Source organism: Bos taurus, chromosome 19 (assembly GCF_002263795.3).
Source record: "Bos taurus isolate L1 Dominette 01449 registration number 42190680 breed Hereford chromosome 19, ARS-UCD2.0, whole genome shotgun sequence".
NCBI lineage: Eukaryota > Metazoa > Chordata > Mammalia > Artiodactyla > Bovidae > Bos > Bos taurus.
In genome coordinates, this window is record NC_037346.1 from 57,030,533 (window position 1) to 57,308,081 (window position 277,549).

The window sequence follows — 277,549 nt, forward strand, 5'->3', positions numbered from 1 at the left end:
ATCCATAACCTGGCCGACCAAGGGGCTCAACATTTAATCTGGTAAATAAGTAAAGTTTTGCTCTCTGGGGGCGACCCCCTTCCCTGGGCATGGTTGCTGAAAATAGCAGACCCTCTAGAAGGCTGGTTCCTTGTCTCCAGCATGCCCCCTCCCACCCTTCCCCATCCCAGGAGCACGTGGACAGCCATGGGGCCCTTTACCCAATGGACACGGAGGGGGTGGAGGTTGGGGGCTGGGGGTGGAGGTGGGGCTGGGAGGTGGAGGAGGCCACAGCGGGATTAGGGGAGTGAGGTCAGAAGCCCCCGGGACCACTGACCACTACATGAGGGGGCAGAGGCAGTGAGTGCAGGTAAGAGGGGATCTTTGGCAGTGCTAGGGAGCCGTGCACACTTCAGTGACACTTGCTCAGTTGTGTCCGACTCTTTGCAACCCCATGGACTATACAGTCATGGAATTCTCCAGGCCAGAATACTGCAGTGGGTAGCCTTTCCCTTTTCCAGGGGATCTCCCCAGCCCAGGGATTGAACCAGGTCTGCCGTATTGCAGGCGGATTCTTTACCAGCTGAGCCACAAGGGAAGCCTGTGCAAACCTTAAGCCCAACGAGGAATGGAAAAAAAAACCCAACACGCTGTTGGAGGTTGGGAGCATTAAAGGGAGCCCAGGAAATGTGGCAGACAACGACTTTATTCTCCTGCCCGAGAGCAGCAGCCGGAAAGGGGGCCAGCAACCCTGTCACAGCTAAGAAAATGGAGAAAATTCTTCTGAACGAGGAGGAGATATTCTCAGTGTGGAATTTCAAAGTTCTGTAGCCGACTTCGGGAAACTTCTTGAGGGAAGACACTTGTCCTCAGATGTTTCTTCATTATGGTTTAACCAAAAATATCAAGATCTTCCAAGAATTCAGGAAGAAAGGAGAGGTCACATTTGAGGATTCAAGACTGACGTTGAATTCTGCTACACCAACCAGAAAGAAAGGTGGGGAGACATTTCCTAAAGAGCTAAGAGAAAAATTCTTCTCGTCAAAAACTGGACATGCAGCCAAACGAAACTTCCTTTTGAAATAACCACAGTGCTATGGGCCAAATTGTGTCTCCCTAAATTCATAGACTGAAGCCCTAACCCTCTGTACATCAGAATGTGAATTTAAAGAGATGACTGAGTTAAAATGAGGCCATTAGGGCGGGCACACATCCAATATGACTGGTGTCTTTTTAAGATGAGGAGATTAGGGGACTTCTCCTGGCGGACCAAGTGGTTAAGACTTTGCCTTCCGATGCAGGGGTGCAGGTTCGATCTTTGGTCAGGGAACTAAGATTCCACATGTCTTGCAACCAGAAAGCCAAAATATAGAACAGAAGTAACATAACAAATTCAATAATGACCATAAAAATGGTCCACATCAAAAAAATCCTAAAGAAAAAAAAATATTAGGACACAGAGACACCAGGGATATGCCTGCAAAGAGGAAAGAGCTTTGGAAGACACAGAGGAGAGCATCTGTAGCCAAGGGATAAGGCTGCCGAAAGCAACCAGCTTGCCGACACCTTAATCTTGGACTTCCAGCTCACAGAGCCTTAAGAAAATTAATTTCTGTTGCTTAAGCCCCCCAGACTATGGTATTTTGTTATGGCAGATCTAGGAAATGAATACACCTGGACACAGAGATCAGAAAACAAGCTGTCGACCAACTTCTAGACTGGCAGAAATCATATGTAGACTTGGAAATACGTGACAAACAACTGTCCTCAGGTATTAACACAGGGTTAAAGATAGGAGATAAGATCAACTGATGAAATGGAAAATCTGGGGTGGGGTGGGAGGAACCTGCAAGGGAAAAGCTTGGAATTTCAAAAAGGATTTCCATCAGCCAAGGTATTTCAGCAGGTGGGGTGGAAATGAGCAGGGTGACCCACACCCGGGAAGTGAAGTTCTCCAGAAGCCATTGAGGCTTTAATGACAAAAATTTGCAAAGGAAAGATAACCAGCTTCAAGAGTACCTTTCATTCCCATTTCAGTGGCTTGTTATCACAGTGATGATTTCTCGCTTTCATTAAAGGTTATAAAGATATCAAAAGGGAACTGCTACCTAAAGCTTCATAGGGAAATATGATGGTGGTGGTAAGTTAGTCTCTAAGTCATGTCCGACTCCGTGTGACCCCATGGACTGTAGCCTGCCTGGCTCCTCTGTCCATGGCACGGGCAGCAGTTCCCTTCTCCAGGGGATCTTCCCAACCCAGAGATTGAACCCAGGTTTCCCACACTGCAGCCAGATTCTTTACAGTCTGAGCCCCCAGGGAAGCCCCTTAGTTCCCAGACCAGGGATCAAACCCGTGTCCCTTGCATTGGCAGATGGATTCTTAACCACTGGACCACCAGTGAAGGCCCTTCCTGTCTCCGTGAAGACAGCTGCCCAGCCAGTTGAAAGAGGCTTCTTGTCTTGCCCCACTGCAGCTGCCTTCCATGGCCAAGGTCTCCCCTGAGACTGGACAGCTCTCCTGCAGGGCCCTGCAGGTTTCCTATAAAGTGGGAAGGGGGGTCTCTTCCTCACAATGTGTCATTTGATTCTGTATCAAAAGATGCCTTTCTTCCCAGCACTTTCGCTCTGTAGGGTGGACTTGCTCCCTGGGAAGGGCTGGGGGAGGCATCATGTCTTGCGCCCCTTCTTAAGGAACCTACACTCACACCCACTTCCTCCTTAAGCAAGGAATGAAGCTCTGGTTCATCAGCTCTTCCCATGGACGCGTCTCTGTGCACACAATGTTACTGAACAAGAGTCGGGTCCTGTGCCTGCACGCAAAGCCCGCCTACTGACACCAGGTTGTGGTGAAGGAAGTTCAGATCAGTCGCTCAGTCGTGTCCGACTCTTTGCGACCCCATGAACTGCAGCACGCCAGGCCTCCCTGTCCATCACCATCTCCTGGAGTTTACCCAAACTCATGTCCATCGAGTTGGTGATGCCATCCAGCCATCTCATCCTCTGTCGTCCCCTTCTCCTCCTGCCCCCAATCCCTCCCAGCATCAGAGTCTTTTCCAATGAGTCAATTCTTTGCATGAGGTGGCCAAAGTATTGGAGTTTCAGCATCAGCATCAGTCCTTCCAAAGAACACCCAGGACTGATCTCCTTCAGAATGGACTGGTTGGATGTCCTTGCAGTCCAAGGGACTCTCAAGAGTCTTCTCTGACACCACAGTTCAAAAGCACCAATTCTTCGGCGCTCAGCTTTCTTCACAGTCCAACTCTCACATCCATACATGACCACAAGAAAAACCATAGTCTTGACTAGACAGACCTGTGTTGGCAAAGTAATGTCTGTGCTTTTGAATATGCTATCTAGGTTGGTCATAACTTTCCTTCCAAGGAGTAAGCGTCTTTTAATTTCATGGCTGCAGTCACCATCTGCACTGATTTTGGAGCCCACAAAAATAAAGTCTGACACTGTTTCCTGTTTCCCCATCTATTTCCCATGAAGTGATGGGATCAGATGCCATGATCTTCATTTTCTGAATGTTGAGCTTTAAGCCAACTTTTTCACTCTCCTCATCAACTTTCATCAAGAGGCTTTTTAGTTCCTCTCCACTTTCTGCCATAAGGGTGGTGTCATCTGCATATCTGAGGTTATTGATATTTCTCCCAGCAATCTTGATTCCAGCTTGTGCTTCTTCCAGCCCAGCGTTTCTGCATATAAGTTAAATAAGCAGGGTGACAATGTACAGTCTTGACATACTCCTTTTCCTATTTGGAACCAGTCTGTTGTTCCATGTCCAGTTCTAACTGTTGCTTCCTGACCTGCATATAAGTTTCTCAAGAGGCAGGTCAGGTGATCTGGGATTCCCATCTCTTTCAGAATTTTCCATAGTTTATTGTAATCCACGCAGTCAAAGGCTTTGGCATAGTCAATAAAGCAGAAATAGATGTTTTTCTGGAACTCTCTTGCTTTTTCCATGATCCAGCGGATGTTGGCAATTTGATCTCTGGTCCCTCTGCCTTTTCTAAAACCAGCTTGAACATCTGGAAGTTCATGGTTCATGTATTGCTGAAGCCTGGCTTGGAGAATTTTGAGCATTACTTTACTAGCATGTGAGATGAGTGCAATTGTGCAGTAGTTTGAGCATTCTTTGGCATTGCCTTTCTTTGGGATTGGAATGAAAACTGACCTTTTCCAGTGCTGTGGCCACTGCTGAGTTTTCCAAATTTGCTGGCATATTGAGTGCAGCACTTTCACAGCATCATCTTTCGGGATTTGAAATAGCTCAACTGGAATTCCATCACTTCCACTAGCTTTGTTTGTAGTGATGGTTTCTAAGGCCCGCTTGACTTCACATTCCAGGATGTCTGGCTCTAGGTCAGTGATCACACCATCGTGATTATCTTGGTCGTGAAGATCTTTTCTGTACAGTTCTTCTGTGTATTCTTGCCACCTCTTCTTAACATCTTCTACATCTGTTAGGTCCATACCATTTCTGTCCTTTATCGAGCCCATCTTTGCATGAAATGTTCCCTTGGTATCTCTAATTTTCTTGAAGAGATCTCTAGTCTTTCCCATTCTGTTGTTTTCCTCTATTTCTTTGCATTGATCGCTGACGAAGGCTTTCTTATCTCTCCTTGCTATTCTTTGGAACTCTGCATTCAGATGCTTATATCTTTCTTTTTCTCCTTTGCTTTTCACTTCTCTTCTTTTCACAGCTATCTGTAAAGCCTCCCCAGACAGCCATTTTGCTTTTTTGCATTTCTTTTCCATGGGGATGGTCTTGATCCCTGTCTCCTGTACAATGTCATGAACCTCCATCCATAAATTCATCAGGTACTCTATCTATCAGATGTAGTCCCTTAAATCTATTTCTCACTTCCACTGTATAATCATAAGAAATTTGATTTAGGTCATACCTGAATGGTCTAGTGGTTTTCCCTACTTTCTTCAATTTAAGTCTGAATTTGGCAATAAGGAGTTCATGATCTGAGCCACAGTCAGCTCCTGGTCTTGTTTTTTGCTGACTGTATAGAGCTTCTCCATCTTTGGCTGCAAAGAATATAATCAATCTGATTTTGGTGTTGACCATCTGGTGATGTCCATGTGTAGAGTCTTCTCTTGTGTTGTTGGAAGAGGGCTTTTGCTATGACCAGTGTGTTCTCTTGGCAAAACTCTATTAGGCTTTGCCCTGCTTCATTCCGTATTCCAAGGCCAAATTTGCCTGTTACCCCAGGTGTTTCTTGACTTCCTACTTTTGCATTCCAGTCCCCTATAATCAAAAGGACATCTTTTTTGGGTGTTAGTTCTAAAAGGTCTTGTAGGTCTTCCTAGAACCATTCAACTTCAGCTTTTTCAGCATTACTGGTTGGGGCATAGACTTGGATTACTGTGATATTGAATGGTTTGCCTTGGAAATGAATAGAGATCATTCTGTTGTTTTTGAGATTGCATCCAAGTACTGCATTTCAGACTCTTCTGTTGACCGTGATGGCTACTCCATTTCTTCTGAGGGATTCCTGCCCGCAATAGTAGATATAATGGCCATCTGAGTTAAATTCACCCATTCCAGGGGAAGGAAAGGGTAGCGTTTATTGCAGGGTGCCAAGTGAGAAGTCCAGGCACCCAGTGCTTTAAAAGCCCGAACTCCTTATTTGGTATGTTAAATTACATGGAAATACATTTGTTGGATGAAAGGAAAACAGTCAAACAAAATAAAATCATAACAGTTTAGTCATTAAACCAAGTCAAAGACTTCAGTTTCTCTTCAAGAGCTATAGGTAATATTCTGTGCAAAGTCCTTGGAGTTATTTTTGCAGCGACTGAAACCCCCACCAGGTGGAAGACGTTAACTGTATGTGGTCCGCGGGCACGTAGGCTCCAGATGGGTTGCAAACAGAAAGGTTGATGATGTTGACTCCTGATTACCTCACTACCCACCAATCAGAAACTCACCCTGCCACCGTCTCCCTCACTCTGTCTAAAAACCTTTCCCCAGGGCTTCCCTGGTGGCTCAGGGGCAAAGAACCTGCCTGCCATGGCAGGAGACAGGTTTGACCCCTGGTCCGGAAACATCCCATATGCCGTGCAGCAGCTAAGCCCGTGCCCCACAACTGTTGAACCTGCACTAGAAACGGTACTCCGCAGCAAGAGAAGCCACCGCAATGAGAAGCCCACATACTGCAGCTAGAGAGTAGCCCCCGCTTCTTGCAAGTGGAGAGAAAACCTGCAGCAACACCCAGAGACCCAGCGCAGCTAGAAATAAATAAATAAGATTATGTTAAAACACAAAACACTTTCCCTAAAAGCCATCAGGGGGTTGCAGCCTTTTGAGCACTAGCTGCCTGGATTCCTATCTCGGCATCTGCAATAAACACGGCACTTTCTTCCACCACAACCCGGAGTTGGTGGACTGGCTATGCTGTGCTGGGGGGAGTGGACCCGCGTTTGGTTTGGTAACAATGGGGGAATCCGCCGTGCCCCTGACCGACTCAGGGCAGGCTGACGTTGCTCAGAGGTCCTCCGTTCTTTCTCTCAGTTTTTGGGACCAGAGGTGCCTCATAATTTTTCAGAATAGAGGAAGGTAATGTGTGGTTTAGACAAAGTAACAGATCTCCAGTCTAGCAGGGTGTAGGGCATCAGCCCCAAATTACACCCGCTGAGTCTGAAATGCAGTCTGCGCAGCTCCCGGCACCAAGACACACCCGAACCGGTGCCTGTTCCGGTCAGGTTTCGCCACCCAATGTGTTTGTGGCAAACGCAGGACACGGTCTTGCTTTTCAGAGCTTTTTGGAATCTAGAACTGTGGACAAAGGATTGGGGACCGTCTTTTCTACCTTATGGGTGCGGCTGAAAGTGCCTTCCTAGACATTCCTGCTGTGGGGAGAGAAGTAGGGAGGGAAGGGGGAAGGTCAAGGGCATTCATTTTGCACTGACTGTTTGCCCGGCGCATATCTGCCTTTTTCGCTTCTGTGATCCCACGAAGGGGTTGGGTGCTGGTGAGGGCCCGCCTGGACCTCCCGTTCAGGGGAAAGGTCAGTTCAGCCTGATCAAGAAGCAGAAAGCAGACTGCTAATGTGTTTACCCAATGCCTGGAGCAGGTGGGAGGTCCGTCTGCTGTCCCTCCCAGCTGCCTTTCCAGGCTGGCACCACCAAAAGGAGAGAGTCTAGGAGGGGCGGGCAGAGCCCCCCTGGCCTCCCGTCAGTGGAGCCATCTCCCTTCCCCGCCTTGGTGGAGAAAGAGCCTTCTTCCCCAAGTGCAGTGAGGTCAGCAGCGTGGCCGGGGCCGCCTCTCCCCTCTCCTGGCCCCTGAGCTAAGAGGGCCTTTTGTTGCTTAGTCCTGCTCCTTGGCAACCATGAAGACTGCAGCCCCGGGCTGTTTGGGGCCCCTGAACCTATTCTGGCTCCAGCGCAGGGAGTCAATCAAAATCAGTCCAGGACACTCAAGACCCCAAGGTCTTTATATCGCCCCAGAGCTGGGACATTGAGTCTACTTAAGACCACTTTCCCAGACAGCTCCTCCCCATTGTTCAGCCCCCACACATGGTTCCCCCTGGCCCAGGAAAGGCCTGGAATCCTGGGGACATCTTCCTCTCTCCCCGGCATTGCCAGCAGAAGCCAAAGAAGTAATTGACGCAGGGAATGAGAGGTGGGCTCCAGGAAGGGGTGGGATAAAAGCAATTCATATTCATCCATCCGTCCATCTATTCATTCGTTCATTCAACCCACCAACATTAATTTAGCTTCCTGGGGAGCCACCCCTGAAGTGAGAAACCTCTCTCCCCACCCCCAGATTGCAATGGAGAGTGTTGATAAAGTTTGTGGGCACAACCACAGACCCCAGTACTCCAAGCATGAGCCACCCCAAGCTCCCTGCGTGGGCTCCTCCTCTACAGTTCTGCCCCCTTGGGGAGTCCCGGAGGCTTCAGCATAGGCTCTGCCACCATGCCCGCTGACCGTGACCCCAGGGTGCAGGGCAGGTGGGCGTCCTGGAAGACCCCTCGGACAGTGGCCCGAAAAGTCTTGCTGACGAAACAGTAGAGGCCGAAGTTGACGGCGGTGTTGAGCATGGCCACCATGTTGGCCACATCCAGGGCCAGGTGGACCCTCCAGTCGTGGTAGACGGGGGCCACGTACAGGTGGTAGAGCATGACAAAGGTGCGGGGTGCCCAGAGGAGGGCGAAGAGCGTGGTGACGCCCAGGAGGATGGCAGTGCTCTTGCCCACCTGGGGCCGCGGCCCGCTCTGGCCCCTCCGCTGCAGCCGGCGGACGATGGCCAGGTTGGCCACCAGGAAAACGCCGCAAGGGACGAAATAGACAATGAGGCAGTGAGCCCACTTGAGCACCTCGTCCAGCGTGCTGGGCGGGTCCGCGTCCCTCCACACATCCAGCCACCAGTAGAAGGGGATGCCAGTGAGCAGCGCAGCGCCGAGGACAGCGGCGACGGCCCGCTGGGCCCGGCCCGGGGACGAGGTGGCCCGGTGGCGCAGGGGGTGGCACAGGGCACTGTACCGGTCCACCGTGAGCAGGACGGCGATCCAGACCGAGGCATGGTTGGCAGCAAACTCCAGGATGTTAGCTGTGCGTACCACGGCCTGGGGCACCTCTCGGGCCAGCACAGCTCCCTGCAGGAGGAAGCCCACGAACACGATGACCACCTGGGTGACGATGTCCGAGGCTGTGAGTGCCAGAAGGTAGTAGTAGGAGGGCTTCCGTGTCCTGGTGGCGAGGCGGGCCAGGGCCACTGTGGTCAGGAGATTGACTGATGGTCACCGAGGTTAGGGAGGGGAGGGGTCAGAGGTTAGAAGGGCTGCCTGGCTGTGCTTTCTCATCGTCCCTCCCCGCCTGCTGCTTCTTGCCTCTCTTTTCCTCTTTCTGGAACCTTCTTAAAGCTCACTTTGTTGGAAAGGTTAAGCAGATCAGCCTTGCCTTGTCCAGCCATGGCACTGCAGGCCACTGCCTTACCAGGCTACAGGCAGGGATGAGCCATTCCCTAATTCCACCCATCCTCTCCTGCATCCATACCACACCCCTGCTCTGCTCTCTGAATGCAGTGGATGGTGCAAGAAGCTTTCAGTGTGACGCTCTGGGCTGTTCTGCATGAACTTAGTCATTCTAGGAGATCCCCATTCCTGGGGGAAGAACGGGGCTGTCTGCTCTGCTGAAAACTTGGGTTTAGCTATTGAGCACGCCAAACTTCTGCAATGGCTCAGCGGTAAAGAATCTGCCTGCAATGCCGGAGATACAGGAGTTGCCTGTTCGATCCCTGGATTGGGAAGATCTCCTGGAGAAGGAAATGGCAACCCACTCCAGGCTTCTTACCTGGAAGATCTCATGGACAGAGGAGCTTGGTGGGCTACAGTCCATGGGGTCACAAAGCGTCAGACACGACAGCCACTGAGCACCCTCGCTTTTACTCCGCTCTATGCTTGGCTCTGCAGTGACCCAGAGCACCCCCACAAGGCAAGAGGAAGGAATCCACGATCCTGGGTCTCAGGGGTCAGCATGGAGGATTGGCACCCACTGAAGGAGGACCCCAATTTCTGGCCCAGCCCTGGACCCCAGACCTCACTCCCCACTCACCAGGCAGCCCCAGGCCCAGAAGGACACTGTAGTAGATGACAGGGATGACCCCAGCCACACAAGGGGACGTCACGGGGCTCTCGGGCTGATGGCCTTCAAACTCCTGGCTCAGCCCACTGCTGTTGGGTGTGGGCAGCAGGGTCACCCATAGCTGGGCAGCTAGGAGGTGCAGAATGGCAGGTTAGAACTTTTGGTCTCTTTCCAGCCTGGCCTGGAGCAGCCCCACCATGACCTTGGCTCTGAGGTCTTTACTCACCCTGGCCCCATGCAGAGCCCCTAGTCAGGTCCAGCCAAACGCAATCCCGACAGCCACGTCCTCTCCACCCCAGCCCACCCCCTCGGGGCCTGGCTCCACTATCAATGGGAAGAAGTACTCAGTGGCCTTTCTTGCCATCTTAGAGATTATTTCTGAATCGCCTGGTTCCCAGGCAGCCTGAGTCAGACAGTCTGAACTGGGGCTTGAGCACCGTGTTCGTAAGGCATCCTGGGTAACTGACCTGGACCCACGGTAACCATGGCAACCGCGCTGCTGTAGCAAACAGCTGCCTCCTCTTCAAGGAGAGATGTGACCAAGTTCTCTCCTTTCTACCCCAAAGAGCATCTCTCTCTCTCTGTCTCCTAGTACCACTGGAGCTGGAAGGGCCCTGGTTTTCAGACAGGGAAACTGAGTCCAGAGGGGTCAGGTGTGACCTGTCTGCCATCACACACATCTAGCTGGTGGCCGATCTGGGATGAGGACCAGACAACATGCTCTGGTCCCTCCCCACCTAGTCTACACTTTCAGATTTTAGGTTTCACCTTCCAGCTCTTGATTTTTTCCACTTCAAGCTCCCCATTCCCACCCTACCTCCAGATTCCTTGCTGACCTTGCCACCTCACTCTCCCTGCCCACCCTGGGTCTTAGGCACCTTACCTGTCTCATCTCCTGCCAGCCGCATGCTCCTGGGTCCTGGGTCACCCTGTGGCTTTTTCCGGGGGTGCCTGCAGCTCGCTCTCAGTTGTTTGCCTGACGATTCTTCCAGCAGCACTGAGTCTGCAGTCAGCACGTGTGAAGCGGTGGGTGGTGGGAGGAGGGTGGGGGAGAAGGGAGGGGGAGGAGGAAGGGGGAGAAGGGGGAGGAGGGTGGGGGAGAAGGGAGGGGGAGGAGGAAGGGGGGAAGAGGGAGGAGGGAGGGGGAGGAGAGAGGGAGAGGAGGGGAGGAGGGGAGGAGGGGGAGGAGGGGGAGGAGGGGGAGGGTGGGGCCCGAGGCCCAGGGGGATGAGCCTGAACAGTCGATACCATCTGGAGCAAAGCAGGATTACGAGGTAGCCTGGGAAGGGAAGGGGCGAGGCTGGAGGGTGGCCTTGGGAAGGGTAGCACTGGCACTCTGGATGGCCTGCCCCGTGCTCCAAGGGCACTGGGAACCGGCCTGGGCTCAGTCTGGCTGTCAGAAACCCTGGGGGCGAGGACTCTGAAGAAAGGCAGATGTGTTCCAGGAGCTGACTCAGAGAGGAGTGGGGGGCAACCCGTGCTGGGGAGGGAGCGCCGAGGCTGCCCTGGTCAGGACACGGATCTGGAGAGGAGCCCCCGGGCCAGGCTGGAAGGAATCGGTTGTGCAGTGGCTGCGGGTGGTGGGTCGAGAAGGAAGCTACCTTGGGGTGGGGTGGGGGTGCTGCTGGCCTGGAAGGATGGCAGGAAGCTGTGCCCAATGCTGGCTGGGACCCCCAGGAGGAGCCGGACCCAGCTGCCAGCAGCTCTGGGAAACCCAGACCCAGCGGCACCCCACAAGCCCTTGTTTTCCTAGCCCTGGTGAAATGGACTGTCCTTCAAGCGGTCACTAGCAAATAAACACCATCCGGCGTGGCTTGCAGTGCAGAGACTGGAATTTGAGCCTGGCCAGCTCTCCCATCCCACGTGGGGAAGAGTCACCAGCACAGCCAGCAGTGGGCGCCCAGGACAGTATGCGGATTGAGTCTGGGGCGAGCTGAGGCCCAGCCTGGAATCGCCTCCCACACTCACCCTCTGGGAATGCCGCAGAGCCAGTCTCTGGGCTCCCTGAGTTAGACCCGAGTCCCTGGGACAGCAAGGAGATCAAACCAGTCCATCCTAAAGGAAATCAACCCTGAATATTCATTGAAGGACTGATGCTGAAGCTCCAAAACTTCGGGTACCTGGTGGGAAGAGCCGACTCGTTGGAAAAGACACTGATGCTGGGAAAGATTGAGGGCAAGAGGAGAAGGGGACTACGGAGGATGAGATGGTTGGATGGCATCACCGACTCAATGGACATGAGTTTGAGTAAACTCTGGGAGATGGTGAAGAACAGGGAAGACTGGTGTGCTGCAGTCGGTGGGGTTGCAAAGAATCGGACACGACTTAGTGACTGAACAACAACAAAGTTAAATCCCACTCTGGGGCTGGAAATACCAGGATGCCCACCTCCAGCCTCACCTTCACACCCAGCCTCGGAACTTACAGAAGTCTTGCTGCTCCCCGGTGGCCAGGTCCTGGCACTGCATACCCCCAAGAGTCCACTGGCTTTGGTCAGGTCCCGTGGGAGGCACGTAGGCACTCAGGTCCCCAGGCAGAGTGTCCGGGACTCCAGCAACAGAGGGTGCAAGAGGCACAGAGAAGTCCCCAGGCCACCACCTCCCTGCACCAGGAGGCTGTGGGTGAGCAGGGGGCCACTTCCAGCCAGGTGCAGGGGTCTCTGCCAACATCTCCCGAGGACCCACCCTATTCCCCACGGGTCACCCTCCCAGCAGCCCCGCAAGCTAACTTGGGACACCTCAACTTCACACGAGAGGGGACTGAAGCTCAGAGAAGTCCAGCAAGTCAGATAAGGCTAAGAGCATGTAAGTGGCAGCAGGCGGAGTTTGAACTCGGCCTTGTCCCTCCTCCAGAGCCGTTTCTGGTCACTCCCTCCTACCGGAAGAGCAGGTGCTCAGGTAGCTTTACCGGGAGGGGAAGTGGGTCAGGTAGATACACCCCTCGGATGCACAAGGCCCTCCATCTGGGGGTGGGTGGGCAGCATGACGCAGGATGCTGAGGCTGGAAGATGGGTACCACCACGGGACAGCCTGGCTTCGGGCGAAGCTTTCCATATCATGTCAGTTACTTTGAGGAGCAATTCTTTCCTGTTTGTCATTGCTGCGCCTCCCACCCCCAAACCCCGGCGGCCTGGAACCTAGACTCCTGATTCCTTGTTTCCCAATCTAAGTGTTCTGGGGCACCCTAGCTCAGGAAGTGAGACATCACAGGTACAAGGGAGGCTGCAGCTGGGACGGGGCTGGGAGCCCACCCCTCCATTCTCCCGTGTCCGCTCACCCTTGCCACAGATTCAGAAACTCTGCATCCTGCCCCAAGCTTACTCTACCAACACTAGCGATTCCTTGCCTCGCCTGTGGCTACTGATATAGCTTCCCAGAAGAGACAGTATGGGGCTACGGAAAGAAAAGCAGAAAAGCAACATCTGAATCCAGGCTCAGCCCCTGTCTGGGCCAGGAGACCTCAGACAAGCCCCTTGGGTCATAGATACTCTTGTCTTAGGTGGGAAGTTGCACTGGTCTCCGGGAATTGTTCTAGCTCAGACTTGCTCTCGAGGAATTACGGAGCTTCCAGATGCACAGGGCAAGATAAAACTGTCTCTGACCTTCCATCTGCAAGACTGGGCAGGGTGGATGCCCCGCTTCCTCTCTCCAGCTCCAAGACTCTCTGTGCAAGGTGCGTGCACACCACACGCACACAAACACAGGCGTGTATACTTCCACACCACACACACACCTACAAACACATGCATGCATATTTGCAGACTGCACACACACACACACATGCGTGCACACCTACACACGTGTGCATTCTTACAGATGGCACACACACACACGAGGGCACACGTGCACAGCACACACGCACATGCATGCACACACTTCAGAAACCCTCAGACTAAGAAAATGAAAACAGAAAATGCGTATTCCTGGAAAGTCAGCCTTTTTGTTCGTTTTTTAAAATTCATTTGGCTGCACTGGATCTTAGTTGCAGCATGCGAGCTCTTTAGTTTTGGCATACAAACTCTCAGTTGCAGCATATGGGACTAATTCCCTGACCAGGGATTGAACCCAGGCTCTCTTCACTGGGAGCTTGGAGTCTTGGCTACTGGATCACCAGGGCAGTCGCTGGAAAGTCAGTTTTTAGATCAGTAGAGGAGTTTCAGGGATGACAAGTTAGAACCAGAAGAGGCGAGGCCCCCAGAGATGGGGAGTCAGAGGTGACCCTGCTGGGTTTTCTGGGTAACCTGGGCCCTCCCCAATTCCTGTACACTTGAAATGCCGTCCATCTAACTCTAGCCAATACAGCTTAGCTTGGGGGTGTACATGACCATCGTCAAGAGGCTAAGAAGACACAGGTACCCTGGCTCCTAGGTGGAGGGTGGGAGATTCCAGCACAGGTGGGTCACACTTCTGAGCCTCAAGGAGACTTTCTTACTGAAAGACCATTTTCTGACTAGTGGGTTCTCTCAGCATTGTCTTTGTAAAAAATCATCAATAACATCCTATTGAACAGCACTGGCCCTGACCCCGCCCTCCCCTCACACTGAGGCTGTCTTGTTGGATTGGGTCAGGGAAGTGGTACAGCCCCCGGGAAGGGCAGGCATACAGCCAGTGGGCAGGGGGTGGCGAATCTGGATGAAGGGAGCTGGGTGTGAAGGTCAGGACAGCCGGGAGGGGTTTCCGCTGGGCCGGACAGCCGAGTCTCTGCCAACCCGGACGCAGCAGGTGCCAGACCCAATTCCAGCTCTCTCTGTGGCTCCAGAGAGGGGTGGGGGTGGAGCTGTTGTGTTTCTCTGTGCCAGCCCGGGGCAGAGATCAATGCATTGAGCCGGTCCCTGGGATTCAGAGAGCAAGGGAGGGCGGGCTCTGACCCAGCCCCAGTGAAGGGCCTGGCCTTGGGAGAAAGGCTAAGCTGGATCTCCCAGGAGCCCCCTACACACACACACATACCCGCCACACACACACACCATTTCAGTTTATCAACTTGGAAGGACTCCCTCCCGTGAGGGTCTGGGCCAGGCCCTACCTGTTCCTGGAAAAGGTGAGGCCCCACCAGCGCCGCCCACCCACCCCCCTGGGCTCCAGACCCCACCTTCTTCTCTCTATTCCTTTGTCCTTAGAAGAGCTCTCCCCTGCACGAACCCAGCTGACACTGTCACCCAGCGTGTCCACTGTCAGGGTGGGTCCTGGCTCTGCTGTGTGTCTCCTGCAGCTTTTATTTTTTTTATTATTATTATTGACTGCACTGGTCTTAGTTGCAGCAAGCCAGATCTTAGTTGCCTGATCAGAGATGGAACCCGGCCCCCCTGCCTTGGGAGCATGGAGTCTTAACCACTGGACCACCAGGGAAGCCCCCTCTGTGGAACTTTGAGATGGGAAAAATTACAGTAGGAAGTTGGACAGAAGCTGGTAAGAGAAACCTTCCAAGGAGGTGAACCAAAAGACCCGAGACCACTTGAGAAGGTGAATTAGAGGAAGAAGGTTCCAGGGCAGCTCCTGGTCAGACGGCTGGCGGGATGCCTGCAGGGGACCAGCCTCAAGCGAGGCGGCCAGCCCGGTTCTGGGTGGGGGTGCTCGGGGCAGGGGTGCACAGCGTGGGGTGCAGCTGCTCTATGCCCGGCCCCGCCATCCTAGCTCACCTTGACCTGGAGCGGGGGGGTGTGATGGCCACAGCCCCCATGTCCCTAAGGCCCATCACCCTCCTCAGAGCACGCCAGGATCATTCTTCAACGAAGGACATGAGAATGACATCAGCTGCCCCACGGGCCCTACTTAGAGCCCTGTCCTCTTTTCTGGAAAGCCAGCCCACCCCAACACAGGAGGGAGGGGCGGGGCCTGGACTGCTGCCTTCTCCTCTTCCAGGCCCTTCCTTTGCAGTCCTTGACTCACCATGGTGCTCCAGCCACGATGCTGCCAAGTGTACTCTGTGCCAGGGTGGGGGTTCAGGGGAGGGGGCTGGGGACCCTCTGGGCTGGTGGCTGCCTCTGGTTCTGGAGCCCTTTGCCTGCCCTTTGGAGAGCCTTCGACTTCCCAGGAGAGGAGTGCCTAGCTGTGCCGGGTGGTAGGAGACGAGGGGGAAGCCGCCGGATCTGGTCCCCTCAGGGGCCCGAGAGCAGCACAATAGCGCCTGGGGAGGCCGCTCTCCAGCTCAACTGGTTGCCTGGGTAACAGCTGGGGCCAGTTTCCACCAATCCAAGGCAGAGGCTGGGTGGGGGGAGGGAGGCCAGCCGGGAAAGGGGGGCGGCCATCCCCTTGGGCTGGATCCTATATAAGGAGGAGGGATGTGCGCGCGGAGAGGTCTGGGCTCCGCCGTTCCTCCCGTGGGCTTGGGGGCAGGGTGCAAAGATGTGCAGGCTGGGCTCTGCCAAGCCTGGGTCCTGGGCCAGCTTCTGGGCCATGCTGACTTTGGTGGGCCTGGTCACTCGTGCAGGTGAGTGGGCAGTGGGCAGGGAGAAGGGGCAAGACCTTCGGGCTCCAACTGCCCATGGCCAGGAGGGGGCGGTGTCCAGCCGGCCGGGCCAGGCACAGAGTTGATTTGATCAGGCAGCTCCGTGGAGGAGGGCAGCTGGCCTCCGAGGGCAGGAGGGCTGGGCAGGCAGGCGGCTTAACCACAGGAAGACCCTTCCACTGCCCATTGTCCCTGGCAGCTGGGCCCAGGCTGGGGAGAGTGGGATCCATCAGCGTTTGGAGCCTTCACTGTGACAGCTTGGGGGATGGCGGGGCTGGAAAATAACCAGGGCTCCTCTCTTAGCCTTTCTCCCTCCCTCTATCTGCCTCTCACCCATACACAGAGGCTCTGCTTTCCTGGGAGCCTCCTCAAGAGTCCACATGGGCCCTGGGACTGTGTGTGTTGTGTGTGTGTGTGTGTGTGTATGTGTGTGTGTGTGTGTGTGTGTGTGTGTTTGCGCGCATGCACACATACACGCACGGCGGGGCGGGGAGGGGGGGCTCATCTGCTCCCCTGGACTCCTCAGTCCGTGTTCCACTTGGGGAAGCTGCTGGCGGTGCTTTCTGTCACTGAGTTTTCCATCCGTAAGCACGTGTCCCCGTCTGACCCTCACGGTGTCCCTGGAAACAGGGGAGGAGGGTCCCGCGTGCCTCGCCTGGAAGCAGGAGGATGCCAGTCCCAAGGCGCAGGTGCCTCGAGAGTCCCGTCCAGGACCCGCTCTTTCTGTGCTTTCTCGGGTCCCCCGGAAGGCCAGTGTAGACCCCTGCCTCCCAGATCAGGATCCAGGAGGGCGGCTGGGCCTGCACCACCCGCCCAGGCTGCAGCCCCCTCCCCTGCTCCGCCCCTCACCTCCCACTCAGAATGTGGGCAGATCCCCTCTGCCTTCCCAGCACCAAGCCCAGCCTCTCCCAGGGCCTTGGGAGGGCTCCTTATCACTTCCTCAGGGAGCCTGTCTCTGATTCCTGCACCTACAGGAGCCGCCACCCGTCACCGCCCTTACTGGTCACAGCCTAAAACCAGAGGCTTATTTGTGTATTTATTGCCTAAGAAGCTAAGTTGTGCTTTTATGAGTGTAAGGAGCTGGTTTGTTTTGTTCACTGTGCTGGTTTGAGCTTCCAGGGGAGTGTCTGGCTTATTGTAAGTGCTCAATAGATCATTTGTTGGGGAATGCACTGCTTTGGGCCAACTATTCTCTTCCAAGGGGTAAGGTGGGCAATTCTTCAGGAGGCGAGGGGGTGGGGACCAAGAGGTTCCTCAATCCTCGCCTAGGCGTCTGACATCATGGAGATCAGCTCTAGACATTAAATTTTTTTTTTTGGATGTGTTGGGTCTCTTGCTGTGTGGGCTTTTCTCTAGTTGCAGCAAGCAGGGGCTACTCTTCATCGAAGTGTGAGGGCTTCTCACTGCAGTGGCTTCTCTTGTTGCAGACCTCAGGCTCAGTAGTTTCAGCTCCCCGGCTCTAGAGCACAGACTCAACAGTCCTGGAGCACAGGCTTAGTTGCTCTGCGGCACGTGGGATCTTCCTGGATCAGGGATCAAACCTGTGTCTCCTGCATGGGCAGGCAGATTTTTACCACGAAGTCACCAGGGAAATCCAGCTCTGGACCTTTTGTCCCATCCTGATTCATGACCTCTCCCTGCCGGGAATCCACCCCCAGCCCCTTCCAAGAGCATCTTCTCAGGGTCTGCTCAGGTTCACGACTTTCCCTGTCTAAGATGTGCTTGTCTGCACACACATGCATCCACGCACTTCACAGGCACAAACGGGAGCACACAGCCTCCCCAGGCTTCCCCTACCCTCTGCCCACATCCAACCACAGGCATCTCCAGCTGGTCCGTCTGCAACCCCAGAAGGCTGCCCTCTCAGGCTGCTCTGTTCCTTCCTGCTGCAGCCCAGAAAGCTGATGTTGGCGGGGAGTCAGCAGGCACCTCCATCAACCACTCCCAGATGCTGCTCCAGCGCCTGCAGGAACTGCTGCGGCAGGGCAATGCCAGTGATGTGGTGTTGCGGGTGCAGGCCATGGGCACCGACGAGGTCCGAGTCTTCCATGCCCACCGCCTGCTGCTGGGACTGCAGAGTGAGCAGTTCCGGGAGCTGCTGAGTAACCAGAGCGAGGTGGTCTTGCAGGAGTCCCGGGACTGTGCTGCCGTCTTCGACAAGTTCATCAGGTGGGGAAGGATCGGGGGAAGACATCCCTTTCCACGTCCCTGGCTTCTCTACTCAAAGGGTGATGGAAGCCCTGGCTCTTAGCCCTGCCCCTTCCCTGGATGGCATTAGGATGACCATGCAACTACCTCCCTCTTCCCTCTTTGCACCAGCTTCTTGCAAAATGCAGCATGACTCCCCTGACTGAAAGCTCTGAATGGTTTGAAGTTAGTTACCAAATACTTTCAAAGCTGTTTCCAAACCTGGCCTTGAGAGCTTTTAAGGACTATAGACTTCTAGGCCCCACCCTGAATCCCGAGCTTCACATTTAGGGCTGGGCCACTGTTTCTTATTTTAATGTTTCTGTGTGGTTTTGCTGTCTGGCCAGGTTTTGAACCACAGGGCTAGGGGGCTGCTTCGTGCTAGCGTTCTGCACAGGGACACTGCCCACACTCTAGTCTGAGAAAATGACCCTGCTTTAATAGTTTAGACAAGATGGCTGCGGAATATTGGTCATTTCTTCAAACTTCCAGGCAACAGAAAGAGAGATAGCACAGAAGGACAAAAGCATCTTTCCTCTACCCCCTAACTGGGAAAGATTGAAGGAAGGAGGAGAAGGCGACGACAAAGGATGAGATACTTGGATGGCGTCACCGACTCAATGGATAAGAGTTTGAACAAGCTCCAGGAGATGGTGAAGGACAGGGAAGCCTGGCGTGCTGCAGTCTGTGGGGTCGCAAAGAGTCGGGCAGGACGGACAGACTGAATGACAATAATCTCTGCCCTCAGTTCAGTTCAGTCGCTCAGTCGTGTCCGACTCTTTACAACCCCAGGAATCACAGCGCTCCGGGCCTCCCTGTCCATCACCAACTCCCAGAGTTCACTCAGACTCAGGTCCATTGAGTCAGTGATGCCATCCAGCCATCTCATCCTCTGTCGTCCCCTTCTCCTCCAGCCCCCAATCCCTCCCAGCATCAGAGTCTTTTCCAATGAGTCAACTCTTCGCATGAGGTGGCCAAAGTACTGGAGTTTCAGCTTTAGCATCAATCTCTACCCTAGTCAGTTCTATTTAACCAGCCTTTCCCCCAATCCCAGTCTGTGCCTTTGTGGACATCTCATTAGCTAGAATTTAGTCATGTGATCTAAGGGATCCTGGGAAACATCTTTTGTTCCCAGAGGCAAACAGCGAAGTTAAATGGCTTGCCCACTCTTATAGCAAGTAACTGGCGGAATATGAATCCGAACCCACACTGTACACGTGGTGAGGGTAGGAGCTACATCTTTCTTGTCCTAGCACAGAGCTCAACCACTCAGTGGGCGCTCAATATAGGAATCATCGACGTGCTCAGTCAGCTAAGTCCTGTCTGATTCTTTGGGACCCCAAGGGCTGTAGCCCACGAGGCTTATGTGTCCATGGTATTTTCCAGGCAAGAATACTGGAGGGGGTAGCCATTTCCTACTCCAGGGGATCTTCCTGACCCAGGGACAGAACCTGCGTCTCCTGTATTGGCAGGCGGATGCTTCACCACTGAGCCACCTGTGCTCAATAAATGCTTGCTTATTTCCACGTCCCACGAGAAACCGGAAAGAAGAGGCGGTGAAGTAGGATGCGCGCGGGAAGGTCCTTCTGTTGGCTCCCTTAATGACGATACTGTCTGCCCAAGGCCGGGTATCCTCGGGACTCAGGAGGCAGCGCTGGATAGGGTAACCGCAGGCCGCCCTGACCGCGCTCCATCTCTGTACCTCTCTGGCAGGTACCTCTACTGCGGAGAGCTGACCGTGCTGCTGGCACAGGCCATCCCCCTGCACCAGCTGGCCACCAAGTACCGCGTGGCCTCCTTGCAGCGGGGCGTGGCCGACTATATGCGCGCGCACCTGGCGGGCGGCGCGGGCCCGGCGGTGGGCTGGTACCACTACGCGGTGAGCACCGGGGACGAGGCCCTGCGCCAGAGCTGCCTGCAGTTCCTGGCCTGGAACCTGTCGGCCGTGGCGGGGAGCGCCGAGTGGGGCGCCGTGAGCCCTGAGCTGCTGGCGCAGCTGCTTCCGCGCTCGGACCTCGTGCTGCAGGACGAGCTGGAGCTCTTCCAGGCGCTGGAGGCGTGGCTGGGCCGCGCGCGGCCGCCGCCGGCTGTGGCCGAGCGCGCGCTGCGCGCCATCCGTTACCCCATGATCCCTCCGGCTCAACTGTTCCAGCTTCAGGCGCGCTCGGCCGCCCTGGCGCGCCACGGCCCGGCGGTGGCCGACCTGCTCCTTCAGGCCTACCAGTTCCACGCCGCCTCGCCGCTGCACTACGCCAAGTTTTTCGACGTCAATGGCAGCGCCTTCCTGCCCCGCAACTACCTTGCGCCCGCCTGGGGCGCCCCGTGGGTCATCAACAACCCAGCACGCGACGATCGCAGCACCAGCTTCCAGACGCAGCTGGGCCCAAGCGGCCACGACTCGGGCCGCCGGGTCACCTGGAACGTGCTCTTCTCGCCACGCTGGCTGCCGGTAAGCCTGCGGCCTGTCTACGCGGACGCCACGGGCACAGCGCTGCCCCTCGCACGCCCCGAGGACGGCCGGCCCCGGCTGGTGGTCACGCCGGCCAGCAGCGGCGGCGACGCGGCGGGCGTGAGCTTCCAGAAGACCGTGCTGGTGGGGGCGCGCCACCACGGCCGCCTGCTGGTCCGCCACGCCTACAGCTTCCACCAGAGCAGCGAGGAGGCCGGTGACTTCCTGGCGCACGCCGACCTGCAGCGGCGCAACTCCGAGTACCTGGTGGAGAATGCCCTGCATCTCCACCTCATTGTCAAGCCCGTCTATCACACCCTCATCCGGACCCCCAAGTAGCCAGGCGGGCCAGGGTGGGAAGCTGAGCATCCCTGAGGCCTCTGGATCAGGAAAATAAAGGCCCAGTAGAGATGGTGCAGAGGGACCGGGATTGGCATGGCCAGTGGAGGTGTCTGTCCTGGCCGGCTGGGGGACCAGGTGCTAGCAGCCTGAGAGCTGGGTGGATAGAAGCCAGGTGGTGGGTGGTAGACCAGATGCCTGGTTTCAGCAGCTGCTTTCTCACTGACCTGAAAGGAAGATTCCTGGTGCTGTGTATGTGTGTGCTCAGCAGTGTTTCAGTCTTTGCCACCTCGTGTACTGTAGCCTGGCAGGCTCCTCTGCCCGTGGAACTTTTCAGGCAAGAATAACTGGAGGGCAATCTGCAGGGGAATCTTCCCAACCCAGGAATCGAACCCATGTCTCTTGCGTCTCCTGCATTGGCAAGTGGATTGTTTATCACCAGCACTACGTGGGAAGCCAGAGCTCTTGGTAGAATAAACCAGCGCTCGGAGCGGCAAGGGGGTGATTAAACCACCCAGTTCTGGGGGCAAAAACAGTCCAAGGAGGGCTCCACAGGTCAGGGACTCCCCATCGTTCATTACCTTTTCCCCAAGGGCCCCCGTCCCCACAGGGGACAGGGCAGGTAAAAGCATCGAGATGGTCAGGTGCACCTTGGGGGTGCTTTCTCACCTGAAACTGAGGGGCTCAGTTGAGCAGTTTCTGAGCCCTGGCTTCCTGGGGTGGGAGGGGTAAGCACAACCCTAAGTCTCTGACCTCTCCTGGGAGGGGGTCTGGGCAGAGACCTCAGAGTCCGGAGGAAAAACGCTTTCCCCCAGGAGTCTGTTGACTGGTGCTCTACAACCAGCCAGAGAAGAAGAGGGTGTGGTGGGAAGAGGGGACTTGGGTTGAATCTTAATCAGTGATGTGCTCGGTAGCTCAGTCGTGTCCCGCTCTTTGCAGCCCCGTGGACTGGAGCCCGCCAGTCCTCTACCCATGGGATTCCTCAGGCAAGAATCTGGAGTGGGTTGCCATTTCTTCCTCCAGGGGATCTTCCTGACCCAGGGATTGAACCCACATCTCTTGCATCTCCTGCATTGCAGGCAGGTTCTTTACCATTAGCACGACCCGGGGAACGGAAGCCCAGTCTGTCAGGACCACCCCACCTTTCAGACAAGGTCTAGTTTCCGGAACAACCAACAAAACTCAAATGGGATTTTTATTGTTAACAAGCAGTTCTGGGGCAGGGGGAAGGTGGAAACGACTGCTGAGTAACAAAGCTAGATTCCTTTCCAGCCCCCAGCCACAGTAAGGGAAATGCCCGGCGGGCCCTTCCCCAGCCATCCAGCATGCCCTTGTCCCAGATGTGGGCCCAGGAGCCCTAATCCCATGAACAGTCCCTCCTTGCTCCACCCCCGCCCCACATTCCTCAGGCCAATCTGGTTGCAGATCTTAGAGAAGAGTTTCGGCAACAGGAGTCTGTGCCCAGGGAGCCCTGGGATCCAGGGCTGGGAAGCCAGGGAGCCCTGCCATCCAGGCCATGCCTCCTGGGCTCAGTTCCCCTTCCCGTTGGCACTGAAGGCACGGAAGTGTGGGGGCAGGCACCCCCATGGTTCCTGGGTCCCAGGGGCCCCAGCCTTCTGAGATCCCGAGCTCCTGATGCCAGGTCATCCCCATCTGCCCAGCCTCCGTCTCCCATTACTGCCACACCCCATCAAGCCTTGGCGGGCAGGAGGGCCGGTTCCGGGCAGGGCCCCTCAGTTGTGCCCAAAGTGCCCGTTTTTGTTTTGGGTGCTTGTGCCATAGGGCAGGCGGGGCATCCGAGCAACCCGTTCGGAAACATCCCCTGGGTTGGAGGGGGCAGCGACAGGGGTGGTGTCCTCGGGGCCTGCAACGGGAAGGGCCAGGAGCTCTGCTTTAAGGCATGCCTCTCCATGCCCCTCTTGTCACCCACAGTGGCTCTGAACTCCCTAGGGGCACCTCCCCTCCAGAGGCCAGTCCCACTAATAGTCTTCAGGAACCCAGTTTCCAGCAAGGGGCAGCCATAGGGGCAGGGAGTTCAACCAGTCTCCTCCCTGGCCTGGCCAAGGGCTCCCCTCTCCCCATTGCTATCCCCGCCCCCCGACACTTGCTGGGACTCACCCAAGCTCTGGCACGGAGGGAGTTTGACCTTGGCCATAGGCAGCGTGGTCTTTCCCAGGGGTCTGATGGTAGGGGTCAGGTGTCCAACCACTGGCATCCTCTGTTCTTCGGTGTGATTCTCCACAGGCCGGGGTCCAGCAACGTGCATCTTGGGGCGGGACAGCTGTGTTGGCTGGAGAGCCAGATGAGCTGGGAGCTGCGTGGGGATCTGATACAAGGAGATGTTGGGTTCAGTTGGGGGAAACTCCATGGAGAGTGGTGCACAGCTAGTGGTACCCTGGGGCCTCTGGAGGAGTCCAGCCTTCAGAACCCGGCAAGGAGGGGGCCCAGACACCCCCAGCTCCTGTCCCTCTAGGCTCACCCCTTGTCCTGTGACTTCAAAGGCCTGGGACCTCCGCTTCCTCTTTGCCTCCAGGGACTCCTCTCGTTTGTTTCTTGGGCTTTTCTCCTGGCCTTGCAGCGGGGGACAAGGGCCATTGCCATGACACTCGACTGCCCGGGATGGCGCCTCGCCTGTGCTGCTGGATAGGCTGTCCTCGCTGGCGGTGTGCTGGAGGGTGGGGCTGGGCGGCCGCTTGCAGGCCAGCGGTCCGGGCGGCCGCACGTCATCAGTCTGGCCCTTCAAGTGCAGGGACAGGCTGCTCTGCTTTATGGTGGGTGCCAGCAGTTGGCGCCCCTTGGCCCCCAGGGCCTGCAAGTGGTGCCGGGCAGCCTTCCCGGCGATGCTCTTGGTGTCGGCCGCGGTCTCCTTCCTCCCTGCGGCGGGACAGAGGGGCACCCACCCCGGGATCAATGCCACGTTTCCCCCCCCCCGCTCCTGCACCTCCAACACCCCCTTCTCTGCTGCAGCTCACCCCAACTTGCAGTTTGAGAAACTTTGGGCAAGTTTCTGAGCCTTCTTTTCATCTGTAAACTGATGATGGTAAAACTAGCCTCAGTGGGTTGGGAAGATTTTTTTTTTTTACCATGACACACGGCATACAGGATCTTAGTTCCCTGACTGGGGATCGAACTTTCACCCGCTGCAGTGGAAGTGCTGAGTCTTAACCACTGGACTGCCAGGGAAGTCCCAGGTTCTGAAGATGGATTGCTGAGATATGAGGGTCACCTGTGGCCACAGGGTAGGGAGGATTCGGACTCTATTTGCTATTACAATTATTTCCGAGTGGGAAGTGGAGGGGGCGTGACCCCAAGTACCATGTGTTCCCCATTCTGGTTTCCAATTGTGTCCCCTGCTCTGTGTGGACAGAGCAGGTGGTTACTCTTCTCTGGGTACTGGTGCCTCTCTTTCTAGAATGATGCCTGGGTGTGTTCAGCAGAGGAGAGGGAAGGAAGGGGCTTCGGCTGGGTGCGCTGAGCTATTGAGATCATGCCAGGCTCAGGCTGATGGGGGGTCGGGGGAGGCAGGGGACACACCTTTGTGGGACAAGGGGATCTCCGACAGATTCTCGATGCTTCCGGGGGAGGAGTTGATCTGGCCGTTCAGACCGACCTGAGTGGCAGCCTGTGAGATGAATGGGTTGGGAAGAGAAGCCATTGGACCCAGCAGGAACCCTATGTCCTCAGAGGGCTGTTTTGGAAAAGTTCCATCCCAACCACTGGATGTCCCTCCCGGGTACTCCCCCACATCCAGGGAACCGTGGGACCCACTGCTCACCTCCTGTGTCACCAGGTTGCCCCCCGGATTGGGGGTGGGGTGGGCAGACAGAAGCCCTTCGCTTGCCAGGCCCGGGAGCTGGTCTTGAACGGGTGGTTGGCTTCACTGAGGTGGGCAGAGGAGGATGGGCAGCTGTTGCCCAGGCTGGTACCATGGGGGTCCCACTGCCACCCTCCTGAGAACTGTTGCATTGTGGGAACGAGGACCCCAAAGTCCTGGCTCCAGACCTGTGCCCCCCTCCCCTCTTTCCTGCTCCATCCTCCCTGGAAGCCAGGTCTGGGCTGGCATCTCTGAGACACAGCCTGGTGGCTCAGGCGGGCTGGATGGCTGGAAGTGGTCCTCAGCTCACCTTCAGTGCCGAGCAGAGGGAGGAAGCTTCCGTGCTGGTGCGGGGACTCGGAGTTCAGCATCTTGACGCTCTCTAGGTCAGACTCCTCCGGGGTCGGCACAGTTCCTGGGGGGCTAATCTTGGGCAAGGCGCTGTCCTGGGGAGAGGAAAGGAGGGAGAGGGGAGTCGGAAGACTTGGTCTCGGACTGAGTAAACAGCCTGGGTGACACAGGCACACAGAGTGTCTGGGGCTGTAATCTGGGCTGGGAGCCCCAGAAGACAGGGGGGCTTGTGTTCTGAGTCCCCAGGGGCCAGCCGTGGTCTGCTAGGCATCCCCAGGGGCACCGCCTGGTGGCCTGGGCTCCTGCGAGGGCATCTGGGGCCCTTAGTGATATCTCAGATGGCCAACCCTGACCTTCAGACCCTGGATGGGGACACGTGCGGGAGAAGAACACCACGGGAGGAGAGCTTGGCGAGGCTCTGTGTCGGATAAGGAGGAGGTGTCAGCTTTCTGGGGACCAGCCAGCCCGGTCCCGAGGCCAGCCTACTTGCTGGAAGGCGCCGCCTTGGGCATCAGCCCTGCCCCTAGCACAGGGGCGCATGGTGCGGCCCGGGCGCCCACCTGCAGGGCCCGAGAGGCCAGGCGGTCCATCATGGTGGCACGCTCCAGGTTGCCCTCCTCATGCTCCCGCAGGTACACTTCGTACAGCTCCTTCAGGTGCTGCGGCACGGCCAGGTTGCCGTCTAGGGTGGGGGAGCGGAGAGGCAGGGCTCAGTGCGCGCTCTCGGCCCTTAGCGGGTCGGACTCGCAGGGGTAGGTAGCGCGGGGACCCTACCCTGGATGAGCTGCCGCTGGGCGCGGATGATCTCCTCGCAGAGGCTGAGGCGCTGCTCCAGGCGGCGCAGGGCCTCGCGGCGGTGGCGGAGCGCGCCGTCGCGGAGCAGGGCTTGCGACTGCATCTCGGCCTTCTCCAGCTCCAGCTCGTGCACGCGGCAGAGCAGGCCGAGCGCCTCGCGCTGCTGCTCCGAGCTGACGCGCCGCGGCAGCGTCTCCTCCAGGCGGCGGCCCCGCGCGCGCAGCTCTCGGCACCGCTGCTCCAGCGCCAGCTGGGGAGCCGAGCGGGCCGTCAGCACCAGGTGGCTGATGAGGGGCCGCCCGCGCCCGCCGCTGAGCGGGTCCTCGCCCCTCCAAGCCCCCGGATGCTGTGCGGCCGGCTGAAGCCCCACTTCGAGGCCTGCTTTTCGAAGCTGTGTCTTGAACTCTGCACCCGGGGACTGCTCCTGAGTGACCCCTCTGTGCCCACTTATTGCAACCCATCCCTGAAACAGGCTCCGTGCAGTGCAGTCGCTCAGTTCTTTTCGACTCTTTGCGACCCCATGGACCGCAGCCCGCCAGGCTCCTTCTTCCATGGGATTCTCCAGGCGAGGACATTGGAGTGGGCTGCCATTTCTTTCTCCAAGGGATCTTCCCGACCCAGGGATGGAACCTCGGTCTCCCGCATTGGCGGGCGGACTCTTTACCATCTGAGCCACCAGGGAATCCAGGGAAATGAGCTCCGTGGACCAGCTCAACCGCAGCCCATCTCATGCCCTCTGGACTGGTGGACCCTGAAGCCCCCTGGTATGGCTATGCTCCAGAACAGAGAAGGGAGATCTGGAAAATCCTCATTAAAATGTTGGCTAACAGTTTTCTGAGTCTTTAATATGTGAAAGGATTTATTTACTCTTCTCATCAACCCCACTAGGGTTGACCACTCCCATTTTAAAGATGAGTTCTTGCCTGGAGAATCCCATGGACAGAGGAGGCTGGTGGGCTATAGTCCAGGGGGTAGCAAAGAGTCGGACCCAACTGAGCGACTGAGTCCACACACACAAAGCGTTAGTTCCTCACTGGTGTCTGACTCTGTGACCCGCCAGGCTCCTCTGTCCATGGGGTTCTCCAGGAAAGAATACTGGAGGGGGTAGCCATTTCCTACTCCAGGGGATCTTCCTGACCCAGGGACAGAACCTGCGTCTCCTGAATTGGCAGGCGGATGCTTCACCACTGAGCCACCTGTGCTCAATAAATGCTTGCTTATTTCCACGTCCCACGAGAAACCGGAAAGAAGAGGCGGTGAAGTAGGATGCGCGCGGGAAGGTCCTTCTGTTGGCTCCCTTAATGACGATACTGTCTGCCCAAGGCCGGGTATCCTCGGGACTCAGGAGGCAGCGCTGGATAGGGTAACCGCAGGCCGCCCTGACCGCGCTCCATCTCTGTACCTCTCTGGCAGGTACCTCTACTGCGGAGAGCTGACCGTGCTGCTGGCACAGGCCATCCCCCTGCACCAGCTGGCCACCAAGTACCGCGTGGCCTCCTTGCAGCGGGGCGTGGCCGACTATATGCGCGCGCACCTGGCGGGCGGCGCGGGCCCGGCGGTGGGCTGGTACCACTACGCGGTGAGCACCGGGGACGAGGCCCTGCGCCAGAGCTGCCTGCAGTTCCTGGCCTGGAACCTGTCGGCCGTGGCGGGGAGCGCCGAGTGGGGCGCCGTGAGCCCTGAGCTGCTGGCGCAGCTGCTTCCGCGCTCGGACCTCGTGCTGCAGGACGAGCTGGAGCTCTTCCAGGCGCTGGAGGCGTGGCTGGGCCGCGCGCGGCCGCCGCCGGCTGTGGCCGAGCGCGCGCTGCGCGCCATCCGTTACCCCATGATCCCTGCGGCGCGGCTGTTTCAGCCTCAGGCGTGCTCGGCCGCCCTGGCGCGCCACGGCCCGGCGGTGGCCGACCTGCTCCTTCAGGCCTACCAGTTCCACGCCACCTCGCCGCTGCACTATGCCAAGTTTTTCGACGTCAACGGTGCGCCATCCTGCCCCACAACTACCTCGCGCCTGCCTGCGGCGCCCCGTGGGTCATCAACAACCCGGCCCGCGACGATCGCAGCACCAGCTTCCAGACGCAGCTGGGCCCAAGCAGCCATGACTCGGGCCGCCGGGTCACCTGGAACGTGCTCTTCTCGCCACGCTGGCTGCCGGTAAGCCTGCGGCCTGTCTACACGGACGCCACGGGCACAGCGCTGCCCCTCGCACGCCCCCGAGGACGGCCGGCCCCGGCTGGTGGTCACGCCGGCCAGCAGCGGCGGCGACGCGGCGGGCGTGAGCTTCCAGAAGACCGTGCTGGTGGGGGCGCGCCACCACGGCCGCCTGCTGGTCCGCCACGCCTACAGCTTCCACCAGAGCAGCGAGGAGGCCGGTGACTTCCTGGCGCACACCGACCTGCAGCGGCGCAACTCCGAGTACCTGGTGGAGAATGCCCTGCATCTCCACCTCATTGTCAAGCCCGTCTATCACACCCTCATCCGGACCCCCAAGTAGCCAGGCGGGCCGGGGCGGGGAGCTCAGCATCCCTGAGGCCTCTGGATCAGGAAAATAAAGGCCCAGTAGAGATGGCGCAGAGGGACCGGGATTGGCATGGCCAGTGGAGGTGTCTGTCCTGGCCCGCTGGGGGACCAGGCGCTAGCAGCCTGAGAGCTGGGTGGATAGAAGCCAGGTCGTTGGTGGTAGACCAGATGCCTGGTTTCAGGAGTTGCTTTCTCACTGACCTGAAAGGAAGGTTCCTGGTGCTGTGTATGTGTGTGCTCAGCAGTGTTTCAGTCTTTGCCACCTCATGTACTGTATGTAGCCTGGCAGGCTCCTCTGCCCGTGGAACTTTTCAGGCAAGAATACTGGAGAGCAATGCCCTTTCCTCCTGTAGGGGATCTTCCCAACCCAGGAATCGAACCCGTGTCTCTTGCGTCTCCTGCATTGGCAAGTGGATTGTTTATCACCAGCACTACGTGGGAAGCCAGAGCTCTTGGTAGAATAAACCAGCGCTCGGAGCGGCAAGGGGGTGATTAAACCACCCAGTTCTGGGGGCAAAAACAGTCCAAGGAGGGCTCCACAGGTCAGGGACTCCCCATCGTTCATTACCTTTTCCCCAAGGGCCCCCGTCCCCACAGGGGACAGGGCAGGTAAAAGCATCGAGATGGTCAGGTGCACCTTGGGGGTGCTTTCTCACCTGAAACTGAGGGGCTCAGTTGAGCAGTTTCTGAGCCCTGGCTTCCTGGGGTGGGAGGGGTAAGCACAACCCTAAGTCTCTGACCTCTCCTGGGAGGGGGTCTGGGCAGAGACCTCAGAGTCCGGAGGAAAAACGCTTTCCCCCAGGAGTCTGTTGACTGGTGCTCTACAACCAGCCGGAGAAGAAGAGGGTGTGGTGGGAAGAGGGGACTTGGGTTGAATCTTAATCAGTGATGTGCTCGGTCGCTCAGCCGTGTCCGGCTCTTTGCAGCCCCGTGGACTGGAGCCCGCCAGTCCTCTACCCATGGGATTCCTCAGGCAAGAATCTGGAGTGGGTTTCCATTTCTTCCTCCAGGGGATCTTCCTGACCCAGGGATTGAACCCACATCTCTTGCATCTCCTGCATTGCAGGCAGGTTCTTTACCATTAGCACGACCCGGGGAAGGGAAGCCCAGTCTGTCAGGACCACCCCACCTTTCAGACAAGGTCTAGTTTCCGGAACAACCAACAAAACTCAAATGGGATTTTTATTGTTAACAAGCAGTTCTGAGGCAGGGGGAAGGTGGAAACGACTGCTGAGTAACAAAGCTAGATTCCTTTCCAGCCCCCAGCCACAGTAAGGGAAATGCCCGGCAGGCCCTTCCCCAGCCATCCAGCATGCCCTTGTCCCAGATGTGGGCCCAGGAGCCCTAATCCCATGAACAGTCCCTCCTTGCTCCACCCCCGCCCCACATTCCTCAGGCCAATCTGGTTGCAGATCTTAGAGAAGAGTTTTGGCAACAGGAGTCTGTGCCCAGGGAGCCCTGGGATCCAGGGCTGGGAAGCCAGGGAGCCCTGCCATCCAGGCCATGCCTCCTGGGCTCAGTTCCCCTTCCCGTTGGCACTGAAGGCACGGAAGTGTGGGGGCAGGCACCCCCATGGTTCCTGGGTCCCAGGGGCCCCAGCCTTCTGAGATCCCGAGCTCCTGACGCCAGGTCATCCCCATCTGCCCAGCCTCCGTCTCCCATTACTGCCACACCCCATCAAGCCTTGGCGGGCAGGAGGGCCGGTTCCGGGCAGGGCCCCTCAGTTGTGCCCTAAGCGTCCATTTTTGCCTTGAGTGCTTGTGCCATAGGGCAGGCGGGGCATCCGAGCAACCCGTTCGGAAACATCCCCTGGGTTGGAGGGGGCAGCGACAGGGGAGGTGTCCTCGGGGCCTGCAACGGGAAGGGCCAGGAGCTCTGCTTTAAGGCATGCCTCTCCATGCCCCTCTCGTCACCCACAGTGGCTCTGAACTCCCTAGGGGCACCTCCCCTCCAGAGGCCAGTCCCACTAATAGTCTTCAGGAACCCAGTTTCCAGCAAGGGGCAGCCATAGGGGCAGGGAGTTCAACCAGTCTCCTCCCTGGCCTGGCCAAGGGCTCCCCTCTCCCCATTGCTATCCCCGCCCCCCGACACTTGCTGGGACTCACCCAAGCTCTGGCACGGAGGGAGTTTGACCTTGGCCATAGGCAGCGTGGTCTTTCCCAGGGGTCTGATGGTAGGGGTCAGGTGTCCAACCACTGGCATCCTCTGTTCTTCGGTGTGATTCTCCACAGGCCGGGGTCCAGCAACGTGCATCTTGGGGCGGGACAGCTGTGTTGGCTGGAGAGCCAGATGAGCTGGGAGCTGCGTGGGGATCTGATACAAGGAGATGTTGGGTTCAGTTGGGGGACACTCCATGGAGAGTGGTGCACAGCTAGTGGTACCCTGGGGCCTCTGGAGGAGTCCAGCCTTCAGAACCCGGCAAGGAAGGGGCCCAGACACCCCCAGCTCCTGTCCCTCTAGGCTCACCCCTTGTCCTGTGACTTCAAAGGCCTGGGACCTCCGCTTCCTCTTTGCCTCCAGGGACTCCTCTCGTTTGTTTCTTGGGCTTTTCTTCTGGCCTTGCAGCGGGGGACAAGGGCCATCGCCATGACGCTCGACTGCCCGGGATGGCGCCTCGCCTGTGCTGCTGGATAGGCTGTCCTCGCTGGCGGTGTGCTGGAGGGTGGGGCTGGGCGGCCGCTTGCAGGCCAGCGGTCTCGGTGGCCACACGTCATCAGTCTCGCCCAGCGAGTGCAGGGACAGGCTGCTCTGCTTCATGGTGGGTGCCAGCAGTTGGCGCCCCTCGGCCCCCAGGGCCTGCGAGCGGTGCCGGGCAGCCTTCCCAGTGATGCTCTTGGTGTCGGCCGCGGTCTCCTTCCTCCCTGCGGCGGGACAGAGGGGCACCCACCCCAGGATCAAGGCCACATTCCGCCCCCCGCTCCTGCACCTCCAATACCCCCTTCTCTGCTGCAGCTCACCCCAACTTGCTTGCTGTTTGAGAAACTTTGGGCAAGTTTCTGAGCCTTCTTTTCATCTGTAAACTGACGATGGTAAAACCAGCCTCAGTGGGTTGGGAAGATTTTTTTTTTGACCATGACACACGGCATACAGGATCTTAGTTCCCTGACTGGGGATCGAACTTTCACCCACTGCAGTGAAGTGCTGAGTCTTAACCACTGGACTGCCAGGGAAGTCCCAGGTTCTGAAGATGGATTGCTGAGATATGAGGGTCACCTGTGGCCACAGGGTAGGGAGGATTCGGACTCTATTTGCTATTACAATTATTTCCGAGTGGGAAGTGGAGGGGGCGTGACCCCAAGTACCATGTGTTCCCCATTCTGGTTTCCAATTGTGTCCCCTGCTCTGTGTGGACAGAGCAGGTGGTTACTCTTCTCTGGGTACTGGTGCCTCTCTTTCTAGAACGATGCCTGGGTGTGTTCAGCAGAGGAGAGGGAAGGAAGGGGCTTCGGCTGGGTGCGCTGAGCTATTGAGATCATGCCAGGCTCAGGCTGATGGGGGGTGGGGGAGGCAGGGGACACACCTTTGTGGGACAAGGGGATCTCCGACAGATTCTCGATGCTTCCGGGGGAGGAGTTGATCTGGCCGTTCAGACCGACCTGAGTGGCAGCTTGTGAGATGAATGGGTTGGGAAGAGAAGCCATTGGACCCAGCAGGAACCCTATGTCCTCAGAGGGCTGTTTTGGAAAAGTTCCATCCCAACCACTGGGTGTCCCTCCCGGGTACTCCCACCCACATCCAGGGAACCGTGGGACCCACTGCTCACCTCCTGTGTCACCAGGGTGCCGGCCAGGATTGGGGGTGGGGTGGGCAGACAGGAGCCCTTCGCTTGCCAGGCCCGGGAGCTGGCCTTGAACAGGTGGTTGGCTTCACTGAGGTGGGCAGAGGAGGATGGGCAGCTGTTGCCCAGGCTGGTACCACGGGGGTCCCACTGCCACGCCTCCTTGAGAACTGTTGCATTGTGGGAACGAGGACCCCAAAGTCCTGGCTCCAGACCTGTGCCCCCCTCCCCTCTTTCCTGCTCCATCCTCCCTGGGAGGCCAGGTCTGGGCTGGCATCTCTGAGACACGGCCTGGTGGCTCAGGCGGGCTGGATGGCTGGAAGTGGTCCTCAGCTCACCTCTCAGTGCCGAGCAGAGGGAGGAAGCTTCCGTGCTGGTGCGGGGACTCGGAGTTCAGCATCTTGACGCTCTCTAGGTCAGACTCCTCCGGGGTCGGCACAGTTCCTGGGGGGCTCATCTTGGGCAAGGCGCTGTCCTGGGGAGAGGAAAGGAGGGAGAGGGGAGTCGGAAGACTTGGTCTCGGACTGAGTAAACAGCCTGGGTGACACAGGCACACAGAGTGTCTGGGGCTGTAATCTGGGCTGGGAGCCCCAGAAGACAGGGGGGCTTGTGTTCTGAGTCCCCAGGGGCCAGCCGTGGTCTGCTAGGCATCCCCAGGGGCACCGCCTGGTGGCCTGGGCTCCTGCGAGGGCATCTGGGGCCCTTAGTGATATCTCAGATGGCCAACCCTGACCTTCAGACCCTGGGTGGGGACACGTGCGGGAGAAGAACACCACGGGAGGAGAGCTTGGCGAGGCTCTGTGTCGGATAAGGAGGAGGTGTCAGCTTTCTGGGGACCAGCCAGCCCGGTCCCGAGGCCAGCCTACTTGCTGGAAGGCGCCGCCTTGGGCATCAGCCCTGCCCCTAGCACAGGGGCGCATGGTGCGGCCCGGGCGCCCACCTGCAGGGCCCGAGAGGCCAGGCGGTCCATCATGGTGGCACGCTCCAGGTTGCCCTCCTCATGCTCCCGCAGGTACACTTCGTACAGCTCCTTCAGGTGCTGCGGCACGGCCAGGTTGCCGTCTAGGGTGGGGGAGCGGAGAGGCAGGGCTCAGTGCGCGCTCTCGGGCCCTTAGCGGGTCGGACTCGCGGGGTAGGTAGCGCGGGGACCCTACCCTGGATGAGCTGCCGCTGGGCGCGGATGATCTCCTCGCAGAGGCTGAGGCGCTGCTCCAGGCAGCGCAGGGCCTCGCGGCGGTGGCGGAGCGCGCCGTCGCGGAGCAGGGCTTGCGACTGCATCTCGGCCTTCTCCAGCTCCAGCTCGTGCACGCGGCAGAGCAGGCCGAGCGCCTCGCGCTGCTGCTCCGAGCTGACGCGCCGCGGCAGCGTCTCCTCCAGGCGGCGGCCCCGCGCGCGCAGCTCTCGGCACCGCTGCTCCAGCGCCAGCTGGGGAGCCGAGCGGGCCGTCAGCACCAGGTGGCTGATGAGGGGCCGCCCGCGCCCGCCGCTGAGCGGGTCCTCGCCCCTCCAAGCCCCCGGATGCTGTGCGGCCGGCTGAAGCCCCAGTTCGAGGCCTGCTTTTCGAAGTAGTGTCTTGAACTCTGCACCCGGGGACTGCTCCTGAGTGACCCCTCTGTGCCCACTTATTGCAACCCATCCCTGAAACAGGCTCCGTGCAGTGCAGTCGCTCAGTTCTTTTCGACTCTTTGCGACCCCATGGACCGCAGCCCGCCAGGCTCCTTCTTCCATGGGATTCTCCAGGCGAGGACATTGGAGTGGGCTGCCATTTCTTTCTCCAAGGGATCTTCCCGACCCAGGGATCGAACCTCGGTCTCCCGCATTGGCGGGCGGACTCTTTACCATCTGAGCCACCAGGGAATCCAGGGAAATGAGCTCCGTGGACCAGCTCAACCGCAGCCCATCTCATGCCCTCTGGACTGGTGGACCCTGAAGCCCCCTGGTATGGCTATGCTCCAGAACAGAGAAGGGAGATCTGGAAAATCCTCATTAAAATGTTGGCTAACAGTTTTCTGAGTCTTTAATGTGTGAAAGGATTTATTTACTCTTCTCATCAACCCCACTAGGGTTGACCACTCCCATTTTAAAGATGAGTTCTTGCCTGGAGAATCCCATGGACAGAGGAGGCTGGTGGGCTATAGTCCAGGGGGTAGCAAAGAGTCGGACCCAACTGAGCGACTGAGTCCACACACACAAAGCGTTAGTTCCTCACTGGTGTCTGACTCTGTGACCCGCCAGGCTCCTCTGTCCATGGGGTTCTCCAGGAAAGAATACTGGAGGGGGTAGCCATTTCCTACTCCAGGGGATCTTCCTGACCCAGGGACAGAACCTGCGTCTCCTGAATTGGCAGGCGGATGCTTCACCACTGAGCCACCTGTGCTCAATAAATGCTTGCTTATTTCCACGTCCCACGAGAAACCGGAAAGAAGAGGCGGTGAAGTAGGATGCGCGCGGGAAGGTCCTTCTGTTGGCTCCCTTAATGACGATACTGTCTGCCCAAGGCCGGGTATCCTCGGGACTCAGGAGGCAGCGCTGGATAGGGTAACCGCTGGCCTCCCTGACCGCGCTCCATCTCTGTACCTCTCTGGCAGGTACCTCTACTGCGGAGAGCTGACCGTGCTGCTGGCACAGGCCATCCCCCTGCACCAGCTGGCCACCAAGTACCGCGTGGCCTCCTTGCAGCGGGGCGTGGCCGACTATATGCGCGCGCACCTGGCGGGCGGCGCGGGCCCGGCGGTGGGCTGGTACCACTACGCGGTGAGCACCGGGGACGAGGCCCTGCGCCAGAGCTGCCTGCAGTTCCTGGCCTGGAACCTGTCGGCCGTGGCGGGGAGCGCCGAGTGGGGCGCCGTGAGCCCTGAGCTGCTGGCGCAGCTGCTTCCGCGCTCGGACCTCGTGCTGCAGGACGAGCTGGAGCTCTTCCAGGCGCTGGAGGCGTGGCTGGGCCGCGCGCGGCCGCCGCCGGCTGTGGCCGAGCGCGCGCTGCGCGCCATCCGTTACCCCACGATCCCTGCGGCGCAGCTGTTTCAGCTTCAGGCGCGCTCGGCCGCCCTGGCGCGCCACAGCCCGGCGGTGGCCGACCTGCTCCTTCAGGCCTACCAGTTCCACGCCGCCTCGCCGCTGCACTACGCCAAGTTTTTCGACGTCAACGGTGCGCCATCCTGCCCCACAACTACCTCGCGCCTGCCTGCGGCGCCCCGTGGGTCATCAACAACCCGGCCCGCGACGATCGCAGCACCAGCTTCCAGACGCAGCTGGGCCCAAGCGGCCACGACTCGGGCCGCCGGGTCACCTGGAACGTGCTCTTCTCGCCACGCTGGCTGCCGGTAAGCCTGCGACCTGTCTACGCGGACGCCACGGGCACAGCGCTGCCCCTCGCACGCCCCGAGGACGGCCGGCCCCGGCTGGTGGTCACGCCGGCCAGCAGCGGCGGCGACGCGGCGGGCGTGAGCTTCCAGAAGACCGTGCTGGTGGGGGCGCGCCACCACGGCCGCCTGCTGGTCCGCCACGCCTACAGCTTCCACCAGAGCAGCGAGGAGGCCGGTGACTTCCTGGCGCACACCGACCTGCAGCGGCGCAACTCCGAGTACCTGGTGGAGAATGCCCTGCATCTCCACCTCATTGTCAAGCCCGTCTATCACACCCTCATCCGGACCCCCAAGTAGCCAGGCGGGCCGGGGCGGGGAGCTCAGCATCCCTGAGGCCTCTGGATCAGGAAAATAAAGGCCCAGTAGAGATGGCGCAGAGGGACCGGGATTGGCATGGCCAGTGGAGGTGTCTGTCCTGGCCCGCTGGGGGACCAGGCCCTAGCAGCCTGAGAGCTGGGTGGATAGAAGCCAGGTGGTGGGTGGTAGACCAGATGCCTGGTTTCAGCAGCTGCTTTCTCACTGACCTGAAAGGAAGGTTCCTGGTGCTGTGTATGTGTGTGCTCAGCGGTGTTTCAGTCTTTGCCACCTCGTGTACTGTAGCCTGGCAGGCTCCTCTGCCCGTGGAACTTTTCAGGCAAGAATAACTGGAGGGCAATGCCCTTTCCTCCTGCAGGGGAATCTTCCCAACCCAGGAATCGAACCCATGTCTCTTGCGTCTCCTGCATTGGCAAGTGGATTGTTTATCACCAGCACTACGTGGGAAGCCAGAGCTCTTGGTAGAATAAACCAGCGCTCGGAGCGGCAAGGGGGTGATTAAACCACCCAGTTCTGGGGGCAAAAACAGTCCAAGGAGGGCTCCACAGGTCAGGGACTCCCCATCGTTCATTACCTTTTCCCCAAGGGCCCCCGTCCCCACAGGGGACAGGGCAGGTAAAAGCATCGAGATGGTCAGGTGCACCTTGGGGGTGCTTTCTCACCTGAAACTGAGGGGCTCAGTTGAGCAGTTTCTGAGCCCTGGCTTCCTGGGGTGGGAGGGGTAAGCACAACCCTAAGTCTCTGACCTCTCCTGGGAGGGGGTCTGGGCAGAGACCTCAGAGTCCGGAGGAAAAACGCTTTCCCCCAGGAGTCTGTTGACTGGTGCTCTACAACCAGCCGGAGAAGAAGAGGGTGTGGTGGGAAGAGGGGACTTGGGTTGAATCTTAATCAGTGATGTGCTCGGTCGCTCAGCCGTGTCCGGCTCTTTGCAGCCCCGTGGACTGGAGCCCGCCAGTCCTCTACCCATGGGATTCCTCAGGCAAGAATCTGGAGTGGGTTTCCATTTCTTCCTCCAGGGGATCTTCCTGACCCAGGGATTGAACCCACATCTCTTGCATCTCCTGCATTGCAGGCAGGTTCTTTACCATTAGCACGACCCGGGGAAGGGAAGCCCAGTCTGTCAGGACCACCCCACCTTTCAGACAAGGTCTAGTTTCCGGAACAACCAACAAAACTCAAATGGGATTTTTATTGTTAACAAGCAGTTCTGAGGCAGGGGGAAGGTGGAAACGACTGCTGAGTAACAAAGCTAGATTCCTTTCCAGCCCCCAGCCACAGTAAGGGAAATGCCCGGCAGGCCCTTCCCCAGCCATCCAGCATGCCCTTGTCCCAGATGTGGGCCCAGGAGCCCTAATCCCATGAACAGTCCCTCCTTGCTCCACCCCCGCCCCACATTCCTCAGGCCAATCTGGTTGCAGATCTTAGAGAAGAGTTTTGGCAACAGGAGTCTGTGCCCAGGGAGCCCTGGGATCCAGGGCTGGGAAGCCAGGGAGCCCTGCCATCCAGGCCATGCCTCCTGGGCTCAGTTCCCCTTCCCGTTGGCACTGAAGGCACGGAAGTGTGGGGGCAGGCACCCCCATGGTTCCTGGGTCCCAGGGGCCCCAGCCTTCTGAGATCCCGAGCTCCTGATGCCAGGTCATCCCCATCTGCCCAGCCTCCGTCTCCCATTACTGCCACACCCCATCAAGCCTTGGCGGGCAGGAGGGCCGGTTCCGGGCAGGGCCCCTCAGTTGTGCCCTAAGCGTCCATTTTTGCCTTGAGTGCTTGTGCCATAGGGCAGGCGGGGCATCCGAGCAACCCGTTCGGAAACATCCCCTGGGTTGGAGGGGGCAGCGACAGGGGAGGTGTCCTCGGGGCCTGCAACGGGAAGGGCCAGGAGCTCTGCTTTAAGGCATGCCTCTCCATGCCCCTCTCGTCACCCACAGTGGCTCTGAACTCCCTAGGGGCACCTCCCCTCCAGAGGCCAGTCCCACTAATAGTCTTCAGGAACCCAGTTTCCAGCAAGGGGCAGCCATAGGGGCAGGGAGTTCAACCAGTCTCCTCCCTGGCCTGGCCAAGGGCTCCCCTCTCCCCATTGCTATCCCCGCCCCCCGACACTTGCTGGGACTCACCCAAGCTCTGGCACGGAGGGAGTTTGACCTTGGCCATAGGCAGCGTGGTCTTTCCCAGGGGTCTGATGGTAGGGGTCAGGTGTCCAACCACTGGCATCCTCTGTTCTTCGGTGTGATTCTCCACAGGCCGGGGTCCAGCAACGTGCATCTTGGGGCGGGACAGCTGTGTTGGCTGGAGAGCCAGATGAGCTGGGAGCTGCGTGGGGATCTGATACAAGGAGATGTTGGGTTCAGTTGGGGGACACTCCATGGAGAGTGGTGCACAGCTAGTGGTACCCTGGGGCCTCTGGAGGAGTCCAGCCTTCAGAACCCGGCAAGGAAGGGGCCCAGACACCCCCAGCTCCTGTCCCTCTAGGCTCACCCCTTGTCCTGTGACTTCAAAGGCCTGGGACCTCCGCTTCCTCTTTGCCTCCAGGGACTCCTCTCGTTTGTTTCTTGGGCTTTTCTTCTGGCCTTGCAGCGGGGGACAAGGGCCATCGCCATGACGCTCGACTGCCCGGGATGGCGCCTCGCCTGTGCTGCTGGATAGGCTGTCCTCGCTGGCGGTGTGCTGGAGGGTGGGGCTGGGCGGCCGCTTGCAGGCCAGCGGTCTCGGTGGCCACACGTCATCAGTCTCGCCCAGCGAGTGCAGGGACAGGCTGCTCTGCTTCATGGTGGGTGCCAGCAGTTGGCGCCCCTCGGCCCCCAGGGCCTGCGAGCGGTGCCGGGCAGCCTTCCCAGTGATGCTCTTGGTGTCGGCCGCGGTCTCCTTCCTCCCTGCGGCGGGACAGAGGGGCACCCACCCCAGGATCAAGGCCACATTCCGCCCCCCGCTCCTGCACCTCCAATACCCCCTTCTCTGCTGCAGCTCACCCCAACTTGCTTGCTGTTTGAGAAACTTTGGGCAAGTTTCTGAGCCTTCTTTTCATCTGTAAACTGACGATGGTAAAACCAGCCTCAGTGGGTTGGGAAGATTTTTTTTTTGACCATGACACACGGCATACAGGATCTTAGTTCCCTGACTGGGGATCGAACTTTCACCCACTGCAGTGAAGTGCTGAGTCTTAACCACTGGACTGCCAGGGAAGTCCCAGGTTCTGAAGATGGATTGCTGAGATATGAGGGTCACCTGTGGCCACAGGGTAGGGAGGATTCGGACTCTATTTGCTATTACAATTATTTCCGAGTGGGAAGTGGAGGGGGCGTGACCCCAAGTACCATGTGTTCCCCATTCTGGTTTCCAATTGTGTCCCCTGCTCTGTGTGGACAGAGCAGGTGGTTACTCTTCTCTGGGTACTGGTGCCTCTCTTTCTAGAACGATGCCTGGGTGTGTTCAGCAGAGGAGAGGGAAGGAAGGGGCTTCGGCTGGGTGCGCTGAGCTATTGAGATCATGCCAGGCTCAGGCTGATGGGGGGTGGGGGAGGCAGGGGACACACCTTTGTGGGACAAGGGGATCTCCGACAGATTCTCGATGCTTCCGGGGGAGGAGTTGATCTGGCCGTTCAGACCGACCTGAGTGGCAGCTTGTGAGATGAATGGGTTGGGAAGAGAAGCCATTGGACCCAGCAGGAACCCTATGTCCTCAGAGGGCTGTTTTGGAAAAGTTCCATCCCAACCACTGGGTGTCCCTCCCGGGTACTCCCACCCACATCCAGGGAACCGTGGGACCCACTGCTCACCTCCTGTGTCACCAGGGTGCCGGCCAGGATTGGGGGTGGGGTGGGCAGACAGGAGCCCTTCGCTTGCCAGGCCCGGGAGCTGGCCTTGAACAGGTGGTTGGCTTCACTGAGGTGGGCAGAGGAGGATGGGCAGCTGTTGCCCAGGCTGGTACCACGGGGGTCCCACTGCCACGCCTCCTTGAGAACTGTTGCATTGTGGGAACGAGGACCCCAAAGTCCTGGCTCCAGACCTGTGCCCCCCTCCCCTCTTTCCTGCTCCATCCTCCCTGGGAGGCCAGGTCTGGGCTGGCATCTCTGAGACACGGCCTGGTGGCTCAGGCGGGCTGGATGGCTGGAAGTGGTCCTCAGCTCACCTCTCAGTGCCGAGCAGAGGGAGGAAGCTTCCGTGCTGGTGCGGGGACTCGGAGTTCAGCATCTTGACGCTCTCTAGGTCAGACTCCTCCGGGGTCGGCACAGTTCCTGGGGGGCTCATCTTGGGCAAGGCGCTGTCCTGGGGAGAGGAAAGGAGGGAGAGGGGAGTCGGAAGACTTGGTCTCGGACTGAGTAAACAGCCTGGGTGACACAGGCACACAGAGTGTCTGGGGCTGTAATCTGGGCTGGGAGCCCCAGAAGACAGGGGGGCTTGTGTTCTGAGTCCCCAGGGGCCAGCCGTGGTCTGCTAGGCATCCCCAGGGGCACCGCCTGGTGGCCTGGGCTCCTGGGAGGGCATCTGGGGCCCTTAGTGATATCTCAGATGGCCAACCCTGACCTTCAGACCCTGGATGGGGACACGTGCGGGAGAAGAACACCACGGGAGGAGAGCTTGGCGAGGCTCTGTGTCGGATAAGGAGGAGGTGTCAGCTTTCTGGGGACCAGCCAGCCCGGTCCCGAGGCCAGCCTACTTGCTGGAAGGCGCCGCCTTGGGCATCAGCCCTGCCCCTAGCACAGGGGCGCATGGTGCGGCCCGGGCGCCCACCTGCAGGGCCCGAGAGGCCAGGCGGTCCATCATGGTGGCACGCTCCAGGTTGCCCTCCTCATGCTCCCGCAGGTACACTTCGTACAGCTCCTTCAGGTGCTGCGGCACGGCCAGGTTGCCGTCTAGGGTGGGGGAGCGGAGAGGCAGGGCTCAGTGCGCGCTCTCGGGCCCTTAGCGGGTCGGACTCGCAGGGTAGGTAGCGCGGGGACCCTACCCTGGATGAGCTGCCGCTGGGCGCGGATGATCTCCTCGCAGAGGCTGAGGCGCTGCTCCAGGCGGCGCAGGGCCTCGCGGCGGTGGCGGAGCGCGCCGTCGCGGAGCAGGGCTTGCGACTGCATCTCGGCCTTCTCCAGCTCCAGCTCGTGCACGCGGCAGAGCAGGCCGAGCGCCTCGCGCTGCTGCTCCGAGCTGACGCGCCGCGGCAGCGTCTCCTCCAGGCGGCGGCCCCGCGCGCGCAGCTCTCGGCACCGCTGCTCCAGCGCCAGCTGGGGAGCCGAGCGGGCCGTCAGCACCAGGTGGCTGATGAGGGGCCGCCCGCGCCCGCCGCTGAGCGGGTCCTCGCCCCTCCAAGCCCCCGGATGCTGTGCGGCCGGCTGAAGCCCCACTTCGAGGCCTGCTTTTCGAAGCTGTGTCTTGAACTCTGCACCCGGGGACTGCTCCTGAGTGACCCCTCTGTGCCCACTTATTGCAACCCATCCCTGAAACAGGCTCCGTGCAGTGCAGTCGCTCAGTTCTTTTCGACTCTTTGCGACCCCATGGACCGCAGCCCGCCAGGCTCCTTCTTCCATGGGATTCTCCAGGCGAGGACATTGGAGTGGGCTGCCATTTCTTTCTCCAAGGGATCTTCCCGACCCAGGGATGGAACCTCGGTCTCCCGCATTGGCGGGCGGACTCTTTACCATCTGAGCCACCAGGGAATCCAGGGAAATGAGCTCCGTGGACCAGCTCAACCGCAGCCCATCTCATGCCCTCTGGACTGGTGGACCCTGAAGCCCCCTGGTATGGCTATGCTCCAGAACAGAGAAGGGAGATCTGGAAAATCCTCATTAAAATGTTGGCTAACAGTTTTCTGAGTCTTTAATATGTGAAAGGATTTATTTACTCTTCTCATCAACCCCACTAGGGTTGACCACTCCCATTTTAAAGATGAGTTCTTGCCTGGAGAATCCCATGGACAGAGGAGGCTGGTGGGCTATAGTCCAGGGGGTAGCAAAGAGTCGGACCCAACTGAGCGACTGAGTCCACACACACAAAGCGTTAGTTCCTCACTGGTGTCTGACTCTGTGACCCGCCAGGCTCCTCTGTCCATGGGGTTCTCCAGGAAAGAATACTGGAGGGGGTAGCCATTTCCTACTCCAGGGGATCTTCCTGACCCAGGGACAGAACCTGCGTCTCCTGAATTGGCAGGCGGATGCTTCACCACTGAGCCACCTGTGCTCAATAAATGCTTGCTTATTTCCACGTCCCACGAGAAACCGGAAAGAAGAGGCGGTGAAGTAGGATGCGCGCGGGAAGGTCCTTCTGTTGGCTCCCTTAATGACGATACTGTCTGCCCAAGGCCGGGTATCCTCGGGACTCAGGAGGCAGCGCTGGATAGGGTAACCGCAGGCCGCCCTGACCGCGCTCCATCTCTGTACCTCTCTGGCAGGTACCTCTACTGCGGAGAGCTGACCGTGCTGCTGGCACAGGCCATCCCCCTGCACCAGCTGGCCACCAAGTACCGCGTGGCCTCCTTGCAGCGGGGCGTGGCCGACTATATGCGCGCGCACCTGGCGGGCGGCGCGGGCCCGGCGGTGGGCTGGTACCACTACGCGGTGAGCACCGGGGACGAGGCCCTGCGCCAGAGCTGCCTGCAGTTCCTGGCCTGGAACCTGTCGGCCGTGGCGGGGAGCGCCGAGTGGGGCGCCGTGAGCCCTGAGCTGCTGGCGCAGCTGCTTCCGCGCTCGGACCTCGTGCTGCAGGACGAGCTGGAGCTCTTCCAGGCGCTGGAGGCGTGGCTGGGCCGCGCGCGGCCGCCGCCGGCTGTGGCCGAGCGCGCGCTGCGCGCCATCCGTTACCCCATGATCCCTGCGGCGCGGCTGTTTCAGCCTCAGGCGTGCTCGGCCGCCCTGGCGCGCCACGGCCCGGCGGTGGCCGACCTGCTCCTTCAGGCCTACCAGTTCCACGCCACCTCGCCGCTGCACTATGCCAAGTTTTTCGACGTCAACGGTGCGCCATCCTGCCCCACAACTACCTCGCGCCTGCCTGCGGCGCCCCGTGGGTCATCAACAACCCGGCCCGCGACGATCGCAGCACCAGCTTCCAGACGCAGCTGGGCCCAAGCAGCCATGACTCGGGCCGCCGGGTCACCTGGAACGTGCTCTTCTCGCCACGCTGGCTGCCGGTAAGCCTGCGGCCTGTCTACACGGACGCCACGGGCACAGCGCTGCCCCTCGCACGCCCCGAGGACGGCCGGCCCCGGCTGGTGGTCACGCCGGCCAGCAGCGGCGGCGACGCGGCGGGCGTGAGCTTCCAGAAGACCGTGCTGGTGGGGGCGCGCCACCACGGCCGCCTGCTGGTCCGCCACGCCTACAGCTTCCACCAGAGCAGCGAGGAGGCCGGTGACTTCCTGGCGCACACCGACCTGCAGCGGCGCAACTCCGAGTACCTGGTGGAGAATGCCCTGCATCTCCACCTCATTGTCAAGCCCGTCTATCACACCCTCATCCGGACCCCCAAGTAGCCAGGCGGGCCGGGGCGGGGAGCTCAGCATCCCTGAGGCCTCTGGATCAGGAAAATAAAGGCCCAGTAGAGATGGCGCAGAGGGACCGGGATTGGCATGGCCAGTGGAGGTGTCTGTCCTGGCCCGCTGGGGGACCAGGCGCTAGCAGCCTGAGAGCTGGGTGGATAGAAGCCAGGTCGTTGGTGGTAGACCAGATGCCTGGTTTCAGGAGTTGCTTTCTCACTGACCTGAAAGGAAGGTTCCTGGTGCTGTGTATGTGTGTGCTCAGCAGTGTTTCAGTCTTTGCCACCTCATGTACTGTATGTAGCCTGGCAGGCTCCTCTGCCCGTGGAACTTTTCAGGCAAGAATACTGGAGAGCAATGCCCTTTCCTCCTGTAGGGGATCTTCCCAACCCAGGAATCGAACCCGTGTCTCTTGCGTCTCCTGCATTGGCAAGTGGATTGTTTATCACCAGCACTACGTGGGAAGCCAGAGCTCTTGGTAGAATAAACCAGCGCTCGGAGCGGCAAGGGGGTGATTAAACCACCCAGTTCTGGGGGCAAAAACAGTCCAAGGAGGGCTCCACAGGTCAGGGACTCCCCATCGTTCATTACCTTTTCCCCAAGGGCCCCCGTCCCCACAGGGGACAGGGCAGGTAAAAGCATCGAGATGGTCAGGTGCACCTTGGGGGTGCTTTCTCACCTGAAACTGAGGGGCTCAGTTGAGCAGTTTCTGAGCCCTGGCTTCCTGGGGTGGGAGGGGTAAGCACAACCCTAAGTCTCTGACCTCTCCTGGGAGGGGGTCTGGGCAGAGACCTCAGAGTCCGGAGGAAAAACGCTTTCCCCCAGGAGTCTGTTGACTGGTGCTCTACAACCAGCCGGAGAAGAAGAGGGTGTGGTGGGAAGAGGGGACTTGGGTTGAATCTTAATCAGTGATGTGCTCGGTCGCTCAGCCGTGTCCGGCTCTTTGCAGCCCCGTGGACTGGAGCCCGCCAGTCCTCTACCCATGGGATTCCTCAGGCAAGAATCTGGAGTGGGTTTCCATTTCTTCCTCCAGGGGATCTTCCTGACCCAGGGATTGAACCCACATCTCTTGCATCTCCTGCATTGCAGGCAGGTTCTTTACCATTAGCACGACCCGGGGAAGGGAAGCCCAGTCTGTCAGGACCACCCCACCTTTCAGACAAGGTCTAGTTTCCGGAACAACCAACAAAACTCAAATGGGATTTTTATTGTTAACAAGCAGTTCTGAGGCAGGGGGAAGGTGGAAACGACTGCTGAGTAACAAAGCTAGATTCCTTTCCAGCCCCCAGCCACAGTAAGGGAAATGCCCGGCAGGCCCTTCCCCAGCCATCCAGCATGCCCTTGTCCCAGATGTGGGCCCAGGAGCCCTAATCCCATGAACAGTCCCTCCTTGCTCCACCCCCGCCCCACATTCCTCAGGCCAATCTGGTTGCAGATCTTAGAGAAGAGTTTTGGCAACAGGAGTCTGTGCCCAGGGAGCCCTGGGATCCAGGGCTGGGAAGCCAGGGAGCCCTGCCATCCAGGCCATGCCTCCTGGGCTCAGTTCCCCTTCCCGTTGGCACTGAAGGCACGGAAGTGTGGGGGCAGGCACCCCCATGGTTCCTGGGTCCCAGGGGCCCCAGCCTTCTGAGATCCCGAGCTCCTGACGCCAGGTCATCCCCATCTGCCCAGCCTCCGTCTCCCATTACTGCCACACCCCATCAAGCCTTGGCGGGCAGGAGGGCCGGTTCCGGGCAGGGCCCCTCAGTTGTGCCCTAAGCGTCCATTTTTGCCTTGAGTGCTTGTGCCATAGGGCAGGCGGGGCATCCGAGCAACCCGTTCGGAAACATCCCCTGGGTTGGAGGGGGCAGCGACAGGGGAGGTGTCCTCGGGGCCTGCAACGGGAAGGGCCAGGAGCTCTGCTTTAAGGCATGCCTCTCCATGCCCCTCTCGTCACCCACAGTGGCTCTGAACTCCCTAGGGGCACCTCCCCTCCAGAGGCCAGTCCCACTAATAGTCTTCAGGAACCCAGTTTCCAGCAAGGGGCAGCCATAGGGGCAGGGAGTTCAACCAGTCTCCTCCCTGGCCTGGCCAAGGGCTCCCCTCTCCCCATTGCTATCCCCGCCCCCCGACACTTGCTGGGACTCACCCAAGCTCTGGCACGGAGGGAGTTTGACCTTGGCCATAGGCAGCGTGGTCTTTCCCAGGGGTCTGATGGTAGGGGTCAGGTGTCCAACCACTGGCATCCTCTGTTCTTCGGTGTGATTCTCCACAGGCCGGGGTCCAGCAACGTGCATCTTGGGGCGGGACAGCTGTGTTGGCTGGAGAGCCAGATGAGCTGGGAGCTGCGTGGGGATCTGATACAAGGAGATGTTGGGTTCAGTTGGGGGACACTCCATGGAGAGTGGTGCACAGCTAGTGGTACCCTGGGGCCTCTGGAGGAGTCCAGCCTTCAGAACCCGGCAAGGAAGGGGCCCAGACACCCCCAGCTCCTGTCCCTCTAGGCTCACCCCTTGTCCTGTGACTTCAAAGGCCTGGGACCTCCGCTTCCTCTTTGCCTCCAGGGACTCCTCTCGTTTGTTTCTTGGGCTTTTCTTCTGGCCTTGCAGCGGGGGACAAGGGCCATCGCCATGACGCTCGACTGCCCGGGATGGCGCCTCGCCTGTGCTGCTGGATAGGCTGTCCTCGCTGGCGGTGTGCTGGAGGGTGGGGCTGGGCGGCCGCTTGCAGGCCAGCGGTCTCGGTGGCCACACGTCATCAGTCTCGCCCAGCGAGTGCAGGGACAGGCTGCTCTGCTTCATGGTGGGTGCCAGCAGTTGGCGCCCCTCGGCCCCCAGGGCCTGCGAGCGGTGCCGGGCAGCCTTCCCAGTGATGCTCTTGGTGTCGGCCGCGGTCTCCTTCCTCCCTGCGGCGGGACAGAGGGGCACCCACCCCAGGATCAAGGCCACATTCCGCCCCCCGCTCCTGCACCTCCAATACCCCCTTCTCTGCTGCAGCTCACCCCAACTTGCTTGCTGTTTGAGAAACTTTGGGCAAGTTTCTGAGCCTTCTTTTCATCTGTAAACTGACGATGGTAAAACCAGCCTCAGTGGGTTGGGAAGATTTTTTTTTGACCATGACACACGGCATACAGGATCTTAGTTCCCTGACTGGGGATCGAACTTTCACCCACTGCAGTGAAGTGCTGAGTCTTAACCACTGGACTGCCAGGGAAGTCCCAGGTTCTGAAGATGGATTGCTGAGATATGAGGGTCACCTGTGGCCACAGGGTAGGGAGGATTCGGACTCTATTTGCTATTACAATTATTTCCGAGTGGGAAGTGGAGGGGGCGTGACCCCAAGTACCATGTGTTCCCCATTCTGGTTTCCAATTGTGTCCCCTGCTCTGTGTGGACAGAGCAGGTGGTTACTCTTCTCTGGGTACTGGTGCCTCTCTTTCTAGAACGATGCCTGGGTGTGTTCAGCAGAGGAGAGGGAAGGAAGGGGCTTCGGCTGGGTGCGCTGAGCTATTGAGATCATGCCAGGCTCAGGCTGATGGGGGGTGGGGGAGGCAGGGGACACACCTTTGTGGGACAAGGGGATCTCCGACAGATTCTCGATGCTTCCGGGGGAGGAGTTGATCTGGCCGTTCAGACCGACCTGAGTGGCAGCTTGTGAGATGAATGGGTTGGGAAGAGAAGCCATTGGACCCAGCAGGAACCCTATGTCCTCAGAGGGCTGTTTTGGAAAAGTTCCATCCCAACCACTGGGTGTCCCTCCCGGGTACTCCCACCCACATCCAGGGAACCGTGGGACCCACTGCTCACCTCCTGTGTCACCAGGGTGCCGGCCAGGATTGGGGGTGGGGTGGGCAGACAGGAGCCCTTCGCTTGCCAGGCCCGGGAGCTGGCCTTGAACAGGTGGTTGGCTTCACTGAGGTGGGCAGAGGAGGATGGGCAGCTGTTGCCCAGGCTGGTACCACGGGGGTCCCACTGCCACGCCTCCTTGAGAACTGTTGCATTGTGGGAACGAGGACCCCAAAGTCCTGGCTCCAGACCTGTGCCCCCCTCCCCTCTTTCCTGCTCCATCCTCCCTGGGAGGCCAGGTCTGGGCTGGCATCTCTGAGACACGGCCTGGTGGCTCAGGCGGGCTGGATGGCTGGAAGTGGTCCTCAGCTCACCTCTCAGTGCCGAGCAGAGGGAGGAAGCTTCCGTGCTGGTGCGGGGACTCGGAGTTCAGCATCTTGACGCTCTCTAGGTCAGACTCCTCCGGGGTCGGCACAGTTCCTGGGGGGCTCATCTTGGGCAAGGCGCTGTCCTGGGGAGAGGAAAGGAGGGAGAGGGGAGTCGGAAGACTTGGTCTCGGACTGAGTAAACAGCCTGGGTGACACAGGCACACAGAGTGTCTGGGGCTGTAATCTGGGCTGGGAGCCCCAGAAGACAGGGGGCTTGTGTTCTGAGTCCCCAGGGGCCAGCCGTGGTCTGCTAGGCATCCCCAGGGGCACCGCCTGGTGGCCTGGGCTCCTGCGAGGGCATCTGGGGCCCTTAGTGATATCTCAGATGGCCAACCCTGACCTTCAGACCCTGGGTGGGGACACGTGCGGGAGAAGAACACCACGGGAGGAGAGCTTGGCGAGGCTCTGTGTCGGATAAGGAGGAGGTGTCAGCTTTCTGGGGACCAGCCAGCCCGGTCCCGAGGCCAGCCTACTTGCTGGAAGGCGCCGCCTTGGGCATCAGCCCTGCCCCTAGCACAGGGGCGCATGGTGCGGCCCGGGCGCCCACCTGCAGGGCCCGAGAGGCCAGGCGGTCCATCATGGTGGCACGCTCCAGGTTGCCCTCCTCATGCTCCCGCAGGTACACTTCGTACAGCTCCTTCAGGTGCTGCGGCACGGCCAGGTTGCCGTCTAGGGTGGGGAGCGGAGAGGCAGGGCTCAGTGCGCGCTCTCGGGCCCTTAGCGGGTCGGACTCGCGGGGTAGGTAGCGCGGGGACCCTACCCTGGATGAGCTGCCGCTGGGCGCGGATGATCTCCTCGCAGAGGCTGAGGCGCTGCTCCAGGCGGCGCAGGGCCTCGCGGCGGTGGCGGAGCGCGCCGTCGCGGAGCAGGGCTTGCGACTGCATCTCGGCCTTCTCCAGCTCCAGCTCGTGCACGCGGCAGAGCAGGCCGAGCGCCTCGCGCTGCTGCTCCGAGCTGACGCGCCGCGGCAGCGTCTCCTCCAGGCGGCGGCCCCGCGCGCGCAGCTCTCGGCACCGCTGCTCCAGCGCCAGCTGGGGAGCCGAGCGGGCCGTCAGCACCAGGTGGCTGATGAGGGGCCGCCCGCGCCCGCCGCTGAGCGGGTCCTCGCCCCTCCAAGCCCCCGGATGCTGTGCGGCCGGCTGAAGCCCCAGTTCGAGGCCTGCTTTTCGAAGTAGTGTCTTGAACTCTGCACCCGGGGACTGCTCCTGAGTGACCCCTCTGTGCCCACTTATTGCAACCCATCCCTGAAACAGGCTCCGTGCAGTGCAGTCGCTCAGTTCTTTTCGACTCTTTGCGACCCCATGGACCGCAGCCCGCCAGGCTCCTTCTTCCATGGGATTCTCCAGGCGAGGACATTGGAGTGGGCTGCCATTTCTTTCTCCAAGGGATCTTCCCGACCCAGGGATCGAACCTCGGTCTCCCGCATTGGCGGGCGGACTCTTTACCATCTGAGCCACCAGGGAATCCAGGGAAATGAGCTCCGTGGACCAGCTCAACCGCAGCCCATCTCATGCCCTCTGGACTGGTGGACCCTGAAGCCCCCTGGTATGGCTATGCTCCAGAACAGAGAAGGGAGATCTGGAAAATCCTCATTAAAATGTTGGCTAACAGTTTTCTGAGTCTTTAATGTGTGAAAGGATTTATTTACTCTTCTCATCAACCCCACTAGGGTTGACCACTCCCATTTTAAAGATGAGTTCTTGCCTGGAGAATCCCATGGACAGAGGAGGCTGGTGGGCTATAGTCCAGGGGGTAGCAAAGAGTCGGACCCAACTGAGCGACTGAGTCCACACACACAAAGCGTTAGTTCCTCACTGGTGTCTGACTCTGTGACCCGCCAGGCTCCTCTGTCCATGGGGTTCTCCAGGAAAGAATACTGGAGGGGGTAGCCATTTCCTACTCCAGGGGATCTTCCTGACCCAGGGACAGAACCTGCGTCTCCTGAATTGGCAGGCGGATGCTTCACCACTGAGCCACCTGTGCTCAATAAATGCTTGCTTATTTCCACGTCCCACGAGAAACCGGAAAGAAGAGGCGGTGAAGTAGGATGCGCGCGGGAAGGTCCTTCTGTTGGCTCCCTTAATGACGATACTGTCTGCCCAAGGCCGGGTATCCTCGGGACTCAGGAGGCAGCGCTGGATAGGGTAACCGCTGGCCTCCCTGACCGCGCTCCATCTCTGTACCTCTCTGGCAGGTACCTCTACTGCGGAGAGCTGACCGTGCTGCTGGCACAGGCCATCCCCCTGCACCAGCTGGCCACCAAGTACCGCGTGGCCTCCTTGCAGCGGGGCGTGGCCGACTATATGCGCGCGCACCTGGCGGGCGGCGCGGGCCCGGCGGTGGGCTGGTACCACTACGCGGTGAGCACCGGGGACGAGGCCCTGCGCCAGAGCTGCCTGCAGTTCCTGGCCTGGAACCTGTCGGCCGTGGCGGGGAGCGCCGAGTGGGGCGCCGTGAGCCCTGAGCTGCTGGCGCAGCTGCTTCCGCGCTCGGACCTCGTGCTGCAGGACGAGCTGGAGCTCTTCCAGGCGCTGGAGGCGTGGCTGGGCCGCGCGCGGCCGCCGCCGGCTGTGGCCGAGCGCGCGCTGCGCGCCATCCGTTACCCCACGATCCCTGCGGCGCAGCTGTTCCAGCTTCAGGCGCGCTCGGCCGCCCTGGCGCGCCACAGCCCGGCGGTGGCCGACCTGCTCCTTCAGGCCTACCAGTTCCACGCCGCCTCGCCGCTGCACTACGCCAAGTTTTTCGACGTCAACGGTGCGCCATCCTGCCCCACAACTACCTCGCGCCTGCCTGCGGCGCCCCGTGGGTCATCAACAACCCGGCCCGCGACGATCGCAGCACCAGCTTCCAGACGCAGCTGGGCCCAAGCGGCCACGACTCGGGCCGCCGGGTCACCTGGAACGTGCTCTTCTCGCCACGCTGGCTGCCGGTAAGCCTGCGACCTGTCTACGCGGACGCCACGGGCACAGCGCTGCCCCTCGCACGCCCCGAGGACGGCCGGCCCCGGCTGGTGGTCACGCCGGCCAGCAGCGGCGGCGACGCGGCGGGCGTGAGCTTCCAGAAGACCGTGCTGGTGGGGGCGCGCCACCACGGCCGCCTGCTGGTCCGCCACGCCTACAGCTTCCACCAGAGCAGCGAGGAGGCCGGTGACTTCCTGGCGCACACCGACCTGCAGCGGCGCAACTCCGAGTACCTGGTGGAGAATGCCCTGCATCTCCACCTCATTGTCAAGCCCGTCTATCACACCCTCATCCGGACCCCCAAGTAGCCAGGCGGGCCGGGGCGGGGAGCTCAGCATCCCTGAGGCCTCTGGATCAGGAAAATAAAGGCCCAGTAGAACTTCACTTTCACTTTTCACTTTCATGCATTGGAGAAGGAAATGGCAACCCGCTCCAGTGTTCTTGCCTGGAGAATCCCAGGGACGGGGGAGCCTGATGGGCTGCCGTCATGGGGTTGCACAGAGTCAGACACGACTGAAGCGACTTAGCAGCAGCAGCAGCAGAGATGGCGCAGAGAGACCAGGATTGGCATGGCCAGTGGAGGTGTCTGTCCTGGCCCGCTGGGGGACCAGGCCCTAGCGGCCTGAGAGCTGGGTGGATAGAAGCCAGGTGGTGGGTGGTAGACCAGATGCCTGGTTTCAGGAGTTGCTTTCTCACTGACCTGAAAGGAAGGTTCCTGATGCTGTGTATGTGTGTGCTCAGCAGTGTTTCAGTCTTTGCCACCTCATGTACTGTATGTAGCCTGGCAGGCTCCTCTGCCCGTGGAACTTTTCAGGCAAGAATACTGGAGGGCAATGCCCTTTCCTCCTGTAGGGGATCTTCCCAACCCAGGAATCGAACCCATGTCTCTTGCGTCTCCTGCATTGGCAAGTGGATTGTTTATCACCAGCACTACGTGGGAAGCCAGAGCTCTTGGTAGAATAAACCAGCGCTCGGAGCGGCAAGGGGGTGATTAAACCACCCAGTTCTGGGGGCAAAAACAGTCCAAGGAGGGCTCCACAGGTCAGGGACTCCCCATCGTTCATTACCTTTTCCCCAAGGGCCCCCGTCCCCACAGGGGACAGGGCAGGTAAAAGCATCGAGATGGTCAGGTGCACCTTGGGGGTGCTTTCTCACCTGAAACTGAGGGGCTCAGTTGAGCAGTTTCTGAGCCCTGGCTTCCTGGGGTGGGAGGGGTAAGCACAACCCTAAGTCTCTGACCTCTCCTGGGAGGGGGTCTGGGCAGAGACCTCAGAGTCCGGAGGAAAAACGCTTTCCCCCAGGAGTCTGTTGACTGGTGCTCTACAACCAGCCAGAGAAGAAGAGGGTGTGGTGGGAAGAGGGGACTTGGGTTGAATCTTAATCAGTGATGTGCTCGGTAGCTCAGTCGTGTCCCGCTCTTTGCAGCCCCGTGGACTGGAGCCCGCCAGTCCTCTACCCATGGGATTCCTCAGGCAAGAATCTGGAGTGGGTTGCCATTTCTTCCTCCAGGGGATCTTCCTGACCCAGGGATTGAACCCACATCTCTTGCATCTCCTGCATTGCAGGCAGGTTCTTTACCATTAGCACGACCCGGGGAACGGAAGCCCAGTCTGTCAGGACCACCCCACCTTTCAGACAAGGTCTAGTTTCCGGAACAACCAACAAAACTCAAATGGGATTTTTATTGTTAACAAGCAGTTCTGGGGCAGGGGGAAGGTGGAAACGACTGCTGAGTAACAAAGCTAGATTCCTTTCCAGCCCCCAGCCACAGTAAGGGAAATGCCCGGCGGGCCCTTCCCCAGCCATCCAGCATGCCCTTGTCCCAGATGTGGGCCCAGGAGCCCTAATCCCATGAACAGTCCCTCCTTGCTCCACCCCCGCCCCACATTCCTCAGGCCAATCTGGTTGCAGATCTTAGAGAAGAGTTTCGGCAACAGGAGTCTGTGCCCAGGGAGCCCTGGGATCCAGGGCTGGGAAGCCAGGGAGCCCTGCCATCCAGGCCATGCCTCCTGGGCTCAGTTCCCCTTCCCGTTGGCACTGAAGGCACGGAAGTGTGGGGGCAGGCACCCCCATGGTTCCTGGGTCCCAGGGGCCCCAGCCTTCTGAGATCCCGAGCTCCTGATGCCAGGTCATCCCCATCTGCCCAGCCTCCGTCTCCCATTACTGCCACACCCCATCAAGCCTTGGCGGGCAGGAGGGCCGGTTCCGGGCAGGGCCCCTCAGTTGTGCCCAAAGTGCCCGTTTTTGTTTTGGGTGCTTGTGCCATAGGGCAGGCGGGGCATCCGAGCAACCCGTTCGGAAACATCCCCTGGGTTGGAGGGGGCAGCGACAGGGGTGGTGTCCTCGGGGCCTGCAACGGGAAGGGCCAGGAGCTCTGCTTTAAGGCATGCCTCTCCATGCCCCTCTTGTCACCCACAGTGGCTCTGAACTCCCTAGGGGCACCTCCCCTCCAGAGGCCAGTCCCACTAATAGTCTTCAGGAACCCAGTTTCCAGCAAGGGGCAGCCATAGGGGCAGGGAGTTCAACCAGTCTCCTCCCTGGCCTGGCCAAGGGCTCCCCTCTCCCCATTGCTATCCCCGCCCCCCGACACTTGCTGGGACTCACCCAAGCTCTGGCACGGAGGGAGTTTGACCTTGGCCATAGGCAGCGTGGTCTTTCCCAGGGGTCTGATGGTAGGGGTCAGGTGTCCAACCACTGGCATCCTCTGTTCTTCGGTGTGATTCTCCACAGGCCGGGGTCCAGCAACGTGCATCTTGGGGCGGGACAGCTGTGTTGGCTGGAGAGCCAGATGAGCTGGGAGCTGCGTGGGGATCTGATACAAGGAGATGTTGGGTTCAGTTGGGGGAAACTCCATGGAGAGTGGTGCACAGCTAGTGGTACCCTGGGGCCTCTGGAGGAGTCCAGCCTTCAGAACCCGGCAAGGAGGGGGCCCAGACACCCCCAGCTCCTGTCCCTCTAGGCTCACCCCTTGTCCTGTGACTTCAAAGGCCTGGGACCTCCGCTTCCTCTTTGCCTCCAGGGACTCCTCTCGTTTGTTTCTTGGGCTTTTCTCCTGGCCTTGCAGCGGGGGACAAGGGCCATTGCCATGACACTCGACTGCCCGGGATGGCGCCTCGCCTGTGCTGCTGGATAGGCTGTCCTCGCTGGCGGTGTGCTGGAGGGTGGGGCTGGGCGGCCGCTTGCAGGCCAGCGGTCCGGGCGGCCGCACGTCATCAGTCTGGCCCTTCAAGTGCAGGGACAGGCTGCTCTGCTTTATGGTGGGTGCCAGCAGTTGGCGCCCCTTGGCCCCCAGGGCCTGCAAGTGGTGCCGGGCAGCCTTCCCGGCGATGCTCTTGGTGTCGGCCGCGGTCTCCTTCCTCCCTGCGGCGGGACAGAGGGGCACCCACCCCGGGATCAATGCCACGTTTCCCCCCCCCCCGCTCCTGCACCTCCAACACCCCTTTCTCTGCTGCAGCTCACCCCAACTTGCAGTTTGAGAAACTTTGGGCAAGTTTCTGAGCCTTCTTTTCATCTGTAAACTGATGATGGTAAAACTAGCCTCAGTGGGTTGGGAAGATTTTTTTTTTTTTTACCATGACACACGGCATACAGGATCTTAGTTCCCTGACTGGGGATCGAACTTTCACCCGCTGCAGTGGAAGTGCTGAGTCTTAACCACTGGACTGCCAGGGAAGTCCCAGGTTCTGAAGATGGATTGCTGAGATATGAGGGTCACCTGTGGCCACAGGGTAGGGAGGATTCGGACTCTATTTGCTATTACAATTATTTCCGAGTGGGAAGTGGAGGGGGCGTGACCCCAAGTACCATGTGTTCCCCATTCTGGTTTCCAATTGTGTCCCCTGCTCTGTGTGGACAGAGCAGGTGGTTACTCTTCTCTGGGTACTGGTGCCTCTCTTTCTAGAATGATGCCTGGGTGTGTTCAGCAGAGGAGAGGGAAGGAAGGGGCTTCGGCTGGGTGCGCTGAGCTATTGAGATCATGCCAGGCTCAGGCTGATGGGGTGTCGGGGGAGGCAGGGGACACACCTTTGTGGGACAAGGGGATCTCCGACAGATTCTCGATGCTTTCAGGGGAGGAGTTGATCTGGCCGTTCAGTCCGACCTGAGTGGTGGCCTGTGAGATGAATGGGTTGGGAAAAGAAGCCATTGGACCCAGCAGGAACCCTATGTCCTCAGAGGGCTGTTTTGGAAAAGTTCCATCCCAACCACTGGATGTCTCTTCTGGGTACTCCCACCCGTGGGGCCCACTGCTCACCTCCTGTGTCACCAGGTTGCCCCCCCGGATTGGGGGTGGGGTGGGCAGACAGAAGCCCTTCGCTTGCCAGGCCCGGGAGCTGGTCTTGAACGGGTGGTTGGCTTCACTGAGGTGGGCAGAGGAGGATGGGCAGCTGTTGCCCAGGCTGGTACCATGGGGGTCCCACTGCCACCCCTCCTGAGAACTGTTGCATTGTGGGAACGAGGACCCCAAAGTCCTGGCTCCAGACCTGTGCCCCCCTCCCCTCTTTCCTGCTCCATCCTCCCTGAAGCCAGGTCTGGGCTGGCATCTCTGAGACACAGCCTGGTGGCTCAGGCGGGCTGGATGGCTGGAAGTGGTCCTCAGCTCACCTTTCAGTGCCGAGCAGAGGGAGGAAGCTTCCGTGCTGGTGCGGGGACTCGGAGTTCGGCATCTTGACGCTCTCTAGGTCAGACTCCTCCGGGGTCGGCACAGTTCCTGGGGGGCTAATCTTGGGCAAGGCGCTGTCCTGGGGAGAGGAAAGGAGGGAGAGGGGAGTCGGAAGACTTGGTCTCGGACCGAGTAAACAGCCTGGGTGACACAGGCACACAGAGTGTCTGGGGCTGTAATCTGGGCTGGGAGCCCCAGAAGACAGGGGGGCTTGTGTTCTGAGTCCCCAGGGGCCAGCCGTGGTCTGCTAGGCATCCCCAGGGGCACTGCCTGGTGGCCTGGGCTCCTGGGAGGGCATCTGGGGCCCTTAGTGATATCTCAGATGGCCAACCCTGACCCTCAGACCCTGAATGGGGACACGTGTGGGAGAAGAACACCACGGGAGGGGAGCTTGGCGAGGCTCTGTGTCGGATAAGGAGGAGGTGTCAGCTTTCTGGGGACCAGCCAGCCCAGTCCCGAGGCCAGCCTACTTGCTGGAAGGCGCCGCCTTGGGCATCAGCCCTGCCCCTAGCACAGGGGCGCATGGTGCGGCCCGGGCGCCCACCTGCAGGGCCCGAGAGGCCAGGCGGTCCATCATGGTGGCACGCTCCAGGTTGCCCTCCTCATGCTCCCGCAGGTACACTTCGTACAGCTCCTTCAGATGCTGCGGCACGGCCAGGTTGCAGTCTGCGGTGGGGGAGCGGAGAGGCAGGGCTCAGTGCGCGCTCTCGGGCCCTTAGCGGGTCGGACTCGCGGGGTAGGTAGCGCGGGGACCCTACCCTGGATGAGCTGCCGCTGGGCGCGGATGATCTCCTCGCAGAGGCTGAGGCGCTGCTCCAGGCGGCGCAGGGCCTCGCGGCGGTGGCGGAGCGCGCCGTCGCGGAGCAGGGCTTGCGACTGCATCTCGGCCTTCTCCAGCTCCAGCTCGTGCACGCGGCAGAGCAGGCCGAGCGCCTCGCGCTGCTGCTCCGAGCTGACGCGCCGCGGCAGCGTCTCCTCCAGGCGGCGGCCCCGCGCGCGCAGCTCTCGGCACCGCTGCTCCAGCGCCAGCTGGGGAGCCGAGCGGGCCGTCAGCACCAGGTGGCTGATGAGGGGCCGCCCGCGCCCGCCGCTGAGCGGGTCCTCGCCCTTCCAAGCCCCCGGATGCTGTGCGGCCGGCTGAAGCCCCACTCCGTGGCCTGCTTTTCGAAGCTGTGTCTTGTACTCTGCACCCGGGGACTGCTCCTGAGTGACCCCTCTGTGCCCACCTTCTTGCAACCCATCCCTGAAACAGGCTCCGTGCAGTAAAGTCGCTCAGTTCTGTTCAACTCTTTGCGACCCCATGGACCGCAGCCCGCCAGGCTCCTTCTTCCATGGGATTCTCCAGGCGAGGACATTGGAGTGGGCTGCCATTTCCTTCTCCAAGGGATCTTCCCGACCCAGGGATGGAACCTCAGTCTCCCGCATTGGTGGCCAGACTCTTTACCATCTGAGCCACCAGGGAATCCAGGAAAATGAGCTCCGTGGACCAGCTCAACCGCAGCCCATCTCATGCCCTCTGGACTGGTGGACCCTGAAGCCCCCTGGTATGGCTATGCTCCAGAACAGAGAAGGGAGATCTGGAAAATCCTCATTAAAATGTTGGCTAACAGTTTTCTGAGTCTTTAATGTGTGAAAGGATTTATTTACTCTTCTCATCAACCCCACTAGGGTTGACCATTCCCATTTTAAAGATGAGTTCTTGCCTGGAGAATCCCATGGACAGAGGAGGCTGGTGGGCTATAGTCCAGGGGGTAACAAAGAGTCGGACCCAACTGAGCGACTGAGTCCACACACACAAAGCGTTAGTCCCTCACTGGTGTCTGACTCTGTGACCCGCCAGGCTCCTCTGTCCATGGGGTTCTCCAGGAAAGAATACTGGAGTGGGTAGCCATTTCCTACTCCAGGGGATCTTCCCGACCCAGGGATCGAAGTGGCATCTCCTGCATTGCAGGTGGATTCTTTACCATCTGAGCCACCAGCGAAGTTCTCAGATGAGAAAGAGAGACTCAAAGTCACAGGGGATTTGTGGCCTGAGAGCCCAGGTTTCACTCCTCCCACAAGCTTCCCCCAGCCCCTTCCTGCTGAGTCTCTCAACCCCCTTTCCCAGACCCAGAGCCCCAGGCACCTTCTGCTTTCGCAGCTTCTTCTGCTCAGTCATCAAGGTAGCGATGCTTTCGCGGGCAGACACCACCTCGGCGGGCTCCTCGATGTCTGGCTGGTTGTCACCGGTGTCCGAGTCCTTCCTGGTGTCATCCTTAGTGAAGGACTCCTTCCGACGCTCCTCCCGCCACTTGAGTGCCCGGCGTGACTTCTCATGCTTCCAGCTGCCACAGCCCCAACCCCAAAGGAGACGGGGGATTCAGGCCATGGAGGGTTGGGGGGCATAAGGTGCGGCTCCAGCTCCGGCTCCCATCCCAGGCCAGCTGTGCTTACCTGGCAATGGTGAGCAGGTGGTGGGAGGTGTCCGTCTCCAGCTCCATGCCGCGGTTTTCCAGCTCCAGCAGGCGTCTCCGTGTGTCCATTTGCTCCTGGAAGGTGCTGATCAGCTGCTCACGAAGGTGTTCCATTGCAGCCTGTTCGCCCTGCCCGCTGTGCAGCTGGACCTCAGCTGCCCGTTGAATGGGAGATGGGAGAGGTCAGTGGAGGAGGAAAGGTCAGCCCAGGAAAGTCTGGGTCTGCCTGGGCCCTCCCCCCCTCTTTCTCCCCAAAAGACTTCTGTGCAACCACCTCCTCCAGGAAGACCTCCTAGATTACCCCCTCCCACATTCCACCTTCCACATTGTCTTCAGGCAGTGACCCAAAGGTGACTCCCAGCTCCCTGTATGAACTGGGCTTCCACCAGCCTTTAGAGTGCCTTTCTGTCACCTAGTAAAAGGCACCCCTTAGACACTTTACTGCCATGTGCTGCAAGATCATCAAAGCAAGTACAGAAAATCTGTTAGGGAACCGTATCCCTCCTGGTGATGCCAGGCCCAGTCTGACAGCCCTCACTGCAGTCCCCAGAGTGAAGCCCCCACACAGCTAAATGCCCAGGTGACTCTCACTCTGATACCACCGAATCCTCGGGTGAGGTCTCTGAGGCAGAGATCACGATTCTGTTTGACAGCTGAAGGACGGGTGGCTTAAAGGCTACTCAGCCAGAAAGAGCCCGAGTCCGGCTTTGAAGCCAGCACTGTCTGACCGCAGAGCACCCTGAGGGGCACTGGGAGACGGGTTCTGGCTCACGGAGACCCAGGCACACACCCTGGATGTGGCGGATGTCGCCCCGCCCCAGCTGGGCTCGGTCCAGGCTCCGCCCACCCCGCTCCTCGATCTTGCGCTTGAGCCTCTGGATCTCGCCCCGCAGGTCAGCAATGATGTTCGTGTACTGGGCGATGTGGTAGGAGACGCTTAGCAGGTTCCGCTTCACCTGGGGAGGGGGCGGGGTACAGTCATCTGGGGGCCAGGGCCTGCCAGTGGGGACCCTCTTTTTCTGCTGGTTGACAGTAATGACCTCCTCGCCTCCAACCCTGCTCTATGCTCTGCTTAGTCACTCAGCTGTGCCTGACTCTCTGCGACCCCATGGACTGTAGCCTGCCGGGCTCCTCTGTCCATGGGATTCTCCAGGCAAGAATACTGGAGTGGGTGCCATGCCCTCCTCCAGGGGATCTTCAACCCAGGGATTGAACCCAGGTCTCCTGCATTGCAGGCAGATTCTTTACCACCTGAGCTACCAGGGAAGCCCTGCCTCCGACCCTACAACCTATCAAACTACATGCCCCCACCAGAGGCATACTCCTAAAATTATGTGCCACCCCCTCCCCCCAAGCCCCGGCTCTCTGTGCCACTCAACCTTCATTGGCTCCCTACTGCTGGGAGAATGTCCTGATTCCTTCATTTGGTGTTGAAGGCACACTGCTCTCTCTAGTTTCATCTGGCTCACTGCTCCAGTGGAGGAAGCATTCTCCTCACCCCACCTCTGCCGCCAACACCACCTCCTCCCTGCCTTAGGAGCCTCTGTCTTTACTGCTCCCTCCCTTCTGGAGTCTCCTCTTCACCCTTCAGATTCCCACTCACGGTCTCTAAAGAGGTCCGTGGGATCCCACTGGCCTCCCTGCTGTTGGCGTGACTGCTATTAATAATATTCTGAACTATCAATTCGCTCTTTTAAGGGTCTCTTCCCACCATTAAGTTACTTAATGGAGAGAGTAGAGATAAAGCTTCCAGCTCCTGACACAGTAGCTGGAAAACTGCTGTGTTAGGAGAATGTTGGTTAGGTTCTTAGACTCTTCACATGGGTGGGCCCAGATGACCTCATAGATAGCCAGGATTCTAACACACTGATCAGAAAATGTAGGGAAACCTTGAAAACTGGGCAGAGCTCAGTGCCCTTCCTCCCCAGCCGGGAAGCCGCTTAGCTCCCTTCAGCCTCACTGTCCTCGGCTGTAAGATGAGGACAGAAATAACGCCTGCCTCATTCGAGGGTCACATGAGATGAACTGATAAAGGGCCCACAGTATAAGTGCTCAGTAACAGTCACTATTGGAACTGTCGGGGTTAGGGCCTTCGGAGGAGTAAAGGTCTGAACGAGCATCTTTTAAGATGAAAACAGAAGATGGAAGGGGATGGTGGGGCTCGGGGCACAGACCTTGGGGATGAGCACAGACTTTGAGCAAGAGGAGGACCGGGACTTCCCTGGAGGTCCGATGGTTAAGAGTCTGCCTGCCGATGCAGGGGACATGGGTTTGGTGTCTGGTCTGGGAAGATCTCACACGCCACGGGGCAACTAAGCCCGTAAGCCACCCTTACTGAGCCCACATGCCCCAGAGCCCATGTCGCACAAGAGAATCCACCACAGTCGCCACAACTAGAGAGGAGCCCCCAGTTCGCCGCAACCAGAGAAACCCCACACATAGCAACAAAGACTGACCATGGCCAAATAAAGTTTGAAAAGAGAAGGAGCCCCTCAGAAGCTGTGGGCTTCCTGGCAAGTCACAGGGGGCCAGATCAGTGGCGGCTCAGTCCAGTGTGTGTGTTCGGGGGGCTGGGGGTGGCAGGCCTTGGAGTCAGTCAGGGGGCTTGAATCTTGGCCCAGAAGGGCAGATCCTGGGGGCACAGAGCAGGGGCCCCTCACCCGGGTCTTGATGCTCTTGGCCCTGCTGGCGTAGGTCAGGGTGTTCCGGGACTCCTCGAAGGCGCTGCTCGCTGGGCTGATGTGGGCGATCATCACGGTGCGGCTGTTTCCCCCCAGGGAGTCCTGGACGGGCCGGGGGCGGGCGGCGGTCAGCAGGGGGCTGCCTCCCTGGACCCTGCTCCCGCTCGTGACGCCCTCGTGGTGTGTGTGTGCATCTCTCTCTCTCTCACACACTCACAGGTGCTGGTGCCGAGCACCCCGTGGACCCTCCCGCCCCCTCTGCCGCCTCCCCGCTTCTTCCCTCTCCGTTTCTTCTCCAAAGCTCATGTTAGAAAATTTCCAGCATCTGAGTCAGGGCCTCCCAGCTCTCCTCCTCCCCCGCTCATATACATGAGGACGAGGAAAGGTTGGCTGGAACCAGAGCGGGAAGAGCTCTGAGGGGTCCTGGGCTTCTCCGCCATCTCCTCGGGCCATCCAGGTCACCCCGTTTGCTGACGGCGGAAGGTGCCATTGTCTTGGCTGGAGCGAGGCTGGTGATGGAGTGAACTGGGCCTGTGGCCACTGCCTCCCTTGTCCCGGGCTTAGCCCTGCCCTCTTCAACGGAGAGAGTGTGCGGGGCTACAGGGGCCTGGGGGCAAAGCCCTTGGGCGTGGCAGTGACCAGCTGAGCGACTTCAAGCAAGCTCCTTCACCTCCCTAACCCTCAGCTCCCTCCGGTTTCTAGGTGGCAGGAGCCAGCTCTTGCACCCCCAGCCTGCAGGTGCAGTGATGCTGGCGGGCTGATGCCCGGCGTTAGGTCACCTGCAGCTCTGCCATCAGCCTAGCCAGACCTCTGCTGGGGCCCTCCATCCAGCACTTACTGGCGGGAGCCCTTGGGGAGGTTACTTAGCCTTTTGGTGCCTCGGTGTCCTCGTCTGCAAATGGGATTAACGACCCCCTAACTCAGATATGCTGACCCGATAAAAGGAACTGAGGAGAATTCCCTGGCCATCTGGTGGTTAGAACTCCATGCTTTCACTACTGAGGGCCCAGGGTTCAATCCCTGGTCGGGAAATTAAGATCCCACAAATCATGCAGAATGGCTCCCTCCTCTCCAAAAAGGAACTGGGTGTGGCGGGGTGAAGCAGTGCATTCAGAGACCAGCCAGGAGTGCGCCCCCCACCCCACAACAGCAGCCTCTGGGAGCCACGAGACTGACTGTCCACCTGAACCCCCAAATCCAGATGACTCCCAGTTCCCTCAAATCCATAGCCCTGGGTGGGAGGGGGGCGGTCAGATGCTCAGATGCAACCTCTTTTCCTCCCCGCTGTTCGAAAACAGGGGCCGGCGAGCGCGTGCTCAGTCGCTTCAGCCATGTCCGACTCTTCTAGACCCCATGGACTGGCTCCTTTGTCCATGGGATTCTCCAGGCAAGAGTACTGGCGTGGGTTGCCATGCCCTCCTCCAGGGGATCTTCCTGACCCAGGAATCAAACCCCCATCTCCTGCATTGCAGGCAGATTTTTTTTTACCCCCTCAGCCACCCGGAAACCCCTAACACACAGGACACCCAGTTTAGATCTGAAATTTGGATGAGTGAGCTTTTTTTAAAGTATAAGTATGTCTCAAAGATGGCATGGGACATACATACTGATACCCAAACCAGATTTCGTTATTTATCTGTTATTTATTCACATGCAGCTGGACATCCTGTATTTCTCTCTGTGCAGCTGGCAGCCCCACCCCGGGTGCCCAGGGCCCAGGCCCGGTGGCAGCTGGTACCTTCAGGAGGCGGGTGAGCTTGCTGTCGCGATAGTTGACGTACTTGTTGGTGCCCTTGTCGCTGAGCGCATTGATGCAGTTGCCCAGGGCCAGCAGCGAGCGGTTGATGTGGGCCCCCTCTTTCATGCGCTGCCCACGGTTCTGTGTCTGGGGGGGCGAGCAGCAGGTATGACTCCCCACCCCAGGCCATCCTGGGTTGTAAACCCTCTCCCCATCCCCCAGGGCTCTGCAAGGAAGAGATGCTGAGGACCTGGTCTGCCCTCTGCCCAGGGAGGGCATTCCAGAAGGTCAGAGAACAAGAAGGTCTCTGGACAAGAGTGGGGCTTCCTAGGCGGGTGCTAGTGGTAAAGAACCTGCCTGGCAATGCAGGAGACACAGGAAACGCCGGTTCGATCCCTGGGTCTAGGAGATTCTCTGGAGGAGGGCGTGGCAACCCACTCCAATACTCTTGCCTAGAAAATCTCATGGACAGAGGAGCCTGGCGGGCTGCACTCCATGGGGTCACAGAGTTGGACACGACCAAAGCAACTGAGCACGCAAGCTGGACAAGAGCAGGGGACAGGACGCTCCCACGGAGGGCTGAGAGCCTGGCTCTTCGTCTGCCTGGGGACTGACCCGCTGGCACAGTTAAGGGCAGCGCCGAGGGCGAGATGGCGGGAGGTCGCGACTTCCCAGGCAGCTCAGCTGGGAGCCCTCACGGCTGTGGGCTCCCGGCTCTAGAGAGAGAGCCAGGCTCCAGAGGGGAAGGATGGAAGTTTGCGTGTACGTGGGGAAGGGTGTGTGAGCATGTGTGAGTTGCATGTGTACATGTGACAGCGTGTATATGTGTATAAGAAGGTGTGTGAGGAACCCCCTGGGGTTCCAGGGTCTAAGACTCCACGCTCCCAATGCAGGGGGCCTGCGTTCGATCCCTGGTTAGGGAACTAGGTCCCACATCCACAGCTAAGAGTTTGAATGCTGCAACTAAAGATTCCATGTGCCATTACTAAGACCTGAAGCAGCCGATACATAAATAAATAATAAGTAAATATTTTAAAAAAAGGAAACCTGTGCATTAGGAAATGCATGAATTTGTGCATGAATGGATGTAAGAGCAGGACAGGACCAAGTCCCAGGAGGCTCTGCCACCCTTGGGAGACATCTCTGCCCAGCCTGGTGAAGCTGGGATCGGGTGGCTGCAGGGCACACCCTCTCCCCACTGGCTGCTCCCCGCCCCCTTCCTCCAGGAAGCCCTCAGGCCTTTATGGAAAGAAAATGTGTTTCTCCCACTCCACCCTGTGGAAACCAACCCCACGTGTTCCAACATGAAACCCTTGTTGCTTCTCCCTGGTGCTTGCGTTTGCCTCAGTGCTAATGGTGAGATGCCCATGGATTCAGGCGACCACGAAACTTCTGAATTTGCCCACAAGAGGGGGCCAGGGTGGCAGGGCTGGGCAAATGGCGATGGGGAGGGATGAACACTGACAAGTGGGTGGCAGGCTCTTTTCTCTCCCTGATGTGGTGGGCAGGGTCCCCTCCCTCAGGGGACATTGTCTCCCCGGGGCGCCAGCTCCTCACCGGGCCCGTTCATTCTCCTGGCTGTTTCCCCAGGTCCTCTGGGACACACACTGTTTTCTTCCCTGGAGAGACCCTCACACTCCCAGGCCCCTTCCCACAAAACAGCCCCTTGGCGGGGGGGGGGGAATCTCCCTGGGGTACCCTAACTCAGCCAATCCTTTCTGTCCTCTGTGACATCCCTCAGTGCCCGCCCCTCTGGAGCACCCCCCACTCCCGCCCTCCCTGAGACAGTCCCCACTCCACCCCTTGGGGAGCGGGGTGGGCCAGCCTCCCTGCCCCGCACCCCCAAGCTCTGCCCCCAGCCCCGGGGGGAGCCGGCCTCACCTGGGAGGCCCGCTCAGAGCCAGCCAGGTCGATCATGAAGAGTCGGCCCTGCCGCACCTCCTGCAGGACGTCCCTGACCCGGCTGCGCTGGCGCACGGCCACCTGGAGCACGGCGTGGGAGCGCGAGGACGTCTGGTTGGCGGCTGTGGGCTCCTGGGTCCTCTGCCGGTTCCCCCTCATCAGCAGCTGCATGATCTGGGTGGGCAGGGCAGAGCAGGGAGGCCACTCCTGGGGGCCCGTGGGGATGCTCCCCAGTCCTGCCTCTGCGAGGTTGGGAAGGGGCCCAAGGCAGGGCTGGGTCAGCCGCCCGTGTGCTGTGGGGGCCGAGTGTTCAGGGCCTGTCTGTCAACTGGGAGGCTGGGTGCCTGGCCGGTCCCCAGGGTCGGCGTGGCTGGGGGCGTGTCATCCAGGGTCCTCTGTGTCTGCCCCAGCTCCAGCCACCTGAACTGCAGTGGCTCCCTGGTTGCAGAGCCCTGCCGCCTCTGGTCATACCCCCACACACAGAGATTAGTGTCCTCCACTACCCGACTGGCTGCACAAGACTCGCCTCTTTGGCATTGATGGTGGAGACCTCAGTGATTCCAGCCACCTGGATCACTCCCTTGGAGTCTTCCCTCAGCTCCAGGTACCCCAGGGAAGGGTTCAGCAGGTCCCGGATCATCTCATTGTAGATCTGATGGGACCGGTTGGGAGGGGCAGGGGACAGACGTTAACGGGAGACCAAGAGCAGGAGGCTCAGGCAACAGCCGGGCTCTCCATCCCTCCCGAGAGCTCCAGGCTCCTCTCAGGGAAACCCTGGGTTAAGGAGATGGACCCCTTCCTTCCTTCCTATGGGGTGGGCATAAGGGGGCTTCAGCATCCAGGGGGAAATACTGGGCTGCCAGAGCCAACGGTACAGAAGGTAGCAGGCCGGCCGGGCACCAGGCAGAGGATAGGACCTAACCCATGGCCAAGCCCTGGTGGTTGCTAGGCAACCCTTATGGTACCTTCACCCAGCCTCCCTAGCCACGGCCATCGAAGTGCATTTTGCTGTCTAAGTCAACACGATGCTGGCTGGAGCAGGTGCTGGCAGCAATGCCTCGCTGCCCCTCCTGAGCTGTCACCCAGGAGATTATCAGCTTCCAGAGGGAGCCAGGGAGGCCAGGAGCCAGATGGAGCCTAGCCCAGTGGCTCTCCCGCCGCTTCTGGCCTCTGTGGGCCCCCACCCACACTGATCTGCTATTGCCTAGTGATAGCACTCCCACAGGTGGGCATCGGGGGCTATGTCAAGGTGGAGAAGGCTGGCAGGTCTAAGCCTGTCTGTGTATGTAACATTCTCACCTGTACCTACATATACAGAGTGCCTACAGGTAGCCTGGCAAAGCAAACAGGGTTGGCTCAGTCGTGTCCGACTCTCTGAGACCCCATGCACTGTAGCCCACCAGGCTCCTCTGTCCATGGGATTCTCCAGACAAGAATGGAGTGGGTTGCCATTCCCTTCTCCAGGGGATCTTCCCAAGCCTGGGTCTCCTGCATTGCAGGCAGATTCTTTACCATCTGAGCCACCAGGGAAGTGGAGGAGTGGGTCCAGAGGATGGCCTCTGGGAGGCTGGCTGAGGTCTGTGTGCAGTGACCAGGTAGCTTTGGAGTAGCCAAGTGGGCAGGGCCCGGCTCTAAAGCCGCAGGGTCCTGAGTCTGAATTCCTGTTCCCCCACTTACTGTGTGACCGCGGAACTGTGGCTATCTAGTTGCCTAACCTCTCTGAGTTTTTATAAAGTCAGGCCGACCACATGCACGTGTGAGAGCAGCCGTGACGAGCGCCCCCAGGAAACTGCCCCCTGACCTGACCCCTGGGAGGTAAACCAGCCCGGGCCTGTGGACCTCCTGGCCCAAGCCCACAGGACGGGGTGGGCCGAGGGCTCACCTCCAGGTAGGACATGGACACCTCGTATTCCATGTCATCGCTGGTCTCCTCGATGGCACGGAAGAGGTCGTTGAGGGTCCGAACGTAGATGCCGGGCTCGTGGTCTGTGCCCAGCATGGTGTAGGTTTTCCCGCAGCCTGGGGCAGAGCAGGGTGGGTGGGTGAGCAGGATGGAGACTGGGAGCACGGGGGCCCCTGGCAAACCTGGGGGTGTCCTCAAGGCTGGAGCCTCCCAGGTGGCCGGGAGGTGGGATAGGGGGAGAAGATGGCATCCTTGGCTGGGGGTGGGGCTCTGGGTCTAAAGGGCTCTGGGAGAGGGCAGTTTCAATCGGCCACGTCCTTGATTCCTGCTGCGGCCTGGGCCAGACAAGCTCTGAGGTAGAGGGTGAGGAGCTTGATTCTTGGGGGCACTCGCCCTCACCTGTGGGGCCATAGGCAAAGACAGTGGCATTGTAGCCTGAGATGACGCCTTCGATGAGGCTCTTGGTGGTGGCCTGATACACCATCTCCTGTAGGAAAGAGGAGATCCATCAGGGCCCTGGGCACAGCCAGGGCAGAGCACACGGGCCCACGGGCTCACCCTGATGCCCAAGAGGCAGTTTCATCCTTGGAGCCCTCGGGCCCTGAGATGTGGGTGTGGGAAGGGGGATGGCTGTCTCTGCTTTCCCCCCATGGGTCGGGGGGGCAGGGAATGCCAGCCTGCAAGAGTGCTCAGGACACCTGAGACCCTCCCCACCAACAGCTAGCTCCCAGCCCCCAGCCCAGAGGACGCCTCACACCTGCTCCTTGGAGCATCCACGGATGGGTGAGATGGGGGTCCCTGGGAGGGTGTCAGCTTCCCTGAGGTGCCCCTCCCAGCACCAGATGGGCTTCAAGCACCTTCCTGCAGCTCCCCTAGGGGCCACCTGTGGGGAGTGCTGTGTGGGTCCCTGTGGAGGGTGGCATTTGTGTGCTGACCGTGGTGTGTCCACGCAGACGGCTCTGTATGCGCCATGCAGGCTCACCCATGCGTGTGTATGTGGGGATGCGGCAGGGAGAGAGTGAGTGATGGAGGGTCTCCTGGGGCTCGGTGCCAGGGTCCCCTAAGGGCTCCCTCTCAAGTCAGTCAGAGGGCAGAGAGGGGATCCCGTGTGTCCCCAGGCCCAGGCGCCCCCTCACCTGGGTGGCAGTGAAGTCAAAGGCCACGTCGAACAGGTAGGACTTCTCCCGGGAGCGGTGCGCCCGTAGGATGTCATCGGGATCCTCCATTGGGTCCATAAGAACCACCATCTGCAAAGGTCCCAAGGGGAGGCGAGCAGTCACCCAGGAGCCCCAGGCCCACCCCAATGTCCACACTGACCACTGACCTTAAGGAGTGGGAGGGGCCGGATGAGAGAGGGATGGCGTCTGGGAGCGCCAGGGTCAAGGTCAACCAAGTCCCAACATAGGACAAGACACTGAGCGGACGGGCTGCCCTGGGACCACCCCAAGGTCTCAGAGATCCCTTCCGGGGTCAGCAGGGGAGTCAGGGCCAGTGACGGCCCAAAGAGAGCTTGAGAGGAGACAAGGACTGAGGCTGGCCCCTGGGGGGCAGACAGAGGAGGCTGATTTGGGAGCCCGGTCCAGTACCGTGGACTCAGGAGATGTATAGGGGTCCCTCTGGGTGCACCCCCATCCAGCACCAGGATTCAGGAGCCCCCGGTGCTGGGAGGACCGCAGCTTTGGGGCTCCCACCAGGCTCCTCCCAGCAGGTACACGCTGGTGCTCACGGCATCTAAACCGGCCTAAAGACACCCCACCCCATCTCCCAGGTCCCAGCAGGGCCCTCCTCTGAGACCTGCAGTGGAGGGAAGAAGGAAGAGGTAAGACAGCTTCCCAGGAGGCCCGAGCCCGGGACCCTCACGCAGAGGTCTTAGTCAGTCAGGTGGGATTCCAGAGTCACGAGAGGAGACGCCCCAGACAGGCTGGGCTGGGGCTCTGTGCAGGGAAACGAGGAGGCCACTGCCCCGGCCCCCCTCACAGACTGCTAAAGCCTGGGTGGCCACAGCGAGTCGAGTGCAGGGCACTGGGGCCTGCAGTGTATCTGGGGTGCACACCTGTCTCCAGCCACCTCCTCTGGGCTTCAGCCCCAGGGCCATGTAAGCCTCTCCCAGGATCCACTTCCTGGCTCGGGCCCTAATACCAGCAGCAGGAGCCCTGATCAAGTGTCAGACCCAAATGAAGAAATATCCGCCCACAAGTCCCCAGGCATGTGTCCCAGAAGAGGGATGCAAGGGAACCTGACCAGCTGCATGGCTCTCACCCTCGGTGTCAGAGCTCCTGGGCACACCGGCAGCGCCAGTGGCCCGAGGGGCACCCTCTGGGGGCTTTCAGTGCAGGGGAGGGTGAGCAGCCTGCACAGATGCCCATCCCCCACTGATCACCTTCAGATGACCTTCGGCACTGCCAAGTTCATGGGCACCGTGGGCATCTGGTTCCTTTGACATCCAGCCTCCTGAATCAGGACACTGTCAGCACGGCTGCCACGAGCCCCTCTTAAAAGAGGGCTTCGTCTGGGTCTCCATCTGTCTGGACCCCTGCCCGCACCCCACTCTTCAGAGCATCACCCCCTTCCCTGTCCACTCGGGCACACAATGGAGCCCTTGTGCCCCTCGGCCAGGTGAACTGGAGCTGAGCTGCGGAGGGCTGGGGTGAGGGTGGGGTGCTCGGGGCTGCCACGGAGGCAGCACAGTGAGTTTGGGCCGAGTGACCACAACTGCTGGGCACCTTGCATGTAACCCAGGCATTAAGTGATACCCTCCGGGTCAGAGAGAGATGTGATTTCCTGCCTGACATTCAGAGTACAGTGGGGAACAGACCATTTTAGTAACAAGCGCTGGGTTCTGGGAGGCAGGCAGAGTGCAGAGAGGGGGCACACGACCCAGCTTTTCCACTGCAGGAGGGCTTCCTGAAAGAGGAGGTACCAGAACTCTTTTTTTTTAATAAGATATTTAATATAGTTCCCTGTGGTATACAGTAAATCCCTGATGCTTGGTGGTTTAGTTGCTAAGTTGTGTTCGACTCTTGTGACCCCATGGACTGGAGCCCACCAGGCTGCTCTGTCCATGGAATTCTCCAGGCAAGAATACAGGAGTGGGTTGCCATTTCCTTCTCCAGGGGATCTTCGTGAACCAGAGACTGAACCAGGGTCTCCTGCACTACAGGCAGATTCTTTATCAACTGAGCCATCAGGAAGTAAGTCCTTGTTGAATATCTACTTTATTTTTAAAAAATTTCCGGCATGCCATGAAGCAAGCAGGATCTCAGTTCCCTGACCAGAAATTGAACCTGTGCCCCCTGCCCTGGAAATGCAGAGTCTTAACCACTGGACCACCAGGGAAGTCCCAGCACCAAGTCTTAAAGGATGAGCAAGAACTGGCGGAGGAACGTGAGGTGGGAAAGCGTCAAGGGGGCCACACGAGCAAGGCCGTGATGTGACAGGCAGGCTGTGGGCAGGTGACCTCAGCACAGAATCACCAGCAGTTCTCAGGGTTGGAACGAGAGCTCAGGAACTTTTCCTCCTGTTCTCACTGCCAGGAATCCCGAGAGCACAGACCCAAGATGGCCACAGAAGGAGACCTAGGGGCCCCTCTGTGAGCACGTGTTGCCCGCCCCACCCCCCTGCCCAAAGCAGCTCCGAAAAGTCACCCAGACTGGCACCCAGCATCGGCCCAGGGAATGTTTTGTTTCTTTGGGCTACACCTTGCGGCTTCTGGAACTTTCCTGACCAGGGATTGAACCCATGCCCCTCTGCAGTGGAAACACAAGAGTCCTAATCACTAGACCACCAGGGAAGTCCCCAAGGAAAGCTTTCTAAATAAAGCTGCACTGGGACCATGTGCAGTGCTAAATGCTTTGCACACTTTCTCATCTTCTCCGACAACTTAGAGCAGGCCCTCATTATCGCAAGATGTAATGGGGAGTCAGACTGGTACCCAAGGCTGCACTGCCAACAACAGAGCTCACTGGATTCAAAGCCACTGGGTTCCAGGACCCAGGCTCCTAACCAGGCCTCCTGTCCCCGCCTCTGGAACAACAGAGGCCTGGCGGGGGGATGCTCCTCTGTTTGGTTGAGCTGTGCCCCCCCCCACCAGATTTAAATGTTGAAGTCCAACTCCCCAGCCCCTCCGAGTGTGCCCTTATTTGGAAACAGCGTTGTTGCAGATGTAATCAGTTGAGTTAGGATGTGGCCCTTTTATAAGGTCCGGTGGTGTCCTTATAAAAGGGGGCTATTAGGGCACAAACACATGTAGAGGGAAGGAGATCAAGCCAGTCCACCCGAAAGGAAATCAGTCCTGAATATTCATTGGCAGGACTGATGCTGAAGTTGAAACTCCAATAGTTTGCCCACCTGATACAAAGAGCTGACTCCTTAGAAAAGACCCTGATGCTGGGAAAGATTGAAGGCAGGAGGAGAAGGGGACGACAGGGGATGAGATGACTGGATGGCATCACCGACTCGATGCACATGAGTTTGGGAGAACTCCGGGAGATGGTGAAGGACAGGGAGGCCTGGCGTGCTGCAGTCCGTGGGGTCTCAAAGAGTCGGACACGACTGAGTGACTGAACAACTGTGGTATTTTGGTTCAGCAGCCTTGGAAACTGATACATCACCCCCCAACCCCCTGACCGGAGGCAGGCCCTCCCTCAGCCCGGAGGCAGTGGGCTCAGCCTGGGAGCGTCCTTTCACAAAATGCTTGAGTCTTAAGTGTCCATGTTCAACCTGTAGCATGCTGGACACCTGCCTCTGGGAGGTTTCAAGGGGGACGTTGACCACACAAGAGGCACAGGGCCCCCCCATACTGGCAGGGGGTGGGGTGGGAGGCGTGGCTGGGGCTGGGCCAGGTGGCAGCACACGGCAGGGCCCTGTCTCCGCTGATCCAGGCCCCCTGACTCTGCAGAGGCCCCGGCTTGCCCTCTCCCTGCCCTCACCGCCCCACACCCAGACCTATTCTTGACTCAAGGCCAGTTGTGATCTTTGCACAGTTCTAGATTTGGGCTGGGAAACCCAAGATCCACTGGGGAGCTAGGGGGGCCTCAGACTTGGGGGAGGGACATGTCATCCATAGATGGGGCCGCAGAAGGTGCCAGGCTCCTCCCCAGCATCTCCTAGGTGAGAAATACCAGGAACAAAGCGTGTGGGGACTTCTTCCTGCTGAGCAGCACTAAGCTGCGGGGTTTTGATCAGCTGAGCAGCACTAACCACGTCTTTCTGGCCTGTGGATGGCTCAGGGTTCCTCAGTCTTGGCGCTACTGATGCTTTGGGCTGGACCACTGCGAGCGGGAATTGTCCCGGGCGTTGTAGGATGGTTGGCAGCAGCCCTCCGGCACTGGAGGCCCTGGCACTGCCTCCTCCAGGGGTGACATTGCCACATGCCCCCCCGGGGAGCACAATTACCCCCGCTTGAAAACCGCTGTTCCCCCTCAAGCCACCAAACTGGCAGCGAAGTTCTCTGAGCCGGGGGCGATGTGCAAATTGGGTTCAGGCTCCAGACTGCTGGGTGACCCCGGGAAGACTGCACCACCTCTCTGGGCCTCATGTTCACCCTGGCCAGAAGTCAGGGAGGACCCACAGGGCCATAGCCTTGAGAGAAGAAATCACCCCATCACCCCTCACCTGCTCGGGAAGCCCCAGCAGAGAACAGGAATGTGAGGGGGTGCCTAGCTCAGGAGAATCATTTCCAGTCCAGGTTACTAAGCCCACAGCTCCTTTATTCTCGGGCTGTAAACCAGACACAGCAAAACAAAAGCCGGATTCCAGCTGGATATCACCTCTGTAAAGCTGTTTCTGCATTTGTTTGTTCTTTAAGAAGGAAAATTCGTGGCTGGTCAGATTTCTAGTTGTACCATCCTGTGGGTACTCAAGAAAGGAGATTCTTGATCCCAGGAAGGGTGTTACAGGGCCCTGACAGCCCTGAGGCTAGATGAAAAAAGATTAGAATGCTGAGCTCATAAAGCCACCGAGGTCCAGCCAACTGCTCCCAACAGAGTCACACCTGGCTGATATCCTGGCCAGGTCCCCACCTTCCTACAGGACTGTGAGGACCCGGGTAAGCAGAGGCGTGACCGACATGGTCCAGGGCTGCCTTTCTCGAAGGTCTGCTGATCCCTTCATCACCGTCTTCCTGGAAGCCTCTGAAATGCAGATTCCCAGCACTGCCCAGATTCACGGAATGAGAAACTCTGGGGAACTGGGCCCACAGATCTGCCTTTTTAACCATTGCTCCTGTGGCTCGGTGGTAAAGAATCCATCTGCCAATGCGGGAGACGCGAGTTTGATCCCTGGGTCTGGAAGATCCCCTGGAGGAGAAAACGGCAACCGACTCCAGTATCCTTACCTGGAGAATCCCATGGACAGAGGAGCCTGGCAGGCTACAGTCCACGGGGTCCCAGAGTCAGAGATGGCTGAGCACAACAATACAGCACACAGCTTGCCGTGCACCCATTCAGGTGCTAAGTGTAAGCATTCTTGCATCCTGGTGGCATTATTCATAACAGTCAAAACATAGGAAACAAGCCAAATGTCCTTCAACTGAGGAGAGGTCGATCAGATGCAGAGCAGCATGGAATCCTATCCAGCCACGAAAAGGAATGACACTCTGACCCAGGCGACAACGTGGATGAACCCTGAAAACATGCTCAGTGAAACCAGTCAGACACGAAGAACCACACATTTCAGGACCCCGTTTCCATGAACTGTCCAGAGCAGGCGAATCTACAGAGATGGAAAGTGGTTGTCTGGGGCTGGGAGGGGGCTGGGGAGATGCGTGGTGGTGTGGTTAAGGGCGGAAGGAAAGGCTCCCCAAATCCTCTCCCAAGTCACGCTCCACCAGGCTCCGCCCTCTGGGGTCACAGAGCTGGGAAGCAACCAGACGGTGGGCGGTGGGCGTGCAGGGAGGCCCTGCCCCTGGGGCAGTGAGCAGACTAAAGCCGCCCTGGCTCCCGAACAACACTCACGGATTCTGACGCTCAGCACCTGTCATCTTATCCTCTATTTATCTTTCACAATAGCCTCACCCTCACAGGATCGCTCTAATCCTCTCAACAGCTCTAGGGCCTGGCAGAGCAGGTTATTAACATCCTGCTTTCTGATGAGAAAACAGAGACTAGGAAGCCCCTCGCCTGACTCCTGAGACAGGACCCCCAGGGGTACAGGGAGGTTGACACTTGGGCTTTGAGGCTAATTATGGGATTATGCATATGGGCAGGTGACTTAAATCCTGCAGATAAACACAGTCGGGGAGGCTGAGGGGAGAGGCAGTGGGCTGTGGGCTCCTCGGGGCAGTGGGGGTGGGGTGGGGAGAAGGAAGCTCTTTGTTCTGGGAGCTTCTTTTTCCAGCCTTGGGACTCCTGGGCCCCACCGCCCTCTCAGGCTGCCCTCCCCCACTTTACAGTCATCAGGGGCACTCCCTGAAGGGTCTGGCATCAGAGTCTAGTCCCAACCCCCAATGCTAGGAGACTGAGCTCCTACTGGACTCTTCCCCGAACATATATATGTGGCAGTGACCAACTGGGGACCACCAGACAGAAAGCCCTGAAGCCAGAAGCGGGTGGGCAGGAGGTGGGCCAGGGTCTCACTTATCTCCGGGGCCTGAAACCATCCTGACTGTCAGCCCTTGAGATAAACTAACATCTCTTAAATCCCGACCACGCACCAGGCACTGGGGAGCGCTGGGCATCCAGGAACCCTGGAGACGTCTACGTGTGCATACTAAGTCGCTTCAGTTGTGTCGGACTTTGTGAACCTATGGACTGTTGCCCACCAGGCTCCTCTGTCCATGGGATGCTCCAGGCAAGAATACTGGAGTGGGTTGCCAGGCCCTCTTTCAGGGGATCTTCCCGACCCAGGGCTCGAACCTGTATCTCCTATGTCTCCTGCATTGGCAGGTGAGTTCTTTACCACTAGCGCCACCAGGGAAGCCCTGGAGACATGTAAGAAGGCATTGTGTTGACAGCGCTATGATGACGCCCCAAATCAACCGTCAACCCAAATCAACATCCCCGGGGGCGGTGGGTGGGGCAGGTAAGACCACAGGCACCCGAACCTCCTCTTTACAAATCCAAACCTGGCTCCAGCTTCCTCAGAATGCAGGCACCGGCCTCTGGTCCGCAGAGGACACTCTGCCCTGCCCGTGTCCACCTCTGCAAAGCGGGGGGAACACGGACTCTCTCAGCCCCAGGAGAACAACCCCCAGCTCCAAGCAAGGCTGTGCTGGGACCCCCCTCATGCCAGCAGGTGACGGACGCCTAGGCCCACCTCTCCCCACTAGGACCGCCGACTGGCAGGCTTTGACAGCACGGCCTCCCTGCTGACCACCAAGGGCCGGGCTTCAGTAGTGTGACCTCTGGGTTGCTCCCCACCCCCTGGCCCGAGCACGGGGGCAAGTAACTCCTCCACCACAGAGGGAAGAAAGAGCCTAGAAGCCCAGGCCAGGGCAGACTGGGCTGGGAGCCCCTCTGTGGGGCTGGGTTGTGAGGAAGGGCCACAAGCAAGCGGGCAACGGAAGCCGCTGGGTCAAGGGCAGGTCTGCTTCCCAAGCAGAAGTCTCTTTAGTGGGGGCGGGGCGTTGTGCAGGCTGCCTGGGCCAGCGGCACCTTTGCTGGGAAGCGGCTCCATGGCTGTGTTATGCTGGGGTTGCTCCCACGCTCTCCCTGCCAGTCACCAGGCTCTACACCTCAAGAAGGAGGAGCTGAACAGCTGGCCCATCAGTGAGGCTGGTCAAGCCTGCAGCCCCGAGCCCTGTCGGGGTCAATGATGCAGGCCTGGGGGGCCAGGGACATAGACGAGCCCTGGGGGGTCACCAAAGAGCCACGGAGGTCAGGGTGCAGGGCCTGGCCAGACTGGGAGTTTGCCCTTTTCTTAAATTTTGGCCTCGAGGCATGTGAGATCTTACTTCCCCAACCAGGGGTTGAACTCACGCCCCTTGCGTTGGAAGGTAAAGTCTTAACCACTGGACCACCAGAGAAGTCCGCCATTCTGCTTCTTGGACTTGTGTGTCTTTACCTCCGGCCGCCCAGGGTCTTACTGGTCAGAGGAATGGAGCACTTGAGTGGTGGCTGGTTTTTGAGAGGTGCCCAGCCTGCCACGCACTGTGGCTTCTCCCAAACTGCAGGCCAGGCAAGTGCATCCTTGTTTTATCTTAGTCACCTGACCAGAGATCAAACTCCTACGCAGGGGAAGGGCAGAGTCTTAACCACTGGACCGCCAGGGAAGTCGCAGGCAAGTGCATCTTTGAACCCAGTGGGGAGAGAAGATGCTGGGGGCAGAAGCCTAGTGTTCTCCCCCTGCAGGGCCTGGAGTCCGTATTGAGAGTCCTGGGCCCATGCCGCTTAGACCACCCTCTGTATGTCTAAGCCGAGAAAGGAGCAGGCCCATCGGCACTGCCCAGCCCAGGACCTTCTCGGAGGCTCAGTCCAGCCTCCCTCTCTACTGGCAGGGACAGAAAGGAGCCTGTGTTTGCCGTGTGTGGGCACACAACGGGCTGTGCCCTGGACCAGAGCGTTTCCATCAGCATCGGTTAATGTCCTCAGCCCCCAGTCCGGCTGGGAGCCAGGAGCAGCGCAGAGAGACAGCATCTTTGTCCCTGCAGCCCTGGGGACACGTGGGACCAACAGGGAGTGGCCTTGCCGGGAAGGAGGGCTCTCCTCTGGAGCTCCCTGGCCCTTCATGGATGGCCCCTCTCATCAGCCAGTCCAGGAACCCCGGGCACTTTCTCTCACTAATCCAGTAAGTCCCCTACACTGAGCCTTCAAGGTGCGAACATTCAAAGATGCCAAGGTACACCTGGTTCCAGCAAGGACCTGGAGCCTGTGCCATCAGCGCCAGGCGTGCATGACACTGCAGCCTGCCCTCCATCTCCTCCTGCTGACGATCCTTCAGCTCCACCATCTCCCACCTCCTCGCCCCCTCCAGTCAGTAACCCTTCTTGCTTGTTCATTCCTCGCCAGCCCCTGTACACACTACTGTCCTTTTCAAGGCACCGTACTGTCAGATTAAAAAGGCTTTCTTTGTTTTTTGTGTTTGTTTTTAAATATATTATTTGGGTGAAAGGCATTATAAACCTATTACAGTACAATGCTGCTCCTGCTGCTGTTGCTAAGTCGCTTCAGTCGTGTCCGACTCTGTGTGACCCCATAGACGGCAGCCCACCAGGCTCCCATGTGCCTGGGATTCTCCAGGCAAGAACACTGGAGTGGTTGCCATTTCCTTCTCCAATGCATGAAAGTGAAAAGTGAAAGTGAAGTCGCTCAGTCGTTTCCAACTCTTAGCGACCCCATGGACTGTGGCCCACCAGGGTCCTCCGTCCGTGGGATTTTCCAGGCAAGAATACTGGAGTGGGGTGCCATTGCCTTCCCCATTACAGTACAATACTACATAGCCAATGGTGTTAATTGTGTACCTAGGCTAACTTTGTCGGACTTACGCACAAAGTGGACTTACGAATGTGCTCTCGGGATGGAACTCCTTAGTAGGTAGGGAACTTACAGTAGATGACGTGTGTGTTAGTTGCTCAATAATGTCCAACTCTTTGCAATCCCATGAACTAGTAACCTTCCAGGCTCCTCAGTCTGTGGAATGCTCCAGGCAAGAATACCGGAGCGGGTAGCCATTCCCTTCTCTAGGGGATCTTCCCAACTCAGGGATCGAACCCTGGTCTCTCCTGCACTGCAGGCAGACTCTTTACCGTCTGAGCCATCAGGGAAGCCCAGCAGATGATAATTCACAGCTACTAAATGCCTACTGCGTCCCAGGATCTGGGGGAGCACTGTGCACACATCAGTGCGCTCCCTAAAGAGTCTTTAGGGAAGGGTTAGTCACAGAGGAGGCAATTGAGGCTTCTGGAAGCAACCTGGCCAAGGCCACACGGCTGGTAGAAGGCAGAGCCCACCCTGCACGACTGCTGTGTGCGTACATCCTGCTCCTGCTGGCCTTTAGGTGGGGCCTCCCAGCCCTCCCCTGCTTTCCTTGAGGTCTTTGAGGAAGGCTACCCCTTTCCAAGGGGGAACAGAGGAAGAGAGATCAGGAGGCTGGTGCCACCCAGTTCCGCCATGCCCACAGCTCGTGGGAACCCCAGGGGCAGGCCGGCAGCTCGTGCTGTGTTGCCCGCCTGTGCTCTTCTTATCATGGCCGTCGGGCTTCCTGAGTCCACCTTCCAGGATCAAGGGCAGCAAGTGCTCACTTTGCGTCTCTCTCTGCACCACGCGGGGCCACCCCGACTCCTCTGACCGCTCCCCAGCACACTCTGCCGCTTTGATGAGCCCTGGAGCTCAGGAGAAGCCGGCAGCAGCTACGGAGCTCCCGGAGGCAAGTGGCCGCTTTCAGGGTCCCCATAGGCTAGAGCAGCATGATGCCTCTACCCAGGCACCAAGACTGCCCTTGCTGCCCCCACCACGGTGCCCACCCCCAGCCCACACTTGGATCCTCAACTGCCTACCCCAAAAAACATCCTGGCTGGGACTTCCTTGCTGGTCCAGTGGTTAAAAATCCACCTTGCAATGCAGGGGACACAGGTTTGATCCCTGGCTGGGGAACTAAGATTCCACAGGCTTCAGAACAACTAAGCCTGCGTGCTGCAACTGCTGAGCCCCGGGGCCACAGCTAGAGGGAAGCCCGCGCTCTACAATGACGATCCCACATAAGACCCGATGCAGCCAAAAATAAAAAAATTTTTTAAAAGATTGAAATGTCAAAAATAAAACCTTCCTTTAAAAGCAAGCAAACAAACAAGCAGAAAACAGCCCGGCCGTGGGGGACAATGTGGCTCCTGCCCGCACCTCCAGCCTCCTCTCACCCCTGCTCTCTCCAGCCTGAGCCACGCTGGCCTTTTCTAAGTTACCCAAGCGTACCACCACCTCTCTCACCCCAGGGCCTTTTCACACACAAGCCCCTCTGGTTGAAATTCCCCCTTCAGCACACTCCTAAAGAGCTCCTCTTCATCCCGCATTTTCAGCTCAAGCATCTTTCTCAGGGAAGTCCTCCATGACTCCGAGACAAGGTCAAGTTCCCTCTTACTCCCACAGCAGCATACATTTCTTTGCAGCCCTTGCTGGCTACACACTCATACGTTTCATCACAAGAAAGCCATGGAAGGAAGACAGGGTCTTTTCTGCTCACCGTGGTTTCCTGGCTCCTAGCACTATCCCCAGTGTGTTGTGGGTACTTGATAAATATTTATTGTCTCTTGTGTAAGTGGAGGTGGAGCTTGCCCTGCCCAGCTCATAATAGTGACAGGAAGACCGAGAGAGCAAACAGACATCCAAAGACTCTGCAAACCATGAACAGTCTGGTGACCCTAGGAACACATGCCCTATGGGGAGCAGATCCATTAAGGTGGGGAAGTTAAGCCATGAATACATGGAAGGTATGTGAATTTTTTCCGGGCTGGATGAAAGGGCTCAGCTCACTTCCCCCTGGACCAGGGAAGCTTTTAGCTCTCTTTGGATCAATCTAGGGAGGCTTCCTGGAAGAAGGGCGGTGGTTTCTTTGACGATGCTATCAATAGTACAACCGAGAGCTCAGAGGGTAGAGGAGGGGTCATTCCTGCCTCCACCAGGTGAGTAGGTACCTGCCCCCACTAGATGAGAGCAGACCCCTGCCTTGCTCTGCGGCTCCCGGCCACAGTCCCCATGTACCTGCTCGTCCACTTTGTGGGCGATGAGGGTGGCTCCTTCTTCCAGCTCTGCCACGCTGATGGGCCGGATCCGGAGCGCCACCTGGGAGGGGAGGTCAGACCCCCGGGATTAGATGGAGAGGGCTGTGCTGGGCCCCTGAGAGAAGGATGAGAGGACCCCAGGATCCTTCCCTCGGACAAGCCCCGTGGGTTCCTCTCTGATCAGCCAGCCACGCCCGGTTCATCTTGAGGAAAACTTGGTGGTTCAAGGCGACCATCCAGGGTGAGGGCACCAGGTCCACAGCGTGTGGGCTGTGTCTGTGTCTATAAATTTCCCAGGAGCCTGTGCCCCAGAGGAGACAGCCATCTGCTCCTCCCGGCTGCATCAGTCACATGCCCGAATTAAGCACCTGCAGCTCCCCTGGGCTTTGAACTTGGAGCCCTTGGCACCGGGGCAGCCTGTCTGTGCGTCTGTGAGTGATGCGCTGCACGTGGCGGCCAGGTGGTGGGATGGAGGCCCAGGGAACCTCCCCTCCTCGTGCTGACTACATCCCTACCCAAGGACAGCGCCATCAGGGGCTCCCTCCTCTCTCCGTCCTCCGGCCAGAGAGAGATGATGGGTCCCCATCTTGGGTGTGGGTCTCCCCAAAAGAAGGGGGAGGTGTTTCTTCTTCTGATCAAGGGGAAACACCTGCTGGGCGGGTGGGTATAACTAGCCATCTGCAGGCCCGGTAAGAAGCCTTCACTCTCAGAGGCACTTCATTGTCAGAGTGCCCTCCTGCCTCCTCAGTCAAACTCCACAGATGGGAGGGGCAGCCCCTCTGTCCACACCTGCCAAGGCAAGCCATTTGCAAAGAGACAATTCTAAACTGCCAGACAGGATGTTCCAGAGCCTGGGGCTTGCTGGGGTTGCCTTATCCTTCAGTTACATCATCACCCACCTGCTGGTGGAGGAGCTTCCCCAGATCTCAGAAGTTAGGGGCTGGGAGGGCGCATTGGCCTTGGGATCACTGAGTCTCCCCCACCCTCATCACTCTGACCTGGCCCTGTTGATAATCAGAAATCTGTCTTTGTCTCTAGCTGCTTCTTGGACCCTCATTCACACCTCCTCCTCTGCCTCAGTCCCCAGGACCCTGGGGGGCCATCTCGGTGGCTTCCAGCACTTCTTTGAAATATTTAGAGTCCTGACATGGACAGCAACTCAATAACCAGCCACCCTCAATCTTGTGCCCGCTCCTCTGGCACGTGGGGACTCTTGCCCACCTATGGTCCTCAAAACCCTCTAACCTCCTGACCCCACCAGTTCCAGGTACCCTCCTTCACCAGGAAACCTCCACTTTCCTTTTCCAGAAGATGGGTCGGGCGCCCCCTGCCCCTGTCTCTTCAGGATCATATAGCAGTCTGGCCGTAGGGTGTCCCCTGGTGGGAAGGTGTAAAGGGGGATGGGACTGAAGCCTGGCCAACTTCTCAGGTCTTAGCAGGGTGGCCAGGATGCCTTCCTTCTTGATATCCACGACTTGGCAAAGTTGCTCAGGACCGTCGCAGCCCCTGGTCTTAAGTGTCCTCTTAGTGGAAACACCCAATACAGTCTGGGGGCCGCCGGCAGAGTCTGGGTTCTGGGGGCCAGAGATGGGGTAGAGGAGGAGGAGGGGTCTCACCATGAGTTGCTGGTCCTTGGAGTCCCCGCTGTCCTTCATGCCTGCGGTGGGCGGAAGGGTTCAGGCCGAGATCGCGGTCATGGCTGAGCCGCACGCCCACCGCCTCGGGGGCCGCGCGGCCGCTGCCTGACAACCCGAAACCAACAAGGCGCGCGCGGCCCAGGGCGCGGACCAGGGCGGGCGGGGCCTGGGGCGGGCCCCGAAGGCGACCCGCCCCCCTCGCGCAGCGAACGAGAGGTGGAAGTCTCCGCCCGGGAGGCCGAACTTGCGAACGGCCTGGGCGACCCCCGGGCCCTCGGCCCGGCTCTGCATCCGCCCCGTGGGCGCCCGTGCTCCTTGCCTTCTTTCTGCCCGCTCGGGCCACGCGCATCGGCTGCCCCGTCCGCCTGCCCGTCCGTCCGTCCGACTCTCAGCGTCTCCCGGGCGGCAGTGGGCAGCCTCATGTTTCCATGGTCGCTGCGGGCACCGTGGCTGAGGCTCGTGTCGCTGGCGCGGTGTCTTCACGAAGTGTCCAGTGACAGCGGGTGAGGAGGATGCCCGGGCTGCCCACCGGCGCGCGTGCAGGGGAACGCCTGTATCACTTGGGTTGTCACAGAAGAGCCCCGTGAACTAACAGGACCTGATGGGTAAACCCAGTGTCTGGGCCAAGATGCGGAGAAGGCAATGGCACCCCACTCCAGTACTCTTGCCTGGAAAATCCCATGGACAGAGGAGCCTGGTGGGCTGCAGTCCATGGGGTCGCTAGGAGTCGGACACGACTGAGCGACTTCACTTTCACTTTTCACTTTCCTGCATTGGAGAAGGAAATGGCAACCCACTCCAGTGTTCTTGCCTGGAGAATCCCAGGGACAGGAGAGCCTGGTGGGCTGCCGTCTATGGGGTCACACAGAGTCGGACACGACTGAAGCAACTTAGCAGCAGCAGCAGCAGGCCAAGATGGGTGGGTCTGTGTGCCTTCTGGCTCCCTGCCTGCTGTAAGACCCCCAGTGTTGATGTTGAGTCGCTAAGTTGTGTGGGACTCTTTTGCAACCCCATGGACTGTAACCCGCCAGGCTCCTCTGTCCCTGAAATTTTTCAGGCAAAAGTACTGGAGTGGGTAGCCCTTCCCTTCTCCAGGAGATCTTCCCGACCCAGGGATCGAACCTGTGTCTACTGGCATCTCCTGCATTGCAGGCGGATTCTTTACTGCTGAGCCACCAAGACAGCCCAAGAGCTACCATACCGTGCAAGAAAGTGCAGGTCAAACGCTGTCGTGCCCATCCTTGATGGGAACAACAGTGATTGCAGTTGCAGGGAGCACAGTGGAAAGATTCCTGGCCTCAGGAAGCCCCGGAAAAACAGGATTCTGGTCCCACCTCACACCCAACCTGCTGAACCACCTGGAGCCAGGCCTGTGCCCTGGGGCCTTAGTTTCCGGGGTGATGGTGAAGCTCCACCCACTTCTGATGGAAGAAGCCCCCATCTTTCCTGTCTTCTCCTGAAGTTGAGCCTGGCAGCACCCCCACAATGACTGGGAGAGGGGCATCCAGTGAGGTTCATCCCCCCTTTAAGGAGCTGGGTAAGGAAGAGCCGCTCATCCCCCAGGACTGTCTCAGACGGCCTGGCACACATCCAGAACATGATGCCAGCCTGTGCTCTGGGACTGGCTTCCCTGGCTGCCCCCGAGGAGCTTGCGTTAGGTACAGTTATTAATAAACAGTGTCAGGAACCTGCCCGTGGCCTTGGAGTTGGTAAATAGATAAACCAAGGATAGCCTGGTGGAGACCAAACGCTCCCGCAGGGCTCCCGAGGGTTTGGCCCGTTCTCTGGCCCAGGCTGCTCCCAGGACAGCGCACAGCACTTGGCCGGTTTGCAAGTGGGTGAGTGGCACTGAGGAGCAGTACGTTTGAAGATGGATCCTCTGGATCAAAAACACTTTCCAGGGAATTCCCTGGTGGTCCAGTGGCTAGGACTCTGTCCTTTCATTGCCCAGGGCCAGGTTCAATCCCTGGTTGGGAACAAAGAGCATGACGAGGGTTAAAAAAAAAAAAAAAAAGGAAGATCCAAAATGTGTTGAAAGAAAAAAAAAAAACAAAACACAAAACACCCTCTAGGCTTGCATTTCAGACCCCCTGAATCGTATCTGTTTGGATCAGTACAAGAGGCCTCTAATTAATTACACCATAGCTATTTTTCTCTCTTTTCTGTTCCTCCTCATGCATAAATCCCACCCAGGATGGCCCATGCTGGTCAAAATAAGAGGAGCTTCTAAGCAGGCAGTTCCAGCCCATCTTACTTGCATCCTGACTCATCACAAAGTCCTCTCTATCCTCAGACATTCCCTGCTTGACTCTGGTATTTCTGTCAGCGACACTGCCATCTCCGAGAGCCCTGCACCTCTAAGTCATCTTTGATTTCCCCTTTCCTCTCATCCTGTCCATTCATTTTCTTTCTTTACGTAAATATATATTTTAACATGTATTTATTTTTGGCTGTGCTCGGTCTTCATTGCTTTGCACAGGCTTTCTCTAGTCGCTTCGGGTGGGGGACATCCTTCGTTGCTCGGGTTTCTTCTCTTGTCGGGGGACCAGACGCCACGTGCAGTGGCTCCAGTAGTTGTGGCACGTGGGCTCGGTGGTTGCGGCTCCCGGGCTCTGGACACGGGCTCAGTAGTTGTGATGCCTGGGCTTAGTCACTCCACAGCATGTGGGATCTTCCCGGAGCAGGGATAGAACCCCTGTCCCCCTCATTGGCAGGCAGATTCTTATCCACTGTACAACCAGGGAAGTCCTCTCCTCTTTCTCTTTCTCTTTCGACTACCCGGTGTGGCATGCGGGATCTTAGTCCGCTGACCAGGAATCAAGCCTGGGCCCTTGGCAGTGAAAGCACCAAATCCTAACCCAAACTCTACTCTGATCCTGGCGGTTCTACTTCGGCAAGTGCATCTCCTCCTCATCATCTCCTGGCTGCATGCCCTGGGCTCCAGCTCTTACCTGTTCTCACCTGAACGGCATCACGGCCTCCTGGGCCCCCTGCCTGCTGTCTCCCCCACTTTTCAAAGCTATGCTCCGACCTGGAAGCAGAAGCAGGCCTCTGTTTCTGGGAGACAGAGAACATCCCTAAGTGGGTTCCTAGCAGCCCCACTTTGCCTCCCCTGGGGCTAGTGCCATTTCAGGGGCCTCTGGACCCTGGGGAAGCACTTGGTTTCTAACAAAGGGCAAGGAGATCCTTCTTCAGAGTCCCGCCCTGGGGCCCACAGAACCCAGTTGCCCCGAAGAAGGGACTGTGGGGCTGTGACTCCCCCGGAGCGCCCAGGGCTGCCATGGAGGCAGGTGTGCGTCGTTGGCCAGCGGCATCATAATCAATCAGGTCGGCAGAGAGGAACACAGGTCCGGGAGGAAGCAGACTCTCCCCCGGGTGTGCATGGACCCGGGGTGGGGGAGCCTTAACTGCCATGGACACAGCAGTCCGGCCGCTGCTTCCGCCACCCTCCCGTCCTGCTTGGATGGGTCCCACACCCAGGCCCCGTCATCCACGTTTCACGCCCACGTGCCAGGTCTTTCCAGTGGCATCTGGGTCTCCAGGGATGCATCATGGTTTTGTCTTGCTTCCCATCGGGGAAGACTAGGCAACAGGCTCCAGAGGAGGCTGAGGAACGAGAAGGCGGATGGTCATCGGTGAGGATGGGCGGTGATGGGTGTCGCATTCTCAGAGCCCACGACGCCCTTTCCCCTGCGGTGTCTGTGGGGACCTCCTCTCCTTTCCCACACCCATTCCTCAAATGCCATCCGGCACGGCAGCACGTCTGCACCACAGTGAAGGGCGTGAGACTCCAGGGGTGGCCCATCCTGGCCAGCACCAGCCAAGGGCCCAGATTCTGGTACAGCGAGGGAATACTCTCCCCGGGAGTTCATCGGCCGAACATCTCACGCAGCGGTCCGTCAGTGTGCCCGGGGCCAATGCAGGGAGCTCTGACTTTCTCCAGATTTCATTGGATAGACTTTTTTCCGTAAGTGAGGGTTTCTCGGCCTCCGCGCTATTGGCATCTCGGGCGGGATGGTTCACTGTGGTGTCGGCTGTCTTGCGCGCCCTAGGATACTTAGCGGCATCTGTGGCTTCTGTCCACGGGATGCCAGGAGCGCCCTCCAAGTGGTCATGTCAATCTGAAATGTCCCCAGGACTCCCCTGGTGATCTCGTGGTTACGAATCTGCCTTCCGACGCAGGGGGACAGGAGTCTGACCCCTGTCCCAGGAAGATTTCACATGCTGCGGAGCAAATGAGCCTGTGCACCACAACCGCTGAGCCCTAGTGCCCAGAGGCCGTGCTCCTCGACGAGAGAAGCCACAGCGATGAGAAGCCTAAGCACTGCAGCCAGAGAGGAGCCCCTGCCCTAGGCAACTAGAGAAAGCCTGTGCTCAGCCCCGAAGACCCAGAGCGGCCAAGAATAAATTAATTAATTAAAAAAATCAAAATGTCCCCAGACATCGCCAAGTGTCCCACTGAAGGCAAAATCACCCCCTTGCCCCACCATTGAAACTGCTGACCTTCGTCAGGCGGTTCTGGGGCTCCCTGCGTCCTCCCACAGTGAGGGGCCCATCACAGGAGACCCCACAAAGGAGGATGTGGGATGTGCCAGCGGCCCCTCCCTGGGTGCAGGTGGGCCGGCCCCTTCCTCCTCCTGGGAGACCGAGGAATGGGGTGAGTAAGGGCGTAAGCTCTGGGGTCCCCTCTGTGCCAATGCTCCCACGAGATTCGGGCAGCCCCCTCCCTCGGGGTCTTGCTCGGCAGGCACGTAGTGACTCAGGGATTGAAGGTGGTAACATCGCCCCTTCTGGGGCTATTGCACAGATCAAATGCTCAATCCATACGCCCCTTGATGACTGTTTTACCATGGCAACTGGATTTTTTTTTTCCCCTCTTTGGGCACAAGGGGTGGCTGAATCCTGGGTTCTTCCCCAGTGAGATCCTTAACACAGGCGGTTTTTAAAAGGGCACTTCCGGTCACCTTCAGGACCAGCGGCCACCCGCAGACTGAACGGTGGTCCGGGACGTCTCCTGGCGCATGCTGGCTTCTGAATGGCTCTCTGGTCCTACCGTCTCTGGTCGCTGAACGCTCTGCGTTGCCGTGGTTTCAGGGCAGCCCACGGCCCCTGCTGCAGCCCCAGAGGACCCTGCATAGCACCCAGCCTGTGGTCACCCGCCCTGCAGGCTCATGGTGAGCTGCCTGGGCTCCCGTCCCCGCACCGACCCTCATGAGCCCGGTCACCTGGCACATGCCCACCTGTCTCCCAGAACCCGTTCCCCCCTCGGCTGAGGAGGAACAGTCAGAGCAGAAACCTTCAGCAACTTTATCAAAAGAACGACAGAGATAACTTGAAAAGCTCTGGGTACAGGAGGCATAATAAGCATGAACCCTTAGTACTGTCATTATTATTAATAATTGAACTTTACGAGCACAAAGATAGCAGAAAGTTCACTGTATTCACCTGGCTGGTTTCATTCGTCGTCTCTCACCCTTTTGGAGGTAAACATCTCCCAGGGAAGTTGTTGGGAAAGACATCTTAGAAGTGCTCAGGCTTTGTGTTCCCCAGCCGTATGTGGGTGGGGAGGTTCAGTAAGGGAGAATGAGACACCCCCCCACCTTCCCCACCCACAGGCCTTCCCAAGCCCTGACGGAGGCCGTGGCCAGCCCCGGGGGAGGCTCCACATGCTTGTGAAGGGAGATGCTCGTCGGGGCAGCCCTCGAGAAGCTGAATCCACGGGGATGGTGGGGTTAGGGGAGTGGGCTGAACTTGGCTGGGGACCAGCTTGGGGATGAACCTGTGCCCCTTCCCTCCCTCTGAGGTGTCTCAGGGAGTCGGTGGGGACCAGGGATCTGTAGGGCGAAGGGGCCGGGTTGGAGTCCCTTTGCCCCTCCCATCCCCTTTAAGGAAGGCGGTCAGCTCCCACTTGTAACACCAGGGCAGTGCCCAGAGATGGGATACAGGCGTGTGTGAGAGCTGGGCTCCAGTCAGGGTTGACCTCCCAGTGCTGGACTCTCTTCACCGCCTCCTTCCTCCCCTTCACCGTCGCCTCTTTCTTCCTCCGCTTCTTCCTCTCCCTGCACCTCCTCATCCGTCTCCTGGCTTGGCTGTTTCGGCTACGGAAAGACAGCAGAGACTCGTTGGCGGGGGGCAGGCCTTCCTCGCATCGGGACGTTAACCTCTGAGCCCGGGAATGCCTGGCACCCAGGAGGCCATGTAGCCAGCACCACGGCCTCAGGGGCTGAGAGGGCACTCGGCTCCAGCGGGCATGGATGGCAGGCACCTGCTGCTTGCTGCCTGGGTGGCCATGAGCTACCTCCCCCGAGATTCCTTGGCCCCCTGCCCTAAAGCCTGGTATGATTCCTTCAGGGCAGTGGCTGGGATTAGAAATAATTCAGGTGAGGACCCAGCAGACGATTCTCTGTTCTGACTCCAGCACGTCTGGCCAAGTGCAGAGACGCAGAGATGCGCAGGAAGCCTGCGGCAAGCAGCAGAGGGAGGGGGCCAGGCTCAGGGAAGCGTAAGCCCTTCTGAGAGTCAGTGTCTCCATCCAGAGTGCTCCAGCCACTGTGGGGAGCACATTCAGAGTACAGCAGGCACGGAATCAGTGGCCGCATTGCACTTTGTCTGCAGACCTTCTGGAGGGGCCCAGCGTGGACGGCTGGGGGGAGGCCCGGGCTATGGGGTCAGAAAGCCTAGACTCCAGCCTCGCCTTGATCCCCCCCACCCCTGCCCCGGATCACCAGATGGTGTGAGAATAAGGCCGCCCAGATCTGACTATTTCCAGATGCAAAATGCACCCACAGAAGTCACTACCTGTCTCGAGACGCAGCGACAGGGAGACAGATGCGGGGAGCAGTCATGAGATGGACCCAGCAGCTCCTCCGCATGCTCACCCACCTTCAGACCTGGCCACTCCCTTACTGCCTGAGGACTGGCCACCCAGCCCCTCTTGCTGCTGGGGGCTGGCTTCATGGGCCGGTGATGGCCTCACCCCTGCTTCCGCGCTCTGTTGTCACAGTCTCGAACTTCTCAATACTTTTTTTTTTTTTTGGCTGAGTGGCATGTGGGATCTTAGTTCCCTGACCAGCGATAGAACCTGCAGCCCCTGCAGTGGAAGCGTGGAGTCTTAACCACTGGATCCGCCAGGCAAGTCCCTTGAGCTGCTCTGTGCGTTTTCCTTCCTCCCCTAACAAGGCAGCCAATCTTGCCGACAAGGGCAGATGCTGCTCCACGCTCACTTGTTCTTCTCCCTGGCATGCTGGGCTTTTACTCTTTCGCATCTTAGCATCTTATCCCTGGGCCCCTGAAGGTAATGGTCTAGGCAGACCACACCTTTTCCTTCCTCTGCCCCCTGGTACCCAGAAGGGCCTGGAAGGTGACCAGACACCACCTTCCTCACTCAGCCTCCTTCTGTTCCAGATGGAAATGAAGGAATTAAGACGTGAAGTGACCAGCCCAGGCGACACAGCTAGAAAGTGCTTTGGCACAGGGCCATGGCTGGATGCCGCTGTCTGGTCGACTGTAAGTTGGGCCGACTCTTTTGCGTAGATGGCCGAGCTCAGGACCAGTCTCACCCCCTCATGCTAGGTGGGGTCACCACGGACCTCACAGCCCCCTCTGCACCCTCCAGGCCTCCAGGCCCCCTCTCCTTTCATGGCTCATGTAGCCCTGCCTCATCCAGTTGGTCACTTGCATGGAGTTCAAGGTGCCCTCTGGGGTGTGGGCAGAGGATTCCGAGAAGCTCAGGGAGCCAGAAGCCTGTTTGGAGACTTAGAATTCCCCAGGAGGAAGGAAGTCATTCTCCCCATTTGCCAGATGGACAAAGGAAGGTCCGCCTGGTGGGGCCACTTTCTCGGAGCTGCCCAGGAGGTCAGCAGGCAGGCAGCCGGGGCCCCATGGCTCCCTCCCGCCCAGCCCACCCCGAGCCCCCGCGCGAGGCCCCTACAGGTTTGGGCTGCTTCTTCATGGCTTCCGCCTCCTTCCTCTTCAGCTCCGTGAAGATGATGTCGAAGAACTCCTCCTCGGCCTTGGTGACCAGCTCCTCCAGGTTCAAGATGGGCGGCTCGTCCCTCAGCTCGTCGTCCCGGCCCTCGGCCTTGCCCTTCTCCTTCAGGCGCATCTCGCGGTGCCTCGCCTCCAGGATCTTCTCCCGCCGCGTCTCGCGCTCGAACATCTGGGGCACAGGGATGGGAGGCCGTGGGAGCGGCGGGTGGGCGGCCCCGGCTCCCAGCGCAGGGGGGCCAGCGGGCTCCCATCACTCTGCTCAAGGCAGCCCCACAGAGCCCTGCTCCGGGCTGATGGCAAGAAAGCGGAGGCTAAATACTGGGGCTGGGAGGAGGGGAGCAGGGATGCCAAGTCACGCAGGTCCAAGGAGTACCAAGCGCCTGACGCCGGTGTGAAGCACGCTCTCCGGGGGTGTGCAAGGCGGTGTCCCTGGGCCCCCGGAGGACCAGCTCAGTGGTGGGACCGCACACCCAGGCGGAGCCAGGAGGGCCTCCCAGGATCTCAACACCAGGGCATTTCAACCCCTCTGGGTACCCCATGGCTCTGGGGAGGCGTCTTCAGGACTCCGGGCCAGGGTGACGGATCTCAGCGCCCCAGCATCCCCTTCCCCCGAGTAGTCCCTTCTAGCTGCTTCACCATTGGTATCAGCTAAGCCTTCCTCAGACAGGCTCGGCTGCCCCAAATGTATACTGTTTACAACTAGACAAAAAGACCGAGTCACACCGCTTGAATCTGCAGCTGAAGAAACCTGAAGCCTGGAGAAGTCAAGAGACTTGCTCAGGGCTGCTGGACTTCCTGAGTGGTGAAGCCTGGGCGGGTTCAGACACGGCCAATACCCATTTCTCAGGCCCGTTCCCTGACCCACCCCCGAATGTCCACCCACTTCCCAGGAGGCGGTGGAAGCGCTGACCGGCCCGCTCGGCCGGGGGCCAGGCCAGGACCGGAGCCAGTGTGCCCGCCTCGCCGGGGGCCCACACCTACCGAGGAAGCCGTGTTCTTCTCATTTCTCTGGAGGGTGCACAGCCCGTTGGAGACCTCCAGCAGCGTGGTCGTCCCCAGCTGGGAGCCGCAGGCAATGAAGCACCCGTTGTCTTGCACTCGGAGGCAGAAGAGGGCTTCGTCACAGACCTGCTGGAGGGCCAGGCAGACCCGGGGGAGCCACGTCACCCTCTGCTCATCTGGTCATCTGGTTCTTGGGGAGGCTTAAGCCAGCAGCCCCATTCAAACACCCCTGGGGACTTCCCCGACCGATGGGGACCCCAGCCTCAGCCCACAGGAGAGTGTCCACACCCTCAAGTCGGTTGCAACACCCTTCACTCCAGCCTCATCTCCCACCATACCCCGCCCACCACACCCACCCCCTCAGTCCAGCCTCACTTCTTTCCTTTTTTTTTATGGCCACACAGATAGGCATGTGGACCCTAGTTTCCCGACCAGGGATCGAACCTGTGCCCCCTGCATTGGAGGGCAGAGTCTTAACCACTGGACTGCCAGGGAAGGCCTTCCAGAGCCCTTTTCATTCTGCAGTTTCCCCAGCCCTGCTCTTTCCCAGGGCCGGAGCCTGCAGGTCTCTGCCCCGCCTCTGCTGATAAGATAAGGCTGGCTCAGCTGGGAGGCTGGCTCGGCCCAGGCTTGGCCGGAACAGGCCTGGCGGGAGGAAAGGCCAGGCTTCTGAGGGCGTGGATGCACCGGGAGGGGGGTGCACGTGACCTTCAGGCTGAGGGCAGGGTCGCACTGCTTGAACACAAAGTCCCAGATGTCCAAGGTCCCGTCCATCTTGGTGGTGAAGAAAACCGCCGGCCTCACGGGGCTCCAGGCGGCATCAGTGAGATAAGCCATATGGTACCTGTAGGGAGCCAGGACCTCCGGTCAGGGACCATGGAGGGAGTGGGATGCAGGGAGAGCCTGCTGAGCTGAGACCCTGCTCATCCAGCCCCTCCCCGGCTCCTGGGTCTCAGCCCGGAAGTTCTTCCTGGTGTCTGACTTCTGGCCATGCCAGCCTCACCAGCCACGGTTCATAGTTTGCACTGCAAAGGGCTCTGTTGTTTTTCTATACCTAACTCGAGGGCACAGGCCTGGGCCCGGTCCCCCGGCCATGAGACTCACTTGAAAAGGAGTTGGAGGAAGGAAAATCTGCCCAGAAATGTTCACGCGATTCAGATGAAGAGAGGGCTATACTGCCTACTTGATTTAACCTCGATTTTCAAAGATTTCTACAGCAAAAAATGAAACTGGACCCTTATGTTACATACAAAAATGAACTCACAATGAACTAAAGACTTAAACATATGATCTGAAACCATAAAGCTTCTAGAAGAAAACATAGAGTAAAAGGTCCTTGACAGTGGCCTTGGCAATGAATGTTTGGATTTGGCACCAAAAGCAGAAGCAGCAAAAGCAAAAACAAGTACGTGGGATCGTATCTACTTAAAAAGCTCCTGCAGAGCCAAGGAAACAGTCAAGAGAACGAAAAGGCAACCGAAGGAATGGGGGGAAATATTTGCAAACCAGATACGTAATAAAGGTTTAACACCCCAAATAGAGGAGGAACTCATACAACTCAATGGCACAACAAAATAAAACAACCCAATTAAAAAAGCGGGCAAAGGACACGGACAGACGTTTCTTCAAAGACGACAAACAAACGGCTAACAGGTACGTGAAAAGATGCTCGACATCACTAATCACTGGAGGCAGATAACCAAAACCACAGTGAGATATCACCTCACACCTGTGAGGACGGCTAAATTATTAGAAAAGCCAAAGATGAGTGTGGGTGAGGATGTGGAGAAACGAGAACCCTTGTGCACTGTTGGTGGGGATGCAAATTGGTGCGACCACCGTGGAAAACAGTATAGAAGGTCCTCAATCCTGTTTCTGGGTCTTTTTTTTTTTTTTTTGGCTGCGAAGCATGTAGGATCTTAGTTCCCTGACCAGGGGTCAAACTCACATCCCCTACACTGAAAGCACAGAGTCTTAACCTCTGGACTGCCAGGGAAGCCCCCCGTTTCTGGGTCTTTTTATCCGAAGGAATTGAAGGCAGCGTCTTTAAGAGACACCTGCCCCGCTTCCGTGCTCACTGCTGCATTATTCACTATCGTCAAGATATGGAAACAGCCTCAACGTCCATCAACAGACGAGTGGGCAGTTTGAAGCTTATTCCCTTTCTGAAGTCGCTGAATCAAGCTATTTCCAAGCATTAGCTCGGATGTTTGGAGACAAACGTTTTCTCCGTTTTTATGGGTGGAGACACAGAGGCTCAGAGCCCCCCTGGGCTGGGCCGGGCCCCCCTGTCCCGTCCAGCTCCGGCACCCCTCTCCTGCCCCAATCTTCCCCTCACTTGGTCCACATGATGGATGACTCCCGGCTGTCCTCTGACCAGATGCGGGCGGTCCAGTCGCCGACGGTCAGGAAGTTCTTTGGGTAGAATGGGTTTCTCTGCAGGGCGTAGATGGGGCCATGGTGGCCTGAGAAGGTGCACACGATCTTCTCAGCCGGTGTCTTGCCCTTTCGGTTGCAGGAGATGACGACGCCTTGCTCGGTGCCCACCATGAACTTGGTCGGCTGTGGAGGGGGTGACGTGTGAGTGGAAGGCTCCAAGAAACGTCAGCTCAGGGTTAAGCTGGCAGGGAGAGCGGCTTTCCAGGGCCAGAGCGGTGGGACCAGCGGGGTGGGGACCCAAAGGTGCTGAAAGGGCCTTTGGTTTAAGCCTCTGCTTGAGCTGTGCCCCGCCCCTTTTGGGGGGCCGCCCCCACTGTTGATCAGCTTGAGCAGATCCCACCCTTCTTTAGCACCTGCTCAAGGGCCCCACGAGTGATGAAGCCCCCAGTCATCTGCTCCCTAGAGCTGCATCACCAGCCCCTCACGCAGCATCATGTGTGCACCAAGCATTTTGCCAAAAAAAGATCCTGAATGTCTGTTTACACACGAAGTTAATGACTGAATGAACACTGTGACCCATGAGTCCAGAAGAGCCCCCTCCAGCCTCCGGCTTCTACTCACTGCAAACCCGGCTTCATTGTACATCCATGTCTAATGATTGTTGCTGGACTTTTTTGGTTGTTTGCTCTTTGCTTTGTTTTTTAAAATGTATTTGGCTGTGCTGGGTCTTCGTTGGGGCATGCAGGATCTAGTTCCCTGACCATGGATTGAGCCTGGGCTCTGCGTTGGGAATTCAGAGTCTTAGTCACTGCACCACCAGGGAAGTCCCTCCATAGCATCTTTACTCACAACAGCTCAGAGGTAAAAGCCACCCAAGTGTCCGTATGAATGGAAAAACAAACTGTGGTCTGTTCATGCGTGCGTGTGTTAGTCGAGTCCGACTTTGTGACCCCATGGACTGTACTCGCCAGACTCCTCTGTCCGGGGGATTCTCCAGGCAAGAACACTAGAGTGGGTTGTCATCTCCTCCTCCAGGGGATCTTCCCGACCCAGGGATCAAACCCACGTCTACTGTGTCCCCTGCATTGGTGGAGGATTCTTTATCTGCTGAGCCATCGGGGAAGTTCCATAAATGGGGTCGGGGGGAGCGTTAAAGGAAAGTGAAGAGAGAAAGCTTGAGAGGCCCAGAAAAGTAAGGAAGAACGCCAGCTCCGGGGCCCCTCGGTGGGGGTGAGAGTGGAGAGCTCCGCCCTGCAGCCAGAGCCCTGGGTTTGATCCCCAGCTGCTCCCTGCTCTGGAGCACGTGACTCACCTCCCCACTAAGACTCATTTTGTGTATCTGCAAAGTTGGGATAATGCTAATCCCATTAGCTTACAAGACGGTCATGGGTGATTACACAAGCTCATCGCATCAGTGTTACAAGGGGCCAGGGGGCCAGCACATGGTGCCCACTCAGCGACAAGGCGGGGGCAAGTGGGGACCAGCGATGGTGTGGTCACTGCGTCTAGCACTCGGCCTAGAAGTCTCTGATTCCAGGACAGAACCTTTTCTGAGTCCTCCCCACAGAGCCCGGGGCTTGGGGGGTGGGGGATGTCCAGTAAAGTTGTCATCCACCTCCCCCACCACATTCATCCCCCAGTTGGGGTGGGGGAGGTGCTCCCAGGGCAAGGGTGAGGCCAGAGCCTGTCCACCTCCTAAGGGCCTGGGAATGACGTCGGCCTGCAGGCAAACCAGTGGCGATCCCAGGAGGGGGTCAGGCCAGGAGCCATCTGGGAAGGTCATTTTATTGCTTTGGAGGGAATCTTCATTTGAGCTTCCAGAAGCCTCCCTCCTTGGACACATCCACAGGACTGCTTTGCTGTTTCTTCTCATTTGTTTTATTTTTGGCTGTGCTGAGTCTTCACTGTCACTCGGGTCTTTCTCTGGTTGTGGCGATCGCGGCCCACTCTTCGTTGCGGTGTGTAGGCTTCTCACTGCAGCGGCGTCTCTCGTGGTGGTGCACGGGCTCCAGGGCACACGGGCTTCGGCAGTTGCAGCAGGTGGGCTCAGCGGTAGCAGCTCCCAGGCTCTGGAGCGCAGGCCCAATAATCGTGGCACCCGGGCTTAGCTGCTCTGCGGCATGTGGGACCGTCCCAGATCAGGGATCGAACCTGAGTCTCCTGCATTGGCAGGTGGACTCTTTACCACTGAGCCGCCTGGGAAGCCACTGTTTCTTATTTATTTTTCTTCTATTTTTTAGATTATTTATTTGGCTGTGTTGGGTCTTAGGTGCAGCACTCGGGCTCAGGAGTTGCGGTGTGTGGGCTTAGTTGCCTTGTGGCATATTGGATCTTAGTTCTTGGACCAGGGATCAAACCTGCGTCTCCTGCATTGGAAGGTGGATTCTTAGCCACTGGATCACCAGGGAAGCCCTCTGCTTTGCAGTTTTTTTGCTGCTCCTCCTCAGTTACTAAATGCCATCATCAGTTTGCCCAGGAGCCTCCTCTGATCTCATTTTCCTCTCCAACATCTCGTCTTTCCCCCCAGCGGGTGAGCTGCCAGCCCAGGGCCCCACATGAGGACATGAGTCAGGGACAGAGGCAGAGCCTGGGGTCTGGATGCTAATCCTGGACAGGGCTCTTCTTACAGCATGGAGCGTCTCTGGAATCCCGTGCAGTCAGAAAGCTCACCTTCTGATCAGCAGGGGACACTGGCCAAATGGGAACTTGGTGAATTAAAGGGGCTTTCTGCCTCTACTCTGCTGCCCCCTGCTGGAAAGTGGTTGCAAAGACCACACAGGTCTAGGAGGCCCACAGAGGACCGTCGAGAGCATAAGGTAAGAAGCAGCCTGGGGCACACGAGCGTCTGACACAGCAGCCACGGGCCTGCCCTCGGCTCTGGCTGCCCCGGCCATGGAAGGTGGGAAAGGGAGAGCAGGGGACACCCACCAGAGTGGACTCGAACTCCAGGGAGATGGCCCCCAAGGCATTCTCCAGATGCTCCTTTTTGGTGATGTCCATGATGACAACCTCGGTGGGCTCGCTCAACTTCCGGATGTCCCACCACATGACCTGATGGGAGGAGGAGCCGACTTTGAGGCCTGGAGTCCCACAATTCTTACCCCCTCCACCTTCCCGGGGCCAGACAGTGGGTGTCAGACACCCAGCAACCGAGGGAACAGGCGTGTTTTGAGAATTGCTCTTCTGGTCCGTAGTCCTGTCTGATCATCAGTCCTGGGCAAGCTCCCTAAAATCCAGAAGCAGGCGGCCTCACCACAGACCTACTGAGTGAAAACTGCCAGGTGTGGGCCCTGGAGTCTGTATCCTTAAAGACCCCTCACGATATGGCAATATATAGCAACATTCAAAACGCACATATGCTTTGACCCATAAATTCCACTGCCAGGAACGTATGTGTATGCAGAGTGTATGCGTATGCTTCATGGGTATGCGGTAATCTATATGCAAATACACTCTGTGCAGAAAGACAAGTATCGTATATTAACGCATATATGTGGAATCTAGGGAGAAAATGGTACAGATGAGCCTATTTGAAGGGCAGGAACAGAGATGCAGGCGTAGAGAAGGAACGTGTGGGCATTGGCAGGAAAGGGGAGGATGGGACGAACTGGGATAAATGCACTGCCGCGTGTAAACTAGATAGCTGGTGGGAACCTGCCAAATAGCACAGGACGCACAGCTTGGTGCTGTGATGACTTCGGCGGGTGAGCTGGAGGGAGGCTCAAGAGGGAGGGGATATATGTATCCATATGGCGGAGCCACTCTGTTGTACAGCAGAAGCTAACACAGCATTGTAAAGCAATTATACTCCAACAAAAAAATTCAACCCCTCTAACACACTCTTGGCTATATTTTGGGTAACTACAAACTATTAAAATCCACTTAAATAAATTACAGCATATCCATAATTTATTAAGTCCTTAACAGGCAGGGGGCAGCACTTTATGAAATATAAAATCATCTTTGAGACATGCCGAATGAAAAACATCAAGTGCAAATCAATGTGCAAGGTGCGCAGGAAGAGTGCAGAGATGCACACGTCTGCTTTGTATGCGGACACTGAGCCTGGAGGCAGACGGAGAGGCTGATGTAAGCGGGCGCCACAGGAAGGGGGACTGGGAGGCTGAAGGCAGCGGGGAGGACGGGCTTCACCGCCTGCCCTCCTGTACCTTTAGGCTTGTGTTCCACACTCATCTTTACCTATTGCTCAGTTTTACAATAAAATGCAAAAGGAAGCACCCCGATGGGGGACCGTGTGACCACTGCTGCTCCCCACTCCCTGCCCCTCCAGCGCTCATACCTGCCCGTCCGTAGATGCCGAGAAACACTCTGTGCCCGTCTTCGACTGCAGCCAGATGGTGCCGTACACAGGGTCTCGGTGGCTGAACTCGATGGTGGACAGCTCTGCCACCAGGCTGCCCTTCCGCGTGTCCCAGCAGGCTGGTGGGGAAGGAGACGAGGGGGTAGTGGGTGCTGGGGGATACAGGCTTCCTGTCTTAGCGCAGGGAGCACGGGATCGGGGGATGCTGCTTGTCTTGGTTTGACAGGTACGGAGCTTTTTTAAGAATCAGGGCTAAGTTCAAACCAGCCTGAGTTTCCTACCAGCCCCTGAAGCTCGCTTCATTCATTCCATCAGGGCCCCTAACATGTAGTGAGCATCACGCTGGGCCCTGGGGAAGCCACTGGGACTCAGACAGGCACAGTCCTTAGGAGACAGGAAGGGAAATCTGCCAAGTTACAGCCTGTGCTGTGATTGCTCCAGGGGGAGACACAGGGAGGCAGTCAGGGAAGGCTTCCTGGAGGAAGTGAGGAGGAACTAAGATCGAGGAGGAGCTTCAGGATGGAGGGAGGCAGGGAAAGAGAGAGGAGCACCTCCATCCTGGGGAAAGTAAAAACACTTAGGCAAATCTCTCCTGTTGGATTCATTCATCCCCTTTTTGCCTCTGTACCTCTGCTGCTGCTGACCGGAAAAGAAACTCACAGAGGGAGATTATCCTTTCTCTGGATTCATTATTAGGACTTCATCTCTTCTGCTTTACCAAGAAAGACTCAACGCTTATCTATATACATTTTTCTGTCCTGATGGATTCTGTCTTCTTTTTCCCACGAGTGTGTAGTGAGGATCCACCCTGTTACTCAGAGCTGTTTCTAGGAAAGCTGGTTTTGTAATACAACAACAGAATCATGATCCATAAATCTCGATTTATGGAATCCAAGTCTAAGGCATTTGGCCCTGCACCAGTCTGGCCCAGAAATAGGTTTTCTTAGCTCAGCTTGCTCTGCTCCGGCAAAGCAGCGCTTGAGGGCAGGTCCCACTGTGTCTTTCTCATAGACAGCAGAGCCCAAGAGCCTGGGCTGGTCTGGGCTGGCAAAGAAAACCACTGAAGGGGGTTAGGAGTGATGAGCAAGGCAGGGCTCCTGAATAAACCACGGCCAAGTGACTCCGTTTCTGTCTTTCAGAGCGCCAGCACCCAGATAAAGCTGCAGGGAGATTGATGGGCTTCCCTGGTGGCACTAGAGGTAAAGAATCCACCTGCCAGTGCAGGACATATAAGAGATACGGGTTCGATTCCTGAGTGGGGAAGATTCCCTGGAGGAGGGCATGGCAACCCACTCAAGTATTCTTGCCTGGAGAATCCCATGGACAGAGAAGCCTGGCGGGCTACAGTCTATGGAGTCACAAAGTGTCGGACACGACTGAGCGACTGACATTTTCACTTGATGGGAATCCACTTCTATTTCATCACAGAGGGGCTCCCTGGAGGTGGGGGCAGCAGGTCTAAGAGGGAGGTCAGAGGTCTCAGGAGGCCAGGAGGCATCCTGACCGTGTAGAGTTTCTGGGAAGTTTCCCAGCCCTTCTAGCTCCTACTCCTGGACAGAAGGGGACCCCTCATCATGCCTGGTTGAGTCCGGCCTGGGGTGCAAACAGGAGGATTAAGAGTTTGGCTATTCCAAGGCCAGGGGTGGCCAGAAGGCAGGAAACTTCAGGGCCATGGAGACGGGTTTCTTCTGAGTTCACATGGGATCTAAACATCAGTTTTCTGGGTGTCCCACCAGCAAAAATAGCAGAGCAAGGACCTCTGAGAATTCTCTCTTCCATAAAAGCCATGAGAATGTTGGCAAAATCGATGATCAGAATCAACTTTTTCAGAACTCCGGAAATTAGCCAAAGGCTGGCCGCAAATCAGAGTGTTTATTCAAGAAAAATAGCTGAGTCTTGATAAGAACAGTAAGTTTTGTTGCATTTTGGCTTGCCCCAGTTAAGATGCTATAATCTCCGGTTCTATGATAGCCTTGAAAAATAACTCTCTGCCTTCCTGTTAAAAACCCAATATCTTGGCAGCCACAGGATGGAGCAGAATGGAGCTGGAGCTCTTTCAAAGTCTCCTACTCAAAGAGTTGTTGCTGTTTGACCTGTCTAGGGGTTCCTTGGAAGACCCCCTCCCCGTTTGCAAAGTTGTCTGTATTCAGCTTGACTCAGAGCTTGCCCAGGGAAAAGGGTCTTTTTAACAAGTCTGTCTTGAAAATAGTTAAAATTGCAGGCAACTGATTAACTCTGCAGCGTCCGGAAGTGGTGGATAACAGGTGGGGCAAACAGTAGGCTAACCGAAAAGCTTCAAAGGCAAAGCCGGAGAGTGAGCGGTTCATAGGGGTTTTGAAAAGCTCTGATGTGCTCCCGGGAAACTAGAAGCTCCCGGGGCTGTGCGCACACCTTTGCTGCTGTTCAGTCACGTCTGACTCTGTGACCCCGTGAACTGCAGCACCCAGGCTTCGCTATTTCCCTCACTATTCACTCCCTTCACTATTTCCCAGAGGTTGCTTAAACTCATGTCTGTTGAGTCTGGCACTGGCATCACCATGCCATTCAACCATCTCACCCTCTGTCGCCCCCTTCTCCTCCCGCCCTCAATCTTTCCCAGCATCACTGTCTTTTCCAGTGAGTCAGATGCTCACATCAGGTGGCCCGAGTACTGGAAGAACTGGGAGGCCCTCAGCTCTCACCTCTGGCTGACCTGCAGGCTCGGTGGGGCGGCTAAGGCAAAACTGACAACTGCCCGGCTGTGTGCTGAAAGTGTGCTCGAACGCGCACAGAGGCTTCCAGGAAAGTCTGCAAAAGTTTTTGGCTGTAGATGGCAACAGGCAGGAAACATTCGTCTCAAGTGCACGTGGAATATTCTCCAGGACAGATCCCATAAAACAAGTCTCAACAGATTTTTAAAGACTGAAATCACAAAAGGTATCTTTTCTTACCATAATAGAATAAAACTAGGAACACCAGTAACTGAAGGAAAAGTGGAAAGTTTACAAATATATAGAAAGCAAACAACATATTTCTAAATAACCCGTGGGTCAAAGGAGAAATCAAAGGGAAATTAGAAAATACAAAATGCACGAATATGGAAACACAACATACGAAAACTTAGTGTAGCTAAAACAGTGCTTAGAGGGAAATTATAACTTTAAACATCTGTATGTTTAAAAATCTCAAATCGATAATCTAACCTTCTACTTTAAGAAATTTAGAAAAAGAAGAACAAGTTAAACCCAAAGTAAGCAGAAGGAAGGAAATAATAACGATTAGGGTGGAAATAAATGAAATGGAGAATAAAAACCAACTTAGAAACATCAATAAAACAAAACATAAAGTTGGTTCTTTGAAAAGAAAACAAACTTTACCAACCCCTATCTAGACTGACCAAGTGAAAAAGACAGAACACTCAAATTACTAAGATCAGGAAAGAAACAGGAAACGTTACTGCCAACCACACAGAAATGAAATGACTATAAGAGAATGAACGATTACATCCCAACAAATGAGATTACCTGGACGAAACACAAAAATTCTAGAAAAACACAAGCTATCAAAACTGATCCAAGAAGAAACAGAAAACACAAGAAGACCTGTAACACATAAAGAGGTTGAATTTTCTCTTTTAAAACCACCAATAAGGAAAATCCTCGGACCAGACGGCTTCACTGGTGAACTCTACCAAATATTTAAGGAAGAATGAATATCAACTCTTCACAAACACTTTCAAAAAAAAAAGAAGAAGAAGAAGAGGAAGAACCACTTCTCCAGTCACTCTGTACGGCTGGTATTACTCACACTCATCACCATATATAAGGGCTTCCCAGGTGGCGCTGGTGGTAAAGAACCCACCTGACAATGCAGGAGACACAAGAGACGCAGGATCTAACCCTGGGTTGGGAAGATCCCCTGGAGAAGGAAATGGCAACCCGCTACAGTAGTCTTGCCTGGAGAATCCCATGGACAGAGGAGCCTAAACAGCTGCAGTCCATGAGGTCGGAGGGACAGGACCGAGCGACTTAGCACACGTTACCCACCGTGTCAGGTAGGCTCTCCTGACCGCCTCTCCCGAGATGGAGCTCCCCAGTGATCTCACCAGCCTTTGCCTCTAGTTGCCTTAGCCTGGCTCAGGGAATGCTGTGTGCTTAGTCGCTCAGTCATGTCTGACTCTTTGCAACCCCATGGACCATAGCCCGCCAGGCTCCTCTGTCCGTGGGCTTCTTCAGGCAAGAACACTGGAGTGGGTGGCCATGCCCTCCTCCAGGGGATCTTCCCCACCCAGGGATCGAACCCACATCTCTCCCATTGCAGGTGGATTCTTTACCTTCCGAGCCACCAGGGAAGCCCTGGTCCAGGGTAGGTGCAGTAAATGTTCCTTGACTTTACTCGACCTGTATATTTTCTTAACCTTTAATTTTGAATGAACTTCAGACTCACTTGAACTTTTACAAATGAAGACACTGATGCTGCTGCTGCTAAGTCGCTTCAGTCGTGTCCGACTCTGTACGACCCCATAGACAGCAGCCCACCAGGCTCCCCCACCCCTGGGATTCTCCAGGCAAGAACACTGGAGTGGGTTGCCATTTCCTACTCCAATGCATGAAAGTGAGAAGTGAAAGTGTAGTTGCTCAGTTGTTTCCAACTCTTAGCGACCCCATGGACTGCAGCCCACCAGGCTCCTCCATCCATGGGATTTTCCAGGCAAGAGTACTGGAGTGGGGCGCCATCGCCTTCTCCGGAAGACACTGATGAGGCAGCAGCAAAACTTGTCTCACCTTGACGCCTGAAAGCTTCAGGAAGTACCCTCCCACCCCGACTTTGTCCTCCACAGCAAGCCTGGTCTGGCAGGTGGACCCTGGCTGGACCGCAGCGGAGCCTGGCTGCCTCAGAGCCCGGGGGAGGTTGGGCTGGAACCTGGTTAAGCACCCGGGTGGTGGTGGGGGAAGTCCTTCCTTACCGATCTGCCCGTTGTAGCAGCCTGCCAGGAGCACGTGGGAATCTTTGGGGTTATATTCCAAGGTGACAAGAGGAGAAGACGGCTTTAGGGTGATTTCTGGCCTGTTGGGGTTTTCTATAAGACAGAACAAAAAATATATATACTACCAGACCTGGAAAGAAAAGGACAGAGTCAAACAATTCAACCCCTTGTCCAGGTCGGGGGCGGTGGGGCAAAGCTAGGAAGCCCCTCTCCAGGCTGCAACCTCTGGTCCTCAGTGACCAGCCTCTAGCCCTAGAGGCTCTTCTACAGATGTTATTTTTTGGGAATCAAGTGTGTGTGTGTGTGTGTGACTGTCATTCTAATCCATCTCCCAGGTCGGTATAAAATGAGCTTTTGACCCTAAGGCTTTTACAAAACGCTAACTCTCCCATGATTTCTGTGAACCAGTTGCCCTGTCTGTACAGCAGAGAGAATGATGGAGGGACAATAATGTCAGCCCACGGCGGGCAGAAAGAGTTCGCTGAGCAGCTCAAAAGTGGAAAGTGCTCAGCTCCGTGCTCGGCACGCACACCGCTACTAAGAGCTAATGTTCATTTTCACGATGACAGCGACGAGCGACGTCTGAGAGCGTGGAGCCCCCGTCACCTGGCCCCTGCCAGGCTCTGCCGGTGCAGTGAGCCCCTTCGTCCACTGTGGGCCCTGCTCCCGGGTGGACACACTGCCCTACTGGCCAGGAATTAGGGACAAGTGCCCGGACAGGCAGGACAGGGGGGTCCCCTTCCCTCCTCCTGGGTCCCTTCTCAGACTGCTGGGGACTCTCTGATATGCTCTTCAGGGGCCCAGAATTGGGACTCCAGGTCTGGTCTTGAAAGCCCTGATTCAGGATCTGGAAATGAAGGGAGTTCCTGCTTCTGCTGTGGCTTCTCTTGACTGCATCTGAACCCAGGCAGGGAAAGGACAAGACCTTGGCTTCCTCCAGGCTCCTGGGATCCCGGCGCGGGACCAGCCCCCCGACAGGCCCGCTTCTTCCACCTCCCCCCGAGCGTTCGCTGGCCTCTGCCCGGCTCCCTCTCCTTCCCGGGTCCCCAGGCCCCTCTGCGCCTCACCCAGGTCCCAGATGTACGATTCGTTGCTCATGCCCTCGGGTGCCCGTTGAAAGTTCAAGCAAGAATACGCCACTGCCAACTTCCTGTTGCCATCGGGATGCCAGGAGACGTGTGTGGCTGGCCGCTTAATTTCCTGGGGGTCCCTTTAGAGGAGGGTGAGAGGGCAGAAGGCCAGAGTGTCTGGCTCCCCAGACTTCCTATTCATATTTGCTCATTTTTTTTCTTAAAAGAATTCAAACGTCTTTAAATATTCACTAGGAGAAATTTACTTTAAAAACAAAGCCTCCAGGACTCCCTTAATTGGAAAACTGATCTCACAACCACAAAGAAAAACTAATAAAAAAAAGAGAGAATGGAAATAAAATTTTAAATTTCGGTCTGATGTCTTCATTTGCTGAAAGTTCTGAGCCTGAGGCTTGAGCTCTCATTAATATTAAACTATGAGGGAAGATGAAGAATCTGGCTCTTTGGTATTTGCCCAATTGAATCAAAAACTTCTGTTCACACAAAAGGCTGCATGCAGAGGTTTATAGCAGTAGTATTTGCAACTGCCAAAATCTGGAACCAACTAAGATGCCCTTCAGTAGGTAAGTGGATAAATTGTGGTACATTCAACATTGTTATTACTCAGCATTAAAAAGAAATGAAAAGAAATGAGCTATCAAGCCATGAAAAGACATGGTGGAAACTTAACGCACACTGCTGAGAGAAAGAAACCCATCTGAAAAGGCTATATGCTGTGTGGTTCCAACTATACGACATTCTGGAAAAGGCACAACCATGGAGTCATACAAAGCTCAGTTGTTGCCAAGGGTTTAGGGGCAGGGAGGGAGAAATAGGTAAAATACAGGGGATTTTAAAAATATATTTTTGTTACTTGGCTGCACTGGGTCTAAGTTGTGATACAAGGGATCTAGTTCCCTGACCGGGGATTGAACCTGGGCCCCATGCGTTGGGAGTTTGGAGTCCTAGCCACTGGGACCACAGAGGATTTTTTTTTTTTTTAATTGAAATATGTTGATTTACAGTGTTAGTTTCAGATGTGCAGCAAAGGAAATATATATACACATATTTTTTTCAGATTCATTACCATTTAGGTTATTACAAGATATTCAGGGGCTTCCCAGGTGGCTCAGTGATAAAGGATCCAACTGCTAATGCAGGAGACGAAGGAGACACGGGTTCAATCCTGGGTCAGGAAAATTCCCTGGAGTAGGAAATGGCAACTCACTCCAGTATTCTTGCCTGGGAAATCCCATGGGCAGAGGAGCCTGGTGGGCTACAGTCATGGGGTTGCAAAGAGTTGGACACGACTGAGCGCACAAGATAGTGAATATAATTCCCTGTGCTGTATAGCAGGTCCTTGTTATTTATTTATTTACATATAGTTGTGTGTATCTATTAATCCCAGACTTCTGATTTATCCTCCCCCTTTTCCCTTTTGGTAACCATTTTTTTTTCCTATGTCAACACAGGGGACTTTCAGGGCAACGAAACTATTCCGTGTATTGGCATCTATGACACCAAGAGGGAACCCTAATGTGAACTACAGACTCGGGGTGTGCTGGAGGCTGAGCACATCCCCTCAAACCTCCTGTGTTGAAGCCTAATCTCCAGTGTGCTGGTATCCGGAAGTGGGGCCTTTGGGAGGTGATTAGGCTGTGAGGGTGGAGCCCCTCTGAATGGGATCAGTGCCCTTACAAAAGAGGGTCGAGGGAGACCCTCACCCTTTCTGCCTTGTGAGTTCTCAGCAAGAAGGCAGCTGTCTGTGAATTATTAATAAAAATCGGGCAGTGAGAATTTTGAAACACCCAGAGGTCAGGACTTGGTGCTCTCTCTGCTGCAGGCTTGGATTCAATCCCTGATCAGGGAACTAAGATCCCACAAGTTTCGAGAAGCAGTTAAAAAAAAAAAAAAAGAAAGAAAGTCCTCACGAGACACAGACTCTGACCCTGCTGGCACCCCGCGCTCAGACTTGCATCCCCCAGAGTGATGAGGGATGAGTTTCAGTTGTTCGTAGGCCACCCAAGTGATGGTATTTTGAGACGGCAGCCTGAGTGGACTAAGGACAGGGCGTAACGATGTCAGTGTTGCGCTCTGATGTGACAAACGTCCCACCTATGGGGTGGGGGAGGCAGGAGACGCTGCTGGGGGGAGAGGCCCTGTGGGTGGGGGAGGATGGGCGTGTGGGAATTCTCTGTACTCTCTGACCCGTTTTGCTGGGGACTAAAACTGCTTGAGAGACTGCTTTGGGAAAGATCCAAGGTGTTCTCCTTGCTTGTTGCAAGTAATAATTCTTTCTTTCTTCGGGGAAAAGAAACAACTGCTCAAAAAAAATTAGCTCAATTTGGTGGCTCAGACGGTAAAGCGTCTGCCTACAATGAGGGAGACCTGGGTTCGATCCCTGGGTTGGGAACATCTCCTGGAGAAGGGAATGGCAACCCACTCCAGTGCTCTTGCCTAGAAAATTCCACGGACAGAGGAGCCTGGTGGGCTACAGTCCACGGGGTCGCAAAGAGTCAGACACAACTGAGCGACTTCACTTTCACTTTCAAAAAATGAAAGGGGAGAGACGATGTGTAAGAGTGAAAAAGGATTAAAGACTTAATGGCCCCACATGCGGACTCAGAGGGGGAAGGTGGGGGGAACTGAGAGAAGAGCATTGACACATACACACCGAGACTAGCATGCGTAAAGGAGCTGGCAAGTGGGAGCCTGCTGCACAGCACGGGGAGCTCGGTGATGGCCTAGAGGGGTGGGACTGGCGGGGGCAGAGAGCTCCAAGAAGGAGGGGATCTGTGCATACCTATGGCTGACTCACTGCACTGTGCAGCAGAAACTAAAGAAAAAGACGTAATGATCCCAAGCTGACACTTTGTCATGGGAGTCATTGGAAGAAATGAACAAAAGAGGGAAATGAAATAAGTTTCTGGTCGTGTGACTCATCCACTTCACTCCTCCGTGGGGGCGCGGCTAGACCAGCAGCAGCACAGGTTGAGTCCCGTCCTTGGCTGGGTCACCCACCCACTGAGAGCCCTGAGCACGTCTCCTCCCTGGGGCCAGGTTCCTCGTCTGTCAAACGTGGAGGTTGGATGTGATGATTTCTAATGCATCAGCCCTCTCGGGTATCCATACGTAAGGTCAGATCCCAGCAGGGCTGGGGCATCAGAGAAGACGGCCTCTGCCCTGCCCTGGTCCCTCTCTTGCATGCCCACTGCTAGAAGTCTGTAGCGCCCACCATGACTCAGACCTGGATCATAAGAGTCCTTGCTGGTCGTGCTCAGACTGGGTCAGACACTTTCCAGGTGGCAAAATGAGTCCTCTAGAGTTGGCATTTGATGCTGGTTAGTGGCTTCCAAAGTCACAGGTTTTCTCTGCATATTCGAGAACACACACCTGCACGTATATACGTACATATACATATATGCACATAGACATGCACATATACATAGGTATATTTGATTTTCTTTTTTGGCGCATAATTGCTTTTCAGCATTGTGTTAGTTTCTGCTGTATGATGAATTGATCGGCTACATGTATACAGACATCCCCTCCCTTTTGGACTTCCCTCCCACCCCTCGAGGCCATCACAGAGCACCGAGCCGAGCTTCCTGTGCTTTACGCGTGATCATGGACACACGTCAATCCCAGTCTCCCGCTTCACCACCCTCCCCTCCCTGCACCGTGTTCACAAGTCCGCTCTGACATCTGCATCGCTACTTTCCTGCCCTGCAAAGAGGTTCATCTCTACCGTTTTTCTAGATTCCACATACTTGTGTTAATATACGATATTTGTTTCTCTCTTTCTGATTTACTTCACTCTGTATGACAGACTCTAGGACCACCCGCGTCTCTACAGAATGACCCTATTTCCCTCTTTTTAGTGGTTGAGTAATATCCAAAACTCTTGAGAGTCCCTTGGACTGCAAGGAGATCCAACCAGTCCATTCTGAAGGAGATCAGCCCTGGGATTTCTTTGGAAGGAATGATGCTGAAGCTGAAACTCCAATACTTTGGCCACCTCATGTGAAGAGTTGACTCATTGGAAAACACTCTGATGCTGGGAGGGATTGGGGACAGGAGGAGAAGGGGACGACAGAGGATGAGATGGCTGGATGGCATCACTGACTCGATGGACGTGAGTCTGAGTGAACTCCGGGAGTTGGTGATGGACAGGGAGGCCTGAGGTGCTGTGATTCATGGGGTCACAAAGAGTCGGACTGAGTGACTGAACTGAACTGAACTGAACTGATATATGTACCACATCTTCTTTATCCATTCATCTGTCATTGGACATTTAGTTTGCTTTACCTAGGTGTATTTTAAACAAAAAGTAATGCTTTCTACACACGGTTCTGCATCTTGATTTGGTTTGGTTTCACACAGCAATCTCAGAAACTCTGGCCTAAGGAGCTGCCTCATTCGTTCAGTCAGCGTGTGGACAAAGCAGAATTGCCGGAACCAGACCCTACTGATGGGTTTAGTGTGCTCCCAATCTCTGGCTAGTGCACACTCTGCTGCAGTGAATATCCAGTGATCTCACACACGTCTCTGGGCTAAGCTTCTGTCACACTGCTGTCCTTGGAGGTTATTCCAGGCAGACTCCCAAGTGCTTGGGACAAGGGGCTTTTTTGCTCACAGTGCATTCAGATCACGGATGTCTGGTGCTTTGGCCCTTCTCCACACAGTATGAATCGACCACACGTGTACTCAGCTTTGCAAATTTGCTTTAGTCTTTCCTGAGACGGACTCTCTCCTCCCTTTCCACCCACCAGGCCTGCCTCCAAGGTAGGGACCACTTATCTACTGGGCATTTGATCGCTCTGTCCCTTATTTAGCTCAGAGCACAGAGGGCATTATCCCCACGGCATGGAGTGATGGGTAAGGGGTCCCCTTGGAAGCACCCATCCACAGGGGTGACAGAGGTTGGCCAGGCACCTGCCTGGCTACAGAGGTACCTGAAAACATTGATGGTTTTAGCTGAAGGGGCCTCGTCCGTCACCTCCACCGCATCCTCGTCGTCAAAATACTCCTGGTAGATGTCGATGGCGTTATTCTGCTTGATACAGTGCTCCATGATCTGCGGGGGACATAGCGGGAGTCCTTAGTGGTAAAGGGAGGTCCTTTCAGCCTGACCAGGGCTGAGATGGAGTCTGGGAGGGATGAGAGACATCCCGCAGTCTTTTCCCTTCCTTCCAGGCCACGAATGTTCAATGGGGGCAACATCTACCCCACAAAAGGGTAGAAATTGGTTCATATTGTTTTCAAATTGCTTCTTGGAGGTAAAATAATATCACCTTTTTTTTTTTTTTTTTTTGTACAAAGCACAGACATACATTTTTTGGTTGTTGCTCAGTTGCTAAGTCGTGTCTGACTCTTTGCAACCCCGTGGACTGCAACACGCCAGGCCTCCCAGACACACATATAGTACACCTTTGGTATTACATTTTCACTGGGGTGGGGGAATGTCTAAAAAGGCTTATTGAGAGACAGCAATGAAAAAAAGGTGAAGAAACACAGTTCCAGCCAAACAGAATTAGTAGCCACTCTGTATATGGCATCCATCTCTTGTTTCCTCCATCCAGAAGGCCCTCCCCCATTATTCCAAATGTCCAACAGGGAAAAACCCAAGCTCAAGGGCCTCCTCCTCCAGGAAGGCTCCCCTGATACCTTCAGCAGGAAACCAACTCTCTCTCCTCATGGGGCAAATAGCAAAGCATTTCTTCTCTTACAGCCTTCCTTTCAGTGTGAGATTGTGTGGTATGTGTGTGCTCAGTGGTGCCCCACTCTTTGAGACCCCACGGACTGTGGCCCACCAGGCTCCCGTGCCCATGGGATTTTTTCAGGCAAGAATACTGAAAGGTGTTGCCATTTCCTACTTCAGGGGAATCTTCCCAACTCAGGGATTAAACCTGTATCTCTTGTGTCTCCTGCACTGGAGGTGGATTCTTTACCTGCTGACCTGCCTGGGGCTGCTGTTGCTACTAAGTCCCTTCAGTCGTGTCTGACTCTGTGCGACCCCATAGACGGCAGCCCACCAGGCTCCGCTGTCCTTGGGGTTCTCCAGGCAAGAACACTGGAGTGGGTTGCCATTTCTTTCTCCAAGGCATGAAAGTGAAAAGTGAAAGTGAAGTCGCTCAGTAAGTGTCCGACTCTTTGTGACCCCATAGATTGCAGCCTACCAGGCTCCTCCGTCCATGGGATTTTCCAGGCAAGAGTACTGGAGTGGGGTGCCATTGCCTTCGAGCTGCCTGGGGAGCCCCTGTTAATACTGTGATATCTCTGTTTTTGTCTTTGGCCTCCAGTGGCTCACAAACTCTTTAGGGTGGGATATATGTGAATTTCATTTTTGCAATCTTTACTGCACCTGGCAAAGGCTAGAAGCTCCATCCAAATGTGCTGACTGAATGAATGAATGAATGACCCCTATTGGCAGGTAGCTGCTGGCTAGGGCTCCTTTGCCCGGAGGGTTTCCCACTTTCCCGATTCCTCCTAAAACCTGTTCAGTCCTTGGACTTCCTTGCCTTACCCTTGGGTCTGCTGTGTGGACCTGTCTACCTGCTCCCAGACCGAAGGTTCCACATGGTACCTGGTGCCCTGCCTCAAGGAGCTAGCTGCTGAGCCTGACATGCAGCTGGGGAAGCAGTTGTGGCTGAGACCCTGACCGAACCGAAGGAAGCCTTACCGAGCCCAGCTGCATGATGGCATTGATGTAGTTCTCATCCTTCTCCACCTTCTTCCGGAAGCGGATCGTCTGCTCCAGCTCCAGGGGGTTCACATCCTTGGGCCAGCCTCCCTCGATGTGGTTAACCCCCCGGGTCTCCATCTCAAAGCGCTCTGTGTTGGCCTAAACAGAGAGTCACAGGTGAGAAGAGCCTGGCCCTGGTGGAAGCGTGTTTCTGCAAACCAGAGTCCCGGGGCTCCCGGGTCCCTGGGCTCTGCGTGTTCAGGGAGGGCCTCGTGAGGTACCCTTGACCAGAGCCACAACGTCTTCAGGTACCAGCAAGGAACTTTCTGGTCCTCAGGTGGTCACAGGCGGCCATGAACGTGCCAGCCTGTGGAGTTAGTAACAGCCACTTTGCAGTTGATGCCGGTGGCCGGGAGAAATCCAGTTCTGACCTAACCTCAACCCTAAAAACCCAGAGAAGCCCACCAACCCATCTGCTCTGTGAGACCCCAAAGAACAAAATGACTAATCTACCATTTACAGTGAGACGGGAATCAAAGCATAGAACACTTGAGAGATTGGATTTGCTTTGCTCATTCTCCGTTGCAGCGAGGCATAGATGTAGTTTTGCCCTTTAAACTTACCTCCTGCCTCCTTTGCAGTCCCCTCACCCTGCATCTTTTCAACTGTGATAAAACACACATGTGCTTCCCTGGTGGCTCAGACGGTAAAGAATCTGCCTGCCAATGCAGGAGATGCAGGAGACCCAGGTTCGATCCCTGGATCAGGAAGATCCCCTGGAGAAGGGAATGGCTACCCCACTCCAGTGTTCTTGCCTTGAGAATCCCATGGATGGAGGAGCCTGGAGGGCTACAGTTCCTGGGGTCACAGAGTCAGACACGACTGAGCAACTAACACTTTCACACAATACACATAACATCACATCTACCGTTTTGGGACTTGCCTGGTGGCCCAGTGGCTAAGACTCCGCAGTCCCAACGCAGGCAGGGGGCCTGGGTTCAACCCCGGGTCAGCGAACTAGATCCTGCGTGCCACAACTAAGAGCCGGTGCAGTCAAATTAATACACAAAGATTTTTAAAAATAAAATCTACCATGAAGTGAGGTGAGGTGAAGTCGCTCAGGCATGTCCGACTCTTTGCGACCCCATGGACTGTAGCCTACCAGGCTCCTCTGTCCATGGGATTTTCCAGGCAAGAGTACTGGAGTGGGTTGCCATTTCCTTCTCCAGAAGTTCTTCCCCACCCAAGGGTCGAACCCGGGTCTCCTGCAGTGTAGGCAGACACGTTACCGTCTGAGCCACCAGGGAAAATCTACCATTCTGACCATTAAAAAAATGCTCAAGTTAGTGGCATTAAGAACATTCACAATGTTGTGCAATCCTGAGCACTATCCAGTTCTGGAAATTTCTCAATACCCCAAATGGAGATCCACACTCACTGAGCTCTCACTCTCACTTCCTTTTCCTTTATAAGCCATTTCTCACGAAACCTAGATGTCTCAACAGGGCGGAGTCACTGGCCTTGGAGACCCCAGCGTGGCATGGAATTTATGGCTGTTGTCTTGTTTAGGAAGTTCCTGTGAACAAGACTGCTCTGGCCCCAGTGACAGCAGCTCACCCTGGGAAAGCAGGACAGTCAATGTGTTTGAACTGGAAGTTATTGGAAACACTCATCATGTGTTTTGGCCAAATCAGTGTGATTTTCATGCCACTGATTTAGGAATATGACAACAGGGTCATCCCCTCAGTCTAATCTTCTCTGGGCAGTTGTTGACATAATCAGGAGCTGATCACCTACTTTGGACAGACCAGGAGAAATCTTGGGTTTTGAACAGCAACACGACACTCAGTTCTCTTATCTTAGAGGCACCTGTGACCAGAACGTTCTATGGGACCATTTCTTTTTCACGAGCTGGGCGGGTCCTGTAGGTATGAATCCCTAGCCCCCTCAGATGCCTCTCCCAGCTGTTGTTGTTGTTCAGTCGCTCAGTCGTGTCTGACTCTCTGCGACCCCATGGACTGCAGCATGCCAGGCCTCCCTGTCCCTCACCATCTCCCGGAGTTTTTCCAAGTTCACATTCACTGCATCCGTGATGCTGTCCAGCCATGTCATCCTCTGACGCCCTGTTCTCCTGCCCTCAGTCTTTCCCAGCGTCAGGGACTTTTCCAGTGAGTCGTCTGTTCATATCAGATGACCAAAATACTGGAGCTTCAGCTTCAGCATCAGTCCTTCCAGTGAATATTCAGGGTTGATCTCCCTTAAGATTGACTGGTTTGATCTCCTTGCTGTCCAAGGGACTTTCAGGAGTCTTCTCCAGCACCACAGTTCAAAAGCTGCACCAAATGCCTAAAACAACTCTAGCAAGAGTCTTAGAGGGGAGGCCAGAGAGAGGAGATCTTGATTTGCATTCGCCTGGCCCAGGGAGTGGTTGGTACTGGGGCTTGTCCTGACCCTGGGCACCAAGCTGGGACTGGGGGTGATTCTGCCCTCACACATCCCGCATCCGCACTGGTCCACTGGCTTCCATGGGAATGGAGTCACGCAGTCCCACTTACCAGCCCTGACCCACAACCCTGCCAGACCACACCTCCACTGGCCTGACCCTTGGCTCAGGGACCCACCTCATGTTCCGACATGCTGGTGGAGCACTGGATGCCCGTGTCCACCGGGTTCCGCTCCACAAACTGCTCGGCCAGCTCGGGGTTGGGCGGGATGTCGATGTTCAGCTCTGCCTGGCGGTCGGAGAAGTTGCATTGCTTCCCAAACTCACTGCGTTTCTTCACATATACGTACACAATCTCCATGGTAGCGGCTGCTGCAGGGACGGGGAAGGGTGTGTGCTGAGGGCCTCCAGCTGGCTACCCCAGTCTCCAGGAGCCCCACCACTGCGGGCGGCTCCGTGTTTCCTCTCTGGTTGTAGGGGGAAGGCTCCTAAGCGATTTGTCCAGATGCTGAGCTGCATTTGAAGAGAATAATCTATGGAGTGATGACTACAGGCTAAGCGTTATCTTGCTTGGTTCTTACAGTTGCCCTCTAAAGTGGACAGTGAGATCACCAGTCCACTTTGGAGGAATCTGATATTCACAGGTACCCAGAATGCCTTGCCCAAGACCACAGAGCCAACAAGTGTTGCTGCTGGTCAACCCGACTCCAGAGCTCTAACTCACAAATGATACAGTTTTTGCTGAGCTCATATGATTATCCAGAGGCAAGGAAGAAATATCGATGGTGATTATGTTGAATTAAATTCCCTGCAGCACACTGGACCTGACAATGACTTCACTTACTCTGTCAGAAAACATTTGTTAAAACCATGAATAGGGACTTCCTCGGTGGACCAGGGGTTAAGACTTTGCCTTCCAGTGCAGGGGGTGTGGGTTTGATACCTAGTCGGGGAGCTAAGATCCCACAGGCCAAAACCCAAAACATAAGACAAGCAATAGTGTAACACATTCAATAAAGACTTTAAGAATGGTCCACATTAAAAAAAAAAAACAAAAAACCTGAATAGTCAAGACAGAGTGATATGCTGCCATAAGGACAGACACTTTGATCAATGGAATGGAATTGAGAGCTCAGAAATAAACCTTTATATCTATGGTCAATTGATTTTCAATGAAGGTGCTAAGAACACAATGCGGAGAGGATGATCTTTTAAAAAGATGATGCTGGGGATGCTGTACATTCACAGGCAAAAGCATGACCCCAGGTTCTACCTCGAGCCATACAAAAAGATGACTCAAAATGGATCGCAGCAGGGTGGGCAGGATTCAGTCCCTGATCTGAGATCCCACAGCCAAAACAAACAAACGAAAATACAGTAGTGCTTCTCAACCTTGGCTACACACTTAGAAACACCTGGAGGGCTCTGGAAAAAACCATGATGCTCAGGCTGAACTGCAGACTAATTAAATCATAATCTCTCAGCATGCAGCCAAGGATGAGAACCACCAACTTAAAGTGAGGGCTCTTAATCTCACAACCAACATTTCTCAAATCTGGAATGTCCCTTCAAAACATAGAGATTCCCAGCCCCCTTCCTGTAAACACTGGTCTACATGTCTGAGATGAGGCTTAGACATTAGTACGGTCACTCCAGATGACTATTAGGACCAGATATGCATCTGTCCTTCCTCCCCCAACTCCAGGGCTTTAAGGAACCAGACAGGTGGGTCCAGGCTGCTGTCCCCCGAGATTTAGGGCCAAGAGCTCTGTGGCAGCCTAGAAGCATGTGCCTGGGTGGCCTCAGGCCCTGGAGCAGCTGGGACGGGGGTGAGGGCGATGAGGTTAAGGTTAACTACGAGGCCACTTTGCATCTGCAGGTGTTGTTTGTTGGAGACGGTACCACCGTCCCAACTGCCTACTTCTCAGCCCCAGTACAGCTCATTCTCCATCAGACTTGCAGGGAGCAGTATTTTTCACTCTTTCCTGTGGTTTGGCAACTTTTCTACACCCAGGAAGGGTAGGAGCAATGGCTTGGAGAACAGAGGATGGGGACAGAAGCACGGATGACAGCAGGTTGCCCTAAGGGTTTATTTTTCATGGACAAGAGTGAGCCTCGTGGAAAAGCGTGCACACCCAGTGAGCATCACCCTGGCCGCCAGCACATCGCTGAACTACACAGCAGGGCTGCGCCTGCGTCCCCGCCCCTCCACCTCCCAGCGCTCGCCCCCAAGGACTGCAGACTCTGGTAACTACAGGCTGCTTATCCCTCCCTCTGTTAAGAGACAACTGCCACGAGACGGCCAGCTCCTAGGGGACACAAGGGGTCTTAAGAGCACGAGGTAAGCCTAGGAAGACAAAAATAGCCTCTTTAGCCCAGATCATATTGTTAACAGCTTTGCTTTCCTTCTTGGTGCTTCCCAAGGCCAAGCCAGGAGCGAGAACAGAGGCATTGTTTTCTATCTGGAGGCAGACAGAGGAGACATTTAAAGGCTGGCTGGGTGATGGGAAGACAGCTCATTCAAAGACCCAGAGCAGGCTCTTTCTCACAAGCTGGTGGAGCATGAAGATGAATGGTGAGGTCAGAGCTGGGGGGTGGTCTCAGAAGGTCTCTCCCCACCCTGGTGAGACAAGTCTCACAGGCTGGGCTGCGCCAAGCAGCGCCTGAGTAAGGCTGTCTGCAAAGGGGGCTTCCAGGGGAGGCAGGAGCCGCCTCGCTGCCCTCTGGGACTTTGGGGGAGGAGATGCCACCCGTGGGAACCTCAGCCCCACAAGCATCTCAAACACAAGACCATGTGGAATTAGAGACATGCTGATCTGAATGCCAAATATGCAACCGCCTCCGACATCCTGGGGCAGTCATATCAGAACCTTCACCAAACATAAAAACAAGACTTGGCTTGTGCAATGATAATGAGGGAAGTGATTCCTGGAAAGAACCTCCTTTGGCTTCAGAGAAAGGGAGAGATGAGGGACTGGTGGGGGTGGCTGAGAAGTTCAGTGTAGGAGCTTCACGGGCAGGCAAGTGGAGGTGGCCACCTTCCGCACCACTGGACTCCCTGGTGTCACAATGGTGACAAGGCCTCTCCTTCTTCTTGTCCCTGGGCAGTCTCCAGTCTTTGTGCTGTGTCTGGCTGGACACAGGACTGTAGGGGGAGGGACTTCCTGCCCTCTTTCTTCTGTCTATGCACCTTCTGGAACTTTGGTCATAAAGGACTCACTCGCCTTCAAAAGTGGCTGATCTCCCTGGGAATTCCTTCCTCTGCTCCACACTGGGGTCAACCTGGGATGAGCTCCAAGAGGTGGAGGATGAAGACAGCCAGACGTGGGAGGAGGTCCCCAGACCCGGAGGGTGATGTGGGCCTGTGTTTCCCTGCTCTGCCAACTATAGCACTGTCCCCTTGAGCCAAGACTATGGTCTTTTTTTTTTTTTGATGTAGTGCTAATAGTCATCGGGCTTCCCTAGAGACTCAGTGGTAAAGAATCCACCTGCCAATGCAAGGGACGTGGGTTTGATCCCTGGGTGAGGACGATCCCCTGGAGAAGGAAAAGGCAACTCCAGTATTCTTGCCTGGAAAATCTCACGGACAGAGGAGTATGGCGGGCTACAGTCCATGGGGTCACAAAAGAGTCAGACACAATTTAGTGACTAAACAACAACAACAGCAGCAATGAATATTCATTAATAATGACAGTCCACGAGAGTAATGGTTCCTAATTAGAAGACTGTGGTCCTCTGTTCACTCCCATCCCCAGTGCCTGGCACAGAGGGGGGCCCCCTCCTCCCTTCGTCACACGCTGAACGTGCGATGTGACCCCAATCCGCCAGGACGCTCGCCTAGAGGTCTCTCCCCTACTCCTCCTCTTCTGATGTGAAAAAGTCCAGCAAGCTAACGATGTAAGACGGAAACACTGGGTCTGAAAGCTGGGAGAAGAATGCACTTGTGTGGTTGAAGAGACATAAACTGTGAACTTGTTGCAGGAAGAAGGAACTAACCCTGCGTGTGACCTTCAGCACGATACCCTCCGGGCATCCGGATGGAGACCCACTCCGGGGCTGAGGAATAGGTGAAATGCTGCAGAGGACCACCCCTGCAGAGGGGCTCAGTAACTCTAACGCCCTTCCCTCCATTCTTACCAGAAAGCTCTCCTCTTCACCGGGCCGGCCGCCCACCACCCCAGCCCCAGGCTGTATTTTCGATACGGGGCGGGGGGGGGGGGGGGTGGGCGGCGCTGTAAACCCTTAGGTCTCCCATCCCCCCACCAGGAGACTGATCGCATCAGGACCGGACTGGCCGCAAGAGGTGCAGGAGGCAGGGTGTTTGGAACTTGCTGGGTCCTGGGACTCCGGGAACATCGGGGGCAGCGAGGACCGATTGGCGGGGGACCCCAGGAGCACTGGTCCATCATCCGGCAGAGCTGGCCCGGAAGGACGCCCCACGAGGAGCTTCTTGCACTAGAGGTGTTTCTCACCCTCTGGGGCTATCTTTCACTCTCCAGTCTTCTCTTCAGCCGCGGACATCCTCCCCGCGTCCGCCCCTCAACCTCGGTCGGTTCCTGCTGCCGCTAGGGAAGCCCCCGAGTCGAGGATCTGGCTCCAGCGCTTCTCAAACGGCTCCGGAGTTTACTCGTTGCCTAGCAACCCTGGCCGGGCCCAGGACGCGGGGCTGCGCAGCGCGGAAGGAAACCTGGAGCACGTGACCCTCCCATCCCGTTAAGCCACGTCTCCGGTCCCTCCTAAATTAGTCAAGCACCGGTAACGATAAACGTATGTAGGATCTTTGCCAAGGCGCTTATCCAAGTCCACAAATATGCATTTGGCAAGATTCTTAGAAAATGCAAAATGTACTATTCAGCGCTCCTAGGAGTCCTGAGCCCTGGGTGAGGCTCTGTTATTGATTTGCTCATGATCCAGAAGGTCAATTCCACCCCTTTGTTCAGTTTCCTTGTCTGCTAAATGGGAATTAGAACCCCCAGCTTCCTCTCTGTTACCATAGCCCCTGCATATTGAATAGTAAGCTTAAGTCTGAACCACTGGACCAGGAAGGAAACTCCTATAAGGTAGGAGCTGGGTGTTTCCACAGCTTAGCTCTTGGTTGCGGATGAATGAACGAATAAAATGAAATTTCTCCTTAGTTAAGACAATGAGGTGAAATAATGTAAACCAAAAGAACCCGATGTGGGGTTGGAAAACATGGGTTTGAATCCCAGCCAGGTGCTTCAGATGGTAAAGAATCTTCCTACAATGCAGGAGACTTGGGTTCCATCCCTGTGACAGGAAGATCCCCTGGAGAAGGGAATGGCAAACCGCTCCCGTATTCTTGCCTGGAAAATTCCATGGACAGAGGAGTCTGGTGGGCTACGATCCATGGTGTCGCAAAGAGTCGGACACGACTGAGCGACGTTCGCTCACTCATTTGACTGTTTACTAACCGAGTGATGTTGGGCAAGTTGCTTTCCTTCTCTGACTCATGCTTAGTCGCCTGTGTGTGTGTGTTGGTCGCTTGGTCGTGTCCAACTCTTCGTGACCCCACGGACTGTAGCCCGCCAGTCTCCTCTGTCCGTGGAATTCTCCAGGCAAGAATATTGGGGTGGGCTGCCATGCCCTCCTCCGGGGGATCTTCCTGACCCAGGGATGGAACCCAGGGCTTCTGCATTGCAGGCGGATTCTTTACCCTGTGTCACCAGAGAAGCCCCGCTTAGCTGCTTAGTCGTCTCCGACTCTGCGACTCCATGTACTGTAGCCCGCCAGGCTCCTCTGTCCAGGGTTTCTCCAGACTCCATGTACTGTCCAGCTCCTCCCACCAGGCTCCTCTGTCCTTGGGATTCTCCAGGGAAGAATAGTGGAGTGGGTAGCCATTCCCTTCTCCAGGGGATCTTCCCGACCCAGGGATCTTCCTGGCCCAGGGTCTCCTGCACTGCACGTGGATTCTTTACCGTCTGAGCCAACAGACTCAACAATCCCCATTGGCCAAGGGAGGGGGCAGCTGCAGTACTCAGGATAACTGGGAGGCTCAGCTGAGCTGACGTGGCAGTGTGCCCAGGCTGGAGCTGACCACAGAACCTGCACCGGAGGCCAGCTCTGTGCCTCCCACGTCCGGGGATCTAACTTGAGTTCAGAGATGGCTGTTGGAGATCTGGACCTGGGCGGACCATGTGTCATACAAGAAGTGGGATTTGGGGTTGGAATGGAGCCTTGACAAATGGTTATGAGCTGCAGGGGGGAAGGAGAGGGGAGATGATTCCAGATTGAAGGAGAGGCGGTTGTCACGGAAGAAAGGCATTTTGGGGGGGTCCCTGCTGGGGGCCAGTGAGAGACGAGTTTACAGAAGTCAGCTGGGGCTAGTTTGTGGGGATCTGAGAGGCACGGTAGGCTCCTGGCCAGCTTCTGGGGATTCTGTGAAAGGACAGGAGGAAAGCAAACGTCCCTTCCTCGGGGGCCCCAGCTTCTCCGTAAATGTTCCACTACGGCCTGGCCCCTCGAGATGGCGTTTTGCCCAACGGCACTGACCAAAGGCAAGCCCATGGTGGCCGCTGCCATCAGCTGCCCCTGGGCTCCTGCCACCGGTTTCTCTGAGCCGAGGAGTCCCTCCGAGTGATGGGAGCTGGGCGCAGGAGCGTCTGAAAGCCCCGCTGAACCGGCTTTGTGTGGTCAGAGGCGACTCAGACACAAAGCATCCAGAATCGGATCGGCTCCACCCTGGAGCACTGGCTGGTTGGGGCTGTGATCACAGATTCACTCCTCACCCCTCCCCCCGCTCTGGGCCGCTGAGGCTCCTTGCACACACAGAGGTGAGGGGGAGTGGGCGGAGAGGAGAAATAGAAAAGTCGAGAGGAAAACTGCAGCCTCCCTTCCCGTATCATTTTGATGACTTATTACAGGCTTCTCACCCACTATCACTCAGAAAGCCTGCTTGCTGCCAGCTGCCAGCGGGCAGCTCCGCTCACTGGAAACACAGGCAGCACCCATGGGCGGGCCCGTCTCGGTCACCCTGGGAAGCCAGCAAGAGCGTATAATTAGAAGTAAGCACAAGGGTCCAGGCTTTAAAAACTGCAGCGTCTTCCAGATCTCCAGTCAATCACAGAACATCTGGCGGCTTTTATTTTCGTTGTTAAATGACCCAGTGACTTTAATCACCATCCAGATTCTTATTTGGGTGTGTTGCGTCCTTATTGTGGCTGGTGGGATCTTCAGTTGCAGCGTGTGGGATCTAGTTCCCCGACCAGGGATCGAACACGGGCCCCCTGCATTGGGGGCTTGGACTCTTAGCCACTGGACCACCAGTGAAGTCCTGGCAACTGAAGTTCTCTGCCGAGAGCAGCCCCTGGCCCTGGCCATCCCCAAGGCCAGTCCACAGTGCACTGCAGTGTTGTCCCACCAACCTCTTTATCCAGTGTTGTATCGTGATAAAGTACACATAAAATCTACCACTTTAACTATTTTTAACTGCTCAGTTCAGTGCTGCTAAGAACCTTCATACTGTTTTACAACCATCACCACCATCTATCCCAGAGCTCTTTTAATTTTGCAAATCAAAACTCTATTTCCGTTAAACAATAAGGCCCTACTCCCCCCTCCCCAAATTCCTGGCCAGCACAATCCTACTTTCTGTCTCTATGATTGACTACTCCAAGTACCTTGTTGATGAAAGTGAAAGTGGAGAGTGAAAAAGTTGGCTTAAAGCTCAACATTCAGAAAACGAAGGTCATCTGGTCCCATCACTTCATGGGAAATAGATGGGGAAACAGTGGAAACAGTGTCAGACTTTATTTTGGGGGGCTCCAAAATCACTGCAGATGGTGACTGCAGCCATGAAATTAAGACGCTTACTCCTTGGAAGGAAAGTTATGACCAACCTAGATAGCATATTCAAAAGCAGAGACATTACTTTGCCAACAAAGGTTCGTCTAGTCAAGGCTATGATTTTTCAAAAAAAAAAAAAAAGGCTATGATTTTTCCAGTAGTCATGTATGGATGTGAGAGTTGGACTGTGAAGAAGGCTGAGCGCTGAAGAATTGATGCTTTTGAACTGTGGTGTTGGAGAAGACTCTTGAGAGTCCCTTGGACTGCAAGGAGATCCAACCAGTCCATCCTAAAGGAGATCAGTCCTGGGTGTTCTTTGGAAAGACTGATGCTGAAGCTGAAACTCCAATACTTTGGCCACTTCATGTGAAGAGTTGACTCACTGGAAAAGACTCTGATGCTGGGAGGAACTGGGGCAGGAGAAGGGGATGACAGAGGGTGAGATGGCTGGATGGCATCACTGACTCAATGGACATGAGTTTGGGTAAACTCCGGGAGTTGGTGATGGACAGGGAGGCCTGGTGTGCTGTGATTCATGGGGTCACAAAGAGTCAGACATGACTGAGCGACTGAACTGAACTGAATACTGTTATCCGAAGCAGCCGTACCATCCCTCATTCCCACAACAGTGCACAACTCCGTCAGTTGCTCCAGAGGAATCAGCGTAAACGACAGCCTCAGGAGGGGTGCCCTCCCAGGCTGGCTCAGGTGTTCGCCAGACACACGAGACACTGCACGGCAGGACTGAAGGGCTTGTGTGTCTCGGGAGCCCGGGCGCAGGCAGGTGACCCATGCGGGTGGAGAGTTTTGGAAGAGGATGCAGCAAGGACCTGCCGCCAAGCTGGGAGAGGCGGTCCGCCCTGTGACCCCGCCACAAGCCTGTGTCACTCACTGCCCAGAGGTGCCCACCTGGGCTGTGAGTTACACACTCCTGGCTCTGACACGTGCACCAACTAAGTCCTTTCTCTGTACACCTCTGGCTTTCTTTTTTAATTTTATTTTTAAACTTTACAATATTGTATTGGTTTTGCCAAATATCGAAATGAATCCGCCACAGGTATACATGTGTTCCCCATTCTGAACCCTCCTCCCTCCTCATACCATCCTTCTGGGTCGTCCCAGTGCACCAGCCCCAAGCATCCAGTATCGTGCATCGAACCTGGACTGGCGACTCGTTCCATATATGATATTATACGTATTTCAATGCCATTCTCCCAAATCATCCCACCCTCTCCCTCTCCCACAGAGTCCAAAAGACTGTTCTATACGTAAGTGTTTCTTTTGCCGTCTCGTATACAGGGTTATTGTTACCATCTTTCTAAATTCCATATATATGCGTTAGTATACAAAATGACTTGGGGCAGTTCCTGGCACTTTGGAGGTTACTCAATAAATGCCACTTGTTATCAGTAACCCTAAAAGGAAGCACCTCGAAGGGGAGCTTTGGAGACTCAGGCAGAAAGGAGGCCTGACTTTGATCCCGAAGAGCAGCAAGGTGAGGCCCTGTCTCTATTTCGTTTTCTTTTTTGTTTTCTTCCAACAGCCCTGTCTTTAAATCCTCAACACTGAAACCCGCTCTGATCCCCTCCCTGAGTGTAACCCAGCCAGTAGGTGCTATCGGTTCCGGTCATCATCCCCGAAGCCCAGGAAGTCAGACACGGGATGCACTTTAGTACCAGTGGTTTATTTCTTCCCCAGGTGAGGGTGCACCTGTATTAAGCAGAGGTGTGCCTACTCGGCTCCTCCAGGAACCACCCAAGGGATTCTAGTTTAGTTTACATGCATTAAAAACAACTCTAGTGGCCAACGAGGAATGTTAAGAAGCACCACCTTGACGTTGCAGAGTTCCTGTCTGCACGCGACACAGCCTCACGAAGGTGGGGTCATGGTACACGTATGTACAGGGGAATGAGGGAGACAGAGTCCCGGCGGCCCGGTGGCCCTGCGGTCGGGGAGGCTTGGCTGGGGCCTGAGAACCACTCTGCTGTTCAGCCTTTTGACCAGAAGCGGTGCCCGGTCCACAGCCACGCTACCCTACGCCCCTGCTTCGGCGTGAGAGACTGTGGGCCTCCCGGACCATGCACTCTTTGTCGGCAGGAGGTTGGAAGCACCAAAGTCGCTAACGCTGGATCCTCAGCGGAGAGGTGGTGAGTCATTACTTCCTCCTGGTCCCCAGACTCCTCCCTCACCCAGCAGGTACCGGTCGGGGGTGGGGACAGGGTGGAGGGAGAGGTAGGGAAGATGCCCGTCTGTACATCAGGACACCGTTTTGCTAAAACCTTTAGGACCTACTTGGAGATAGAAGCAGGGAGAGCTGATGTGGCCAAGCAGCCGGTCTCCGGGACCAGACTGTTCACGTTCAGACTTCCCTCCCAGAGACTTTATTCTCTCAAGATGCGTCCGTCCAGGTGGGATGAACACATATCCCCACCAACCAGCATCTGGGGACAGGGTGTCTCACTGACCTCTGTTTTGGTCGACAAATCAGGTGGGAGGGATCAGCCCCACATCTGCTGTAAAAACTGGCTTGTGGGATGAGTTGTAATTCTTTGGATAATCAAGAATCTTTAGAACACTGGTAAGAAAGAGAGTCGCTTTTTCAAAGTGTCTGTGAATACCTGAGACCGCCCTTCCCGCCATGAGCAATCTCACAGCGGAGATTCTGGAATGGAGGGGAGGCGACAGAGGTTGCAGAGAAGACAGGCCCACCACCGCTACCTGGAAGCCCAGCAGGCTGCAAGGCCCTGGAGCTCCTGGCCTCACAGGCAGAACCTGCCAAGGCCTTCCCTCTGTGGCCGGGAAGAGTCCACTGGGCCCCGGGAGACTGAGTTGGACAGTGTCTGGTCTCATCAGGGATGTCACCTTAAAAAGCATCTCCTGATCAGCCCACCTGCCTTTACCTGTGGGCAAATGGTACCCATCTGAGCAGCCAGGAGGAGAGAGGTGACCCCGAGAATGGTCACCTGGGCTCCCGGCTGTGTCTGCAGGAGGCAGAGTCCCGGCAAGGGGGCCCTAGAGCCTCACCCAGCCCCTCATCACTGCCCTTCCCCACCTGGTGAGCGGGGAGTCAGGGGCGAGCTGAGCCAGGCTCCTAGCTTAGGGACAGCCAAGCACTTGGGGGCGTTTCCGGTGTCGAAAGGGAGTCAGCGGAGGGAGAGGGCTGGTCCAGCTCACGGGGCTTGTCTGCCCAGGAATGTCAGCCAACCCCAGGCTGACTCTCCCTGAATCTCCAGTCACTCCCTGGCGCCAGCTGGAGCCTTCCGATCCTGCAGTTTCTATACATGCCTTTGGTTTCTGTTAAAGAAACACACTTGCATTTGCCTTAGTTAAAAACCAAAACGGAGCAAGGAGGCAGGAACTCCGGAAAGCGTGTTAGCCTGGAAACTCATTCCCGTAGTGCCGCAGGTGCTCATCCGCCACGGACAGGTAGGTGGCCCGCATGCTGGGCGAGTACTGTGGGAGAGAGGGGAGGGAGCAGTCAGGACAAGGTCACGCGTCGCCCGTCACACCGGACACCGTGCTAGCAGAAGCGCCGGCTCTTCTGGGGTGCTGGGCTGGCCACAGCAGCTGGGCACCGAGTTTCAACGTCAGGGCCTCGTGGGGGTTACTTGAGGACAGTGGGCGTGGCCTGGGCAGGCTTCATGTCTGCTGATGCTTCCAACCCTGGGGCCATCAGGACATCTGCCTCCCTAACGCACCCGTGCGCTAAGGAGCCTGCTGAGCGAGCAAGCTGATGGCACAGGCCCACTGACTCCGAGAGCCAGGTTCAAACCCCAGCCGCGCACCTTACTCATCCTATGACCTTGGAGGAGGTTCTCCAATTGCTCCAGCCTCAGTCTCCCCATCTGCACAATGGACCTAAGAGGACTCATCTCTTACATCAAAAGGATGGATTAACATAAAGCCAGAAGATCCCTAACCCAGGGCTTCTCAAACCTGGCTGTGCATTAGAGACACTGCAGGGGTGGGGCTTGGGAGGGTTCTAAAAACATCTGGATACCCAGGCCGTAGCCAGCAGTATTTTTTTAAAGAGATAAAATATACATAAAATAAAGCCTTTTGGGACTTCCTTGCGGGTCCAGTGGTTAAGAATCCACCAGCCAATGTAGGGAACAGGGGTTCGATCCCCGGTCTGGGAAGATCCCACATGCCATGGAGCAACTAAGCCTGTGCGCCCTAGGGACGGTGCTCCACAGTAAGAGAAGCCACCGCCATGAGAGGCCCACACACCGCAACGAAGAGTAGGGCCCCTCTCGCTGCAACTAGAGGAAAGTCTGCACCCAGCAGTGCAGGCCCAGCGTGGCCATAAGTGAATGAATAAGTAAGTTAAGCTTTTTGAAAGTGCCGCCTCTAATATTTTTATAATAAGTTCTTTCCAGTGCAGCCAAGTCAGAGAAACACAAAGTTTGAGTGTTTGCAGGAGATGTTAGCCAGCTACTGCTCGAAAGTTAAGGATGCGGCTTCTTACGTTATCGCATCTCCCATCAAACGTACAACCTGAGAGTCTGCACGTCTAACAAGCTCCAGGTGCTGCTGGCCTGTGGACTCTGAGGAGCAATGATCCACAGGACCCTGACTGTCCTCTGGCCCCAGGGGTTCAGGTCTGAACCACTCACACCAGAGCCGGACAAAGGCTTCCAGCTGGGCGGGTGGTGGGGGCCCGAGACTCCTTAACCCCTTAAAATTGATTGGGTCTCAACTCTGCCCTCCCAGGGACACCTAGAGGCATTTGGAGTTCTTCTTCAGTTGGTAAGTCGTGTCCCACTCTTTTTGACCCCATAGACTGCAGCACGCCAGGATCCCCAGACTTCGCCATCTCCTGAACTTTGCTCAAATTCATCTCCACTGAGTTGGTGATGCTATCTAACCATCTCATCCTCTACCTCTTCTTCTGTTGCCTTCAGTCTTTCCTGGGGGAAGGTTTATTCTGCCCTTGAGCCTGGCAAATAAGGTCAGTTTTCTGATTATCTCTGCTGAAGGCAGAGAGAGTGGCCTGGATCTTTCAAAACAGAAGGCAATCTGAAATTCATCTACAGTTGGCATTCCATGGCCTTGAGTAATTCATGTGTCACAGCATCGGATTTCTCCTAAATATGTTGTACTGAGATTAACATGAAAATTAATCTGAATTCCTGGGGCCACAGCAGCCGGCGGGAAGAAGCAGGAGCCAAGAGGCTTCTTCTGGTTTACAGAGAAGCCAGCTTGGGATTTCAAAGGGGCCAACTGTGGAAGTAGGCCTGGAAGGGCCGTTTTCCCTGCCTGGGGCCCCCAGGAGGCAGAGCAAGGCCCGGGTCGAGCATGGTCTGTAAAGGACAGCGGGGAGGCGCTCTGGGCAGGACAGCAGCAAGGCGGGGCCGGGCAAGGAGAGCTGGAGGGTCGGCTTGAGCAGGGCACTGAGGACACTTGGGGCCGATGGTCCTGCGTGCGGGGGGCTGGCCTGTGCCCAGCAGCGCCCTGGCCTCCACCCGCTAAAGGCGGGGAGCAGCCAACACCCCCCGCCAGGTGTGACAACCAAAGGTACCTTTAAGTGTAAAGTGTCAGTCGCTCAGTCGTGTCTGAATCTGTGGGACCCCATAGACTGTAACCCGAAAGGCTTCTCTGTCCATGGGATTCTCCAGGCAAGAATACTGGAGTGGGTAGCCATTTCCTTCTCCAGGGGATCTTCCCGACCCAGGGATTGAACAGGGATCGAACCTGTGTCTCTGATGTCTCCTGCCTTGCCAGGCGGGATATTTGCCACCTGAGCCATGGGGGAAGCCCAAAGATGCCTTGAGACGTGGCCAAGCGTCCTCTAGGGAAACAAACTCGAGCGCCCTGGGGGAGACCCAGTGCTCCACGGTAAGGCGGAAAGGTCACCTCCTCAGGCCCCGAAGAACAGCTCCTCCCTCTAGGGCCCATCGCACCGTACGGCACTTATTACAGCAGCTTTCTGAGTCTCCCTGCTGCGGCTTATCCACTTCCTGAAGAGGGCTGGGTCCTCCGCTCTCTTTCCTGGGTCCAGAGCTGTGCTTTTCACTAAGAGCACTCACTGGACACCCTGAGCTGCTTCTCAAAGCCAAGCCTACGTCATGGGTCTCATGTCCTAGGGGCGCCAGGGCTCCAGGTTCACCACCTGAATGGCTTCTTCCAAACTACCGGGATGGGGCGGGTGAAACGCCTCGCCCAGCCCAGTGAAGGGGACAGCTCCTTCCCCGACAGACACCTGGCTCAAGAACGCAGACGTCCAACCTTGCCTCAGACCCCTTTCTTTCTTATCAGTGCCAGGCTGATTTTTGTTTGCTTTTTTTTTTTCTTTTGGCTGCACCACGTGACATCAGGATCTCAGTGCACCCTCTGCAGTGGGAGCTCGGAGTCTTAACCCCTGGACCTACAGGGACGTCCCGGCAGTCTGCTTTAATGCTTATCCAATAACAGAACCGTTTTGTTCTTTTCTACCTCTGTGGGAGGGATTCACTGAGTCCCCAGGAGGTTTTCTCTTTAACGGCGCCCTCTTCCCCAGCAGGGTTTGTGTGTTTGCTGGGGAGCCCAGCTTACCGTGGGTGGAGGGGAGCCCAGCTTACCGTGGGTGGAGGGGAGCCCAGCTTACCGTGGGTGGAGGGGAGCCCAGCTTACCGTGGGTGGAGGGGAGCCTCTTCCGATGAGCGGCACGTTCTCGTAGCGTGGGTTCCCGCCGAACAGCGCGGCTTGGTTCCTGTGGGGCCGAGAGGGGCGAGGAGCGCTCAGGGCGGGGACACAGGTGTGTGCCCGGACTCCTGCAGGAGGGTCCCGGGGGTTTGGGTTTGCGTAAGGGAGATAGAATTGGACCACAGACAGAGGGGAGGGAGAAGCAGCAGGGAGCGGGTGATGGGGCCAGGGGAGACGCGGCTTCTCAGGCCTTCGAGCTGCCCTGCAGGCTTGAGGCAAAACACTGACACCTGCAGCGGCTCTTCCTCGAGCAGATGCTCTCGGGGTGGGTGGGGGGGGGGCCCCACTCAGGCGTCCCAGCTGCGGCCAGGGGCTCAGCTGGCTTCAGATGCCTTCCTCCCCTTCCCTGGCCCCCTGGACCCAAACATGCCCCCGCCTGCAGATCCAGCTCCCCCAAGGCCAGGAAAAGCGCCACAGCCCCAGCCCGGCATGTTGCGGGGAGGCCCCGGGAGCCCCGCCGTACATGTACTCCGAGACGGGGGCATTGGAGATGGTCTGGGCTGGGTGCAGGCTGCCCTGGCTGCCCAGGCCGCTGCTGTAGCTGCAGAAGCTGCGAAGCTGCCCCCGAGGCGGGTTGTGGGTGGCGATGCGCCGGGCCTGGGGGTTGAAGGGGTCGTCGTCGTCAATGTCGTCATAGTCCCTGTCCCTAGGATGACACGCAGGACACGGCCGTGAGGGGCAGGGGAGGGGCGCCAGGCAGTGGGGTCCCGGCCCACTTCCCAATCTTTCCTCCCAGGACTCCCCCTCTGGCTGCAGGTGTCTCCTTGAGGTTCTCTGAAAGTATGGTCTTCAGCCCCGCCTTATACATATTACTCTGCTCCGTTCCCAGCTGCACACCCACCTCCTCCAGGCAGCCCACCCTGCTGACCACCTGCACGCTGATCCTCCCTACCCTGCCTCCTTTTCTGATTACTCTCGAGACACTGAAATGCTATCTTGTCTGTCTCCTCCATGAGACTATAGATGCCCTGCTTTCAGTGCTACAATCTGTTCCTTCCGGCATTCTGGGGGCACCCCTCCCAGCAGCAGCATCACCCTGCAAAGTCCTGCAGAGGAACAGGGGACAAGCTAAGGAGGCCAGGCTGTGGCACAATGCCCTCATCATCCTTGGCCCTGCTCTGGCCCCCTCCAACCTCCTTCTGGGGTCCTGCCTGGACTTTCAGGGACGCTGCCTCAGAAATCCAGCCAGCCTGTTGGGGCTGAATGCCCGGTCCCCTTGCTGCCCCTCCCCACCCCAGGTTATCGGTTCTCAGCTCAGCCAGAGAGCAGAGCCTCCCGCCCCCTTCCCCAGGAAGCCCACCTGGTGGCACAGTGCTTCCAAGCCCCTGGCCCCAGGCAGATCATGATGGAAAAGGCCAGGGCGGCCAGGAGGGAGAAGAGGCCGAGGTACAGCAGGCCCTCGAGGCCGTCGTAGCAGATGCCGGCGAGGGCGTCCAGATAGTCCTGGAGGAGGAAGAGGGGCACGTAGCTGCAGGGGGAGAGCGGCACTGCCGGGGGTCCCAGCTGGTCTCTGGAAGCCCCTCTCTCCCAGCCTGGACCTGGGATCACCTCCCCTCCCCCATCCCAGGCACAGTGTACACCCACGAAGGGTCCATGTTCAGGACCCCGACATGACAGGGCGCTTCTTGGTTCTCTCTCGACGCGTTTGCTGACAAACTGTGTGCTGGGCTTGGAACAGGACAGATGATGAGCTTGCGGGTGGGGGAGCCGGAGGGCAGAGGACATTTAATCTGAGGCCAGGACAGCAGGGAAGCAGAGCGAGCCTGTAGCCTCTGAGGCAAAGGGGCCAGGCTCGGCGTGTTCAGGGAGGAGGCAGAGGTCAGCTGAGGACATGCGAGACGGCACCAGCTCTTGCTGGACCTCGCATGGCAGGCGAGGAGGAGCTTGAATGTAATGCAAGGTGATGGGAAGGCACGGGCGGGTTTGGGGACGGAAGGCTGTGATCCAATTCGGTTTTTAAAAGACTGCTCTGGCTGCCGTATATTAAAGGTAAGGGGGTGGGAGAAAGTGGGGACCGGTTAGGAGGCCACGGCTGTCACCCAGGGGAGCAGGGCGGTGCTTGGACCAAGGCGGGGGCTGCGGGGGGGACAGAAGTGGATGGAGCAGGGTAGATCCGAGGGTACAGTGGTGAGCACTCGCTGAGGGATGAGGTGTGGAGGTGGGGGAGGAAGGGTACTGGGGCCACCCCCTGTTCTCAGCTCTCAAGTCAGGCTGCCAGGGTTGGAAACCCACGGCCTTGACTCGACAGCTCTGGAATCTTCCGTAAGCTACTTTATAGATAAAGATATATACATCTGTCCATCTATATGTCTACCTATCCATCCATCTATATTCACACACAAATTGCTATCTATAACATTTCTCATGAAATATCAGGTATTTCTTAGTTTAACAGTGAGGACTAAATGATACATCAGATATACGGTGTACAGAACAAGGTGGAAGACAAGGGACTCAGTAAATTGCAGCCATGATCATTATCATGACTATTCGCCCAAAATCCATGTGGGATGTGAGAGCTTGTCAACATACACTGGCTTCCTGCTTTGGAGGAGAGGAGGGGCTCACATGCATCCCTGCATGGATGCCTGATATTGCAGATTCCTAGAGATGACCCTGGCAATGAGAATGGGGTGTCCACTTGCAATGCAGGAACTGGATGGGTTGACCAGATGGCTGGGGGTCTGTGCACTAGGGAACAGCCTTCCTCATGTAGCTCAGGGTGCCCCGAAACAGATCCAACTCTCCGTACCCCCACCCCCTGGTACCTTTCTCTGCGTCTCCTCGTCTCAGCTACTGGAGAGAATCTAGAAGCCAGGCACTCTTCCACCCCATTCCCTGAGTCAGGCAATTACTCTCCTAGCCTCTGCTGGCTTCTCCCTGGGACGATGTGGCCTGCTGGGGTGCCCCCCCCACCGCCCTCCGCCTGCCCCCCAGGGCCACCCCGCACCTTGTGCAGCCCCCGGCAGTCCAACAAGGCGGTCAGCTGGTGGAGGCCGGACTCGGATGAGTTCAGCAGGAGCTGGATTCCAAGCAGATCTTTCTGAAGCAGGAAGAGGTGGACATGCAGACAGACCGAGAGGCAGAGAGTGAACGTGGGCAGCAGGGAGGGTTGGGGATAAACCCGCAGACGGCAGCTTCGGCAGAGAGGCCTTTAAAGCCACAGCAAGGGGCTAGATGCACAGGGAGGGGACACGCTTTCTTTCCCCGGCCCGGGTCCCCAGGGGAGGGCCGGCCGCCTCACCTCTGCGGTGGGGAAGCGGGGCACGGCGAACTGCAGCAGTCCTGCTACCTGGATCTGCATGGCGGTCAGCGAGCGCTGGAAGACGGTCAGGGCCTGCGCCGGGAGAGACCACAGCCCCGCGTGAGGTTTACTCCCAGGAGCCCCCCGCTGCCTCTTCCCCTGCAGCCCCCCGATCGTCTGCAGCAGCAGTCACATCCCTGATCCGGGACGGGCCTTCCTGCTGGCAGGTCTTCCCCTCAGCCCTCAGCCTTCCCTAGAGCCGCCCCGTCCACCTGCTTCCTGCTACTCCAAGTGTCCTGCTGGGACAGCCTGGTCGGGGAGCTTGTGAGAAATGTAGAATCTGGGGCCCGCCCCAGACTTAAGCACAACCTCTGCATGGAAACCAGCACCCAGGGTGGTGGAGCTGACCCAGAGGCCCCTGCAGAGGACCCCAGAGAAGCAAAGAACAGCCAGGCACCTCCACCTTACAGGTCAGTGCTACGGCTGACCACGTGGGGGCGCTGGGGGCAGGGTGAGGGCTGGACCGGGGGAGCCGTACCTGCTGGAAGGGGCTGCTTGCGCTCTGACTGCAGTACAGGTAGTATTGGGTCACCTCTGCAAGGAAAAGACACTGGAGTCAGGTAGGAGCTCACACGTGACCCGCGCTCATCCATCCTCCGTGGCCAGGCCCGTCCCCGAGTTCCCCAAGGAGACAGCTTCTAAGACCTGGCCCATTGGTTCGGCTGGTCCTGAAGGACCGTGATGGGGCAGCTCTGGGTGACTACAGGGCTGAAAGGGAAAGAAGGGCACCGCCTGGGGCCTCCCTGGCTCAGACGGCAACGAATCTCTCTGCAACGTGCAAAGTCTCTCCTGCAACGTGGGAGACACCTTGGTCGGGAAGACGCCCCGGAGGAGGGAATGGCTACCCACACCAATATTCCTGCCTGGAGAATCCCATGGACAGAGGAGTCTGGAGGGCTACAGGGTCCCAAAGAATCGGACACGACTGAGCAACTAACGCTTTCACTTTTTTTCAGGGGCACAGTCTGGCTGACTGCGGGCCTGGACCGAGCATCCCAGGCGGCTCTGACAACAGCAGCTGAGATCCTTACCGGGGCGGACCTGGCCCTCTGTGATGTTCAGGATGAAGGTGTCTGGAGCCGCACAGAAGTCGCTGGTGCCCTGAGCCAGGGAGAAACAGAGAGGGTGGAGGAAAGTCACACACTCCAAGGAGTTCAGGCACGGGGACCCCGCGGCTCAGACTCGGCTGGGCAAGAACCATCAATGGCCAGCTTCCCTGGGTCTTGGCTTTGCCCCTGCCTGGCTCTCTTAACTTTAGAGACAAGGGCTTAGCCTGGGTCTCAGCGTCTTCATCAATCGCACAGGAGAGAGAGATGCTCTTCACCTAATAAATCAATCCACGCAGCGTACTCAGAAAAGTGACGGCAGACAGCATGCACTCTGCTGTTACTTCTGATTTCTGAATGCCTCTCCTGGGAGGGACCTGGGTGAGGCACGAAGGTGCTACAGGACACATTTTGGAGAGTTATTTGCACCACGGCCTGGTTTGCCTATCTCTATTTTATTCTTTGTCTTGCTGTTACCAAGTCCGCCCCGACTCCGGGGGGTGTCCATCTATGAAGCCTGCCCCAGAATGTCTTCCTAAAGAGTTACAGAGGTGCTAAATCCCTCTCTGAGCTTTTGGGTCCAGGTCTTGTCATGATAAGATGGGAGGTCAAGAAGAGCACAGGGCTGAAAGGGACACGGGCTGCAGGCTCTGCTGTGGCCACACTGGGGGACCCAGACCCTGCCGCCTGGCCCGGCCTGGCTGGGGGACCACCGAGGGCCCCGGGGGCCGAGCCGCGGCAGGTCCGGGCCCTCGAAGAGGCGGCTGCAAGGACGCCACCCTCTGAGCCAGGCCCTCCACAGGTCTGGCCTGGGGGGTGCAGCGGGCACTGGGTTGAGGGGGGCTCCCCCCTTTCAGGTCACCCCGTGACCCTCCCAGAAAGGGAATAAATGTGTAGGAAACCAATGAACCAGTGGGAAAGGTTGAAGGCAAAAGGAAAAGAGGGCGGCAGAGGGTGGGACGGTTGGATAGCATCACCGACTCAATGGATGTGAACTTGGGCAAACTCTGGTAGTTGGTGAGGGACAGGGAGGCCTGGTGTGCTGCAGTCCATGGGGTTGCAGAGTCAGACACGACTGAGCGACTGATGGACACTGACCACATGCCTCCCAGGGGTCCATCAACCCATCTCGCCCTCATCAACAAGCCTTCGCAGAAAGTGCCGCTCTTCTGCCCATCCTACAGGAGGAAACGAGGCCTGGGGAACTTCAGGAATGCTCCTGGGGTTCCCTGCCGGGGAGGGCGAGTGCTCGGTGGCCAGAGCACCTGGGTGACCCTCCCCTCCAGCCTCTCCCAGAGGCCACTTCTCCCCGCTCCTTCTCCTTGGCGCTGTCTCTCCTCTCTGCCCCTCACTCCTGCCTAACACTCCGGACTGTACAGCGGGGTGGTCGAGCAGGCGGGGCTCAGTTCCCTGGCTCCCATCTGCCTCCTCATCACGTTCTTTTTAAAAAATATTCATTTGACTGTGTGGGGTGTCTCAGTTGTGGCTTGCGGGATCTTTAGTTGGGGCTCGGTAACTCGAAGTTGCGGTGTGTGGGTTCTAGTTTCCTGACCAGGGACCGAACCCAGGTCCCCTGCACCGGGAGCTTGGAGTCTCAGCCACTGGACCACCAGGGAAGCCCCTGGCACGTTCTTGGGGGGCAGTGCTCCTTCCTGGAGACCCTTTCTGGGGGGACAGTGGAGGGAGAGGGTGAGGCCCCAGTGTTGGCGCTCTGCCCCACAGCTCTCAAAAACAAAAACAAGAGCAGCCCCAGAAAAACAGGCTGGGCGGGCAGGGGCAGTGGCCGCACAAAAGCTCCCCACAACAGCCTCGGAGGGCCTGGCTCCTTCTGCCCCACTTCCTATTAACATGCAGCAGGAGCCGCAGCCCCGTCAAAGGCCCATTCACTGCCTCACCCTTGGCCTCTCTCACACAAGGGCCTGATTAATCGAATTAGGGAGATGGCCTTTCTCTGCAGCTCCCTGGCTGCCCGGGGGGCCCTCGGCTGGGAGCTGCAGTCGCCTCTGGTCGCTGTGAACACAGAAGCCTGGTGAGAGGGAGGAGACCCTGCTGGGAAGGAGCTGGCTCTTGAAGGGGTGCCCATGGTGGCCAGCTGGAGGCGCCCGGGGGAGGGCCCGCTGTGTGCAAGCTTCCCTGTGCCCACTCTTGTCCCCGGAGAAGCGGCTCTCTGCCAGGCAGCTGTGCGTGTGGCCTCGGCCAGCAGCCACCCTCCCTGGACCCTGTTCAGCCCGCCAAGCTCCAGATGACGTCAGGATGCGTTTGACTGTGACCTGGGCCCTCCCGGTGGCTCAGATGGTAAAGAATCCGCCTGCAATGAGGGAGACCTGGATTCAATCCCTGGGTTGGGAAGAGCCCCTGGAGAAGGGAATGGCTACCCACTCCAGTATTCTGGCCTGGAGAATCCCATGGACAGAGGAACCTGGCAGGCTACACAGTTCATGGGGTTGCAAAGAGTCGGACACGACTGAGAGACTTTCACTTGGGCCCTCCTACTCTGCTCTTCCCTGTACCTGGAGGGGCCCCAGCCCTGGGGACATAGGCTCCTGCTGCCCAGGGCTCCCTCCGCGGTCCCAAGTGGACACTGTGTGATGTGGGGAGGGGGGACAAAGCAGGAGAGGCCCACCTCCTCCCCCTTCCAGACAAGCTCTGCCCAGAGCTACTCAGACAAGCAGCACCAGGGTCCATGCACTCTGGGGGCATCGTGGAGGCCCACCGGCCAAGGCCAGGGTCACCAGCCGGCCCCCGTCACTGCGCCAAGCATGCGTTTGGGTAGAGGGGTTCCTGTGTGAGCCCTCCCCTCTTTTTTTTTCTCCTGGATCGAAAGGGCAGAATGGATGCAGGTCACAAGTTTGCTCTGTGGCTCTTAAGTGAGCTAAGGGGTTCTCTGAAATCCCCATAAATCTGCCCCTCTGTCACACACACACACACACACACACACAGACACGCAGCCTGTACCACCACTGTGTCGATCCACATGGGGCTGTGATGATCTGCCTATGAGCTGAAACTTAAGAGGAAACGTCCCGTTCTTCTGGTTCCTGCATCTCCAGACACGCACGCCCCTGAGAGCCACGTAGCCGAACGTTGAATGAATGAATGAACGCCGTGCACACAGCTCCTCTGGAGTGTTCGGTCCACCAGAGACCAAGCGTACCTGCCTAGCTGGCTTCCCGCCCACACTCCTGACACCTTGCGTGTGTGTCTGTTTTTTGTTGTTTTTTTTTTCACATTTCAAGGTACCACAAATGGAAACACACCACTGTGAATCGGATGGTCTGTGTGAGTCCAAGCGCAGTGGATGGGAGGCCACCTTCTGCTTTCTGGACGCTGGGGAGGAGGGCCCGGGAGTGTGCGCTGAAGCCCGAGGGTGCTTCCAGAATGGGGTTCAAGCCCTGCCCAGCCCCACCAGCTGGGCTCAGCTCTTCACATCCAGAAGAGGCACCTGGTCCCCCGTGCCCGGCCGCACAGGCTGTGGCAGGTGGGTAAAGGATCAGGCTTCAGGCCTCTTATCTTGCTCTGCCCTCAAACGGCTCATGACCCCGGGGCAAGCCTCTTCCTTTCCCAGGGCCTGTGTCCCCATCAAAAGGGATGGGCCAAGCCCCTTTAGTTCCCAGACTCTCGGATTCTTGGTTAGGGACTGAGACCAGAAGCTGGCCCTGCCCTGGGGACGCTGGGCGGCACACATCGACACACCACCAGACTGAAGACCACCCGGGCGGACCACCGGCACCCCCACGGCCCCCAACTCACCACGGCCGCAGCAGCATCAGCAGCCAGGGACGTCCAGCTGAAGAGCAGGGCCAACACCCCGCAGCAGAGCATCCTAGAGGAGAAGCAGCCGCCAGTGGGGTCCCGGCAGAGGCCGGCAGGTGGGGGTCCCTTGGTGGCTGCCCACCCCCCAGCCTTCGGGGCCCTTCCTCTCGGCTACGACCTTGTTCCCCTGGCCCTCTAGACTCCCTTGGCGGCCCCAAGGGCAGCCCCAGCCTGAGCCCTAACTGCTGGCAGAGGGATATGGACCAATGCCCAGGGCACAGGTCCCCAAGGGAAGAGACAGCAGCAAGGGCGCGAGCTGAGCGGCTCTAACGGCTCAGCTGCGGGACAGTCAGGCCCCGGAGGCAAGGGCTGGGAGCGGGGAAAGCCCACCCCTGGCTTGGTGTCCAGACGGCAGGATGGTGGCTGCCGCCCCCACCCGGCCCCGGGCCGGGTGCTGAGAAGGGGAGAGGGAGGCGGCATCAGGCTGCCCCTGCTGCCCACACGCCCCCGGCCCCCCAGGCCCTCATCCCTCTGGACGGCGGCACCGTCACTCCCCACGCTTGGCCAGCTCTTCCCCCAGACCCAGAGGCAGGCTACTCACGAGGCCAGGAGGCACCTGGAGCGCTTGGCCAGACCCAGGCAGGCCAGGAGGCAGAGGACCAGGTCCAAGACGAACAGCAGGAGGTAGGAGAGCCACCTGGGCGGGGCGGGAGGGGCAGTCAGGGAAGAGCTGCCCACCGGGGCCCGTGGCCCGTTGGACTGTTCACAGGACAAACCGCCCGGAGCCGGCGGCTAAGCTGATGAGCCCGGGGGCCAGCCCTGCCCCGGACAGCACGAAGCCAGTGTGCGTGGTGGACAGCCCTTGGGGCTCCGGAGGCTGCATCCCGGCCTGTGCTTGGACAAAGGAGTCACCCTCCCTCCCCCGGCTGAGTGTCTGAACCAGCACTGTCTCCTAGAACTTTCTGCAGTGATGGACACGGACCACCTACATACTGACCACTCTCTGTGGCTGCCTGTGTGTGGCTGAGAACGTGGCCGATACAACCGAGGAAACGAATTTCTCCTTTCATTTACTTTTTCTTCTTTTTTTCAGAATTGAAGTATAGTTGCTATACAATATTACGTAAGTTACAGGTATACTATGTATTTATTTTTTTGAAAGTCGCTCAGTCGCGTCTGACTCTTTGCGATCCCATGGACTATTCAGTCCATGGAGTTCTCCAGGCCAGAATACTGGAGTGGGTAGCTGTTCCCTTCTCCAGGGGATCTTCCCAACCCAGGGATTGAACCCAGGTCTCCCACATTGCAGATGGATTCTTTACCAGCTGAGCCACAAGGGAAGCCCTAAAATACTGGAGTGGGTAGCCTATTCCTTCTCCAGGGTACAACATATGACTCACAATTTTTAAAGCTTATACTCCATCTATAGTTACTATAAAAATATTGGCTATACTCCTCATGTTGTACAATATATATCTTTTATCTTATTTTTTTAATTTAACTTGTACTTTATATGGGAGTGTAGCTGATTTACAATGATGTGATAGTTTCTGGTGTACAGTAAAGTAATTCATATATACACATACATGCACCTACCCTCTCGTTTCCTTTTTTTTGGCTGTGGGCCATGCGGGATCTTCCTCAACCAGGGATTGAACCCGCACTCCCTGCAGCAAACGTGGAGTCCGAACCACTGGACGCCAGGGAAGCTCCTCATAGCCTTTGTTCCAACAGCCACTCGTGACCAGTGGCCACGCCATGGACAGAGCAGGTCTAAACCATCTCTGGGAGGCATGTATTTGGACCCTGGTTCCTGTTGCTTCTAGAAGGCACACACAGAGTCAGCCCAGGCGAGGTCTGACGGATCTATGCCACGGATTGTAGCTATGATGGATCATAGCCACAGATCTAAGAGAGCTAAGAGGCCCGCATCTTTAACGATGGCTCCCCGCAATGAAGAGTAGCTCCCATTCTTCACAAAGAGAGGAAAGTCCAAGCCCAGCAAGGAAGACCCAGTGCAGGCAAAAATTAAATAGATAAAAAGAACCTTGGGGCCATCGAGCGCTGGAATCCCATTCTACAGATTGGAAAACCAAGGTCAGGGGGAAAAGAGGCTGGCCCAGGGATTCCAGACTCTCCGAGTCTTCCCACAAGAGATAGGGCCAGCCACTTGGAGCCCCTCAAAATCCTGGCTTCCCATCTCACAGCTGAAGTTTTCTTGTTGCCCTTCTCTCTCCTACTCGGCACACTGACAGGAAATCGAGGTAGGACCGAGTCAAAGCTCCACGATCATGAAGCTCTAAGATTATGTTTCAGCCTGCTCGGCATCCCCGCCTCCTCGCGTTATAAAAGTTTCCTGGAAACAGCTCTGCAAGGCGGATGCGCTTCCCTAGAGGAGCTGGCTGCTGACATGGGGATGAGTTTCTAAGCAAGAACTCGGCTCTCCCAGGAGCCACACGGGCCCCTGCGGCCACGGCTCCTCCCACATCCGCCGTGGATGCGCTGGCTCTGTTACACCCTTTGGAAACCTCTGGAGAGCAGTCTCTGGGCTTTTAATTGCCTCTAACACGTAGCCGGGACTTGTATAAAAGTATTAAGAAGAATTTGCTCAGCTGAGTGGCTGGGCTCCAGCACCATCCGGAAAGCAAAGGTGGGGAGGCTGGTCCCAAGGAGACCCGGGCCCTGGGGCTGGTGAGCTCATGAAGAATAAAACGAGGCTTTTGTGCCAGGGCGGCTCATTCGAGAGGAGGAAACAAATGGCAGATGAGGGGAAGGGACAGAACGTCAGCAGCGCTCCGGAGCCACAGGTGCCCACCGTGAAGCAGCCCTGAGCGAGGGGAAGAATTTGGGGACGGGGTTCCAGGAGGCCCTCTCTATCACCCTCACTGAGACAGACACTGTACAGCTGTCACCACCTTATCCCAAGGTTTACAAAATCATCTGAAAAAGTAAGCCCTTTTGATGCCTATGTTCTGGCTTATTTTACCAAGGTCATTCTCAAAATGCCCAAATTAAGCCCTTCAGTATACAAGGCTTCCAAGGCATACTTCTTCTCAGTGACAAAGAAGCCACCTGCCACTGCAGGAGAGGCAAGAGCCTGTGTGAGTCCCTTCTGGATGACTTGTTTTGGTCTTAATTGTACTTTCTGGTATGAGAGTTTGGTCCAGACTCATCGGGTACAGTCCCTACCCAAACCTGGAGTCAGACATTTTTCCAAGGGAGCCTGGTTCCTTTCAGGGCTGCCCCGGTGATACAGTGGTAAAGAATCTGCCTGCCAAGCAGGGGACCCGGGTTCGATCTCTAGGTCGGGAAGATTCCCTGGAGAAGGAAATGGCACCCCACTCCAGGATTCTTGCCTGGGAAACTCCATGGAGAGAGAAGCCTGGCGGGCTATAGGCCATGGGGTGGCAAAGAGTCGGACACGACGGAGCACACACGCAGTGCAGTGCTCACACGGACCAGGCTAGGTCCATTCAGGGAGAGCGGCAGGGTCGAAACGGACACCACTTTCCACAATAAAAAGGTTTTGGAGGCTCAGGCAGTGACTGTCCCTCGTGTCATGGGACTAATCAGATGCCACTGTTTGGAGTCAGAGGTCACAGCTAGTCCTTAGAGTCAGCAGTTTCCTTTCGGTTACTTGGGACACACGAGCCAAAAAAAACACAAGAGAATAAAAATCTGGGTGACGTCTGGGAGGGCGGGGGCTGGATGGGCAGGTAGGGGAGGGACGCAGAGCACTGTCCAGAGCCAGGGGCCTCCTGAGCTCCCTCTGGTCAAGGCCTGGCCATCTCTTACCCCAGGGAACGGAGAGCCCTGGATGGGGAGGTCCAGAGGCCACCAGGGGCATGTTCTCTGGGTCAGTGTTAGCTCAGCCTGGAGTGGGGCTTTCTCAGAAAGCGGAAGTGAATTCAGAGTAAATTGTGCAGCGTTGTGGTGGAGACTGTGACCCCTGCCGGTGGCTTGAAGCAGAGGCAAGAAACTGGGGAGGGCGAGGGCCTCCAAAGGACAGATGTTTGCTCCCAGGGCTCCTGCATCCCCCGCGCCCCTGAGCCAGGCGCTCTGCCCTGATGCACAAGGATGTGTATGCCGTGCGTGCACGTCACCCCTCCGCTGGGAGCCCCCTAAATCTGGACTCCGCCGCCTTTCTTGGTTGTTCCCAGAGTGACCTTCCCCAGACCCTCCGTGCGGACGGAGGGCAGCCGATCCCCGCTCAGCTGGCCTGTGTCCACCGCCTTCACCTGGGATGGGGTTCGGGTGATGGGGAGGCAGGGGAGATGTAAACGAAACCCCAAAGGTCTGAGGACGCAGGAGTGAGTCTGCACACCTGATATGGCAAAGGTGGGGTGGGTCCCTGCAGCCCCTGTCACTCCACTTTTGGGCATCTCTGAGGCTGGGGGCATCTCTGAGCTTGCTAAGCAGTTGCCATCGGGCAAGGCTCTGCACTGCCAAAGGCACTGCCATCTCCCCGACCCCTCGCTCCTCGGGGGCTGGGTCTGCATGTGCAAGGAGCCCTGGCCCCTCAATCCTAGAAGGCGAGGAACCCGTGAACCAGCTGCACTTCACTCAGCCCTGAGGATGCTGGTCCTGGAAGAGCTCCTGCTATGCGCTGGGTGGGTGGCCAGGTGGAGCCTGAGATCTTGGCTCGTCACCGTCCCTCCGGGGGGCTCAGTGCCTGCGTGTACAGGTTGGCTGCACTCCCTGCCTCCACAAGCTCTCGTGTCCTCTGATTTCAGACAGTGGCTTAGTGAGCCCTTCCGGTGGCACTTCCCTGCTGGAGCCCAAGATGCCGACTCTGCTGAAGGGAGCTGGGGTGGCCCTCCCGGGGGCCTTACCTGTAGTACTCCACAGAGCTGGTCTGGTTGGCCAGTTCGGTCAGTTCCTCGGTGACCTCCGTCCACACGGGCACCCCTGCTATCTGGGCGATGATGCTGCCCGCCGTCTGCTGTAAGAACTTCAGCGTCTGGAGGTAATCGCCCCGGGTGGCGAAGATCTCACCCAGGCGGGCGAGGTGCTGCTCCAGGTCCACCTTCATCTTCTGGGTGGTTCCCGACACCTGTGGAGGGGCGGAGCTTGAGAGTCTGACCTTGGCGGGGAGGAAGCTGGAGCGGGTACACGGCCTGATTCAAACTGGAGGGGAGAACTTGGCCTTCAATGAGTGCTCCACAGGCACCGCCAGTCCTGAAGTCATGAGGCTGCGGTCCAGGTGGAGAATGGATGGCAGAGCCTCCCCTACCCACCCAGCCCAAGGGTCCCTCCATCAGGGGCACAGGCCCGATCTAGTCCTAACCAGGACCCGGCCTCCGAGACCCAGTGCCTTCCTAGGAAGACAGACCCAGATGGGGAAAGAAACAAGAGAAGCCATTTTTCTTCCTTGAAGATTCTCTTCCAAGTTTAAACATTTTGGACGATGAATTCTTGTTGAGGGTGAGGAATAAAACGTTTAAACCAAAGAAGCCCTCCGTTGCTACCTGACCTTTGGTTCCCACAATAGGCTTTCTCAGCATCTCACAAGAGAAAGGCTTTGTTGTACAGCGAGCGACAGCTCACAGTGTCCTGAACCCGAGTTCGTAACAATGGGACTTTGAAATGATACAGGCAGATCCGATGCTGCCAGGACACGCACGTGACAGGAGGAGGAAACCGGTGCCTTCTCTGTGCTCACCACCCGCCTGGGCCCCCATGTCTGCCCTGAGTGGAGTTGAGCAGACCTTGAAGGAAGCATCTCTCTGCTCAGAAGTAGAGAGGAAGGTCAATGGCGGTGACTGTCCTGGGCTTGCAAACAAAGACCACAAGGATTGGAAAGATGCTTCTCAACAGCCCAGATATAGGGTCCTGGCAGGGCCCTGAGACCCAGCCAAAGAATTCCAAGCACCTTCCCCCCAATCCTGCTCTGAGCCTGGGTGTTGGCAAGAGGGGAGGAAGGGCTTGGTGGCTCTGAAACTGTCACGTTTCACCAACAGGCACAACTGGCTGGAAACGGGGAGTGTGTGCTAATCGTCCAGGCAGCCTTCAGCTCCCCAGGTCTGCAAGGAAGAGGAAAATGACTCAGAGCGGGAATTCCCTGGAGGTCCAGTGGTCAGGGCCCTGCACTTTCACTGCTGAGGGCATGGGTTCAACCCCTGATTGGGGAACTAAGATCCTGCAAGCTCTGCGGTGGGGCCAAAAAACCAACAACAAAACAAAAGGACCCAGAAGAATGTTTCGAAACTTCCCAGGGTGAGAGCTGCACGGAGAGACGATTAGACCTCACTCCTGGCAGCAAACGCTATTTCTGGGCGTTAGAGGGGCTGGACAGCAACTCCAGGGCCTTTCACATCTGTGCTGTGCTGGGAGTTCCTGGTTCCACAAAAGAGAATGGCCGCCTTTGTTGCATTTTGCTTCTTCCAGCGTCAGCAGCTTATTCCCTTTTCTGGCCTGCTCCTGGTCCTTACAAGCTGGTTAACAGCTACGAGATGCCAAAGTGCAGAGATGCCGGGCACACGCGTTAGTAAATCCAGCAGCTGACCCTCAACCGGATCAGCGCTCCTTTTCAGTTCAGTAAGGTCACCGGACAAGCGCTCTGCAGCCACTGATCCAAAGGCAGTCTTCATAAACGTTAATGCCGGCAGCAAAACCCGCTCTGCGTGATGTTTCCATGTTCCTCTATGAAGCCTAACTCACTTTAGACCACAAGGCTGTTAAAAATGCTCTGTAAACTTTTCCTGTAAGATCACTTCTTTCCCCTTCCGTAGCTCTAAAATGTTTCACTTCTCTACTTCTTAAATTCCTCCTTGGAAAAAAAAAAAAACCAACGCATACACACACAAGCCAGCAAACATCTGCCAGGCCTTCTTTTCCTCCTGATGTCTTCCCACAGGAAACCAAACCAAACAGAAAAAAATTAAAATTACAGCGCTGACCCACTTACATCTGCCCCTTCCCCATTCTGCTCCCAGTCCTTAGAGGTTCATCCCAGAGCTCCCAGAAGGGAGACAGGGGTGGGGGACACTCAGAGATGGCACAGGCGCTCCCACGGGGAAGAGACACTCTTCAGATCAAGGGGGCTGGCTCAGCTCCCCAAGTTGGGGCGAAATCAGGGGCAAGCTAGCAGGTGGAGGAAGCTGTTACCCTGGAGGATGGAGCAGGCATTCTCCAGCTGCGGACCCTGGACCAGTGGCCTCGCATCATCAGCTGGGAACCAATTCTCAATGCAGATTCTCAGCGGAGAGTCTGGGGAGGGGGGAGGGCCCGCCATCTGTGTCTGTCAAGCCCTCCAGGGGATTCTGATTCAAGCTCAAGTTGGAAAATCTCTGACTGAGAGGAAGCTCCTTTTCAGAGAAGGAGGTGAAGGGGTGGAGCCTAGGCAGGCTGGGGGCAGGGCCCGCATCTCAGAGCCTGGAGGGGAAGGGCTGAGACCAGACCCCTGGGCTCCAGTACTGGGTTCTGAAATGTGCCAGCTCCCCACCCTGGGGCAGCCATAGCACCTCCTTGTGCTCAGTTCCTTCACCCAAACGCATGCCCACAGGCTGGCTGCCAGCTCAAACCCGAGCCAGCCGAGCTCCCAGAGCGGTAGAGTCCCGGGCCGCGGTTTTAAGCTGAGATCCCAGTGGGCTTCCCTGATGGTAATGAAGTGCTATGCAGGATACCCAGGAGATGAGGGTTCGATCCCTGGGTCAGGAAGATACCCTGGAGGAGGGCATGTCAACCCACTCCAGTATTCTTGCCTGAAGAATCCCATGGACAGAGGAACCTGGTGGGCTGGAGTCCACAGGGTCACAAAGAGTCAGACACGACTGAGTGACTGAGCAGCAACGGGTTAGAGGCATGCCAGGTGCCCTGGGTGAGGTCCAGATGGGGTCACTGCATCCAGAGAAAGGATCCACCCAAGGCATCCCTAGTGACCCTTTCTGACCCCCCAAATCAGTATGTGCAGCTGACTCAGGACCCTGCTGCCAGCCGTGGCACAGGGCTACCTCAGGCTGGGAGGGTGCACATCTGGGGCTCCTGCTCCAGGAAGGGGAGCCTGGCAGGGCCCACCTTGCTCTGGCTCAGGTCTGAGTTGCCTGACCTGTCTCTCCTGAGTACCCCCCCCCAGCCCCCATCAAAGCTTCCACTCTTCCAAGGTAATAACAGTAATACATATTATTATAGTAATTATAATAATAGCATCATTAGCATAGCTCCCCCACCAACACTTGGAGAGTTCTTTGCAGATAACCAGGCATTTTCACAGGCATCATCTCATCAGCCGTCACTCATCTGATATTTGGCCTTCACCTCTCAGATCTGGGGGCCCGCTAAGATCTGCTATCTCCCCGGAGCCTTGGGACTAGGGGTCCTGGGAGCCCACCCCAAGGGCAAAACCAGCCCTGGAGGCCCAGCACAGGGGGCTGCCTCTCCAGGCAGTGTCCCCGGCCCTGGGGCACTCTCGGCATGGGGCGAGGGGCCCAGCCTGGAGGTCCCGGTCCCAGCTCATCTCTGGGCGATAAAGACATGAAGAATTTGAGTTTTCCCATCAGGATGGCTCAGGGACTTTCTTCCTCGGTCCCTGGGGGAGCCACAGGCCATTCTTCCAATGGTCACAGGTCAGACAGTGAAGGGCATGGCTCCGGGGCTTCCCCAGAGATTCTCCTTTGGAGGGTGAGTTCTTCCCCCCGGGGTTCTGGTGCTGGTGGGTGAAGCCTCTTCCACACCGGGGCAGAAGTGAGGGTGGGGGCCCCAGGGAGTGAGCCCCGCCCCAGGCCAGGGCGTGCTTAGGGCCCCCTGTGCTGGTCAGCCTGCGTTCGGCCCGCCAGCTTCTCCACCCCACCACACTCTTGGCCCGTTACAGCTGCCCCAGCCCAGGGTCCAGACAGCTAGCTCCTGGTCCCCAGGGATGGGTCCCAGCAGACACAAGGAATGGGGCAGGAGAGTGGGGCCCCTGGTCTGGCCTGTGGCCCTTGGCTTCCCAGAAGGACTTTATCTGAGGCCAAAGCCAGGGAAGCCAGCAGCCAGCCACCCCACCCGAGGGCCAGCACAGCTGTCTCTTTAAGGGAGCTTGTCCCGGGAGGGCTGGGGGATTAAGGCCTTAGAGGAGCTTAAGGGAGGGGGGTGCGATGGGGTCGAGTCCCTCCTCCAGAATCCTCTTCCAGCAGCACTGGGATGAAGTCCACACGCTCCAGTCGGGGCCGGATTGTGTGGCTCAGGCCGCCGGACACAGTCGGCCATTGGCTGAGGTCACCCCTCTGCTGGGGACCTGGCCCAGGGTGGATGTAGAGCGACTGGCGTTTCTGAAAACTGCTCCAGAGTCTGGCTCCTGGGACACTGGGGCTGCTGGGAAATCAGCTGGAGAGACCTGGTGCGTGAACGTGACAAGCACGGGGGCCAAGGGCTGTGTTTTCGGAAGACCCTGCCTCCCCGCCCAGAGGCTCACAAGTGGACCTCTGCCTTGTGCTAAAAATCCCACCTCTCCTCCGGCATGTCCTTCACCCTGAGCCCCCAGCCGCAGCCACGAGCCTGGAAAGCAGAGCCTGGAGCGCACTGTGCTGGCCTTGAGGGCTCTGCACTTGGTTTTGAAGCGTTTTCCCCTTGACGTCTCCTAGACCCGACCCACAGCGCTCTGTACTCAGCGCTGAGAGTGAACACAGAAAACACCGTGGGGGGCTTCCCTGGGGGCTCAGTGGGAACGGGGCCGCCTGCCGAGGCCGGGGACGCGGTCGCGCAGTCCCTTGATCCCTGGGTCGGGAAGACCCCACATGCTGCAGAGCAAGTAAGCCGGAGCGTCACAATCACTGAGCTGGCCCCCCAGGGCCCGGGAGCTGTAGCTACTGAACGAAGCCCGTGGGCCCTGGAGTCCATGCTCTGCAACCAGCAAAGACACCGCAAGAGAGAAACCCACTCACAGCAGCTGGAGGAAAGCCCGTGCAGCAACAAAGACCCAGCGCAGCCAAAAATAAATAAGCAGATAAAAACCACTGTGTGTGTGTCGGGGGGCCGGGGCTGATCTACATTCAAGAACCTCTTGGGCACAGGTCTGCTAAAGGTGGGTAGGATTCGATCCCGCGCCCCCAGGCCCCATCCGCCTTTCTCCTTGGTTCCTCACCCCCACCCCTGCCTGGGGAGCAGAAATGGCCTGTTTGCTCCTGGCGGGACCAAGTGGCAGCCCCAAGGGGCGTCCAACCCCCTTGGAGCCGAGCTGGCCAGATCTGACCGGGGCGTCTGTGGGGACCAGGCTGACCTCGCGGGCCGCGCCTGGCTGCCAGGACCTTACCAGCACATCGATCCCGGAGAAGGTGTGGTTGGCGTTGTCCAGGGCATAGAGCAGCTGGTACACCCCGTCGTTGGCCTCGCTGTTTCCATAGAAACCCACGCCCACCGCAGCGCTGTGGGCGAGACCCCAAAGTTAGAGGCGACCCCGGAGGAGACGGTTTTTTCCAGGACACCATTTCTTAGTGCCGTTTTAACTGCGCAGTGAACGTGAAGGGAAAGTATATGGAAGTCCCCGTGGTCCGGCCCCTCACTCACACAGACTCCCTGACGTCCACAGCCCCCACCAGAACGGAACGACTGTGACAACGGGTGAGCCTATGAGGACAAGCCACTGTCACCAAGTCCGCAGTTCGCATTTGGGTCACTCCTGGTGCCGTAGAGTCTCATGTGTTTGAACAGAAGTATAAGGACACGTGTTTGCCATTATAGCATCACACGGGGTGGTTCCACGGCCCTCAAAATCCTCTGTGCTCTACCTTCTAATCCTCCCCTACCCCCAAACCCTGGCAACCATTCACGTGTTCACCGTTCCCATAAGTTCTGCCTTTTCCAAAACGTCATATGCTTGGAATCATACAGTATGCAGCCTTTTCATACGCATTTAAGGTTCCTCCATGTCCTTTCGTGGCTTGATAGCTCATTTTTCTTTGAGAGCTGAATAATAACCCATTGTTTGAATGAAAACAGTTTAGCCGTTCACCTCCCGAAGGGCATCTTGGTTGCTTTTACTGGTGTTGTTCAGTCGCCAAGTCATGTCCGACTCTCTGTGACCCCATGGACTGCAGCACGCCAGGCTTCCCCGTCCTTCACTATCTCCCAGAGTTTGCTCAGATTCATATCCACTGAGTTGGTGATGCCATCCAACCATCTCATCCTCTGCTGCCCTCTTCTCCTCCTGCCCTCAGTTTTTCCCAGCATCACTAGGTCTTGGCAATTATGATGCAAGAGGCTCTAAGCATCCATTAGAGCGGGTGTTTGACTTCAGCTGAGGGACTCTTTCCTGGGGGTAGGGGAGAAGGGGTGGTTTAAACTTCTGGCAAGTGTGCTGGCCAGGAGATGAGGGGAAGGCTCTGGGCCAGTGGGCCCTGGCCTGACCGACTAGTCTTACAGCACGTTTTGTTTAGCCCAAGGGAAAACACTCCCGTTCTCTATCCTGGGGCTCCAAAGGGTGGAAGATTTTGCTGGCTGGGCCCCAGGGATTCTGATGCTGGCAGTAAGTCAGGGAGGGGCTCAGGAATCCATATCTTTCAGGCTCCCCAGGGGACTCTGACACACATGGGCTATGGGACCACTGAAGTCTCGTGAAATCACACCTGCCTCTCCGAAATCCTCTTAGTGTTGGGGACTCCCCTCCGTTCTCTATCCTTTCCCTGCCCCCCACCCCCTCCAACGCTGCCCATCCTACTGAAAAGTTCTGGCTTCTAGAAAGTCCTACTCCTTGCTGTGATGTCGGGCCTCTCTTTCTGGTGGCGCACAGGCATAGCTGCCCTGCAGCAGGTGGGATCTCCCCGGATCAGGGATGGAACCCATGTCCCCCCTGTCAGTAGGCGGATTCTTTACTACTGGAACACCAGGGATCCAGAAAGTCCCTTCTTAAAACCACACACCCACTGATTTCTGGCTGTCCTCGGGGTCAGCCTGGAACAAGCCTCCAATTCTGCAAGATGACCTGCTGGACATCTGAATGGGGCTCTGTATTACCCTCCTCATCACTCTTCCAGTCAAGCGTGTCCTCCAGACCCTGGTCGACATCTGGTTCAACTCATCTGGTCGGTTGGTGCTCTGAGTGGCGCTCCCAAGCCCAGGCGGTCCCTCCAGCTCCGAGCTTGGGGCTAATGCCCCAGGGGCCTGCCTCCCTGCCACTGACCCTATGGTCCACAAACACCCCTGGATTTCTCCCCAAGGACCGCTGCGAAGCCCAGGTGCTCCTCCTTCCTCTAGTGCTGTACTGACTTTTATTTTGTTTTAACCAAAAGCAGAACTCTAAATCCATCTCCGTGAAATTTCATCTGGTTGGTTTTAGTCCAACATTCCAGCCTGAGCAAATCATCTCGAATCTTGCTTCTGTCACTGATTGTATTTTATCTGACTCACACCACTGGGGGTCCTCTGAAGCGTCATCGAACAGCCTCCTTGAGTTTTCATCCGCAACACTGGTTTCGGGAGTGGGGGTGAAGCTACATGTGTTTACACTTATCCTTTTTCTTTGAAAGAGACAGGACCTGCGAAGGAACCCCCTGGGAGGCTGTTATGGAATCCTCCTTCCAGGGAGCCCTTGGCCGCTAATTCAGTGTCTCAGGAAATGGTCCACGGCCCGCAGGGCACAATCACCTGGAGGGGAAGGGGGGCGGTCCACGCTGCACCCATTGTTATCAGTGTGGTCTGCAATGTGCACTTTGAAACACGGTTCCCATCTGCTTCGTGGGTCTGACACACGCATGCACCCACGCTATACTTTGGTGAACCAGCGCGTAAATCGATACTCTGCATTCACCCAGAACTGTTCACCCAGCTTTGAACCCCCTTAACGGCACTAGCCCGGCGTCAGAGCTCGAGACCGCTCCCTCCTCATCCCCCCAGACTCACTCTGGATCCTTCCTCGTCCTGCTCTCGTTGACTCGCTTCCCTGCCTTTCTCCCTCAACTCACTCCGACCTGGCTCTGATCTCCAGAGACTGGAACTGTTGACTTCCACTGCACTCACCCCAGATCCCTCCGCCCTGCAGCCCCACACTGCGGGCAGGACAGATGGTGACCGTGATCTAACGGAGAGAAGACAGCCCTGGGGGGCTGTGGGCTGCCGGGGACGAGCCCCCAGGCATCCTCACGGGCCAGGCTCACTGGACCCTGTCTGTCTCCCCCGTCCGGAGACAGTGGGTCAAATCCAGCAGGACCATCCCCCAGAGTGCTTCAGGTGGGCCTGAGGCTATGGGGAAAATCTCTGTAGATACAAAAACAAGGAAAAACGACTCCTGGGACTTCCCTGGTGGTCCAGTAGCTAGGACTCCGTGCTCCCAGTGCAGGAGGCCCAGGTTCGATCCCTGGTCAGGGAACTAGACCCCACATGCCTCAGCTAAAACCTAGTGGAGCCAAATAAATAAATGAAAATTTTTTTAAAAAAAAGAAAGAAAACACGAAAAATACAACTCATGAGAAAACAAGGCCCGTGTGTGTGGGGTCACTTCTTGAGCAGTAGCTTGACTCTGACACAAAGTTAGAGATTCTCACTATTGGAGCAGAGAAGACCTGGCTGAGGGTGCTAAGAGCTATTGATCTTGTAGAAGGTGGAATTGATCTGGGCTGGAGTCAGACTCTGATTGCAGATCCAGGGCGGCAGCTGGGAGGGGATGGGATGCAGAGAGCGGAGTTGCCACCGGTCAACTGCCCAGGGAGCTCCCTGCTGGGCTGGAGAGGCTCACACCAGGGGTGGCGGCCTGGGATGCTAGGGAGCTTCCCATAACCACCGGGGATATCTGATTCCCACCGCTTGGCGAGGAAGCGGACAGCATGCACCCCAGAGACAGGCTCTCCCACCCAGGTTCCCGGAGCTCAGGCACGACCACATGGGCAGACAGCTGATGAGCCACCTGGGGTCTGTTATGATGGGGTGGGGCTGGAGGTGGAAGGTGAGAAAGGGGTGTCCTGGTCAAGAGGCTGACCAGGGGCGAGACCCAGATGGTCAGGGCCACTTTTCGTCCGCTGTGTCCACCTCCCACCTCCGTGCCCCCGCCCGGCCCAGAGCAGACGGACACTCACCAGCAGATAAGCGCAGCCACCACGGCCGTCCAGGTGACGCAGCAGGAGCGGGGGCGCTTGGTCTGCACCGCGTCGTCCTGCCGGCAGCAACACACGCAGACCAGGTAGGCCGCGAGGAGGACGAGGTTCAGGCCCAAGCCGACGGCAGCCACCAGCCCCAGGAACAGCAGCGACTGAGGAGGGAGAGGCCGGGCATCAGCGCTGGGTCCCGGGGGGTGCGGGGAAGGGCCCCGAGCTCAGCGGGGCTGCGGAAACCGCGACTGAGCTGTACATCCGACGCCCTCCTCCCAGGACTGACGCTCCCACTCTGTATAAAGCGCCCTGCCCTCGGGCACCAGGAGTTGGGGGGAGATGGAGCTCAGGTGTGGGAGGGGGCAGAGGACCCCAGACAAGAGGAGGCAGGAGGCGTGGCTCGAGGCTGGCCCCCCATCTGGGGCATGCATACCTGGATAAAGGTAAGGACCAGACCCTGCCTAATGGATGCTCTGAGTCACTCAAGAGACAAGAAGGAATTGTCCCCAGACCCTGAGGTCTGGGGGCGATGCTTGGTATGACCGAGGGAGACCAGGAGAAAGACATCCACACACCGAAGCATCCGAGGCCTCCCGAGGAGGCAGGGGCTTGGGCGGGGTGTCTCAGAAGCTGAGCGGGGGCCTGGGGCAGACGTCCTGGCGTATGCCCCCTCTGAGCCTCGCTTTAGGAGTTGGGGTCCCTTCCCAACCAGAGGCTAACTCCATGCGGGGGGAGTGGGAGATGTCAGGAAATGTGCCTGCGGAGGTCCCTTCTACCGCACCCCGAAAGGGACAGCGACCCCCAGATGCCAAGGGTGGCAGCCAAGCCCAGAATCCTGAACGGGAGAAGACGCTGTCTCAGGCCCACCGAACACCTCAGGGTCCTACAAAGGGGGCTGCTGTCGGCCAGGAGGCCCGGAGCCCCCTACTCCTTGCCCTCCAGTCTCCTGACTCAGCCAGATGGACACCAGATGGCCCCAGGGCTGGACCTGGCTCTAAGTCAGGTTCCTGAGCCGACGGCCTCGTCCTGCTGCACACGTGCCCCCGCGTCACTCCCAGCTGGGAATCTCCAGCGCTCCAGTCTGGGCTGTCGCGGTGAGGAGATGGGCAGATTGGGGGAGACACTGGGATCCTTCCGGTCTGAGGAGGAGACAGGTCTCAGGCTGGAGCGTGCGCACACCTGGAGGCTGAGGCCTGCATTCTGAGGTCATCTTGGCAGGAAGGGGCGGAGCCTCAAAAGGGAGAAGGGGCACCTGCTCTGCTGGTCACCTGGACCGACAGGCTCCCGAGCATCACAGACAAATGGCCAAAGTGATGGGGACAGCCCAGAAGTGGACAGAGGAGACGGCCCACTTGGATGTGGGACAGGTGGCTGTGACAAAGCGTGGCTCTCACCTCCACCTGGCGTAAATGCATCACAGACACTGCCAGGAACCTGCCCTGCCACCCTCCCGACTCAGCGGCGTGGAGGGCGAGCCCTCTCCTCCAGGCAGTTGGGAAGGCCCAGTGGACCTGAATACATGCGTCCCCCTGCAGAAGTCCTCCTGGGGTGGCAGGGGCAGGGGCCCCTGAGCCTGGACCATTAGGCTTGCCCCATGCACGGAGCCAGGAGGCTGGCCTCGGGAGACTGTGGGAAGGACCGCCCCTGCCGGGCCCCTGGTGGCTCAGACTGTAAAGAACCCGCCTGCAGTGCAGAGACTGGGGCTCGATCTCAGGGTCAGGAAGATCCCCCAGAGGAGGAAATGTCTACACACTCCAGTATTCTTGCCTGGAGAATTCCATGGACAGAAAAGCCTGGCGGACTACAGTCCACAGGGTGGCAGAAGAACTGGATGCAACTGGCAACTGACACTGCTGGCCCCCAGCACAAGCCCCCAGGCAAGCCGCTTGCTCACTGGAGGCCCTATGGCCCCGGGCCATGGGGAAGAAGGTCAAGGACAGACATGGGTTTCAGCTCAGTTCAGTCGCTCAGTCGTGTCCAACTTTTTGTGACCCCATGAACTGCAGCATGCCAGGCCTCCCTGTCCATCACCAACTCTTGGAGTTTGCTCAAACTCATGTCCATTGAGTCGCTGATGCCATCCCACCATCTCATCCTCTGCTGTCCCCTCCTACCTTCAATCTTTCCCAGCATCAGGGTCTATTCAATGAGTCAGTTCTTCACATCAGTGGCCAAAGGACTGGAGTTTCAGCTTCAGCATCAGCCCTTCCAATGAATATTTAGGACTGATCTCCTTTAGGATGGACTGATTGGATCTCCTTGCTGTCCAAGGGACTCTCAGGAGTCTTTTCCAACACCACAGTTCAAAAGCATCGGTTCTTCGGTGCTCAGCTTTCTTTATAGTCCAACTGTCACATTCATGCATGACCACTGGAAAAACTATAGCTTTGACTAGATGGACCTTTGTTGGCGAAGTAACGTCTCTGCTTTTTAATATGCTCTCTAGCTTGGTCATAGCTTTTCTTCAAAGGAGCAAGCGTCTTTTAATTTCATGGCTACAGTCACCATCTGCAGTGATTTTGGAGCCCAAGAAAATACAGAGGTTCAGAGCCTTGCTGTTCAAAGTGGAGTTCACCAACACTGCAGCACTGACCTCTTCTGAGATGCAGAATGCACCATCTCCAGCTCCACCCTGGCCCCAGTGAATCAGAAGTGCGCCAAGAGATGACCGGCGGGGCTGTATCCCATTCAAGTCTGGGAAGCACCGAGTAGTGTCCACAGACTTTCTCGAACTGCTTACGACAGCGGACCCTTTCCTTCAGACTCACTTAGCAGAGCACCGATATACAGAGCGTCCCCTGAATGAGGGGTGGATGTAAATGCCACGCTTTGTCCTGGCCACCCCCTTGCAGGCCCGGGGTCCCTCTGCTAGAGCCCAGGATCCCCATCACAAGTTCCAGACTGCTATGCAGTGTGCAAACCCCTCGAGCCGGCAACCCTTCTCCTTCCCCTGGCAGAAAGGAGGGCCTGTGTCCCCGCCGCCCCCCCACAGCTGTTCACTGCAGCCTAACACTGCAGTAAGAGTCAAGCATCGGAAGCAACCCAAATGCTGACCAACAAGAGATCTGACACCTAACAGGTGCTAGAGCCACAAAATGGAATACTGTGCAGCCGTGAAAAGGAAGTGGCAGCGACAGCCAGTGATCGGGTGGACGTGACAGACGCGACACAGAAGAAACGAGGGACACGGAACAGCAGGGGCTGTTCGGGTTAACTGACGTAAGACGCGAAGTCGGAGAGGCTCATCTGCAGGGACAGGGGCCCGAGACGCAGCTGCCTCTGGGAGGGAATCAAGGGAGACGGAGCTTCCCGCGGGGTCAGGGATATACGTGGCCTGGGGTGGTGTCTCATACCACACTCACACACGTGCACATACAGGTACTGAAGTGTACACTTACTAAGACAACACACTTCTCTATAAGTTATTCCTAAAGAAAACAAACAAAAAACAAATAAAAAAACAAAAAAAAAAACAAAACGGATAAACCTTTTGCATAAATCAGAGACCCGCAAACAGTCAGACCTCCTCCCAGCTTCCCTAGACAATCTCACCCTCGATCTCCCCACAAACAGGAAAACCCACGGACTCTATCACGGGCCCCCATCCGGCACAGCAGGACCTCCGGGAAGTAATCACGACTTGGGGCGGTGCCACCTGAGTGTCTCCAAACCACAGCCTGTCCCTATCCCTGGGTTTGCTTCCCCATTTCACCCCTCACAACACACTGGGGCCCCCTGACCTCTTGCAAGCTCCGTACTGTGGGCAGGGCCCTGGGATTCTCAGGCCAAGGGGCCTCTCCAAGCTGGGCGTCTGGCCTCAATTCTTTTACTCCTGCTTTGGCCCAGCCCAGGGAGGCCATGCCTGGGAAATCCAAACTTGGAGGCCCTTTTGTTAGCAGCTCTCTTCCAGAACTTTCTTCCGGCACTGGGAGCACAAGGGCAGGCGCAGAGGAGCTAGCATCAGGGTTTGGGCTGTTTAGCAACTCAGTCATGTCCGACTCTTTGCGACCGTATGGACTGTGGCCCACCAGGCTCCCCTGTCCCTGGGATTTCCCAGGCAAGAATACTGGAGTGGGGTGCCGTTTCCTTCTCCAGGGGATCTTCCCGTCCCGGGGATCAAAGCCGAGTCTCCTGCATTGGCAGGCAGGTTCTTTATTGCTGAGCCACCTGGGAAGCCCAGGGTTAGGGTTAAGGTTGGAGGCAGGAGGGGCTGAAGGAGGGAGGGAAGAGAAGCCTGCAGAACCTTCTCCCCCCATCACCTGCCACCCTTTAACAGGCAACAGTTCTGCTCCTAACAGACTCTGCAGGTCTCTGTTACACACCTCCGGGTGTTACAGGGAGGATGTCCTGTCTGCAGGAAGCCAGGAAGTCGACTCACACGCCCTCCTGCGCTGAGGGAGCCAAGAAAGGACAGGTTCCCAGCCCCTGTGGCCACCACCTCCCTGAGCTGCCCAACAGCCAGCCCACGGCCCCCGCATCAGGGCTCAGGCCTCGCCCTATCATCCAAGCAACCACTCCTTCTGGTTTGTCACTTTGTAACGAGAAACCAGAGCACGAACCCAGGACCCCAGCTGGGGGCAGCAGTGACCGACGGGCCTAGAAGGCCGAGGTGGCAGCTGAGCCCCCAGGGGCTTCTGCACTTGGGCGGGGGAGGGAGGGGGCAACATCCCGAGCACCCCTCACCTCGAGACCCCAGGAGATGAAGAGTGTGCCAGCCCAGGGGTGAGGCCAGAGGGCGGGGAGCTGCAGGGCGAGGCCCTGACTGGAAAGGGTTAAGCTCCCCCACCTCCTGGGCTGGTGGGGGCAGCGTGAGTGTCTGCTGACCATGACTCAAGGTTCACGCTGGATGAATGGGGCTTCCACATCCTTTGGCTCCTCTCAAATACTGTGGGGGGGGTGGGGCGGAGAGGGCTCAGGAGGTCTTTCCTCCTGAGAAAGGCCCCCAAGTTGGGGAAGCCCCACAGCTCTGGATCCAACCCTCCTCTGGGAGTGTGTGAGACTCTGCGGAGCCTATGAACAGGACTGCCCAGAGTTAACACGTGGAGATACGTGTAAAAAGTGAAGAATGTCTCCTCTGCTTCCTCACGTTAGTCCCTGGACAATGGCCAGCAGGGAGAGCAGAGGTGGGAGAGGGAGCAGGCAGGGGGTCCTGCTGGGCGGCAGGGGCGCAGTGAGCCTCGCAAAGGCGCCGGGTCCTCAGTGTCTGCTCTCCCATCTCTCTGGGATGGATGGTGAAGGGGCCACTGAAGGGGGAAACCGGGGTGGCTGGTTTGGGGAGACACAGCTGGGGGCAGTGTCAGGGCCCTTTCCCCAACTCTGCCCATGCGACACCTGGCCGGCGGGGGCCTCCTCTATGCCAAGCGGGGCTTGTGGCAACTTACGAAGCACCCGGCACCGGCCACAGGCTTTATACCCACTAAACGACTATGAGGTCCTTTGACTAGCTCTTTGACGCCGGGATCTGCTCCATCCCCACGCCGTCTCATCCGGTGAGGAGGGGTGAGGAGGGTCTCGGCAGCTTCCCCACCTGGAGCTGGAGGCCCAGCCGGGCGGGGGTGCCCCTTCGGCCTGGGGCTTGCCACCTCCCCAGGAGCCTGGTGGATGGGGCCCAGGCGATCTGGGTGAGGATTCAGGGTCTGGTCCACTGGCAGGGAGGGGTAGAAAGATCAACCCACCAGCGGGCTTCCATGGCAGCTCCCAAGACCCCAAAAAGTGAGTGGGGTCGGGGGGACCTGCTTCCTCAAGGAAGTTCTGGGGCTGACTTTGCTCAGGATGTCCGGGTCGTCACCAGGCGATCTGCTCGTCCAGATCCCCAGCACAGCCGGCCTCCTCCCCCGAGCTGTCCTTCATCTTGACTGCCTGCTCCCAGCTCCACTTACTCCTTGGTGTGTACACACGTGTGTGGGTGCCCACACGTGAGTACACACACACGCTGTACCACAAGCCCGTACTCTTCACTTGGCCCTCCGGGGCATGAGCGGCAGCCCCCTTTGCACGTGTCTTTCAGGCCTTCCTGATCGTGACAGCAGAGGATCCTTGTCTGCATCCTCCACGCGTCACTGTACTTGGACACGCTGTTGAACATCAAGGCCAGTCCTTAATGATTTGCGTCACTGGGTCCACCACGTGCGAGGGAACCCTCTAGGTACTAACCATGTTTCAAAGGACAGCTTATTTACTACTTGCAGAAGAGGGAAGGGAGGCTCTGGGAAGTACAGACACCTGCGTGGTCACAGTAAGGGGCAAAACTGTGGATTCCAACGCACAGCCCCCTCCCAGCTACGCAGCTGCTGAGCCCCGGAGGCCTTGGCGGCACGGTTAGAACGTGACCCCACGTCTGGCACAGGGATCAGGAGTCTGCTGAGCGCTGAGTGATCGACAGCAGGAGGTGCCCAATCGATGGTGCTAAACGACTTGGGCAGTGACTGCTGCTCAGGAGGAAGGGGACTTCCAGAAGAGACTTGTGGTCAGACACCAGGGGAACTTACCAGAACGGGAGCCGGCGGAAATAAACACCCAGAGCCAGACTTCCCGTCCAGTCCTGTCTAGCCCCACCGCTCTCGGATCCCAGGCAGGGCCCTCTGGCTGCCCGAGCAGGGCGAGGAAGGTGGGGGTGAGGCCGGGGGAAGGGGATGCCCCTTGGAGTGCCAGGGTCTGACACGGGGAGGAGAGGGACAGGGACTGTGAGTCGGTCCCTTTGGCTTGGGTGTCGCCTCTCCAGGGGACCAAGCGGGGTGGGGCAGGCTCAGGCCCACCAGGACAGCCAGACAGCAGCTGTCTGTCCCGTCCAGCCCCCTCCCCACACCTGAAGGTCGTCTCCACCCAGGCAGAAGCTTACTTTTCCTCCAGGGGAAAGGAGAAAGCTATGGTGGGAGACCCCAGGGCAGGATCTGGGGCGCGGGGTTTGGGACAAGCAGATGTGGGGTCAAACACACACACACACATAAAGACACACACACAGACACACACAATCTGCAAGCAACACAGCTGTCTCTGAAATCATATCCGCCTCTTTTCATACATTCACTGGGAGCGGAAGATTCCCTGGAGTTCTCCCCAGGCGACCACATTCTCAGGGAGCCAGGGGCCTTCCCCAGGCAGGGCTCAGGGAGCGGGTGGGAGGGGGGCGCGCAGACCAGGAAGGGTGCAAGCTGGGGAAGCCAAACTGGCCGACTGCTCCCCGTCCAGCAGCAGGAAGGGGGGCCGGGTTCACTCCCGCTTCTGGAGGGGCAGCCACCATCGGCCTGGGGCCCAGGGTGACAGGACGCTAGGGGTTATTATTAGACTCCCCCGTCAGCGGTGCCCTGCACACCCCACTGGACCAGGATCCCCGGGACCCTGCAGGAGAAAGTCCTGGTGGGGGAGAGGCGAACAGTAGACTGCCAGCTTGACCTCCGCGGCCCGGCTCCGCCCAGACCCGCCCCACACGCGTACATTGTGGAGAAACTGCCCGCCGGGGGTCAAAGTCCCCAGATTGGCGCACAGGTCTAAACAAACGGGCCCCATCTTGGGTTTCCCAGCCGCGGATTCTCTGACCCGACAGAAAACTGACTCAGCCTGGCCTCGGGGGCTGAACTGGGCTGGGCCAGACCTGACCAGGCTGGGAGATTCTGCACTCGGTCTGGGCGGGGAAGCCTAGGGGAGCACCCCCTTCCCCCTAGGGGTGCAGAAACCGGGGAGGGAAGAGCCAGCAGAGCGGGACGAGGGCAGAGTTGCGGGGATGGGGTAAGAGGCTGGCCAAGCCGCCCAGACCCCAGAAATCCAGGGCTCAGAAGGTGTGTCTGTACAGAGGAGGGGTTGGGGGTGCTGGGGAGGGGGCACTTTCTTTCCCCCGCTTATCCACATGAGGCTGCGGGTCCACGCCCCTCTCCTCTGGGTCTGTCGCCTTCCAAGAGGGGCCCCGGTGGAGGGGCTGGAAGGGGCTGGGGAGGAGGGCTGCCGCGGGGACGAACCCGCAGACTCCAGTTAGTTTCTGCCCAAACTTCTCCCAGGTCGCACAGACCCGGAAAGCGAGAGCGCGTCTGGTTACCCGCAGGAGGAGAGAAACCCCGGGGAGCGCCCCGCCGTCCCGCCCCCGCCCCCCGCAGCTGGCGCGCGAGAATCACCGGGTTCAGGTACCAATGCACCCCCAGCCCCGACCCCTGAGCGGCGCTGCCCTCTCCCTGGGCGCTCAGCCCCAACCCCCGCCCCGCAGGAAGCGCCCTTCCCCCCGTGCCGTTGACCGGCTTAACTCCCATCTTTCCAGTTGTCCAGGCCCGTGAAATTCCCAGACGGGAGGGCTGTGGGCCAAGGACCCGCGGGGGAAAGGGCGACGCGGGAAGAGGCTGCGGAGAGAGTGTGGGGTGGGTGGGGTGTGGGGTCTGGAGGCGCGCGGAGCGAGGCGCGCTGGGAGGCGGGAAAGGGCGGTGCGGGGACTTGGGGCGCCGGGTCGCGGACTCACCTCCTGGTAACTCTCATCGCGGGGCCTGAAGGTGCTGTCCACCGGCTGCAAGCGCAGGCCGAGGTGCGGGACGCTGTGCAGCCACACCACCCACCAGGGCGCGATGTACTCCACGCGCGCCGCCGGCATGGCTCAGCCCGAGTGCGCCCGCCTGCCGGTCGGTTCGGGACGCGCGCCCGCCCCGCCCGGCCCCGCCCAGCCGAGGATAAGGCCCCGCCCCCCCGAGCGCGGGCCCACCCCACCCCTTCCAGGGCGGCCCCTTGCCCCGGGCTCACCCTGGGGCCACCAGGGGTCACGCCCCAGAACCCGAAGCATTTCTTTGATCTGGAATTTGTCCTGGCCCAAGTCTGGGAGAAAGAGGTGGAAGAAACGAAAACAGCCCCCAGAAGGCTTCTGAATCTGTCTCTTAACAACAGTCTCTGGGTCCCCGCTTGCTCCTTGAAAGAAAAGCTATGACCAAGCTAGACAGCATATTAAAAAGCAGAGACATTACTTTGCCAACAAAGGTCTGTCTAGTTAAAGCTACGGTTTTTCCAGGAGTCATGTATGGATGTGAGAGTTGGGACTATAAAGAAAGCTGAGCGCTGAAGAATTGATGCTTTTGAACTGTGATGTTGGAGAAGACTCTTGAGAGTCCCTTGGACTGCAAGGAGATTCAACCAGTCCATCCTAAAGATCAGTCCTGAATATTCATTGGAAGGGCTGATGCTGAAGCTGAAACTTCAATACTTTGGCCACCTGATGGGAAGAACTGACTCATTGGAAAAGACCCTGATGCTGGGAAAGATTGAAGGCAGAAGGAGAAGGGGATGACTGAGGATGAGATGGTTGGATGGCATCACCGACTCTATGGACATGAGTTTGAGCAAGCTCTGGCAGTTGGTGATGGACAGGGTTTCACATGCTGCAGTCCATGGGGTCGCAAAGAGTCGGACACGACTGAGCAACTGGACTGAACTGGGTCCCTAGGGTTTTGGTCACATCATCAAATCAAGTATATAGACTGTCTGAATGCACCGGCAGTCATGGCGTGAGAAAGGCGAGGCTGACCGTTACTGGCGCTTTTAGAGGGTAGAGGTGGCGCTAGTGGTAAACCTGTCTGCCAATGCAGGAGGCACACAGAAGTAGGTTCGATCCCTGGGTCGGGAGGATCCCCTGGAGAAGGAAATGGTACCCACTCCAGTATTCTTGCCTGGAAAATCCCATGGACAGAGGAGCCTGGCGGGCTACAGTCCATGGGGTCCCAAAGAGTTGGACACGACTGAAGTGACTTAGCATGAACTGACAGATTGCGGACTGGACTGAAGGGACCCAGTCCCTGGGTCACTAGTTCTAAATTCACTCTCATCCGGGATTGAGCGTCCACTCTGTAAACATGGTCTTGCCCTGGGAGCGCCCAGGTCATCTGCCCAAATGATTAACGGGTCCCAGCTGAAAGAAGGAGCTAGTTGGAGGGCCCTGACCTCCCGGGGGGAGAGAACCTGGAGCCTGGGGGAGGGGAGGGAGCCTGGGAGCGCCAGGATGGGCTAGACCTCCCAGGGAGACACAAATTAACCAAGGGCCTACTAGGTGCCAGACGTTGTTCTGTCCGAGAACAAAAGCTGATGGAAAGTCTGGCTGGGCGGGGATTGTGGTTTAGCAGCAGGTGGTAGCGGTGCCCACAGAAGGACAGGCGCTAGCTCAGCGGTGCTCTGGAGGAAGGCAGAGCAGGGTCAGAGCATCAGGATGCCGGGGTGGGGCTGGGGGTGGGTGGGGGTGTGCAGTCCCAGGTCCAACAGAGCCTCGCAGGCAGAAATGGGCTGCGGTCCCAGGACCCAAACAGCGTTCTGTGATTGCAGGATGCACGGGGCCAGAAGGAGAGGGTAAGTCTTGGGACAGGGTCCAAGGCTGTCTGAGGTCAGTGAAGTAGGGGACTGAAGGGGGGGTCCTGAGATCAGGCTTGAGTTGCTGGCAGTCTGATCAGTGGTAGTGTGGGGTGGGGGTGAGGTGTTTGAGGTGGGGAGACCTCTAGGTTTCTGGCTTGGGGAACCAGGTGGATGAAGGTGAAACTCCATGGGTGACCCGCATTGACTGCTAGGGGAGTACAGTACACACCCCTTCCCTTATTAGAGATCCAGGACTGGGAGACGGAGCCCTGTTTAGTAGTTGAGACTTCTCTCTCCTCCAGGTCACAGTCCTGGCCAAGGTTCCCAGAACCGCAGCCATCCATCTTCGACGCTGGGGAGCACCGTTCCCGTCATTGGGATTTCCTTTCATTAATTCAACAAACTTTGAGCACCTTCTCTGCTCTAGGGGATACACTGATGAGCAAAACACACATTCCTGCCTGCATGGGGTCTGGTTTAAACGTGAGGGGAGGCAGCCTTTATGCCACACAGTGATTAATTACAAACCCCACCCCACCCCCAAGTGCCCTCCAGAGCCCAGCATTGGTTTGTAAAATGGGACTAAATCTGGGGTGCGAGGACATTTCCTGAAAAATGACAGGAGGTGAGAGCTGAAGGATGTGAAGGAGTTAACTCAGGGCATCCTGGGAAGAAGGCTGGACTCTGAGCACGGGGACAGTACATGGTGAGATCAGGGCCCAAGGACCGCAGGGCACAGAGGGATCAATCAGTGAGTCCAAACTCAACCAGGGGAGTGACAAAGAGATGCTGGAAAACTCCCATGGCTGCTGCCAAGGACTGGGGTGCAAGAGGGAACTGGGGTCGGGGGGCTGAGAATCTTTTCTCTGGACTGCAGTGGTGGTTCCATAGCGGTACAAAACACAGAACTGGATACCAAGAAGGGTGAATTTCACTGTAAATTGCATCTCAGCTAGCCTTGCTTTATAGTTTTTTTAAAAAAAGAGAGAGAAAGAAGCTGGCAAGGTGGGCCAGTACGGCCCCATGGACCCTGGCAAGGGATCTGGTCTTGAACCAGCCATGCTGGCCGCTGAGGAAGGCGGACACCTGGAGCGATTTTGGAGGGCCCTTGGCACTCAGCAGCGTGACCTCACAGGCCGGGACCTCCGGGATAGGCACTGCCTGGTGCCACAGACACGGTCCCCCCCTCCCCGGGCTGCAGCTGCTGCTCCTGGCCTCCCTGACCCGGAAGTTAGGAGGATTTGCTGTTCCTGTAGAAGATTAGTCGCAACTGTGAACTCCAAGTGCCGTAGGGGAGAGGGGTGGGGGAGGGGTCTGCCTCCCTGTGAGTGGCAGGGAGTGAGCCCACCTGTCCTGAGCGGGGGCTGGGCCCAGAGCGGGGGCGGGCGGCGGAAGGGGGGCCTGCACCCCACCCTTGGTGCTGACAGCAGAAGCTGGCCCTCAGGCCATCACCACAGCCTCGGGGTGCATCCTGAACACAAACCTGCTTGGCCAGTCTGCACCCAGCAGACCAGGGGCCTCCAGAGAAGCGGCACTGCAGAAAGCGTGAGCCCACCCGGGGACTCGTTCCTGGGTTGACCAGCCCTCCTGCCCACCCCACTCCCCATTTACCTAGTGTGGCCAGAACCAGCTCACCCAAGCTGTGGGCTGACCTCAGCAGGGCAGTGGTGGGCCCTGGGCACCCGAGGGCTCCAGCACACAGCGATGCCTCAAGCCAACTCACACAGAATCTCTGGACTCAGCCCTGGCCACCTCGGAGTGAATTTTTACAGAGGACCCCAAGTGGCTGGGAGGCAGAGGCCAGGGCTGAGACCCACAGCGTGAAAGGATGCCTTCTCTAGACAAATGCCGGCGGGGCTTGTATCCTAGGAGCTGGGGCTGGTCTCTGCACAATGCGCGGGGACAAAGGGAGCCCAAGCGGTAAACCCGCCCTCTTCCTGGGAAGCTGGGATGGTGAAAGGGCTGGCAAGACCGGGAGCCGCTGAAGGCGCCCCATCTGGGTTTGGTCACAACCAGAGCCCCGGAGGGCACTTCTCCCAGAACACAAAACACACGCTTCACTACCTCACATGCTGCAGAATTCCCAGGAGAGAAACCGCCCGGCATCTCAGGCACTTGGCCCCTTAGATGTTATCAACGTAAACCCGGTCCAGATCGTCTCTGGCCTCCTGCCCTCACTTGCCAGACTCTGGCGCCACCTTGTGGCCTGCCCGGAACACCGCGCCAAGAAAGGCCCTCAGTTTTATTTTAGCTCAGGACTCTAAAACCACTGGAGAAGGGGCTCTTGCCATAAACTGACGGGAACTGGGGCAGAGTGCTGGGGAAAGCAGGCTGGCAACCACCACTCGGCAGCCCGAGACGGCGCCTGTGGCGGCAATACCTCCTTGCCAACGGCTGAGGCGTCCACAGGACCCATGAGGGCACCTGCAGAATCTTATCAGGCTCAGTGTTTTCTCTGCTTAAAACGTGTGCCTGAAGCATGTGGCCCTCCTCCTCTGGGGGCAGAGGATGAGGGTCCTCTCACTGAGGCAGGAGGGGGTGTGGAGGTGAACTGCCCTGCCAACTGGCAGACACCCACCAACCACAGGGGACCCACAGCCCCTGCTGAAGGCGATCCTGCCTGAGTCCCTTCTGTGCTTGACTGTTCCCCTGGCGACTCTGACACCAAGATGTGCAGACAGATGCGTACGGAGCCCTCCCAGGGACTGGGAACCGTGCAGGTGAGGTGAGGCAGTGACAGAACTCAAAAATAAACCTCTGAAACGTAATCAAAGTTTGACAAGGATGGGACCATCAGCAGGCTACGGTCCATGTGGTCGCAGAGCTGGACACAACTGACGCAACTTGCCACGCATGGAAAAAGCACGTGAAAAATCAGGACCAGCAAGCCAGCCGGGAGTGGAGCCAGGCCTGGCCGGGACCTCAGCTGCCACACGACCTGGACCTTCACACGCCGGAGCCAGCAGGCATGTTCCACCCTCACAGCCACCACTCCACTGCCTGGGGTCCGGGGTCCGATTTCCGGCTCCTCCCTTTAAGCGTCTTCTGGACTTCACATCGGTCTCTTGGCTCCCAGGGCTTCTGTCGCTGGGCTGACACCCGCTCACCTCCATTCTCAGCTCCTTCTTGGAAACTCTCACCTAAACAGTCCTTCCAGCTGCGCTCATCTGGTGACCAGCTGGCACCACTCCTGAGCTCTACTTAGTAAACACACAGGAATGACTTTTCTTTTCTGTGCCTGAGAACCCAGGTCTGGAGGGAAAAAAAAAAATTCCACACACCCACCTGTGCATGTGGTTAGTGGGCGTCTGCCAGTTGGCAGGGCAGTTCGCCTCCACACCCCCTCCTGCCTCAGTGACAGGACCCCATCCTTTCCCCCCAGAGGAGGGGGGCCACGTGCTTCAAGCACACATTTTAAGCAGAAAACAGAATCTGATACTATTCCACAGGTGCCCGGCACAGGTCCTGTGGGACGCCTCAGCCTCCAGCCCTTGGCACAGAGGCATCCCCGCCACAGCCCGCTCTCCGGCTGCCGAGTGGCGGTCCCCAGCCTGCCTTCCCAGCACTCTGCCTCGGTTCCCATCAGTCTAAGGGAAGGGCCCCTCCTCCAGTGGTGCCACATTTCAACATGGCAGAAACAAAAGCCGCCCACATCCCGAGGATTCTGAGGAAAAGCTGGCTTCATTTACTGCCACTTCTGAGAAGGCCAATCAACTCCTTTGAATTATCATTTTTATCACCGGGGAGCTTATTTTACTTTAGTGACTTTTAAATCTCAGGAGTGGAGACTGGCTTTATTTCCATCAGTATCTGACTTCTTTAACTGCCTATTTCTCCTTACTTTCAAAATTAAGACTTAAAAAAACAGATGGCTTAACTGACCCCTAGGAGGGATCACAGCCCAAGATTGGGGAGGTAACGAGGCAGCAGCCACGACCCCTGCGCTATTCCCGCCAGAAGCCATCAGCAAGTTAGCACCCACCCACCCCTGTTCTCAAAGACAAAGGCCATTTTGAGAATTTAAAAAATTTTAATACAGTTCAAAGCAGCATGCGTGGTTCATTTCAGCTCCTTCACCGCCAAACCTAGAGGCAAAGACACAGAAACGTGAGCCAATCAAACAACTCGTCCGAGTCACTGCTGCCTGTCTGGATCTGGCACTTGGGCTAAAGAGGGCTCACAGAGCTCAGAAATTAAGCCCACCAGGAAGGTCTGCGTCAAACATTAAGTCAGTGTTTGATAATAAAAACGCAGGTAACTCTCACCCAGGCAGCGGCGCTGGTGACCTGTACTGTGAGGACGTGGCCCGTGGAACCCTGGCTGGGCTCTGAGCGCCCAGCTGCTCTGCTGAGCCTTCCACCACCAGGATGGCCCCTCTGCTTAATCCAGCCGCATCGTCTGCTGTATTCAGTAAGTTTCTCAATCAGTGAGAAGGGGGGCCATCAATCCCAGCACCTCCCTACCCTGCAGGGCCATGGTGAGGATGAAATGAGTGGCCCAGGGAGTGAGCGCCAGCTGGCACAATGCTGTATTAGAAAGGCATGGCTCCCTCTGGGTCTGACTTCTGAGAACCGCCTACGTGACACCACCGGCAGGAGCAGACAGTTAGACAAAGCACAGAAGGGACTCTCCTAATTCTGGAGAGAAGTCGGGAAACATGCCCGCTGACACGGCACCCCCCCCCCCCACCCCGCGGGCCGTCCACACCCTCCTCCGTGGCTTCCAGCTACTCACCGGGGGGCAGGGACTGCTTCAGCTTCTCTGCCTTCTCTTTGTCTGTGATGACCAAGGTGTAAAGGTATCTGCTGCATCGAACTTTAAACTTCACATTATCCTTATTTTTCTTGATCTTGACGGCTACCAGAGACCAGAGCAGTAGTAAGACTGTGTCACAGGAGAGACGTCGCACAGTCCACCTGCTGTCTGCTGCTTCTGCACAAAGCAGCACCCGTGACCGCTGTGCTCCCCTCCCTCGCGGTCCCTCTGATCAAGCAGAAAATAAGATCCCCCACCCCCCTCTGACCTCACTGTCAGAAATCTACATTTCCCTTGTATCAATACTCTAGAACCTGAGTTAAGGTCTGTATTTGTAACACGAGTAGCATCTGGCCCAGTGATACACTCCAGACCACCCAGTATCCACCTTATATGGCTTTAAAATTCTCGATCAGGACCACAGCTTGGACAATAAAGAGCCCCAAGTGTGCCCCAAGCTCAACAGCGTGCAGTTTGAAATTTAGCCAACAATCTGATTATGTACAAGCGTCAATGCGTTTCTATGAGGCCAGGAGCTACTCTGCAGGCGGGAAGACAGCCCCTTCCAGGTGACTCATGTCTGGCACCCATCAAACTGCTCGTTCTGACTCCCATGGCGCAGGCTGACCTAGCCACATGACACGCAACTCCATCTCTGCCAGTAACTGCTGAAGGGGTCGGGCATGTCACAGGAAGCAAAACTGTGCCCGAGCCTGCCCAAGGCACCGGCTGCCTCGGCTCACACTCTAATATATTAATCAGAACTGTGGATGTTTATTCAAACCAACCTATTCTGCTATCTTAACATTCCTCTCAAAGGTGAATATACTGCTGTTCCTAGCAGCTGCCGTACACCTATAAACTGAACTCTCACAAGGTCAGACTAAGGAACTCTTAAAAAATGTTTACTCAACAACATATGATTCAGTAATTGTATTTACAGGAATATACTCAAAAGAACTGAAAGCAACAACAAGAGAGATTTTACATCAAAACTCACAGCAACATTATTCACAAGAGCCAAAGGCAGAAACCACCCAAATGTCCACGTTACGCTAAATGAACTAAGGTGGTCATGAAAGGACAAGTATTGCACGATCTCACTTATGTGAGGTACTGACAGTGGTCAGAGCAGAAGAGACAGCAGTAGAGACACAAGGACGGTGGTTGCCAGGGGCTGCAGGGAGAGTCACAGGCCAGCACTGGCCCAAGGCCTGTGAGGAGCCAGGCTGCCCGGGAGGAGGTGGGCGATGGGTGGAATCCATCTCCCCAAGCCCGTGGAAAAACCGGTCCCTGGTGTAAAATGGCTGGGGGCTCTTGGTTAATGGGTTACAGGGTTTTAGTTTTGCAAGATGAGAATTTCTCACAAAGCATGGCTGCCCTACAATGTGAATACAAACCCAGTACGTGCACTGCACACCCCCAAATGGTGAACTCTGCGTTGTTTATGTTACAATTACAGCCATGAAGACAATTTAAGTTTATCCAAAAAAGACTTCCTGGGCACCTTATCATATCCAGGGGAACCTGACCCCTCCTTTCACAGGTCACATTTTAACAGCAATGCAAAGCAGTCTGATGGATCTGGTGTCATCTCTTCACTGTGCTAAAATTCTCTACCAGGTCATCTGATCTGATCCTGACACCAATCCTGTGAGACAGGAATGACCACCCCCTCTTCTACAGAGGAAATGGTGGGGTCAGAGTTACCCACTTGGAGAGCTGGCCTCTGAACCCAGTAAGTGACCGCAAATTCCCTGGTCTGGACTAAAGCTGACCTGATAAAGTTTCTCTTTGCACGTGACTGGAAATAAAAAAATACAAGCACGTGGTCACCTGCAGCTCCCACAGTACCTGTCACAGGTAACGGGGACATAACTACAATTCTCCTCGCCCCCCACAAATCCCCAAAAGGCTCTGCAGTGAGCCAGCGCTGCACCCCACCACTGAGACAGGGCATCAGAGACCTCAGGGCCGTAGCCCACCTGAATCCGTCCGGCCAAGAGCACTCTGCTTGCACAAGTTACCCAGCTCCCTTTAGGACGCATCTGGGAGGGGAGGGAAACTGCAAGCAGCAGCCCAAAAGAGACGTGTTAAAGCTGCACCACACCCCAGTCCAAACCCAGTGCTGACCACCAGCTCCCCAAACCCCCTCCAAAGAGACGAGAGAACTCCCTCTCACAGTCAGGGTAAAGAGAGAACACGCGGGCAGCTGGGGCTGGCACGTGTCGATCAAAGCCTTGCCGCTTTGTGTGTCTCCTATCAGTGACCCTTCCCCTTCGCTTATAAACCTGGACACCAATACACGGAGAAGAAAAATGATGTAGTTCATTGTGACAGAGCTTGTCCTCGGCCCAGAACCCAACACCCGCACTGACTCCGAGTTTGTGAAACCTGTTTCCCGACGTCCCCCCAGCAGGAACCTCCACTGTCCCCCGGAGTTTGCGCAAACTCCTGTCTACTAGGTCGGTGATGCTATCTAACCCTCTCATCCTCTGCCGTCGCCTCCTTTTGCCTTCAGTCTTTCCCAGAACCGGGGTCTTTTCCAACGAGTCAGCTCTTCACATCCGTTCACAGTACCCAACACACACCAGGAAACAAAAAAACCCCTGGGGACCCTCCTCAAGGAAGGAAGAGAACACACCCCGGACCAAGCGCCTTGTCTTATGGGAGACAGGCTGAGACCCCCGAACCCCGACAGCAGACGAGGGCAGAAGCGGCCGCCCGGCGCCCGCCAGCCATTCCGGGGGCTTCCGGGAGCCCGCGATCGCCGCCTCCCGTCCAGGGCGCCCACTTACACTTGGCGTCCTTGCGGCGGGCTGTGAGCAGAAAGTCCTTGATTTCCTCAATTTTGCGAGGCTGCAACAGAGAGCGAAGGCAATCAGCCGCTGAGACGCATCTGCTGGGGTGCCCAACCCCGGCAGCCCCTTTGAGGCCCCTGAAGACCCTCGCCGAGACCGTCCTGCCTGCGCCCCCCGGGGAGAGCCCCAAGTGGGGGTCGTACTCACCATAGCGACGAGGCGCGGGGCGCGCGGCCGGAACCTGCAGGGAAGACAAGCGTTGGCGGCGTCAACGGGGGCGCGGGCACTGGCGGCGGCCCTGCCTCCCCACCCCGTGCCCCCGAAATGCCGGCCCCATCGCACCCCACCCTCCCCCCGCAACACCTTCAACCCAGGACTGGGGTCCTCAGATAACACCCGGCGAGGATGACCACAGATTACTACCCCATTCCCCGCGTACGGCACTAGAGACTCACGTCAAGGGGCGAGAAGCGAAGAGAGCGGAAAAGGAAGGGACTTCCGCTTCCGGGCAATTAAACGGTGCCCCAGAGGAAGCTCGATACGGTGTCTGCAGAGGGTCAAGAAACCACACAGGCGTTTGCCCTTCTCATGACTGCTTCTCTGCCCTCTTCTGGCCTAGATTAACAGTGCAGCTTCCTGAACACAGCGGGCCGCCTCCCTGCCCCGACCCTTGACTGACTCTATTCCTCCGCCCAAATCCCTCCTTGCCTTTGTTAGGTTTTATTTCAGACCCAGTTTGAAGACCTGTGTTAGGACTTATTATCAACTACTTTCATTAGGCCTCTGTGTTAAATGGCAACCCACTCCAGTGTTCTTACCTGGAGAATCCCAGGGACGGGGGAGCCTGGTGGGCTGCCGTGTATGGGGTCGCACAGAGTCAGACACTACTGAAGCGACTTAGCAGCAGCAGCAGCACTTGGGCATCTAGGCAGAGATGTTTTTCATTTAAATGAAGGGTTGTTGTTCTCCTGTCATGTCCGACTTTTTGCAACCTCATGAGCATGCACACCAGGCTCCGCTGTCCTCGACTATCTCCCGGCTGCTGCTGCTGCTGCTAAGTCGCTTCAGTTGTGTCCGACTCTGTGTGACGCCATAGACGGCAGCCCACCAGGCTCCCCCGTCCCTGGGATTCTCCAGGCAAGAACAGTGGAGTGGGTTGCCATTTCCTTCTCCAATGCAGGAAAGTGAAAGTGAAGTCGCTCAGTCGTGTCCGACTCTTAGCGACCCCATGGACTGCAGCCTACCAGGCTCCTCCGTCCCTGGAGTTTAACAGGCAAGAGTATTGGAGTGGGGTGCCATTGCCTTCTCCAGAGTTTGGGCAAATTCATGTCTATTAAGTCGGTGATGCTATCTATCTAACCATCTCATCCTCTGCTGCCTCCTCCTTTTGCCTTCAATCTGTGGCAGCATCAAGATCTTTTCCAATGACTCAGCTCTTCACATCAGGTGGCCAAAGTATTGGAGCTTCAGCTTCAGCATCACCTTCCAATGAATATTCAGGTTGAAGGGACTCTCCTGTGTATATTTTAGAAACTCTTTCTAGGAAAGTGAAAGTGAAGTCACTCAGTTGTGTCTGACTCTTTGTGACCCCATGGACTGTAGCCTGCCAGGCTCCTTCTGTCCATGGAATTTCCCAGGCAAGAATACTGGAGTGGATTGCCATTTCCTTCTCCAGGAGATCTTCCTGACCTAGGAATTGAACTCACAGCTCCTGCATTGGTAGGCTGGTTCTTTACCACTGAACTGCCTGGGAAGTCCATTTAAGAACTGGTACCATTGGGAATTCCCTGGTGGTCCAGTGGTTAAGACTGCACTTCCACTGCAGGGGATGTGGGTTAGACCCCCCTGGTCAAGGAACTACGATCCCACTTGCTGGTGGAGCAGCAATAAATGAATAATTGGAACTACAAAAGCAAGTTAAAACCTGGAATAGCTGACCTCTGTGGAATACTCCTTGGGCAGCCCCTGCCTTAAGCACTTCACCCACAGGGCCTCTGTGACCCTCGGGTGTGCTGGTGAGGGGTGGCCTGGTCATTTACCCCAGTCTTACCCAGGGGAGAATGAAGGCTTGTCAGTTGCTGGGAGAGGTGACATCAAGACTCGAACACACACTCCCCAACTCCTGACCGCTTCCTCCGGAGGCGGTGTGTGCACCTGCAAAACACTGGCAGCTCTGGGAAGGCAGCATTCTCTCTGCCCCTTTGCTCCCTCACAGCCTCCATCCCATCCTTGGCAGTTTATTTTCTCGGCACAAATTTACCCTCAGCTCTTAGAGAACTGGCAGGCTCCGGGAAGCCTGAGGTTATCGATTTTATTTTTATCCTCCACTTTAATTTTATTTTTAACCTCCTTACAAATGTCTACATTTTATTATATTTGTTTCTCCCCTCCCATTTAATAACTGCACATCAGAATGTAATTGCCCTGTGGGCCTTATTACAGAGCAACCCACCTGAAGAGAAGGAGTCCTTTACCATGAACCTCACTTTGAACTCACCTCCCTCCCTCCTCGCTTTCCTCCCATTAGACGAGCCCAGGTTGAGCATCTTCCTAGAGATGCTGGAGATACAAGGAAAGATAAACCTGCAGTTCTTGCCCCTGGGAGATCGCGAGATCCTCTAATTGTGCTGGAGAGCCTTTTAAAAGAAGCCAGACTGTATTTCTGTGACTACAGATGCATCTGGGTGTTAACCACTCGAAAGGCTAATTGGTAGGGGCTTAATTTGAGATTATCTGAAGGTCAGGATGCCTCAGGTCTGAACTGAGAAGGTGAAACTGTTAGTTGCTCAGTGTTGTGTCCGCCTCTGTTCGACCCCATGGACTGTAGCGCCCCAGGCTCCTCTGTTCATGGGATTCTCCAGCAAGAAGTGGAGTGGGTTGCCATTTCCTCCTCCAGGGGACCTTCCTGACCCAGGGATCCAACCCAGGTCTCCCTCATTGCAGGCAGATTCTTTTCTGTCTGAGCCACCAGGGACCCGAGAAAGACACTCTCAGATCCACCAGGCTGACCTGACAGCCCCCTCCGTCTCGCACTGCTGCCTTTCTGGGCTTTTCTCCCCTACTACTCGGGCAGAAGCACCGGCCTTTTCAGCCCAGCCAGCGGGTTTCCCATGCGCACTTCCCGAGTCCAGGAGTCTGCCTGGGTCCTCCCCTCTGACACTAAGTCCTGCTCATCCTCAGCGCTCAGCTCTCCCCCTCCTCCGGGCGGGACCCTGCATCTCTGCCTCCTGTCACCCGTCACTCGTGTGGTACTTACTCCCACGCGCCTCTGCATAGACTGTGCGGCAGTGTTAAACTTTTCATACATCTGCACCAATTTTCAAAAATTTTTAATAAAGGCGAGAATGAGGTTCTGCGTGCTGCCGATAACTCTCCAAAGGCAGTGCTCATAAAGCTACAGAGTCGCTCAGAGCTGCCATGGATGATCCTTAAGACGGACGCAGCATCCATCTAGATCACTCACTATATGAAGGGTGGGTGGATTGATGGGGGTGGTTGGATGAATGAATGATGGGATGTCGAGAGGGATGGAGAGCTAGGGAAGGGGAAAAGGGAGGACAGAAGGGAGCATCAATGTGGACAAAGCAAAGCCCAGCACATAGTAGGTCCATGGAATATTTGTTGGATGAATGCCCGGTGCTGCTCCCCTCCACAGGATCTGCAGGACAGGCATGGGGGCAGGGAGAGGGGCTGAACCCCGCTACCCCACCCTCACACTTTTTAAATATTAAATATCGCAGTGAAACTGCGCAATTCAGATTGGGACTTGAGCCCATGGTCTTTTTAAAATTAAATGTAACTAATTCTATTTTTGGCTGCACTGGGTCTTCGTTGCTGCTTGGGCTTTTCTCTAGCTGCGGTGAGCAGGGCTGTCCTCTAGCTGCGGTGCTCAGGCTGCTCACTGGGCGGCTTCTCTGCTGTGGAGCACAAGGTCTAGAGTGTGGGCTCCGTAGTTGTGGCCCTTGGACTTAGTTGCCCCGCGGCACGTGGGATCTTCCCGGACCCGTGTCCCCTGCACTGGCAGGCAGGTTCCTAACCGCTGGACCACCAGGGAAGTCCCTGACCTCCCTGTTGGCAGCAACCTCAGAGACAGATGTTCAGCCTCTTGAATTGCCTAAGAAAAGACCATAAATGTCCAGTAACACACAGACACCTGTATTCAAGGACCAAAGGCTTTTTCCAGCTTCCCAAGGGGTACAAATAGTGACATCAGCTGCCACCGCTGAAAGTGGAAGCTGGGAGCCCGGAGGGAAGGCTCCCTCGTTCACGAGAGGGTGAGCCCCACGGGAACCAGTGGGAACGAGAGCCAAAGCCCCGGTCTTGGGAGACGGCCTGTGTCGCTGGGTGCAGCCCGGGATGCTGCATTCGACAGACACCTGCCTGGTGATGCCGATACTCTGAACTCTGCGAGGGGCCCAGGGAGGACCTCGGAGGAGATGAAGGCCCCTGGATTGAAGAGCCTGGCCCAGGTTGCTGTTACTGAGTCACTCTGGCCATGAAGCGTGGAGGATGGGTTGGAACGACCAAGACGGTGGCCGTGAGAATGAGGAGGGCTACTGTCAGTGTCCAAGGGCCAGGGAGGAGGGTCTCAGCCAGGGGGGTGGCCGTTTGGTCGGAAGGCTGGAGGTGGACGGAGGGCGCGTCCAGAGCTGCAGGAAGCCTTCACTTCTCCCCTTGCCGCCACACGCCACCCCCGCCCCAATCATCCTGCCAGCCTCAGGGCTCCTCGACCCTGCCCCAGCGGGCCAGACACACAGCTTCCACCCCTAGCGGGGTCTGGCCACCCCTGAGGGCTGCCCAATTTAGATGCCTGTGCAGCTTCCAGGGCACATCGGAAGGAGATCTGGACTGGCCAAGAAATCAGCACAGACCTCACGGTGGGCAGAGGCCCTTATGACACATGGTGCGATCTGAAGGCCTGAAATACCTTCCCAGGCCTCCACGTTTTCTCTCCTTCAATTCATTCCGTTCATTCAAATTGCGTTTAATGGGGCTTCCCTGGTAGCTCAGTGATAAAGAATCTGCCTGTCAATGCAGAAGCCGTAGGAGGCATGGGTTCAATTCCTGGGTTGGGAAGATCCCCCGGAGAAGGGAATGACAACCCACTCCGGTATTCTTGCCTGGGAAATCCCATGGACAGAGGAGCCTGGGGGGACTACAGTCCATGGGATCTCAAAGAGTTGGACACGACTGAGCAACTGAGCACGCATGCGCGAACTCTTCTTCCGCGCCAGGCTCTGGAATAACCAGGCTGTTGGGGTTTGGTGTTTCATTCAACCTGAGTCCCGAACAGCAAGGGCTGTGCCCGCAGGCATGACGGTCCTCCTGGGGGTGCCCGTGGGGTAGTTCATGGTTTCTGTTAGAGCCGGGAGACAGGAGGAGGTGGGGGGGGCGCTCCCCAAAAGGCCGTTCCCACTCGGTGCTGCTCTGCAAGGCTGGGCTTGTCCACGGCAGACATCATGCTGCAAAAACCCGTGCCTGCTTCCAGTCTCGTCTCCTTCGCTTGTTCTAAAGCAAGGAGTGTGTGTGGGGGGGGGGGGGGGGGGGGGGGGAGGGGTCGGAATCACTACCTCCCTCTCCTCTCTCACGGGGCTGCTGTGAAGCCCCAGTGGCTCAGTGAGAATCAGAACCATCTTGCTTGCCTCCCTCCATCGGAAAATCGCCGCCCAGCCCTGGGTGTAGTTCCCACCAGTGGCCACACGAGGGTGCTGAGGCCGTGACTGGAAATGGAAAGGGAGGGAACCGGGCGTTTTCTGCCTCGAATCCTAAAACCTCCGGCTGAGAGCACTTACATAAATTAGAGGTAATATTTGTATGGTATTTCATACCTGACGGGGTGCTCTCATATCTACCATCTCATATAATTTCCAAGAGGCCCCCAAGAGGACCATGCCGTCTGCTGCCGGCAGGGCTGGCCTTTAAACCACCCTGGCTGGGGTTTGTTTATTAAACCTGAAAGGTTTTCAGCCCCCGGGGGGAGAGCGTAGGGTGCCTCTGGCTGAATTTGGTTGCTTGGGGAAAGGACGCGGAGGGAGGGAAAGAGGCAGGGTGTGGGCACGGGGCTGGTGCGTTTATGGGGGGTGGGGGCAGCTGTGGACCAGAGATGGCTAAAGGAATGCAGGGTTCTCCCCTCCTCCACCCTCAAAGAGTCCAGGGTAACCTCCGGTCCTCCCGCCCCCAACCCCCTCACCCCCGCCCCGGGATGTAGGTTTAATATTCTCCCCGCTGCTGTGCTAAAAGTCATAAGGCATGGGCCGGTCAGACTGGCACCGGGTTTCTCAAACTCAGACTGCCGACTTTCGGACCAGATCGTTCTGGTTTTGCTGGGGGTGGGGTGGGGGTGGGGAGCAGTTCTGAACAGGTAGCCTGCTCGGTTCTCCCTGGCCTCTACCTGCCAGATGCCGCACCCTCACCACTGTGACAGACAAGAGCATCTCCAGACACTGTCCCGCGTCCCTGGGGAGCAAGAAACATCGCTGCACGTTGAGAGCCCCTGGACCAGAAGGACAAAACCGAGAGGACGCTCTTTATTATAGTGATGTCTGTCCTGCACCTGTGGCCAGGTACCCCTGTGCTCAGGCCGCTGTCTTTGCACCCAGTGGCCACTGCCACTGTAGGTACCCGGCCCTTGCCCTGGGATGCTCGAAGGTCCAGCATCTTCTTCTACTGCTTCTTTGTGGGTCTCTGGCCGGCTGGCAAGGACGGGTGTGGGCATGTAGTCACTCACAAGAGCGCGCGCAGGCCCATCGGCCAGAAGCCCTGACCCTTAGGAATGGCGCTCTCTTCTTCGGCAGCTGGAGGGCCATTTCCAGTGGGAGTCCTCGTGTGGGGACGGGGTCTGGTGAGGGAATGGGGGAGGCAGGAGGCAGAAAAGGCAGAAAAGGAGCTTGTTGTTAAGGGGCCTTTAAGGGAGCAGACGCCCACCTGCCCAGACAGCTCATTGACTGACTAAATGGATTCAACCCATTTTTAGAGAGCTCCTTCTGTCAGCTCCTTCAGGCGGGTGGTGAAGACACAGAAATAAGATCCAGTCTGCCTCTCTGTCTGCATCTCTAGAAACTCACAGACTAGCAGGAGAGGCACAGATAAGGCAGTCAGTGCTTCTCGTTCACGGTGGGACCAGATGGGGACTGTGGGAGTCTGATCCAGGCTGGGGACAGGCTGGGCTCAGGGAAACCCTCCCGGAGGAAGTTACGATGGTGCCCATTCACAGCTGAGAGAACCCACCCAACACGCTCAGCAGCCTGCCAGCAAGAGCAAACTCTCACTGCTAATATGTTCCGGTGGGGGGTGGGGTGGGGGGGACAAGAACAGCAATGAGCAATAATAGCAAAAGAAACAATGAGACTGGGTGGCCTCAATCCAGGAGGTCTTCCTGGACGAAGTGCTGTGATAGTATGTGGGCTGCCGTCTATGAGGTTGCATAGAGTCAGACACGACTGAAGCGACTTAGCAGTCCCTGGAGACGGACAGTCTTGGATTGAAATCCTATGTCTGACTGAGAGACCTTGAACCAGTCTCCTGGCATCTCTGAGCCTCAGTCTCTGTTGAGGAGGGATATGAATCCTTCCAAGACTTCCCAGTCCCTGTGCTGAGTGGGTGGAGTCCACACAACTGTTGGCAGAGGAAACCACACCAGCATGTGCTTAGCCCAGCGGCTGGCTCTGGGCCTGTGAGCTGAGTGTGAGTCAAGAGTTGCCAATGGGGCTTCCTGGGTGGCTCAGTGGTAGAGAATCCGCCTGCCAATGCAGAAGACACGGGTTCGATCCCTGGTCTGGGAAGATCCCACGTGCCATGGAGCTACCAAGCCCGTATGCCACAACTACTGAGCCTGTGCCCCGGAGCCCAGGAGCCACGACTACTGAAGCCAGCGTGCCCTAGACCCCATGCTCTGCAAGCAGAGAAGCCACCACAGTGAGAAACCTACGCACCGCAACTCAAGGGTAGCCCCGCTCACCACAACGAGAGGAAAGACCCCGCAGCAAGGAAGATCCAGCACAGCCAACAAATCAGAGTTGTCAGTGGATTTGGAGCCCCACAACCCGGAGAAGAGGAGATGGGCTGGGGCGGCCCCGGACCTGGGTGAGGCAGGACCCCTGGGGAAACCCGCTTGGTGCCCAGAGGGGACCCAGCCAGTTTGACAGATGCCACCTCCTCAATTCCCCTGCCTCCACCCTCCACTTTACACTGTGAACGGCTTCCACGGTGTCCAACCTGCTACCGTAAAAAGGATAGATTAGACAGCGTCCACCAGCAGTGAGGAAAATAATATCAGGGCAGAGGAGAATCCATCTTGAGCGTAAGGGACGAGCGCCCCTCCTATACATCAGCGGGTGCCAGGGGTGAGGGGCACATGAGACAGAGGAAGAAAAAAGGGCACAGTCCCTTCAGAGTAAGGGACGGGGCCCCGGCCGATCGGCTTGTGTATATCTTGCATTATGCAGCGGGAGAGAGAAAATCAATAGAGCTGTCAGCGGTGTAATGCATTCAGCATTGCAGACAGTCCCATCTCAGGATGCTCCAGACAGATGCTTCAAATTAAAAAAAGGGGGGAGGGGGAGAAGGACTGCAGGGGTGGGAGACAAACGCCCTGACAGACCAGAGGGAAAGAGGGGGCATGACTGAGGTGCTGCGAAAATTAAAGTCCATAAATCACCAGGCTGGGAGAGCATCCTGGGTGTGACTGACTGGAGACCCTTATCATCAGGGGTGGCAGGGCCTTGGCCCCCTCTGCAAGGTGGGCTTCGTGGTGGGGGAGAGGGGTGAGCACGGGGCCCTCTAGTATTAGCGGTGTTAGTGACAGGGCGGTGGAGGCTGGGCTAGACTGGGGTGTGGGGGTAGGGGAAGCCAGATGCAGTGAATGATAACCTTTGAGCCTCGGGGGGTTGTGGGGGTCCTTTGGGTTGGTGGGGGATCTCCATGGACCTGCCTGCTGGATGCCTGCTTTCCCCTCAACCTCAGAGTCTCTGACCTCCTACCCCTCCTCCCAGGAGCCCCAAGGGCTGCCTGCATCACCCCCTCCTTGGAGGTGACCCCTGTAGGAGCCTGGGCGGTCTGTGTATCCTTCCCAGAACTAGCTGTCTCAGGCGTAGAACTCAGGAGCCCTCTGGATGCTTCCAGACCCTGACCGGAAGCAACACAGCAATGACTGGTTGCCCATCCCTCCTCCCCCCGTCCTGCCTTCTCTCCACATCTCCCTCTTCTCCTCCCTCCCATCTACCCCCAGAGCACCCCACTAGCCGAACCCCACAAGGTCATGGTCACCCACGGGACCGGAGCAGGGTGGAGTTCCGACCTGGAGGGACCAGACGGCCTGTCTTCACGGTGCCGGGAGTCCGTGGGCGGCAGGCCTCCGGGGGCCCAGTGATCCAGTGTGGCCGCCTCCCCGTCCGGCTCCTCCGTGGCCCCGAGGCAGAGGAGTCCCTGGGGCTCAGCCTGCTCCCGTCTGTCCTGCCCATCATCCCAGCGTCCCCCGCACTCCCTGGTCCCCGGAAGCCCCGACACGTCTGCAGGCTCAGGTTGGCAGACACAGGCGCAGACGCACCCTGGCCGGTGAGCCTCCCGCGTGCGGGTGAGCCGCGCGCCTGCATAGCCGCCCACCCGAGAAACAGGCAGGCCCGAGGCTGCTTCACCGGGTACCATCGCCCAGGACACGTTCTGCCAATTAAACTGGTGACCGCGTTTCCAGAAGCAATTGCGGAGAGCTGCACTGCCTCCCAAGGTGAGGCGATTAAGGAGAGCGCTCGAGGCCGCCCTGCGGCTGGAAGCCGGGCCGAGGGGTCAGGGGACCGCGGGGACATGAGGGCGCCGGAGTGCGTGCGCCAGCGGAGAGGGTCCCGCGCAGGAAGCCGGAGTTGGGAGGAAGGAGAGGAAGCTGGAAGCGGCCGGGGGGCCTGCACCCCACGCTTCAGAGCCAGAACTGGGTCTCTGTGCCCCTGTCCTTCCTGTCTCCTCTGGTGTGTGCCAGTTTAGAAACAAGATTTGTGCGAATCTAGACTCCATCCCCGGAGAAGGCGATGGCACCCCACTCCAGTACTCTTGCCTAGAAAATCCCATGGACGGAGGAGCCTGGTTGGCTGCAGTCCATGGGGTCACGAAGAGTCAGAGGACTGAGCGACTTCACTTTCACTTTTCACTTTCATGCATTGGAGAAGGAAATGGCAACCCACTCCAGTGTTCTTGCCTGGAGAATCCCAGGGACGGGGGAGCCTGGTGGGCTGCCGTCTCTGGGGTCACACAGAGTCGGACACGACTGAAGCGACTTAGCAGCAGCAACAGCGGCAGCAGACTCCATCCCAGGGGTCAGGGAGGCGCACTGCCTGCTTGGGAGCGAGGAGGAGCAAACTGACCCAGGTCTCTGCGGTGAGAAACCTTTCCCGGGGTCTCCTCGGCTTCCTTGCAAAGGCTGGGGAGCCGCCAGAGGCCTCCCACGTGGCGAAAATCACAGCACCTTTGGAGCAGGAAGGATGGAGTCAGAAGTGGCCCCAACCAGTCTCCTTCCTGGCTGAGGCCTGGGGAAGGGCGGCCCTGGCTGCTTACCACGTTCTCCAGTTCTCCAGCTCCAAGACACGACCCTGCCTGCCCTGCCTTCCTTCCACCTCTACCTGCTCTCTGGATCGCCTATAAGGTAACACGGGCTGTTCCCTTTGCTCTGCTCTCATCCTCCCCGTGGGCTTCCCAGGTGGCTCCAGTGGTAAAGAATCCACCTGCCAATGCCGGAGACTCAGGAGATGCAGGTTCGATCCCTGGGTTGGGGAAGATCCCCTGGAGAAGGTTACCCACTCCAGTATCTTGCCTGGAGAATCCCATGGAGAGAGGAGCCTCGTGGGCTACCGTCCATGGGGTGGGGCTGCAGAGTCAGACATGACTGAGCACGGCACATCCCTCCCCGAGAAGTAGCCTGTGGTCTCTGGAAAGTTAACCTCCCAGACGGGGGGTGATAGGAAGTGGGGGGAAGGCCGAAGGGCAGTTGGGTCCTCCCAACTCTGCCTCCTTCTTTCCTGTTTATAGTTTCCCCCTCAGCCCTTGCAGGGCAGATTGCTCTCTTGTTGGTGGAGGAAGGCAGATGCAGCCGGCTTGTGAAGGACAGCAGGTGAGGTCTTTGGGGGAGATCTGGGGGCAGGGCGGGAGTAGGGGGGAGTGGCTGCCCTTGGGTGTCCATGCAGACTTATCCCTCTGGGAGCAGGGCCCTGGTGGGGTTGGAAGAGGCGCTGTGTGCGGCTGACTGGAGTCACATCAGACCTGGAGAGGAAGCCTAATGGGAGAGCAGTGGGGGACCCTGTTCTGTGGGTTCAGGGTAGAACAGGACAGAAGCTCCAGGGGCTCCCCGGTGGCTCAGTGGTAAAGAATCCGCCTGCAATGCAGGAGACAGGGTTTGATCCCTGGGCTGGGAAGATCCCCTGGAGGAGGGCATGGCAACCCACTCCAGTATTCTTGCCTGGAGAATCCCATGGACAGAGGAGCCTGGCGGGCTACAGTCCAGGGCGTTGCAAAGAGTCAGACACGACTGAGCGACTAACACACACACACGGTGTCGGGTGCCACACCAGCTGCTGTGGGACCACCATGTCCCACCATCCTCACCACAGCCATGCATTAGGCAAGATCACAGTCCTTGTGTTGCAAGCGAGGTCCTTGAAGCACAGAGATGTTAAGCCACTTGCTCAAGGTCACACAGCCAGAAACTGAAGGAAAAGGACGCCTCGTTACTTGAGCTTGGAGCATTTCCCCATTGAATTCCTCAAAGCCCTTTGCCTCCCTCTCCAGGGACCAAGTGGGTCACAGGTTGCTGAGAGAAGGATTCAAATTGAGGTGATTGCTTGAATTTACAAATATGTATTGGGCCCCTGCTCTGTGCTGGGACTGGGGGGTCTCGAGATGAATCAACACATTTCCTGTCCTCATGGCCTTGGCCGCTAGTCTGTGAGGTGGGCCAGTTTCTCGGCTCTGAGTTGGCCCCAGGGCTCCCAGCTAAAGAGACAGCAGCCATGTGACTCCCTCTTCCCCATGACAATGTGACCCTGCCCCAAGGCCTCGGATGATTGGGCCAAGCTGGGACAATCCTGGGTTTGGAGCCAGAGCTTAGAGCCTCTGGTTTGTTTTGTGGCTGATTGTCTGGGGTTTCATCCAAACCGGGGGCCCGGGGAGCCTCTTCGGGAGAAGCCAAGGTAGGTGCATGAACACTGGAGTCAGGGACAGGAGCTTCGGAGAAAGAGGAGCTGGTGGACACCTTCCTCGCGGCTGTGACAGCAGCTAAACGTTCTCTTCCAGGTCCTGTGAAGCTCACCCCTCCCCTGCACACAGATTTCTACCTTTTCTTGAAGCTGCTTTGAATTGGTTTGCATTTTGGGAACCAGATGACCCCTAGGATAGAAGACAAGGTGAGAAATCCAGGTTGGGTGGAGGATCCCTGTGCTGGAGGGGCCTGGAGGAAAGGGGTTGGGAATCTTCCTGGGGCCTCAGCAAATGACTGGGGTCTCACCCCAGGCAGAGAGGAGAGACAGAAGGGGCGTCCCAGGGAGTAGGGGGCAGCCTGGCAGAGGGAACAGTCCACACCGAGATGGGCAGATGTGCCAGTGGCCGACATGCTCTGGAGCCTTCCTACAGGGGTGTGCTGGCAAGTGATTAAAATCTGGCTTTCTGACCTAAATTACGAAATCAGTCATTCATTTGTAGCATGTGCTGATTCCCACGGTGTCAGTCCTCCTGCCGTGGTCAATTTCAGGCTGTTGACGTGATGTCAGTTTTTGAATGTGGAGAGAGTGGTTCCCATGAACTGGTCAGAGCCGGTTCTAGGAGACCACCCATCAGGTCAGCAGGTCATCACCTAAACGCAGGGGCCACATGGAGAGGACAGGAGAGGAGGAGCAAGATGGGGTTGGGAGGGTTTTTTGAACTTTATTTTACCTCTTTGTATTTTTTGGCTGTGCTGGGTCTTCGTTGCTGTGCCTGGGTTTCTCTAGTTGCGGTATGTGGGCTTCTCACTGCGGTGGCTTCTCCTGGGGCAGAGCACGGACTCCAGGGCCCACAGGCTTCAGTAGTTGTGGTACATGGACTTAGCTGCCCTGCAGCTTGTGGGATCTTCCCAGACCAGGTATAGAACCTGTGTCCCCTTCATTGGCAGGCGGATTCATAACCACCAGGGAGGTCCCTGGGAGGGGTTTCGAATGTGTGTTCGGGAGGCTGAGCTTCAGTCTCAACTGGCAGAAGCCCAGGCTTGATTGTGTGCTTTGGGTGGGCGGGTGAGTCAGCAGCTCTAGGCTCTTTGTGGTCTGCTGAGGCCTGGCCTCCCCTTAGGCTGGTCCTTTGAATAACCCCAGGGGGGTCTGTTCAAGCCTGGTACTGGATCTGGGGAGGGGTGCATAGAATGTGAGGTGCACTTTCCCAGCAGAGGGGGAGAAGGCGAGTTCTGACTCCCCCAGCCAGCTGTGCCGCGGGCCCATCCCTCATCTTAATGAGTCTATCCAAATCTCGTTTGCTAATGAGGATTTTAATGGTCACAGGCTGACAAGCGAGACTGAGAGGGGAGACGGGAAGGTCGTTACAGAAATGAAGTGTGGAGCTAAGTGGCACGCCACTGCCATCCACCTTCCCACCAGAGTGGCTGAGCCATGGGAAGCAGGGACAGGCTTGCCTCACTTTGGGGGCTCCTGGCTGGGCCTGGGGGTCAGCACCACGGACAGGGCACAGCTTCGTTCTGCCTTCCCTTGGTCTGGCATGCCAGCTGCTTCTGCTCCCTGATAAAGTTTGTTTTTCCTAAGCTTCAGATGGGGTGTCATCCCCCTTTGGAAATCTTGAGTGCAGACCCAGATGCTGTCTGCAGGGCAATCTTTGCACAATCTCGTAGCACCTATGACAGGTGTTAAAATGCTTCATTTCCTTGGCTGTTTTCCCTACTCATTTGTAAACCACCTTGAATGCAGGGTGTGTGTTTCCGTCTCCATATTCCTGAGTCCTGACCATGTGCCCAGTACTCAGGGAGAGAATTTGTTGGGGAATGAATGAATGAACTGGTGAATAAATGCGTAGATGGACAATGTGTTCAATGAAAGAATCAATGGGTATAGAATCCTGGCTAGGCTATTGAAAGGGTGGGTAAAGATTCAGATACAAAAAGAAACATCCCATGCTTGAGACTGCACAAGAGGGACAGGAAAGTTACAACAGAGATTTCCAGAAATCTTCTTATCCATCCCTTCACCATTCTTCCTTGATACAGAGCTAGTCAGATAAAAACAACACATTTCAGCATTCTATACAGTTATCTGTGGCCATGTGACTAATTTATAGCCAACAGGGTGTAAGGAGAAATAGTGTAAGGGGAGGGGCATGCCCTTCTCCTTCCCTCCCTCCTTCCTATTGGCTGGACTGTGGGGCTGATAGCCGGAGCTGCAGCAGCCGTCTCAGACTGTGAAGCCAGCCAGTTTGGAGCAAAATGATAGACTGAGTCTTCTGATGACTCAGCAGAACAGAGCTTCTGGTCTAGTCCTGGGTTGCTAACATCTAGATTGCAGTGGGAGACAGAAACGAATCTCTAACATTTTATCCTGTTATTTTAGGCTTCAGTGCCTCAGTTCAGTTCAGTTCAGTCACTCAGTCGTGTCCGACTGTTTGCGACCCCATGAATCGCAGCACGCCAGGCCTCCCTGTCCATCACCAACTCCCAGAGTTCACTCAAACTCATGTCCATCGAGTCAGTGATGCCATCCAGCCATCTCATCCTCTGTTGTCCCCTTCTCCTCCTGCCCCCAATCCCTCCCAGCATCAGAGTCTTTTCCAATGAGTCAACTCTTTGCATGAGGTGGCCAAAGTACTGGAGTTTCAGCTTCAGCATCAGTCCTTCCAAAGAACACCCAGGACTGATCTCCTTCAGAATGGACTGGTTGGATCTCCTTGCAGTCCAAGGGACTCTCAAGAGTCTTCTCCAACACCACAGTTCAAAAGCATCAATTCTTCGGCACTCAGCCTTCTTCACAGTCCAACTCTCACATCCATACATGACCACTGGAAAACCATAGCTTTGACTAGATGGACTTTTGTTGGCAAAGTAATGTCTCTTCTTTTGAATATGCTATCTAGGTTGGTAACTTTCCTTCCAAGGAGTAAGCGTCTTTTAATTTCATGGCTGCAATCACCATCTGCAGTGATTTTGGAGCCTAAAAAAATAAAGTCTGACATTGCTTCCATTGTTTACCCATCTATTTGCCATGAAGTGATGGGACCAGATGCCATAATCTTAGTTTTCTGAATGTTGAGCTTTAAGCCAACTTTTTCACTCTCCTCTTTCACTTTCGTCAAGAGGCTTTTTAGATCCTCTTCACTTTCTGCCATAAGGGTGGTGTCATCTGCATATCTGAGGTTATTGATGTTTCTCCTGGCAATCTTGATACCAGCTTGTGCTTCTTCCAGCCCAGTGTTTCTCATGATGTACTCTGTGTATAAGTTAAATAAGCAGGGTGACAATATACAGGCTTGACGTACTCCTTTTCCTATTTGGAACCAGTCTGTTGTTCCATGTCCAGTTCTAACTGTTGCTTCCTGACCTGCATATAGGTTTCTCAAGAGGCAGGTCAGGTGGTCTGGTATTCCCATCTCTTTCAGAATTTTCCACAGTTTATTGTGATCCACACAGTCAAAGGCTTTGGCATAGTCAATAAAGCAGAAATAGATGTTTTTCTGGAACTCTCTAGCTTTTTTGATGATCCAGCAGATGTTGGCAACTTGATCTCTGGTTCCTCTGCCTTTTCTAAAACCAGCTTGAGCATCTGGAAGTTCACAGTTCACATATTGCTGAAGCCTGGCTTGGAGAATTTTGAGCATTATTTTACTAGCATGTGAGATGAGTGCAATTGTGCAGTAGTTTGAGCATTCTTTGGCATTGCCTTTCTTTGGGATTGGAATGAAAACTGACCTTTTCCAGTGCTGTGGCCACTGCTGAGTTTTCCAAATTTGCTGGCATATTGAGTGCAGCACTTTCACAGCATCATCTTCCAGGATTTGAAAGAGCTCAACTGGAATTCCATCACCTCCACTAGCTTTGTTCATAGTGATGCTTTCTAAGGCCCACTTGACTTCACATTCCAGGATGTCTGGCTCTAGGTGAGTGGTCACAACATCATGATTATCTGGGTCATGAAGATCTTTTTGTACAGTTCTTCTGTGTATTCTTGCCACCTCTTCTTAATATCTTCTGCTTCTGTTAGGTCCATACCATTTCTGTCCTTTATCGAGCCCATCTTTGCATGAAATGTTCTCTTGGTGTCTCTAATTTTCTTGAAGAGATCTCTAGTCCTTCCTATTCTGTTGTTTTCCTCTATTTCTTTGCATTGATTACTGAGGAAGGCTTTCTTATCTCTCCTTGCTGTTCTTTGGAACTCTGCTTATATCTTTCAGATGCTTATATCTTTCCTTTTCTCCTTTGCTTTTTGCTTCTCTTCTTTTCACAGCTATTTGTAAGGCCTCCTCAGACAGCCATTTTGCTTTTTGGCATTTCTTTTCCATGGGGATGGTCTTGATCCCTGTCTCCTGTACAATGTCATGAAGCTCTGTCCATAGTTCGTCAGGCACTCTGTCTATCAGATCTAGTGCCTTAAATCTATTTCTTACTTCCGCTGTATAATCATAAGGGATTTGATTTAGGTCATACCTGAATGGTCTAGTGGTTTTCCCTACTTTCTTCAATTTAAGTCTGAATTTGGCAATAAGGAGTTCATGATCTGAGCCACAGTCAGCTCCTGGTCTTGTTTTTGCTGACTGTATAGAGCTTCTCCATCTTTGGTTGCAAAGAATATAATCAATCTGATTTCAGTGTTGACCCTCTGCTGATGTCCATGTGTAGAGTCTTCTCTTGTGTTGTTGGAAGAGAGTGTTTGCTATGACCAGTGTGTTCTCTTGGCAAAACTCTATTAGCCTTTGCCCTGCTTCATTCCGTACTCCAAGGCCAAATTTGCCTGTTACTCCAGGTGTTTCTTGACTTCCTACTTTTTTTTCCTACTTAGCTGAAACTAATCCTAAGTCATATATGCGCCACCATGAAAGACAGACTCAAGCATAAGGGTCAAGGGCAGATCAGTACGGTGAAATTATGGACGCTGGTCCTGAGCAGGGTTGTCGAGACTCACCCAGGGTGACGTCTAAGCTGGGCGCTGAAGGAGGAAGGGGGCACGTGAGGAGCAGAAATGTGGGGAAATTGTTAGAATGCTGACTGGGCTCCCAAATCCCAGGTACCTGTCCCCATCCAGCCTGGAGGAGCTCCCTGCATCTCTTCCTGTGCTCAGCATCCTGGGAAGAAGGAAGGTAGCTAGTCAGGGCTCCCAGGTCAGGGCAGCCAGGAATCCTGGCAGGGGCTTGGGACACCGAGAAGACCAGAGACCAGGAGACAAGCACCGGCATCAGATTGTGTCAGATCTTTGATTGCTTTCTCCATTTCCTCTCCCAAGTGGGGAGGCTCTCAATCATGGCTGGCTGCTGGGTCCACCAGGCTGTGCCACCCTCCCATGGCCTGATTCTATGCCTTTGGGGGAGGAGAGCTTGGCGAGGCACTCCAACGGGAGATGTGAGGGGCAGGATTCTCAGATGACCTCCAGTGACCCACACCCTTCAAAATTCCCCTCCCTTGAGTGCAGTTGGGGCCTCTAACTTGCTTCTCACCCAGAGAATATGGCAAAGGCAAAGGATTTTTGCAGGTGTCATTAAGGTCCCTAAACAGTTAACGTTGAGTTCATCACAATGGAGATTATCCTGGTGGGCCTGATCTAATCAGGGAGAGGGACCAGAAATCAGAGGCCCCCCCTTTCCTGCTGGACTTTAAAGAAGCAAGCTGCTAGGAATTCTATTGCTGTCAGGAAAAATGGATCCTACCAAGCATCATGTGTGTTTGTCAGGGGACTCCAAGCCTCAGAGGAGACCCCAGTCCCAGCCACACTTCTAGTGCAGCCTGGTGAGACCCCGGCAGAGGCCTCAGCTAGACTGTGATCAGACTCCCGACCCACAGAAGCTTTAGTGTCATAAATGTGTCTTGTTTGAAGCCACTACATTTGGAGTAATTTGTTATGCGGCCATAAAGATTTCACGCAGAGAGGCCAGCGTGTCTGGACTAACCCTGCTTTGGTCCTGCCTCCTGGCCCACCTCTCTCAAGCTGGGATGTTAGGCTATGTGGGATCTCCGCTTATGGCGACGTGATGATGAGAGAGAAAATTAAAATCCAAGATGGAGCGATTGGAAAACTGTAATCTTGGCGCACAGTAGTACTTAGATTTCCCATTATTGATCCCCTCAGTGGATATTCTCCAATCTCGTAATTACAGGAGGACATTTTCAATTTGGGCTGAATTGCCTCCCCTCCCCCCACGCCGCTCCTTGATTTCTCTGAACTCACAGTAAGGCCAGGTGGGTTGCAGGCAGCTGTGGAGTCTAAACAAACAGTGCTAATCACTTTAATTGAAATCCTATCCCTGCCATAGGAAGGCTCCAGCAAGTGGTGTCTTCCTCTTATCTCCGTGGGGCAGGGGGTGAATTCTGCCCCTGGTTTGAGGCCACTCAGGGCCATCTGCTTCCTGTGGCTGACCTCCTGTGAATTCCTGAGTTCCTGTTTAATCCTGGGTGAGGCTGACAGGTGCTGGGGTCTCCTGAGCTAAACTTTATCCCCCTGTCTCTGGTACGATTTAAGCATCTCTGCCAGGATCCCTGGGCCAGCACACTGAATCCTCCATTCTCTGCTTTGTTGGCCACCGGGCAGTTCACCTTATCAGCGGGCTAACCCACTGGTTCTCCCCTCCCCCAGGGATACTGGGCAGTGACTGGAGATATCTTGGGGGTTACAACCTGGGAGGAGAGTGAGTAGGGACCGGGGATGCTGTTTGACCCCCTCCAGTGCACAGGATGGACTCCGGGTGATCTGGCCCCAAATGTCAGCAAATAGTGTGAAGGCTGGGAAAGGAAAAATAAACATGCAGTCAGCATTGCTAAGAGAGCTCTCGGAAATGGATTGGGGAGGCCGTGCAGGAAGTGTGACTTATGCATGTCTCAGCCTGGCTGGAGTCTGACCTTTTGACCTGATGAAGTCACCCAGCCCATCTACCAGAAATGCAAGATGCCTGTTGGACCCTTACCCTAAAATAACTTGTGGTGGTCTATCTACTCATCAGACCCCTGTCCAGAGCCCCTCTCACCACTGGCCAGGAGCATGTAAAGGAGAGATTGTCCCACAGAAGAAATTACCACTGCAGACACCAGGGAGACGTATACTGCTCACAAAAAAACATTTTCCCCTAAAGCCCATCAAACCTGGCATTTAACCAGGACTCACAAACCCTAGCAAGCCCATTAAACCTGGCATTTAACCAGGAATCACAAATCTCAGTCCCAGAGCGACCCTGCTGCTCCATAGCCTAGGAACACGGGGAGCCACCGGCTTTACAGGTTTTGCTTCTCATGGTTCCTTTCTCTAGTTTTTATCAGGGAAAGGGAAAGATTACTCCCTGGCTGCCTTCCTGGCTCCCGCCAGCCCCTGAGAAGCCACGAAGCTTTGGCTCATGGAGTGTTTGCCAGGTTGGGCACTGGGGGTACAGAGAGTAACTCAGTTCGGGTAGAGAGTCTGCAGGACTCTTAAAGGACATGGTCTGATCCTGTCCCCATCTGAAGTGAGGGGCCTCCAGGGGGCCCCTCTTCACTAGCATTGTGCTGTCCACGGTCCTGAAAACTTGGCCAAGGCTGTTGGAACCTGGTGGGGCCAACATCCCAAACAGCCATGTAGATGAGACTTGAGGAGGGTCACCTGCCCAGGAGGTGGCTCTGCTCAGCTGGGTGACGCCTTCTCCCCTTAAAGAAAGTGGCCGCAATGTGCCTTCCCAGGAGGGTGACAGGCTGAGGGCCAGCAGAGGAGCAGCTGGCCCCCAGGGAGGGGGCCCATTGCTCAGACCTCTCTAGTGCTCACCATCTTCTTGTCTCCGTTTTCTCATGTCCCTTCTGTAGAACCTCCGAGGTCCTTTGTTTGAGGGACCACACATCCTCATTGTCCAGGTGGGTGCCTCGTGTCCTGGCATGATAATTAAAGGCTCTTCTTTTCATGCTAAGAGATGTTCTGGCTTAGGACATGGGAGGGGGCCGTGAGGACCCCTGGGGACAGTGTGGCCACGAGACAAGGGTAGTCTGTGGCTGGTGCCAGTTTGAGAACAGCACCTTACTTGTCCACCAGCAAGTAAGTGCAGACCTCGAGAGGATGCGTGTAGAAACTTTCATAGCAGTTGACAAAGACATTTTATGGCTGATGATTTAATAGTAATAGAAATTAGATTTCTTTTGGTGAGTTATTTAAATTTCATTTTTCTAATAATTCCTTTTTATATTACTTTTACAGAGTGTTAATGGTGCAGCCATTTGGGAAAAGAGGTTGGCAGTTTCTAAAAAAGTTAAACATTGGGACTTCCCAAGTGGTCCAGTGGTTAAGGCTCTGCGCCTCCCCTGTAGGAGGCATGGGTTCGATCCCCGGTCAAGGAACTAAGATCTTGCATGTTGTGTGGCTTGGCCAAAAAATTAACAAAAAATTAAACATATGGCCCCTATGTTTAAAGCTACCCTATATGATCCAGCAATTCAGGGTATATATACATACATGGCTTCCCGTATGAAATGGACATGAACATGGTCAGACTTCAGGAGATGGTGAGGGGCAAGGAGGCCTGGCGTGCTGCAGTCCATGGGGTCACAGAGTCAGACACGACTGGGCGACTGAACAACAACAACAATATATGCCTTCCCAGGTGGCACAGTGGTGAAGAACTTGCCTGCCGATGCAGGGGAGTCAGGTTGTATCCCTGGGTCCAGAAGATCCCCTGGAGGAGGGCATGGCAACCCACTCCAGTATTATTGCCTGGAGAATCCCATGGACAGAGGAGCTTGGCGGGCCGTGGTCCATAGGGTCACAGAGAATCAGACACGACTGAAGTGACTAAGCACACGCACACACACACGTGTGTCCCTGGCTGCTCTGGGTCTTGGTTTCTGCACTCGGGATCTCTGATCTTCACTGTGGCGTGCGGGATCTTTAGTTGCAACACTTGAACTCTTGGTTGCATCACATGGGATCTAGTTCCCTGACCAGGGATGGAACCTGGGCCCCCGGCACTGGGAGTGTGGAGTCTTGGCCACTGGCCCACCAGAGAAGTCCCTCAGAGCTCTCTTGTAGGTATTGTTATTGTCTTGAAGTTACTATTGAACAAAAGGAGCCTTTGAGAGAAGCTAGGTGGCTTGTCCGCGGCCTCATTGCTACTTTGTGGAGGAGCTTTGAATGCAGATCTGCTTGTCTTCACCCTGCACCCCCTGTGCCCTCCAGGTGCCTGGATGGAGTGGATGGAGCAGCAGATGGAGAGGGATGAACCTGTGGAGGCAAAGAGGGAGGCGGGAGGAGACACCGAACGTAGCAGGGCCCCCTCGCTGGTGTGATTTTCCCCATCACAGCACTGCTTGGGTAGATCAGCAGTTGGAAAGCTGGCCCTGGTGCTGTGGAACCCCAGTGCCCAGCTGAGAGAGAGGCAGGGGAATGGACAAGATGAGTCTAACATAGTGTGGCTGACATGAGGAAGGTCTGGGAGCATCACAGAATCTGGGCTTTCTGGCACTCTCATGCTTGCGATCTGACTGCCAGACGTGTGTTGGGTGGACCTGACATTCTGGTCCAACCATGGGGGAGCAGGAAAGATGGAGGAGACCCAGGTCTTCTTGGGTTTCAGGGAAACAAAAGAGCATACAGGGGCCGTATACAGAAAACACTGCCAACAAGAGCAAGCTGAGACCTCCATGGATGTGAGATCTTGAGGCTCCCTGGGGGAAGCTTCTAGAAGATAGCACTTTGGGGTGGAGTCTGGCAGAGAAGGGAAGGATGTCGGCTGATGGAGGGGGTGGAATCTGGGGGGCGGGGGGCATTCCAGGACACCTCCACCATCACCGTCATTTAACTTTCATTTTGTAACTCCAGGCATCACTCACTCAGAATGCGGATCATAAAAATTACAATTGATGTTTCAATTAGTTATAATTTACGGAGCGATTATATTTAATTTCTATTTTATTGTATTTTAATGGCTTCAAATTTCTTGTTGATGAGATTCAGCCCCTGGTCTGAAGTCACCAGGCTAGAAGTTGGGGAAGGGGGCTCGCGTTCTTAAAGGGGTGGGTGGGCCAGCTATCACTTCAGGGCTTCTCGCTGGCCCAGTAGTCTCACACCAGCCTTTGCTGTCACGGGTGGGGAGTGGGGTGGGAGGCAGAATAAAACCTGCGGGGTGGTTAGGGGGTGGATGGGGGGAGGGAGGCTTGGGGGCCTTTGCCCTGCAGGCATCTGTTGAAATGATGGGAGAAGTTGAAATGATGGAAGAAAAGCATTAGCATCTTTTTAACTAAGAATCTGGGGGAATGCAGCCTAGACAGCAGGCAGGGCGGGGAAAGAGCTGAGCGGGGCTGCGGGGGAAGCACTGAGCTGTGCCCCTCCCCCAGGGCGCGGAACCCGGGGGTGCCAGGGGAGGGGGCGCAGGGGCCCGGAGCCTGCAGCGTAGAGGAGAGAAGCTGGGAGAGCGGAAGTTGTGCTTGGCATGTTCGCATCCCGGGCAGTGCCAGCTCGGGCAGCACGTGGTCACCGCAGGCGCTTTATAAATATCAGATCCGCCGCCTTGGTTTGCTTGGCCCTGAACTCCGGACCGGAACTCCTCGGGACCGATCCTTCTAAAGCTCGCTGTTATTTGGAAAAAGTTCCCGGCACCGGCCTCTCCCTTTCTCCTGTCCTGGAGGGTTGGGGGTAGGGGTGGGGTGGGGGCGGCGATGGGGAGCTTGGGCGCAGAAGGGGGCTTTCCAGAGACTGAGGGCTCCCAGCCCTGGCTCAGTTCCCGAGACACCGAACCCTCTAACTTGGGTTAGAGCGGGGAGAGCGGCGGCCGCTCCTGTGCGGGGCTCGGTAATTGGACGTGGCCCGGGGGTGCAAGGCCTTTCTGCCACTCGGTGACTGTACACAATGCCGCCGCCTTTGAAGAGGCTTCAAAGCGTTTGCCGGGGAGGCCCCCGAATCATCTGAGAAGCAGACTGGACTCTGCCAGGGCTGAGAACAAGGACGGGGACAGCTCCGCGGAGCTTCCCTCCTCCCAGCTTCCCAGGTGGGGGCCAGGAGTCCGCACATCAAAGTCCCAGGAACAGGGGACCTGGCGCAGATCACAGGGCCTCAAGCAAACCACTCCTGCTGGTGGTTTTGAATTTCTATCCAGCAGGACGCTGGGAGGGCTGGGAGGAGGTTCTAGAGGCTTGAGAGCTGAGGCTGGGCTTGCCTGAGCAACGGTCACTTCAGCTCCTGCAGCTGGGGGCTGCTGGAGAAGGTGGAGGGAGGGTCTGACCCAGCACACCCCTCCCCCATGCCTTGGAGGGCGGTCCTGCCCTGCCGCCCACAGGGAGGATGAGCAGATTGCCAACTAGCCTTTGAAGGTCCCGGAAATCTTAGCAGGGAAAGAAAGATGTTTCAAGGAATGGACATTTCAGGCCGGAGAAGAAAAAGCCCGAGGGTGACTGCGTTTTCTAACTTCCAGACAATTAACCAAGGAGGAGGGTGAACAGGCCTTGTAGGGGTTTTACATCCTCTTGACCCTGTCAGAATTTGGGGCCGAAACCCTGACAGCTGTGTCTCCAAGGCTTTGCATGTACCCAGAATCATCCAATTTCTTGATAATTCCAGTGTTCTCGGCAATAACTACTGAAGCTCCAGGTTTTCCTAATCAGATTGTTTTTTAAAAAAGAGGTAGATCGTGTATCAGTTGTACTGAAGGATCCTCCCCTTATTCAGAAATCCTGTAAACCAGGAGGCCACAAACTTCTTGGCACCAAGGACTGGTTTCATTCCAATCCCAAAGAAAGGCAATGCCAAAGAATGCTCAAACTACTGCACAATTGCACTCATCTCACACGCTAATAAAGTAATGCTCAAAATTCTCCAAGCCAGGCTTCAACAGTACATGAACCTTGAACTTCCAGATGTTGAAGCTGGTTTTAGAAAAGGCAGAAGAACCAGAGATCAAATTGCCAACATCCATTGGATCATCAAAAAAGCAAGAGAGTTCCAGAAAAACATTTATTTCTGCTTTATTGACTATGACAAAGCCTTTGACTGTGTGGATCACAATAAACTGTGGAAAATTCTGAAAGAGATGGGAATACCAGACCACCTGACCTGCCTCTTGAGAAATCTGTATGCAGGTCAGGAGGCAACAGTTAGAACTGGACATGGAATAACAGACTGGTTCCAAATCGGGAAAGGAGTACATCAAGGCTGTATATTGTCACCCTGCTTATTTAACTTATATACAGAGTACATCATGCGAAACGGTGGGCTGTATGAAGCACGAGCTGGAATCAAGATTGTCAGGAGAAATATCAATAACTTCAGATATGCAGATGACACGACCCTTACGGCAGAAAACGAAGAAGAACTAAATCTCTTGATGAAACTGAAAGAGGACAGTAAAGTTGGCTTAGAACTCAACATTCAGAAAACTAAGATTATGGCATCTGATCCCATCACTTCATGGCAAATAGATGGGGAAACAATAGAAACAGTGACAGACTTTTATTTTCTTGGGCTCCAAAATCACTGCAGATGGTGACTGCAGCCATGAAACTAAAAGCTGCTTGCTCCTTGGAAGAAAAGTTATGACCAACCTAGACAGCATATTAAAAAGCAGAGACATTACTTTGCCAGCAAATGTCCATCTAGTTAAGGCTATGGTTTTTCCAGTGGTCATGTATGGATGTGAGAGTTGGACTATAATGAAAGCTGAGGGCCGAAGAACTGGTGGTTTTGAACTGTGGTGTTGGAGAAGACTCTTGAGAGTCCTTTGGACTGCAAGGAGATCCAACCAGTCCATCCTAAAGGAAATCAGTCCTGAATATTCATTGGAAGGACTGATGCTGAAGCTGAAAGTCTAATACTTTGGCCACCTGATGCAAAGAACTGACTCATTTGAAAAGACCCCAATGCTGGGAAAGATTGAAAGTGGGAGGAGAAGGGGACAATAGAGGATGAGATGGTTGGATGGCATCACTGACTCAATGGATATGAGTTTGAGCAAACTCTGGGAGTTGGTGATGGACAGGGGAGGCCTGGTGTGCTGAGGTCCATGGGATTGCAAAGAGTCGGACACAACTGAACGACTGAACTGAACTAACTGATTGGTTTCATTGAAGACAACTTTTCCACAGACTAGGAATGGGGCGGCGGATGTTTTAGGATGATTCAAGTGCATTACTTTTATTGTGCAGTTTATTTCTATTATTTTTTAAAAGGTATTTTTTATGTGGACCATCTTTAAAGTCTTATGCATTCCAATATTGCTTCTGTTTTGTGTTCTGGTTTTTTTTGCCACGAGGCAGGCAGGATCTAGCTCTCCCACCAGGAACTGAACCTTCACCTGCATTGGAAGGCAGAGTCCCAACCACTGGCCACCAGGGAAGTCCTTGGTGTTATTTAGTCACTAGGTCATGTCCGACTCTTTGTGACCCCATGGACTACAGCACGCTAGGCTTCCCTGTCCTTCACTGTCTCCCAGAGTTTGCTCAAACTCATGTCCACTGAGTCAGTGATGCCATCCAACCATCTCATCCTCTGTTGCCTCTGTCTCCTATGGCCCTCAATCTTTCCCAGCATCAGGATCTTTTCCGACGAAGAGGCCCTTTGAATCAGATCAGCCAAAGTATTGGAGCTTCAACTTCAGCACCAGTCCTTCCAATGAAGTCCCTATTTCTGTTATTAGCACATCAGCTCCACTTTGGATCATCAGGCATTAGATGCCAAAGGTTGGGGACCCCTGCTTTAAGCAACCGGAACGGGCAGGCTCGCTCAGCATCTTGGGTCTGTTCACACGTCCAGGCGGGGTGGTGATGGGGGCATCACACCAGAACACCTCTAGGAGCCTCTGCGTGTTCTCACCCTGGACACACGCCTGAGGATGGGGTCGCATGACCCGTGGCTCCCGCAGCAGAACCATAATCAGTGGCTGTGGGTTTGGGAAGTGATCTGCGCTCTGCTCCACCCCCCACCCAGTGGCTGGTGATGGGCATCTCTTGGCGTCTCTTCCTGTATTATTTCCTGCATGCTCAGTCACTTCAGTCATATTCGACTCTTTTCGAGTAGCCCGCCAGGCTCCTCTGTCCATGGGATTCTCCAGGCAGGAATACTGGAGTGGGTTGCCATGCCCTCCTCCAGGGGCTGTTCCCGACTCAGGGATTGAACCTGTGTTTCTTACCTCTCCTGCATTGGCAGGTGGGTTCTTTACCGCCAGTGCCACCTGGGAAGCCCATATTATTTCCTAGAGCTGCACTAACAAATGACCACAAATTGGGCAGCTTGGAACAACAGAAATAGCTTCTCCTGCAGATCTAGAGACCAGAGGCTGGGCTCCTGCTGAAAGCTCTGGGGGAGAATCTTTCATTACCTCTTCTGGCTTCTGGGGGCTCTGGTGTTCCTTGGCTTGTGGCCTCGTGACTCCAGTCTTTGCCTCTGTCTTTCCCTGGCCTCATCCCTCTGTGTCCGTGGGGGTCCTTTTCTGTCTCATACAGGACAGTCTCGTGGGATTCAGGGCCCACCCTAATCCAGTACCATCTCAAGTCCTCACCTTCACTACATCTGCAAAGATTCTATTTCCAAACGAGGTCACATTCTGAGGTTCTGGGTGGAACCAAAGGTTTTGGGAGACACTGTTCAATAAACTACACCCCTACAGCTCCTCCCGCTTCCTTTCCCTGGTAACACACCCTCCTCTGTTTGGGAAACTCTCCTGTCACCCCCTCCTGAACTCACGTCTGCCTGGCTCCAGAGGCAGACCTGAACCCCCGAGGAAATCACTCCTGTCTCCCGGGCTCTGGGAATGGATCCAGGGAACAAGAGGATCTGAGCTGTCAGTCATCCCAGAGATTCAGATGTTCCTCAGCATCAGCAGGAGAGGGAGAGGGAGCCCCTGAGCTAGGAACGCACGTGTGTGGAAGGGCCTTGGCCATCTCCACCCCACTGCGTGGAGCAAAGCAAGCTTAGCTGCAGAAGGACAGAGCAAGGCCCTCCCCATCCCATCTCTGCTCAAGTGAGTCTGAGCTGCGTTTCTGCCACCTGCCACGAAGCCCTAACACAACACATATTAAAGGATGAATAACCATTAGCAGAGGTATTGAGGAGGGCTGTGTGAGCAACCATCAGCGATGCTGTTAGGAGGGAGCTCCGTTTTGGGCGGCTTCCCACATGACTCAGTGGTAAAGAAACTGCCGGCCAATGCAGGAGAGTCTGGTTCAACCCCTGGGTCAGGAAGATCCCCCAGAGGAGGAAATGGCAACCCACTCCAGTATTCTTGCCTGGGAAATCCCGTGAACAGAGGAGCCTGGTGGGCTACAGTCCATGGGGTTGCAGAGTCTTAACAACTTAGCGACTAAACAACAACTGCTTTGGGCAGGGGCTTGGACTGGATGAATGGTTTTGATAAGCATGTATTAGGCACCTCCTGTGTGCTAGGCACTGCAGGCACAGAGGTGAAGGACAGTGGCGAAGTTGTCTTGCATTGACAAAGAGCAGGGGGGCTGCCTCAATGAGATGCTGGGGGTGAGGGGACAGCGAGGCTCCAGTAGCTGCCGGGTGGTCCATGGGGGCGCCCCCTGCAGTCCTGGGGGCTCCCTGTTCCTGGTGCACTGCAGGAATTTAGGAAGCGTTTGTTGAATAACTGAGTTTGCATTATTTGATGGTTCACCTGCTTGTCTGTGTGATTCATGCTGTGTACATCCTCTCCTTCGTTTGCACACCTGCCCTCCAGCCCATGCGTGCACGCGCGCGCACACACACACACACACACACAGTCAGCTGCCAGGTATGACGCCAGGCACCTCGGAGAGCTGAGTAAGCATCTGTGGTCCACATGATGGAGTGGCTGGCAGGTGAATGATTGGCAGAAAGCTGCCTCTATCCATCTTGCTGTCGGGGCCCTCACCGATGTGGCAGTGGGGGGTCGGGGTGTGTGACTGGCCCCTGGAATCTGGCTAGTACCCAGCTCCTCTGACTCGCTGAGTGGATAATCCACGGCGTGTTTTATCCAAGGTCTCTCTCCCCTTGCCACCCAGGATGCTTCCGGGTCGTCTCTAGCAAGAACCAGGCACCCTGTGGTCATTTCAGCGCTGGTTCTTGAAGCTCAGGCTGTCTTGGCGACCTTGGGAGCACGTTGAGGGGAGAGGGAGGGAAGTTGCAGAGGGAAACGTGGGATGGACAGGGTGGTCTTTCTGTTTCTAGATACTTCTACCATCTCTCTCCTTGGAGGGTGAGTCTGTGCTGCAGGTTCCTTCTATGACCACTAGATGTCAGTGTTTCTTAATGGATGGAAACTGGGGTCTTGAGCTGGGGTGATGGAGCCAAGATTAAGGTGCCTGGATTGTTCCTGTTTTAGAGACGGGGAGGAAGACTCCAGGGAACAGAGCCAAGGCTTAGGCAGGGATTCCCCTGGGTGAGACGTAGTGAACTGGTCGAAAGACCCCTGGAGTCCTGACTCCCAGTTCCCTGGTGTCCCCAGGACAAGAGCTGCAGACAGGTGAGAGTGAAGGTGTGGGGTTGGGGAGGGGGGCAGGTACGGGAGGATGAACCCGGGGACACGTGAGGGCGGCCTGACCGTGAGCGGGGGTGAGAGAGAGGACTTGGAGCGCCGCAGCTGGGAAAGGCCCGCTCACCGTTCCTGGCGTTCCTCCTCTCATCCGGTTTCCCATCCTCCTTTCTGATTTTGGTCTGCTGTCCGAGAAGTTGGCGGACGAGGGCCAGGCCGAGAGGCTACACTTCTCAAAGGAGACCCTTCTGACACTGAACTGAAGCGCAGGCTGCGTGACAGCCCTCTTTGGAGTTCATCCTTCCACACCCCCTGCTTCCTGTCCTGCAGCCCTGGTGTAGCGCTGGGAGCCCAGGATGCCCTCCATCTGTGTGCCCAAGGAGGGGCGGGGTGGGGCGGGGAGAGGTTTGCAGAGACTGAGCAATGGAGGGGGCTGGAGCCTTGTACTCGGGAGACCTGGAGATCCCAGAGTATAAAGCAGGGTTGGATTCTGAGCCCCACTTAGGGTGGCGGTAGTTAAACAACCTCTGCCGCCCCAAGTGGAAGAAGGAGTTGGAGTTAGGGTGACTGGGGCATTTTGGGGCAGACCAAGATGGGTACTGCTGTGGTTTAACCAGAGATAAGGAAGGTTATCTGCTGCCTCCAGTATGTTTCCTATGAACTCAAGTTCTATCATTAGAGACTGATTTATTTAGGTCAAGCCCTGACTCCCCCTAGGAGCTTCCCATGGTTTCTTGCTTGTAATAGACCATTCAGTAAATATTTGTCAACTGAGCCTCCATTAAAATGGAAATATCCCCGAGGAGGGATCAACCGGTTGCTCCTTTGCTAACACTTCACTGTGAATCAGTTTATCAGCTAACTAGCGCTCTCACCAGGCTTCTCGGGGCAGAGGCCCAGAGCAGATGTGTTCTGAGGGCCTGCCTGGGGGGACAGGGCCATCTGGAGCTCAGTCCTGAGTCCGGCTGTGAAGAGGCTAAGAGCAAGGGCCAGGGGCTCAAGGTCAGTGCAAGGACACTGGGGATGCCTGTGGCCCACAGATGTGATCATGCCCCTCCTCTGACAGCTCTTTAATGCTCTCCTCAGGAAAATGTCCCAACTCATCACCAGGGATACGTATACAGACCCTCCTGACTGGACCCCCTCTCACCCTTCCAGCCGCAAGTCTTGACATTCTATTTTTTAAGAACCTGTATTTATTTATTTAAAATTGACGTATAGTTGATTTGCCATGTTGTGTTAATTTCAGGTGTACAGCACAGTGATCACAAACACACACACACACACACAGATCTATTCTTTATCAGATTCTTTCCCACTGTAGTTTATTACAAGGTACTGAAGACAGTTCCCTGTGCTATACAGTGGGGCCTTGTGGGTTATCTATTTTTAGATATAATTGTGTGTATATGTTAATCCCAAACTCCTAATTTATCCCTTCCTACCCCCTTTTCCATAAGGAAAAGCCATAAGTTTGTCTTCTATACATGTGAATCTGTTTCTATTTTGTAAAGGTCAGTTGTATAACTTTTTTTAGATTTCACATATAAATGATATTTGTCTTTCTGTGGTCTCGTCATTCTAGGAACTTCAGCCAAACTCTTCCATGAAGGTAACACGAGGCCCGTGTTGCATCCTCCCTTTGAACGTGCCTTTTGTTCTCTACGCCTGATTCACTATCCCACACTCTATCTGGTTAATCCCAGGTCACTATTTACATTCAGCTTGGATGTCACTTCCTCCAGGGAGTCCTCCGTAACCCATCTGAGGTTGAGGTGGTTTTCCTTTCAGATGATCTTCTGTTGCTGCATTCTCACAACAGTTATAGCACTGAATTTAACAGATTACTCAGAAGTAGTACCTATTCAGAATTTTAAAAATTTCTGGTTGTGGAGGAGGCTTATAATCAAAAGTTCCAGTTGTCCACCCCCTACCAGTCAAGGTCTGATCAGGAAAATCGAAACCTCCTTAGTTATTTTAACAGAGATTTAATATAGAGAATTAACTCAACATGAATTGTAAGACTGAAAAGATAAAAAGAAAACATGGATATAGTAGCTGCAGAAAGAAGCTGTCGGTCCTACAGCTTGCGGAACACAGGCGGGAGGCTGGGCTTATCTGACCCCAGAAGCTTGAAGAAGGCGTAGCACGGAGCTGGGCTCAGACTTCTGCGCAGGGGCACTGGCTGACTGGTACTGATGTGTTTGAAGGGCCCTTTGATGAGGCTCATGGCATAAAAAACTAGATACTGGCGTGAACTGCTCCTGCTGGGGTGGAGATCTGTTGACAGAGGGATTCAGACAAGAAGAGCGAGAAGATAGGCAGAGTGCATCCCTTCTCCCCGCTCCCGCCCTCTGGCTGCTCTCTGGTTCTTTTCTTGGCAGAAACCAACAGGGAGTCAGCTGGCAGAGCAGGTGCAAAGTCCCAGCCCGAGTCCCATCCCAACGCCGAGTCTAGAAGGATGAACTTGGAGTTGAGAGACAATAGCCTAATGACCTATGCAGTCCATCCTTTTGGCTACATAGCATCCACAGCCTTCCACACACACGTGAACTCCATCGAATGATGACAACACGAGATTTATGCCTTTTCCTTGCCAGGTGCAGCTATCTTTTTACAAAGACCCTCAACTTGTCCTCAAAAACGTGCTCAGTTGCTCAGTTGTGTCCAACTCTTTGTGACCCCATGGACTGTAGCCCACCAGGCTCCTCTGTCCTTGGGATTTTTCAGGCAAAAATGCTGGAGTGGTTTGCCATTTCCTACTCCAGGGGATCGTCCCGACCCAAGGATGGAACTTGCATCTCCTGTGTCTCCAGCATTGGCAGGCAGATTCTTTACCACTGAACCACCTGGGAAGCCTGCTCTCGAAAACAGGAGATACAAAACCCTAACAGCCATTATATCCACCTTTGGGTGACAGTCATGGTATCATTTCTGAGTGAGGTTGATTACCCTTCAAATATGGTCAAAATCCTATCTGAATATTCTATAACTTAAAGACCAAATAAGACACAAATAAGCCTATGGAACAGAAACAGAATCAGGGACATAGAGATTGGTAATTGCCAAGGGGGAGGGAAATGAGAGAAGGCTGGATTGGGAGCTTGGGATTTTCAGATACAAAAATCATATATAGCGTGGGTAAACATCAAGGTCCTACTGAATAGCACAGGGAACTATATTACTATCCTGTGATGCACCATAATGGAAAAGAATGTGAAAAAGGATGAATATGCATGTATGGCTGAGTCACTTTGCTGTATAGCAGTAATTAACACAACTTTGTAATTCAACTCTACTTCAAGAAAAAATAATTAAAAAAAAGGCCAAACAAAAAGTGAATCACCATCTTTCTTAGAAAATCAAAAAGAGGAAGGAGAGGGAAAAGAAATTAGTTAATATTCACAAATACATAACAGGTCGATAGGTAACAATCAAGGAAGAAGAGATTCATGGTTTCTACAGTTCTTGTCTCTGTGAGGCCGTAGTTGATATTTGTAACTGTTTCCCACCGCCCGTTCCGTATTCATGGTACTTCTCTTAGACATGGGAGTACTAGGTAGATGCTTTACCAGCTGAGCCACCAGGGAAGCCCAAGACTACTGGAGTGGGTAGCCTATCCAGTAGTCACCCGGAGAATTTCCTGGGTTCCCGGTCCTCCTCATGTAGCAGAAACCTCCGTTCTCCTTGGTGATTGGAAGAGCGACTCTCTGGGGACGTCCCTGAAGGTCCAGCAGTTAAGACCCTGCGCTTCCGCTGCAGGGGCCACGGGTTCAATCCCTGGTTGGAAAAGAAAAAGAGAGAGAGAAACTTCTTGTTTTGTTTATTTACAAGAGAATGATCGTGTGTCAGTCTCAACTTCTAATTCATAGGAATCTTTATTCTGTTCTCATGGGAGCTTTCTTTCTTGGATCCAAGGGCCTTGAAATCTGTAGAGTCTGAAGTTGAGGGGACAGGAAGTAAAAGTGCCATGAGAGTTGTGAGCTCTAATGGTGAGGGAGGGCCTTCCCCTGTGGTCCAGTGGTTGAGACTCTGCACTCCCAATGCTTGTGGCCCAGGTTTCATCCCTGGTCAAGGAACTCTCCTGGTGGCTCAGCTGGTGAAGGATCTGCCTGCAATGCAGGAGACCCTGGTTCGATTCCTGGGTTGGGAAGATCCCCTGGAGAAGGGATAGGCTACCCACTCCAGTATTTCTGGGCTTCCCTGGTGGCTCAGCTGGTAAAGAATCTGCCTGCCATGTGGAAGACCTGGGTTTGATCCCTGGGTTGGGAAGATTCCCTGGAGAAGGGAGCAGCTATCCACTCCAGTATTCTGGCCTGGAGAACTCCAGGGACTGAATAGTCCACGGGGTCCCAAAGAGTCAGACACGACTGAGGGACTTTCACTTTCGCTTCAGGGAACTAGATTCTTCATGCCCAGCAGGACACGCTCTTCGGTCTTGTGGCACGCGAGGTCTTTAGCTGGGTTGTGTGAACTCTCAGTTGCCGTGTGTGGGGTCTAGTTTCCTGACCAGGGGTTGAACCTGGAACCCCTGTGTTAAGCTTGGACTCTCAGCCACTGGACCGCCAGGGGCGTCCCTTTCAGAGTTACTGTCAATCGGGCATGCCCTGTTCACTTCTGGTTGGTGCCAGTGTATCACGCAGAACCGTCTGTAAGCAGATCCGATTTCTTTTCTTTTCAGTCAACTGATCATAAAGAACTTCCTAGGAATCCGCATGTGTAGTTTAATCTTTCAAAGGCAACCACTATTTTTTTTGTTGTCTTCATCGATCTCTAATACGGTAATATTTCTCCTTTTTTGTTTTTGTTAATTTCAAACCTGTACTGATTCCCTACTGTGAAAGATGTAGTAGTTTTCTCTTCCCACTCATTTCCTTTTATTTTTGGTAATTATATTTATTTCTCACACTAGTTACCTTCACAATTTTAAAGAACACACTTAAAATACCCAGTTCTTATTCTCTTAACATGAGACGGTAATTCTTGAGTGCTTACTCTGTGGGATGAGAATTTTATTTATTTATTTTATATTTTACTTTTTGGTCACGTGCAGCATGTGGGATCTTAGTTCCCGGACCAGGGATCGAACCTGTGTCCCCTGCCCTGGAACCTCGGAGTCTTGACCACTGGACTCCAGGGAAGTCCCAAGTCGAGGATATTATTTTGTTTCCTATCCTTCCTATCTCCTTTCCTCCCCACTCCTTTTAACGTCCCAACTTCTGCCAGCTTTATCTTTACTTTTATGTTGTCAAAATTGATGACATTTACATTCTGTTCTTTAACCACATCTGTCACCCTGGTTTTATCTACAGATTCGTCTTCAAAGTTGGAATCTAATCAACAGCCTTTGTGTGTTGGTGATGAAGTAAATATTGTTTTCCCCAGTGAACTAGGAAATACAGAGGGGTTGTGTTTTCTTTTCTCTCCCTCTTATATCACAACCAATGTGCACAAACGTAAAGGAAACGCACAATGAAATCAAATAGACCGGGGACTTCCCTGCTGGTCCGGTGGCTCAGACGCCAAGCTCTCAGTGCAAGCGGACTGGCTTTGAACTGGTCAGGGAACTAGAGCCACGACTAAGAAGACCGTATGCCGCAGCGAAGGTCCCGAGAGCCACAGCTAAGCCCCAGCGCAGCCAAGATAAATAAGTAACAAATGAAGTAAACGCAAGAAATCAAATAGGGTATCTTTTTGTATTCTCCATCAATTCTTTGAAATCATGCTTAGATTGAGGTCATGATTGTTTGGTATTAACACAATTTAGTTTTTGGAGTATTTAAGTGTACACTTTAAGTTCTTTTGGGGAGAAAAGTTACCTTCCTCATCATTTCATAAATATCTTTTGATTTCTTATTAAGTCTCTCAATTGCTTAGACAACATTGAGCTCTTCTTAAAGATTTTGTGGGTGACGTCCACCACCAGAATCTGGGGGTTTCCTTTACTGGGAGTTTTGCTTTTTCTCTCTTCCTCAGTATCCTGTTCACTGTGTTAGAGGACTTCCTCTAGTCATTTCTTTAGAAAAAGAGGTAAAGTTTCTGAATTTTCGGATGCCCCAGGTGCTATTTTTCCTCCGTAGGTAGTTTGGCTGGGTGTAGAGTTGGTTAAATTTTGGTGAGCATTAGACTATAAACAAGTAAACAAATTTTAAAAGTACTGATTATAATAAGTTCTTTGCAGAAAAATAAGTAAGTGATGGGTATGGAGCAACTGAAGAGCTTCTTTAGATAGAGCAGTGGGTGGATTGTCCTAGAGAAGGTGACTTTTCAGCTATGAGTTGGGAGACAGGAGGAGCAGTCACTTGAATCAAGTTTGGAGGGTATGGTGCGGGGCAGGGTGGGAGGGGAGTGGTCCAGGCACAGGAAACCGTTGGTGCAAAGGCCCCCAGTCTGTTCTTTCTGGAAACTACCAAACCTCCCTCCTTGTGTTCTAGGAGAGTTGATTTCCCTCTGGGTTTTCAACTAGTCTGTGAGTGTTTCTGTTACTTGCGGCCAAGAGTCCTCGGTCATGTGAGCTTTGTATTGTTATTCCATTTTCCTAAATGAGGGGTCTGAGTTTTAGAGATGCCGAGTAACTTGCCTGTGGTCACTTGCAGGGGAGGTTAGAGAGAAGCCAGGCGTGGTGGCTGCAAAGCTCAGTCTCTCCCTGTTGCTTCTCCCTGAATCCTTGTCCCCACACCCAGAGACAGGGATTCCTTCTTTGTCGGACTCTTGCAATTTGGCTTCATGATGCAATCACGGCCAACACGCATCTCAGAACTCTCCTTACAGCCCCAGTTTCAAATGTTGCCCCGTCACCCCGCCAGTGCACTTGAGTTTCTCAGACCTTTGCCCTGAAGGAGCTCAGAAATTCCAGTCGCTATCGCTCCACCGCCTCGCATTTTTGCTCCTTTCTTCACTGTCTCGTTAACTAAGGGGAAAGCTGGGGAGGCAGACTGAGAGGTCAGAGGTTCGTGGGAGCAAAGAGAAAAGAAGGTGGCGGGGAGGAGCCAAGTTAAGAAAGAAAGAAGGAAGGGGACTTTCCTGGTGACACAGTGGTTAGGGGTCTGCCTGCCAATGGAGGGGACACGGGTTCAATCCCTGGTCTGGGAAGATTCCATGTGCCGTGTGCTCCACAGCTACTGAGCCTGCGCCCCGGAGCCCGGGAGCCACAGCAAGAGAAGCCGTGGCCATCTCGATGAGAAACCCGTGTGCTGCAACAAAGACCCAGTGCAGCCAAAAATAAATTAATACATTTATTAAAAAATAAAACGACAAAAAGAAACACAATGGATTCTGACTCAGAAAAAATGATGCCTTTAAAAAAGGAAGGAGGAAAGAAGACAAGAAGGGAATGATGCAGAGACTTGACTGAACGAACTCAGGCCACGATCTTCCCTTTGATCTCAACCCAAAGGCCAACCTGGTCACGTGAATTCGCCCGACTCCTCGCTCGAACAGGGTCCTGCCTTCCTTGGGCTGCAGTCTGAGCTCTCGGGCCTTGCCCAGAAGGTCCTGCCTCTCCCGCCACTTCTCCCCCTTCTTTAAGACTCCAGTCCTATCCTTCAGTCCTTCTGGGAGTCTTCAGAGGCACCAAGGCCCGCCCGTCCCTTGGGTCTCTGTTCCTGCTGCCTGGATATTCTTCCCTCTTCTTTCACCCCCCTCACAGCAGGTCCCAAGACCAGGGCCTGCAAGCAGATTATTAACTTGGGGAAGTTACCTACCCTTGGGAGCAGGAACAACAGAGCAGTCAAACAGGGAAGTAGGAGAACCAACAGGAGCGCGTGGTCACAGCTGCAGGACGCTGGTACGCCGTGTCACGGGCAGCAGGGCATGTATCTCAGACCTGTCCACCCACTGGGCACCAGGGAAGTCCCTGTGCCGTCCTCTCGATTAAACCCTCCTCACACTGTTCCTCAGTCACTGCTGCCTCTTTCCTGCCTGGATATGAGGATCCACAGGTCAGAGGCAGGAGACTGCAGATCAGCTCTCCGCTTTTCTAAAGGTTCTGGAAATCCTGTAGTGTTCCTACCTCTGTGTGTGTGTGTGTGTGTGTGTGTGTGTGTGTGTCTGGGAAGCCCTCTCCCTGGACAGCCCACATCAGTGTGGACAGCCGCTGTTAACATATTCTATAATCTCACACTGGTGCTGGGGTCCCTCACCCAGGTTTGTGAGCAGGTGGGGGCCGTTTTAGGGAAAACTCAGCCCTCATCCCCTTAAAGTGGGCTGAGTGTCTGTGGACATAGCCACCTGAGCCCCTGAGCCACACCCCAGTGTGGATGGAGGGGCCCCCAGAACCTGGCTCCCGGTGTTGTGATCCTTGGAAAGATTCCACACGCAGAGATGGCAGGCACCCCTCATGGTTTTCTGGGTCCTCATCGTCCAGATAGAGATGCGACCTCCATCTGTGGATCAAAAGCTGCGGACCAGAATCAGTTTGTCAGCAAACACAGGCCTGGAGGGTCCATGAGGACTGAGGGGTTCAGGGTAAGAGGGGAAACCGTTTGAGTGGGTGATATAAACCTAGAAAAGAGCTTCCCTGGTGGCTCTGATGAAGAATCCACCTGCCAAGCAGGAGACATGGGTTTGATCCCTGGGTCGGGAAGACCCCCTGGAGGAGGGCGTGGCAACCCACTCCAGTATTCTTGCCAAGAATGTCCATGGAATTCCCATGGACAGAGGAGCGTGGCAGGCTACAGTCCGTGGGGTTGCAGAGTCAGGCACGACTGAGCACGCACACACGTGAACCTAGAAAACCCTTTGATTTGGAGGCGCCTGGTTTCTCTTGCTTACGTCGGCTGAGTGCCACGGCTGTGATTTCCTGTCACGGGGGCAGGAATCCACTTCGCTGTGCATAGCATCAAGGGCAGTTATGTTATTATTTGTTAAGATTTACTTTTAGTGTGGACCATTTTTAAAGTCTTTATTGAATTTGTTGCAATATTGCTTCTGTTTTCTGTTTTGCATTTGTGGCCCTGAGGGGATCTTAGCTCCCCTACCAGGGATCAAACCTGCACCCCCACTGTTGGAAGGCAAAGTCTTAGCCCCTGGACGGCCAGGGAAGTCCCAAGGGTGGTTATAGACGTCAGCCACGAGGTGTAATAAAGATGAAACTGGACCATGTTCAGAGGGAAGTGACCATGATGAAGGGAATGAAAATCACGTCTGCGGAGGAATCAGGCTCATGTGAGGGAAGAACCCAAAGGGGCTAGTTAGCTCTAGACACTTGGAAGGTTATCTATCACGTGGAGGAAAGGAGATACATTTCCTGTGTCTCTAACTGGAAACCTCGGCCCAGCATAGACAGGAATATTTCAGCTCAAGAGTCAAGAGTAAGCTTCCTATGTACAGTGGACTGGGTTATTGCTCTCACTTGAAAAAACAAAAATTTTTTTTTAATTTATTAGGCTGCATTAGATCCGAGTTGCGGCGTGCAGGACACTTGGTGCGTCATGCGGGACCTTTAGTTGCAGTGCCCAGACTCTCCAGTTGTGGCACACCAGCTTAGTTGCTCCGCAACAGCTGGCATCTTAGTTCCCTGACCAGGGATCGAACTGGTGTCCTCTGCATTGCAAGGCAGATTCTTTCCACTGGACCACCCGGGAAGACCACCGGACCTGGTGGTCTTAGCACTGAACGCCTGGACATCCCCGCTTTCCGTTCTTCGTGCCCTCCTTTTGTTGAGTGATCTCACGGAGTGCATTTTCCCGCCCTATTGCTGCTGCTCTTGGCCGTCCGACTTGCTTTGGCCAATGGAACTTTGGCAGACATGATCTAAACGGAGGCCTCCTGTATGCTTGTTTGGTTTGGTTGGCCCTCCTGAGCGCCCTTGATCTGCTCTTAGAAGAATGCTCAGGGTTGATTCTGGCCCGAAGAGAATGTATAGACATAATCATAATAAGACATAATATATACACATACATATACATATATAAACATGTATATGAATGTATATACATGGTCAGTGTATAGACATATGTATAGACACAATAGAACCCAACTGGAGCCAAGTTTAGCCAATCCTTAGCCTGGAGCAGAACAATCCAAAAATAAAAGCCTGTTATTTTTGAGCCACTGAGTTTTGGGGGTGGTTTGTTACACAGCATTATTGCTCTAATAGCTAACTCGTACATCATCACTGAAGGCAATCAGCTTAGGCTTAAGACTATTTGGTTGGACATTATAAAGGAGATTCCAGCATTAAGCAGGTGTTAGGGCTAGGATATCTCTAAGGTGTCTTCGAGCCTTTAGATTTTGTAGTTTTATGTTCCAAAGGGGGTGTGGTTAACTCTGCTTATTTGAGGCTGAAGCCCTAGGGAATAGAATCAATACAGGAACAAAAATTTAAACTTGACACAGGCCAGTGCTGCACCTCCCACCTCGACCAGACACTTCGTGTACCAGTCAGGGTCCAGTCAGGAGCGCAGTTCAGTTCAGTTGCTCAGTCGTGTCTGACTCTTTGCGACCCCATGGACTGCAGCACGCCAGGCCTCCCTGTCCATCACCAACTCCCGGAGCCTGCTCAAACTCATGTCCATCGAGTCGGTGATGCCCTCCAACCATCTCATCCTGTCGTTCCCTTCTCCTGCCTTCAATCTTTCCCAGCATCAGGGTCTTTTCCAATGAGTCAGTTCTTCGAATCAGGTGGCCAAAATATTGGAGTTTCAGCTTCAGCATCAGTCCTTCCAATGAATATTCAGGACTGATTTCCTTTAGGATGGACTGATTGGATCGCCTTGCAGTCCAAAGGACTCTCAAGAGTCTTCTCCAACATCACAGTTCAAAAGCATCAATTCTTCGGCGCTCAACTTTCTTTATAGTCCAACTCTCACATCCATACATGACTACTGGAAAAACCATAGCTTTGACTAAAGCACAGAAAGCTGTGACTGTTGGTGGGATGGAGGGCCCTGGGGGAGAGGCGGGGTTAACCCAGGGCCGGGATGACTTGGTGAAAGTTGCAGCCATGGAGGGCTGCCCGGTGGGAACTGGAGCCTCAGAGAAGATGTAGCTGCCTCCTCAACTTCCTTGAAACTCTGCCCAAGGCCCGGAGAGGGAGAGACCCATCCTAGCTCCACGCTTCTTCCGGCCCTCCAGTCTCCTCCCAATGTGTCTCTCATTGGCTGAACCCGGCTGACCCAGGTTCTGGTGTCTTCTGGGGTTAGATGTCCTGTGATACAGAGAAGGTCAAGGGAAGGACGAGAGATGTTCTGAGGCTGCAGACCAGCACTGCCTATTCGTGTATGCCTTTGGCCAATATGCCTGTCTTGGTAAACTGCCTTCTCAGCCACCCAGCTACTCAGCCAGAAACCTGGGAGACATCTTTTCCACCCCCAAGTCTGCTTCATCAGTGATTCCCAGGAGCTCTACCCCCAGATTACATTTGCACAAATATCCCTCTTGTCACGTGGCCTTTCCTTTGTCACCACAGGGTCACTGCAGCAGCGCCTAGCTGGTCCCCCTGACAAATGCTTGTCCTTTCTCTGTCCGTTCCCCACGCGGCAGCCACAGAGAGATTTTGCAAATATAAATCAGATCGTGTCATTCCTTTGGTAAAAACCCATCCAAGGTCTTCAGATCCAAGCTCCTTTGCCCGACATGGTCTATTCTCTGCTAGCTTTCAAGCCCATTTTTGCCCTTTTCTTTTTTTTTCTCACTGAGTTCCAGGTACTTACTGGCCTCTCCACACTCCTGAGAGCCAGGCAGACTCTTTCTCACCCCAGGGCCTTTGCACCTGCTGCTCCCCCAGTTTTTAGTCATAACCAGCTCCTTCGCATCCTTGGGTCTCAGCTGACCTTTTGCCTCTTCAGAGCTGCCTTCGTGGACCTCCCTCAAGTGTCCTCCCGGGGCTGCCCACGGCCTCGTCACTTCTCACTCTTGCATCATGCTGCCATTCCTCCAGTCATATGTTGCTTTGCTTGTTGGCTGTCTCCCCGACTTGAATATAATCGTTATGAAGACAGGGCCTTGGCTGGCTTGCCCAGTGCCGGGTACCCTGCTCCTCTCTCCACAACTAGTATATGGGGGACACTCAATAAATGTTTAGTAAAAGATCAATGGAAAAGACAGAGGGAGGTGCATTGACAGAGGAATGGATAAAGAAGATATGGGGCATATATACAATGGAATATTACTCAGCCATTAATAGAGAATGAAATAATGCCATGTACAGCAACATGAGTGCAACTAGAGGTTATCATACCGAGTGAAGTAAGTCAGAGAAGGAGAATGCATAAAGGTGTGGCACCCTTTATACGCAGACTCCGAAAGGAAATGATACAAGGACTTCCCTCGTGGCCCAGTGGCCAAGATTATGTGTTCCCAATTCAGGGGGCCTGGGTTCGATCCCTGGTCAGGGAACTAGATCCCACGTGCCATAACTAAAATCTGGTTCTACCAAATAAATAAATTGAAAGAAAGAAATGATACCAATGAATTTATTTATAAAACAGAAACAGGCTTACAGATTTAGAGAAAGAATTTATGGTTGCCAGTGGGGAAGAATGGGAGGAAATGATAGCTAGGGAGTTTTGGCTGGACATGTGCACACTGCTATATTTAAAACATAACCAACAAGGACCCACTGTCCAGCACAGGGAACTCTACTCCATGTTATGTGGCAGCCTGGATGGGAGGGGAGTTGGGGGAGAATAGATACATGTGTATGTATGGCTGAGTCCCAACACTGTTAATCAGATATACTCCAATATAAAATAAAAACTCAAAAAATAAAGTGCTTAGCAGAGTGTCTGGAAAGAAAAAGACCACGGGGCTGAGAAGGTGGCCCAATGACACTCTGGAGGAAAAATAAAATAAAGAATCGATACGTCTGCGGACTGCCAAGGGTCAGTGGCCTGCTCTTTGTGCAGAATGACTGGGAAGAGGTTGCCGTGAGCGTCTGCTAAGGCTGCTCCCAGCGTCACACCGCCCAGCAAGGCTTGAGGCAGGGGAGTGGAAAGGTGCTAAATGAAGCCCAGATCTCATTGTCTCCGGTCTTCTGATTACCAGGTATTTAGACTGCAGTTGCACAGTCAGCGGTGATGAGCTGTAATTGCAGACGTTCTCCATGGTTATTTTTGCCCCTGGAAAATAAAGTGATACCTGTAATTTTCCCCAAGTTGTGCTCCAGCCTCCCCTCCTGAAGCCCGGGGCTCAGCAGCCTTCATTACCCCTAACCGCGGGGTTCCCTTTCCGCTCCTTGGCGAGTAGGTGGGTGGGCTGGGAGTTCAAAGCTCTGTGTCCTGGTTTAGAATTTGCCATTGACTTGCTGGCGGATTCTGACCCTCAGGGTGCACATCTGGAAAATGGAGGCTGTGCTGGGGGCTTGAGGAGGTAAGGGGGGCAGGGATGGAATCCCAGTGGAGCACAAGGTCCTCAAAAGAGGAGCTTTTAGGAACCAACAGCTGAGCAAACAAAATGGACAATCCAGAAGGCTCGGGAATCAGCATTAGCCACCAGGAGCTACTGACTGCTGTGCTAAGTTGCTTCAGTCGTGTCTGACTCTGTGTGACCCTATGGACTGTAGCCCTTCAGGCTCCTCTGTCCATGGGATTCTCCAGGCAAGAATACTGGAGTGGGCTGCCATGCCCTCCTCCAGGGATCTTCCCGACCCAGGGATCAAACTCGAGTCTTTTGTGTCTCCTGCACTGGCAGGGCGGTTCTTTACCACTAGCGCCATCTCATTCTGTGATGACCTCCGATCCTTGGGGCAGGGCTTCCCCATCAACCCAGCCCACAGCCACAATGTTTAATTTTTTTCTTTTGGCCGTGTTAGGTCTTTGCTGTGGTGCACGGGCTTTCTTTGGTTGTGGTGCGCCGGCTTAGCTGCCCTGCAGCATGTGGGATCTTATTTCCCCAACCAGGGATCGAACCTCCGTCCCCTGCATTGGGAGGCAGATTCTCAACCCCTGGACCACCAGGGAAGTCCCCACCGCCACAGTGTTGCCCTCGCCCTTGTCGCTCCCCTGAGCTCCCCATTTGCTAAAGCGCTTGCTCTGGCTCTAGGAATCCCCTGGCTCCACCGCCCAGTGGGTGACGGGGTGGGAGGAGGGGGCCTCCTGTCACTGTGCTTTCTGCAGGAACGCTGCTGCACTGACCGTGTTGTGGGGCCGCCCCTTGACTCCCTCCCTGAGCTTCCCCGTGGGCTGAGCTGGGACCGGCGGGCCATGCACAGTACTGCTTCAATAAGAAGATGCACCCCCAGCGCTCCAGCTCCAAACGGCAGACTGTAAACATTTCTTTTTATTTTTTTAAAACGTTGGAGTGTAATTGCTTTGCAATGTTGTGTTAGTTTCTGCTGTACAACAATGTGAATCAGCCGTGTGTACACACACAGCCCCTCCCTCTTGAGCCTCCCTCCTCTCCCCACCGTCCCACTCCTCCAGGTCATCGCAGGGCACCGAGCTGGGCTCCCTGTGCTGTACGACAGCTTCCCGCTAGCTATCTGGTACAAACAGCAGACTTTTTCAAAGCACTTCTGGAGCCCAGCCTAATTCCAGGCTGAGGGCAGACAGGCTGTACGGGTTTTTAGGGTCAGGAGGACAGCCAGAGGCAAGGGGGGGACTTTGGCACTGCCTGTCTCCTCCCTGCCACCCCTGCGGCTGAGCTCTCTGCTCCAGCCCGCTCTGAGGCTGACCATGGTCTCCCGATGGCTCTCCTGCTCTGTCCCTCTGCAGGCCCACTGGCTGCTGGACTGGTAACCCAGGGAAACGATATAAAAAGCCTCAGACTCGTACCACCGTCTCTTTCTTTCTTTACTTGGGCTTGGATGCAGAAGACAAACTCCCCACCTGGGCATAAGTGATGAGTCATTCCTCAAAGGTCGGCAGGAAGATTTATCTACTGAGCAGCCAGTCTAGTCCCTGACCCACATCGCCTCCCCCACCTCTGATCCGGGCCTGAGACAGTTCCCTGCAGGCTTCCACCCTGTTTTATGTGGTGGTGCCCCAAGCAAGGGCATGAAGCTTCCTGCTTCTCCACGGCTGCTCCTCTCTGCCACGTGATTACCACCAGAGCTCTGCAGGCGCCGGGTTCCGGCTGCCAACTGCAGGGAGGATGCTGGGGTGGTGGTCAGGCTTGGGCTCCCCATCCTGCCAGGGTGCCATCCCAGGAAGCAGTTCTCCACAATTCTCAGAAGTTCTGGGGGAAAGGGGCCCCCAGGTTTGTTTCTGGCCAAAAATCTTGGCTTTCTCCACCCAGCCAGCCAGTGCCTGCTCAGCTGTGTCCGACTCTTGTGACCCCACGGACTGTAGCCCCCGCGCCCCTGCCCCGCCCGGCTCCTCTGCCCGTGGACTTTTCCAGGCATGAATACTGGTGTGGGTTGCCATTTCCTCTTCCAGGGGATCTTCCCGACTCAGGGATCGAACACAGAAGCCAAATAAAAAATACGGAGACAGAGTTTGGAAGAAATGGAAAGGTGGCTTTAATTCTCAGCCAGTGGAGAGCGGAACACGGTAGGCTCACGACTCAAGAACTGAGCCCCCGCCCCACGAGGAGTCTAGGGCTTACATAAGATGAGGGCTCACAGTCAGGAGGCTTTGTGAGGAGCAAAGGTGTCAGGCTCTTGGCTTCTTCCCCTTGCATTGCTTCAAAGACAGTTACAGGCCAGCGTCAGCAACCCAGTAGTTGAGTTGGGCAGTTCCGTGGCCCCGCGGCCTGCTTTCTGATCTGTCCCTACAAGGGGAAGGGTGTTGTAAGGATAAACACCAGAGGGGGGCTGTGTTTAGCATAGAGTCAAAGGAAAAGAGGTGCGAAGCACAGCTCTTGCAGAGTTAGCGGGCAGAAAAGCAAACTTCATTACAGACCTGCAGAGTCTGGGGCAGTTAAAGTTAAAAAAAACTAGGAATGTTCAGGCCTGCCCACTGCTCTCTTTATCTTTTTGTTCGCTGGAAAGGGAAAGAAAAAAACCTCATTCCTCTTTTTTCCTTTTCATGGCAACAGGTTTGCAGTGGCCTTCTCGAGAGTCGGCTTCTGCTCCCTGGCTCTCCTTCCCCTTTTTCATTCCTGCTCCCTCAGGGTCACCTATCAAATAAAACCCCCACACACATGTCTTCCTCTCCGGCTCTGCTTTCGGAAGACTCCAGGCTTAGACACCCATGTTTCAGAGGAGCCTCTCAAGAGGAACATGAAAATAAGGTTTTGAGGTCCCGGGTCAGGTCGAAGTCCTGGCTGGGATACTCCCAGGGGGCAACGGGGCAAGTGGGAGATGAAAGGCCTGCAGGGCGACCTAACCTGCCCTTTCTACTTGGGTTGGGAGGAGGCAGAGAGGATGTGACCTGGGCCCCTGGACCTGGGCTCAAGCATGACAGAGGGTGGCCTGTGCCCTGGTAACCTGAGGCTGGACAAGGCAAGGCTTTGGAGGAGGGCAGGGCTCTGGTTTGGACAAGCGTGGGGATGCGTGAAGTCCTTTCCACCTGACTTTGTTGTTGGAGCTCTGTATCATTTTCTCTGGCTCCAGTGAGAACCCCATTACAGCCCGAAAGCCCAGATAGGAATCAATTCCCACAGCACAGGGCGGGTGGCGTGAGAGCTGGATTGGGGTGGGGGTGGGAGTGTATGGTGCTGAGAACAATGGCTTCATTAGGAGGCCCTAATGAAAAGGAGATCTTCCAAGGCTAATGTTAATTAAGAAGTGCAAAGATATCAGGGATGATGAGAAAACCACAGGAGGAGGACCTGGGCCTCAGTCAGCCGAACGATGGAGCCAGGGCTGGCTTGTCTGCAGGATCACCCCAGAACCGCAGAGACCCCGAGAGGGCCTCTGAGTTCAGGGGGGGCACAGTCACCCTCAGGGGGTGGGACAAAGCCCAGCTCTTTCCTTTGAGGCCAAAATTCGTGCCTTCATCCAAGAAGCACGTATTGAGCATCTAATATCTGAAAGCACTCTAATCATTGGGATACATCAATGAGCAGAACAGACAGCTGTCACTGTCCCGGTGGGGTTACATTCTAGTGGGGACCTGAACTCAGTGAGGATCCGAATAACCTAGTGAGTCGTGTGGCATGTCAGAAGGTCGTAACTGCTATTAAGATAAAGAAAGAGTGGAAACTTAAGAGGGACAGGATGGTTGGGTGGGATGAGGGGTAAGTAGCTTGCAGATTAAATAAGATCATCAGGGGGAGGACCCACTGGAAGATGAGAAATGAGCAAAGATTTGGTAGAGATGAGTCATAACTTGCTGTGAAGGTCTGGGGCGGGCCTGTCCTTTTTCCATTTTTTTCCTGGCAAATGATACCTTACCCAGGCCCCGGGAAAGGAACTCAGGTCCCGATTCTTCTCCTGCAATGAGATGACTGGTCTCCTGACCAGGATGTCACAGCATCCATCTTGGCTGGAGACCTCCAAGCAGACACGGTCGTTTAAGGGGTCCCAGGCTGGGCTCTTGGGGACTCTCGGAAGACACCCCTTTCCCTCAGCACACCTGGCTTTGCCTTCATCCCCAGGCATGGTGCCCCTTCCTGCTGTCTCTCTCCAATGAGGATATTTTCATAATGGGGCGATTCAAGCAAACACATTAAAAAAAGCCGCAGTGCACTAGAGAAGCTGCCGAATCCTTTCGTGCAATATCTCTGTTCACTGCATTAATGATCCTCTCCAGATTACCCATTTCCTAACAAACCATTAACACAGAAAGGTGGTGGGGAGGTGAAGAAGGAAGGAGGAGGCGCGGGGTTGCGGATGGGGACAGCCACTGCAGAGCTCAAGGTAACTGCAGGCAGGGCTCTGCACTCTCCCCTGCTTCCCAAGGGGGCATGGAGGCAGGGGCTGGGGGGCAGGCCTCCCTGGAAAAGGCGAGGAGGGGGTTCACCGGCCCTTCCATCATGGGGAGAATGTGCAGGCTCTGAATCTGGCCAACAGCTTGGAGGCTTTCTTCCTCTCTGCTAGGGTGACTTGGATTCTGGGGCCAGTCTCCTAAAGGGAATAAACTCATACTGAGAATCAGCTCAGTGCTTCCCATGCATGAAGTCAGGTTTTACAATTTGCTCAATATCATGTGGGTTGTGAGGAGTGGGGCTGGGATTTGAACCCAAGTCTCTCTAAATATGGGTTCCCCAGGTGGCCCAGTGGGAAAGAATCAGTCTACAATGCAGGTGCTGCGGGTTGGATCCCTGGGTTGAGCGGATCCCCTGGAGAAGGAAATGGCAACCCACTCTAGTATTCTTGCCTGGAAAATTGTATGGACAGCAGAGCCTGGCGGGCTACAGTTCATGGGTTCACAAAGGGTCGGACATGACATAGCGACTAAAAAACAACAGGCAACAACTCTCTAAATGTGCAAAGCTCCCCGTTCATCAGAGCTTCCTGCCGCTGCTGACCGTTGCTTTTGCTGCATCCCAGCCTTCTGAAAGATTGCTGGTGGCTTCCCCTGGTACCCGCGCCAGACAAGGGTCAGATCAGTGGCGTGAGAGCCACCCATCACAAGTGGACAGCTTCCTGCTTCCTGCTCTACACCCCGTTCTCCTTGCGCCAAGAATCCCCCTCCCTCCCTCAGGACTCCCTGGCAGCATGTGGCCCCGTGGAGTACTCCGTACAGACAGGGGTCCTCAGCCCAACAGGCACTGACATTTGGAGCACTGCCCTCTACCCTCCTGCCTTATTTCCGCTTCGGGTCTCACTGAGGCCATTCTTACAAGCCAGAGAATGCAGCGGCCTTCTTCCCATAGGAAAGCACAAGATCTATGGGATTTAATAAGATCATCCAAGCCTTGGCGCGGTGGCAGATTTCTGGTGACACCACGTTCTTTGGGGAGGTAAATTTCCTTTCTCTTTAATCCACTGTTTCTAAAGCAGGTGACCCACTCTGTGTTATTACAAGCAGGTTATTATTACCATAAATCCTTCTGCTTCTACTTCTTCCATTTACATTAAATATAGTCTCCGTTATGGTGCCTAAATTAGCTTTCATAGGAGGAAATTCCTGTATAATTTAAAGAGAATAGAGAACCTGAGTCAGGCTGGGGGAGGGGAGGGCAAAAAAGGGAATGAAGTGAAGGCTTCTCATCCCAAATAAGGAAAAGGCTCCCTCCTCCTTAACTCAGAGCCCCGCGGAATGTGGGCATCACTCGGTCCTTTCGTCCATCCATTTGTGTATCTGGCACACGTTGGCAGCACATCTGAAGTGCCAGGCCACAGGGATCAAAACAATGGCAATGCTGTATGATTTCAACCATGTGACATTCTGGAAAAGGCAAAACAACGGAGACAGGAAAAAGAGCACTGATTGCCAGGGGTCTGGGAGAGAGAAGGAAGGATGAATGGGTGAAGCATAGAGGATTTTTGCAGTGAAGCTGTTCCGTGTTATGCACTCATGAGAGATGCATGTCATTACGCATTCGTCGCAAAGAGTGAGCCCTAGTGTAAACTATGGGTGTCGGTTGATAATAACGTATCGATATTGGTTCATCACTTGAAAGAAATGTGCAACGCTGACACAAAACAGAAACAATAAGGGAGACTGTGGGGGAGGATAGAAGGAGTATCTGAAACGCTCTGTACTTTTCGATCAATTTTTCTGCAAACCTGAAACTGCGGTCCAGTGGCTACGATCCTGCGCTTCCACTGCAAGGGGGCACAGATTCTATTCCTGCTCTGGAAACTAAGGTCCCAGAAGTCAAGCAGCCCACCAGGCTCCTCTGTCCAGGGGATTTCCCAAGCGAGGATACTGGAGTGGGTTGCCATTTCCTCCTCCAGGGGATCTTCCTGACCTAGGGATCGCACCTGCATCTCCCGTGTCCCCTGTGTTGGCAAGCAGATTCTTTACTGCTGAGAGACCTGGGAAGCCTGAATATCCAAGAGGGTGACGTGATAGTTTGGCTTTCCAAAATTGACTTGACTGCAGGTCCCCTCGGAGAAGGCAATGGCACCCCACTCCAGTACTCTTGCCTGGAAAATCCCATGGACGGAGGAGCCTGGTAGGCTGCAGTCCATGGGGTCACTAAGAGTTGGACACGACTGAATGACTTCACTTTCAGTTTTCACTTTCATGCATTGGAGAAGGAAATGGCAACCCACTCCAGTGTTCTTGCCTGGAGAATCCCAGGGACGGGGGAGCCTGGTGGGCTGCTGTCTCTGGGGTCCCACAGAGTCGGACATGACTGAAGCAACTTAGCGGCAGCAGCAGCAGCAGGTCCCCTGGGCTCTATGAACCTTCTGACCTCTCCCTGACCTTCCCTGACCTCCCCTGACCTCCCCGACCTCCTTATTGCCTTTACTTTTTGCAGAGCATTTCTGGAAACTAGAGTGTAGGAAGCACATTTGGGGAGATGCTGCCTGGGGTGGTTGTAGGAGGAGGCGTACTTCATCTCTTCTGGCTTCAGTTTCCTCAACTATATAAAGAGAGTTGGGTTTAATCACATCAGGACTCTGCTTCTGCTCTAACCTCTTAAGCCTGAGACTGGGTGAGGTGTTCCCCCCACACCCCACCTTGCCATCCCTCCCCCATCCCAATCACTCCACAGCCAATAAGGGGCGACTGGGAGAAAACTCCAAGCCAGATTAATCAAGGTATAGGGAAGTTATAGATATGCTAATGCTTTATGTTAATGACTGATGAGAGTGGGTAATTGGAGATGGCAGGAGGGTGCCGAGTGGGGAAGGAATTTCGGTTCTTAGAGAAAATACTGCATTCAAAGAGCTTAAGAATGATTAATGGAGGTTCTGGAATTACAAAGAGCAACCGGTAGAAACTGTTTGGAACAGGACTTGCTCAGGGGGAATAACCTTGAGGAGAGCGTGGGTCCGGGTCAGGGACATTTTGTGGACGGGACCCAAGGAAGGGGTGGGAGCTTGAGAGCTGGTGAGGGGAGATGCTGTCCAGAACAGGAGTGGGCTTTGGCCCAGAGGAAGGTGACCCCAGGGTGTTCTGGCTCTGTGCCTGGACAGGGCTGGAACCAGAGGGACTGGTGTGTGCCCAGTCGCTCAGTCGTGTCTGACACTTTGCGACTCCATGGACTGTAGCCCTCCAGGCTCTTCTGTCCATGGCATTTTCCAGGCAAGAATACTGGAATGGGTTGCCATTTCCTCCTCCAGGGGACCTTCCTAACCCAAGGGTCAAATCTGAGTCTCCTGCATCTCCTGCAATGAGAGGTGGATTCTTTACCACTGAGCCACCAAAGCTGGGGGGCTGGACCTGGGTGCACCTGTCCCCGCCTCCCTTGTGTATGATGGTTGCCCCATGCCTGCAGCCTGCTGTAGACCTCAAAGCCTGATTCAGCAGCTGGGCACCCAGCTGTCCTAGACGAGACCCAGAGAGAAGACACGTCACCAACAGAGAGCTGCTGCTGAAAGGGCTCCGTTTTCAGACCCCTGACTCCCATGGGCATCGTTCGGGGGAAGCGGCTTAGGTTGAAAAGAAAATGGTGGTGAAGCCCTCTGTTTCCTCAAAGGAGGGAAGGCCGGGGTGTCCCGTACATCCCCCTCTAACAGGAGGATCTGGGGGAGAGCTGCATCCAGACGCATCTTTGGGATGGGCCTGCTTTCCTGTAGGAGACCAGAGCCCCGGTCACAGAGCCAAATGCTCAGATCACTGGCCTTGCCTCTTCCTGCCGAGACCAACATGGTTGAGATGCTGGGCACCGCCACTCGGCATTTATAATCCTGTCAGCCAGCAGATGACGGATGGAGGAGCCACGTCCACCCAGGGAGGTCCTGCCTTGAACAGATGCTGCCGATGGAGGCTGCCTTCCCCGCCTCTCCATCTCCTTCAGCGCCAGCCCCTGGGGCACCCATCACCTTCTCCACCCTCCTTGCTCTGGTCAGTGTCCTCGCTGCAGACAGCCTGGCTGGAACAGGTGAGCAGGCGCCACCTCCAACCTCCTGGGTCCCGGAGTGATGGATGCTGGACTGCGTACCTCCTGTCCTCCCCCCACGTCACCCCACCCTCACTTTCAGAGCGCAGTGAAAAGTTGCGGGTTCCACGGGTCTCACGGAGCCTGGAGTTCTGAGGTCAAGTGTGCATGGAGAAGGAAAGAGGTCGAGGCCATGGGGGTGGCTGGGTTCTCAGGATACCCACATTCGTTCCAGGGAGCTCATTCTGCCCTGCTCTGGTCCCAGAGAAGCCGATCCCTTATCCGTTTTGCTGGTGGACAGAGCTTTCCTTTAGAGAAACTCACACCCCTTAGGCTGGTTTCTTCCAAGCCAAGAAGCCTTTAAGGTCATCTTGCCCAGGGCTTCCCTGATGGCTCAGTGGTGAAGAATCTGCCTGCTGATGCAGGAGACACAGGTTCGATCCTTCGTCCAGGAAGATCCCACATGCTGTGGAGCAATTAAGCCCCCGGGCCATGGCTATTGAGCCTGTGCCCTAGAGCCCGGGAACCGCCACGACTGAGCCCGTTTGCCACAACTACCGAAGCCCGTGCACCCTGGAGACTGTGCTCCAGCAAGAGGAGCCATGGCAGTGAGAAGCCCGAGCTCCGCAACAGACAGCAGTCTGCGCTCTCTGATACTAGAGAAAGCCCGCACAGCAACGAAGGCTGAGCACAGCCCGAGATACATACATGTGTAAATAAAAATTTGAGAAAAGTTCACCTCGTGCAGTTGTTTTGAGACTTCAAAAATTAATCTGTATGGACTTCCCCGGTGGTCCAGTGGTTAGGAGTCTGAGCTTCCATTCCAGGGGGCGTGGGTTTGATCTCTGGTTGGGGAACGAAGATCCCGCATGTCATGGGGCATGCCCCCCCAAAATAAATAATAAATAAAAATAAATTTTAAAAAATCGCAGAGTCTTCCACTCAAATGAAAACCCAACCCAGTAGCTGAAATAGAGGACACTAGAGCCTCCGGCTTGCTCATCCTTCCCTCTGCCTGCTCCTTCCCAAGCAGCCTGGAGGAGTCGTAATGAACTCCTGGGTGTCCTCAGAGGCCAGTTTAAAAACCGGCGATACAGGAAGTGGGGAAAGGGGAGTTACTGTTTCCCAGGTATAGAGCTTCAGTTTTCCAAGTTAAGAGTTCTGGAGATGGATGACGATGGTGGCTGCATGACAATGTGAGTATGCTTCATACTGCTGAACCGCATGCTTAAAAGTGGTTAGGGTGGTAAATTTTATCCTGCGTGCATTTGGCCAAAGTCAAAACAAAAATGAAACCCCAATTCAGGAATGCAGATGGGAAAACTCAGGCTGACATGGCCAGGTTTATGAGCTGCTCAGTAGCCAGGCTGACCTCCTCTCTTTGGACCGTGGCCTTATTCCGGGGCTCCTTTCACTCCACTCTGCTCGGTGCAGGGCTCCTTGGATGGGCTGAAGCCCCAGAAGCAGCTCGTATAACACCAGGAGGTGGGGAGGAGAGCCCGGAGTGAGCAAGAGGGCATCGGGAGCCCAGAGAAGGGAGGTGAGACCAAGGGGACTTTGAAGTTCTTTGTCTCAAGGGCCCAGGAAGCCTCACTCATTTTCGGTGGGTTGCTACATTTTCACCAGATGAGTTTTTTAATTGCGTGATTTACTTATCTCGTCTCGGATCTGCTGATGTACTCTGCAGCCTTTTAATTGCTTGAAAAGTTGAGCAGTTTTTCATGTTTTAAGGAGTGCTGAATTGTATAATTAAAACACTAACAGTGTAAATCAACAGTGCAGAAGAAAGACAGTGGAGAATTAAGCAAGCGTGTTGGCATAATAATAAAATCAAACCGGCATGAAGGGGGCCCATTACCAGGAAGATGCTGAATGCTAAATGGTACCCAGGCCTGGGAGTAGGGCGGGGCTCACAGGACCCTGCCCTGCTCCTTCTCTTTCTGGGGAAACATGGGAGTTGAAAAAAGGAGATGGCTGGATTTGAAAGTCCCTGAGGCCTTGGACTGAAGGTGGGAGGTGGCTTTGTGTGCACCTCCTGTGGGGGCTGGGGGTTGGGGCTCTGGGATGGGGGAGGGAAAGAGTGAGTGGGGAAGAGGGAAGAGGGCGTGTGCATGACTTCAGGATCTCCCCTTCTTCGGGGGGTTTGCAGTTTGCTTTCGGTGAGGACAGTGGGCAGGAGGAGCTAGAAACCTTCCTTCCCTCCCTTGCTCCCTTCTCTCCAAAGTTCACGCCCAGTGTGATTCTTTCAGACAACACGGAACATTTAGCAGGAAACAGGAAAGCCCACTCTTGGCTTCTCCTCTTCTTCCTCTGCCTGCAGGCAGGCGAAGTAGGAGGTGGGAGTGAAGGATGGAGATGAAGGCTCAGGCATCCATCCTAGCAGGGCTTTTTTGGATCTGGCTTGGAAACGCTCCAGCTCAAAATCGGTCAGTGTTTCCTGAAGGGTGGAAGGTGGAACACTAGCCCAGGGAGATGCTCTGTGAAAAAAATTTAAAAAAAGCTTTTTGGCCAGTAAGCTTGGAAAACTCTGAGCTAAACAAAAGTTGCTGAGCTAAAGAGGGTGCTGAGCCCCTGTTAGGCACTTGTCATTTTGACCACAGGGCTTCCCCGAACCCTGAACGCGGTGACGCACCTGTCTCCTTGCACCCCAGCAGGGTAAACTTTGAGGACCTGGAAGAGCATTCTTTCAAGTCCAATGGCTTCCTGGCCCATGGCAAGTGGGTTCCAGGAATGACACTTTGAGAAATATTCAAAGTGTTAGTTGCCAAGTCGTGTCTGACTCTTTGCAATCCCATGGATTACAGCCTGCCAGGCTTCTCTGTCCATGAAATTCTCCAGACAAGAATACTGGAGTGGGCACCCATTCCCTTCTCCAGGGGATCTTCTTGACCCAGCGATCAAACCCTGGTCTCCTGCATTGCAGGCAGATTCTTTACCGTCTGAGCCACCAGGGAAGCCCTGGAGAAAAGTTGGGTTCAGGTGAAAAGGGCACTTTACTTGGGTCCTGGAGCTGTGGTCACATCCCAGACCCATCACTGACCGACCAGCTGTGTGGCCTAGAGTACATCTCATCACCTCTCTGGGCCTCAGACTCCCCACTTGTCAAATGAGACAGACGATGCCGAGCTCTCAGGAGCTGGTAAGGAGAAGTCGGATGACGCTGTGGAAGCACATAGCCTGGGGACGATGGTGGGCGTTCTCTCGTGGTGATGCCCAGGCCGGTGGGCTGTGTCCACTCCCCATTTTTACACCACCAGATACAAAGGCTGTTCATGAGCCAAGTGGGTCCTGGGGGGACCCCAGGGGCTAGGAGTGTGGAGGAGAGGTGGAGTCAGGCTCTAGAAAATGAAATCAAAGAAAACTAGGAAGACAGCTGGGTTGTGCTGGGATTGGCCGGAAATGAGATGAATGCACGGTTGTGAGAAGGGCAGCTGTCTGTGAAAATGCATTCACTGGCAGGACAGGGGTTAGGGTGAGGCGGGGAGAGCATCACAAAATTTAAAAGTGTGCCCCAGACTTTGTAACCAAGATAAATAATATTTCAATGCAATTTTCTGTTTTTTTGGTAAGAGCTAAGTGAATGAAAAAAAATCATGATGAACAAAATACCAAAATTTAAATAAAGACAGAATCTGACCTTCATCTCACTGGCCTGCACCCTAATCCCAGCCCTGAGGGCTGAACTCTTTCTGTCTCCCGAGTGGCCCCCGAGGGGCTGGATCTGGGGACCAACTCTGGGCCGAGCAGGGTCAGGGCCTACCCCCACCCCTGCCTTCAGGGACCCTCACACCTCAACAAGTGCTTCACGGACAGACGTGGACTCGGGGGTCAGGCTGGGCCTTTCCTGGGGGTCACTCTGGGCTCCCCCATGGTGGGTGCGGGCTGGGGTGATGAGCTTCCTCACTGCCTCGGGCCTGGCATTCCATGAGGTCACCAGGGAACGGGCGCCTCTATCCCCACTCCGGCTCTGCGCGGGCCCTAGGCTGGCCAGCTCATATCCTCCCTTCTTTCCTGGCGCCTGTTCTCAGCTCATCTCCAGGAAGCCCCTCATGGCTCCCCGTAAACAGGACGCGACCTCACTCTCCTTTAGGCTCTGGGGGCGCTTAGCCCCTCTTGGGCACTTGTCAGGTACTCATCGGTCTCCCCGTCTCTAGCTTGACATCCTCAAAGGCAGACACCACATCAGCATCGTCCACTTCCCCAGGCCCCTGTCCTGTGTGTCCCTGACACGAGTGGGCATTCAAACAGAACCAACCAGGAGGACGGACCCTCCTCCATGCTGGACACGCTCCTGCCCATGTCACTGGGCAGCCTTCTGGGGGTGCTGGCATGCCCATAACTGGAGATATTCAGGTAAAGAATCCACCTGCAATGCAGCAGACCTGGGTTCTAACCCTGGGTTGGGAAGATCCCCTGGAGAAGGGAATGGCAACCCACTCCAGTATTCCAGCCTGGAGAATTCCAGGGATTTCATAGTCCATGGCGTTGCAAAGAGTTGGACACAACTGAGTGACTTTCACTTTCACATCCCTTGTGCTGGGAGGGCTCTGATAGGCATGGGAGCCCCTGGCAGCTCTGCCATGGAGATGACAACCACAGAGAGTCTACTTTGTAGACATTGTCCTTTTTAGTCTCCACAACAGCCTTGCACGTTGATGTCAATATGCCCATTTTACAGGTGAGTAAACTGAGGCTTGGGCTTTCCAGGTAGCTCAGTGGTAAAGAATCCACCTGCTAATGCAGGAGACACAGGAGTCCTGGGTTCCCCTGAAGGGGGAAATGGCAACCCACTCCAGTATTCTTGCCTGGAGCGTCCCATGAACAGAGGAGCCTGGTGGGCTACAGTCCACAGGGTCTCAAGAGTCAGACATGACTGAGTATGCATGCATGTGGGCAACTGAGGCTTAGAGCAGTACACTTAGGACGTTTGCAAAGGTAGTCAACAGCAGGGGCGGGATTGGACTCCAGGTCGGCCTGATTCCAAGCTCACGTGCTTACCCTCTGAGCTCTTGTTGCCTCAGGATAAGTGGAGATGGGGACCACCTCACACTTGGGTGGGCACTTTTCCAGGCTGGTAGACCTCGAGTGGGGCTTCCCTGATAGCCCAGCTGGTAAAGAATACATCTGCAATGCAAGGGACCCCGGTTAAATTCCTGGGTCGGGAAGATCCACTGGAGAAGGGAGAGGCTACCCACTCCAATATTCTTGGTCTTCCCTGGTGGCTCAGGAGGTAAAGAATCTGCCTGCAATGCAGGAAACCTGGGTTCGATTCCTGGGTTGGGAAGATCCTCTGGAGGAGGGCATAGCAACCCACTCCAGTATTCTTGCCTGGAGAATCCCATGGATAGAGGAGCCTGGCGGTCTACAGTCCTTGGGCTGCAAAGAGTAGGACACGACTGAGCAACTAAGCACAACACACACACACTCACACACACACACACACACAGACCCCAGCGAGAGGTTTCAGAAGCTCTGATGACTGCTCTTACTGCCCATGGAGAAGGAGGAAAGGGGAGGATTTCACTGCAGGGTCCCTGTGTGTGTACTGATACACCTCTCTTTCCTCTTGGGGACACCCTTGTCTCCCCACTCCCCACCCCCAAGCCCTGGGTGGGCTCTGAGAGTTGTTCTCATTAGTGAAACCACCTCAGGGCCCATCCCAGCCTCAGCCCACTTGTATTGTAAGTCTCAGAGGCTGCAGGCTTGTTTGATATTTACAGCACTCCGTTCCTCACCTTTATGATGGATGGTTCGCGTGTTGGGATCAATATGGCCCTCGCAAGATCTACATACTCATATTATTAATAAACAATAAGTCACCCCGGTAGCCCTGCCCTGCTGGGTCTTCAGGGTGTTGTGTGCGGACAGCTAACCTTGTTATCTGTCTTGTGCAGCGGTCCTGATGGCTGCTATTGATTGCTTGGTCAGATGTGGACACAGAGCAGAGCGTGGAGCACATGGGACAGAGCCTGGAACTCACACCGTGCTCTCTGTGCTCCTGCTCTGCCTCCCGGCTGCTGGGCTGGCTCTTTACTCTTCGGGCTGGAGGAGGACCCTTCCCCTGTGGGGTCCTCTGCAGACAGTGATCACCAGGCTGGTGGTGACTTTCTTCCAGTCGTCTTTCTATCCACCTTGACCTCTCCATGCCCAGTGCCCTCACCACCCAGGACCTCATCAGAGGCCGCCTGGGTCCCGATCAGCCTCCTGACCTGCCCCTCAGTCATCCCCACCCCTCTGACCCCTGCCTCTGCTCTGAGACTTTGCTTCCTCTCTTCCTGGAATCATAGCTCTGCTCCAAAATCTCTCATTCCTTCATTCTTTTTTTCTTCCCCCCTTTTAAAAGAAATTTACTTGGCTGAGCCGGGTCTTAGTTGCCGCACGCAGGATCTTTCAGTTGTGGCAGGAAGGGTCCAGTTCCCTGACCAGGGATCGAACCCAGGCCCCCTGCTTTGGGAGCATGGAGTCTTAGCCACTGGACCTCCAGGGGAGTCCCTCTCATTCTTTTCACATACCAACTCCTCTGTCTGGCTCCCAGACCCTTTTCCAAGGGAGAGATTTTGACCACCCCAGCCTCTGCCAATTTGTCCCTCCAAGAAGGTCATCTGGGTGACCCCCAGTCCACACTGTCTTGCCCCGTGACTGGCTTGGACTCTTTGTGGTGGGTTGTCCTATTTCCCTCCAGGTAAATATCTGTTTTCTCTATGACGTCATCCCTGTGGGTATTTACCTGGATAGCAGTTATTTATTTCGCTCTCTGAATCCTCCATTCCTCTAGAAAAGATTTAAAGCAGACAAAAAAAAAAAAAAATTGCATAAAATACAAACGTGTTAGTTGCTCAGTCCTGTCTGACTCTTTGCGACCCTATGGAATGTAACCTGCCAGGCTTCTCTGTCCGTGGGATTCTTCAGGCAAGAAAAGTGGAGTGGGTAGCCATATCTTTCTCCAGGGATAAAATATTAAAAAACCAATGTAAATTAAAAGTTTGGATGGAAAAAGAAAGGATGCAGAATGGTATAGAAGTAAGCTTACAGAGGCACGTCCTGGGGGAGTATACGCTGAGGTGGGTTTGGTTCTAAGTTTTCCAATAAACAGAGCGAAAGGCAAATGCATGTTCGTGGTGTCCAGAAGATGAAAAGCACTCACAGCTGTAACTGAACTGGAGGAGAAAACATCAAACAGATTCTTAGCCGAGAAAACACTGCAAATAGCCTGCTTCAGCATCAGTCGATTTCAGTGAGTCTCACCTGGGGTCAATTTTGTCCCCAGGGGGAAGGTTGGCAATGTTTGGAGACATTAAGAGTGTCATAACCAGGGAAGGGGCCCTCCCAGGAGGCGCTAGCAGTAAAGAACCCACCTGCCAGTACAGGAGGTGCAAGAGACTCGGGTTTGATCCCAGAGAAAGGAAGATCCCCTGGAGGAGGGCATGGCAACCCACCCCAATATTCTTGCCTGGAGAATCCCAAGGACAGAGGAGCCTGGCGGGCTATAGTCCATGGCGTCGCAAAGAGTCAGACACGACTGAAGTGACTTGGCAAGCAAGCTGGGGTGGGGAAGGGTTTGCTGCAGGTATCTAGACAGTAGGAGCCGGGGGGCTGCCCTGCATCCTGCAATGTGCAGGACAGGCCCCAAACCAGCTAGCAGCGTGACCTGCAGGGTTAATACTCCCCAACTGGGAAACACCAGTCCAACCCTTTCTTCAGCCTGGAGACACAGCCCTGATTTAAAAGCAAGTCATTTTGGTCCATGTGTAACTAGGCCCCTTGGAAAAGATTCAAAAACACCCTGGCCTGAGACTGAGTCCCCTTCTCTGGGGGAAATAAATGCCTTTGGATTCCTCGAATCTGAGAAGGGAAAACTAGATCATCGAGGCCAGTGCATCCATCGATCATCACGCTTATGCGGCCCCTGGCAGGCATCCAGTCCTTGGCCAGAATCTGCAGAGAATTCAGAAGTAGCTCAGCTCGTGTGCCCTGCCTGTAATGGGCTTCCAGCCCACCAGCAGAGACCTCCCTCCAGGGTGGCCTGGATCTTTTGTGGAATCTCGAACCTGCCCTGGAGGAATCAGGAACTCAGGGTAGAGGAGGCGACCAAGACTCTGACAGACCGGGGAAGTCTTTGCAGAGGGAGTGTATTTCCTATACTTTTTCGTGGCCTCAAGATTTAGGCTTCCTCTCTACCCAGGAATGTCTTTCTCTCTCTTCTCTGCAGAGGCCCGGTGTTCTGGGGGTAGACTCGTGGCAGACGTGAGTCCCTTTCCTTCAGTGCAATGTGGTGGCGAGCTCTCCCCACGCATGGATGAATGGGAAGGTCCTTCACTGAGGCTGGCACGAGTTTACCAGGTCACAAGTTCTCCTTCTTTTTCTTTCTTAAAACACGGCCCTGAGATCTTTGCTGCTTCTCCCATCAGAAGGTGGGGTGCATGTCCCCCCGCCTTGTGACTGGGCTCTGTGTCTCCCTGGCGCATAGAATATGGTAGAACTATGCTCCCCAAGTTTCTGGACTCAGGTCTTGAGAAACAGACAGCTCCAAGTGAAAACTACGATGAGGTTATCACTTCACCCCGGTTGGAAGGGCCACCGTCAAAATGATGAGCGAGTACAAACAGTAACTGCTCCTATATTGTTGGTGGGAAATGCAAATTGGTACAGCCACTGTGGAAGACAGTATGGAGGTTCCTTGAAAAGCTAAAAACAGAACTACCATCTATATGATCCAGCAGCCCCACTCCTGGACATATATCTGGAGAAAACCATAATTTGAAAAGACACATGCACCCCATTGCTCACTGCAGCACCGTTTACAGTAGCCAAGACAGGGAAGCAACCTAAGTGTCCTTCAGGAGAGAAATGGATAAATGTATTGCCTATATGCAATGGCAGATTACTCAGCCGTAAAAAAGAATGAAATACTGCTGTTTACAGCCACATGGGTGGGCTTGGAGGTTATCACATTAAGTGAAGTGAGTCAGACAAAAACAAATATCATATAATATTACTTATATATGTGATATATATATGATTATGTATGATATTATATATCATATATAATATAATATATATATATATTATATATGATTATATGTGGAATAATCATTCACATGAACTTATTTACAAAACAGAAACAGGTTCACAGACTTCAAAAACAAACATGGTTACCAAAGGGGGAAGGGGAGGAGGGATAAATAAGGACTTTGGGATTAGCAGATCCACACTACTACACGTAAAATAGATGATCCTCAAGGACCTGCTGTAGAGTACAGAGAACTCCACTTGAGATGCTATAATATCCTATATGGGAAAAGGATCTGCAAAGTAATGGATATATGTGTATATATTGAAAAAGCAAGAGAGTTCCAGAAAAACATCTATTTCTGCTTTATTGACTATGCCAAAGCCTTTGACTGTGTGGATCACAATAAACTGTGGAAAATTCTGAAAGAGATGGGAATACCAGACAGCCTGACCTGCCTCTTGAGAAACCTATATGCAGGTCAGGAAGCAACAGTTAGAACTGGACATGGAACAATAGACTGGTTCCAAATAGGAAAAGGAGTACGTCAAGCCTGTATATTATCACCCTGCTTATTTAACTTATATGCAGAGTACATCATGAGAAACGCTGGGCTGGAAGAAGCACAAGCTGGTATCAAGATTGCCAGGAGAAACATCAATAACCTCAGATATACAGATGACACCACCCTTATGGCAGAAAGTGAAGAGGAACTAAAAAGCCTCTTGATGAAAGTGAAAGAGGAGAGTGAAAAAGTTGGCTTAAAGCTCAACATTCAGAAAACTAAGATCATGGCATCAGGTCCCATCATTTCATGGGAAATAGATGGGGAAACAGTGGAAACAGTGTCAGACTTAATCTTTTTGGGCTCCAAAATCACTGCAGATGGTGACTGCAGCCATGAAATTAAAAGATGCTCACTTCTTGGAAGGAAAGTTATGACCAACCTAGTTAGCATATTGAAAAGCAGAGATATTACTTTGCCAACAAAGGTCCGTCTAGTCAAGGCTATGGTTTTTCCAGTGGTCATGTATGAATGTGAGAGTTGGACTGTGAAGAAAGCTGAGCACCGAAGAATTGATGCTTTTGAACTGTGGTGTTGGAGAAGACTCTTGAGAGTCCTTTGGACTGCAAGGAGATCCAACCAGTCCATCCTAAAGGAGATCAGTCTTGGGTGTTCATTGGAAGGACTGATGCTGAAGCTGAAACTCCAGTACTTTGGCCACCTCACACAAGGAGTTGACTCATTGGAAAAGACCCTGATTCTGGGAGGGATTGGGGGCAGGAGGAGAAGGGGACAACAGAGGATGAGGTGGCTGGATGGCATCACTGAGTCGATGGACGTGAGTTTGGGTGAACTCTGGGAGTTGGTGATGGACAGGGAGGCCTGGTGTGCTTCGATTCATGGGGTTGCAAAGAGTTGGACACGACTGAGCGACTGAACTGAACTGAACTGAGAACTGAATCGCCTTGTTGTATACCTGAAACTAACACCACATTGTAAATCGACTGTGGTGTTGTTGTTTAGTCGCTAAGTTGTGTCCGACCCTTTGTGACCGTATGGACTGCAGCATGCCAGGTTTCCCTGTCCTTCACCATTTCCGAGTTTGCTCAAACTCATGTCCGTTGAGTTGGTGATGCCATCCAACCGTCTCATCCTCTGTTGCCCCTTCCTCAAAAAGGATAAAAAAAAAAAGAATGAAATGGGCAGCTCCAACTTCCTGTGCCTCGGGACAGTCCCTCGGGACAGTCCGTCTCAGACTCCAGCTGCTGTGTTGTGAGGGTGTGATCAGCCACACGGAGTGGCTGGTGTGATGTTCTGGCCCACAGTCTAGGCTGCAGCCCAGGATGCAGACAGTAGCTAATACTCTAAATGTGTGAGATTTCAGACAATTCCAGCCCCTTGCTGCTGAGTCAGCCCTGTCTTTGAGCCACATGGAGCAGAAATGAGCTGTCTTCCCAAGCCCCGCCCCAACTGCCGAATGAATGATTGCTGTTGTTTCAAGCCTCTGCGTTTAGGGTGGCTCATTACAAAGCAATAGATAACGGAAACAGCATCCTTCCTATTTCCTGTATCTAGCCATCCAACAAGCGTTTTTCAGCACCTGTCATGAGTCAGCCACAACTCCAGATGCTATGGATACAGCACAGAAGAAAATGAACAAGAATTCTCACCCTCGTGGAGCTTATGTTCCAATGAGGGAGACAGACAAGCAAGAAAAATAGAATCAACTGTATGGCATGGTGGTGGAGAAAAACAGAGAAGGCTTTGAAATCAGGCTGGGGGTATGGTTTTATACGTAGGGGTAGGGGGGAAGGCCTCGCTGAGCAGGTGGCGTTGTTTAAAGCCTTGAAGGACATGGGGGAGCTGGCCCGGCGAAAGAGCTTTCTAGGCAGAGGAAGTGCAAAGGCCCCGGGGAGGGGGAAGGAATATCCAGGGTGGGTGGTGGAGTAAGTGGCAGGATATGAGGTCTGGGTGGTAATGGGCTGGGTGGTATAGGACGCTAACCCTCATGGGTGGTTTTAATTAATTAATTAATAATTTATTATTGAATAATTTTAATCAATTACTTTTAATTAATCTATTTTATTGATATATTTATTTTTAATTGAAAGGTAATTGCTTTACAATATTGTGTTGGCGTCTGCCATACACCGACATGAATCAGTCACAGGTATACATACATCCCAGAGAAGGCAATGAGACCCCACTCCAGTACTCTTGCCTGGAAAATCCCATGGATGGAGGAGCCTGGTAGGCTGCAGTCCATGGGGTGCTAAGAGTCGGACCCAACTGAGCGACTTCACTTTCAGTTTTCACTTTCATGCATTGAAGAAGGAAATGGCACTCCACTCCAGTGTTCTTGCCTGGAGGATCCCAGGGACGGAGGAGCCTGGTGGGCTGCCGTGTATGGGGTTGCGCAGAGTCGGACACAACTGAAGCAACTTAGCAGCAGCAGCACCCACACGTCCCCTCCCTCGTGAGCCTCCCTCCCACCTCCCACCCCATCCCACTCCTCTAGGTTGTCCCAGAGCCCCACTTTGAGTTCTCTGAGTCATACAGCAAATTCTCTCATGGGAGGTTTTTTTTTTTTGGCTGCACTGGGTCTTAGTTGCAGCTCTTTGGATTTTTAGTTGCGGCATGCAAACTCTCAGTTACGACACGTGGGATCTAGTTCCCTGACCAGGGATTGAACCCAGAGCCTCCGCACTGGGAGCGTAGAGTCTTGACCAACAGACCACCAAGGGAGTCCGGTAGAGGCAGTTTTGAGCAGAGGCGTAACACATTTTAACAGGATCACCATAAGTCTGGGAGTTCAAACATGGATTTGGGGAGCCTACTTAGGAGGCCATTGCAACAATTAAGGTGAATCAGCTCATGCCTTATCGGGGGCCTGGGGTGGATCATTCCAAATTCTGCATTTTACATTATTTCTTAGAGTTTTCCTGGGAGATGAAGCCCAGTTGCCTTCTTCAGTAGCTGGTTAGCAACAGTCCTTCATGGCTGCCTTCCCCTCCCTGGATCACGTCTCCGTTCCCCGGCCTGGGGTCCCTGGTACTTTGCAAACCCTCTTGAGGCCTGCTGCTCGGGGGAACAGACCAGCTCTCAAGAAGCAGAATTTGGGGAGATGGAGAGGTAAAGTGTTCCCTAGCCCAGAAAACGGCCCGAGGTAGGACTCCACAGTGCACAGAGGTGACCCCCGGGAGCTGAGACTCTAGAGACTCTAGAACTTGACCCACCAGCAAAGGAGACAAGGGGCCTTCAAAAGCTGGTCCAGGGCTTCCCAGGTGGCTCAGTGGTAAAGAATCCACCTGCTGATGCAGAAGACTCAGGTTTGATTCCTGGGTTGGGAAGATCCCTCGAGGAGGGTGTGGCAACCCACTTCAGTATTCTTGCCTGGAGAATCCGTGGACTGAGGACCCTGGGGCTGCGAAAGAGTTGGACACAACTTAGCAACAAAGCAGCCGCCACCAGCTGGTCCGGTTTTGGAGCGCTGCTGAGCCACACTTTTTTGGTGGCCTCCGATGCGGGCTCCACGGCTTTGACTTCGGCAAGGTCTCTTTCATTCTTGGAAGGGGACAGGGTCCTGGGTGATGCTGGCTGTCCCAGCAGGGCACTCAGCCTGCAGCTGGTTCCGCCGGGAGGTGCAGAAAGCTCTCTGCTCACAGGGATGCTTTTCCCAGGCAGGTTGACACTTTGCTAACGGGTTGTCGGGTGTGAACGCAGTCTTGCCTAGAACTGAGAGCATCTGCTCCCTTTGGGGCGGCTTTCCCTGAGGCTGGCTGGACAGGGCAAGACAGCAACGGCCTCCAAGTGCTGGCTGGTTCCTGGGTCCTGGAGCCCAGGTCCCCTGATTTCCACCCAGAGCCTCTTCAGCTCTGAGCCTTCATTTCTTCCGCTTTGACCCCGGTCTCTCTCATCTCCCTGTGTCTGCTCACTGCGTCCTGAGGGCTGCAGCCTCTGCCTGGCCGGGCCTGGGGAGCCCAGAGCCTCTTGGGGACCGGCCTGCTTGATGTCTCCCTCCCATCCCCGCCCTGTCTCCCCACTGAAGGCAGATTTCAGAGGCAGCACTGGGATTTGCTGTAAATGAGTGACTCCTGCTTGCAACCAGATTTATTCAACAACTGGTAATTCTGAGCGCCTGCTGTGTGCCAGGCAGGGAGATTCCACAGGGAACCTACAGTCGAGAGAGGAAGTAAGAGCATCTAGAATGAGCCCCAGGATAGGGGTGCCTCTCGTGGAAGCGGAATAACTCTTCCAAGGGCCTCCTCTGGGTTACGTGGCCCCTAACATCCAACTGTCCCACAATGCTGTGCGTGCATGCTGTGCTCGGTCGCAAGTCGTGTCTGACTCTTTGCGACCCTATGGATTGTAGCCCGCCAGGCTTCTCTGTCCATGGGATTTTCCAGGCAAGGATACTGTAGTCGGTTGCCATTTCCTTCTCCAGGGGATCCTCCCGACCCAGGAATTGAACCTGTGTCTCCTGCATTGGTAGGCAGATTCTTTACCACTGAGCTACCTGGGAAGCCCCTGAAAGATGCTCAGGGATGCTCAAAGATGCTGAAAGATACTCAGTCTCTGGATCCACTCTCCATCTTTCTCCATCTGCTCTGAGCCTGGGAGACATCTGCATGGATTGCATCGGCTCACTTGACTCAGGCCGCTGGACAGGTGTTGCGGAAGGCCAGGGCTGCAAGGGGGAGAGAGAGTAGAGGGGTGGCCCCCTGCCCCTCCTGGTCGCAGGTGGGTCCTCTCTCCAAGACTCCACCGCTGTCCACAGGTCCTCTCCCCCAGCGGGGTGACAGGCTGCACACACCTGTGTGTGTGTGCAGCTGCAGGACTGTCCCTGCCCTCGTGGTTTCTATAACCTTGTCCCCATCTGGGCAAAACGTCCCTTCCGTCTTCACGGACAGATGCTCTGTGCAGTCTCCGTGGGCTGAGAAAGGCCCCACCCTTGGTTGAACGTTCCACTGTCATCACCTTGAAATTCTTCATTCTTTTTGAACAACGGGCTCTCACTTTCCTCTCACGCCTTGTCTGCAAATGGACGCTTCTGGCCTCTCCATTCCACTCTCCCGGTCAGCCAGGTCCACTCTACATCAAGCAAACAGAGTGGGAAGGGAGTTCAATAACTCGCCTGAGGCCACATGGCTACTAAGTGGCCAAACTGTGATTTGAACCCAGGACCTCTGCCTCCAAAGCCCACGCTCTTTCCAGCTCCAGGAGCCCAGAAGACTCGCCTGCCGTGGAAATCTGTGGTATTTTGCATATACACTGATTGTTCCTCCTTTGATGGGAAAGTCAGGAGGCTTCCCAGGGTCTCTATCTCTCTGCTCATAATTCGGGCTGTTTTTCTGATTGTCGTGGCCCAGCCGGGTTCAAAGCCGCCCAGCTGAGCTGAATCTCTAATGAAGCTGCCCTGACCTCCCAGTGATGTGGATACCAGCTGCTCCGTTCTCTGAGCTGGGTGCACTCCCAGCCCCTGCCCACCCTCTTCTCCTCCCAGCACAGAGACCCTCACTCCCGGGCTGCGGCCGGGAGCTCTGGCCCTGACATGACAGATGAGCAGCGGAAACTTGGAAGGGGCTGAATGCTCTCGCCGGCTGCCTCTAATTTTATTTCGAAGGGATGAAGGAGAAATGGGAGCGCTAGTAGACAGAAGACATTTCCCCTGATGGAGACGGGCAGCGAGTCAAGATAAATGAAGGCTTCTTTCGGGTCCTCGTCAGACCACCAAACTCTGTTTTCTTGGCAGGTGAATCCCTGCCTGGGGGACCTGGGGCAAGTTGCAGAGGCAGGACCCTCAGTTCTGCTGCTAATCAGATACCCCTCGGATGCTGGGGTCTGGAAGGGAGAATTTCACGTTCTGTCTTTGGTCCCGGCCATTTCAGCCAGCCTCGGTGCCTTTGGAGCCCACCTGGACCATGGAGGTAAAGAGAAGGGACATTGAGTCTGGAATCTGACAAGGCAAGTTTATTTGTTCATCCATTTCTTGCAGCTCTGATGCTGAGTCTAATAAGACGGGTCCTGCTTGAAAACTTGAACACGGATTCTACCACCTCCCAGCTGGGTGAACTTGAGCCAGTCCCCAGCCTCTCAGAGCTTCTCGGGGTAGCAGGGAAAGTCAATCCAGTCCTCAGCATAGATGTGAGCCTCAGAGTTTGTACGATAAAGTGCCTCGCCCCAGATCTGGCTCCAAATATAAAAGACTCCAAATGTGTAAGAACTGCAATAGTTCTTTGGGCCAGGGACATGGCTCAGGGAGGGGAAAGGTGTCCCAAGTTTGCAGTCGGTTTATAAATATGCAGAGACTGGGGGTGGGGGAGGGGGGAAGCCAGAGATGCCTGGTGCCTGTCTCTCAGCCGCCTCGTCTTCCAGCTGCCTGTTTGCAGCTCCAGGGGGGACCTGCTCTCCTTCCTCCCCCCGTTATTTAAAGTCAGAGGGGTGTATAAATCAACCAAAATAATTCGCGGGAATCATTAGGCAGCATCTTTTACCGGCAGCATTAAATTAAAAACAGTGCAAAACTGCGGCTTTTTAAAACACATCAGCTCGGCTTCCTCCCTCCTGCCTGCTGTAATCGAAGGCTGCTGGGATCTAATGAAATGAAATTAGCATCTCCAGTCCCCCTCTGGCAAGTAGGGTACGTGAAAATGTGGTGTCTTTACAATGGGGAGCTGAAGGCAGAAGACAGAAGCACAAGGCGGGGTCCCCCCTCTCCCAGCCCCTCTTTCTGCGCTGCCCACCTGCCTGCGCTTCCTTCCAGAGTCCCTGCATGGCTGGGGACGCAGTGGACCGGTTGTTGTTGAGTTGCTTCGATTGTGTCCAACTCTTGTGATCCCTTGGACTGTAGCCCACCAGGCTCCTCTGTCCATGGGATTCTCCAGGCAGGAATACTGGAGTGGGTTGCCATGTCCTTCTCCAGGGGATCTTCCCAACGCATTGGTAGGTGGATTCTTTACCACTGAGTCACCAGGGAAGCCAGAGGGGCCTGCAAGGAGCAAAGTGTTCTGTTTGTTCATTTTCGTTTTCAGGATCAGCTTGGAGGTATTCCCTTGGGCTAGCCGCATCAAGGGTCTCATGACAAAGGCACAGCAAGACTGTCTCCATCCTAACCCATCACTCACTGCACCACCCTGCCACCTGGGTGCCTCTAACCTGCTATCCCCAGTCACATCCCTGAAGGCTCAGTGAGCTGGGCATGCAACCCAGAAACTCGGAGGGGACAGTGTCCTCTTTCCCTAAAGGCTGGATAGGTGCCTCCACCCCTCGGTATCACTTGGCTGCTTCAGGGTCTCTTTTGGGGGCTTCTTGGCCCAGGGTGCTGTAGCATCTGGGTGGGGAGACTGTTCTGGGCACCGCGGGATGCTTGGCTCCCGCCCACTCAGTGCAAGAAGGGAAAACGCTGGGCTTCCCTGGGTGGCTCAGTGGTAAAGAATTCTCCTGCCAACGCAGGAGACCCTGGTTTTATTCCTGGTCCAGAAAGATCCCACGTGCCATGGAGCGACTAAGTCTGTGCCCCACAACTACTGAGCCTGTGCTCTAGAGCCCGGGAGCCACGACTACTGAGCTCACGAGCTGCAGCTACAGAAGCCCGAGCTCTAGAGGCTGTGCTCTGCAAGAGAAGCCACCGCGATGAGAAGCCCGAGCACCACAATAGAGGAAAGCCTGCGGGCAGCAAGGAAGACCCAGCACAGCCAAAATAAATAATGCATAAAATTATATTTAAAAAAGAAGGGAAAATGCCTCCTGGGTTTCAAGCGCCTTGCGAGAGGGGTGGGGGTGCTGCCGCCCTGATTGAGGACCACTGACGCCCTCTCTCCTCCCAGCTACTCTGTCCTTAATTCCAACTTTTCTAAAACAAAAGCTGATCATTTCAGCCTTCTCCTTAGAAACATTCACTGACTCCCAGAGTCGTAATTCTGTCTTATGGTCACTGCACAGAGGGTGTGTGTGCACTGGTGGGGTTGGGAGTGGATAGATGGGAGCGGGTGTCGGGGTCCATGGTGGGTTGGAAAAGAATTTCCAGACACAGAGTATTTCAGAATAGAGTTTATTAGAGTAGGAGATGCTGTTAGAACAGTGGGCCATCTCAAGGGAGAGTCAATGCCTTTCGTGGGCTAGTACACAATTTTTATAGGCTCAACACAAAGAAAATTCCTGCTGGAAGTTTGGCATTGGTGAGGGTGCTATAGGGTGGATATTTTACCTAGCATGGAGTAGGGAGATGGCTGGTTTATGTTGGGGGGCTCATGGCAACAGTTGCTATGGGGCTTGGTCAGTTCTGGAGATTTTTGTCCTGTGACCTCAGTACAGGGCTCCACACCTGTGACCTTGGCATAGGGCTCCACTGGGTGATGGACGAGGTACCCCTCCTTCATAGGGGTTACCCACCTGTGACCTACAGTCTGCCTCCACTGAGCCACAGACTGTCAGACTCCTGGCTTCACCGGTGTGGTGTCCCCGTCCACCTGTGATTGCCAGAAAATAAAGTACTGACTCCTTAGCCGGGCACCTCTACTAGCAGAGTTGCAGCTCCTGCCCCAGCCCTTGACTCTGCTCTCCCAGGCCGAGCCCCTTGGGGCTGCCCTGCTCTCCTATGTGTGGATTGAGCTCTAGGGAACCATCCTGCATCAGTAGGGGGGCCGGGACATTCTGCCATCACCCAGCATGACCCCATATCCAGAGGAAGAGCTGAGATTCATAGGGAGGTTAAGCTGAGGCAGAGAAGGGGGTGGCTCGTCCCACCCTTGGGGCCTACACTCTGAAAGTTTCTTAAAGTTACTATTTCACCCTGCAGCTCATTGTCAGCGTCACCACCATCCACCTGTGCTCTGAGTCCCTGTTCTCTGACCAGGGAAGGAGGAGCACCCTGGTAGGTGCAGACAGAGAAGGAGGGGCGTTACCGCCAGGTCAAGCCTCCTGCCATGGGGAGGGAGTAAACCAGTCCATGGCCTTTCAGCAGGACGGTTACAAGGCAAGCCAAACTTGGAGGGGGGGTGGTGCTTTGATCGGCCTTCCATATTATGTCCTGACTGTCAAAGTCCTTCCCCAGTTCGCCGGCTCTTGGCTCAGACCCCTTCCCAAGCATCTCACCGTTGCCGAATGCCCCCCGCCTCCCCCACCCCCTCCATCCCAGACCTGCCTGGAGGCCCGGATGGCAGCCGCCTGCTCAGAATGCTTGATGGCCATGTTGTGAGCCGGAAGGGCTGTTTGGGAAAGTGTACTCAGTCAAAGCTGTGTTTATAGACACAAGGGCCAGCGTCTTTTATTATGCATAATTGCACGCTCCTTAAGGTACAGGCATTACGAGCCATTTTTCCTTCCCCGGGTGAAGTGGCAGTGGGGGCGGGTATGTGTTTGGGTGGATGGGGGGTTGCCCTCCTTTCCTGGGCTCGGCAAGCTCTGAGCCCAGAGCTCCGTGGGTCCAGCTGATGGATGGTGTGACGACCACTCTAACCGAGAAAGCTAATTCTTCCGAGGGGAAATGGGGAAATGAGACACAGCAGTGCCCACGTGGAAGCACTGCAGATCAGAATGCTGAGTCCCACATCTCTCCTCTTTGTCTTGGAGCCACAGCCTCAGATCTGCACGTCTATGCTCCTCCTGGAATGAAAATGGTCCATTCTTCTTGAAAAGCATTTTCAGGATCTTCTCTCTAAACTTCACAAACTTGACTCTAAAGCTTGACATAGTCATTTACTATACCCCTATCATTAGAGTTTAGATGATTAAAATTTTTTTTTAATTAAATTTTTTTTTAGCCATGCTGCAGGCATGTGGGATCTAGTTCCCTGACTAGGGATTGTGCCCCCTGCATTGGAAGAATAGCATCTTAACCACTGGATCACCAGAGAAGCCCCCAGGTGACGTTTTTGATGATAATGATGATAGTAATATTATTATTATTACTATTAATGAAAGCTTTTGTTTGTATAGTACAACGGTGATGAAGAGAAGGCCTGCAGGGTCGAACGACCTGGTTCAAATCCAGACTTCACCATGTATTTGAAGAGCTACCTGGTGGCTCAGACAGGAAAGAATCCGCCTGTAATGCAGGGGACCTGGGTTTGGTCCCTGGGTTGGGAAGATCCCCTGGAGAACAGAATGGCTACCCACTTCAGTATTCTTGCCTGGAAAATATGCTGATGCTAGGAAAGATTGAAGGCAGGAGGAGAAGGGGATGGCAGAGGATGAGATGGTTGGATGGCATCACTGACTCAATGGACATGAGTTTGAGCAAACTCCGGGAGATGGTGAAGGACAGGGAAGCCGGGTGTGTTGCGGTCCATGGGGTCACCAAGAGCTGGACACAACAGCAACCATATATTTATTCGCTGTGTGACTTTGGGTTTGCCAGTTAACCTCTCTGAGCCACAGTCTTCTCATTGGCAAAACGGGAACATTAGTTCCTATATCATGCAAGGCACCTGATCCTGTGCCTGGCTCACAGGAAATGCTTTGGAAATGATAATTTGGCTGTAACTTTGACGCCCTACACTCACCCACACACAGGAAACACTCGTCCAATGGTTCAGTGAGTAGTAGTTTATTATTTTAAAATGTTTTTATTTCCACCATCCCATGTGATTCTCTAAACAACCCGTGGCCTGGGCAGGCCTGTTACCATCTCCAATTTCAGGAATAAGAAAACCAAGTCTCCATGGATATTTGTATACATACAGCTGAGTCCCTTCACTTTCCACCTGAAACTACACAACATTGTTAACTGGCTATACCCCAATGCAAAAGAAAAAGTTTAACGTTTGAAAAAAAAATAAAATTGAGTCTCAGAAAATTCAGGTGTCTTGTCTGAGCTTGACGAGCAAGCTGGCCACAGAGCCCAAACCTTATGCCTGATTTAACAGGCCATTTGTCACTTTAATGTCAATGCTAGTTGTTTGATCCTTTGAGAATGTTCCCCAACATTTTCTAAAAAATAATCTTACGTATTTTTGGCTGTGCTGGGTCTTCACTGCTGCATAGACTTTCTCTAGTTGCAGGGGCTACTGTCTGCTGTGGAGCGTGGGCTTCTCACTGTGGTGGCGTCCCCTATTGCAGAGCACAGTCTCTAGGGCGAGTGGGCTTTACTAGCTGTGGCTCCTGGACTCTAGCGCACAGGCTCAATAGTTGTGGTGCATGGGCTTAGTTGCTCCGAGGAATGCGGCATGTGGGATATCTCCAGATCTGACATTGAACTCGTGTCTCCTGCATTGGCAGGTGAATTCTTTACCACTGAGCCACCAGGAAAGCCCTGTCCTCCAGCTTTTAAACAGAGAACATCCTAGAGCTCTGTGGTGTTATGAAAATCTGCCCTCTTCTCCCTTCCTCAAAGCCTGCTTCCATCAGGAAGCCCTCCTGGGATGAAGCTGTCAACCCACTCTTGACAGCCCCTCTTCTGGGGGCCTCCTGCTGCAGTCAGGAGGACTTGGGGAGACTGAGGAAACACACTGAGCCCGCCAGATTGATGCTGAGATGGAATTCCCCCTGGAAGAAGTAGAGGGACCCCTGTCTTGGGGCCGGTCACGTGCCCACGTGCCTCCTTGGAACTCCGATTAGAAGCATGGCCAGTGTCCGGGTTGACTGAAAGAAACTGCAGAATGTAAGGGACTTTGTGTGTGTGTCTGTCCTCAGTCACTCAACTGTGTCTGACTCTTTGCAACCATGGACTGTAGCCAGCCAGGCTCCTCTGTCCGTGGAATTTCCAGGGCAAGAATACTGGAGTGGGTTGTCATTTCCTCCTCCATTGGATCCTCCCAACCTAGGAATCAAACCCACGTCTCTCATGCCTCCTACATTGGCAGTTGGATTTTTTTTTTTTTAACCACTGCACCACCTGGGAAACCTATAAGGGGCTTCAGAGAGCCTCTGTTTGAACCACCTTATTTTAGAGATTAGGAAAATAAATTTCAGAGAGGCCACGGTCTCATCCAAGGTCGTTTAGCCTCTCTCTGCAGAGCCAGGCGGTAAAGAGCTCAGTGAACGGGAGACCACTCGCCCCCACCCCCACCTCCCAGGTCCGGGGTCAGAACTGCCAAGACACAGACGGAAACCAGTTCTCAAACAACTTGGATTTTGCTGCCTGAGGTCAAATGAAGAACTCGTCAAAGGATAATGGCTTCGTAACTCAGGCGCTAAAGTAATGGAAGTGAGAGGCAAGATCACCTCCTGCCTCTAAATCTCTGGGGGGCCACTGGCAGGGAGAAGGGGGGAGAGGGACAGAATGGGGCCCTCGTTGCCCCTGAAACAAATCCAGAGAGACGTGCTGGGAGCTAATCACATCTGCCGGCGGGGAGGAGTGCCCTTCCAATGGCAAATCTCTCCATTACCAAGGACGGTTCCTTTACCGTCAGTTTGGGGGCTCACCCAGGCCACGGGTGAGGTGCTTGGCATCTCCCCAGCCCCCAGGCTCCCAGGCTGGTCCCTGGCACTGTGCAGGGGAGCTGGGAGGGTCTAAAGTGCCCCCTACCCCACTCCCAGCTGTGACAGCCCCACTCAGGGAAGTCACCAAACCCCTAGAGCAGTCAGAAGTAGCAAATGAAAACACAGGATGCCCAGGGAAGTTTCAAAAAATAGCTCCAGCTGCCCACACCAGCATAACGGAGTTAGGAAGTCGTTACCCAGCCCCAGGGCTTGACCCCAGCTCACCACCCAAAGCCAGCCACTCACAGGAGGGGGCTGGAGGGAGGAATTGACAGAGTTAATGGGAGACAGCAAAGGACGGACTTGGACTGAGATTCTCTCATTCAGTGAACAAAGTGCATTAGGAATTGATTCTCCCCCGCCTCCCGCCCCCCACCACCTCCTGTTTACCATCTCTTTTCCCCAGCTCTGGTGCAGGGAAGAAAAGCTTTGCATCAAGATGAGATATTCCACAGTGAGCCTGCAGTTGGCCCAAAGAGTTTATTATTACGGGAGCCCAAGCACCACTGAATCCTGTGCCCTTGTTTTTCTTCTGTTTGCTTCCTTCTCCTACAGACAAACAGCGAGATCAAGTCTTCCTACCTTGTAGGTCTTGGCGTGGGGGGATAAGGGTGAGGACACGGGGAGGGACACTTTTTGTACCAATGATAGGGGCCTCCTGGCCAGGAGTCTGGGCGGGGGAGGACCATGGCCGTTACCTTCCCAGGATCTGGGAAAGCAGAGCTCCTGCCTGCACAAGGTTAGCTGGGATGGGGCAGGGACAGCAGAAGGCTCTGATAAGGATGAAACAAAATGAATGTTTCCCCAAGAGGGGAAATCCCGGGAGGATTCTGCAAAACTACAATCCTATCTTGTAAATAGATGGAATTACCTTTTTTTTTTTTTAACCCATTGGAGAGGCGATGGTGGGATGCCCGTCTGTCCCAAAGTGTGGATGTGTGTGGATCAGTAAGTGATGCAGGAGATGATGGTCCCAGAGGCTCGTTCCGTTTGTCTTTGAAGCCTCGGATGAGTCAAGGCCCAAACCACCCATCTGCCCATTCAATTCAGAAATAGACCCCAAAGGCCAACTGGGATAATACGAAAGAGAACAGATGGCTCCTCTGAATCCTTTCTGAGTTTTCCCCTTTCTAATTAAGGGTCTGGGCTGGTATGCTTGTGACAGGGGCCCGAACCACCCATATTCATTGCATTGTAAGGTCCTCAGGGTCATTGGAAAAGACCCCGATGCTGGGAAAGATTGAAAGCAGGAGGAGAAGGGGTTGACGGAGGATGAGATGGTTGGATGGCATCACCGACTCAATGGATATGAGTCTGAGCAAACTCCAGGAGTTGATGATGAACAGGGAAGCCTGGCGTGCTACAGTCCACGGAACTGCAAAGGGTTGGACACGTCTGAGTGACTGAACTGAGCTAAACATCAGCAAAGCTGGCAACCTTACCTTATGAAACCGCAAGAAGGAGACTGGTTTTAACTCCGATGAGTGGGGACACTGAAGGATTTTCAGCAGGGGGTGGTGTGATCAGACGTGTGTTTTAGACACTGTTGATGGCCACACGGGGTAGGGGGTGGCCAAGACGGCAGGAAGGAAGACCAGGTGGAGGTGCCGCAGGAACCAGCTTAGAGTGACGGCGGCGGCCTTGCCAAGTGGAGCCCGAGAGCCGGGTCTGGATCTTAGGCCTGTCCCCTTCAGAGGAACCTGGCGTGGGCACTGGGTGAGTGACGATGCTGTCCGCGGTGGGAGGATACGCAGAGGAGGGGCCAAGTTGATGAGTGAGGTCCCTGCAACTCAGGTGGGAGGTCTGGACCAAGCAAGTCATTTGGTGAATTTTGTGATATTTAAGTTATACCTCAATAAAATTTTATTTTTTTTTTTAAGGCAGCTAGGAAGGAAAAGTCATAGGGGTTAATAAAACAGGAGTACGTGGAAGATACGATGAAGGAAGGGAGAAGGTATGAGATGTATTATTCAGGACTCTCCGGAGAAACAGAACAGAACACACACAGATGTAACAGAAGACATAAGGACTTCTCTGGTGGTCCAGTGGTTAAGACCGGACTTAAGTTTCCAGTGCAGGGGGCACAGGTTCAATTCCTTCTCAGGGAATCTGCAAGCTGAGTGGTGCGGCCGAAAAAAAAAAAAGAGAGATTTATACGCATTGGCTTCTGAGGTTATGGAAGATGAGAAGTTTCATGACCTGCCATGCCGTCTGCAAGCTGGTATAATTCAGTTAGTCCCAGATCAAAAGCCCAAGAATTGAGAGCTCTCGTGTCCAAGGTTGCTGGGGGCAGGGGGCAGGGTGGAAGGGGAGGGAGGGAAGAAGGATGGCCCAGCTCCAGAACGGAGAGAGGGAACCCACCCTTCCTTCACTTTGTTCCATTTGGGTCCTCAAAGCCTCGATGATACCTGTCCATACTGGGAAGGGTGGATCGCTTTACTCCGTCTGCTGAACCAAACATTAATCTCTTCCAGAAATACCCACACAGACGCACCCAGAAATAATGTTTCACCAGCTACTGGGGTACCCCTTCACCCCGTCAAGTTGTCACATGAAATGAACCATCACAGAGAGACTGTCAAGAGAGCTGACAGCATCCACCTCTCTAAAGAGAAGCTAAACAAGATCTGAAGAGCTGAAAATTTCCATTACACTCAGCACCAAGGCAGCTACCTTCACCCTCAGTAAAAGGAGGTCTAATGGCGAGGTGGAAGCGGGACCCTGGTGATGGTAGGTGGGGGTCAACCTTGTGGTTCCCAGAGGTCTGGGCCATCCTAGGGGTCTGCGTCCCTCCTGCCCCTCAGAGTTGGAGCTCAGGAAGGAAGAAATGAATGATTGGTGTTCAAGGAAATCAACCCTGAATATTCATTGGAAGGACTGATGCTGAGGCCATCTGATGCCAAGAGCCAACTCATTGGAAAAGACCCTGATGCTGGGAAAGATTGAAGGCAGGCGGAGAAGGGGGTGACAGAGGATGAGACAGTTAGATGGCATCACCAACTCAATGGACATGCGTTTGAGCAAGCTCCGGGAGATGGTGATGGACAAGGAGGTCTGGTGTGCTGCCGTCCATGGGGTCACAAAGAGTCAGACACGACTGAGCGACTGAACAATATTTGCCAATTATTGGTGACACCAGTTGACTGGTGCCTAGGGAGCCCCGGGATTAATAGTGAAGAAGAATAGTAGGTATCAGTGTGCTATTTTAAATATTGATTTATTTGTCTGTTCACTTATTCATCTGCCTTGGGTCTTAGTTGCGGCATGTGGGATCCTTGTTGCATCACGCGGAATCTCCCACTGCAGTGCTTGGACTCTTCAGTTGCCGTGCTCCGGCTTGGTTGCCCCGCAGCTTGTGGAATCTGGACCAGATATAGCACCCGTGTCCCAGGCACCCGCAGGCAGCTTCCTCACCCCTGGACTACCAGGAAGTCCTCCAAGTGTCCTTTTAAAACAACGTAATTCACAGAACAGTGATTGTCATCACATAGAAAGAGCTCTGGACGTGCGGTTGGATCTCAGCTTGTTACCTCCAACCATCAGCCCGGCAGCCCCGGTTGTACCAGGAGGAAGGAAGAGCTGGTAATGGGTAGGCGTTTTCCCAGGGGCTTTGCTGGGCAGAGGTGGTGCTGTCCCTGCCAGGGGACAGTATAGCAGGCTCCCTCTCAGGGGGCTCTGTCTCCTCTCCTCTCTGGGAAGCACCAGCCTCTCTTCTGAGTGACTCTGGTGACCTTAATGTTGGGTGTAATCTACAGCTGGGATGAAGAAGTTGCTGGGGAACCAGTTAGAGACCGGATAGGAGCCACTGGGCTGCAGGGTCATGCTGGGACAGGAGGACACCCATGGCCTGTGGAGGGCTGCACCAGCTCCCGAATCTGCCCAGGGCATCCCAGGGGCAACGCGGGGGCTCAGGTGGGACCGGAGGGGTGAGGGCAGCCCAACTGCCTGAAATCCAATTCACTCTCCGGCCAGGATGCCAAACGGTCCATTTGCTGGATTTACTTGCTGCCTTCAACTCTTCAGTTTTTGTTGAGTGGTTTTCATTTTGTCTTTATAACGGCGTTTTAAGGAATTGACCTGCAGCCCATAAGAGGTTTGTGAGGCTGTCAGGCCCAGGGACTCACTAGGGCTATTTCACGTAATGGTGTTTATGGATGGACGCAGCAATAGGAAAGCAGAGACCCCTCGGGGCCCAGGAACAGCCAGACTGTCAGACGTCATGGAAAGAAGCGGAGGAGAAACAGAGCCTGCATGGTGGGGGCTTGGAGGGGGTCATTCCAGGTTGTGGCAGCTCCGGGAGCCGGGTGTCCTCACCTCTCAATGGCTGGGGTGCTCCCGGTCCCTACTAAAGAGCGAACGTGCCCATCCACAGCAGATCAGCAAGCTGCACTTGGGGACAGAAATCCTCTCTCCTCAGTGTGTCCCCAGTGCCAGGCACACGGCCGGTGCTTAAGGGTGCTGGGTGAAGGCGTGGATAAGCAAGGAAGTGGTTTGCATAGCTGGACAGGAACTTTTTAAAAAGATGTTCCAATTTATTAAAAAAAATTGTTATTATCAGTTCAGTTCAGTTCAGTCACTCAGTCGTGTCTGACTCTTTGCGGTATACTTATGGTTATTTTGTTTATTTCTATTTTTTTGGCCATGCCTCAAGGCATTGGCAACCCACTCCAGTACTCTTGCCTGGAAAATCCCATGGACGGAGGAGCCTGGTAGGTTGCAGTCCATGGGGTCGATAAGAGTCTGACACGAGTGAGCCACTTCACTTTCACTTTTCACTTCCATGCATTGGAGAAGGAAATGGCAACCCTCTCCAGTGTTCTTGCCTGGAGAATCCCAGGGACGGGGGAGCCTGGTGGGCTGCTGTCTATGGGGTCGCACAGAGTCGGACACGACTGAAGCGACTTAGCAGCAGCAGCAAGGCATGTGGGGTCTTAGTTCCCTGATCAGGGACCAAGGCAACCCGTGCATTGGAAGCGCAGGGTCTTAACCACAGCATCACCAGGGAAGTCCTCAAACTGGAATTTGAGGCTTGGAGTCCTCTCACTTTAGGTAGCTCCCTGCCCAGCAAATCTGCACCAGCCCAGCCGGGGCTGGACTTCCTCATTGCCCAAGGGTTTTATTTCCCGGGACCTGGGAGAGAGTTTGAGCATATACACTTCTGCAGCGGGGAGAGGCAGGAGGAGGGATGCCAGCAGTGACCTGGGGCCATGCCCGGGGCTCTCCGGGGCCTCAGTCTGCGGCCGGCCCTCTCTGCCTGCACCCTCTCCTTCCTCCTCCCCTGCTTCTCCCGTCTTTTGACCATTTCTCTCCTCCCTCTACGAGGACAGAAGGGAAAGAAGAGGCCCCTCCACAGGAAGCACTGAGACTCGGGAGAGGGAGGGGCCGTGGGGTGGGAGGGGCTCGCACAGGCTCAGCTCCGCCTCCCGTGTTAGGTGCCCTGTCTGCGCCAGGCTCCCTCCGCAAGGCCTGACAAACCCGGTGTGGAAGTCCTGTTGCCGCCCCCGTTTCACTGACAGGAAAATGAGGCACAGAGTGGTGAGCAGTCAGACTCAAGCTCAAACGTTCCCACTTAAAACCCACTCTTTTATTCCTTGGTGGGGAGACAAGCAGTTGCCTCTAACCTTCTCAATGGTGGGCCCAGGGACGGGGAACTTGGATCGCTGGCCTCCTAACTCAGGTTCTGTAGAGAATTTGCGCTCTCTTTTCCCAGATGGACTGTTCCCCTGATGGCAGATATGGCTTGATTTTTTTGTTGTTGTTTTTTAGTGCCAATACTTTTTTTTAAGGAATTTTTTTTTTTTTCAGTTGAAGAATATTTGCTTTAAGGGCTTCCCTGATGGCTCAGTCATTTAAGAATCCGCCTGCAAGGCAGGAGACCTGGGTTCGATCCCTGGGTTGGTAGGATCCCCTGGAAGAGGGCATGGCAACCCACTCTTTCTTCCCTGGAGAGTCCCCATGGACAGAGGAGCCTGGTGGGCTGCAGTCCATAGGGTCACAAAGAGTCAGGCACCGCTAAGCAACTAAGAACAGCATTTGCTTTACAATGTTGATTTTTAGGAGCAGAAGCAGCCCTTGTTGACTGCTGGCCACCCATGTTATTTGGCCCTTTGTCTTCCCTTCCTTTTATCACTCAGTCTTGTCCTATTACTATTTAGCTTTTTTTTTTTTTTTTTTAAATATTGCTGTTGTTCAGTTGCTAAGTTCTGTTCGGCTCTTTGTGACCCTGTAAACTGCAGCACGCCAGGCTTGTCTGTCCTTCACCATCTCCCAGAGCTTGCTCAAACTCATGTCCATTGAGTCGGTGATGCCATCCAACCATCTCATCCTCTGTTGTCCCCTTCTCCTGCCCTCAATCTTTCCCAGCATCAGGGCCTTTTTCAATGAGCTGGGTCTTTGCATCAGGTGGCATCAGTCCTTCCAATGATTATTCAGGGTTGATTTCCTTTGTTATTTTTTAAAGGTTTTTTTTTTTTTTTTGATGTGGACCATTTAAAAGAAGTCTCTATTGAATTAGTTACAATATTGCTTCTACTTCCTGTTCTTTGGCTGTGAGGCATGTGGGAGCTTAGCTCCCTGACTGGGGATGGAACCCGCACCCCCTGCATTGGAAGGCGAAATCTTAACCACTGGACCACCAGGGAAGTCCCACAGTTCAGCTTTATTCTTCTGTTCATAAACCTGGCTGCCTCCCCTCTGGGTCCTTCCCCTGCTTCTCAGGGTTAATCAGATTCACATCTTCCTGGCCCCATGGGCTCCAGGGCAACTTGCCCACATTCTTCTGCAAGGCTTCCCTGAATCCCAGGAAGGGGATGGGCGTGGGCAGTCACGGCCCAGTGACTCCCAAAGACCCTCCCTCCTTCCTGCCAAAGCCAAGCCCCTGGAGCTGCCTGGGCACATGCATGATGCCAGGCTTATTTAGAAAAGTGCCAGCAGGGTATTCCATCCCTAATCCCAGACACCCACCGCAGGGGATGCCTGTCTTTGATTTTGTGTTTGTTTTTACAATGGGTTTTTGGTTCTTCCCTCGGGAGATGGAGATGGCCTTGCCCCTTAGGAAGCTGGCACTTCCTGAGCCCTGATGCCCTCCCCACTAGGCACCAGATAATGGAAAATCATTTCTGGTGGGAGGAAGCAGTGAGGGGCCTTCTGTGCACTGGAGTTGCTGCCTCGTAACTGCAACAAAAGGGAATGTAGGGCAACGGCCCTTCTGGCTCGCTGCTCGTGCTGCTGAGAGCAGCGCCCGCCAGAAAAATACTTGCTAATGGCCTTCTCCCGATCTCCTTCTAGATAATGATAAATAATGTGTATTTTTAGTTTGGAATTGAATTTCGTCTCTCCATTTCTGGTGTGTTTTCAGGTGTTGTGTGTTTTTTTTTTTTTCCCTTCTCCCCTGGGGTCTGAAAACCAGGCATTTGTGCGTTTACCCAGTGCATTTATTCGCTGCCAGAAATTGACATATGGACTCATTAATTCCTCCACACTCGTTCTCACCCCTAAACACTCACTTGGCTGAACCAGGAGGGGAGCTGTGTCCAAGAGGGCTCTTCTGAAGGAATTATGTAGACCTGGGACATGCCTTAAACATGCCTTCAGGGCTTCCCTGGTGGTCCAGTGGCTAAGAATTCACCTTGCAATGCAGGGGACGCTGGTTTGATCCCTGGTCCAGGAAGATCTCACATGGGCGACTGAGCCCCTGTGCCACAGACACTGAAAGCTGGGCGCCCTGGAGCCCGTGCTCTAACAAGAGAGTAGATGCCCACTCGCCGCAACTAGAAGCCTGTCCACAGGAATGAAGGGCCAGCACAACCAGAAATAAAAACAAAGTTATAAATTTTAAAAAGAAAAAGCATGCCTTTGGGCCCCACCCCCAGAGTTTCTGACCCAGGCATCTCTAACAAGTTCCCAGATGACATTGATGTTGTGGTCTTAGGTTCCACACTTGGAGAACCACCGGCCTAAATCCTTGCTCCTCAAAGTGTGGGCCTGGGAACCAGTAGGATCAGCATCGCCTGGGAGCTTGTTAGGGATTCGGACTCTTGGGCCTCACCTCGGGTCTAATCAAAATGTGCATTTTAACAGGATGATTGGAATGTATATTACAATTTGAGAAGCACTGGCCTAGATGATTTCTCAAAGCTCTTTGCAGCTCAGTGGCCTCTGTCTTGACTGCACGTTACGTTTACCCGGGGAGCTTTTAAACCATCGTGAGTCCAGGCTGTGCCCCAGACCAATTAAAGCAGCATCTCTGGGGGTGGGGCCTGGGCATCTGTGTTTCGTAAAAGCTCCCCAGGTGATCCCAGTGTGCAGCCCCATCTGAGAACCACTGTTCCAGCTGGAAGGGTGAAATCAGCAAAACGCCTCATGCAGCCTTGATCTTAAATGGAGAAAGAGACATTTGTTCTTCCCTCCACGGTCACTCACCCACATCCGCTTTTTTTTTTTTTCTGACCCGGAGAGAGCTCAGCTTTGGTTGCTCTGCTGCTGCTGCTGCTGCTAAGTCGCTTCAGTCGTGTCGGACTCTGCGCGACCCCATAGACGGCAGCCCATCAGGCTCCTCTGTCCCTGGGATTCTCAAGGCAAGAACACTGGAGTGGGTTGCCATTTGGGTTGTCTATCTTCCTGGCATGCCTTCCGTGGATCACAGCCTTGCCTCCTCTCTCTCATTTCCATCTCGCGGACTAGGCAAACCGAAAGAGATGAGACGGGGACCCGCAGGCTGCTGGCTGAGCTAAGAACTTCATCTTCAGAAAACAGACAAAGACCCAGATCCTGGCACCTGGCTTCCCCGGCCCAGTTGGGAGGCAGCCCAACAGGGACGCGTGTACAGATAGCAGACATGCAAAGGAGTTGATGCTGATGCAGCCTGAGCATACTTCTGAGAGTATCAATCCCCAGCAGTGGAGTGGATGGAGTTGGGGCCTAAGTGGCCCTGACTGTATTTTGTGGCCCGGTGCTCCTGATTTAGAGGCCACCTGTCCCCCAGCCTGGCTGCCTCTTCTCCCCTGTCCATTTCCTCCCCCCAGCCATTACCTCCCTATCCCAGGGGGCTCCTCTCTGACCCTCTGAAGCAGGGAGGTCAAAGGGAGATGCTGCTCTGACCTCTTTGGCTAAAATCTTCCTTCTGTATCCTGAGGTGGGTTTTGGGCAAGGACTCAGCAGCCCCAGATTCCCTGGTTCCTGGGCCCATGGGTGCCCCTCAGTGTTCTCAGATGGGGCTGCATGCTGGAATCACCTGGGGAACTTTTACAAAACACAGATGCCCAGGTCCCACTCCCAGAGATGCTGCTTTAATTGGTCTGGGGCACAGCCTGGGCTTACGATGGTTTAAAAGCTCCCAGTTAAATGCAATGTACAGGGTGAGGAGTAAGAGGTTGAAAAGACGGGGCTTGTGGGTCCTTGAGAAGCAGCTCAAGGGAGGTGAGGTAAGGGCTTCTCTCTTCTCAGTGTTGTTGCAGCCTCTGAAACATATCCCCAGCTTTTCCTGAAAACTGTGGCCATGAATGAGCGTGGGGTAGTTTTGTGCCTCTGAGCGGCCATGCGTGTGGAAAGCTGGATCCAAAGGAGCGGTTCGAGTGTGTGTGCACGAGTGTTGTGAGTTCAGGGGCACCTTTACCTCCTCCAGGCCCGAGAGCGTGTGCGGGGGACGTGAGCTGCGTGTCCTGGCCCATGTGGACCCCCCACAGAGGAGGACTCAACTGTGGATGTAGACGCGGGCTGAAACCCTCACGGGAGGGAGTGGATGTTGGAACGAGAGTGATTTTCCATTCCTCAGGTTGGGTCCAGTGACACCCCACCCCACCTGAGTGGACCTGGAGAGGTTGCTGTACCCTGAGGGTGGGTTGAGTGACGGGTCAGTGAAGAGGCAGGGGGCTGGACCTGATGACCTGTTAAGCCCTCGCTCACAGAGAGGGCCCCGTCCATGTCCTGGGGCCTCCTGTGCTCCAGCACTGGCCTCTCTCATTTCCCAGGGACATCCCAGCCGGAGCGATGCAGAAGGAAGCTTTGCTGACTTCTGTGGCCTTGATTCCTCACTCTTCCCACTTTGGAGGAACATCCGCTCTGAGCTGTCATCTTCGCCATTGAGAGCCAGCCTCTAACGTGACCCACTTCTTCCCGGCTGCCAAGGCCTAGAAGTGATGGGTTCCACTTCCACTCTCCCCGACGGCCCCCCAGTGGAGTGGCGCACCCCACTCCCCTCCCTCAGTGTCCCAGGGAGAGGGGCATCCTTTCCTCCCTCTCCCGCCTTCGCCCCTGCACTTCCCCGGCTGCCAACAACGCCCATGCTGGCTGGCTGGCTGGACTTGTTGAGGAGCGTATTTATTTGAAGAGGCATTTCACCTCGGGTTTTGATATGCTTGGCTTATTACCCATAAATATCAACTAACAGAAGAGGGGTGGCCTCCTGGGAGGAGAAGTGGGTATTCTGGACGGAGACCAAGAGCTGACATAGTCCCAGAGGAGACAAGGGAACAGGTCACATGATTGGCCTCACCCTGAACCCCTACTGTGTGCTGTCCCCAGGGCTGCAGGGGTGCGGCGCACACAGTTGGTGCTCTTGAGGACGTGGGTCTGGCTGAGCAGACTGGGTACCACAGGGCAGATGAGGGGGTGCACAGGGGATGTGGTTAAGGACTGGAGTTTGCAGGGGGCTTCATTAAGAGCTGACTAGAGAGAAGGTTTTGTTGAGTGAATAGAGAAGAAGGGCATGAGGGATCAGTGTGGGCAAAGGCATGGGGGTCTGCCTGGGAGTGAGGGTGGCGAGGACCCTGCAGGGGGCTCGGGCTGGACGAAGAGTTGGGCTGAGGGAGAAAACGCCACGGATGCAGAGGGCCTTGGTGTCTGGGTTTCCCAGGCCTCCCCTGCCCAGGTGAGGGACAGAGTCAGGGTGTGAAGACCCACGGCTCAGCTCTGCCCCTGCAACACAGACGTGTCGGCCCGCTCTTGCTCACCACCGGATGCCGCCCCTGCCCGCCGGCACAATGCAAAGATCACCTGCTCCTCTCACTCCTCCTTTGCGACCCTGGAAATGGCAATTTCCCCCAGAGGCTTGGAAACAGGACAGAATCTTAGCCACGGGGACAGACAGGCTAAGGTGATCCCGTCTGCAGGGGCGTGGCGAGAACACTCTCTGAGCCCTTCCCAGCCAGGAGCAGGCTCCAGCCAGGTGGCTCCTGCGCCCCTTGTGGAGCCTGGGGATGCTCTCAGGGGGCCCGAGTGAGAGTGCGTGAGTGTGAAAGTGTGTCTGTGTGCGAGAGTAAGTGTGGGTATGTGTGTCTGTATGTGTACGGGGTAGATCTTGAGCCGCCTTTCTCCAGCCCTGAGAATCTCCCTGGGGTCCACCCTCTGAAGGTACCAGCTGGACTGACCCTTCCACATACTTAAGTTAGAACCACCATCCAGTGCGTCAACAAGGCCTTTCTGGTGGGAAGGCCACCCTGACCATCAGCCTCCAGGGACTTTCCCTCCTCTTTGCTTCAAGCTTCTCCCCTATCAGGCTTCCCTTGTGGCTCAGCTGGTAAAGAATCCGCCTGCAATGCAGGAGACCGGGCTTCAATCCCTGGGTTGGGAAGAGCCCCTGGAGAGGGGAAAGGCTACCCACTGCAGTATTCTGGCCTGGGGAATTCCATGGACTGTATAGTCAATGGGGTCGCAGAATCGGACACAACTGAGCGATTTCCACTTTCACTTTCTCTTCCATCACCCTCCCAAGCCCCAGTTCTTCCTACCTTCCCCCACCCTCCCAGAGGTAAACTCAGGCCTGCTACGGGTCTCTCTACTAATGAACCTCAGGGCTCTTGAGCCCCTGTGGACAGTCACATGACCCATGTCTGACCAATCGGAAAGCGCCTCCCCTGGGCAAACGTGATTAGTCCAAGCCACGACCAATCAAAATCCTTTTTTGGGATTGGTCCATGGGTCCAGAGCAAAGGCGACGTTTCTTGCTCAGGATGCTCTCGTGAGAAGTCATAAATGTGCCGTGTCTGGTGGCTGTCTTCACCACCTTGTTGGAGACAGCCCCCCTACAGCTGAGATAGCAAAGATGAAAATCCCTTGGAGGTTGGTGGGAGAAGAGAGAGACGCAGGCGAAGATGGAGATATAGGTGGAGACAGGTCGTATTTGTCCCGACCTCCCAGTTCCTGCAGTCTTTCCTTTCAGTCTGTGAGCTATCCTGGAATCCTCTGAGCTACGAGAGCCAAACAACTCCCCTTTTGCTGAAACGAGTCAAGATTAGTTTCTGTCACTTGCCGTCTGCATGGTCCTATTCTCTCGAACAGTGGGGACTGTGGTACACACGCTTGGTCTCCCACGCTCTCCTCCTGCAAAATTAAAGTCACACGTCCTCTTTCAAACGTCTCTTTGCCGGTGGCCCTCCCCTACTCTGGTTGCTGATAGGGTACTTAGGCTTTGTCTTTTTTCCTGCTACGGAAACAAAGTAACAAAGTATTTAGAGACCCCTGGGTATGAAAAAGGTTGAGGAGCCTTGGGTGAAGACACCCTCAGGTAATCTTGGTCCTTCTGACATTTAGCATCAAGAGGGCAGGACTGAGAGAGACAGAAGAGTGTGGCATTTGGACACCTGACTCTGCTTTTCCTGATGCGCTAGCCCGTTCCTCCACCTCCTCCTCTAGTGTTTATATCTACCTCCATGAGCATTATTCATAGGGCTTGGCTGGTTCACCATCTTTATTATTTTTTCAAAAAGGAAATATCTGGGATTTTTTCTTCTTTATAAAAGTAATTCACAGTCATGATGCCATAGTAAAATGAAACTGAGGCAGTGGAAAATTCCCTGACTTTAGTGACAGCCCTTAATCAGTTCCTAGGCAGCCCATCTCGGTCTTTAGCAGGAATTTAGTTCTTCACACAAGTCCTTCCAGCAGCCCTGCGCTCATCTCGTCCCTTCTGGCTGCTCAGTGCCTCCAGCCTGCGTGGCCTCTTTTGTCCCCAGACCGCGCTGTAGAAGTGGAGAGACTTGGCAGGAGAAGGGCAGCACATGTAACCTTCCGTCCAGCGCAGCAATCTTGGCCACGGCAGCTGACATATGGTGATCTACTGAGGCGTGCACACTGCCGAGATGGGGAGCTCACTCACTGCCTTCTGGGGCAGCCCTTCCACGACGGAGGCAGCTGTAATTGTTGGAAAGTTCTTCCCTTTGTTTAGCTAAAATCTGCCCCCTGGATGCCCTTGGTTGAAGGCCTGCCCTCTGGAGCGCTGCAAAGTCAATCTGTTCCTCTTCCACACGACAGCTTTCACACCGTCAAGACAGTTAGCATGTCCCTAGCGGATTAGCTCTTTCTCTGGTGAAAACACCCTGATTTCTGAAAAACACATCAGAGGAAGGGCAGCTTGAGAGCTCTTGCTGACCTGGTTTTCTGCTGTTCGTGCCCTGCGAGGCCCTTCTTACAGTCTGGTCCCCAGCCAGAGGGAAATTCCCCAGAGCCGTTTGCCCTCAGTCATGAGCCAGGAGGATATGGCGATGGCATGTTGCAAGTCGGGCACAGTGTGCTCATCGGGAGTGCTAGGAGCCTTAGACAGAAGCCCGGACCCATCGCCAGAGATCCCGGGTCAGTAAGTGTGGGACGAGACCCAGGAATCTGTATCTTTACGAAGAGCTCAACAGGTTCTGTTGACAAGCCATTTTTCTGTAGGAAAATAGAGAAGTGTTGGTAGGATGGGTGGGCACGATGCCGTGAAGCCAGCGTATTAATCAGGACTCATTTGTTTGCCAGAGCTAGAAACCTCACTTAATCAGCTTAGGCAAATAGGGAATGTATTGGTCCAGGAGCTGTGGGAGAGTCTGAGATGGCAGTAGGAACCACGTCTCTAGGAACCAGATGGAGGACTCGGAACTCTCGTCCCTTACTTTTTTGCTTGGCTTCTGGTGAAGGATCTTTCTAGGCAGTGAAGAACACAGTCATGAGTATGGGCTTCTCATCTCGACCATTATGAGGCCAGACGTGCGTGGTGATTTTAGCCTGTCTGCGTTGTGCTCGGCTCCATAAGCAATGGGGTGCCCCATACCTCATCATTCTTCTTTCATCCGCTAGTCTGTCTGCCCATCCATCCGTTGGCTCCTTCACGCTTTCAGCCAGGTGGACAGGCAGGGGGCCCTGGGTGAGCACAGGCAGGTGCTCTGTGGGTTTTCTGTGGGTGTTCTCTTCCCACTCTCTAGGTCAGCAGGTTACAATCACCACCCCCAGTATGGATGTGGCTGCTTCACTTCTCAGCACAGCTTTCCCCAGTTTAAAGCTGGAAGCCAAGCCAGGGAAACCGCACCAGACATTTTATTGATCGATTTATTTTCTTTTGTGTGTTCACACTCAGTTGTGTCTGACTCTTTGTGATCCCATGGATGTAGCCCACCAGGCTCTTCTGTCCATGGAATGTTCCAGGCAGAATACTGGAGTGGGTTGCGTGCCCTTCTGCATGGGATCTTCCCAGCCCAGGGATTGAACCTGCATCTCCTGTGTCTCCTGCATTGCTGGTGGATTCTTTACCTACGCACCTATTGGGAAAGCACAGTTTTATTTTGCTTTGTAGCCATTTTTAAAATGGCAACAAATAATTACTTAACATGTTAAAAAAAAGTGGTGCCTTCATATAATGGAATAATAGAAGCAGAGAAAAATGAATGAACTATAGTTAAACATCTATGACGTATGACCCCAGACATTTTAACAGAGAACTTAATAGAAAGATTTGGTTAAATGAGCCAAATTGGAGAGCTGTACAGGCTCTCGTGGAAGTAGCAACTGCAGGGAGCAGCCACCATCCTTGGAGCAGAGGATCATGGCAAGACGGTGGGATTATTCGAATTTAGGAGCTGGGATTAGCGCTCTGTGGGGAGGGAGCAGGCACTGGTTAGTGGGTACAGGAGTCTTTTGAAGGGGCGCAAGACCAGCGGCTGGTTCTGGTAGCACAGAGAAAGAAAACTGCAAACTGGAACCAACTCCTGATAATCAGCTCCACCGCCAGGGTGACGTGGAGAGAAGCAGGAAGCAAAGGGAGGAACAAGGGCTGGCTCCCTCCTCTTGCCTTCCCAGGCCGTCTAGTCTTCTTCTCCTTCTGCCCTCAGTCTGTTCCAGCATCAGGGTCTTTTCCAGTGATGTGGCTCTCCCCATCAGGTGGCCACAGTATTGGAGTTTCAACTTCAGCATCCGTCCTTCCCATGAAGAGGGGCTCCTGGAGACAGGCTTAACGCAAGCCTGCATGTGGTCTACATGGCAGGCTCACAAAAGGAAACTCGCATGGGGAGCCTCTCCAGGGCAGAGACAGCTTGATGCTGGGGTGGAGCATCGAGGTCAGTTGTGGGGTCTCCCCTCTCAGGGGCTGCTGGAGAGCTGAAGCTCCTTGGGGACTGTCCCAGAAAGGCTGCCATGGCCTCAGCTAAGATTGAGAATGCAGGATGGTGACGCGTCTGCTTCTTGCTGTGCAACCTTGTGGGAGCGAATGACCTTCTCCAAGTCTCGATTTCTTCCTCTTTACGATTCCTTCAGAGGGCTGTCAGGTGGGTAAGGAGCAATGCATATCGAACGCAGGGCTTTCCAGGTGGCGCTGGTGGTAAAGAACCCATCTGCCAGTGCAGGAGACCCAGGTTGTTGGGCAGATCCCCTGGAGGCGGGCATGGCAACCCACTCCAGTATTCTTATCTGGAGAATCCCACAGACGGAGGACCCTAGCGGGTTCCAGCCCATAGGGTTGCACAGAGCCAGACACGACTGAAGCGGCTTAGCACGCACGCCTGTAGCGCACAATGTCTGGCACACAGTAGATCCTGAATGAGTGCCGGGAATTGCGATTATCGGTAAGAATGGAGGGGGGTGGTGACGGTGGTGGCAGCCTTTGGCCTTGAGCTTGTGAGATGACCTCACTTCTTTCTGGAGGTGGCGGGGCCCCAGAGAGCAGAGACATGGGTAGAATGAGGGCATGTGGGTCAGAAGCCCTGCCCCGGGAGGCCTTGGAGGTCTCTCTGAGCATCCAGGGAAGACTGCCTCACGCTATGGGGTGCTGGGAGGCCCAGGGCTGCAGGAAGCGCCCCGCCCAAGGGCAGCCTGCCTTCCAGTGTCTGGAGGCCCAGTAAGGGCCCTGCACCATTCGCATGCCTCAACCATATGCATAATTTCCAGACTCCGCCGCTGCAGTGGAAATTTGGATCAGAGCGAGTGGGTGTAAAGAATGTCAAGCAAGATTCGATTACAATTTTTATTTTGGAAAAACCTTCATCAAAATATGTATATCTAATTAGGACAATTACAGCACAGGAACAAAAAACTGATTAAAAATCAGACACTCCATAAATTACAAGTGTTTTCCTCCAGCTGGGGCGCATCTCCGGCTGCTGAGCTGCAAAGGCCAATCAATGGAGCCGATGCTCTGGGAGCGGGTAGGGGGAGGCGGGGGCTCCCGGGGCAGGACAGGACGGGGGTGCCGAGCGCAGCCAGTGGGGGGCCCTGGCACCACCTTGCAGCCGCCGTCCTGGGGTGCGGAGGCAGCTGGGGTCTGCTCAGGGGCAGGAAGAGCTGGCGGTGCCTGGGATAGGCAGGAATCTGGAGAGGTGTGGACGTGCCTGTATGTGTGTGTGTGTGTGCACTTTGCTGAGCCTGCATGGAAGATCATGAGTGTGCACATGCGTACATCAGTATGTGAACATCTGGCCAACATCTGTATCACAGCAAGTGGCTGCATGTGGCTGCGTAAGCTCAACACACAGCGGCATCTGGAGTTCTGCACCAGAGGCAGGCGCGGGGCAGGGGCAGAGCAGGCTGGTGGCCTGTCCATGGCCCGGGCAGCGACGGCCACCACTCACATAACACTGGGGGACGGGCCGGCTGTGTCACCGGGCAGCTGCAGCTGCTCTCTAAGACATCCCACGATGAGGCTGTGAAAGATGAACACAGCTGCCCTTTACTGAGTGGCTACTATGTACTGGGGCTTCCCAGGTGGCTCAGTGGTAAAGAACCCTCCTTCCAATCCAGGAGACACAGGGTTCAATCCCTGGGTCGGGAAGATCCGATGGAGGAGGAAAGGGCAACTCGCTCCAGTATCCTTGCCTGGAGAATCCCATGAGCAGAGGAGCCTGGCGGGCTACAGTCCATGGGGTCACAAAGAACTGGACACAACTGAGCATGCGTGTGCTGTGTGCTGGGCACTGTGCCAAACCCTTTACATGCGTCATCTTGTCAGGCCTGTTCCATGAGAGGTAGGCGTGATGGGCAGAATAACACCTCCCTGCCCTCAGGATGTCCCCATCACAGCCCCTGGAGCCTGTAAAGATGGCACCTTCCTTGGCTAAAGGGATTTTGCAATGTGATTAAATTAAGGATCTTGAGATGGGGAGCTTATCCTGGATCACTGCAGTGGACCCAATATGATCACAGAGGTCCTTAAAAGTGAAGGCGGGGGTCAGAGCGAGAGATGTGACTGGTCAGAGAGGATGGTCAGAGAGATGCTATGTTTCTGGCTTTGAAGATGGAGGAAAGGGACCATGAGCCAAGGAATGGGAGGGGCCTCTAGAAGCTGGTAAAGCAAAAAAACCTTCTCCCCCAGAGCCTCCAGGAGGACAGTCCTGCTTACATCTTTTAAAAAACCTTTTTATTTTATATTGGAGTATAGTCCATTAACAATGTTGTGATAGTTTCATGTCAACAGCAAAGGGACTCAGCCATACATAAGCACGTATCCATTCTCCCCCAAACTCCCTTCCCATCCAGGCGGCCACACAACACTGAGCAGAGTTCCCTGTGCTGTACAGTAAGCCCTTGGTTATCCATGAGTACATGTGTACATGTCCATCCCAAACTCCCTAACTCTCCCTTTCCCCCAACTTCTCCCCCACCCCTCCGGGAACCATAAGTCTGACATCTTAATTTTAGCCCAGAGATGCGTGTGCAGCTCCCAGCCTACAGGACGATAAGATAATACTTTATGTGGTTTTCAGTCTCTAACTCTGTGATAATTCGTCACAGCAGCGATTGGACACTGATACGGCAGTTAATGCTATTTTGCCATATTAGGGGTGTAGAAATTGGAGCTCAGTGACCTAAAGTAATTTACTCAAGCTCACCTGGCCGGTAAGTGGCAGGACCACGATTTGGGGCAGCCTGACAGGACCTAAGCTGGCCTCTCTCACCCATCTGCTGAATTGCACCGTCTCTCTAGAGCAATCACAAGGGCCAGACTTCTTATTTCCCAGCAAGCTTAGAGATACCCCTTCTTAGCTGCCAGCTCAGACAGGATGAAATCGAGGGCCCTATTCTGGGGAGAGAACACTGAAAATCCTGGCGACATTCCATTTAAAGCTTTCATTGAAGGCGGCTTGTGAGTTTTCTCTCCAAGTACAGGAAGGGGTTTATGTCTGATCCAGGAGCCAACTCTGACACGGGGTGCTTCTTGCATCCCCAGCCAATTCTCTTGGAACGCGACTCTGGGCCTCAGCCCCCTCCTCTTCCTTCCTCCCCACTCAACTCAAATCCCCTTTAGTCTGTACTCTTGGGGACAGGGCTTCTGCAGCGCCTTGGTCTTGGGAAGCTCAGGAGATAGATTACTATGGGCTCAGAACTCACAGCCCTGGGCAGAGGGCGGGGCTGGGATGGGTGGAGGAGCCGCCTGCCTGGCCGTTGACACTCACCCCTTAGCTTTGCAGTTTCCTCTTGGCCATGGGGTACTAAGAGGCTTAAAGCACCCTCTGAGATGGCGCTGGGGGGAGGGTGATACAGGGGAGAGATGCTGGCTTAGGAGTCAGGCCACCAGGGCTCTAATACTGACTCCCCAGCGAGGCTTATTCTATTAGGGCTTTTGCTGGTCCATGTATCTGAAAAGCCCAAGAGTTGTGCTGACTCTAAATATAGCAGTTTCTAGGGGCTCAAGCAATTTTATCAGGACTCAATTTCTCTCCTCCTCAAGCCTCTCCTTAGACTCATTATCAGGACAGGTTCCTCCACAGCACAGGCAAGACAGCCACTGGTCGTGCAGGCTCTCACCCTCTAGTGTTACCATTTCAGTTCAGTCACTCATTCGTGTCCGACTCTTTGTGACCCCATGGACTGCAGCACGCCAGTCCTCCCTGTCCATCACCAACTCCCGGAGTTTACTCAAACTCATGTCCATTGAGTCGGTGATGCCATCCAGCCATCTCATCCTCTGTCATCCCCTTCTCCCCCTGCCTTCAATCTTTCCCAGCATCAGGGTCTTTTCCAAGGAGTAAGTTTTTCACATCAAGTGGTCCAAGTATTGGAGTTTTAGTTTCAACATCAGTCCTTCCAATGAACACTCAGGACTGATCTCCTTTAGGATGGACTGGTTGGATCTCCTTGCAGTCCAAGGGACTCTCAAAAGTCTTCTCCAACACCACAGTTCAAAAGCATCAATTCTTCGGCGCTCAGCTTTCTTTGTAGTTCAACTCTCACATCCATACGTGACTACCGGAAAAACCATAGCCTTGACTAGAGTGTTACCAATCCCAGTGCAAAGTAGCTTTTTAAAAAAATATTTGTTTGTTTCTTTGGCTGTGCCAGGTCTGAGTTGCAGCATGTGGGATCTAGTTCCCTGAGCAGAAATCTAACCTGGGCTCCTGCACTGGGGCTGTGGAGTCTCAGTCACTGGGCCACCAGGGAAATCCCCAAAGTATCTTTTTTTTTAAAGAAATTTGTGCATTCTATTCAAATTCAATAAAGATGACTTTAAAAAAATAGTTATAAATGACCTTCCATATCATCTCATACCCCATATACAAACAAAGTTGAGCAGTGTAAGTAATTCCTGTACATTCTCCTGCCAAATTCGTGTACGATTTCATAGGAATAGCTTTCGATTTGCGAAGTAGAATTTTCAGTTCCTCTACCTCACACCCAAAAATTCAAATATTAAATTGTGATTGTATTTCTTCCTTTTACATACCTTTCTGTTTTTTTCCCCAAGTTTAAAACCCTAAACTATTTTTTTGTGTATGAACTGCTTCTTACTTTATCCAACATTGATTACCAACTTTAAAGAATCCTTAAGTCAGCCAATTCAGTAACATGCTAAAGATAACTAACAAATACCAATTTTTCCACACCTCTCTACACAGTACTTAAAGATCCTCAGTTCAGTTCAGTTCAGTCGCTCAGTCATGTCCGACTTTTTGCGACCCCATGAATTGCAGCACGCCAGGCCTCCCTGTCCATCACCAACTCCCGGAGTTCATTCAAAGTGATGCCATCCAGCCATCTCATCCTCTGTCGTCCCCTTCTCCTCCTGCCCCCAATCCCTCCCAGCATCAGAGTCTTTTCCAATGAGTCAACTCTTCACATGAGGTGGCCAAAGTACTGGAGTTTCAGCTTTTAGCATCATTCCTTCAAAGGACACCCAGGACTGATCTCCTTCAGAATGGACTGGTTGGATCTCCTTGCAGTCCAAGGGACTCTCAAGAGTCTTCTCCAACACCACAGTTCAAAAGCATCAATTCTTCAGTGCTCAGCTTTCTTCACAGTCCAACTCTCACATCCATACATGACCACTGGAAACACCATAGCCTTGACTAGATGGACCTTTGTTGGCAAAGTAATGTCTCTGCTTTTCAATATGCTATCTAGGTTGATCATAACTTTCCTTCCAAGGAGTAAGCTTTTTCAAAAATTGACTTGATTTTTTAGAGCAGTTTAGGTTCACAGCAAAATGGAGTGGGAAATACAGAGTTCCCATATACCCCTTGCCTTCAACCCCTTTCTCCACCAGAGTGGTGCATCTGTTACAAGCAACAAATCTGCCAAAGTATCCTTTTTCCAAGAGCATCCATAGGTTTGTTCCAAGCAAGATTCTGATTGGCTGCCTTGAATCACATGACTGTCTTTGAACCAATCCCTTGAACCAGGGGAATGTGGTATCACGACGTCTCATGTGTGATGTAACATGATTACATCTGTAACCAGGAGGAGGGACCACTCAGGCCACCAGGTCTGAAGCCCCCAGCATCACATATAATGCTTGGTGATTTTTCCACAAAGAATGCCAAGTTGGGGCAGCAGGGTAGGTTAACAAAAATGCTTTCCTAAATGCTCACGATGTTCCAGGCACAGTGCTCAGAAGCAGCTTGGCATCTGTTCCAGGTGACTTTTGCATCCCAGGGCCGTCAGGGAGCATCACAGTTTACCTGCAACAAGTAGAGGCATCCCCTCACACACCTTGGCTCCCTGTTCCATCTTGAAGCAGGTCTGCTCCTGGTGCTCTGAGGCCAGCTCCACCAAGAGACTAAGGTTGCTTTAATGTGCTCCCTTGCTGGGCATCTTACTCTCGGCTTTAGCAGGCATTCTGCTCCGCCTTGGCACTCAGGGCACCTTAGTTCCAGGATGCTCTGTGTGTGTGTGTGTGTGTGTGTGTGTGTGTGTGTGTGTGTTGTGGGGTGTCAGGGGTTTGGGGCTCCCAGTCTTAACAGACAAGGGAGAGATGGGGCAAGATGGTGGCTTCCGCATCACTGCCGTGTCTCCTGGGTCCCCTTTATTTCCTGGAGTCTGCAGTTCCCTGCTCATTACTATTCAGGGCCCAGGCAGAGGCAGCTGCATGGTGGTGGGGGAAGCTGACAGGCAGTGACAGGTAACACCGGCTGCTGGGGCTGGAAGCCGACCAGATCGCAGCAGGGGAGGGAGGAAAAGGCCAGGTGGAGAGAGAGCCAGCTGGGGAGGGGGCAGAACGCACCCCCTCTATGCCCGCGCGCTCGTTTCCTTCTGTCAGCCAGCTCTGCTGTCTCCGTCACTTCTGATGTCCTGGACTGCCCTGCGGTGGCCCTCCTGGGCCTTCCTCTCAGCCCCTCTGCCAAGCCCCCAGTGAGGCATCGGGGAGGGAGTGGGGACAGTGTCCAGGGGGAAAGCCTTTGTGCCAGTCATTCCCGTTTGCTCTCAGACCCGTGTTTCACGATTCCCGAGACCACTCAGCGTCACAGGGGGCTGGTCACAGCAGGTGGCTCCAGACTGGATTTAGCTGATGCTATAGACTGAATGTTTGTGTCCCCCCAAATTTACAGTTGAAACCTAGCCCCCACCCAAGGCGACAGTGTTCAGAGGTGAGCCTTTTGAGAGCTGATTAGGGTGGAGCCTTCATGAATGGGATTAGTGCCCTTCTAAAGGAGACCCCGGAGAGATCCAAAGCCCCTTCTGCCACGTGTGGACAGAGCTGTCTAACCAGAAAGTGGGCCTTCACCAGACATCAAAGCAGCCTTGATCTTGGACTTCCAGTCTCCACACTTATGAGAAATAAATACTTGCTGTGTAAGCCCCCAGACTCTGATGTTTTTTGTCATAGCAGCCTGAACAGGTAAGATAGCCAGTGAGGTCCTGGTGAGACGTTGGAGGGCGGGAGGGAGGGAGGGAGATTTCAGGCTATTTCACCTGCACTGTGGTGTCTCCTTGTTACTTTGGCTTTTTATTTATTTTTTAAAAACTTTGTATGTTCTATTGGGATGTAGCCAATTAACAATGTTGTGATAGCTTCAGGAGGACAGTGAAGTGACTCAGCCATACATATATATGTATCCATTCTCCCCCAAACTCCCCTCCCATGCAGGCTGCCATATGACATTGAGCGGAGTTCCCTGTGCTCTGTGGTAGGACCTTGTTGGTTATGTGCCAGCTCTTTTTAGATGAGCCCACCAGCTTCAAGCCCACCACCCCACTCTAGTACTCTTGCCTGGAAAATCCCATGGATGGAGGGCCTGGTGGGCTGTAGTCCATGGGGTCGCGAAGAGTTGGACACGACTGAGCGACTTCACTTTCACACTTTCACCAGCTTCCATGGGGACACACCTTTAAGCCCTGTCCCTTCTCCCTGGGGTGTCAGGAGCTTCCTGTTCTTGCTAACTGCTGAGTAGCCTCACCATCCGCTTTCTGGCTTCTCTGTTGTTCCTTTACTGGTATAACCATGAAGTGAAGTGAAGTGAAGTCACTCAGCTGTATCCAACTCTGCAAGCCTATGGACTGTAGTCTGCCAAGCTCCTCTGTCCATGGGATTTTCCAGGCAAGAATACTGGTGTGGGCTGCCACTTCCTTCCCTGCGTAAATCTCTCCCTTTTAGCTTCTCAGAGTGGTGTTTGTCTCCTGCCTGGAAATGGATGCTGCCGCCATCTAACTGTGCCTCTGGCAAACCTGTAATCAAACTCTCCTTCGGCCACCAGTAGACTGTGTGAGCATGGGCTAGTCACTGTCCCTCTCTGGGCTTTGCCTTTCGTATCTGTAAAAGGCAGGGGGGGTCCAGATAGCAGCCCCTGAGGAACCTGGGACTCTCTGTCAGGGGGATCTGGGGCTTGTCTGTGTGCTTTCCTGGGGTGCGTGGATCTCCTGGGGGTGATCCACCATCACACCCTGACCTTCCAAAGCCGTCTCCACCTCTACCTGGGAGGGAGTGAGAGATCCGCTTGTGAGACTTGACTTCAGCCCTGAAGCTTATTCCGAATTCTTGCAGGACTCACACCAGGACCAGGGTGGTAGGATTACCCCTACTGGGCACTGGGAACCGTGGACAGTTTCCAGAAGGATCTCTCCCCCACAAGGTCAGGGACAGTGGTGGAGGGGCAAGAGCACACGTTGATGAAGTCTGTCTGGAGACTCTTGAGGTCCCTTCCCCCAGGAACCTACCTCTCACCTGTCCCGGGGAAGATAGCTGTCACCGCAGGGGCTGGGGAGGAGGCAGAGAGGAGAGAGCTGGGAGGGATGGAACGGCACTGAGATCGGAGCCGAGCTGCAGCCTTGTTTTGGGTTTGAAATGCCCAAGCTGTTAATTTGAGAATAATCAATGCTAATTTACACATATCTGGTTGCCATAGCAGGTTATCTGTTTCCCATCAAGATACTCCAGAAGTTCTGGCAACTCTTCTCAGTAGCTGCCCCACCTTCCTGCTCCCCCGCTCAGAGATGCCGGGGGCCAGTTCAGCCAGAGGAGAGAGCAGCCCCCACCCGTCCTGCCCTCAGGGTCCAGCCCCAGCTGCAGCAGTGGGCTGCAGGAACCCCAGGGCGCAGGAGGGGGGTTCCTGGGGGCTGGCCAATGGAGCCCAGGAGGAGGAGAATTAAGCAAAAGTGCAAATTATCCAAACCCGTGATTAACATTTCTTCCAAATCTGCATGAATATTAAAAAGCAAACCCACCCCGGTCCCCACACAATGAATTCTGCATGAATCTTAAGATAAATCGTTTGGATAACTTAGCGGCAGCTGTACTCCCCTGCTACCAACTGCCTCCCCAAATCATTTCAAGGCTGGTAAAAGGAGGCGAGTAACGGGGGGCCAGGGGCTGTGGGGCGGGGGGGGGCAAGGAGGGAGCAGAAGAGGAGCAAGTCATGGGGGGTAGGTACCTGTGCTGGCAGCTGGGCCGGGCCTGGCATCCGGCTGAGGGTGAGGAGTGGGCTTCTCAAAGCCAGGGTGGCTGGAGGGCCACGAGATGGAGTGACCGTGGAACCTTACTGAGGATCACTTCCTCGTGTTTCCGGGAGCTGGGGACCCCTCCCCGGGCGTCCTGGGGTGCCTGCTTCATCCTTCCCCTTCTCCTAAGAAGAAAACCAGCTCAGTGAGTCCTCAAGTCATGCCCAGTCCTCCTGGAGGCTGGTGGTTCTCAACCAGGGGTGTGTTTGCCACCCGCCCCTCCCCAAGGGACATTCAGCAATATCTGGAGTTATTTTTTAAAGTTTTTTTTTCTGGTAATGGGGACCATTTTTAAGTCTCTGTTTGTTACAATATTGCTTCTGGTTTATGCTTTGGTTTTTTTGGCCCCGAGGCATGGGGGGTCTTAGCTCCCCAGATCAGATCAGTCGCTGAGTCGTGTCCGACTCTTTGCGACCCCATGAATCGCAGCACGCCAGGCCTCCCTGTCCATCACCAACTCCCGGAGTTCACTGAGACTCATGTCCATCGGGTCAGTGATGCCATCCAGCCATCTCATCCTCTGTCGTCCCCTTCTCCTCCTGCTCCCAACCCCTCCCAGCATCAGAGTCTTTTCCAATGAGTCAACTCTTTGCATGAGGTGGCCAAAGTACTGGAGTTTCAGCTTTAGCATCATTCCTTCCAAAGAAATCCCAGGGCTGATCTCCTTCAGAATGGACTGGTTGGATCTCCTTGCAGTCCAAGGGACTCTCAAGAGTCTTCTCTGACACCACAGTTCAAAAGCATCAATTCCTCAGCGCTCAGCCTTCTTCACAGTCCAACTCTCACAACCATACATGACCACAGGAAAAACCATAGCCTTGACTAGACGAACATTTGTTGGCAAAGTAATGTCTCTGCTTTTGAACATGCTATCTAGGTTGGTCATAACTTTCCTTCCAAGGAGTAAGCGTCTTTTAATTTCATGGCTGCAGTCACCATCTGCAGTGATTTTGGAGCCCAAAAAAATAAAGTCTGACAGTGTTTCCACTGTTTCCCCATCTATTTCCCATGAAGTGGTGGGACTGGATGCCATGATCTTCATTTTCTGAATGTTGAGCTTTAAGCCAACTTTTTGACTCTCCACTTTCACTTTCATCAAGAGGCTTTTGAGTTCCTCTTCACTTTCTGCCATAAGGGTGGTGTCATCTGCATATCTGAGGTTATTGATATATCTCCTGGCAATCTTGATTCCAGCTTGTGTTTCTTCCAGCCCAGCGTTTATCATGATGTGCTCTGAATATAAGTTAAATAAACAGGGTGACAATATACAGCCCTGACGTACTCCTTTTCCTATTTGGAACCAGTCTGTTGTTCCATGTCCAGTTCTAACTGTTGCTTCCTGACCTGCATACAGATTTCTCAAGAGGCAGGTCAGGTGGTCTGGTATTCCCATCTCTTTCAGAATTTTCCATAGTTTATTGTGATCCACACAGTCAAAGGCTTTGGCATAGTCAATAAAGCAGAAATAGATGATTTTCTGGAACTCTCTTGCTTTTTCCATGATCCAGCGGATGTTGGCAATTTGATCTCTGGTTCCTCTTGCCTTTTCTAAAACCAGCTTGAACATCTGGAAGTTCACAGTTCACATATTGCTGAAGCCTGGCTTGGAGAATTTTGAGCATTACTTTACTAGCGTGTGAGATGAGTGCAATTATGCGGTAGTTTGAGCATTCTTTGGCATTGCCTTTCTTTGGGATTGGAATGAAAACTGACCTTTTCCAGTGCTGTGGCCACTGCTGAGTTTTCCAAATTTTCTTGCATATTGAGTGCAGCACTTTCACAGCATCATCTTTCAGGATTTGAAATAGCTCAACTGGAATTCCATCACCTCCACTAGCTTTGTTCGTAGTGATGCTTTCTAAGGCCCACTTGACTTCACATTCCAGGATGTCTGGCTCTAGGTGAGTGATCACACCATCGTGATTATCTGGGTTGTGAAGATCTTTTTTGTACAGCTCCCCAACGAGGCAACGAACCTGGACCCCTTGCATTGCAAGCGAAAGTCTTAACCACTGGACCGCCAGGGAAGGGAAGTCCCTGGAGATGTTTTTGATTTTCTTGACTGGGAAGACGGCGCTACTGGCATCCAGTGGGTAGAGGCCACAGATGGTGCTAAGTGCATAACCACGCCCAGGACACTCTGTCCTCCAACAATGAGGAGCGATCTGGCCCCAAATGTCAATAGTGTGAAGGCTGAGACCCTCCTCCAGGGGTGCCCGCCTCACCTTGGTGTCTGGGCTCCCCCTTGGAGGCGTTTAGTCTTTCTCCCAACCTACCTGTGAGGTAGACGGGACTCACTCTGGGGCCCTGGGTGGAGGCTGGAAGTGGGGCTTTGCGTTCTGCAGAGAGACCACATCGGTGTCACTGCTGTCGTTTGCTAGGCAGGGTGTGTGGATGGCATCAGACTCGTGAGCAGAGTTAAGGGAGCCAGCGGGCTTCCGCGATAGTGCTGGTAGTAAAGAACCCGCCTGCCAATGCAGGAGACATAAGAGACGCAGGTTTGATTCCTGGGTTGGAAAGATCCCCTGGAGGAGGGCATGGCAACCAACTCACAGTATTCTCGCCCGGGAAATTCCATGGACAGAGGAGCCTGGTGGGCTATAGTCCATGGGGTCGCAGAGAGTTGGGCACAACTGAGGGAGTGACCACACACACACACACACACACAAGGGAACCAGCGTGGGGTGGGGTAGGATCCAGGGGCCAGCAGGAGCGGGGACACTTTACCATGTGTGGGTCCAAAGGCGCACGGGCAGGGGTGACGTTATGGGAGCCTGTCAAGCCCTGAGCCACAAAGAAGGGGCCGTCCAACGCAGCGTGGCCCTGGTGGAAAGCGCGCCAGGACAGCAGCAGGCACGGAGGCAGTGGGTGGAATACACACCCCAACCTCTCTCTCTTTCCACCCTAGTCTCACGCCAGTGCTTTTGATTGGCCAAACCCAGCTACGAGGCAGGGAACATGAGGTCCCAGCTTGGAGAGGGGTGGGAGGGATTGGGACATTGGGATTGACGTATATACACTGCTGCTGCTGCTAAGTCACTTCAGTCGTGTCCGACTCTGTGCGACCCTATGGACGGCAGCCCACCAGGCTCCTCTGTCCACAGGATTCTCTAGGCAAGAACACTGGAGTGGGTTGCCATTTCCTTCTCCAGTATGTACACTGCTATGTCTAAAGCAGATGTCTACTGAGAACCCATTGTACCGCACAGGGACCTCTACTCGGGGCTCTGTGATGACCTAAATGGGAAGAAAGTCCAAAAAAGAGGGGATGTATGTATACATACAGCTGATTCACTATGCTGTACAGTAGAAACAATCACAACATGTAAAGCAAATACACTCCAATAAAAATTAAAAAAACAAAAGCCCCAGTCGATCTAGTCTGTAGAGGCACAGAGCAGAGGGGAGAAGAAAGAATGGCTTTAGGGTGGTGGGGGAAGTGGGGGAGAGTGGGATGGAGAGCACCCAGCACCCAGCATGCAGCACCCAGCGCTATCCAAACCGAGGAAAGACAGCCAGGGGGCACCCAGGAAACTGCTCCCAGGCGCTCAGCACCCAGAACAGAGCAGTTGAAGAAACTCCGCTCAACAACTCACATCATAAGCATGGGTGGATCAGTGCAAAACGTCTCTTGGAAAATTCTAGGCTCTTTTCCAGTGGTAGCTCGAGGGTGAAAACGTTACGATCCACCAGGGAGGCTATCTCTGAGAGAGAACTTCAGTGATCCCATGGCCCTCTGGGATTCCATTCACAAAAACGCAGCTTCAGCACAAATTTGCAGAAGCATGTCTGTTGCACCAGGGAATTCCACTTATAATAGAGGGTCAAAGGGAGCAAACACCGCCTGGCATGCTGGGAGGTGGGAGTAGGTTTCCTGGGGAGGATGGATTGGAGTCTGCAGGACTTACTGGGGATGGGATGTAGGGTGAGGGGAAGAGGCCTCAAGAGGGAATGCTCGGGGCGTCCCTGGTGGCTCAGTGGTAATGAATCCACCTGCCAACCCAGGAGACACGGGTTTGATTCCTGATCCAGAAAAATGCCACCTGCTGCAGGGCCACGATGCCCACGTGCCATAACTACTGAGCCTGTGCTCTAGAGCCCGGGAACCGCAACTACTGAGCCCACGTGCAGTGACCACTGAAGCCCGTGAGCCTAGATAGAGCCTGTGGCCCACAGCAAGGGGAGCCACGGCAATGAGAAGCCTGCGCATTGCACCTAGAGGGTAGCTCCCGACCCCGGCCACAACTAGAGAAAAGCCCGTGCGGCAGTGAAGACCCAGCACAGCCGAATAAACAAACAAACGCATGTATGTATATTTCAGAAAGTGATACAGACTGTTTAATAAAGAAAAGAGTGAATGCTCAGGTTCTTGGCGGACCGTGATGGTGCCTCCGGACGCAAGCGTGGCTGGGGCAGGGCTGGCCTTCAGGTTCTGCTGGGCTCCTCTGCTCTGGGGGAGACGACCACCTCCTGGGCCTGGGGGCAGTGTCTCGGCCGTGGGCAGCTCCCTCCTCCTTTCCTAAGGTGTGCCTGGTGCTGGCTTCTCCTCTCTGGCCACAGGGAGGATGGCAGGGTGGGCAGAGGGGCTGGGATACCTGAGAGGAGCTTGTCCCAGAGAGTGAGAAGGGGCCCCAGGGGTAAGTACAGCAGAGCAGTTACCTCCTGTTTCCCATCTGAAGCAGCAACCTAACAAGAAATAGACAAACAGGAGCGCTTTCCAGCTCAGCGGGGGGATGGGGGTAGTGAATTAAAATCCTATTATAAAAGCACTGTGGAGGCTGCTGGCAGCCTTGCTGATGCTCGTTTACGCCAATGCACACACACCAAAGCCTTCATCGGCAGGACGCGGGCCACACAGACGGCCATGGAAAGAACTCTGGAGCTAAATCAACCTGGTTTCACCAGGTGCTGCCTCGGAGCTGTGACCTTGAGCAAAGGGCTGGACCCTCCTTAATCTCCACCGAAGCTCTCCCTCTCTGCAAGGTCTCCTCCGTCCGCCCTCCAGCTCTCTGCCCTCATCCACCTGCTCTGCACCTGCCTCTGAGGACAGCATCTGAGGACCCGGCCCCTTTGAGGACCTCAGGGGCGGGCCAGAGAGGGGAGGACTTGTGAGCCTCTCCCTGCCGAGGGATGGTGAGAGGGTAGCCCTTTCCCGTGTCACCCGCGTCTCCGAGTTCTTCCTGTGGCTCCTCAACGTCCCTCCCATCCGAGGCCCCGGGTGCATCAGCCCCGTCTTTTGGGTCCCCGTAGTCTTGTCCCATCTCTGTCTTTTCATCATTGGTCCTTTCGTCACTGCTGTGCCAGCAGCTTCCTGCCAGGACCCTGCCAGTCCACACACCACACGGGACCGGAGTTGCTGTTGGCAGTGACAACTTAAGGAAAATGTGGCATGCAGTGGGGTTGTGGGGAGTCCGGGGGGCACTCAGGAGGCGAAGAGCCGGGTTGTGCAGTGGTCAGGTGCCTGGATTGTCTGGGATTTTTAATCCCAACTCTGCCGTGTGGCGACCTGCTGTGAAGCTGTGGACAACTTGTTCCTCTCTCTGTGTCTTCATTTTTGCCTCCATAAGATAATGATGGTGATGATGAGGACAGTGATGATGCTATTGACAAAAATAGGATCAAATGAGTAAATCTGTGTAGTGATTTTTTAAAAAGACTATTTATCTATGAATATTATCTTTGGCCGTGCTGGGTCTTTGTTGATGCGTGTTGGGCTTTCTTTAGCTGTAGCGGGCAGGGCCTACTCCGTTGTGGTGCCCAGGCTTCTCACTGCAGTTTCCTTTCTTGCGGCAGAGCACGGGGCTCTAGGCACACAGGCTTCAGTGGATGTGGTGCACGAGCTTAGTTGGCCCCTGGCATGTGGGATCTTCCCGAACCAGGGATCGAACCCATGTCCCCTGCGTTGGCAGGTAGATTCTTAACCACTGGACCACCAGGCAAGTGCCCGTGTAGAGTTTTAAAGTACACTATAAGCCATTAGAAATATTCGAGATTACTTTTTATGGCCTTGTGTTCTCATAAAACGCATCTTCTTCCAGGTCACAGGAAAGGTGTAGTCAGCAATCAACCTCCCTCTATCTTTGAATAATGTGATTGCGACACTTTCTGGGCTGGTTAGAAGGATCTTGAAGCCATCCACTCCTGAGAGCGCTAGTGAGGATGGGAGACTCCAGCCATGGGTATCCCTGGTTCCCGGCTAGACTACGGCTTGCTGAAGAGTATGGTTTGTTTTCAGTTCAGTTCAGTTCAGTTCGGTCGCTCAGTCATGTCCGACTGTTTGCAACCCCATGAATCGCAGCATGCCATGCCTCCCTGTCCATCACCAACTCCCGGAGTTCACTCAGACTCATGTCCATCGAGTCGGTGATGCCATCCAGCCATCTTATCCTCTATCGTCCCCTTTTCCTCCTGCCCCCAATCCTTCCCAGCATCAGAGTCTTTTCCAATGAGTCAACTCTTCGCATGAGGTGGCCAAAGTACTGGAGTTTCAGCTTTAGCATCATTCCTTCCAAAGAACACCTAATATTTACTTATTTGGCTGTACCAAGGCTTAGTTGCCGCACTTGAGATTTTTAGTTGCAGGATGTGAGCTCTTAGTTGTGTCATATGGGACCTAGTTCCCTGACCAGGGATCAAACCCGGCACCCCTCCACTGAGAGCATGGAGTCTTAGCCACTGGACCGGCAGGGAAGTCCCTAAAGGGTATGTTTGTTCACAAATGTGTATCAAGGGCCTAATATAAGTCAGGTACCATGCAGAGCCTTGGGGATTCTGTGTTAGATTCACAGGACTCTCCTGTCTTGGGTCATTCAATGAGGATCAGAAAAAAACCCCTGAGCCTTAGTGACCAGGTTTACAACACCCACGTAGGACAGAAGGCAAGTGTCCATGGCTTTTGGGGTTTTCGCTGCTGGGAAGAATTTGGAAAGGGCTTCGAGAAATAGCTATGTTCTAAAGACATCACATGCCACATCCATCTCCTTTCGTTGGACTTGTCTTCAGAGGAGAGGGCTAGCGTGACTCTAGACAGAAGCCATCCCTTTCTCTGGAGAGGGTTCATGAATTTTTTTTCTTTTGGCCATGCTGTGTGGCATGTGGGATCTTAGTTCCCCAATCCATGCTCCCTGCAGTGGAGTCTTAAACACTGGACCTCCAGGATGTCCTGGATCCATGAATTTTAACTACTGTCACCATCAGTCACCACCAGCAGCACCAGCAGAACCATCACCACCACCAGCACCATCACCACCACCAGCACCATCACCACCAGCAGCACCAGCACCACCAGCACCACCAGCACCACCAGCACCACCAGCTCCGCCATAATCACCGTGACCATGACCACCATCACTACCAGCACTGCCACCGTGACCATCTCAACGACAAAAGTAAAACGGCTCTTCCCATTTTGGTGTCTTCTTTTCAGGACAGAAGAGGGCCCAGCTGGGTCCTCTACCTTCTCTCTTAGGTTCTTTGTTCTTAGGTCAAGAAATGGGTTCTCCTCTTGCCCCCAGGAGGAGAGTAAAGGGCAAGGGTGCTCCAGACAAAATCCTGAAGTGAAGCATCCAGATAAGAGGTCAGGCTGCTAGAGTGGGTCCTAAATTCCGTGACATGTGTCCTTATAAAAGGAAGACAGAAAGAGATTCGAGACTCAGTTCCCTGGGGGCTCAGATTGTAAAGAATCTGCCTGCAGTGCAGGAGACAGGGGTTTGATCCCCGGGTCAGGAAGATCCCCTGGAGAAGGGAATGGCAACCCATTCCAGTATTCTTGCCTAGAGAATTCCATGGACAGAGCAGACTGGTGAGCTATAGTCCATGGGGTTGCAAAGAGTCGGGCATGACTGAGTGACTAACACAGAGGAAGGAGGCCATGTGAAGGCAGGGGCAGAGATGGGAGGAGTGCAGCCAGAAACCAAGGATGGCTGGAGCCTCCGAGAAGCTGCAAGAGGCGAGGAAGGACTCTACCCTAGAGACATCATACAGAGCGTGGACCTGACACCTGGATTTCAGACTCTAACCTGACCAACTGTGACAGCATCAGGTCAAGCTGCTTGAAGCCACTAAGTATGCAGAGATTTGTTACAGCAGCCCCAGAAAACTAATTCAGAAGGCGAAGGCTAAGGTGTACAAGCTTTCTTTTCAAGATAATGAAAAGGTTCTCAAATTGATTGTGGTAATGGCTACACACCTCAGTGTAAGTATGGGAAGTCTTTGAATTATACACTTTATTATTGTTATTACTAAATTTTAATTGATTTATGGCTGTGCTGGGTCTTCATTGCTGCTTGTGGGCCTTCTCGGGCTGCAGCAAATGGGGGCTACTCTCTATTGCGGTCTGAGGACTTCTTTGCTATGGAGCATGGGCTGCAGGGGAGCAGGCTTCAATAGTTGTGGCGCATGAGCTTAGTCGCCTCTTGGCAGGTGAAGTCTTCCTGGATCAGGGATCGAACACATGTCCCTTGCATTCACAGGCAGACTCTTAACCACTGGACCACCAGCAAAGTCTCTGAACTATACACTTTAAATGGCTGAATTACTGTGCCTTCCAGGTCTACTGTATTTTTCTGCTTCTCTGTATATTCATTCTGTTAATTTTTGAGAGTTTGATATTGAGACTCCAACTAAAAAACTTAATTTATCTACTTAAAGAAATAATTGCAATACATAGTAAAACTATATGTAATCTTGTTCTGTATTTTCCAAGTCTCCCATAAATGTGTTAGCATACTTTCATAATTTAAAAAATAAAAATTAAAAAATAAACAGGTGAATTATATGGAATGCAAGTGACATCACAATAAAACCATTAGGAAAAGAAAGTGGTCAGGGGGTTTGCTTATCTTTCAGCAAGACAGTGGCAGAGGCAGAACCAGAAGACAGAGCATTTTCCTTCTGAGCCCTGGGCTGTCCACACTGGACAGCGTTTGTTTCTGCCGATCCGTGGCGGTGTCCGGGTCCCTAGTCTCCTGGGCCATCAGGGCGCCATCAGGAGGTGGTGTGTTCAGACAATAGAAACCCCAGTCTTGCCCCTTTCTCATGCGTCTTAGCATGCTGTCCCACTTTTGTCTTGCTGTTTTTCCGTCGCTAAGTCATGTCTGACTCTTTGCGACCCCATGGACTGCAGCATGCTAGACTTCCCTATCCTTCACTGTCTCCCAGAGTTTGCTCAGACTCATGTCCATTGAGTCGGTGATGCCATCCAACCATCTCATCCTCTGTCATCTCCTTTTCCTCCCGCCTTCAATCTTTCCCAGCGTCAGGGTCTTTTTCAAATGAGTCAGCTCTTTGCATGGTCAGGTAGCCAAAGTATTGGAGCTTCAGCTTCAGCATCAGTCCTTCCAATGAATATTCAGGATTGATTTCCTTTAGGATTGACTGGTTTGATCTGCTTGCTGTCCAAGGGACTCTCAAAAGTCTTCTCCAGCACCACAGTTCAAAAGCATCAATTCTTTGGCCCTCAGCCTTCTTTACGGTCCAACTTTCACACCTGTACATGACTACTGGAAAAACCATAGCTTTGACCAGATGGACCTTTGTTGGCAAAATGATATCTCTGTGAGCATGCTGTGTAAGTTTGTCATAGCCTTTGTCCAAGGAGCAAGCGTCTTTTAATTTCATGGGGGCAGACCCCGTCCACAGGAGTTTTGGAGCCTCTTCCCACCCTTGGGTTTTACGCCCTCCACTTCTCCCCACCACCTCCCTTTGTGTACCAGCTTCAGCCTCCCTTTCCGTCACCTCCTCCAAGCTGTAAACCTCCAGGGGTGGAATCCATTTCCAACACCTCAGATGTCTGGGGAATTGAAAGCACAGGAAAATATTTCCTAGATCTAAATTACACCGACCCCGGAAGGCTGAACTTGCAGTATAATCCAGGTTATGAATTGTAAATCAGACGCCATGCAAAGTACTTGCAGAAATTCAATAAAGCTCCTGCTCCCAGCGCAGCAAAGCCCGGCCTAGGAAAACAGGAGGAGTCAGCTGGGGCTAGAACGAAGGAAAGGAAGGTTGTGATGGGAGGGAGGGCAGAGGGGCCAGGGCTGGCCCTGCCTGGCATTCCTTGCCAAGGCTCTCGTGGCCAGGAGCTGCCCAGCTTCCTATTGTCAGGGTCAAGAGGTCTCCGTGGTCTTTGGACGACACGCCCTCCAAGATTTAAACCAACCTTGCAAATAAGAATGCTGTATTTACCAGCCTGCACGAGGGAGGCTTTTCATGGCGTAAGCTGTCAGGCTGCCTGCAACGCAGATTGTTTCTGGCGGGTCTGTAGGGGGTGACAGTCGCTGATGTGTATGTCGTCTATGTAGTTCATATCAGTGCCCTGCTTGATATAAAATTTACTTCCCGTTTTAAAAAAGTAAATTTATCTGTATATTTTCGGTTGTCCTGGGTCTTTGTTGCTGCGTAGACTTTTCTCTAGTTGCGGCAATTGGGGGCTACCTTCTCGCTGCGGTGCACAAGCTTCTCACTGCAGTGGCTTCTCTTGTTGCAGAGCATGGGGCTCGAGGGCCCGTGGGCTTCAGCACTTGCAACTCCCGGGTTCGAGAGCAGAGACTCAGTAGTTGTGATGCCTGCGTTTAGCTGCTCCTCAGCAAGTGGAATCTTCCCCGATCCGGGATCGAACCCATGTCTCCTGCATTAGCAGGCAGATTCTTTGCCACTGAGCCCCAGGGAAGCCCTAAAATTTATTTTCATCTCTGTTACTCTGGGGATCCATGGGTGTAGCCACCCCTTAGAATGGTGAAGGACATGCATTGTTCATTGGGCTTATCCAAGAGGTTTTTTTTTTTTATTTTCTTTATTATTTATTTGGCTGTGTCGGCCCTTGGCTGCAGTGCATGGAGGCTTTTCTTGTTGCAGAGCATGGGCTTGAGTGCGTGGGCGTCAGTAGCTGCAGCACGTGGGCTTCCTTGCCCCACAGTGTGTGGAATCTTAGTTCCCTGACCAGGTATTGAACCCGTGTCCCCTGTATTGGAAGGCAGATTCTTAACCGCTGGACCACCAGGGAACATCCCTCCGAGAGTTCTGTGCAGAAGGGAAGTTGATGGGCAAATGACACCACTCTGTGGCTGGAAGTGGGGGGCATATGGGGGGCTGGAAGAGCTTTTATGTTGCAAGGATTCTAAGAGAAAGGACTCAGGGAGAAACTGGGGGAGGTAGTTACTTCTGACCCAGCTGCCAGGGCTGGAGGTGCACAGAGGCTCAGCGGTGGTTCTGGGTTTTGGGAGGGCCATTTTGTGTATAGTTACATTTCTGGGGCACTCATTAGTCACAGAAGCCCAGGATGAGCTGCTTTCAGTGATCTTCATCTCTTCCTTGGTCTTCTGGCCATTAGACAGTCCCCCCCTCCCCAAATGTCCCACTGATTCGAGGATCAAAGAAAAATAATAAGTTGGTGGAGATCAGGTTTCTCTGCTCAAACCTGGCTTTGCAGTGTTCCACCGCATGTGCATAGATGACCCTTGTGGGTGACCATGGATTAATTTCACATCCACAGAGGCCCACCTGCTGGGCACTGTGCCATGTGCCAGGGATATCGGGATAAAATGAAGTCCTTCCTTGAGCAGGTCTGATGGGGATGAGTTGAGTCCTTTATCCATTCCCCCCAGAAATGCTCAGAAGACCCGCATCCTAGGCACACACTGTACCAGCTTCTGGGCAGAGCGGGTGCTGCCCCTGGTCCTAGCGGGTCTACGGAGCTGGTATAATAAAGAAGGCTTGAACTGCCTGTGTTGGGAGGGGAGATGTAAACTTGGGGCTTGAGGAGCCCCGAACGTTCCCAGCCTATAAATAGTCATGATGAGGAGGATGTGGAAAGCCTCCTCTTTGGTGCTTAGGGCTCTGCCAGGCAATTAAAATGCGGCACCACACGTGGCTGTAATGAGGATACCAGGAACATCGGAGGAGCCCTAGCTCCCGGGCTTCACCCTGTAGGACAAGCCTCATCAGCAAGGCCTGGCCAGGGAGAGCTCAGTGCAGCCTTTTTCCCATAGGAAGATCTCGCTCTCTTTCCCATCGTTCCCTGCTTTCCACCCTCAGAACACGGAGAGAGTGCAGTGCAATGATATGAACCTGGGAAAGAAATCTACAGGCGTAGGTGGCTCAGCTCTTTGCTGAGGAGTGTGGGGGATCTTTGGGGAGCGTGGCCTCCGTGATCCCCACATCCTGATGTTCACGCACGTGTGTAATCCACTCCCCCTCCCCCAACCCCCAATCATGCCTGAGTGTGGCTCAGTTTAGAGACTTTCTTCTAGCCAACAGAGCACAGCAAAGGGAATGAGACGTCCCTTCTGTGATTTGGCTACATAAGGTTGCGATTTGTCTTGTTAGCAGATTCCATTGCCTTCTTGGCTCACGTGTTTTGAGGAGGCAAGCCAGCATGTTGGAGAGATTCATGTGGCAAGCAACTAAGGATGTCCCTAGAAACAGCCAGGTAGGGACTGAGACCCTCCATCCAATAATCCTGCAGGAACTGAATCCTGCCAGCAACCACGTGAGCTTGGATACGAATCCTTCCCCAGTCAAGCCTTCAGATGAGACCCCAGTTCCAGCTGACACCTGCATAGCAGCCTTAAGACAGAGGGCCCAGGAGCCATGCCTGGACCCCTGATCACAGAAACTGTGAGAAAGTAATTGCGCGTTTTAAGCCTCGGAGTTTTGGTATAAGTTGTTGCCCAGCAGTTGAAAACTAATACAGCAAATTATTTAACCAGTCAGTTTTGACATTTCTCATCTGTAAACAGTTATAATCTGACTACCTTTCAGGGTTGCAGAGAGGATTCACTCATTAGTCGCATGTAAGGTGCATCGTGGGGCTTCCCAGATGACTCCTGCATTGCCTACAATGTAGGAGATGCTGGTTTGATCCTTGGGTTGGGAAGATCCCCTGAAGGAGGGCATGGCAACCCATGCCAGTATTCTTGCCTGGAGAATCCCATGGACAGAGGGGTCTGGAGGGCTACAGTCCATGGGGTCACAGAGTTGGACACGACTGAGTGACTGAGTATGAACGAAAGATGTGTCAAAGTACAGAACTGGGGACCCAGGACACAGGGTAGCAGCTTCGCTGTTAATTTACATTATCCTGAATAATAATGGCTGTTGTGGGCCACTGTGTTTAGAACCCTCTAGCTGGCCTGCCCTTAACGCACACATATTTATGCAGCTCACTCACTCCTGCCTGGCCCCGTCCCAGCTGTATCCACGAGAATACCAACGAGATCACATACAGAGTCTCAGTAACAGCGTCCGCCGACGTTTCATAAAGAGCTTTCTAGTTTACAAGCCTCGCTAACGTTGCACTCACTTGACAGACAAAGTAGGATCAGGGTCTTTAAAATTTTTTTTCCTTGCTGTATATCTTCAGAAAGAACAGTACCCGTGTTCCTACTTTCGGCACCTTGGTCTAGTTTTTGCCTCTCAAGGATCTTAAACAACCACTGAAGGTCGGAGGTGGAAGGGGCCTTTTCCCTTTCTTAAAAAATTGAAGTAAAATTCTTGTAAGCTAACACCAACCATTTAAAAGTGTACAAGGACTTCCCCGGTGGTCCAGCGGTAAGGAATCCACCTTCCAATGCAGAGGATATGTGTTTGATCCCCCGTCTGGGTAGAGTCCACACGCCAGAGAAACTAAGCCTGTGCTCCACACCACTGAGCCCTGGAGCCCACGCTCCGCGACAAGAGAAGCCACCACAGGGAGAAGCCTGCCCGTCGCAACTGGAGAAAGCCCTCGCGCAGCTACGGAGACCCAGCACAGCCCAAAATGAAAAAGTAACTAAACAAAAGAGAAGTGGTGGAAAGCCCAACTGGGCTACATTTATTTTAAAAAAAAAAAAAAAAACTAGAAATACAAAGATAAAAGTGTACAAGGCAGGACGTCCTTAGCGGTTCAGTGGTTAAGACTCTGCATTTCCACTGTGGGTTTGATCCCTGTTCGGGGAACTGAGATCCTGTATGTCTGCCATGCAGCATGGCCAAGAAGAATAAAATAAATAATGAGTAAAAGTGTACAGGGCAGGGGCATTTCATACCCTCACAATGTCATGCAGCCATCACCTCTATCTAGTTCCCCCAAAGGACATCCCACACCTATTATCAGATCAGATCAGATCAGATCAGTCGCTCAGTTGTGTCCAACTCTTTGCGACCCCATGAATCGCATCACGCCAGGCCTCCCTGTCCATCACCAACTCCCTGGAGTTCACTGAGACTCACCTATTAGCAGCACCCCAAGACCTCCTCCCCGCCCTAGCTCCTAATCCACTTCCTGTGCCTCTTCTGGATTTTCACACAAAGGGGGTCACTCAATCCGTGACCTTCCGCGTCGGGCTTCCTTCACTCAGCACGCGGTTTTCGAGGGTCATGCATGTGGCATCGCGTGTCAGGTCTTTATCCTTGCTTTCAGCCGAGTCATCATCCATTGTGTGCATGTAACACATTTTGCTGTGGAAGCGGGTCTTTGAAGAGAAGGAAACTGAGGGCTGGCCAGGGTTAGATGAGCCGGCTGCTAAGGCCAGGACCGGGAGGTGCGGTGGTGCCCGTGGGTTATTGTTGGCTCGTGTCTGGGGTCTCCTCCTGGGCCGCCTGCCGGCTCACATTTACCCTTTGTGGTTACGTACGGCCAGTGACCTGATGGCCAAAGTGATGTCAGATGTTTCCAGGGCTGGCCCCCGAAATCTCCCCAACAGCCCTCCCCACTCTGTCCTTGGACTCGTCCAGCCGGATGTGGAATGACCCAGTGAGGGATCTGGGCCTGGGGGTCAGTGAGCCATGAGCTGGAAGGAGTCTGGGGTCTAGATGGTGTGTATATAGGGCAGCATCTGTTTGCCTCAAGAGTAAACAAGAGACCTTTGTCAGGACAAGGTGCTGCAGTCTTTTTAAAAATCAGCGCTGTGGTTTCGGACCTGGGGCAATTATTCTGTCCCCTCCCCCCACCCCACCCAGGGACACTTGGCAGTGTCTGGAGGTACATTTGTTTGCCTTTTTCGTTTGTTTGCTTCTCTTTTTGTTAAATTTAATTAAAAAAATTTCCCCTCTTCATCTCTCTTTCTCTCTCTGAATTGGTTCAAATTGATTTTTACTTGGAAGAGATGTGGCATGCTGTAAAGAACCTTTTTCATAGCCTGTGATTTTATTTTTAAAATAACCTTTGCCAGTGAGCCTTAAGCCCTAACAGGAGTTGCTTTCTTTTCCTGGGAATTAGTTTACCAGCTACTTCAGACATTTTCCTAAGTTCAAACAGGGGTTCAGAGGTTCCCCACCACCGATAATAGTATGTGTGTGTGTGTGCTCAGTCGCTCAGTCCTGTCTGACTCTTTGCAACCCCCTGGACTGTAGCCCACTAATTTCCTCTGTCCATGGGATTCTCTCAGCAAGAATACTGGAGTGGGTTGCCATTTCCTTCCTCAGGGATATTCCTGACTCAG

At 55.1% G+C, this 277,549-nt stretch overlaps 12 protein-coding genes, 1 long non-coding RNA gene and 1 pseudogene across 22 annotated transcripts; 6 read left to right on the plus strand and 8 right to left on the minus strand.

Annotated features, from left to right (window-relative positions):
* Positions 1-5,299: 5,299 nt before the first annotated feature.
* Positions 5,300-12,631, minus strand: GPR142 (G protein-coupled receptor 142). The gene is made up of 6 exons (XM_059878375.1): positions 12,486-12,631; positions 11,987-12,176; positions 11,547-11,601; positions 10,462-10,620; positions 9,549-9,707; positions 5,300-8,727 (listed from the first exon to the last, which is right to left on the minus strand). The coding sequence occupies exons 1-6, from the start codon at positions 12,629-12,631 to the stop codon at positions 7,856-7,858; spliced, it is 1,581 nt and encodes a 526-aa protein (XP_059734358.1). The 3' UTR covers positions 5,300-7,855.
* Positions 12,632-15,919: 3,288 nt separating this feature from the next.
* Positions 15,920-21,042, plus strand: BTBD17 (BTB domain containing 17). The gene is made up of 3 exons (NM_001205464.1): positions 15,920-16,004; positions 17,915-18,191; positions 19,923-21,042. The coding sequence occupies exons 1-3, from the start codon at positions 15,920-15,922 to the stop codon at positions 20,995-20,997; spliced, it is 1,437 nt and encodes a 478-aa protein (NP_001192393.1). The 3' UTR covers positions 20,998-21,042.
* A 1,132-nt stretch (positions 21,043-22,174) lies between these two features.
* Positions 22,175-24,963, minus strand: LOC112442753 (kinesin-like protein KIF19). Its single transcript, XM_024981163.2, has 5 exons — positions 24,793-24,963; positions 24,532-24,619; positions 23,477-23,871; positions 23,116-23,323; positions 22,175-22,861 (listed from the first exon to the last, which is right to left on the minus strand). Exons 1-5 carry the CDS (start codon positions 24,961-24,963, stop codon positions 22,731-22,733), a joined length of 993 nt encoding a protein of 330 aa, XP_024836931.1. The 3' UTR covers positions 22,175-22,730.
* A 2,120-nt stretch (positions 24,964-27,083) lies between these two features.
* On the plus strand, positions 27,084-31,509 carry LOC112442727 (BTB/POZ domain-containing protein 17-like; annotated as a pseudogene).
* LOC112442728 (kinesin-like protein KIF19) lies at positions 29,324-34,603 on the minus strand. Its single transcript, XM_024981084.2, has 3 exons — positions 30,938-34,603; positions 30,577-30,784; positions 29,324-30,322 (listed from the first exon to the last, which is right to left on the minus strand). The coding sequence occupies exons 1-3, from the start codon at positions 31,226-31,228 to the stop codon at positions 30,192-30,194; spliced, it is 630 nt and encodes a 209-aa protein (XP_024836852.1). The 5' UTR covers positions 31,229-34,603; the 3' UTR covers positions 29,324-30,191.
* On the plus strand, positions 34,551-41,717 carry LOC132343124 (BTB/POZ domain-containing protein 17-like; the record flags this gene model as incomplete). Its single annotated transcript, XM_059878636.1, is given in 2 exon segments — positions 34,551-35,397; positions 35,400-41,717. Coding segments are annotated over 2 exon segments (1,359 nt in total), but the record flags the coding sequence as incomplete, so codon positions are not given.
* On the minus strand, positions 37,656-38,929 carry LOC112442729 (kinesin-like protein KIF19). Its single transcript, XM_024981088.2, has 3 exons — positions 38,402-38,929; positions 38,041-38,248; positions 37,656-37,786 (listed from the first exon to the last, which is right to left on the minus strand). The coding sequence occupies exons 1-3, from the start codon at positions 38,690-38,692 to the stop codon at positions 37,656-37,658; spliced, it is 630 nt and encodes a 209-aa protein (XP_024836856.1). The 5' UTR covers positions 38,693-38,929.
* Positions 41,718-42,014: 297 nt separating the features above from the next.
* On the plus strand, positions 42,015-46,439 carry LOC112442726 (BTB/POZ domain-containing protein 17-like; the record flags this gene model as incomplete). The annotated part of the gene is given in 2 exon segments (XM_059878638.1): positions 42,015-42,861; positions 42,864-46,439. Coding segments are annotated over 2 exon segments (1,359 nt in total), but the record flags the coding sequence as incomplete, so codon positions are not given.
* A 3,038-nt stretch (positions 46,440-49,477) lies between these two features.
* On the plus strand, positions 49,478-50,914 carry LOC112442725 (BTB/POZ domain-containing protein 17-like; the record flags this gene model as incomplete). Its single annotated transcript, XM_059878637.1, is given in 2 exon segments — positions 49,478-50,324; positions 50,327-50,914. Coding segments are annotated over 2 exon segments (1,359 nt in total), but the record flags the coding sequence as incomplete, so codon positions are not given.
* Positions 50,915-52,193: 1,279 nt separating this feature from the next.
* Positions 52,194-80,303, minus strand: KIF19 (kinesin family member 19). 4 transcript variants are annotated; one of them, XM_010816630.4, is made up of 20 exons: positions 80,133-80,303; positions 78,497-78,577; positions 67,004-67,114; positions 66,267-66,354; positions 65,847-65,983; positions 64,491-64,616; positions 63,944-64,138; positions 62,063-62,209; positions 60,304-60,426; positions 58,434-58,599; positions 57,624-57,798; positions 57,316-57,514; positions 55,949-56,219; positions 55,735-55,856; positions 55,133-55,269; positions 54,783-54,888; positions 54,554-54,641; positions 53,496-53,890; positions 53,135-53,342; positions 52,194-52,880 (listed from the first exon to the last, which is right to left on the minus strand). In XM_010816630.4, the coding sequence occupies exons 1-20, from the start codon at positions 80,169-80,171 to the stop codon at positions 52,750-52,752; spliced, it is 3,045 nt and encodes a 1,014-aa protein (XP_010814932.1). In that variant the 5' UTR covers positions 80,172-80,303; the 3' UTR covers positions 52,194-52,749. The 4 variants fall into 4 exon arrangements, with proteins under 4 accessions (XP_010814932.1, XP_010814933.1, XP_024836851.1 ...); XM_010816631.4 differs by lacking the exon at positions 64,491-64,616; XM_024981083.2 differs by lacking the exon at positions 62,063-62,209.
* Positions 80,304-85,572: 5,269 nt separating this feature from the next.
* Positions 85,573-115,828, minus strand: DNAI2 (dynein axonemal intermediate chain 2). 4 transcript variants are annotated; one of them, XM_005221328.5, is made up of 13 exons: positions 115,481-115,827; positions 111,187-111,377; positions 108,563-108,724; positions 106,836-106,957; positions 101,878-102,020; positions 100,790-100,903; positions 95,824-95,963; positions 94,452-94,574; positions 91,483-91,706; positions 89,853-89,988; positions 89,124-89,273; positions 88,084-88,311; positions 85,573-86,251 (listed from the first exon to the last, which is right to left on the minus strand). In XM_005221328.5, the coding sequence occupies exons 2-13, from the start codon at positions 111,367-111,369 to the stop codon at positions 86,123-86,125; spliced, it is 1,854 nt and encodes a 617-aa protein (XP_005221385.1). In that variant the 5' UTR covers positions 111,370-111,377; positions 115,481-115,827; the 3' UTR covers positions 85,573-86,122. The 4 variants fall into 4 exon arrangements, with proteins under 4 accessions (XP_005221385.1, XP_002696267.2, XP_010814936.1 ...); XM_002696221.6 differs by having other exon boundaries at positions 111,187-111,380; positions 115,481-115,826; XM_010816634.4 differs by having other exon boundaries at positions 89,124-89,270; positions 111,187-111,380; positions 115,481-115,823.
* A 4,646-nt stretch (positions 115,829-120,474) lies between these two features.
* Positions 120,475-156,164, minus strand: TTYH2 (tweety family member 2). The gene is given in 14 exon segments (NM_001105626.1): positions 120,475-122,264; positions 125,424-125,502; positions 125,959-126,141; positions 126,796-126,938; positions 128,446-128,538; positions 128,740-128,832; positions 129,278-129,333; positions 129,831-129,900; positions 133,596-133,668; positions 134,200-134,295; positions 138,431-138,651; positions 143,827-143,938; positions 147,581-147,753; positions 156,033-156,164. Coding segments are annotated over 14 exon segments (1,602 nt in total). The 5' UTR covers positions 156,162-156,164; the 3' UTR covers positions 120,475-122,183.
* A 5,743-nt stretch (positions 156,165-161,907) lies between these two features.
* Positions 161,908-165,941, minus strand: RPL38 (ribosomal protein L38). Of its 3 annotated transcripts, none has more exons than XM_015458986.2 (5): positions 165,893-165,941; positions 165,661-165,694; positions 165,451-165,511; positions 162,632-162,754; positions 161,908-161,982 (listed from the first exon to the last, which is right to left on the minus strand). In XM_015458986.2, exons 2-5 carry the CDS (start codon positions 165,661-165,663, stop codon positions 161,957-161,959), a joined length of 213 nt encoding a protein of 70 aa, XP_015314472.1. In that variant the 5' UTR covers positions 165,664-165,694; positions 165,893-165,941; the 3' UTR covers positions 161,908-161,956.
* A 5,059-nt stretch (positions 165,942-171,000) lies between these two features.
* On the plus strand, positions 171,001-216,717 carry LOC101907074 (uncharacterized). 2 transcript variants are annotated; one of them, XR_001494400.3, is made up of 4 exons: positions 171,001-176,080; positions 176,464-176,545; positions 177,724-177,833; positions 215,628-216,717. It is a non-coding gene; the product is annotated as an uncharacterized lncRNA (long non-coding RNA). The 2 variants fall into 2 exon arrangements; XR_238855.4 differs by lacking the exon at positions 215,628-216,717 and having other exon boundaries at positions 177,724-178,602.
* Positions 216,718-277,549: the final 60,832 nt, after the last annotated feature.

Bases quoted from the DNA above. Each gene is read 5' to 3' on its own strand.
- LOC112442728 (XM_024981084.2), bottom strand. From the start codon at position 31,228: ATGAAGCAGAGCAGCCTGTCCCTGCACTCGCTGGGCGAGACTGATGAC. The intron at 30,785-30,937 runs GTGAGCCTAGAG...TCCTTGTATCAG, and splicing joins TTGAAGTCACAGGACAAGGG to ATCCCCACGCAGCTCCCAGC. The intron at 30,323-30,576 runs GTGAGTCCCAGC...TTCCCGTTGCAG, and splicing joins CCCTCCGTGCCAGAGCTTGG to GCCCCGAGGACACCTCCCCT.
- BTBD17 (NM_001205464.1), top strand. From the start codon at position 15,920: ATGTGCAGGCTGGGCTCTGCCAAGCCTGGGTCCTGGGCCAGCTTCTGG. The intron at 16,005-17,914 runs GTGAGTGGGCAG...TTCCTGCTGCAG, and splicing joins GGGCCTGGTCACTCGTGCAG to CCCAGAAAGCTGATGTTGGC. The intron at 18,192-19,922 runs GTGGGGAAGGAT...CCTCTCTGGCAG, and splicing joins GTCTTCGACAAGTTCATCAG to GTACCTCTACTGCGGAGAGC.
- GPR142 (XM_059878375.1), bottom strand. From the start codon at position 12,631: ATGGAAAGCTTCGCCCGAAGCCAGGCTGTCCCGTGGTGGTACCCATCT. The intron at 10,621-11,546 runs GTGAGTGTGGGA...TCTCCCCCACCC, and splicing joins CTCTGCGGCATTCCCAGAGG to TCCTCCCACCACCCACCGCT. The intron at 9,708-10,461 runs GTAAGGTGCCTA...TGCACCTCCTAG, and splicing joins GCTGGCAGGAGATGAGACAG to CTGCCCAGCTATGGGTGACC.
- DNAI2 (XM_005221328.5), bottom strand. From the start codon at position 111,369: ATGGAGATTGTGTACGTATATGTGAAGAAACGCAGTGAGTTTGGGAAG. The intron at 95,964-100,789 runs GTAAGGAAGGAC...CTTCCCCACCAG, and splicing joins CTGCTACAACGGGCAGATCG to CCTGCTGGGACACGCGGAAG. The intron at 86,252-88,083 runs GTAGGGGCCTCG...GTCTTTCCGTAG, and splicing joins TGAAGAAGCAGCCCAAACCT to CCGAAACAGCCAAGCCAGGA.
- RPL38 (XM_015458986.2), bottom strand. The intron at 162,755-165,450 runs GTAAGTGGGCGC...GGTCTCTGGTAG, and splicing joins CCGCCGCAAGGACGCCAAGT to CCGTCAAGATCAAGAAAAAT. The intron at 161,983-162,631 runs GTGAGTAGCTGG...CTTTGCCTCTAG, and splicing joins GAAGCAGTCCCTGCCCCCCG to GTTTGGCGGTGAAGGAGCTG.
- KIF19 (XM_010816630.4), bottom strand. From the start codon at position 80,171: ATGAAGGACAGCGGGGACTCCAAGGACCAGCAACTCATG. The intron at 60,427-62,062 runs GTACCAGCTGCC...CGGCCCGTCCAG, and splicing joins AGCTCACCCGCCTCCTGAAG to GACTCCCTGGGGGGAAACAG. The intron at 53,343-53,495 runs GTGAGCCTAGAG...TCCTTGTATCAG, and splicing joins TTGAAGTCACAGGACAAGGG to ATCCCCACGCAGCTCCCAGC.
- LOC112442753 (XM_024981163.2), bottom strand. From the start codon at position 24,963: ATGCAACAGTTCTCAGGAGGGTGGCAGTGGGACCCCCATGGTACCAGC. The intron at 24,620-24,792 runs GCAACCTGGTGA...TTCATCTCACAG, and splicing joins CCCCACCCCCAATCCGGGGG to GCTGCCACTCAGGTCGGTCT. The intron at 23,324-23,476 runs GTGAGCCTAGAG...TCCTTGTATCAG, and splicing joins TTGAAGTCACAGGACAAGGG to ATCCCCACGCAGCTCCCAGC.
- LOC112442729 (XM_024981088.2), bottom strand. From the start codon at position 38,692: ATGAAGCAGAGCAGCCTGTCCCTGCACTCGCTGGGCGAGACTGATGAC. The intron at 38,249-38,401 runs GTGAGCCTAGAG...TCCTTGTATCAG, and splicing joins TTGAAGTCACAGGACAAGGG to ATCCCCACGCAGCTCCCAGC. The intron at 37,787-38,040 runs GTGAGTCCCAGC...TTCCCGTTGCAG, and splicing joins CCCTCCGTGCCAGAGCTTGG to GCCCCGAGGACACCTCCCCT.